Source organism: Misgurnus anguillicaudatus, chromosome 13 (genome assembly GCF_027580225.2).
Source record: "Misgurnus anguillicaudatus chromosome 13, ASM2758022v2, whole genome shotgun sequence".
NCBI lineage: Eukaryota > Metazoa > Chordata > Actinopteri > Cypriniformes > Cobitidae > Misgurnus > Misgurnus anguillicaudatus.
Window position 1 is genome coordinate 18,652,897 of NC_073349.2, and position 215,333 is coordinate 18,868,229.

Below are 215,333 nucleotides of genomic sequence, written 5' to 3' on the forward strand. Positions count from 1 at the left end.
AAAACAAGTTTCTTGACGGTTCAGTAACCAGCAACTGCTTGGCCAGCAGTAAGGGTGGTCTAAGTCAAAATGAAACAAGAAGACAATTCTTGCAGAGGGATTTAATATAAAAATATTTTAGAGTAGTGAAACGTGTGAAAATAAACGGCAGCTTTCTAAGATCATCACTCTAAGTTTATTATTTTCTCTTCCCTCTCACTTTTAATGTTTATATAACCATCCCCAGCTTTTGTGGCTGTATGTATACCATTTAAGAATGGTACAAAGGTCCCAGTGACAGCTTTGGGACCTTGTTTTTTTTACCTTGTATGGAGTGTACGCAATATTCTTGCATTCAGGTTTTCATTCTTCTAATAGAGCTACACAAATTTTCAGTTATGCAACCTTAAATGTGTTGTTTTCACTTCATGCTGATCTGATTTATTTTCTGTATATGCTATATAATCTATTTTTAATGACTTTTTTATATGTTACCCCGTTACATGTCAATCTCCTTCTTTATGCAAGCAATGGCAACGAATTTGAGATTGACGTTAGACACACCCTTTGTTATCAAATTCCATTGTCAGCACAAAATGTTCTTCTAAAGCCTGATCACTTGCGCGGCAGTTCACACAAGTTTACTAAAGCACTTCATTCATTTCCTGTTCTCAGAGGAAACCAGGATCTAAGAGATAATCCACACTTTAAATAAATGCAGCATGGCGTTTAAACAACTTAATTTTGCAAGTCAATTCAACAGAGTTGTATAGTACTTAAGTATTTTTACTTTCTACATAAAAGTAAATTTTCAATTATTCGTATTTTATTAGTGTTTTTCTTTGGAAAACAAACATTCAAAAACATATTATCATAATTTTTACTCCACTAGATTTCATAATTTAAAGTTTTTGGTTTATATTTAATATTTAAGTACATTAAACATCTATTAGTTTTTTTGTACTTTTACTTAAGAAAGTAAAAGTACACAATTTTTATGTAATTAGGCATTAAATCAATTTTAATATGCAATATATAATGAATACACAGTATGATTCTATACTTTAGAATGTAGTGAGAATTTTTTAGTAAAAAAAAGTACATAATCTTAACACTCTTATAAAGCACAGATGCTTGGAAAATGTAACTAAAATACTTAAGTATTATACACCTCTGCAATTCAACCTTTTTAAAGTTTCGACTTGTGATAATTTGACACAACTTAGAAAAAGAAGTTGAAATTGTTTAAGTTAATTTGTTAATAATATATGTTGATATCACTGTAAAAAACTGCTGTAATTATGCAGCTGGTTGCTAGTAACTTACTGTAGAAGATAAAGACTGAGAATGTTTCATGTTCATTTAACTTTGAACAAACTGTTGCCAGTAAAATGTAAAATCTACAGTAAGTTACTGGCAGCTAGTAATACTGTAATTTCTGCGGAACTTTTTTACAGTGTATGTTTTACAGTGCAGGTTTTAAAGAAACGTTAAAATATCATATAATGATATCAGAGGTTGTGTTTCGTAACTGCATGTGGGAATAGATCCATCTGAGGGCATTTTTTGCCTGTGACCACATAATATTATGTCCTTTCATCAAGTAAACATTTTCTTTTCTTTTGTCCTTTTATAGCACGTTAATGTCTTCATAACAAAAATAGTTATATAGGGAAATATTTTAATCAGTTTAAATTATTTTAAACAAGTTTAAATATATCTCAAAATATTTTATTTACATTAAAATTACATTTATAATTCTCTCTCTCTCTCAAATTTACATATCACAAATTCACAGACCAGCATCAAGTACTGACACAACAATAAATACAAATGCAATATTTCAAACCCATCAATTCCATCAGCTGTATAGGGACCAAAAAATACTTGATAAAAACATTGAGAACTTATCAAACTTTTTTAAATTAATTAACATGACTCTTAAATTACACTGTAAAAAAATGCAGCATGAAGTTAAAACCTACTATTTTAAGTTTTGACTTAAGTTGGAATAACTCAAAAACAAATTGTTTTGAAATTGTTTAACTTAATTTGTTAAACACAAAAATATTTTTGATTTGATATCATGTTTTACAGTGTAGTTCATTGTCTCATCTTCCAAAATGTGTCTTTAGACAGCTATCTGAATGATCCTGAAGCCTATACAGTATAAATGCATTTGCTTTTACACTCCAGTTTCAATTCCAACATTGCCGCTCAATTTCCTCTTTTGCTTGCCATCTGCCTGAACAAGAAGATGCCAGATTTGTAACTGTTTGTAAGTCTAAATCATGAAATTCATTCAAACGTTAAAGATTTCATACGTTTTCTTGCTGTATATGTGGTAAACACTAACAACACGTGTTTTGTGTTTTCTAAAATATGTTGGTTTTTATAAAGTTTAAAATATAAAAGGAAAGGAATATATTCAGATAAACAACTGTATCTATATATTACTCTCATTATATCTATATAGTATAGGCTATACATACTGTAAGTGTTACACTATGCTATTCAAAGCAACAAACAGTTTACTGACTGGACATCAGTGGCATTCAAGGCACTTTGTGTAACCTGATATTATTTCAGTTCATTTCCTTTCTCTTTTCCATATTCTTTATGACTTCCCATTAAGCTGTCTTTATAAAACCTACAGTATGAATGTCGTTTTTAAGTGCTCTATAAATAATTCAATGGTTATTGTGCAATCTACTGTTGCTCTTTCGCAAATTGCTCGTGTTTTAGTGAAAACATAACTTAGTTATTTTCCCACAGCTTAGTTATTATTTAATATGTGTCACTGATATAAATATAAATCAGTCAAGGTTTACCACCACATGTTGAGTTTAAGGACCCACGTCTTGTTTTGTCCAATATGGAATGCATTATTTAAACTTTTAAGTCTTTATTTTTGGAAAATAAACCTCTTTATAATCTCTTGTTGCTGTATTTGGGTTTACTTCATATTTGTCATTATAGTTCTTGTTGCTATGTTTACGCCACATTTATTTTGGCCTGCGTTTTTATTTCTACCCCAGATAGGGTTTTCACCCATAAATCACACTGTCTCTGGGGTTAAAGCCTCGATACTTACCTCCTTCATAGTTTAGACTTTGTTTTTATCTCCCATGCACAATGATGGACAACTTGATCCTATCTGGCCATTAATCTGACGTGCGTACAGTATGTTCTGGATGATGCAGATCCCGCATGTCATTAAAAATCTGTGTAACGCGTCTAGCAGATGTTATATAATAATCTGCATGGGGCAGCTACAGTATCAATCTCCATCGGCCCTCAGGAGTCGGGGGGTTTGGTTATTTTGTATGGATCGGAACTGGTTGTCCTGATGATAGAGGTGTGGATGTCGCTGGAGTGGTCGTGGAGAGAGCCCCTGCGGGCCTTTGGCCGACAGCGCAGCAGTGTTAGGAGTTCCCGGGAAACGCTGCTGGAGAACGCCGTGTAGATCCATGGGTTAGTGCAGGAGTTGAGACTGGCAAGCAACATGAGGATGGTGAAAGCCACACCTGAGACCAGAAAAATAAAGCTATTTAAATTGTGACTACTACTTTGTTTGATTTGGAGTAAGTGAACATACAGTATATGTGTGTGTATATTAGCAGCTGTGAGGGACTTGTGGTGATGCGATAGCAACATCTGGTTAGTGATGGAGGAGCAGTTTGGGAATTGGGTAATTTATTGGTGTTAAGACCTGGGCTTTACTGTGCATGTTGTAGAGGAGAAAGAGAGCAAGGGCATCTGCAGGACATTTCCTGTAGGAAAAATACAAGAGAAATGTCATGGTTGTATGGTACATCATGCTTTAGTTTTAGTTTTACCTTGGTCAGGTGGGTCCGGGTCCCAGGCTGCCCAGAGCTGTACGATGAAGAAGGGGGACCAGCAAATGGTATAGACCAGAACAATAACCAGAGTCATCTTCACTGTTTTGGACATAGCTTTACACACACCTGAAAGAGGTGAAGGTGAGTGGCAAGGTGAAAAAGAGGGGTTTAAGGAAGGTTTGGTGTTGTTGTAAGAGTTCCTCTGAAGAGCAGAGTAACAGTTTTTGTGACCGTAGCTGTCCGTGCAAGACGTTTCACGGCAATCTGGCTCCGAATGTGAATCTTTAGGGCTGTAGGTGTTTGAAGGTAAGAAGTCACTGTTGTTGTTTGCTTTATAGAGATTATCTCTTGTGTCTTTCTGTCTGGTCTGGTTTTTGAGAATGGGGAAGTGAAAGAGCACCATGTTCTTCCTCATATCAGCAGATACCATGTGCTTTGATTTCAGGTAGATGTTGTCGTGGATCTCTTTGAATATTCGTACCTAGACGCACAAAAATCACATGTTTACAGGATTAGTCCATTTTCTTAAAAAAAATCCAGATAATTTACTCACCACCAGGTCATCCAAAATGTTGATGTCTTTCTTTGTTCAGTCGAGAAGAAACATTGCAGGATTTTTCTCATTTTAATGGACTTTAATGGACCCCAACACTTAACAGTTTTAATGCAGTTTAAAATTGCCATTTCAAAGGACTCTAAACAATCCCAAACGAGGCTTCAGGGTCTTATCTAGCGAAACGACTGTCATGTTTGGCAAGAAAAATAAAAAATATGCACCTTTAAACCACAACTTCTCCTCTTCCTCTCGCTGTGCGACTAATTGCGCAATGACGTGGAAAGGTCATGTTTTACATTTATGAAACGCACATTTGCGGACCATTTTAAACAATATACTGACACAAAGACATTATCATTCAACATACAACAACTTTGAGCGGTCCTCTTTCTCCACACTTGTAAACACTGGGGCGTAGTTTCGATACGTCATCCGTGACCTCTTGACATGATGACGTATTATATGAGGTCGCGCTGGCACGTCACATGACCAAAGGAAGACGAGAAGTTGTGATTCAAAAGTGCACATTCCTCCATTTTTCCTACCAAAAATGACAATCGCCACGCTAGACAAGACCCGCATGCCCCGCCTGGGATCGTTCAGAGTCCTTCAAAACTCCAATTTCAAACTGCACCAAAACTGCTAAGCGCTGGGGTCCATCAAAGCACATCAAAATGAGAAAAATCATGGAATGTTTTCCTCAAAAAACACAATCTCTTCTCGACTGAACAAAGAAAGACATCAACACCTTGGATGACATGGTGGTGAGTAAATTATATGGATTCTTTCAAAGAAAATTGACTAATCCTTTACATTAAAATATGATATGTATTATCGAAGCGACAAAAACACAAACACAAACAAATCTGCCTTCTTGGGAACCGCATTAGCTGTAGGAAAGAAACATCTGCACGTTAGAGAATTCTGCTCCTGAAATAGAACGACTCCGACCTAAACTCCTCATCCAGGTCAGAGATCATAATCTTAACAGGGATGCTAGAGAACTGAAGCATTATGATACATGACAGAGGATCCAACACACTTCAAAATACTGTCAGCCCACTGGAAACAGTGTTAATCCCAACAGTGTATTGTCAGCATAATATGTATTCATCACCTTGACAGTGTGCAAATCTCAAAAGAGGACAGGAAATTAATATTTCTGTTCTGTGACACGATCTAAACCTCCCAGTAGCCAAACTAGCGAGATTTAGAGTGTAGTCATGTAGACCAAACACAATGCAAGGAAAAATATATTAAGCTGGAACTTATCAAGATGGCTCTTGACACAAAGACATAAAGGAGACGGAAATCATTTGGGGAGTATTAAAATAAAAAAATGATGATGAAGTTGTCACATCAGTCATAACTCTGGTGGATATCCAAACAGCTGCTTGAAATAATGATGAGATTTCCGTAGTGGCACACGGGATGAACTAAGACTTATTTTTGAAACATTTTTGAAGAAGAGAACTTGGCCATTTGCCTTTACAACTACACTGTCAGAGAACAGAGGTCAAAATATGTACCTCAGCTGTCACTGGGGTGTTACCTTTAGAAAAGTACAGCTTTGAATCTAAAGAGTTCATATATGTACCTCAGATGTACATATTGCTACTATAGTACTAAAGCATATGTTACTATCTCAAAGTTACAAATTGCTACTAAAATGAATACATATCTGTGCCTAATGGGTTGGTACATATTATGAAAGGGTACTGCTCCAAATATGCTGGGGTACTTATTATGACAATTTTTTTCTATTAGTGTACCATATCCCTTTACATGTGGTACTGTATTATCACTCCTACCAAAAACGCACATCAACAGAGTTATGCTATCATTGGGTGATTCTCACGAAACCATTGAAACACCACGGCACTAATGATTTTAGCTTTAAAATGTGTAATATAGTAACATTAAAAAGCATCAGAATTAACACAATACTGTGTTCTACCTTGCACAATGTGTGATTTCAACATAAGAATTTATAATTGTAAATTTTATCTCATTTTCTGCTGAAATTCTCCTTACCGCAATGTGTCCGGCTGTGTTTGAACATGCGTTATGTTGTAATTTAATCAAATTAACACAAAAATATTAAGAAAAAAAATAAATGGATGTTTTGCTAGACTACTTAGATGACAGAAAAAATATTTACTGAATATTCATGTATAATAATAATGAAGAAAAATTAGGAAAATGATGTGTCCATGCCTGATGTTCTCATCCTCCGCAACACTTTTTGAGAACAGTTTAAGCACACATACAGAATTTTAATAAAGTTTGATTTTGAGTGACCAAGCACATGGACCAGTTACTTCAAGATGGCTACCAGGTAAGATCATTTTTTACAGTTCATTTGAAATATTGTCTTGTCAGAATGCTTACACGACATTTTGATTATCATTACTGCAACAGATGCTTATTAAATGTTAATTTAATTAATAGAAGCATAATACTTTGATTTTAAATGCATGTGCAGAATCTCCAAATTATGTTCTTTCAGGTTTGTCATGTCATTTTGAAAATATGTCAGTGTTGATGTTTTCTGACTGTTGCGGTAATGAGATTTTTTAGGACTAATTTTTTAAATTATGTTACAAAAAGTGTTAAATGATAAGTAAAAGTTTTTAAATTAATGTTCCCATTTTCTCCAGACTTTGGTTTTTAATGTCTGGTGGGAAAAAAAGGAAATTTAAGCAATTTTTACATTTTCATGCTTGACATTTTTAAAACCAAGTTTTCGTGAGAATCACCCCATTATAAAAAAAGTAAGTACTTAGTATTTTTGTCTTGTTTTTAGTAGAAATATCTAAACATTCTTAAACCAAGATTAATTTTCTAGATGAGCAAAATTAGTCTAGTTTTCAGTGGATTTGTGCATAAAAATCAAGCAAAAAATCTGTCAATGCGGTAAGCAAATTTTTGTTTAATTTTCTTGAATTAAGCGTTTAATAAAAAAGATTTTGTGCGTACCCCACTGGCAGATTGTTTTGCTTGTTTTATGCACAAATTCACTTAAATGTCATATTTTTGGTCTAAAACCATTTTATTTTGCTCATCAAGAAAATGCATCTTGATTTAATCATTTTTAGATATTTGTACTTAAAACAAAACAAAAATATAAGTAAGAAAGTCATTTTTTAAAGCAGTGTATAAGGCCTGAAGTTTGACATCTTTTAAGAACATTCCCAATAAATGCTGTAGTAATGCACAGAAAACACATGGCAGTAAAGACATAATATTAAATATTAATAATAAATATTTATTTTTCACTTTTTTAAGATACATACAGGAAATATGTACACAAAATTAAAAACAAAAAATTGTCAGAACTAAATGTCTTCTTCAGGTATCAGTCAGTGGCTGCGTCCGAAAACTCTAAATTGCTGCCTTCTGAGGCAGCTTTCCAAGGCAGGAATTCATCAAGGCATGTCCGAATTCAATGTTTGGTTTACTTCCTGTCTCCTGAGATACCTATGCGTAAGCGTACAATAAGAATGTGATTGGTCGAGCCCGGTCGAGTTCGAAAAAATAAAATGGCGGCTAAGGACGACTGGACCACCAATTTAGTGTAAATAAAGGTAGATATTCACTTTTTACACCTTTTTATTGCATTTCTAGCGAGAAATTAGTATTGTAGTTTTCAAATATGTGATTAGTTATCACAAAGGCGCTCTCTCTTTATATTTCAAACACGCTGCCTTTGAAGTGCGTCCGAAAGTCTTTCTCTGAGCTGCCTTCACGCCTCCGAAGTCATTTCCTCATGAGGCAGCAAGGCAACGAGTGAGTTTTCGGACGCAGCGAGTATTTAGTGTGACCTCTCTTGGCACGAAACACATCTTGAGCTTTTTTGAGGAGACTGAAGTCATGAAGTCATCGATTAGAATTAGAATTTAGGATTTAATTTTATTTAGGTTTAAGAGATCCTGCTATTGCTCAAGTGAAAGGGGAGTTTACACTAAATACTTGACACTTCAGCTTATACTTTTATACTGTTTTTAATACTACATACACATTTCCTGTATTTTCTGGTTGTATTCTTATAAGGAAACTGAGAAATAATTATATATGATCACTATACAATTGCAAAAACAACAAATCTAATGGTAGTATGGTGGACTAAGACTTTTCCACAGTACGCTGGCGCACGTATGACTAACGGACAGAACTGCTATTGATTCACTAATATCTGATTCAAATAAATGACATGAGAAGGAAAACAAGCTTGAAGCACCAGAGATGGAATGTAAAGAAACTACCAATACCTGGCATACGGTGATAATAGCGGTAGGAAGCACAAATACAGCTAAAGTCATCCAGGTGACGTAAGCCTTCAGACCCCAGGACTCAGCAAAGTGTCCCCAGCATTCAAACACTCCTGGAGTAATCTCTGACCTGGAGAAAATAAATACCTGTGGAGAAGATAACAAATGATGGGGAACAGCAAGTAAACACAATATATTTGCTACAGTATTCACTGTGATTAGAAGTCAATTATATTCCAGGTAGACCTCTTTGTCAATCCTTTAGCTCATGCCATATAATTTACTGTATATGTATCTATACGATTTTAGCATAAGCAAACATCTCTTGCTACTTTTTAAGTTATGAAGTAGGCTACTGTTTAGAAATGTTCACTTCCTTATTTTATTTTTCTACATTTTAAAATTATAGTGGAATAACACTACTATGGGAATTATGTTGTGACAAAAAAATCCTAATATAAAATATCTGCAACATGATCTCATGGAAAGTCGTGTTATAGTCATGCAAAATTTGATTCAGTTTTTTTGTGCCTTGAGCACGGATGTCTTTTTCGTGACACACAAATTTCTATAAATAGTTTCTTGTGTCCGTGGCACGACTTTCTTTTTCGTGTCATTTTATGTTTTGTTTTCTCTTTTTTTGCCCTTATTTTTAAATCATTGTCGCTTAGGGTTGGGATTAGATTTGGGTAAGGATGCACTTTTATGTATTGGTTTCTACGTGTTTTTCTTCCGCTTTTAAAACTATTCTCGCCTGGAGTTGGGCTTAGAGTTGGGGTTTGGGTTAGGATATCTAAAAATGTAACAGAAAGTGATTATAACCCCAACCCCAAGCTACAAGGGTAAGAAAATACATAAAATGAAACAAAAAAGAAACGGACAAATGTTTTAAATGATTATATTATATTATATTATATTATATTATATTATATTATATTATATTATATTATATTATTCATATATGGTGTTACAAAAAAGACATTTGTGCTCAAGACACGAAAAAAGCTGAATTTCGTGCCATGGACACGAAAAAAAAGTGCGTGACTACAACACAACTCTTGGGTTAAGTCACCGTTTGCCTAAACTTTCAGAAAATAATGGTCGAATAATGTTCCTTAGTTGTCACTTGGGTGGTACCGTTTCTAAAAAGTACACTTTTGCCCCTAAAGTGTTCATAAGAGGTACACATTCGTGCCAAATGTATACATATCTGTACCATAGACTGTAAAAAATATAGACGTAGTGTCCGTGACATCATCCATAGGTTTGTGAAGAGCTTTTTTAAGCCAATAATTGGCAGAGCATGCCGTCGCCATCTTGGCAGCACGTTACCATGAATCACTCGCGGATAACCGAAAATGGGTAAAAAAGCGGGATGGGGTGAATCTGAGGTGGCTGATTTCGAAACCCCGCCTGACTAGCTCAACGGTTGTGACAGCAGTGGCAATTCACCTGTCACTCAAGTGACCACACCCTTAACTATGCAGAACTTTAAGGCTTAATGTAATTTAAACGGACGAGTTACAAAAAAACTCACCCCCTCTCACAGTTGTCATGAAGGGCAAAATATAGACCAAAATCACTTTTTGTACCAGGCAAAAAGTGCTGTAAAGTTGGGCATTTTAACATGGGGGTCTATGGGAACTGTCTCCATTTTGGAGGCAGCCTCTAGCGGCCCGCCAGTAATACAGTTTACAGTTTAAGTCACTTCCATGTTGGCTTCATCAGAGAAATCGGAATGTTGCCCTCGATCTGTACCTAAATGCTACATATTAGGACCTTTTTTAAAGGGTACTGCCCCAGTGACAATTTGGGATCACTTTTTGAAAAATTTTTATGATAGTGTAGTATTTGTAAAAATTGTACTATAGGCATTTTATCAAGCAGCTTCTTGAGGTCTCACCCTGAGATGCTTTTTAAACAATATCGAAGAGTTCGCATCTATTCTTGGCTCTGTGCAAAGCTTGTAAACGTTTAAACAGTACTGTTACTGTGTACTATATATAGTAGCGATTAGATATATAATATAAACTAATACAGTACCTGTGGCACACTGAGAAGAAACGCAAGACCCCAGGCCACTATAATGGTTGTGTTCCAGCGTGAAACAGCCCCTCCTTTGTAAGCCTGTAGGGGGCAGCAGATGGCGTTATGGCGGTCCAATGTCATCGCAACAATCATGAAAGAGGATGCAAACATTCCCACAATCTGCAGATACTTCACAGAGCGACACAGCACATCAGGACCTTGAAACCTCTCTGTGATATCCCATAAAAGCTGAGGGAGCACCTGCAAATTAACATCATGCATGTGAATACATTTTTGGAAATATTAACATGAATCATTAACAGTTCTACATTAAACTCACCTGAAAAAATCCCACTACAAGGTCTGCAAGGCACAGATTGACCATGAATAGGTGCATGGGTGCATTGTGTTTGCGTCTCCTCAGCAAAACCCACAGTACAAAGCTGTTTCCTAGTGTTGTGAGAGCTAAAATCAGACCAAGAACTCCAATCTCAGCTCGAGCTAAATCCATGTTCCTCTCCCCGAGCAGAGCGGGTGACTGTGTGGCGTTGATGGAGCCGTTTTGAGATAGCAACCAGAAGTATGATCCATCTCTTATGGTGCTATTGAGCCCAGTATGCTCAGAAAAAGAAGAAGAGGTGAAGTTGGTCAATCCAGCAGTTGCATGGACTGATATATCCCAAACTTTCTCCCCCATGCCTGCAGAGAATAGCATAATTTGCATGAAAGTAAAAACTTTATTGCTTCGTGTAAACAAAATATTTGAAATGTTTTAAAATTAGATGTATTAATTCAAATTACAATCTTAACAATTGGTAACACTTTACAAAAAGGGTGTATTTATTGAAGGGATAGTTTACCCAACAATGAAAATAATTTCATGAATGATTCACCCTCATGTCCCTTCGAACTCGTAAGACCTCCGTTCATCTGAACACAGTTTAAGATGTTATAGATTTAGTCCGAGAGCTTGTTGGCTCTTCATGGAAAATCTATTTATGGTATATTGTCCATGTCCAGAAAGGCAACAAAAACACCATCAAAGCAGTCCATGTGACATCAGTAGGTCAGTTAAAATGTGTTGAAGCATCGAAAATACATTTTGGTCTAAAAAGAAAAAAAATTATGACTTTATTCACGTGACGCAGATGACGTATGACGCAGCTGACGTGTTATCTGGTGCGCCCCAGCTTATTTTTGTGTGCGCTGTAAGTTTGAAAAAAAAAACTTCACAAACATGTCTGAGGATAACACGTCATCCGCGTCACTGCAGTCACGTGACTTTAGTCTTGCGCTTCACAACCGACGCGGAAGTGAAGACGATGCTGAATAAAGTCATAATTTTTGGACCAAAATGTATTTTCGATGCTTCAACACATTCTAACTGACCCACTGATGTCACATGGACTACTTTGATGATGTTTTATTACCTTTCTGGACATGGACAGTATACCGTACATAGATTTCCAATGAAGGGTCAACAAGCTTTTGGACTAAATCTAAAACATCTTAAATTGTGTTTTGAAGATGAACGGAGGTCTTACGAGTTTGGAACAACACGAGGGCGCCATTAATGACATTATTTTCATTTTGGGGTGAACTATCCCTTTAACATTAGTTAAAGGGCACCTATCATGCAAAATCCACTTTTACAAGGTGTTTAGAAAAAAATGTGTGTTAGCAGTGTCAGTGTGTGGACACAACAAATCTACAATGAGAAAAATCCACCCACTTTTTTATCCAAATTAAAACAAAGCACATGATGTTTTGATTCTTTTGTTAATGTGATGTCACACTGATAAAGCCCCGCCCAGGGCCACTGACTGACAGTCCTGCATTTCCATAGTTTCTTCCCCCTTAGTTGTACACTGTCTGTCAATTGTGAGATACAATTGTCTCAGACTATATTCACTGTAACCACATCAATTTTAACTGAAAGCGCTGACTGTTTCTTTTGGTAAGGGAGTGAGGTGCAGTAACTCATTTGCATTTAAAGGTACACACACGAAAACAGCGTGTCTTTGTTCCCACCCAAATAGGGGCATTTTGAACATGTTATAATAAATTATCTGTTGTTTTTTAAGCTGAAATGTCACAGACACATTCTTGGCACACCTGAGACTTATATTACATCTTGTAAAAATGGGCACAATAGGTGCCCTTTAATACATTAGCTAGCATGAACTATACATTTGGCAGACATTTTTATCCAAAGTAACGTACAGTGCATTCAATGGGAACCGTACCCATGACCTTAACTAACGTTAACAAATCTTTTATAATTTTTTTCCCAAATAGACGTGACTCCCGAAAACCCATCCAGATCTGTTTATTATGTTCACTCCCTATTCATTTCTCTCTCAACGATTATGTTCTCTATCTGCTTTCATTCCATCGCCCAAATTTCTATTGCTTTCGAGCGTTCTTTTCATCTGCTCTCTGATCCTTATAAAATATGGTTTATTTTCTTGACCCTGCAAATAAATTATACAAACAAAAATATCAGTTGCACAAACGAGACTGGCAGTGTGAGAAAGAGGGGAAGCCTGAGACTTTGACTTACATAAATAAACAGAAAGAAGGAGGTGCATTGAGAATTGGACACTGATGGATGTACAGTACACTACAGCGAATTATTTAGTGCTGCCCTTCAGAGGCTAAAAGGATAAAATAATAATTAACACTGATCAAGTGTAAAAAGCTGGAACTCAATATCATACAGTATTTATAGATTGTTTCAGCAGCAGCAACATAAACAAACGACTTTGGTGGCCCAAACTTGTATAATCAAAATTGTATAATCAAATACAACAGTCATTTTACAGTAGTTTATTTCTGATAACAAGGGAAGTAAATTACCTTCGTTCATATATAATATCTAACACATATCAACTATTACACTGAGCTAACGTTACTGTGTAAAATTAATGTATACGCTACAGATCCTTGAATTCTTGCCATGCTGCCAAACCTCTCCGCACAGTTCATGCACGCTTATCGTCTTCCCTCGCCTTTAGCAAACCAAATCCAAATTGTTTTTTCGACTAGGTATTTGTTTCAGATATCAGGTTAGAAACTAGCCAGACTAATAAATAAATAGATAGTAAGTTCCTTTCGGTCTAACCATGACAATGCGGTGTCTGATGAAACCGTCTATATTCTCAATTGCAAAGTACAGAAGATGCTGGAAAACCAAAGTGAGGTTCCTGAATCATTAACAGCTACTAAAGAGGACAAAGCAGATGCACAAAAGTCACAAAACATACAACCAGTCATTGATCATTAAGGAGGCATGTGTGTGAATGCTGCAATTATTTTGTCTTGTAAATGAACAGTGTAAATTATTTTATTTTTTTTCTAAATAATATTTTTATGAGAAAACATAATCCATAGGGAGTGTGTACATATATGCACAAATTTGAATACAGTTTATAGCACTGGCATAAGATAAAAACATCATCTCAATTGGTAAAGCATTGCCTTTGCAGCATAAAGGATAAGGGTTTGTTTCCCAGGGAACAAAATGTATACCTTTAAATGCAATGTAGGTTGCTTCGGATAAAAGTGTCTGATAAATGCATAAAGTTATCTAACATTCTACTGTTGTTTTCCAGGAAATATAAACCTCTGATTGAGAAACAGCAAGTGTCTTTTAGGTGCAGTCATTAATAACACGTCTGTTCCTGTCGCACAGGTTTTTAAGGTCGTCCCCTGAAGCATCTGATGCATGAGCTGTTCAGTTTACCCTTGCTTTGTCATTTTCACTCGTCTTTGAAGCTGTACCCTGTGGGATCCGTTTGTACTGTATGATGTTGCATAAATGTTGACCTAGGCTAAATATAACTTATGATACAGAGAAAATGCTCAGGTTTGTAAAACGCTTACAGTACAAAATACTTTTGTGTTTTAAAGGTGACCAGTCTGTCTATTAAATGTGCTGGTTGTTTTTAATCCAGGGCTGGGTCACTATTGGACAGAACACATTGCTGGGTTAAAAATGACCCAAATAATGGGTTGTTTAAACTCAACTGCTGGGTTATTGTTAATCAACAATGTTGAAAACAACACAGCATTTTTTAGAGTGACAAACCAATATATTCTTGTTATTTATTTTATATTGTAGTAGGTATGTTGATTGATAATCCAGTTGTATACAATTTTACTATGAATTTGCACACATTCATGCACATGCATGTGCAGATATTCATGATCGCTGCATGCATAACTCTCATTGTAAAAGCAGTTTCTCCCTTTTTGTTTCCTTAAAATATGAATTAAATACAAATTATTTAAAATATGACTTTATGTCAGTAAGGTAAAATTAATTTTTTTACGAAATAAACTCTCTAGCCCATGAACACTACGTTCTGTCAGTGTGACCTGATGTTATGTCTTATAATTAATTGATTTATAATTAATAATTAATTTTTTATAATATTGTACTATTTGCTTAAATTTTTACTAACCACAAATTTGTCCTTTAACATTTACTAAAACACTGTAAATGATCTCTTGGCACATTCGAATATTTGCTTCCACATTTGAACTTTGAAATGGTGCCACTTTACAATAAGGTTGTATTGTTAACATTAGCTGTTAACAAATGCATTAACATAAACTAACAATAATACTTTAACATAATGTATTAATTTAAGTTTATGTTAATTTCAGCATTTGCAAATACAATTTAAAATCCAAAATAACTTAGAACGGATGTGTTAAAAACAGCACATTAGTGTTGATTCTGGGACAACACACTAAATGCGTTGTCCCAGAATCCACCCATCTCTGTGTAATTATTGAAACAACACATTTTGTGTTACTTTTGACACAACTTGTGTTTTATTTTAATACAAAATCAACACAAAATGACACATAATGTGTTAAAAGCTTAACACAAAAAGATGTGTAAAAAATAACACATCCTTTCTAAGAGTGTGTTAACATTAGTTAATGCATGCACTAACACAAACAATCGTATAGCAAATATTAACAAAGATTAATAAATACTAATAACCTATATTGCTTAGTTTCAGTTCATGTTAGCAAATGTATGTACTAATGTTAACAAATACAACCTTTTTGCACACTGTTACCTTAAGCATTAGTACAAAATGTTATTATTACAGTAAATAAAATGCTTAAACAGGAAAACATTTTTTGGGAATTATTTTTTACATAATTTCATTTTCTCTAAAAACCAGTATTATACTTATTTTGTTTAGTGAATGCTTTAAAATTTCTACAGGAAAACAAGATTGTTATTTTGCAGTGTGTTTTGTTAAAAAAATAAATAAACTTACTTGTTTTTGGAAATCAGCCGTAATAATCCATGTGTATTCTGAGCTGACAGTACTGATGAATAGCATTGAGTTATTTCAGCATCCTTTGCTTTCTCCCAAGTCCATATGCACAGAATTCAAAGTTGTACTTTTTAAAGTACCACTCCAGCAGATATAAGCAATGAAATCCAAGAAATGTCCATTCATGATAGACTAAGTCTAAACATTAATTTCCCACCAAAAGCACCAGTGTGCTATAGCTTGGCATTGAACTTGAACATTGCTTAAGCATATTTCTTACGTAACTTCTCTTTCTCCGTCTCAGTCTCGTCTAAGCACTTCTCCTGTTTCTCAGGTCTCTTGTGTTGTAAGATGGAGGAGGAGCCAGAGAATGATGCAGGGTGTTCAACTTGTATACATCCATCTCCACTGTGACACAAAGTATAGATAGTATATGAAAGCTCTTTGTCTTTCTGGTAGCAATGCTCTTGAGAGTATGAAATCAGTATAAATATTTGCTTTCACATTTATATTGGACTGGGTGTGTCTGGGTGTGACACTATTTTCGGCGGTTGTTTTAGGGATGACACCATGTGATTGACATTTATACAATCTGTTTCTATTTTTGTCACTTCTTGTAAAGTGCCATTCCTTTGCTTTTACTTGCAAATGATTTCCTTCACTGTGTTACGTTATAAATACATAAAGAGTCAGCCACACCTGTCACATTACTTAAACAACCCGATCTCTAATTATCCACACCGGCACACCATCATTACCACCAATTATATTAAGTTGTTTACCCGCTTGATATTTGTTGCTCTTTTGCGGTCCTGCTTCAATAAACTTCACTTAGTTATGCTTACCTTTGTGTGTTTTCTTCTGCGTCACAAAGAGATGGTTTGTTTATGTACTTATATTATTGTTTGCTTATCAAATATCTTTGAAACACAATTTTTAGCACAAATCAACCAGATGTGGAGTAGGATGCAATATAAATCATGCAAATACAAATCATCAGGACATTTATCATAAGAAACGCTTTCAGAACCTTACTGGAGAAGAATAAGGGTCAGATAGCTGCATGTTTTTAGCAAATACTATTGCAAATTGAGTTGCAATTCCAGACAATTCTTTGGCAGGGAGTAAAAAACAGTGGCAGCTGTTTTCCTCTGAGAAATTATTTGTTTGGCCACGCATGCATCTGTATGTCATTGTCATCAAAAAACTTGAAAAGTGCTGAAGGAACCAAAGCATGTCAATGCCTCGGGCGCAACATTTTAACAGGTTCCTAGAAATGGCTTTAACAGGTTCCCAGAAATGGGTTAAGGAAGAATCCAAATGAACTAAAGTTTAGTTGTTCAAATCGGAAGGTATAGACAAAAAAATAATTGTTGTAATACACTGAAAAAAATGATTCATTGAATTTAATCATTTTTTTAAGGTAAGTGGTTCCAATCAATTTATTTAAGCTACATTTAAACAAAAGTTTTATATTTTATTTTACTTTACTAATCTTTTTTGTTTAAATGTAGCTTAAATAAATTGATTGCAACCACTTACCTTAAAAAAATTGATTAAATTCAATGAATCATTTTCTGTTTAGTAAAATTATTATAATTCATTGCGCATATGTCGATTTTGCAACATGATCTCATGGAAACTCGTCTTAGTCACTCAAAATGTTATCAATTTATTTGTGTCCATGGCACGAAATTCAGCTTTTTTACGTGCCTTGAGCACAAATGTCTTTTTCGTAACACTCGCACAAATTTCTATAAATAGTTTCTCGTGTCCGTGTCACAACTTTTTTCTGTGTAATTTTATGTATTGTTTTCTCATTTTTTTATCCTATTTTTAACTCATTGTCGCTTGGGGATGGCGTTAGGATGTACTTTTATGTATTGGTTTCTACAGGTTTTTCTTCTGCTTTTAAAACTATCTCGCCTGGAGTTGTGGTTAGAGATTTGGGTTACGATGTCTAAAAATGTAACATAAACACTGTTAACCCAGAAATTGTCTTTACTTAAACAATCAAGTTAACATCACTTAATATTTTCTGTTTTGAAGCCAAAACTTAAAAAGTGTAGTTGATTTAACTTTTAAGCTTATAAAATCCATTAAACTAAAACATTCAAGTAAAATGAACTTAAAATTATTAGTTCATGTTGTGAGGAATACCCATAATGAATATTTTGATTTTGATTATTTTCTGCTTTTCACAGAATAAAAACTGATAAGAACTTTCTCTACTCAAACATTTGTTAATAAAGTGTTATATAGGTTCAAGCTCTTATATTATTGATGTTGTTTTGTTGTATTTATAATTTTGTGAAGTCACTGTTCACGTGATCAGTGTTTCCATACATTAACCCTGTTCAGAACATTTTATTGGATGTCTCTCCACAGTACTGACAATGTATGTCAAAAACACAGTTTTGTGTGTGTTTCTGTGGAGAATCACGTTTATTCAATGATTGACTTAAAGTCATAATTTTGTGTTATAATACCATTTATAACATCAAAAGTAATTTAAAGTGATAAAAACTAAAGTTATATGCAAATGGGTTTCCGGTTTCCTTACAAATTTCTAGTAATGTCAACTAATCCGGGTTAAGAGTGCAGGAATATTGGAAGAAATAAAAACATTAAGTACATTAAACTTAAAATTGTTATTTCAACAACTTTTTTAGGGCAACGAGTTTCCATAATTTTTTTAAGTTCAATCAACCTGTATGGGCTTACAGTGAAGGGGCGGTTTCCCGGACAGGGATTAGACTAGTTTTAGAATAAAATTAATTTGTTTTTATTCTTTTTATTAAGCATTTTACTTATTTCAAACAAAACATATTGAAACAAACAAACATATTGAAACAAACAAAACAAAAAAACAGCACAGGAAATAATTAACACATCTATAAACATGTGGACAATTTACATACATCATTTTGTCATACACTGAAAAAAAATTCTGTAGAATTTATAATGTTATTGCAGCTTGGTTGCCGGTAATTCCTGTAGATTTAAATTTATGTTTTTACTGGCAAGAGTTTGTTCAAATTTAAATCAATTTTAAATATTAACAAGTCTTTATCTTTACAGAATAAAACTATACAAAAACAGCCTCATGCAAAGCATTCTGGGAACCAGAAATCATCCTCAACCTTTTTCTGTTTTTTTGCTTCAGATTTTGTTTCCCAGAATGTTTAGCTTGATGCTGTTTTTTTAGTTTTACTCTGTAAAGACAAAGACTTGTAAATGTAAAATGTTCATTTTAATTTGAACAAAATGTTGCCAGTAAATAATAAATTTAAATCTACGGTAAATTACCGGCAACCCAGCTGCAATTTCTACGGATTTTTTTACATTTTATCCAGTTTTGGTTTATGACCGTTTAATCTTTAGACATTTTAAAATATTCTCCCTTTTTTTAAAGAATAAAATTAATTTAAGAGCTGTACAAATTGAAAACAACTTGCACTGACATATCTTTAAATACATCAGTTTCCTTTGTTTTGCCTCAAAATGCACACAAGTAATGTTTTTAGTAAGGCATGTTTGTTAAAACTGGTTATATTTCATAATTAAACTAAGGCCTAGTGCTGGCTTAAGCTAATCTCTGTCTGGGAAACCACCCCAAAGTGATTCTAACCCCAACCCCAAGCGACAATGGTAAGAAAATAGGAAAAAACAATGAGAATACATAAAATGAAACAAAAAAGAAAGTAGTGCAACGCACACGAAAAACTATTTAAATTCGAAAAGCATGCAATTTCATGCTCAAGGCATGAAATAAAGCTGAATTTCGTGCCATGGATACGAATAACTTGATCAAAGTTTGCGTGACTATAACACGACAATCCGTGAGATCAGTCTGTTGCAAGAAAACAGAGATGTGAAATATGTGAGGATATATGTGGAGTCTCTTGGAACTGCAAGGAGGCGACATACTGACAAGCAATAAGCTTAATATGGGGACTAGTGTGAGGAAAAGACATGGGATACTGATTCACTTAGGGGAATTTCTCCTGGGATTTTATTGTGGAGATAAAAGGTACACAGCATCAAACAACGTTAGACAAAATGGCAACAATTATCGACTGCTCTAAGCAACATTGCTTGTATTCAAGAAGACAACGTTCATAAACAACATGCCTGAAAACAAACTCACAATTCTCACAAGCATTTTTTTCTCATTCTGGATCATTTGGATTTGTTTCTTTTACACAAAAACTTTGGTTACAAAGTTATCCTGTTCTGTTTTTTCTATAACCATATCTTTGAATTTGAATTTTACAAAAACCTTCGTCTAATAGACAAACTTCACGGTTTGATGTGTTTATACTATACAAAATGAAAAGAAAACACATTTTTAGGAATCTGTCTCGGGGCTGGGAAAGTTAAAGAGAAAACAAACCAAGTGCAAGTAAACCAATCCAAAGTTAATGAAATAATGAAATTTTGTTATTATTTACTCACTGATGTTGTCCTAAACCTTCCTGTATTTTTTTCTGTGAAACACAAAATCAGACATTTCCAAGAATGGTTACACAGATTTGGCCATAAAAGTACTTTTCAACCATGTCTGTCAAGCTCTATATAAACACTATAAAAAGGTCCATATCTTGTTTGCTGTTTAAAGGGGACATTTCACAAGACTTTTAAAAGATGCCAAAGAAATCTTTGTTGTCCTCAGAGTACATATGTAAAGTTTTAGCTCAAAATACGTAAGGAATAATTGACGACGGGCCATTGAATTATAAGAAAATAATGCACACCAAGGTGGTAATGCGGCACGACGCGAAGCGGAGTGCCGTTACACCGCAGGTGTGCATTATTTTCAAATAATTCAGAGGGCCGGAGTCAATTATTCCGCTTATACCACGGTTACCACAAACATTGCTCTGGTGCCTATTTTTAACACATTTGAAAAGATAGGTGTGCGGTTTACAGAAAAATAATCAACACCCATAGAACATTTCTCAGCCAATCAGAATGCAGCATTCAACAGACCCGTGGTATAATGTATAAATAATTTATTATAGCAAGTTAAAATTGCCACATAGGTGTGAGCAAAAACATGCCGTTTTGGGTGTCTTTTAAAATGCAAATGAGCTGATCTCTGCACTAAATGGCAGTGCCGTGGTTGGATAGTGCAGATTAAGGGGCAGTATTATCCCCTTTTGACATCACAAGGGGAGCCAAATTACAATGACCTATTTTTTCACATGCTTGCAGAGAATGGTTTACCAAAACTAAGTTACTGGGTTGTTATTTTTCACATTTTATAGTTTGATAGAAGCACTGGGGCCCAATAATAGCACTTAAACATGGAAAGATTTTCATGATATGTCCCCTTTAAGTCTTTCCAAGCCTTCTAAAGTCATACGATAGTTTTGGGTGGAACAAACCTAAATTTCATCCATTATTTATTTTGTAAATAATTTTTCTGTTATCATCAAAAGCCAATGCCCTTAGCTGCTAAGTTGTTAGTTTCTTAATGCCACTGGAATGAATAAATATGAAAATTTACACTGCACATAAAGTAACGCTTAACACAGTGTAGGGTTGCTTGAATATCACTCCTGCTTGTGTTATGATTATGAAGTGTAAGTAGTAAATAATAAAACACATGCAATAGCCATGAATGAGACCTGACACTGAAAATGACTACAAGATATATTTTACATAAAAGGCCTTGTTTACTTACAGTAATTACCTTGAACTCATACCTGGAGTTCCTTTAGATGTAAGTATTAATATGAAGCATATGTTTCTGTATATTATATACAGTTTGTATACATATTATGTGTGTGTATAAGGTGGTGTTCTTATGAGTGTACTTAACACATGTACAGTACAGAGGCATTCATATATGTGAAACTGGGGCAAGTTGTCACAAGGGATAGCTATTAAAGGGATATTTCACCGAAAAAATTAAACTTCTGCCTTCAGACATGCCAGATGGATATGTTATGTTGGAAACTTTAATTTAAAGAAAACTGCATTACATCACAAACGCAAACACAAAGTATTCCATTTTACGCTAACCACTCGGGCAATTAGACGGGCAGCTGAGAAAATGAAATCATTGTGTAGCGCTGTATTAACTGTCTTTTCAAATTTATATTGGCTCTGCTTCTCACACTAATGATTTGAACAAACCTATTTTATGTGCATATGTGTTTATTTACTTTTTTTGGAGGACTGAAAGAGTGTTGATGTAATTCAGTAATTCTGGCAATGATGATTATTATTATATTCATTTGTGAGAGAAGCTGGAAAAAGGTGGTCTGAAAGGAAGCTATATGTTACAGATGAAGGTAGATGGTAAAAAGAGGTATAGAATGAATATTAGAAACCCTTGTTTAACACTGGCAGCATGAAGTTTAAGCAACTTGCTTATGTAAGTCAATTTAACCTACTATTTTCAGTTTAGTTGACATACCTTAAGAAAAACAAGTTAAAATTATTTGACTTGATTTGTTAAGATAAAGTAATAATAAAAATATATGTTAATTTGATATAATTTTTTACAGTGTGGACAAGACTGAATATGACATCTTGTTGGCAATATAGATGCGTTCAGAAGCTAAAATTACAAAGCAAGAGAAATTGCATGTGATTTGCGAATATTTTTTTACAATTCATTTGGTCTGAAAGGTGAAAGATTTTTTACTAACAGTTAAACTAACTGACTTCAAACAGCTATGAACACTCACCTAAAGGATTATTAGGAACACCTGTTCAATTTCTCATTAATGCCATTATCTAATCAACCAATCACATAACAGTTGCTTCAATGCATTTAGGCGTGTGGTCCTGGTCAAAACAATCTCCTGAACTCCAAACTGAATGTCAGAATGGGAAAGAAAGGTGATTTAAGCAATTTTGAGCATGGCACGGTTGTTGGTGCCAGATGGGCCGGTCTGAGTATTTCACATCTGCTCTGTTACTGGGATTTTCACCCACAACCATTTCTAGGATTTACAAAGAATGGTGTGAAAAGGGAAAAACATCCAGTATGTATAAGGGAAAAAAAAGGCTACAATTTGCACAAGCTCACCAAAATTGAACAGTTGAAGACTGGAAAAATGTTGCCTGGTCTGATAAGTCTTGATTTCTGTTGAAACATTTAGATGGTAGAGTCAGAATTTGGCGTAAACAGAATGAGAACATGGATCCATCATGCCTTGTTACTACTGTGCAGACTGGTGATGGTGGCTTGGCACACTTTAGGCCCCTTAGTGCCAATTAGGCATCTTTAAATGCCACAGCCTACCTGAGCATAGTTTCTGACCATGTCCATACCTTTATGACCACCATGTACTCATCCTCTGATGGCTACTTCCAGCAGGATAATGCACCATGTCACAAAGCTCAAATCATTTCAAATTGGTTTCTTGAACATGACAATGAGTTCACTGTACTAAAATGGCCCCCACAGTCACCAGATCTCAACCCAATAGAGCATCTTTGGGATGTGGTGGAACGGGAGCTTAGTGCCCTGGATGTGCATCACACAAATCTCCATCAACTGCAAGATGCTATCTTATCAATAGGGGCCAACATTTCTAAAGAATGCTTTAAGCACGTTGTTGAATCAATACCACGTAGAATTAAGGCATTTCTGAAGCTGAAAGGGGGTCAAACACCTCCTCTTGAAGTCACACTCTCAGGCTTTGGAGAAAGAGAGTAGAAAATTGTGTGTGTGTGTGTGCGCGTGCGTGCGTGTTTATAAAAAGTAAATCCTTGTTGTCAGTGTCTAGGTGGAGTCAGAAGAGTAAAGGAGCCCCAGGCAGAAACTCATTAGGCATATTGTGTCTTTCTTTACCTTGTACACAGATGCAAGTCACATTTGAGTAAATAAGGGTTCCCTTTTGCCATGTAGCCAGGTTCAGTGACAATAAGTTTGTTGTGTATCTTATTCAAAGTAGATTTGGGTTTGTTTGTGTTTATGCTCAACAATAAGAGATGTTGTGTAGACTAAATGGTTGCAGCAATTACCTTTTAATAAGAAAATCTATGAGGTGGTCTCGTTCTTGTTTTTAATGATGCCTTACATAAATGAAAAAAATTAAAGAAAAAACAGACACCTGTTTTCAGAAAAAGGTTCTCGGAAGAAGCAAAGAAGCCAGTGGCCCCTTGAAAACATTTGGATGTGAAATTTAATGAATGAAAAAATTCATTAAAAAAAAATTTCTCACTGAGAACTCACTGAGATTCAAAATTGTAGCATGAATTAAAGGGAAAAAAAGTCTTACTTTGCCATGATTGGCTGAACACACTTTTAATGGGATAATGGCCATCTTTGCAATGCATTTGCAGATTGACATGAATGTGTTAAATTTGTGAAACTGGAAGGGCTAATTACAAAGTAAACAACTCCCTTATTTGTTCATTATCGGTTTTGGTCATGTCCAAAAATAGATCTTTAAGTGAGCCAGCTTTTAATGTGCACTGAGCTCATTGGTAAAGGACTAATGGTCTGAAAAGAAGTTGACTTAAAACAGCTGGTCTAAAAAATGCTAGGCTATTTTCAACTCAATGTTGGGTGAAAAAGAGATGAACCTAACTTGCTGGGTTGTAATTTAATCTGATGGGTTGTTTTAACCAGTTGTTGGCTCTAATATAAAATTTTCCGTGTCAATTTGACCCAACACCTGAGTTTGTCCCTTTTTGACCCTACGTTGGGTTGAAAAAAAGCAAAACACTAACAAGCCCAGCAGCTGGGTTCAAATTAACCCAGAAATTGTTTCTGTTTGACCCTGTGATGGGTTAAAACAACCCAGCATTTTGGATTGAAACAACCTACCATGCAAAATTACAACCAAGCAGGCTGGGCAGAAGAGTTTTGTACATTTTTCTGACTGTGTACTGTTAACTGTACTGTGTTAACATTAAATGAAACACGAAGTTAATCCCTATCACAATACACAAGCACAAAGACCACACTTGTGCCGAGGATCATTTTACATTGCAAAAATCAGGCATCTAGAAGTGTCATCCCCCCATTTACTGTTATTTTTTTCTCAAGAAGCATTAGTAATATTAGCTGTTAGTCTTTGTAGCCTGTGTGCATATTAGGTGTAGTAACAGGCCATAAGTGTTTAGTGATACTGACTTCAAAGTGTATTAAATGTACTTAAATAATGAAGCAGTAAGGAGAGACAGACCCAACACATCTACTGTGTTTTTTCTAATGTTTTTGTATCACATTACTATCACAAGCAGTGTAGATGGTATAAAAAACATTTTTAGAACAAAAAACATTTTTGCTGTGATGTGGATTTAACAAAGCTGATTCATCAAATGCTTTTTAGAAATGGTCCCTCGAGGTAGGTTGAGAGAGAGAGAGAGAGAGAGAGAGAGAGAGAGAGAGAGAGAGAGAGAGAGAGAGAGACTGTATGGCTTGTAGGGTAAAGAATCAGTTCGCTCTTTGACGGCTAATGTGATGGATTCCCTTTATTAATGTATTGTGGTCTCTTAAATCTACTCCATATACATGTCAGGGTCACGCATTCACAAAATTGATGGAGTGATTTCAGCACTCAGGGGAAATTGGGAGAGTTGTAATATCTCAGCAAAAATAAATCATGAAAGATATGATAAGAGCTGAAGCTGATGTAAAACTATCTCAAAGAATTACAAAATGCCAGAATCTAAAGAGGGAAACAAAATGAGGCCAAGAACCAGGCCCATGTTTTAATTATTTAAATTATACATTAATACAGTCCTGCTTACTTTTGTGCTGTTTATAAAAGGTATTTGCATAATAAAAGTTTTTTTTAATAAAAAAAATACTAATACTTATTTTTGTTTTGGTACCTCAAAATTGTAAAATGGGCAATTGTCCGTACAACCTAGTCGTTTAAGACAACTGTTAAATAATTCAAATAATTTAACATTCTTTGGCATTATTTTATGTTCGGAACCTTAAACAAATTTCACATATCATAGTTGGGATTCTAGGATAATACGATAAAGCCGCTAAACGCCACCTCCATCAAAAATTAGATAATGATATTGACCGAATAGTCTTGGCATGTATTATATGTTAAATACGTTTGCTTCAAATGTGCTTAATCCCAGCCTCGTGCCATCCGCTAAACGCGATGTCGACGTTGTACACTTGTGCTCGAAAGATGAATTAGATAAATGACGATGTGCAAAATGACAATGGATCACTTTAAAATTTGTGTCCCGTGCGAGTCCTTCGACCTGAATACAACCTGTATGTGCAGTCACATGGACCACAGCGCCACCTAATGTGTGGTACAGTTTCTTCATTTTTCACTTTGACTTTTATCATTGGCAATGTTTCTAGTTGCATATTTAGTGATTTTCCCCAGGTGGTCTTTATGGCTAAATGAAAAGTTTGTAGATTTCTTTCTATGGCTAAAAATAGCTACTTTAATGTAATCATGTACACTTTCTGTGTTAGGTAAAACCAATGTAAAACAAGCAAAATGCACAGATCCCCGGCAAAAGCTTATACCAGCATCCAGTAGAAGTTTTAAAATGTAAATTCATTGTCAGGTGGTGCAACTAGAAAGTCAAAGGTTGCACTTGAATGCCCCTAAGAAATAAAAATGACAGTTGTACCCTTATGACATTTTTAAAGGTTGAATCAAAAATATTATGGAAAAAAAAACATTAAAATGTACTGAAATATTGTTCAATAAACAAAACGTTTTAAACACATTTTTCCTGACTCAAAATTATGCATTACATTCATTTAAAAAAAGTTTTGAGGAGCTTGTCTTTGATCCAAAAAACATAATTGTAAAATATAGCAACCTTTAACTGTAGCTAATAACTTCACAATATTGTTGGTATATAGTTAGTAAAATGAGGCATCAGGTATGGTGGTCCATTCCCTCTATCTAAAACTGTTTTTCTCATTGTCTAATACTGTGTGTCGGCACCAAATTACTTGTAAATCATGTTTACTTCAAATCTTAGATGGTTTTCATGCAATTAAGGTAAACATTTCCAAGATCCTTAAGATATCCCATAACTTTAGAAAATAAAGATGCACTAAACAGTTGTTTGAAGGTCATCTCACAATGATCCAATAAACTCCAACCAACAACTTTCTTATTTACAATGTTTACATTTGTGATGTTTGCTGGATCAGTGTGTATTAGCGTTTAAAGTGTAAAAACCACCAAACCTCTAACTTTTCCATACAGCTCTCTTGACATTAATTCGTCTCAGTATTCTGAGTCAGACACAGTACTGGCATGCATGTGCAGAACACAACCTTTGGGAAAACAGTGAAAAAAACATTTAAGAACCTTTTTGGATTTATCTATGTGGAAACTGATATGTGATATGTTTTTATCTAAGTTTTACAATTAAAACTATTAATTTAAACATTTCATATGGTCATATATTTATTAATGAGGAATTGCTTAGTTAAAACTACAGAAGCTATCAGACCTCTAAGAGGCCAAAGACTACACAAATCAAGACTCTTAGGATTTCATATTCAATAAGGGTTTTATATATTGTTTGCATGATGAAAAATAATAAAAGTTTTGCAGACAAATGAACAAAAATGTTCATGTGTTTGGAGAAACGAACACCCCAACTCAAGGTGCAACTTGGTCGGGACATCTTGCCGTTTCTCCAGATGAATGGTGAGCTGAAAGGTATCGACAAGTTCACAAAATCATAAAACAGAATTTCACTTTGTGTGTGAGTGCAAAATTCCAACACAACAGCCAATTCCCAATAATATGTCTAAACAAAAAAAGTATAGGCTAACTCTGAAAAATCCAAAACATTGAGCTCCAAAGTACACGCATGGATAACTCCCAACACCTCCAAAACAGTCGTCATCAATCTACCCGGATTTACAAGCCTACAGGAGAATTTACCACACAATTATAAAGTCTTTGAGATGTCTGCTATTTGATTTTAATCTACAAATAATATTTCACATACTTTTGTCAGATTTAAAAGCAATCAAAAGACTGAGGGAATTTACATCTGTTTAGTCTGTGATTTATTGGAATTCTTAATATTATGCAAAAGCTTTTTGATGTTTTCCTAATCATAACAGTGTGCTATCTCATCAGCAAAAGAAACATCCAACAACAAACATTCAAAAATGTATGATTTGTGAAGGAGAATTTTTATTCAATACTGTTACATGAAGACTTAATATTTAAGCAGACATTTGTTGCCCCCTAGTGGCTAAAGTTTTAATGATCAACATTCTATGTATCATGGTTTTAAGGGTGCTGTTTCTGTATAAAGTTCTCTATAAAGTGTAACCTGCATTGCCACAATATACATACATTCCTTATTTAACATCTGATTAAGCAACAGGATTATTTGAAGATTTAAATTATGGCATTTTAGTACTTGGGGAATTCAGGACTAAAACTGAAACACATTAAAATCATGACTGCATCTTGAAGTAAACATTACACGTTACAGTGCCTGCAAGAACCTTCATTTTATTAAAGTTGACAATAAGAAATCATCCATATTATTTATTATATATTATTTATTTATTTTCGAGCCATTAAGGATTTGCGTGAGATGGTCCAGATATCCTAACTTTACAGTCTCATCAGGGTAATCAACTAATCTGTATCAAACCTACATGAATAGAGCAAGTTCATGAAATATGATTAACTCAAAAGATGACAGTTTTGCAAATAAAAATGTATATAATGATGCTCAATTACAAATAATACAGTTTAGCACTGTATATCACAAGACACCAAGTACAACCAAATACAATACAATAAGATTAAACTAAGATAATGTATATAACAAGATTGAGCGCATTACTATGAACAGAGGACAATGCAACAACAATATGGCCGCTCCGGCAATGGAGTCCAGCCTTTCGGAGGCGTTTGCCAACCTTTGTGCATGCGCAGTTGCTGATATGACCTCCCAAAAATAGGTTTGTTGCACAATTTGAGCTTAAGAAACAAAAGTTAAGGTACAGTTGATGTCAGGATTAATTGTTGGTCAGAAATATGTTACTTAATTGTGATTTTAAAGTCTTGCATGGCTGAAATAACTGCCCATAAGAGTTGCAAACATGTTTGCCTACTGGCGCGACTTCCCTACAAAGCTACTTTGGTTTAAATAAGAATATAGTATTATGATTCCCCTGGAGGCCATACCGAATATTATGTCATTTAAAAAAATCTAATTTGTGAAGCAGTAACTTATATTCAAAATTAAAGTTAATCTATATTGTTCAAAGTCAGTAAGTAAACATGACATGAGAGATATGAAAACAAACTGAATATACTGAGTTTAAAGATAACTTTGGTAAGAACGGATAATACATGGAATGTAACCAAGCAGCGAAACCCAAAATAAGACCCTTATAATAAAATACTGCATTTAGCATAACACCAATATAAAACCAACATAACCATTAAAATATCCCTAAGTCTATGCAGTACCCATAAACAGATCACCGTTACCAAGAATGACCACACGCACAATGCTGAAGTATGCTGCATTTCTAAGGCTCTGGGCTAAAGTTAATGTGATGATCTCTTAACTCGTGATCCATGGTAAAGCCGCGTGGAATTAGGGTAAAACTCCTGGCTCGTGTGAAAGCAGCATTTAGTCATAAAATGAAGTGCAGGTGCCCAAGGAGTTGAACCATCTGTAGGAAGAATGAGGAAAACAGGTCACGCTGCCGAAGTCCTACAGAGCCACAGTAGCATCAAAAGCCACAGAAAGAAACATCTAGGTAGAATGAAAAGGTTATGAATAAAAACATTTATAACCCCCCATAATAAACAGACAAATGTGACCCTGGGCCATATGGCATATTTTTGTAATTTAGATTTATTCACTATATAATAAATAAGCTTTGTATGGTTTGATTGGATAGGACAATATTTGCCTGAGATACAAATATTTGAAAATCTGAGGGTGCAAAAAATCTAAAAAAAAAAAAAAAAAAAAAAAAAAATAGCCGTAAAGTGTAATTGGCAACACATAATATTAATGCAAATACATTTTAGATATTTCTTGGCCATTGCTACATATATACCCGTGTCACTTATGAGTCACAAATGTCTGTTTCATACTTCTACAACAAAGGCTGCAAAATAATAAACGGACATCAGACATTGCTTTATTCCTAGAACAATAGAGACAGCGCGCAGTTATGCAAATTTGAAAACCACGCCCACCGGGGGGAAACAATCCAACAGTCTCCATTGACCCCGTACTGCAAAGGCCGCCTCCCTGTCATCTCCGGCTCATAACAAAAAACAGAATAAAAGCTGCTGTGTGACAATATGTACAGCTAACAAGCCAAAAAAACACAAAAATACGTTTTTATAAGCTGTCGATCCGAAAAACCAAGCCTTTAAGGAGAAAAAAGTGGATCCCTGACTACGTTTCCCCCTAGTGGACGCAGTTCTACTAATAGGAGTACTATGAAAAGTTGCCTGTTTCCACTTTTGTGTCTTAAATTGTCGTTTTTTGGGGTCGACAGCTTACAAAAACGTATTTACATATAAAACTTAAAAACAGAATAATGCCTAAAAGCTGCTGTGTGACAAGGTGCACAGCCAACAAGCCAAAAAAATCCAGAATTAAAGGAATATTCCATTTTTTTCAAAGAAAAATCCAGATAATCCACTCACCACCATGTCATCCAAAATGTTGATGTCTTTCTTTGTTCAGTCGAGAAGAAATTGTGTTTTTTGAGGAAAACATTGCAGGATTTTTCTCATTCCAATGGACTTTAATGGACACCAACACTCAACTCAACACATAACAGTTTCAAAGGACTATAAACGATCCCAAACGAGGCACAAGGGTCTTGTCTGGCGAAGCGATTGTCATTTTTGACAAGAAAAATGGAAAATATGCTCTTTTGAACCACAACTTTTCGTCTAGGTCCGGTCCAGCGCGACCTAACGTAAATGCGTAGTGACGTAGGGAGGTCACGTGTTACATATATAAAACGCACATTTGCGGACCATTGTAAACAATAAACTGACACAAAGACATTCATTAGTATCAGTTGACATACAACAACTTCAGAACGGTCCTCTTTCAACACACTTGTAAACACTGGGGCGGAGTTTCTCGTTCGTCCTCTGTGACCTCTTGACGTCATGACGTATTGCGTGGGGTCACGCTGGCGCATCACGACCGGATCTAGACGAGAAGTTGTGGTTTAGAAGTGCATGTTTTTTGTTTTTCTTGTCAAAAATGACAATCGTTTCGCTAGACAAGTCCCCTCTACCTCGTTTGGGATCGTTTGTAGTCCTTTGAAACTCCGTTGAAAAAAACTGTTACGTGTTGAGCTAAGTATTAAATGTTGGGCTCTATTAAAGTCCATTAAAATGAGAAAAATCATGCAATGCTCTCCCCAAAAAACACAATCTCTTCTCGACCGAACAAAGAAAGACATCAACATCCTGGATGACATGGTGGTAAGTAAATTATCTGGATTTTTCTTTTAAGAAAATGGAACATTCCCCTAAGTTTTCACAAGCTGTCGACCCCAAAAAACGAGCGTTTAAAGACACAAAAGTGGAAACAGGCAATTTTCATAGTACTTTTATTAGTAGAACTGCACCCACTACAGGGAAACTTAGTCACCGATCCACTTTTTTCTCCTTTACGTCTCAACAGCTTATAAAAACGTATTTCTGTTTTTTTTTTTTTGCTTGTTAGCTGTACATACTGTCAAAAAGCAGCCTTTGACATCATTCCGTTATTTGCCAAAAGCCAGAAATGACAAGGAGGCGGCCCATCGCAACACAAATTCGATGGAGACGGTTGGATTGTTTTCCCCCCCGGTGGGCGTGGTTTTTAGGTTATGACGCGCTGCGCTCTGTTTCCATACACTAAGTGATCACAAAAGATCTCAAAGTTGAAATATAGCTAAGATAAAAAAGACAGGAACTTCAGTACCAAGCAGCGGTGGAGTGACACAGACTCGACTTAAATCTTAGTAGTGAGGGGACCGCTGCTCTGGATATTCTTCATGATAGACTGAACCACATCTAGGGTTGTGCCCTGCCCTCCAATATCAGGTGTGTGCAACTGCAACAGAGAGAAGTCACTTTAAAAAAGGCAACCAGATGTTGAGTGAAAGACATTCAAAAGTGCAACAAGCATGCTGGTGTAATCTCTGCAAATAATCTGTATATATCAACTACCAGTTGATTTTAGTACAGTATAATGGTCACCATAAGGAGGTGACCATACCTTACTGGATTCTTAAATATATTTATTAGCTACTGTGAAAGAAGCTGTTATCAGAGTCTTACTGCCAACTTCAAAGTTGATAGGCAGGTAATCACACCTGACATTGTCCCTATTAACTGAAGCTAGCTGTACAAGGTGTGTCAGGGATCACTCCCAAAACATATTGTGTACAGTTAAAATACAAAAAGCAGAAGAATGTGACCGACCCCAGTTTCATTCATGGTGGTAAGGATTGAACCTCGAATCATGTTGGCGAAGGCATGAAGTCTAAAGAAAAACAGAATGGTTGAAAAACTACATTGCTTTTAAATGGTGTTAATGCTGTAATCACACAAAAGGAACATTTTGGAAGATGACAGAAAGAAGCACAAAACCAAAAGCATCACAATTAGGCTATCATATAAAATAACTCTCATTCACTTACTCGAGATGATCTAACATGAGACAGCTGGCAAGCAGCATGGCGGTGGGATTGGCTATGTTCCTGTTGGCTATGCTCTTTCCTGTGTTCCTGGTGCCCTGTTATAACGTAGTTGATTTCTAGTCATTTAAATGTTAACTCAATTGCAGTACAACAAAAATATTTCCTTTCTTTCAAAAGGGTGTGGGAGTAATGGTTGTAGAATGAAGAGGAACAAATTGGTTTAAAATCAGACTCAAATAAGATTTTATCAAGTATTGTATTAAAGTGTTTCTTGACATTATGCTTTTAAATCGGAAATCCGATATATTAAATGTGGTGTTCTCAGTTTGTCACACCACAGAAAAATGTGTTATTAACCACCCAGCCAAATTTAAAGGTCCAATTTTCCTGTGTTTTTGAAGCTTTGATTGTGTTTACAGTGCACAATATAACATGTGTTCATGTTTCAAGTGTAAAAAACACGGTATTTTTCACTCAATTTACTATATCTATATTCACTGTCCTAAAACGGGATGATGTCTTCCTTGTTCTACGAAGTCCCTCCTTTAGAAATACGTAAAGAGTTCTGATTGTGTAGTTTGTTTAGTGTGTTGTAATTCGATAGCAGCTTAGCTTAGCAGAGCCGTGTGAGCTTAGCTGGCGACTGGCGTATTCCTGTGGGCGGAGTTTAGTCAAAAAACTGTTCTAGTGATGTCATTAAAGCAGGAAGTAGAGGGCTGTAGTCCAAACCGGCCGTTCACTGTAGGCTTTAAAAGGGGACTTCTGTTAAAGAAAATATATCGCCTGACAGTAATTTTGAGCTTTATCATTTTGCAGGTATTGTTTATGCTCTAACAGCAACATTACACACTAAGTAAAGTTTGAAAAATGGGATCAGGAAGAATGTGACCTTTAATGATGAAATAGTTAACAAAATCTTTTGTTTATGTCACAAACCAACCGTTTCAAACACAGCGTAGTCTCGCCCATAGTTTGCACCAGGCACCAGACCGGGTCCACCCACCAGCCCGGCACACACATTGCTAACCACATTGCCGTATAGGTTAGGCATCAACATGACATCAAACTGCTGAGGCTTGGCAACAAGCTGAAACAAACAATAAGTACAGTAATGGCTTTTGTGTCCAAATTTTGCTAGCATATGCAGCACACATCAAAACAATGCATTAATAGTGTGCAAGCCATTCCTATAATGTAAACTAATATGTGACCCTGGACCACAAAACCAGTGATAGGTCACACAGGTATATTTATAGCAATAGCCAACACTACATTGTATGGGTAAAAATATTGATTTTTGTGCCAAAAAGGGGACATATCATGAAAATCTGACTTTTTTCCATGTTTAAGTGCTATGATTAGGTCCCCAGTGCTTCTATCAACCTAGAAAATGTGTAAAAGAGCAACCCAACCTTACTTAGTTTTGGTAAACCATTCTCTGCAAGCATGTGAAAAAATAGGTCATTGAAATTTGGCTCCCGTTGTGATGTCAAAAGGGGATAAATAATACCACCCCTTAATCTGCACTATCCAACCACGGCACTGCCATTTAGCGCAGAGATCAGCTCATTTGCATTTTAAAGGCCACACCCAAAAATGGCACATTTTTCCTCACACCTTCAAAATTGCAATTTTAACATGCTATAATAAATTATCTATATGGTATTTTGCACTAAAACCTCACATATGTACTCTGGGGACACCAAATATGTATATAACATCTTTAAAAAACTTTATGAAATGTCCCCTTTAAGCAAAAAATCATGTTCTATGAAAATATTATGTATATTTCCTATTGTAAATATATTAAAGATTGATTCAACACATTAGCCATTTGCACAACTTTAAGCCAAATGTTGTCCTATACTTACAAACCGTACATTAATGGAAAGCTTATTTATTCAGCTTTTAGCTAATGTATAAATCTTTATTTTAAAAAAATCACCCTTATGACTGATTTTATGGTCCAGGGTCACATATGAGAACATCATGACTTATTGGATTATTAATGAGTGCTCTACCTGCATGGTGGTGTTATCAACAATCATAGTATCAAACTGAATGTCAGGGTATCCAGAGGCCACCTCCTTACAGCACTGCAAGAACAAACCATCACCCAGCTTCCTGTTAAGAGAAGGAAGTGAGACTATATTATTCATACCGCAACATAACTGTAAAGTTAAACTGCAGAAAACCAACTAACTAACATGATGTTAGCCTTGTGGACAGCCGTGACCTTGCGGCGACCTTTCTCACGGGCCATTTTGAAGGCATAGTCAGCGATACGGAGGGAATTGTTGCGGGTAATGATTTTTAGGGACTCCACAACTCCAGGTACACTCTAAAACACATGAGAAATAATGCTTCAGCAGTTTGTTGTGTCATTTTAACTGATATCGGTTTTATGCTTTCATGTCAAATAAAGCAAGTGTCAAGTGTGTGGAATAAAACTTCTGACCTCATGCTCCAGGCTGCTGTACTCGCCCTCCGTGTTCTCTCTGATGATGATGATGTCTATGTTTTGGTGGCGCGTCTGGACCCCAGGAAGCGACTGGCAGTGCATCACATTGGCATACAGATCCAGACTTGTGCTGAAAGAAAGTGAAAGCTGTGTTGAGAGCGAACTACCGCCATTTTTTCATCGATAAAACATGATTATTTGTTTTTCTGTGTAGCAGCATTACCGTAAAAGATTATTCCTTGACTTGTGATCAGGGGGCATGTTGTGAGGGGTCTCAATGTTACCTGCAAATTAAATTGTTAATGTTATTTTTTCGATCTACAATGCCACTAATAATAAACAGAAAATTATAAGATTGTTAATTGGTAGCTGGATGTCAACACAGACCCTTAAGAGCAACACCATTGCGTCGAATGGCTGTAATGGCATTGTGAATGTCATCCTCACTGGCTGATGCTGAATTTACATTCACCACCTCAAAGTCCACAGGAACACAGCTGAACCTAAAATTCAATAGAAAATACTTATTTAGGTCAGCCAATTTCCTTGCAATTCTGCCCCATAAACAAAAACTAGAGTAACTACAGCATCAAATAGTGATAGAGGAATTATTTATATTTATGGAAAGAACTGATATGACAAACCTGAAGAGTTCCCGCACATGGTTGAGCAGCTCTGGTCCAATCCCATCTCCAGGAATCAATGTTACAGTGTGCCGACCTCCATACTTGGCAGGAGGCGGCTGCATGCAAACATATGTAACATTTCATTGACTATAATACGTATGTGTGTTATTAGAAAATAGCCGTGCATGATTTAAATGTGTGCGATGACTTACTATAATTTGTCCCTTCAAGATAGAGGCAGAGGAATATAAAAAAGTTAAGAGAAAATTAGGAACAACAGAAAGTTTTAAGTATTTTAAATATATTTAACAGAAATGTAATTTCTTCCTTTTGTTTTTGAGTGACAGTGCAATAAATATCGTTATCCTAAGAAGTGAATGGCCTCCACTAGTCACTAGAAAAAACAAAAGCACTGACTGAGCTGTCAGCTAAAGACAGTAACCCACTGTGTATGTAGCTTTTCCTTTTTGATCGTTCAGTGCTGCTCCAAAGACCTGAAAAAGGTGAAAAAAGAAAAGTAAGTATTCAAGGAAGTTGTCTGCTTGCAGCATTTGGCGCACGCGATCAATAATGACAGGTAGGCAGGTCTATGTGTCTAAGTTAACTCATTAGGTTTTGAAACCCTTTCAGTAATCCAGTCAAACTTTAGGCTCCTGACAACGTACTTTACATTTTTTATATGCATACATTAATTTATTGGGCTACATTCATTTATGAAACACAGGATGTTATCGAGCTAATTTTGACCTTGCTTTACGGTGTCACGAGTCACGGCATGCTCATCTTCACGCATCAAATTATTTTATGTATTTCTGATCGTCTGTTTATATTTAATTAATGACTTGCCTTGACTGTATTTCCCAATCGCCCTCCAAATATGGGCTTTAAAGCTTTGGTAAGAGTAGCCATCGCGCCAGGGTGCATGTGCTTAATGTTTCGGGGTTAAACAAGAACCGGAGGCGAAAAGGTTCCGGATTGTTTTTAATAACAAATAAATGTGTAGTCTTTAAATACGAATAGAATACACATCTTCTTCAAGGACAGTTTCAGAATGGCTGTTTTTGATTTATGAGTAAGAGGTTTATAGTTTTTCATGGTTATGGTTGTTGTCTGTTATAGTATACGTTATATTGTAGGACAGAATGTGAAAGTCAAATTAAATAAACTAATTTGTTACTGTCATTCATATTTAATTGATGTACCATCGATAAATGTACGATCACACATTGATTTTGTTCAGCAATACGCACTGCCTCAAGCTAAAATTATTACGTCTATACTACTACACACCTAGTTTGTAAAATTCATTTAATTTGAATTTGAGAAAATAAACAGTAGGACAAGTCGATTTAAAAAAACACATTATTTGCATAATTTTGCCTGGGTTGCCATATCTGCACAATTAAAAAAAACCCGATGGCCAATTGAAACGACCCCAAACACCCAACACTTTTTTTTCCCCAAAAACCAACACAGCTATTAAACTATTGAATTATTAATATTTAATTGCATAAACATTGTGTCAAATCGAGTTAACCAACTTCTGAAACAGGTATCTCAGCCTAGGATCCACAGTCCCAGTCAATTTTTAGGTTTTCAGTGGAGTATTAATTTTGAGCAAAATTTCCCATGGAGCAACCACGATGCGAGAAGTAAATGAGATGGAGTGAGAATTGGAAAACGGTAAACACAGTGGAGCTGGAGCGGAGTGATTCCAAAATGCTTAAAGTGAAAAACGGAAGTTCTGGCTGCTCCATTCACATACTCTGGTTTGCACACATTCCAAACATAGTTTATTCGACAATTTTGGAGTGTGCATTGTATGACCTATGACGTACTAACTACAACCAAGAAAAAAAATTCCTATGGGGATGTTAATTAAACAAATAAAAATTAACCATAAAGAATCATTATCTTTGTAAATAAATCAGTAACATTTGAAAAGAGCCCTTCAGCTCACAGTTTTTCTTTTTGAACGTGGTGGCTCCTCAACTCCTGTGATAACTGTGCTCCTCCAGCACAGTTTTGTTGCCGTTAGAATATACATTTTGTAGAGTAGTAGATTATTCAATACAAGCAAAAATCCACATATATTATATATTCAAATGTCAAACAAACCTTTACCCTATGAGCATATCAGTTCCGCGTAGAAACCGCAGACTTGGCAACACTGTCTGATGCGAGCCAGAGAACCACGTGTTCACAATACGTTGCCCAAACCGGAAGAGTGTAAACCGGGCTAGTAACTGATGTACACATTTAACGTTAGCGTAGAGGACAACGGACCCTGAATTATCACTGCTGTAGTATTATGTGTAGAGTAACTGCTATTTTCTCGACTTAATTTCTAACGTCTCGGCGATTAACCGAGTTTTACTCGGTGTTTCAAGATGTACGTGCTGCGTTGGACGCGAGTAAATTAATCGTAGCAACTTCACATCCCAAGGGACGAGCTGTTTATCACCAGTACAAACCTGCTGAACGGGTTCAAGCCCACAATCAATTCAAAAGGTATTTAAACAAATGTACTACTTGAAAGACAAAATGCTAACGTTATGTTTTGCGAGTTAGCCGCATTTAGATAAATTGACATCATGATTTGATGCTTGTGTCTAGGCGTCAACTCCAGTGGGAGTTTGTCTTCACTTGACAGTAACAGATCTAATGTTATACATGATAAGACCTCCACAGTCTGGGTTTAACGCCTTTGGGAGTCCCTACCTTAATCCAGTTGTATTAAACATGCTAGTGTTTGAACTTCATGTACAGGCATAATTTAGATGTTATTTAAAAGTACAATTCTTTTCTGTTTAATTTGATCTGAAAGTTACATTTAAGTTAAAATATAAATGTAGAAAATGTGCTCTGCTTTTGTTAAAAAAAAGTGATAAATGTATTGGGTTTGTTAACCGCATCTTGTCACTTTCTACAAACAGAATATTAAACGGAGTCCAGCTGCTGACCAGAAATAGCTGCCATGAGGCTTGCAGGTTTTGCATTTTTATACTCGCCTATTCCCATTTATTTATACACTTAAGTCTGACAATGGCGTCTAAACGCTACTTTGCTTTTGTCTTTGTCAGTGGCCCTGCGTGCTGTTGCTTTGGTTTTACTGTTGGGCTTCACCTGGCTTCTAGCCAATTCTATGCTAGGAGGAGATAGTAACTCCTTAATACGTGGTCTCTTTAGCGGAAAGCATGCGGCAGGGCTTTTTAACATTAACAAAAGAGGAGAATAATAGCAATCATTTTGTAATTCCTGTTTCGATTGATAATGAATGACGTTTTATCTGTTATAGGAAAACAAGAAGAGCCTACTCCAGGTAAAAATGAATTTGGATTGAAATTCCACACTTACCCATTTCATCTAAACATTTTTTAATATTATTTGCATTATTTGATGCAATTACAATTTTCTTCTGCAGAACCAAGACCACATAAGTACAAGTGTGGTCTGTCAGCCCCATGTCCCCCCAAACATATGGCATTCAGGCTGACCTCTGGTGCTGCCAATGTCATCGGCCCAAAAATCTGTCTGGAGGACAAAGTGCAAGTTTCTTTACTTTTTAACTTATGCTTTTTCACTGTCTCTGTATTTAAAAAGCTTGCATGATTATCCCGGCATCTACGCTTTGCATGTAACTTGGGTTACTTATTATTTGCATGTATCGGCCTCAATGCCAGACTCATAATGTTTTGGGGAATGTGATGCAAAGCATTGGTCTCTTATTTTTTTTATTATAATTTATTACATTTACTTTTGGTTCTAACTATAAAATGCAAAACATCACCTTGTCAAAAATGAGATGCTGATATTGACCAAATATTCTCTGCAAGTTTTGCACATTCAATAAATACTTTGCATGGAAGATAAATGTAAAATAGATCACATTCAAACTTGTGTCCCTCTTGAGTACTTGGACCTAAATACAACCCAAATGTGGCAGCTACATGCATCACATTGCCCTAATGTATGGTTCAGTTTCTTCATTTTTCACGACTTTCATCATTTGTGATGCTTCTTGTTGCATCATTTTGCAACTGTTTACTGTAGGGATGGGTGATATTTGCATGCGATATCATGCGCATCTAGTCAGTAAAGCCGGTTCCTTATTTAGTGGTGGATCGCCATCGGCTGCTTTCAGATGGAGCGGCGTTTGCTGCACGGAGCCTTGGTTCACTGACAGGCTGGGCCATATCGCATACATTCGCAGGCGATACATCCGCGATAATTACTGTGAAATTGCCCTGATTGTCGGTGAACTACGGCTCTGTGTGGTGGGTGCCGCTCCATCTGAAGGCGGCTGATGGGGATTTACTTCTAATCACGAAACCGGCTTCACTGACGAGATGCGTGATGACAAACACATGCAAATTATCGCCCATCCCTAGTTTACTGTGTTTTGTCCAAAAAAGCTTGCATTCACTTAGAGGGTTTTGCAGCGGAGTACAGTCAAATTTATTAAATATCAATAAAATGACTAAAGTGCCATCTGTGTGAAAATAAGGCATTTTTTATTTTTTTTACTTATAAACTTTTCATTGCCATTAAAGTGAAATTACTTATCCTAAACATAAGAGCCTGATCAAAAATGCTAATTTACAAGATAACATGTCAGACGCACTTAGAGGGTTTTGTATCTAAATTCCTCATTTATTGTACAATGGATGCTATTAATAGGAATAGCTTAAAGGCGGAGTGCACAATCTCTGAAAGCTAATGTTGACTTTTGAAATCAACTAAACAAACACATAGAATCTGGACCCGCCCCACACATACGCAACCCAGGCAACGATGTCACTTAGTAGACATGCCCCTTACTGATGATTGGTTACAAGTGTGTTGTGGTACTCGGTTCGTCTCCCTTTTCCAAAGCTTATTAATTAGATTAGATTTGTAAATTAAATTTTTGTGATGCTTATTGACTTGATTCTTATCTGGTCTTACAGTCTTATCAGCAGTGCCAAAAACAATGTTGGCAGAGGACTCAATATTGTTTTAGTAAATGGTAAATATCTCAGCTTCTCTGTGTTCTTTTCAAGATGTTTTGATTTGCAAATGCCACATTTTAATTAATTTGCCATTTCTCAGGGGTTAATGGAGAAGTTTTGGACATGCGATCTTTTGATATGTGGGCAGGAGGTAAGCTTATATTTATAGTAGTATACAGTATTGTTTGATTAGGTTTTCTCAAGAAGTGGTCTATCATCCTTTTTTCCTTTACAGATGTTTCAGAACTGCTGAAGTTTATTCGTCCACTCCATGAGGGAACTCTAGTATTTGTTGCTTCCTTTGATGACCCAGCTAGCAAGTAAGAGCCTGTTGTTTTCAGCATTTCTTATTTACATCATGGCACATGACATAATATCTGCCACATGCTCCTATAGCTCAGTTGGTAGAGCATGGCAATAGCAATGCCATTATGATGTGCACACAGACTGATAAGGTATACAGAGTATACCTTTAAATGTAAAAGTTGTTTTGGACAAAAGCACCTGAAAAATGCTAAATTTAAATGGATAGTTCACCCAAAAATGAAAAGTCTGTCATAATTTACTCATCATCATGTTTTTCCAAACCTGTATGAATTTCTTTACTCTGTTGATTACAAACAAAGATATAAAAAAAAATGATGGTAACCTTAGAGTTGATGGTGCCCATTGGCTTCCATAGCCGGATAAACGAATACTATGGAAGTCAATGGGTAACATTAACTGTGTGCTCACCATCAAAATATCTTTGTGTTCAACAGAAAAATAAACTAACACAGGTTTAGAACAACATGAGGGTGAGTAAATGATGACAACATGTTCAATTTTGGGTGAACTATCCCTTTAATGCTCTAAAGCCAATACACCTTGCTGCCAACAGGCCAAACTTCATTTCTCATAAATTGCTTTCTTTATGGTTAAATATGTGGTGTTTATATATAAACACTGTTTGAAGCAGTGTAATGGTTATTATCAGCACTACGGGGCGGTTTCACGGACAGCGATTAGACTAGTCCTAGACTAAAATACATTTAAGAGCCATCCAAACTGAAAACATCTTGCACTGGCATATCTTAAAATACATGAGTGCCCTTTGTTTTGCCTCAAAATGCACACAAGTAATGTTTTTAAGGCATGTTTGTTAAAACTAATTATATTTCCTAATTAAACTAAGGCCTAGTCCTTGCTTAAGCTAATCTTTGTTTGGGAAACCAATATGTTTACTCTCAAAGTTTCTGACTTATTTTGATAAAAAATCGAGGTGAAATCGCTACAAACACTGATGTTCTATGTATGTATTAAACAAAGATTATACTATACTATAGAACTGTTATCTGTAGGGAGTAGCTTTTTGTTGACACAGCATTGTGGCTTGGCTTGCAATTACCCAAAAAGTCAATTTAAAAAAATTGGCCTTTGTTCTTTAGTTTAATTCATCATATTTACGCTGAATCAGAGTGATAAATTCTTATTCACAGGCTTAATGATGAAGCCCGACGTCTGTTTGAGGAGTTGGGGAGCACAGCAGCAAAGGAACTAAGTTTCAGGGACAGCTGGGTGTTTGTTGGAGCAAAAGGAATAGAAAATAAGAGCCCATTTGAACAGGTAGGACTTATGAAAATATGCATTATTTTTGTATTTGTGATACAATTTGTAATTCATCATTCAGCTTCCTCTGGTATTTTAATTAATCTCAAAGGCATTCAGTGGGATTAAGACAGGATTTTTAATAAGCCCCGTCATGTTCTTTTAAACCACCCTATTTATTAGGGTGTGTCCACATGCTTTTTAAGTAGAGGGCACTATTAAGTAGTGTTTTTGTCTTTGTGACTGCATGTAAAGAAAATAAGAATCTTATTTTGGGCTCCTAATACAACTGACATACAAAACATTTATAAAACTTAATAATACAATTATTATTGACAAACAATTATGTATCATACATTGATTAATATATATGGGTGACATGTGCTTTAGAAATGTGTAATTGTTACCTGTTGGGGGGTAATGCATAACAAGTAACGTGCATTATGTAATAATATTACTTTTCTGAAGTAACGAGTAAAGTAACGTATTACTTTTTAAATGTACACATTAATATTTGAGTTACTTTTTCAAAAAAGTAATGCAAGTTACTTTTTTAGTTTAATTAATTTGATTTAAAATAATTATGTACTGAATTAAACTAAACGTAGTCACATTATGCTCTCTATGCGTACACGCCTGTATGGGAACAGTTTTAGTCAGAAACTGAGATGGCAGGCCAGAGCTCGACATTTTTTGATGAAATATGCAATCTCTGAATGCAGAACTTTTCAGTTATAAAAACACCTGCAAGGCCAGAAAAAGATCAACCTCAGCCAAAAAAAGTTATGCAAAAGTAACTAAAAAGTAACGTAAGCATTACTTTCCATGAAACGCAATTAGTTACTTTTTTTGGAGTAACTTAAAGGACAAGTTCGGTATTTTACAATAAAGCCCTGTTTACAGATTGTTTATGATAAAATGGAACGGGTTTGACTGAAATTTGGACATATATGATGCTGGTCCGGGAATTTTTGGGTGTTTGTTGAATTACCCCCCACCTCTACAATGGGTGTATAGGTGCAATTGAACAATCCTTCCTAAAATGCATTAAACTTTAGTTTACAAAGACGTGAAACTCACCGAGTGGTCAGGGGTGTTCACTGATATGCTCACACAAAAATCGCTGCAAAAGATGCTTTCCAATAGGTGTTTTAGCATTCGTTGTAAACTTGTGGACCTATTTTTCCAAACGCCTCACACCCGTACATTCTTCCGCTGAGAGCTTAAATAATAGACACTTCAGCCCAGTGGGTGCCGATAATCCACCTTTGCCAATTGCAAGAATATAAACAACGTTCCCGGCGCGGAGTAATACCGTACCTCACAGCACATCTAATACAAGTCAATAAGGTTGGACAAAAAACTACGATAAAACCTGTTGGAATGCGTCTTTTGCAGCGATTTTTGTGTGAGCATATCAGTGAACATCCCTGACCACTCGGTGAGTTTCACGTCTTTGTAAACGAAAGTTTAATGCACTTTAGGAAGGATTGTTCCAGTGCACCTATGCAGCCATTTTAGAGGTGGGGGTTGATACGACAAACACCCGAAAATTCTCGGGCCTTTGATACTTGTCCTTTAATATTGCATTATAGCATTATAGTAGTGCATATAGAATTACTTTTAAAAGTAACTTTCCCCAACACTAGTTACCTGGATTACCTGGTTAATCACTATTTTAGTTTTTTAAGGTAGAATCCTTAAATGACCTAACCATGCATTCCATTAATGATATTAATGATAATGATTTACAGATAAATAGAACAGGGACTTTGCCTTTTGACTCTGCTGATCTTCTTTCTCTTCCTCTTTTTCTCAGCGAATGAAGAACAGTAAAAGCAGTAACAAATATGAAGGCTGGCCGGAGTCTCTAGAGATGGATGGATGCGTTCCTTTGCGTGCACCTTTGGAAACTTAAGTTCCTGCTGGGACTTTGAACTTTAGTACTTTAATAACAATGAACAAAATGAGCTTATTTTGAGGAAGTGAAAAGTTCTAAGTTACTCTGCTACCTAAATGCTTTACTGATTTAAAGGGTCAGTGCAGACTTTTTAATAACTTCTCTACAGATGATTTATGAAGCATTCTTTTATACAGGCGAAGGAAGAAATGGACACGAAAAACTCAAACTGGAATTTGCTCCGTTGAATTAGATGTACAAAGAAAGATTTTTAAATAAAAGAACAAATACTGGCACATTACACATAACAATATTTAAATAGTATGTTTAGAATTGTTCTATATATATATATTTATACATTAAAATGCATTTACATTCAGAGACGTAGTTATATAAATTGGAGAATGTGAGTCCAACAAGGATGGTTACCATTTTTTAAAAACCATGCTTGTGGTAAGTGTCATAAACTTAACATCATGTAATTTTTTTACATTTTCTTTGGAATTAAATTATGTTGGTGTGTTGGTTAGCGGATTAAATCACAGTTTTGCTTTTAGTATTTTTTGTAGTGTGTTTGATGGACTGGCCAACAGAGGATGCTCATTTAGGCGGATAAAGTTTAATAAATTAACATATTTATCCACTAGATTATATTCTTTGAAATTGTGCCCTTTTCATATCAACCACAGAAACATAGTGTGGTTACTTTGCATGCTATAATTGTTTCGAAAAGGTGATGGGGTATTGTTCTGTACATGTTTCGCCAACGCCAATATGCAAACAAGGACCATGGACAGCGGCACTACCTGTTTTTATACGCTAGGGCGCAGCAAAGAAGGAAAATTTGTAATGATCCACGAAATGGTGTTTATAAACTTCAATTTTACCATTTTCTGAAATTAAACTACGTTAATTTACAACATCTAGTCAATTATTCCTATATAAAGACATCAAAACAATTACATTGTTTCCTGGAATGACATGTCCAAAGTGATGAAGCAATTTGTAAAAACATTTTAATAAGCAAGCGATAGGCAGGACTATATGATGGCCTACAAAAAACGGGCAAAGATAATAAAACTAACCTTATGAATATGAAACCACAGCTAATTTTCACACGTACGACTACACGAGAAAACGTCCATTTAAAAAGAAAATTAATGGCCAGAATGTCAAAACTCAAATCTTATTGTTTGCCCCGAATCTGGTCAGCAGTCTTCACTATTTTTTCCATGAGAGCCACATTAATGCGGCTTTCACATAGGATGCGGTGTGCGCTGCGCTGCGCTATGAAACCCATTCATTTCAATGGCTTGCGCCGCGCGAGGGCGGTTTTTTGTTGTAAACATAGTTTAACTTTTGCGCTGCGCTCTGTGACGATTACCCGCGCGGCCAATAGAAACGGGGCATCCAAACAAGCAAAATGGACGAAAGCTTATACTCGGGATTCTAAGGGCTTTATTATACAAGTTTATGCTCCTACAGATACATCGGAAGGAAAGCCGTCTCATGGAAACACGTAGCAATTCAAGTTGGCATGTCAGGTGTGTTTTAAGTCAAGCAGCTTGTTGTAGGTATGCTTAAAGTTACGTGAAATGGAGACGAGCAACATCAGTCTCTGTATTCCTCGTCGACTATTTAACGCAAATATAAACACTGTAGTAATTTATTGAAAACCCCGCCTACTTTGGTCTGGCCATCAGAGCACAAATCGCTTGGCTGCGCCGAACCCAGCGGCGAGCGCAGCGCACACCGCATCCTATGTGAAAGCCGCATAATAGGACAAGATGATTTCCATTAAAAACAAAAAAACATTAACTTTACCATACAGTACGTTATATGCGTATGTAGAACCACTAGGGGCCTCTTGCTTTTAATTTCATGCGGCGCTGCGCAACCATATTGGCGTGTGACATCACTGTTTCGCGAGAGCAAGTCGAAAGCTTAAGAAGCAGTCTGATCTCACGGTGTTTAGATGTCATATGATAATCGCTCTGTGCAGGCCCTCGTGCAGTTGAACACGCTTATCGACATGCGGGTATGGTTTTCTAAAGCTAGCGTCCGGAGCAGAGAAGACAGAAAAAGCGCATGACTGCATGATCATCTCACCGTATTATTTACTGCAATGCGAGCCACAAATTAAAGCTTGTAGAGCCGCAGGAGGCTCTGGACCAGATGCTTGCCGAGACAACGCGCGACCCCGCGTGTACAGAATGAAGCGGTCGCGCGCATAGTTGGAGCACGCGGTACGAGCGCGCGTCTCTATCGCAAACCGAAAAAGGAGAAACGATTGTACTCGATTGAACTACCACGGACGCTGCAGCGACGGTTTTGTAAATTATGTAAAATAAATAAATAAATACGTGTCACACTCCACACCTCTGAATACGTCGTCGTACATTCGCCGGAAGAAAAGGTATGCCTAAAACCTCTCGGAATAGAAAAACGTTTTTTAACAGATGATGTGTCCAGAAGGAATTGCAGGATTTACATCCGTTCGTGTAAGAAAAGGAATACATTCCAGCAAAGTTACACGACAAGTGTCGTTTATTCCAATCGACATGATGACGAACTGTTGACTTGAGATAGATAAATTGACTGAAAAGCTTTCGGCCAGCGGCTTTAACGTTTACGTTAGTTGACATAACGACAAGAGGATGCAGCACACCGGTGAGTATCACTGACAGCTGAGGTAAATAATAATTAGCTTTAGTATTAACCGGGTTCATCTTAACGGATGTACATTGTAAGTTAAATTAAAAAGGCATGTTGTGTAACGTTACTGTAGCTGTGTTGTGTCTTTCAGACATCAATCCTAAATATAGCTTAGCCGCTAACACAACAAGGTGGTGCTGAAATTGAGATCGCAACGGGCTGGGCGTGCGAATTTATCGTTTTCGCGGTATTTCAGGGATTTCTCTTTTTACATACTACTACTGTACATGGCTGTTATTAAACGGGTGCTGATAACGTCGTTATCCGTTTTCTAATTGAACCACAGTAAAGGTACAATACGACTTAATGGAGTCGTTATGTCCCCATTATGCTATACGCACCCGGTAGATTTTCGTGACTGTAAATTTATCTACATCTTGTTAGCCTTCCGTTGACGTATTGAAAGTATTGCAAGTATGCACACGTTGAATATTTACTGGTGCCGTGTCCTGTTGCTAAGGCATTGAGCACTGTTGGTCACTCTTCTGGATATAATATGGTACCAGTATAACGTTAGTAGCCCTGTTGTCTTCTCGTTCAAACAATAGATTGAGATGTGGCAGCCTTACAAGCCAAACTAGTCAAAATAAGAATAACTTGAATCTTTGTGCCTGCATGTCAGATATGGAATAGGTAAAAACTTCAATTAAGATATCATTACTATATTGTAATGTAGACAACATAGAATAACATTTATAAACAACACTCACTGACACTCAATTTCACATGCTTGATCTAGATTGGATAAATTGCATTGTTGTCTTATTGGGATGACAACAAACTTTATGCCTCTTCAAATTGTCAGCTGGTCTGTCTACCTGTGTTTCAGATTTTAGTTTAGCGTCCTATTTGGAAATTACCAACCACTGTCTTTGTACTGTGTTGTTTAGTGGGATACGTCAATTTAGTCAAATTCGTTATTTTACAGTGGTTTGGTACAATATTTTTGTATTCTTCTTTAGTCAGGTTAAGCATGATTAAATTGGTTTGAAGCATAACACACAATCTCGTATTCGTAGAAATAGCTGTGCAGTAGTGTGTGGTTAAGAAATATGTCGGTGTGATTGGTCAAAAACCAATCAATTGTGACAGCAAATTACCCAGCCCACTTACATCACTGCCTGAAGCAAGTGCACAGAACCACTGAAATGATTGATGTTGAATGTTTTCATGCTGTTCACCTGTTCAGAATAAACTAAAAAAAGAACTTGTGACCACAGTCAGACCTCTGTTGCCCCATATAATTAATTTAGTTTGTGGTGGGCTAAGTCAAAGCATCATCTGGGTTTACTAAACATATAGGGCAAACTTAGTTGCAAACTATGCTGTTAATTATGTAGATAGCTAGTAATTCTAGACAGACACCATGGGGTGGTTTCCCGGACAAGGATTAGCTTAAACCAAGACTAGGCCTTAGTTTAAATAGGAAATATAACTAGTTTTAACGCACATGCCATACTAAAAACATTACCTGTGTTGTATTTTAGGATATGTCAGTGCAAGGTGTTTTCAGTTTGGACAGCTCTTAGATTTATTTTAGTCTAGGATTAGTCCAATTCGGGAAACCGCACCCATATCTCTATGGGTCGAGTTTAAAATAAATATTTATTGTCTTGTTTGCTTATCAAGAATCGAAAAAAGCCACTAAATGCTACCTCAGTCAAAATTGTGATAATAATATTGATCAAATGCTCTTGGCGCGTATTATAGACGGTTTCATCAGACGCACGTGCGGTGACGTGATTACATGTCTGAGCTGAACTTTACTTCCAGTCTTTGTTTGTTTAATGGTCTGACTAGTTGCTAAACTGATCTCGGGAACAAATACCTTGTCGAAAATAACAAATGTTTTGGTTTCCTAAAGACCGGGGAAGACGGCGATCATGGATTACTGCTATTTGATAGCAGCCGAACTGTAGTTAAGATTGTATACATTATATAGTACACATTTTACACAGTTACGTTAGCTAAGGGTAGTTTTTGATATGCTTTAGCTATGTTTGAACTAAGGTTGAACTAAGATATCTACTTGTTGTTTATTTTGCTTGTTATCAGAAATAAACTACTCTAAAAGTACTTTGTTGTTATTGATTGTTTGATGAGTTCACCGGAAGTTACGTTTGTTCAACAAAAGCCGTTTGTTTATGTTGTTACTGCTGAAACCATCTATACGGTTAACGGTTATGAAATACTTTCACTTCAAATCTGCTACATTCTGGCCTCAGGCCATTCAGAAATACCGGCTTGTTTGCAGAATCAGATAAACGTCACAGTGATTTTTCAGCAAGTCCTCTAACGGTACATTCAAACAGAACATAAGCGTTAACGAATGATGGAAGGCTTGTCTGAAGCGTGGCCAACAGCCAATCACAGTGGCCGCAACACATGCTCCGGTTTTCCATAAACGTAATTGGCTGGCTCTGCCTAGGTTATTTGCATAAGGCGATCTGATTGGCTAACGCACGCGTTGCCGCTTGAAAAGTTGAGAAATGTTCAACTTCTGCCGCTAGCAACGGCACTGACATAGCGCAAACGGATCCACAATTCAGTTCGGCAACGCATGACGTCACCCAATAAAAGTGAGTGGGAAGCGTTAACGCTTACGCCCCGTGTGAATGTACCGTAAGTGCACTGAAGAAGAATTAGATGAACGATGGTGGGGGTAGGTCAAGATGCAGTCTTTTTTACTGGGTTTACAGAATATATTTGGATATTGACCAATTTTTTTGTTTAGAAAGTAAAGTGAGCTGTGATTGGAGACGTTTAGAAGTAGGTTTTTTGCCATGTACTTAGAGGGTTTTGCAGCGAAAGGCAGTCAAATTTGTTAATACCAATGAAATGACTAAAGTGACATTTGTGAAAATAATAAGGCATTTCAATCACTTACTATAGGGATGCACGATAGGATTTTTTTTTGCCGATACCGATTTAAACAGACAATTTCTGGCCGATGCCGATACCGATATTAAACACTTGTATACAATACTATACAGTTGGTCTATTAGCTAGTTTATTTCTGCATCAAATTATTTTTACTGAACATGGATTGGATCTAATTAACATTCAACTGACCAACATAATAAGTGAGGCACAAATTAAGCTAAAACAAATATAATAAGACAGCATGACAACCTTCAAAGGTGGTTTTTGCTATTCAGCATTTATTTTATTAACAACATTAACTCATTTTTTACATATAATGGATTTCTTTATGCAGTTAGTTAATAAACAATCGGTATCGGCCTTTCTCGTGCTATTGCCGATAATATCGGCGGCCGATACATCGGTGCATCACTAACTTACTACTAACATATATTCATCTGATATTTGTAGTTTTTTTATTTATTGCTTTGCACTATGTCATCATACTCATTCTCTTTACTATCCTTTTAGTTTCACTCAAGTGTTTTGATGTTTTTGTTGCCCTGGAATTTCAACTATTGTCACTCCTGTCACTCACAGTAGCACGTTTCATCACGGGAAAATCTCACCAACTCTTTATTCTGTATGTGTGCAACAGCCCCCATCTCACTCTCTTGTTTTTTTCTCACACGTTTTTCTCACCCATTTCACCACAACCCCCCTTTTTTCTCTGCCCCCCTGGATTTCTCTCTCCCTACCCACAATTCTTTCCTGTCCCTGCTTTTTATACACACTTTTCATCTAACTTCATAATAGCCAAACCCCCCAGCCTATCTGTCTGCCCCCTCCCAAAACACACACACACCCCCTACGTTTTCTGGCTACCTCTTTGTCTGCTCAGTACATCAGTAGAGCCCTCTCAGTTCCAGGGAATTAGTGTGTGTGGCTGTGAAGAGAGCAGTGAAAAACTGCAAGGGCTTAATTTTGTGTAGCGTCTGTTGTGTTTGGAGTTTTAGAGCTATTGAGGGAACAGCGATAGTGAAGTGAAAATACACTTTTAACAACACTGTGAATAGTTTAGCTGTACCATCATTAATAACAGAACTCAGTCATGATGTTACTTAGACCTAAAAAAAATCTTGTCCAATATGAGCTGGACTTTCTGAAAGAATATAAGAGAGAAAGTGTTGGTTCTGCGCATGTCAAAAAGGATTAAATCGGATCAAATTAGCGATACATCTGGGTGAGGCTGAACAGCATATGTTATGTTCAATACAACATGTTGAATACGCTGATACACCTAACTAAAACCACCTCAGTGAAGTGACTGGGCTTGCCTTATGAAGGGTTGCCCAAAGCATTGTACTGTATGCTGAACATATTAACACATTATTATACAGCTGAGTTAAGGTTGCTCTGTCTAAAGATGCAATGATGCTTTAAATCCATTATAAAAATACCTGCTTTGACAACAACACAGCCCCTAGTGTTGACTTACAATTTAATTGTTAGAAGAATATATAATAAAGAAATGCAATTGTTAATTTAATTTTTTAACATATGTCATTTTATGTTCTTTGATATTTAACCATTTGATTTTTGCATGCTGTCTGTGTAGGTGCACTCTTTCATAGTATATATATGATGCTTCGGATGATGCATTCATCTTCGTGAACCTTGCAAGCTAAGTTAAACAAATTGCATTTTATATGAATGAGCACTGCAGTATTTGTGCAACTTGGCCTGTTCTGAATTGATCATGTCAACAATAAATGAGTTTGAGTGACGTGTGTGCTGTATGACTTTGACGCTCTGTAATTACTCGCACTGTATGTTGTTTTCATTGGAACTCCTTGTCCTCGGGACAGAGGCAAATAAGTTCGTTTAAAGCATAACTTCCTCCTCCCATGGTTTGTTTTTCCATGTCATCTTTTTCCCAAACACTCAGCTCGCTATTATTTTACAGTGCATTATATTGCTGTAATTACTTTGGACCGATACAACTCTTGTTTTATGTCAGTCAAGAGAATCATAACCATTACACATGAGGAATAACATCTGAAAGTCTCGTACTTTTACCTGGCGTGTTTTTTTCAGGAAGATCGTTAAATGAAAGGAGGAAATGCTCGTTTTAGGCGTAGCATAGCTGATGGCATCCTTAAATACATTTTTAAAAATAGTCTAATGTGAAAGAGGCGCACATACTGCCTCCCATCCCTTTGTGTATTTAAAGTTTGCATTTGAGTGTGTGAGAAAAGAGGCAGACAAAATGTATTCAGACTGTCAACTTGCTTTTTAGTAATATATCGTCTGCGGACGGATGTTAGATAAACCTGAATTGCCAGCTAAACCCGAGTTGCAATAAGGAAATGTATAACCATAATCAAAACAAAAACATTTCAGGGATGTTACTTGTAAGTACAGGTTTGAATCCAAAAGCCTTTTGTAGACGTGCAACTACATATTTTTGTGCTTTTTTATAAATACTTAGATCATAAATTTATGTAGGCCTAATTCTTACCCAATAATAGGGCTGTTTCACTTTCACATTTGTTTTCTCAGTGCTTTTTATAAGTAAGAAACCCCCTAGCATGTTGTTATTGTTGGAATGCTAAGAAACTAACCCGACTGGTAAGGACAGATGGATATGATGAGAAGAATGAAGATGATGTTACCAGGAAAAGGATGAATGCGATAAGGGGCAGGGTTTAATGGGTCAAAGGAAGCATTGACAATTACGAAAGCTTGTGTCAGGTGTTGCTGTATTTAAATACCCAAGGCACACTTATTTAGAAAACTCAATAGTCCACGACATGTAATGTAAACATGAGAGACTTTAATGCTCTCTATCTAGGGGGCAATACTGCTGACTACAATTAATATTCCATTTTAGTGCAGATGTTCCCTTAGCGATAATCTATGTTGGACACTCGTACTGCATCCTCTGAATTATTTAATCCTAAGAGCCTTAATGCCTTTATTAATAATTAATCACAATTGAGTGTTGTGTACCTTTAGATTGAACAACTTTTTTAGATTTATAATGTACCATATTTGAGTTATTCCTAAATCAGGTTTTGATTTCTTTAGAATAAGGAAGGTACTTATCTTCTGTTTGAATGCTCGTGTTTAGAATGTAAATTTACTAATCACTTTAATGGATTCAACACATTTGTTCTAGTTGCCTTTAGCAGTTGGCTACTCGCTTTTAAATAGATTTGGATGACAGTTCAGGAGCTGGGACTGATTTTTTTAGGCCTAACCACCATGGCAGGAGATTTCCAAAAAGTTTGGTTTCAGTGACCTGAAATTGCGTGTGGACGAACGGCCAAACCGCATAAAAAGCTTCAATTTTGAAAATACCTGTGTTTGGGGCCTTACTGAAGATACTCTATTGTGTTGGACACAGAGACTTTTTATTTTTGGTGGTCAAATTTTAGTCACTGTTAAGCCTAGAACTGCACAATTAATCAAAAAATGAAAACAAATTACAATTATGGGCGAAACAATTGCAAAATCGCCAAAAGCGTTAATTACGCTGCATTACCGCACCTAGTTTGCCACTTGAACAGTTTCAATGCATTCGCACGTCTAGCGCAATGTAGACGTGTGGAAAAAGCAAGCATTTGATGCGCGTAAGAGGCGAAATTCGCTTCTTGTGGGAGGGGCAAGTGCTGTGCGGTTGTCTGTTTGCAAGATGGCTGATGTTGATTGTGCATTTATCGAGAAAGTTACCAGTTTGTATTTGGTCACCTTACTATAGGGGGAAAATAAACGGGGCGGGTTGATAAATGTCACGTGACTCAAAAGTGAAATGTGTATTTACAACTTACCAGGTTGCCCAATCTCCTCACTGACACTCTTCCAAGCGAGGTCCTTTTTATTCCTTTCTCTATAGAAAAAAGAACTTGTGTCATATAGCTCCGGGTGACTGCTCACCCACAATATCAAGCGCTCCATGTTAAATGAGTGACTCCGGGCAGGGCTGCCGCAACAGTATCAAGCAGGCTCCTGATTGGTTAACGCGGCTCGAAAATCCGCCAAAGTTCAAATTTTTCAACTCGGGTGTCAGCCGCAAATTCGCGTAAAACGCAAAAAGCATCATTCGTGCATACTGCGCCAGACGCTCAATTCGTGCAATTTGCACGAACTAGACGCGCAAATGATATGGAATCGCGTCTACCGCGTTGCGCTAAACACCTCATTCGCACCGCGAGACCTCCAGACATGCTTTAAAATTGAAATCACTCATGCTTGATGCCTCTACCGCGGCTGGTGTAAACGCAGCATTACAGTCTATTTGTGCTCGTGTGTGTTTCGACAGTATGTTTAGACACCAAGTACAGATCAGAGATTTTAAAATTGATAAGTTGACGTGTCCTTTAGCCATTCGTTTTGGATTTTTTTACTTACAACATAACTCCCATAATTATTTTTATTTACATGATATTGTTTAGTTTTGGATGTTTATAATTTATCATGCAGCTACTTCACAAAAAGTTGTAACACATTTCAAAACTTCAATGTAAAATCTATTAATTGGCAATAATAATCGCAATTACAATATCAAGGTAAATAATTGAGCGTGCAACCCTAGTTAAGCCTGTACTTTTCTTCAATGATTCATGCCCATACTTTATATTCCCGATAATTGAAGAAAGCTTTTAGTTTAGTAGGTTTATTTACAAATTATTAATTAGTTTTGGCAAAGTGAGCTTCAGACAACCAAAACAGGAGTAACGTATCATATTTTGACAGAACGTGTCACTGGGAAATTTCAATATTAGTTTAGTTCATATGTAAATGTGATGAGTATTTGATATGTTTTTATTTTGTTACATTGCATTTTTTTAACCTTATCTCAACGTTTTTTTTTTTCTTTTCTTTTTAGGATACACTTGAAAACATTCCTCCATTTATCTGTGATTCAGTCACTTCTGAACAGGCCTGGAGAAACTGTTGAAAATGAAGATAAGGAAAATACATAACTGAATTAAACTGTAAGGATATACCAAGAAGACAAACACTCTCTTATACTTCTGTGAACTTAAAGGAACATTGAAGATAAGAACAAAGACGAAATAATTTATCCTTTCGCTGACAACTGGCAACTCTGGAAGTGCAGCTGAGGATCATCACTGGAGGGTGAGAGGGTGATCACAGAGAGAGAGAAACGGAGACTGACAGAGAACCACAGCACAGGAGGGGGCGGAGGAGGAGGAGGGGGAAAGGTCAATCGCCATGGCGACAGACCCAGGAGAACCCACTGCCACAGAGGAGTCCTCTGGAGAGAAACCTGATGGAGATAGGGAGGAGGAGAATGACCAGGACAACAGCGCTGCCCGTGAGGGAGAGGGGATGCACGGTACTCCATCTGGCCTTGTTTCCACTGAGACGCAGAAAAGGAGATCATGGGGAGCAGATGGAGCTGAAGGAGGAGCGAAGGACAATAAAGAAATGAAGGTGCCAGTTAAACCTCTGACCTTCATGCCATCCTCCCCAGCACCCCTCGAGCCTTCCCGGAAACGGGAGAACAAGCGTTTTTTCCGGAAGAGTGTGGAGATATGTGAAGAGGATGACGAGGTGGAGGAAACCCCTGGTGCCCCCCACAGCGCTCCTCACCTCGAGTTTTGTGCCTCTGACTCCGTTTTCAGCAGCGGACCCCAGCAGCTACCCGTTAGTGCCTCTGCCGCCCTGGGTGAGGATGGCACACAGGACCCTGATAAGAGTGGACTTTCTGCACCCACTCTGAAGGGAAAAGAGAGGGATCGAGAACAGGAGGAAGAGGCAGGGATGAAAGCTGTAGCCACTTCACCGGGTGGTCGTTTTCTCAAATTTGACATAGAACTTGGAAGGGGAGCATTTAAAACCGTTTACAAAGGCTTGGATTCAGAAACCTGGGTGGAAGTTGCCTGGTGTGAGCTGCAGGTAAGTCATTTTACCCCACTTAACTTGTTTAAGGATATCCTCTTAATTTGTTCAACTCAAGATTTAGAATTTGTCTTAATTGTGTGGTAGTGATAAGCATTAGCTGTGTTTCTTGAAGATGGACTTCATGTTTTTCTACCCAAGTGCTTTATACCTTGCTGGTATGAATTAGGATGTTGTTACTCAGGCGTTTTCCAAGCTTGTTGGTGAAACCGTAGCCTCTCATGTTTCTCCTGAAACTGTTTCAGTTCACCGCAGCAAGAACAGTAGGAAAAAGAGTTTCAAAGTCAGAGCTCAATAGCTTTATAGATTACACACAGAGTAACCGTGGGAGAGGGGTCAGGCCTACTCACGGCGCAATGAACTGGACAAACAAAAAGGCTCAAAGAGGCTTACTTGTTTTGATGTGAAATTTTTTGCCTTCCACTATGCTGAACCTATTGTTGCCCACTGTGGATCGCAAAAATGCACTACTGAATGGAGGGTCTTTGCGGCAGGGACCCGTCTGTTTTACAATGCTATTGTTATAAGGGGGGTGTGCATAAGTAGACGCTTGTCATGGGGCTGCACTGACTGCTTATCACAACAGACTCTATGATGTGCTGTAGCGTATATATTTTCGTGCCATGTATCATTCTCCACAGAGCATGCAAAACACCCATCGGAGAAGAAACCCTATTGCATTAAATGGTGCTGGTTGTTATAATTAGCAAATACAAGGCTGTGTACGTTAATGCCAGCTTTGTAAGAGGTTTAGTGGATTATTGATTAAAAGGTTAAAGTGACAAGTAAATCATGAGTCGGATCAAAGTAAATTTATTTAAACAATGGACATTTACATGGTTCCACTTTATTTAAATTCCCTAAGGGATAAAGGCTGTCATTAATGTTCAACACAAATCTCTACTTGGCCTGCTTTGGAAGGTGCTTTTCTTATTATTTTCTTGAAAAAAAAATCAATTTCTTTTCAGTCTTTAATTTGTAACTATGCTAATGTTGAGTCACCAACATCATGAATTTTAATACACTAAAACCCCTATTTAGTCTACTTATTCAATGGGGTTACATTGTTCTGTTGCACTGTTTATACTGCTGTTGGGTTACAGGCCTACCTCCTTTCTGTTTTGTCTGTCATGAATAGACAGTCTATGTCCTTTATCAAAATGACAATTTTATTGTTAGACAGCTGCCGGAAAATGGCAACACAACACTTATGGCAATTCTGCTAATATGAGCACAAACAGTGAGCTAATAGGATGATTTCGTCATAATTCAGATTTACATGTTGTTAAAATAATAGAAAGATTTTCAATAGATAAAGAGGTTGTGGAGATTATGTTAATGATGTTGTTGTAGGATTCGTAGTAATAATTATGTCAATAGAGAGGCATTTATGGATTCATGGTACTCAGAAGGGATACGGGGAAAATGTAAAATAGCAAAGTAGCAAATGAATGGCCAATGTAATGTTTGTTCTCGGTTCTCCCATGTGGTTTGTTTGGTTGCTTTGTGTTGTAAGCTTGAAGTCATGTGTTTGGCTTGCAGCTAATAACACACATTCATGCTCACACACACACACAAACACACACACACACACACACACACACACGCACATACACGTAGTGTTTTAACACTGTTTGAGTGCTTTCATCATTTAAAAATTTTGTTGATGATTAATTGTTATAAAAATAATTGCAATCATATAAGGGCTGTCGTGATTAAGAAATGTTTATTGATGATTAAATGTTAAGGTCTTCCAATTAGGGATGCACCGATATGGAAATTTTGGCCGATACCGAGAACCAATAACTCTTTCAATTTGGGGGCCGATAACCGATATCTATAGGCCGATAAAGATTCATATTATTTTCACAATGAAAAACTCGCAGACCGCGGACATCTTGTCTTTGCGCTAGACTAGCATACTCTTCTTAAGCCCGCAACACGTGTCATCTTCGTGCTATGTCACAGAAAGCACCAATCAAAACTCCACATGGCCAGCAATGAGCAAGTGGTTCAACAAACCAAAATAATCCATAATTTATCGGCTTTCCTTTAACGGCCTAATTTTGCTATCAGACCGTTAAAGGAACACGCCCACATTTTGGGAATTTAGCTTATTCACCGTATCCCCCAGAGTTAGATAAGTCCATACATACCTCTCTCATCTCCGTGCGTGCTGTAACTCTGTCTGACGCAGCCCCCGCTAGCTTAGCTTAGCACAAAGACTGGAAATGCATGGCTCCAGCTAGTATACTGCTCCCAATAAGTGACAAAATAACGCGATCATTTTCCTATTTATGTGTTGTGATTTGTACAGTCAAACCGCGCACAAATAACAAGGTGATACGAGACACAGCGATCTTTTAACAGTATACATACTGAGAACTATATTCTCTGAAGACGAAGCACTGCCGCATGGGCGGAGTGATTTGCACAACTTTGACCGAACTCTCTGCTCCTCACCAGGGGCTTCTCGTGTGCTGCGAGCAGATCACTCCACCCATGCGGCAGCGCTTCGTCTCCAGAGAACACAGCTCTCAGCATGTATACTGTCAAAAGATCGCTGTGTCTCATATCACCTTGTTATTTGTACACGGTTTGACTATACAAATCACAACACATAAATAGGAAAATGATCGCGTTATTTTGTCACTTATTGGGAGCAGTATACTAGCTGGAGCCATGCATTTCCAGTCTTTGTGCTAAGCTAAGCTAGCGGGGGCTGCGTCAGACAGAGTTACAGCACGCACGGAGATGAGAGAGGTATGTATGGACTTATCTAACTCTGGGGGATACGGTGAATAAGCTAAATTCCCAAAATGTGGGCGTGTTCCTTTAACCGATAATATTAAAAATAAGCAGTTATCGGCCGATAACGATATGCCGGCCGATATATCGTGCATCCGTAGTTCCAATCATAGATATGTATGAAGGCTAGATGTGTTACAGCGGAGTCTCTAACGTCATCACCTGGTGGCCACCTTACCACAGGCAGCTCGCTCACTCGTCGCATTGAGTTTAATGGTGCAGGTACTTTTAAATGGCCATAACTTGCTAATTTTTTTACCAATTTCAAAACGGTTTGGTTTCTTACAAAGTTATTATACACAGTTCACACACGCATGATGTAAACAAAAACTTTTATTCTGCTATAGATTAATCGCGATTAATTGTTATGCATCCCTAATTAAAAACAAACACTTTTATTTGGCAAACGATTAATCGTTATGCAGCCCTACTAGAGATATAAGCTGTCTTGTGTAAAGTATGTAAATCTGTTTCTGACGTCTTTCATTCAGTATAAAAAATCAATCTTTTAACAGTACACACACTGAGAACCACACTCTCTGAAGACGAAGCACTGCCGCACGGGCGGAGTGATTTGCACAACTTTGACCGAACTCTCTGCTCCTCACCAGGGGCTTCTCGTGTGCTGCGAGCAGATCACTCCGCCCATGCGGCAGTGCTTCGTCTTCAGTTCTCGGTATGTATACTGTTGGGGGATCGCTGTGTCTCATATCGCCTTGTTGTTTGTGCACGGTTTGACTATACAAATCACAACACATAAATAGGAAAATGATCGCGTTATTTTGTCACTTATTGGGAGCAGTATACTAGCTGGAGCCATGCATTTCCAGTCTTTGTGCTAAGCTAAGCTAGCGGGGGCTGCGTCAGACAGAGTTACAGCACGCACGGAGATGAGAGAGGTATGTATGGACTTATCTAACTCTGGGGGATACGGTGAATAAGCTAAATTCCCAAAATGTGGGCGTGTTCCTTTAACCGATAATATTAAAAATAAGCAGTTATCGGCCGATAACGATATGCCGGCCGATATATCGTGCATCCGTAGTTCCAATCATAGATATGTATGAAGGCTAGATGTGTTACAGCGGAGTCTCTAACGTCATCACCTGGTGGCCACCTTACCACAGGCAGCTCGCTCACTCGTCGCATTGAGTTTAATGGTGCAGGTACTTTTAAATGGCCATAACTTGCTAATTTTTTTACCAATTTCAAAACGGTTTGGTTTCTTACAAACGTTATTAAAGTGGCTATAATTTTGGATGCTATAACATGTTTCATGAATTTTTTTTTTGTATAAGTATGCAGTGTCATAGGTACATCCTTGACGTTTATAACAAACCAAATCTTTTGAAAAATCAGTAGAAAATTAAGCAAGTTATGGTCATTTAAAAGTACCTGCACCATTTAAACTCAATGCTATGAGTGAGTGAGCTGCATGTGGTAAAGATGGCCGCCAAATGCAGACGTTCCACTTAATTGGCCAGCAGCGCGGGCGAGACATCTAGCCTTTATACATTACATATCTATGGTTACAATACCATTTTTCTCTACCATTTCTGATACCTGGGCTAAGGGTATTAACCGATACAGAGTTCTGACCCTGGTTTTGTATCTGTATATACAGCTGTATACTACTAGCACTGTATGAATTGATAGAATTATTTTACGCTGTGCATCAGATTTATCCCTTAATTGAAAATAGGGATGCATAACGATTAATCGCGATTAATCTATAGCAGAATAAAAGTTTTTGTTTACATCATATATGTGTGTGAGCTGTATATAATAGTTATATTTAAGAAATGTTTACATGTATATACATTTGTATTTAATTTTAAGAAAAAAATATATATTTATATATTAAGTATTTATATTTATATATAATATAAATTATACATATAAATACAAATGTATATACATGTAAACATTTCTTAAATATATACATGCATGTGTGTGCATGTATTTATACAAAGTTATTATACACAGTTCACACACGCATGATGTAAACAAAAACTTTTATTCTGCTATAGATTAATCGCGATTAATTGTTATGCATCCCTAATTAAAAACAAACACTTTTATTTGGCAAACGATTAATCGTTATGCAGCCCTACTAGAGATATAAGCTGTCTTGTGTAAAGTATGTAAATCTGTTTCTGACGTCTTTCATTCAGTATAAAAAATCAATATAATCTTCGTGGTTACACATTAATCGCGGCTCTCATGCGAAAAAAATATGTGCTTTGCTTAAATATGCTTGTCATTTCCAATCACTGTGTGAACAAATCCCATTCATGTGTAATGCAGTCAGATCAGATGTTATTGGTTATGACATTTGTTGCTTTCCTTAATAATACAATCAAAACATCCTGTTCCTTTCTCACTCATGAATCAGTGGATGAGTAAACTATAAAAACAGAACTGTGGCGTTCCTCACCGAGATGTGATTATATGAACATGAGACAGGTGAGGTGTGAAGATTCACTCTCACAGTTAGCACACATATCCTGTAAAATCTGCTCACACATGAAACGTCCTTCTCCCAAAACTGTTTTATTATGCAAAAATGTGTTTATGCAAATGTAAGAAACAAATGATGCATTAGTAAATACATTGTTTTATTAAACAAGTGCTTATTTTGCTGGGGCTACTCAGATTAGCACTGAATCTAAATCTTGTGTATTATTTCCTGGATATCCTTGTTATATGTGAAAATGTTGAATAACTTATTTGTGTCAGTTAAGTTGTGAGACCTGGATAGCGCTCACTTGCTTGCACACATCCATCCTACACAGAGGTTGCATTCGACTTTTTCATTGTCTGTCATTTTGACGGACAGGGTCGTAAAAATTCCGTCATAAAAAAATATTATCTGTCATTTCATATTTTAATGATACTAATAATTAATAGCTTTTGTTTTTGTTCACATTTTCATTTTAGTCATGAATTTACTAGAAGAGCATATAATTTGGGGGTGTAGCGATTAATTGCGTGTCCCAATAAAATGCCTGAAATTCAAAATCGCAAGGCTCCGATTCTGTGTTTCATGCACAGCTTGTGCATGTACTATGGCATTTGGTCAATAGGAAGTCCTTATCAATCTAAAATCATTATGAGTCAGAGTCGTTTAACGTGCATTTAAAAAAGCAACACTCGTTAAACACAATCATTCAAAATATTCTTTATTGTCATTAAAATACCTGAAACAATTTGAAGAACAGCGATATAAATATTCCTATAGACATTTCCTGGAATAGCGTTTGTAATGCTACTTCTTCTGTGGCACAATGGATGTTTCTGCACGAGAGCGCCCCCCCTGGCTTTGGGATGTGCCAGGATTTAATTGAAATTCTTTAAAATTCATTTATTTAGAAAACGCGCATTTGCATGATTAATCGTTACAGCCCTAATATAATTTTTTTTTAAAGAATTTTTTTTGAGTGCCGCAGGGATGACTTATTTCCAGGTTTGGCCTACAAAAATATTTTATCAGCATATGATTTTGAAGTATCACAAGATTTTCGAGACCAGTGTGCGCAGCGCTGTATTAAGTCAAATACGCATTTCCCACCAACCGAACAGGGCTGGAAATTTGATTTACAAGTTGTAAGTGCAATCTGTTAAATGATAAATGCCTTTAATATTTGATCACCAATAATCAGTCAAAGACTAAAAATATCGGTTAATGCAACCTGTTTATTTAATTCTCTATATTGAAGAAAATCTCCCATCTGTAATGTCCATATAAATGTAGTGAATATCAAAGAGTAAGCAAAAAGCATCTCAATTTATGGTACCAGGCACCAGTAAGTGAAACAGAAGGTTAGAAGTCATGTTGTTTTGTTATTTTGGTGGTAATATATTCTCTTTAAATGGACTAGAGATAAAAGCAGCATGGGCATAAACCTATAATGTGAATTTGGCAATATTTCCAAGTAAACAAGCCTGGCAGAGATTGCTTGAGAGATATTCTGCCTCTGCCTTAAGGTTCTTTATTAAAGATGGTTTTGTCTGACCAGCGTGTCCTTTAATGACACCTTGCTTTTTAAAAGCTTTAAAGTCTGTTATATCATCAATGCAAATGGCAGTGTGTGATGTCCTTTTTGTTTAGCATGTATATTTATTGTATACTGGTTGCATGTAGTGCTAGATGTCCAAATGTCTCTTCCCTATTCTATTATCTCCTAAAGGCCAAGCATATATTTCCTGACTCCCAACATCTAGAACAGAGTTGAATAGACTGCGCATGTCTCTGTCAGTGTAAAGTGCAAATCAGATTTATTGGGCGCTCTGCTTCCTGCAGCTTTGTAGTGGACTGTGTGAACTACAGTGTTTTGTGTTGCATGTGTATGGGGTGTAAAGTGTTGGGAGGGTGTTCTCTCTGTCCTTGTGATTGAGTGTACAGGGTGATCCAGGGAGTTAATTACAGTTGGTGCCCATCAGGCTTGAACAAAAAGCTTGCACAGACAGCACAACTGGTTGGATACAAACATACCAAAACAAACCAGTCTGCAGATCAGTCAGCCCCAGTTAGCTCCTACAACAGGCTGTTTAACTATATATTACTACAAAATCAATACAAAATTGGGGTAGGAGAGGGTTGCTGTTTTTAAAGGGGACATTTCACAAGACCTTTAAAGATTTCAAATAGGTCTTTTGTGTCCCCAGGGTACATATGTGAAGTTTTAGCTCAAAATACCAGATAATAGATAATTTATTATAGCATGTTAAAATTGACACTTTGTAAGTGTGAGCAAAAATGTCCTTTAAAATGCAAATGAGCTAAACTCTGCACTTCATGGCAGTGCCGTGGCTGGATAGTGCAGATTAAGGGGCAGTGTTATCCCCTTCTGACATCACAAGGGGAGTCAAATTTCAATGACCTACTTTTTCACATGCTTGCAGAGAATGATTATTGGGTTGTTATTTTTTAAATATGTAGGTGGATAGAAGTACTGGAGACCCAATTATTGCACTTAAACATGAAAAAGTCTGATTTTCATGATATGTCCCCTTTAAGATCAGCCTGGTTTTGGTGTGTATTAAAAAGCCTGTAACATAGCCAAACGTATCCAGTGTAACAGGTTGTTGTTTACAAACATGTTAATGAGGGACACAAAAGGTAGCCACAAAATATACAAGGTATATAAATTGCACAGACAATTCCTTTAATTCACATGATGTGAGTGCTTTTACCCCATCAGCTGTGACCGGGTTCGCACTGTGAGAGTTGCATTGAGAAATGCGAAGTGACATGATGTGTCACGTAAAATAGAAACTAAGGCAATGGCTTTCTGATGGTAGAGCTCTAAGCTCTCTGTTACACAGTCGGGGTGACTTTTTGACCCCTTTGTAGAGTAAAAGGACACAGCTACTATGTCCACACCATAAAGTAGGACCACATTTAGTGATTTTTAAACACTTTTCTATTGGATAGTATGGCCAGGTACGGTTCAGTACAGTTCACTTTTGGGGGGGGGGGGGTTCTACTGTGTACAGTACCTAGTACCCTATACTTTTTTTAGTACCACCTCGATTAAGGTTTCAAGTGCACTAAAGATATCACAAATATCACAAAAAACTGGCGCATCGTTCAAGGTCTGATAAACAAAGCAGAAGTATCATAGCAACCAAAGCACTTAGCTGAAAAACGCTGGCAAGCACAGTTGGCATCCGCCTGGCATTTTTAGCTGGGTTTAAACCGAGGGACAACCTTTCGATCTCTCTGATGAAGCCAATACAAAAGTGACTTAAACTGCAATTCATCGACTGGCAGCTAGAGGCTAGAGCTAAAAATTCTCATAGACCTCCATGTTAAAATGGCCAACTTTACAATAGAAAATAATATGTTTACAGCCTGGTACAAAAAGTGTTTTTTGTCTATATAGCTAATTTTGCCCTTCATGACAAATGTGTGGGATGTGAATTTGTTTTGTAACTCATCCGTTTAAATTATATTAAGCCTTAAAGTTCTGCATAATTAAGGGCGTGGCCACTTGAGTGACGGGTGAACTGCCACTGCTGTCAATAGAATCGAGCTAGACAGGTGTGGGCTTACCAACCAGCCACCTCAGCTTCACCCATGTCCCGCCACTTTACCCATTTTCTTTTATCTGCGAGTGACGTGCGGCCAAGATGGCGACTGCAGGCTACACCTACTTTAAGTTTCAAAAAAGCTCTTCACAAACCAATGGGTGATGTCATGGACACTACGTCCATATTTTTTTTAGAGTCAATGGTTTAAACGCTTTGGTGTACACGCTTCCTAAGTGATGTCGTCATCTGTGCTTTGTTGTACACATTCTCTTTTGGTGGTGATATATCCACATCAAGAATCAAGAAAACCATTCCAGTGATATGCTCCATTGCTCCTGTGTTTGTTTGTTAGTATCACGTTTTTACAATGTTGTCACTAGAGGAGGTGCAACTATAATGTTAAGTGTATAATCCCACCCAACTCTGAAGTGTCACTAAACTCCGACCCGAGCCAGGGTAAAGCTAGCTGAACCCAGCCGCGTGGTACCGTACCGAGCCATACTATTCATACCATTGGAAAATCCCCATTTGTGTGTTCACACTAGGCTTTGTCCAATAGGAATTTTGGCATGAAGAGTATTTTTACTTTAAATTGTATTGCAGATAGCTGACATTTTATGTATGAAGTAGATGTAAGCACAAGCAGATGTTGAGCAGAAAATTATGCAAAACCCATAAAAATTCTGATGAAATGATATTGACTAAAGTTTTAAAGTGAATTGTTAAACGTATTTGTTGGGTGCACTTTATTTCAGTTTTAGCTGAAAGACCAATTTTGTGTAGAGTAAGCAAACTATTAGTGCGTTTGTGATGATACCAGTTTGCACCCCAAGTATTGTTACAATCAATGTAGGCAGACATATTGCTTCTTACTTAAATCTTACAGTACCATCACTTATTGTGATGACAGTGTTGGTCAGAACTTTTCTAGAATACCGTAATCTAATCTAAGCAACTAATTGTCAAAATACTAGTTTGCTGTTACTAACAGCAACAAACCACACGTGCACACCTGTGCATTTGACACGAATATACAGATGCACAGAATGGCAGGCATTTGTCTTCGTAGTGCACTGAAACAGTTGATGTTGTATTGCTTTCACTGTGCTGGTGTATTACAGTATCTGTGTTAGTAATATGAGTAGCTAACCATCCCTCCCTTACCTCTCCATTGCAGTTAAACCCAGACATACATACAGGTTGCATAATTAAGTGATTGTATACATGATTACTTGTCTGTGGGGATTAGAGATCTTGGTTATAGGTTTAAAGGGAGGTAGAGTGGCCGAACTAAACTTAATTTATAAACTCAAGTGTACACAATTGTGTACTAATGCACAGCTCAAGTTTCATTAGCACACTCAGCAAGGCTAGAGCTCAGCAAACATTCATAGACCACCTAACTGATAACTAAACCTTCATGACAGGTCGTAAAGTGTTTTTTTTTTGTAGGTCAGGCTGCCATTGGCTTTTCTTTATTTATGACTGACCGTAACTTAACTGTAATCTGACAATTGAAGAAACAACAACAACAAAGTTTGTGTATGTGTTTTATATATCGGTGTGTGTGGCTATACACTCCCAATATTTGTATGGTTAAAGCTATGCCCATTAAACAACCTTACCAGTTCTTGAGTTTATGCTCATAGCGAATAAATGCTACAATTAATTTAATCAATTATATACAGGGCTTGACATTAACACCCGCCAAATGCGGGTAGATTTCGGCTGTGGCGGGTAAGACATCCAATCCCACTAGCCACTTTGGCAGGTTGAATATATAATTTTTTAATTGCAGTTTTCTTAAAAGTTATGCGAAATGATAAACAATGCGCAATGCGACACTGGGAAACTACAACTCCCATGCCATGAGCACCCAGCGCAACGCACAGAGACTGTTTGTTGAGACGCGCTCGCGATCCGCGGAGCGTTGCGGACCAAAGCGCCACCTGAGAGAGCGCGCAAGAGCTGTTGGATTTGCGAATGCACAAGAGGACGCAGTATGAGCGCATACACACTTCGGGAAAGATGAAACGATTGCATTGAAGTGATTGAAGAGATATAAATTGCGTGCACACTCTCAGGGCAAGAGCGGAGAGAAATTCAGCGCATACCTGAATGCACACGAAATCAAAGGAAACCCGCCAGCTGAGAGGTTGGCACATCATTTTAATGTAGGCTACTTTGGGCTACAATAATGCCCTCTCGACATTTGTCATTAAAAGTCTTAAATCACTTTTAACAGAAACCATGATCAAACTTATAAAATACAATCTGCATAAACAAGTTGACAGTAAATTCGTATAGATGTCTTGACAGTATTAACTGCTGTTGTTAATAAATATTTAACGTGTTTGTCTAGGGTTTTTGTGTTTATCTTTTCAGTTAATCTATTTATGCCTTACTAGCATGTTTTTCATGCACCTTAATATATGATATGATCTGTACCAGCTAATACATGTTGTCTTAATTTGGGTGGTCAGACCGCATTTGAAATTCAATCTGCATCTAATTTAGCTAAACCAAGTAAATTTGCTCGAATTAAAGTCATTTTAGCAGGGCTCGACATTAAGGCTTGTCCGCTTGTCCGGGACAAGTGGATTTTTTGTAGGACAAGTGTAAGAGAAAATTAGTTGTCCGACTGGACAAGTTAAATTTCAATCAATGTTACTTCACGTTATGTGCTGTTAACGACAGAGCAGAACGCGCAGCGCAAACACCGAGCGGAATATTGAACAGAGAGCGCAGCGCGCCGACACACACGCTTACATGTTACTGTTATTGTTACTAAACAAGCTGTGCGCGCATTAAACCTGATCGCCGAACACGGAGGGGCGGGAGTAGAGTGGAGTGGAGAGTGATGTTTCTTCCAGCTCCGGCGTGAATAAATGACTTCACTGCGTGTCAAAAAAGCCGATTTAAGTCCGTATTTTTTCTCTTCTAACGTTCGGTAAAACACATAATGGGCTTAAAATCTTGTTTAAGAATCTGTTTTATAATGAGAATCTCTCTTTCAGCGCGCATGTTTGTGTGTGCTGCGCGACAGCTGATTTGAATCTGACAGAGTTCGCACCTTGTTCATTAAAAATCCCACACGAACATTACAGCGTAAATGCTAGGTTTAAGATTGATTTTATATATATAACAGATAATCTAGATACATTTATTCTAATACGGTTTTTAAAACATGGTAATGTTTTAATGTTTTGCTTTAGTGTTTTAATGTCAGACAATCATTGAAAAATCATCTATTATTTTGCTTTAATTGCTGGTCCGGGTTTGGTTAAAGGCTACAGTTTGTCCGGTTAGAACAAGTATGTCTCACTCAAAGTATTCAAATCGTTGACTTTATTAAATGTGCATAGATGTGTGGTTTGCACGCACAGTCCACAAAACCTCCTTTGATTTTAATCAATCCTGCTTATTTAAACTATAACTATTTACAATATTCAGCCGATCTCCTTTCCCGTTATCATTCACCTGCTCTATTCTCCGACACTGCGCAGACTCTCTAGCCGAAAGTTTTGGAACAGTCCATTTCGCACTTAATAACAGGGGTGACCGGATTAGTCCATTTATTAAAGGTGACACTTTTCTACAATCATTGAAATGTGGGAAAACTGAAGAGAAAGGCAGCAGATATAGCATCATTCTTCAGAAAGAGTAGCAAGAAGCAGTCAAATGAATCTTAGTAAAATACATTCCAGTGGCCTAAATTCACATGATTTTCTGGTCTCTATGGTATTTTCAGCAATGGGAGACATAAATCCTGGTTTCAAAGTAAATTTCAAAAGTTTTATTTGATTAAATAGTTAAAAAAAACATGAGGTTGAATTATGACTATAAATTGTATGTTAATCTCAATTCATTTTAATTAAAATTAAAGTATTGTAGAAGTTGTATGTTATACATTATTCTGATTAACACACCTATAATACTTAAAAGTATTTTAAGGTTGGATGACAGAGATTTTATGTGCCATCAGAGTAACTGCTGGCCCCTACCTGGCCACCCCTATGAAAAATCCCTGGCTCCGCCACTGATTAGCAAAACACAAAAAATACATTATATTATAAATCTTTACCCGGACAAGTGACTTTTGTGCATGGACAAGTGCAACGCAAATTTACTTGTCCGAAGGACAAGTTGCTCAAAAAGTTAATGTCAAGCCCTGTTTTAGGATGCCAAAGTCAAGTTTAATCATATAAAATTGATTTTACCAGCAACAAAATTGTGGCCAGTGAAAATGCTGAGTGGCTAGTAACTCTGGAAAACAACTAGCCACTTTGGCTGGTGAGCAAAAAAGTTAATGTCAAGCCCTGATTATATATCTCCAGAGGTTGTGAAATCTCTTTTCAATGGACACTGAATTTTAGTGAGTCTAGGACTTTCAGATAATAATGTAGGGGTTTTTTAGTTCGGTGGTCAAAGGTCAGGGCACGTGACCCAGAGGATTAATGAGTCAGAATTGTTGTTGCTCCTATGGTTTTTATGACATCACTAATGATTATCTAAATTCTCAGCTTTTGCTGACCCAGGTAGCTGGACATAGCACAATAACAGGACAAGAAACTTCCATGAAAAGGGTCAAAGGGCTTGTGCAACACAGAGATAGGAAATGCTGTATAAGACACTAGCTCAGCAATGAGTTCATCAGCAGGACTATATGTGGACACACAGATACACACAGCTCAGCATAAATTTTAAATGCATCGTAAAGCAGGAAGCATTTGTCAACACAGAAAAACCCTTGGTTTAGTGCTGGAAATGATCAAAGTTCAAGGAACAGAGGTCTTACATTCAGTGACTAAGGCTGTGTCCCAAATCGTGCACTTCATGTGACTTTCGGCCGCCACGTGCACACTTCTGTTAAAGGGCCATTAACATTATAACTATAATGTTAACTATAACGATAATTATATTAGCACGATATACCGGGCGGTATTGATAACTTTATGCTAATTCGCATGTGAGGTGCAGCTGATGCAAATCATTTACCTTTAAAGGGGACATAACATAAAAATTTTACTTTTTCCATGTTAAAGTGCTATAATTGGGTCCCCAGTGCTTTTATCAACCTAGAAAATGTAAATATGATCAACACGGTAACTTAGTTTTGGCAAACTATTCTCCACAAGAATGTGAAAAAATAGGTCATTGAAATTTGGCTCCCTGTGTGATGTCAGAAGGGGATAATACCGCCCCTTAATCTGCACTATCCAACCATGCCACTGCCATTTAGTGTAGAGATCAGCTCAGTTGCATTTAAGGACACACACATTTTTGCACTTGCTATAATAAATGATCTATATGATATTTTAAGCTCAAAAATCACATATGTACTCTGGGGACACCAAAGATTTATTTGACATCTCAAAAAAGTCTTTTGAAATGTCCGCTTTAATGGCATTAACTGATATTGCATATTTGCTTTAATAAAAACGCTTGTAATTGTTCACATGTGAATATGCTATTCTTGTTGCATTTACACAGCGGGTAACTAGCAGATATTCTCAACATGCTGCATTTGCGTAACTCTAAACTCTAAATCTAGTAGTTTGCGTAATCTAATATCTTAGCTTTTGGCGTTGTTCAATGTAGTAGAATAAAAAGCATTACGTTGTCAATTTCACAGCAGTGCTGGTTACCTGATGTAATTTTATGTTGTAGATCTCAGTAATGAGTTTCTCCACAGTGTCATCTGTCATTTCAAATGCCCGTGAAGTTCAAATAAATTTGTTTGGCTATCAATGGGTTATCGTTCATCAGTTGGAAAAAAAAAACGCTCAGAAAGTGATCCCAACAATATTGTTCATTGTATCTTTATTGTTATATACTGAAAAACGTTTTGGTGTAGTAAAATATATTAGATTAACCCTCATAATTTCTACATGGTAATATTAACATTTATTGAGAGAACTAGATGATGATGATGATAAATACACAGAAGCCGTTTCTCAATGTCAAGGAAGGATCCTCGGAAGCTAGAATTTCGAGGATGCTACGTCATCGACGTCCGTCGAAGGACTGTTCCAATGTCGAGGATCCTCGAAATTTCAGCCAAGGACTGAGTCCTTCGTTCGAGAAATATCCCATATACAGGAAAGGATGCAAATTTGTATCCTTCGCGCTCTTCACGCGCTGAAATCACCCACAATCCTATGCGCGCAGCACCGAAAGCACACCTTTCAATCACGCAATGACGTAATGACGTGCACTTGTTAGCCTGTTCCATTTAACGTGTTCTCCGAATGCTTAAAAGGAGCCTCGCCTCGCCTCTCAAGGAAGTGACTTGTTAGGACAAGTACTGCCAAGGAAGTATCCTTGACATTGAGAAACGGCTAATTAATTCATGTACAAAATGAACTGTGTGGGAATAGTAAGTCGTATTATATATTTTCTTGTATTATTTAACTGTTTTATAGTCACTGCACATACTCCTAAAATAATTTACTTAATTTACTTAAAATAAGTAAATTTTAATCAAAAACTTTAGCTCGTTCAAGTCAAAAATCTGAGTTAATTTAACTTGAGCATATAAAATCCATTAAACTAAAAAATTCAAGTAAAATGAATTTAATTTTATGTTGTAAAGAATATCCACAATCCTTTGCACCTGAATATTTAGATTTTTTAAAGCTTTTTCACAGAATAAGTACTTTTACTACTAGAATATTTGTTAATAAAATGTCATAAAGGTTTAAGCTCTTATATTATTGATGTTTTGTTGTAAATTATCATTTTGTGAAGTCACCCATCAGTGTTTCATTTTATTTAACATTTTATTGTATTTCTCTCCACAGTGCTGACAATGCATGTCAAAAAGTTTTGCATGTCAAAAACGCAGTTTTCTGTGCATTTCTGTGGAAAATCAAGTTTATTCAATGACTGAATTTTTATTTATTTTTTTCAAAAATTTGGTGTTTCATGCATTATAAAGTAGATTTTATTAGATTTTAGTAGGTAAGTTGTACTTAAAAGCAGTACATAGAAGTACATAGAAGTTTGTGCAAATAGTTTTTTTGTGTGTAGTTATGGTGTGAACTCCTATTCTCTTTAATATGAAATGATTTTTAAAACTATATTTTTATAGTTATCGTTATAATGTGACTGTAAGATGTCCCATTTGTCTTTTTAGGTTTGAAAAGGGTGCTCATGGGCACCCCTTTTTCGGTCAATATGCACCCTTGAACCTTATTACACCTCAGTGGCCTCTTAGAGATTGGTCCTCCTTTCGAAAAAATGAAGAAGGAGGAGTTATATCGCGGAAGGAGCGAGTACGAGTCCTATACACTATACAACACTATTTAACTTATGATTCACTACATGTTCGGGTCATTTATATAATATGCACGTGCCTAGTTCCAACATAAGACAGAAGTCTTACTTACCGCATGCAACTCATGACCCGCTTGGGAAAATCCAGCGCATCAAACACACACGCAAAACTCCGCTGCTACCCCGGATAAACAAACTATTTCCATTGTTTCCATAAGGCTAGCTTTCTTCTCCTTACATCCAAAAACACACTTTTTCTTTCGTGCCATTGTTGAGTTTTGAAATTAACCAAATCATTGTCGCGTGATATGATGTTTGCAAGTTCTAGCGTTTCTCGCTGATAGACGGGTGGGCGGGGAAGTGCCCATATAAAGAAGTGATACGTATAGAAACCCATCAAACATCAGCTGGACCTGTAATCGAAAAAAACTTTCCGAAACTTGTATGAACCCTGGCGAAGTGCATTCGGCACAGAAATACTTTGTAGCACATCCAACTGCTTTTTTGACACTTTACCTACGTTTAGCATGAGGAAACAACTCTATAACTGTGTTAAGTCAGAATGCTTGAAATACCATTGAACCACCCCTTTAAAATCTGCTTAAGTCTATGCATTTAATATGGAGCTATATTATGCATCATTTGAACATTAATGCACACTGAAGTTGGGAAAGACTTCTCTGACTAGTAAGTCTCAGACTACTAAAATTGCAAGAACTGCTTAGTAAGCTGTAACAGGCAATTTAGGAAGAGAAAACAAGAAACCTCAACTACCACAGAAGGTCTTCTAAAAGTAATGTCACGATCATTGATGGATTCGAAAAGTGTGGAGAGTGGATGGACATGATTTATAGATGGATGTTTAACAAGAAACAAACCTCATTACATGGCAAATCAGATTGTGCAACCTAAAACAGCCTCCAGAAATTAACCATGTTTGTTGATGCATATACCACAGGCCGTTGTAAAGTTGTTTATAGAAGTGAAAGCTAAATTGTGTCTATAAATCTTGCGTAGTGATTTTACCAAGCTGTGAGAGCTGTAGTTTATTTAATTCAGCTGTTTTATTGTTGTGGCTTGAAGAAAATGGAAACTGAAGCAATGAGGTTATCTTTGATCTAAACCTCTTTATTTTATCCATATACTGTAGGTCCAACAAATGAACATACTACTGCAGCCTACAAAGGATAGAAATATCAATATGTGTATTTGTTTTGTGCTACTGTACATGTGCTAAGAGAGCTAATCATTTTTCAACTGTGAAATAATATAGATGTTCTGTCTTAATCTCACAGATTAAGGATTACAAGGCTTTTTAGGCTCTAGTGTCAGTTTTGATTCATTTGAGAGCAGTGCCAAATCACATCTTGTCCTTTTCATTGAAAATGAAAAGCTTTAAAATTCAGTTTTTGCATTAAATTGGATTTTTTGCATTAATGCCTTAAAGTAGACAAAACAGTGACTCAATAAATTTATTTTATATTAATAGCATGTTGTAAATTCAATAAGATAATCTTATCTATTTTCTCCTAAATTAAAACTGCCATTTTCCACAAAGTGTGCGAGCAAAGAGATTTTTTCGGTATCTGCAACAATGTAGCAATCTGGTCGTGGTCGCCCTGTGGCTGAAATGTGATTTTTAGGATAATGCTGGGTGTTGCCTCTGTTGTTTCTTTTTTGTCATCGCCATCTGGTGGTCAGCAATAGGTATAGAAAGCACTATGGTCTCTTCATTTTTGTGCACCCATGCCAAACAGGCTGCTGTGAGCAGCTTTCGGTATATACAGTACCCACAAATATCTCTCCCTCCACCCCACCTGAAACAGCGCTGCATTGAAACAACCAAAGATGGCAGATATGCTGATGGTTAACATATTGTAGCGTATTAGGGAGGGTACATGCTTGCAGCAAAAACTGAATGGATACAAAGGTTTAAACATTCCTCTCTCACAGCACATTTTTTTAAAGGGGAACACATTTTCTCTTCGCTGCTAGTGGCTGGAAAGGGCTATGAGCTATGCTGAGATTTATAATTAATGAGGCAATAAAATATAATTTATGAGTACTTTGCTGTTATAATTTAAATCACATTTATATGAAATCACAGAATAGATGATATGGCCATTAACATGATTAATAAGCACCCTCCGAGAGTGGATGTGGAAATAATGATATCTTTGAGTCAATGAGATGATTTAAAACAAGACCCAATCAGTTTCTTTTTTGTAATCATAATTATTTTAACCATGATTACATCATTAGCCGTAGCAGAGCAAAAAATGCTTTCATACTAAATCTGTGTATTTATTGTCATCTGCAAATTATTGCATGCCAAGCATTTTATTGTAATTACATGTAACTGGGTTTGTAGTTCATCTATTGGTGTCATCTTTTGGTATCATTCTGTTTGATATAACATTAAGTGTTTTATTGTATGTGTGTTCATGTATTAGGATCGAAAGCTGAACAAGGCGGAGCAGCAACGGTTTAAAGAAGAGGCTGAAATGCTAAAAGGCCTACAGCACCCCAACATCGTGCGTTTCTATGACTCATGGGAGTCCGGTCTTAGAGGAAAGAAGTGCATCGTTCTTGTGACAGAGCTCATGACCTCAGGAACGCTCAAGACGTGAGTGTTTAACTGAATAAAATGGTTTATAGAAGATATAGTAATCTAATTATAAGATAAGGAGCATCAAAGTTTAATTTCAACCATTAATTTCACTATGACTCCAATCTTTGACATGACCTTATTTAGGCAATATTAAAGATATCAAGGTTATATTTTCACAGAATGTCCTCTAAATTATCTAAGATGACTTCATGTCATCAGTAATCACAAAAAATGACTTTAGCTAGGTTTTCACAGGCAGGGTCACATATACTCAAATTGCTTTTCATAGTGTTGATTAGTAGTTTAACATTAACTCACTCAATACTAAAACTGATGCATGTTTTCTTCTGTTTTAGCTACCTTAAGCGTTTTAAAGTAATGAAGCCCAAGGTTTTGCGTAGCTGGTGCAGGCAAATTCTAAAGGGTCTACAGTTCCTACACACACGTACGCCACCCATTGTGCATCGCGACCTCAAGTGTGACAACATCTTCATCACTGGCCCCACTGGGTCGGTAAAGATTGGTGACCTGGGCCTCGCCACCCTCATGCGGACGTCCTTCGCCAAGAGTGTCATAGGTCTGTGCTGTTGATTCAGTTGTTGATAGTTTGTTTGCTCTAGAGATTTCTCTATCATGTTTGACTGACATTTTATGACCTTTCAGTTAGACAGTTGTCCAGAAAAGAGGGCAGATCTGTCACACAAGTGACCGTGATTATAGTGTCTATCAAGAGTCCTTGAATCCACACAAGGCTCTGTTCTTTACTCGTTTATCTTATATGTTGTTCTCACTCATATTGCCTTTGCAGCAGTGGATGTCAGTAAAGAGCTCTGCTTGCAGTTCCACATTATCGACGCAGTACTGTATTTTAAAGCATAAAAACATCAATGTCTATTGATTTCCCTTGTTTGAATATTTGCTGAAAAGACAGTACAGTGATGGATATTAACATGAGGGCAAACTAAAAAAGCACATAATTTTTACATGGTGGAGGGGGGTTGCTAAAATTTTACCACCAGAACTCAAGGGCGATGCATTGATCAATTTTTCAATCTATTTCCAGATTTAAACAAGAAAGCATGTTTGGTTGTGTTTATAAGGGCTGTCCCTTTTAATTCATGATTACTTGCATACTATCAGTGGCTATTGTCCAGTTTAAAGCCAAACGCCAAAAAAAAACAAACATCTATTTGTGTTTATCATTGCAACAGTAGATAATAATGATTACAGTTGCGACAGAGAGCAAGCTGTCATCCAATGTTGTATTGATTCCTCAGGGACTCCAGAGTTTATGGCCCCTGAAATGTATGATGAACACTATGATGAGTCCGTCGATGTCTATGCCTTTGGCATGTGCATGCTGGAGATGGCTACATCGGAGTACCCATACTCTGAATGCCAAAATGCTGCACAGATCTACCGCAAAGTCACCAGTGTAAGCCTTTATATATATGTAATGTTTTTTTTTTAAACATTTGTTAATCTACATCAAGTTGATTTGCAATCCCATGTAAAGTATTGCTAATGCACCACATTTTCTCTTAATGCAGGGTATCAAGCCTGCCAGTTTTAATAAAGTAAATGACCCGGAGGTAAAAGAGATCATTGAGGGGTGCATTCGCCAAAACAGATTAGAGCGGTAAGCATGTGGCCAGCTGAAGTTCTTCTGTAAGTCAGTCCTTCCAGAAAATGCGATTATACGATCGCATGATTCAACGCATAATCAGCCAAAGTCCGCATTTTTTTCCTGCCGCACTTTCACAGGATAAATTGAAGATTTCCATGCGCAAAATATGCGAGGCTTGCATGATTTCATAATCCCCGCATTTTCGTAGCAACGTTATGAAGTGACGTGATTATGTGACATGAACGTCATTGAAAAGCTGCAAACAGTTTTTGCAAGTTCCCACAATTTCATCGCCTAAAATTGGATAAATATCCCGCATTTTTTAAGAAAACGTGCCGCAAGATCAAGGATTTTTGCCCGCAACAATCACAAAAAACTGTTTTCTGGAAGGACTGGTAAGTAAAGAGAGATTAAAAGTCGGTCTAACTTTCCTCATCTCACCTTCAGGCTCTCCGTTAAGGACCTTCTAAATCATGCCTTCTTTGCCGAAGACACCGGTGTACGTGTGGAGCTTGCAGAAGAAGATACGGGATTCAAAGAGTGCCTGGCCTTACGGATCTGGGTTGAGGATCCAAAAAAACTTAAGGGGAAGCACAAAGACAATGAGGCCATTGAGTTCAGCTATGACCTGGAGAATGACAGTGCTGAAGAGGTTGCGCTAGAGATGGTGGGGACATTGATCAATCTTTCTTTTTTACATGCTACAGGCTACATTCTCTATTTGCCCTTTTTAATCTATCACCCCCCTCTTGTTCTATAGGTGAAGTCTGGCTTTTTCCATGAAAGTGATGCTAAGGTGGTTGGGAAGTCCATCAGAGACAGGGTGACATTAATTAAGAAGTCCCGTGAAAGGCGCCAACACCAGCTCCTGCAGCAGCAAAGTCTGGATGAGCGTCGTGACTCCTCAGCCCTCACCTCTTCTTTTTCATCTGTCCATCCCTCTTGCCCCTCTTCACTGTGCCCGGGAGCTTTTGCAGCTGCTGGTGGTCAAGCGGAGGCAGAGGAGCTGCCCGAAATGGACCAACATGTCCAGCAGCAAAGCACTGCACTGGGTCTTAAAGGTGCATAGTAAATTTAGACTTGAGATGTAGTCAATAGCTCTGTTCCAAAACCTATTGAGCTGCCCGATGCCAGCATCATCCCTAAATCTTACAAGCATTAAATTTTGAATTTAGCAGCAGCTCACATGATTACAAGCATAAGGTCTTAAAATGCTTGTTTGCTAAGTTTGGTACAGAGCAAATGGCTGGAGATATTGACTTTTAAAAGAATGGTAGTATCTAATTGGTCCCCTCTGTTTTATATAAATGAAATCTATTTTGATCAAACAGGCACGTCTAGCTGAACTGACATCTATCTGGATTTTCTCTTTTTCATAATCAGAGGGTGAGAGCCTTTCTGCTGTCAGTGGAGATCCTTTCTCAAGCAGACAGAGTCAAGCCTTTTCGCTCCCCGACTCGGGGAACGTATGTGCTCATGCTCAAACCAGCTACCCCACAGGCACCTCTGTAAGTACACCTCCTTCGATAACAATATCATATGTTGCGTGTTCATTCACATATATGTGTTTTTGTCTAGAAACCACTTCTTTGTCTATCCACCACCACTTTTGTGCAATTCAACAAAAAAATCTGTGTTAATGTACACTATGGGGGGATAATAATTGTTTTCTTTATTTAGGGAGTGAAAGGTGCAGGGGTTGTGTCTCACTCCCAGCTGCTCCCTGTTGGTCAGAGCGGAGGGGTTGCAAATGTGCTTGTTGGCCAGAATTGTGGGATGTCTGGAATTTCGATTGGCCAAAGTGGTGGTGGGGCTTCTAACGTTCCTGTGGCACAGACTTTCATTCATCCAGTCACTATGGCATCACAGGTCCCTTTAAGTGTGCCTCAACAATATTCTCAGGTGATTGTCTCCCTTGTGTCCAGCTTGGATTTTCATGTTCTCCAAACTATCACAACTCACTGGACACATTGCAAACATATCAATTAGGGGGTCCTTACAGTTATAGTTAATGCTATTGTTTAAACAGTCCATCTTGCGTCTTAAAATTTGGTTATTTTTTTGGAATATGTTGAGTCACGTATAGGGTATTTGATTTCTCATTTGTAATGCATTTAATGGAATGTGAGTGCAGTGGTTTATGTCAGCTTTTATACACTATAGTTTTGGCACTGAAATGCTGAATCAGATTTTCTCCTAGAATAGCTCTCTGCAGTTTTTAACTTTCATGTAGGTCATGTGCTGTGTTACATGATGTTCGCTTATCTACATTTTTAACCCTTAATTAGTGTTCAAAAAGGATAACGTTTTTGGTGTTTGGGGGAGTAAAGGGTAGACAGAACAATACAACTTTTTTATATAAATCACATGACCAATAAACAATTGAAAGAACAGGCAAAGTGCAAAACACTGATAATGGTACTTTGAGTCCATGCACATCTGGCAGATGTTGACAGTATGAGCAATGCAGATGTTCTTCTTGCAGTTTGTGCAAGTTCGTTCCACTTTTTATTTAGACTCCTGGACCAGACCTTGGTTTATATGTAGAAATTTTCAGAGTACTAATGGATTTACTTTAATTTTTTTTTAACAAACACAATAAAAAAAAACTTTTTTCCCATTTATTTTCAACGTGGGGTCATTTTGACCCCAAACACCTTAAACAGGAAATTTTTTTACACACATTTAGAACAACCAAATCAAGCCCGGTTTTTTGTGCATGTTAAGATAGATTATTTAGGAAAAGTCACCGCGTTTCACGCCCCTGAGATAAAGGTAACACTTTTAAAAAATGAAGGAAAAGTCCAGTAGGGTCCCCTGGGATCCCAAACACTGATTAAAGGTAATGTTGGGTACAGAAAAAGCCTGTTTTTACGTCTTTTTGTAATTATCTGAACCATATAAGCTGGCAATTGGAAGGTGCTATTGGGTTTTGTTTCAAATTCACCAATTTAAAGCAAGTCATGTACAAATGTTTCCAAATCTTCCAATCTTTTTTAAGTAACCCACATGGCTGACCTTCCTCACATTGTGAATTGGTGAAGAGGCACAATACATTTGGTTTAAATAAGCAATTGTGATAAAAGGTTTTAAAATAGTAGTCTATTTCATTTGTCCTTGGAATTTTCTCATCTACCATAGAATCAAAAGACATTTATTAAAGTAAACATCTAGCAATAACCTAGCAGCCACATAATCTTATCTTTGCTCTTATTTCTTTCTAAAATGTCCTGTTTCCATTGGGTGATTAATGAACTGTACTAATACTTACTCTCACTCTCTCTCTCTCTCTCTCTCTCTCTCTCTCTCTCTCTCTCTCTCTCTCTCCCTCTCCCTCTCTCTTTCCCCATCCTTCCCCCCTTATCCTACTCCATGTTGTGTTTTACCCAACCCTTCCAAATTATTTCCAAATGTGTTTTTACCACCAGACCCTTCCACCAGACGTCACACCCTCACAGATTTTACACCCTCGGTCTGGTGATGCCCCCACTTCTCACGGTTCCCTTTTGCAGTCACAGTCATACATCCCCTCAGTTACTCCCCAAGCCCCGATGACTGTCCCCATCCCTGCTGGCGAGTCTATAGCACCAGGAGGCAACATTGTGCCCCTTATGCAGACCCAACCTAGTATTGTTCCTGTACCCACTGACATTTTGCCCCAGCAAACTTTTGTTCAGCCACAACAACAGCCAATGTCAGATTTGCCAGGAACGTTACAACTAAACATCCAGCAACCAACACCACAACAGCAAGCAAATATAGTGCAGCACCACCAGGCAGACCAGGTTCAGCCCACGACTGTTTTGTTACAGCCACAGCATGTAGAACAGCCACAAGTGATTTTACAAGAACAGCAGTCACAGTCCAGTGCATGTCAGCAGTCATATATTCAATTGTCACAGCAGCAACAGCCAACATTGTCCAATCCGCCGCAAAGTGAGTTGCAACAGCAGGTGTACATACAACATCCAGCAGGGCAACCCCAGCAAGAAGTTGTAGTACGTCAGCATCAGTCATTACAGCAAGTTGCAGTACCACAGCAAGTATATTTGCAACAAATGGTTGAATCACAAGAGCAGAACTTGGCGAAGACCATGGTACAGCAGCCACCAGTACTTCAAACAATTCAGCAGCCACTACAGTTGGCAGATGAGCAGCAAAAACTTCTGATTAGGCAACAAATGGAGCAGCAACAAATGGCTGTCTTGCAAGCCAGTCAAGCAGAGCAACAACGTCAACAGCAAGTTTATATTCAACCTCCTCAGCAGCAAGTTGAGCAGCATCAATTTCTCCAGCAGCAGCAAACGCAAAGCATGGCAGTGATGCACCAGGCAGAGCAACAGCAGCAAGGGATACAACAACAGAAAATAGATCATCAGCAACAAACTATTTTGCAACAACAGGTGGAACAACCAAGGCAGCAGGTTTTGTTTCAGCAGCAGCAGCTGGAGCAACAGCAAGCTGTATTACAGCAGCAGCAACAACATGAACAACAACAAAAGGCTCATTTACAGCAACAACAGTTAGAACAGCAAGCCTTACTACAACAACAACAACTGCAACAAGCTTTTTTACATCAACAGCAGTTAGAGCAGCAGCAGGAGTTGTTTAAACAGCAGCAACAGCAGCAAATGCTTTTACAGCAGCAGCAGCAGCAAGCAGTTGTTCAACAACAAAAACAGTTGGAGCAAAATGTACTTTTACAGCTGCAGCCACAGCAACACATTGAACAGCAACAGGCTTTATTAAACCAGCAGCAGATTTTACAGCAACAGCCTCAATTACTGCAGGCAACAGAACAACAACTCCAGCAGCAAATATTTCAACAGGCTGATTATCAACAACAGAATATAGAGTCACAAATGAAGCAGCAACTATTGGTGCAACAGCACAACATTGAATTACAGCGACAGCAGGCCTTACAAGCTGAGAAACAAGTTTTATTGCAGCAGCAGCAACAACATTTGGAACAGCATATAATTCTGGCAGATCATAGTGTGCAACAGCAAACAACTATAGCGAAAGCACAGCCTCCAGAAACTATGCAACAAATTAGTCAAATACAACACTCTCAGCCTATAATATCCCCACAGCCTTCTCTGGTAGAGACCATGATTCAAGCTGTACCACAAATCGCACAAGTACCAAGTCAAGTTCCAGCTCAAATTCTCGTGCAACAACAGATACCACCTCAAGCGTCTGTGCAAATGGAGGGCCAACCTTCAGCAATTTGTGCTCAGATTCCTCTGCAGACCCAAAGTCATTCTGTGCCGCAGTCAGTAGGAGGACATTTTCAAGCAAACCAGTTGCAAGTTCAACAACCAATCCAACAGATGACATCTCCAACACGGACTCCACAACCTATTCAATCTACTGTCCCATCTCAAACACAGATGGCCTCGCAAGGGCAAATCCTTTCATCGCAAACTCAAATGGTCCAAACTCAGGCTGCAGCTTCTCACCAGTGTCAAGTTCCAGTAGTTCCTCCAGTGCAGTCCCAAGTATCGGCTCCCTCTACTCTTCTCCCCATACAAAATGCTCAAGTACCTGCTACTCCGCAAACCATCCAATCAGTTCAGCTAGACCTTATACAAACCATGAAACAACAACAGCTTCCTTTACCGCAATATCAGCAAACAGTGCTGTCTCCAACCACTGTAGACACAATGGCCACTTCTTCAACACAGTGCTATTTTCAATCGCAAATGCAAGCTCAGGCTCAGCCAATCGTACCAGCTCTGCAACAACCAGTTAGTGTGGCATCTATGCAGACAGTCTTGCAGCCAACAGTGCAACCCTCTCAACAGTATGGGCAGCAACCTCAAATACAACCTGTGCAACAGCTTTTGCCAGCAAGTGCTGTACTACCCCAAGATCCCAATCAGCATCCTCAAACTGTTCTCCAGCATATACTTCCTATAAATGTTACACCTAGTCAGGTACCCCAATCCCAAGCCGGGACAGTACCTTATTACAGTCAAGTGGTATCAGGTCCACCCTCCCAAAACCAAACACCTGTTCAAACTTACACACAGGCTAGCATGCAACCACAGTCACATCCTGTCCAGACACAGGTTCTCTCCAACACAGAGAATTTTGAGCAACAACCCCATTCGCGAGCGGTTTTTAAACCTTCACAGATCTCCCAAAGTCCATTTCATACTTCCCTACAACCCTCTACTACTCTCCCAACTGTCCCAGTTTCAGAAATTCCTGTCCCTGCAGAGGCACAGCTAACACAGGCAAGACCAGTTGACTTGATCCCTGCTTCCCCTCCTACTTCCAATGCTTCACAGTCCCATTACTCTAATGGCTCTGTGTTGCCCACCACCTCCCTGGCAGACAGTGATGCTGCATTGCTGGGCATTGCTCAGGTACAAAAGCACATTAATCTGTTAAATGTCATATTTTTCTACAATCGCAGTAAGGCGTAAAAACAATTAATTTTATACATTTTGAGGAAAGTAGAAGGAATATAAATATCCCCTGACATATTAACTTCTGAGATGTAGGACATACTAAACTTCAGTCCTTACTTCTTAACACCTGTGAAACCAAGGTGTAGCTCATGTTTTTTTAAGAAAATTTGTTTTTAATTTTTGTTTGTTTTTAGACGATATTCTGTAATATTTTAAATTTTAGTTTTTGTATTGCTGTATTATTCCTTATTTGTTTGCGGTCATAACTGATGGTTTGCTTTTTTGTTTGTTTGTTTTTCTGTTGGTATTTGGTGGATCTTGTGTGTGTGTTTGTTTGTTTGTCTTGTTCTCTGGCTAAACAGGAGAGCACAAATCAATCTGGCAACAGAACCATCACTTCATCTGGGTAGGTTTGAAGTGGATATATAACATTTTTGTACCAAATTATTTTGGCTACTCGTAGTCAGACTATATCAAGTCCATACTGCAGTTAACCTAGAGGGTGAAATGACGGCTATTGCTTGCTGGGTATGCACAAGCAAAACTTTGATTTTTAATATTTTAATAATCCAGCTCTGCTCCTGCCAATGGAGATGATGTGGTGTTGGCTAGTGGGAAATCAGAAAAGGTAAAATCTCAGAGGAGATTGTCATGTCAGAAGACTGAAAAAAGTCATTTTCAACTCAGCATGTTGCAGGTAATATTTCTCAGCATATTGAAAATACATTTATCACTGTTAATTAATTAATATATGCAATTAAGCAATTGATTCACTCTTTAGGTTTCGAACACGGGAGACAACATGGTGGAGTGTCAGCTGGAGACCCATAGCAACAAGATGGTCACGTTCAAGTTTGACATTGAGGGAGATGCTCCTGAGGACATTGCAGATTATATGGTTAATAATATATTTAGTTTTTTTAGCATTTGCTGTTAGAGAAGCTAGAAATAAAGTAACATTGCGCTGTGTGATTGTGGATTTTAATGCATGTCTTGATCAGTAAATGCAATGTCTTTGTTTGTGTAGGTGGAGGAGGATTTTGTTCTTGAGGCTGAGAAAGAGAGATTTGTTGAGGATCTGAGAGCTATAGTGGAGAAGGCACAAGAAATTCTAAGTACTCAATCACAGGTCTGTCATTTTCCACTTTACAAACTCGCTGATAAATGACCAAAGCTCAGAAACCAACAAAGCATGTCTTAAAAAAAGGGATTACTCCACTTTCATAAAAAAGAAATCACGATAATTTAATCACCCCCCTGTCATCCAAAATGTTGATGTCTTTCTTTGTTCAGTCGAGAAGAAATACATTTTTTTGAGGAAAGCATTCAATTATTTTTCTCAATTTAATAGACTTTATTGGACCTCAACAGTTTACAGTTTCAATGCAGAAAATTGCAGTTTTAATGCAGCTTCAAATGGCTCTGAACAGTCCCAAACGAGGCATATGGGTCTTTTCTAGCAAACAGTTGTCATTTTCGGCAAAAAACAGACAAATGCATTTTTGAACCGCATCTTCTGGTCTTGCATTGGCCGTGTGACGCGCCGGCGTGACCTTACGTATTGTGTAAGCACAACAACGTTGGAACGGTCCTCTTTCATCACAGTTAAAAACAAGGTTGTTTAATCTATTAAAAATTCAAAGTTCAAAGATCATAGGTCAGCCCCTTGAGAAGCTATATGAGTCAGCATATTATAATAATCTGATGAGACTGGCTAATAATATAGTTTCCAATTCTAACATGTCCTGCATAATGAATTTGAATTACTACCATCAAACCGGAGATATAGAGTCCCAAGATTTTATAAAGTTAAGCTGAAAAATTATTTTGTGCATCATGCAATCCTAGAATTGAATAAGAAGCTTAAAGGATAACACCACTTTTTCAATATTTTACTTTGTTTTTACCTCATCTTAGATGAATTAATACATACCTATCTTTTTTCAATGCGTGCACTTTTAATCTTTGTATAGCACTTATTGAATGTGTTAGCATTTAACCCAGCCCCATTCATTCCTATGGCTCCAAAGAAAATTTTATTTTGTGCCACCATACTTACTCGTGTAACTACTCATGTAACAGTCTTTAAATAGGGAAAACATGGAAGTGTTTGGTGGCTTTTAAATTCATCCCTGTTTGGATCTTAAAGGAGTAGTCCACCTTAAAGATGGGGTCCATTGACTTTTCATAGTAGGAAAAATACTATGATAAGTCAATGGGCCCCATCTTTAAAGTGGACTATTCCTTTAAGGAATGAATGGGGCTAGGCTAAATGCTAACAGTTTCACGACACGCTGTACAAAGTTTAATGTACGGTTTGAAAAAAGATAGGTATGGTAAGTGGTAAGAACATAGTAAAATAGTGAAAAACAGGGGTGTTTCCTTTAACCAAAAATCAAGAATACTGTGTGATGTAATTGTAGAAAGGTCAGAGGGTGTAATGTATAATGTGTCTTGTTCTTGTTTGGAAGAATCTTAATTGCTGTAAACGTGGACACTGTGATGCAAGAAAAATTTCAGATTCATCTGAAAATAAAGTGCTAATCATATCACATTACTTGTAAATACTGGAGCGGTAGTGTCACATACATAATGCGTGACCTTTCGACGTGCTTACGCAATTCATAAGGCCGCGCTGGCGCGTCACACAGCTAGTGCAAGATGAGAAGTTGTAAAAGTTTAAAAGTGCTTATTTTGTATTTTTCTTGTCAAAAATGACAACCGTTTCACAAGATAAGACACTTATGCCTCGTTTGGGATCATTTGGAGTCCTGCGTTGAGGCTGCGATTTTAAACTGCGTTGGGACTGTGAACTGTTGGGGTCCAATACAGTTTATTAAAGTTGGAAAGATCCTGGAATGTTTTCCTCAAGGAACGTAATTTCTTCTCGACTGAACAGATGAGGACTTAAACAACTTGGATAACATGGGGGTGAGTAAATTATCGAGATTTCATTATTATAAAAGTGGAGTAATTCTTTAAAACACAAGTGTTGTTTTTTAAGATTATTCATTGGTTGTTTTTAATTGAATTCCTTTTTTAGACTGGGTCAGTTGAGCAGCTTCAGGTGAGCACTCCATCCAGTACAACAGGTAGGTGTCCTACTATCTGGTTTACTTACAAATAAAACTGAAGTATTAAGTTTATGTTAATGTTTGAAATTAATTAAAGTTATACTTAAGTATATTGTATCTTTTAATCTTTCTTAAAAATAAATATATTATCAGCCAAGTCTTTACTATTAACTGTAAAATATATTTTCTGTGTTATTCTTAATCTACCATAGTGGATTCGGCCCCTCAGTCTTCTCCAGTGGGTCGGTGGCGATTCTTTATAAACCAAACAATTCGCCATCGTGACTCACACCCCAGCCAGGGAGCGTCCAGTCCCCCACCTGCAGGGGAGAGCAGAGTTCCCAAATCCAAAGAAACTGAGAAAGGTATTTTTAAAAGAAAGCTGAATCTGGAATACTTCTTATCTTGATTCAGTTTGTTTTCAGTTCTAATATTGAGTGCTTTCATTTAAATAAGCAGTGCCAAAAACAAGTAAGACTTAAATTAATATTTTTATTGCCACTTAAAAATATCCATTTTGTCGTTTTGCATTATCAGATCATGAGAGCCCTCAGCGCTCCGAGTCTTTTGCCGGAATAGCCTCTTCCCCAACTTCCTCTATATCTCCATCTCCTCCCGTATCTACTGCATCTGCTCCAGCATCAATGTTGGCTTCAGCCATTGCCACCCAAAAAGACACAGCACCCCCAACCTTGCCGATAGTAGAGCAAGTCTCCTCCGCTAACTTGACTGCAGGCTCAGTCCCTGCCACATCCTCTGGCCTTTCTGCCTCTTCATTTCCTTCAGTGGTGGCCCCCACATGCCCCAGTTTGACTTCAGACCAAGGAGATATGGCAGCAAAAGGGCAGAGCATATCTGAGGCTGAACAAGCTCTCTCTAATGTGCCTGTTTATGGGACTCCTCCAGCATCATTGGTGAACCACACTGATCCATTGCAGCCATTGATAGCTCAAACCCAAATAGCAACCTCACAAAAGCCTGAGACACTTAAACAAACCATGGCACCTCACCAACTCAAAGACACCCAGGCAATACAAACAGCAATGGGCACCACTGAACAGATGCAGACTCAGCCACAGCAGAATATGCCTCAGCTAATAGTGCAGTCAAAAACACTTTCAATGCCAGTGGAGACGCTAATGCAGCCTTTGCAAGGAGGTCCTCCAACACAGTCTGTGCTGCAACAGGTCCCACAACAACAAGTACCAGCTGAATCTCAACAACCGTCAGTGCAACAGACCAGTACTGAGCAGATCCAACAGCACACAGTAATACCACAAAAGGCAGTCTCTTCAGAACAATATGTGTCTCAAGAAACAATGCTGACCATGCACCCACAGCATGGTTTCCAGAATCAAGATCCCCAGCAGCTTCAGCCTGTGATCCCACAGCAACTCCCCACCGAGCAAACACATGTCACGCATATACCACATGATATAATACATTCTCAATCTATGGTGCAAACAGTAGTGCCTCCAGCTGTGCAGAACCAAACATCTTTGCAGCACTCAGAATTGGAGCTGTCCATGGGGGAAGCCGTTGTTGAGGACACCATCAGTCACCCTGCCCAACCCCAACCCTCAACAGACGCCTCTCTTCCACCGCTCCCTCTTTCTGAGACAGCTCTGCCCGGGCTTACCCACACATTTACCCCATCTCCAGCACAGCCCTCATCAGTGGCCGAGTCAGACAGTGAAGGCCCCCCTAAAATTGAGTTTGTGGACAACCGTATAAAGACTTTGGATGAGAAGCTAAGGACTTTGCTGTATCAGGAGCACAGTGGCAGTGGAGCAACACTGGGAGCTGGCTCCACCGCCGGCACCGCCCCTGCTCCTAACGCCACCTCTTCATCTGCTGCCCCCTCCACTGTAGTGGGAGGTGACGAATCACTCCCCCCTAATGCATTCTCCCCTCCTCTTGACGCCTCCTCTGACACCTCTCCACACTCCACCTCCTCCACTACCCCTCGCTCTTCCTCCACGTCTCCAGATGGAGAAAAAGAGAGAGCAGGTGAGGAGGAGATGCTCCCATCTGCTCCAACCTCTTCTGCTGCTGTGCAACATCAACCTGCCTCATCCTTCTCCTCTACATCTCCTCCCTGCTCTCTCGTCTCACCCCTACAGGAGCCTGGATCACCACCGCCCAGTGAACCCTCAGTAAGCGTAAGTGGGGTTTGCATGTTACACACATAATTGGTGTTAAGGCTGGATGTTATTTTGTACATTTAATCAGTTACATTTTACAACATTTGTAGTTTAATATTTGTGCATTTGCTTTGAAATGTCTAGATTTGTATATATATATCACTATCACTTAATCCTTAAAGGGATAGTTCACCCAAAAATGAAAATAATGTCATTAATGACTCACCCTTATGTCTTTCTCGTAAGACCTTCGTTCATCTTCGGAACACAGTTTAAGATGTTTTATATTTAGTCTGAGAGCTTGTTGACCCTCCATTGAAAATCTATGTACGGTATACTGTCCATGTCCAGAAAGGTTATATAAAAACATCATCAAAGTAGTCCATGTAACATCAGCGTGTCAGTTAGAATGTATTGAAGCATCGAAAATACATTTTGGTCCAAAAAACAAAATAAGATTTTTTTCAGCGTTTTCTTCTCTAAGTCATGTGATTGCAGTGATGCGGATGACGTACGACGCGGCTGACGTGTTATCTGGTGCCCCCCAGCTGTTTTTTTTTGTTTTGTTTTTAGTGCGCCCGAGCTTCTTTACAGTCTGAGGGAGATGCACGCTGTAAGTTCGAAAAAAACTTTGCAAACATGTCACGTGACTTTAGTCTCGCACATGCGCTTTATGGGGCCAGTCACACCAAAAGCGCTTTAAACGCTTGCAAACGCAAGGCGCGACGCACTGCCTTTTTTAAAAAAGAGCAGTGCGACGCGGCTTTTCATATTGCTAAGCAACCACCGAGTCAGCTGTCTTGTCAATCAAATATTGAAGCGTGAGCGCTCTTTTGCTGTTAACTGTCATATTAGCAGAAACTTTAAAAAGAGGGCGCTTGCTCTGACCTTGTTTGAGGGTGAGAGGTGCACAAACACGCAGGAGTCAGGAGAGAGTGAGTCCGGTTCTTCAAAGCAACTGTAAACTTCCCTCACCACAACGTAAGGCCCGCCTCTCCCCTCATTCGATTGGACAATGGAAAGACACGAATGATGTCGGGCGCTTCTCCGCTCTCAGCGCTCCTTCAAAAACGCGCCCTGCCCATAGAATATCATTCAAAAAAGGCGCCTGCAACTGCCATAAACGCTTTTGGTGTGACTGGCCCCTAAAACAGACGTGGAAGAGAAGACAATGCTGGATAAAGTCGTAATTTTTGTTCTTTTTGGACCAAAATGTATTTTCGATGCTTCAATACCCTTCTAACTGACCCACTGATGTCACATGGACTACTTTGATGATGTTTTTATTACCTTTCTGGACATGGACAGTATAACGTTACTAGAATTTCAATGGAGTGTCAGAAAGCTCTCGGACTAAATATAAAACATCTTAAACTGTGTTCTAAAGATGAACGGAGCTATTACAAGTTTTGGAAGGACATGAGGGTGAGTCATTGATGACATTATTTACATTTTTGGGTGAACTATCCCTTTAACGTTTCTGCAGTTGGTTGCCTAAATGCTCACTGAATTTTTGGAAACGTCTAACACCAACTTTTGTATGCTTATCCCAGTTCAGCTTCCTACAGCTACTATATTTGTTATATTTGTTACCCCTGTCTTATTCATATGTTGTGTTCAGGCTGCCTCTTCGCTCTCTAAAAGTTGCACCCATGGAGATCTTCTGGTTCCTTCTTCCTCCGAGCAGCCTGCCCCCTTGTGGCCTGGACAGGAACACAATGACGGAGGTGGATATTTTGGCCTAAACCTGACATGTCCTAGTATCAGAAATCCTGTTAGCAAGAAATCCTGGACTCACAAATTCAAAAGCTGGGCGTGCAAACTGCGCCACTCCGCCAGCTTGTTCAAGAAGCCCAGAGTCCAGCAAGGTAGTGACCACAGGGAAGAGCGCGAGAGAGAGCGAGTGAGGGGTGTGGGTTGTTAGGCACTGACTTTAAATATAGTCATGTAGATCAAATAATGTAGCTGACTCTTACCTTGCTAGTTAAGGATTTCTCCATTTCTAAAACTACTGAATGAATAGGAGTATTAGAATTAATTCTATTAATCCTAATAGTTCCTCCATGTTGATGTGGTTGTTGATGTTCGTAGTCTGTACTGATTATCATTACATCAACTAGCATTTTGCTTTGTTTAATTTTTTGTTTGTACAAAAAAGCTCGGCTGTTTATTAACGTTTATGTTGTAGCCTTCTTTTCGTTTTGTCTGCATGGGTTACCCAGGGGTAAGAACAGAGGAGTGTAGAAAGGGAAGACTCTCTAGGATGATGGATGACCATTGTACGCCACACCTGGATCTGAACCTCAAGGCTTACAGTATGCAGTGCCCCCACCCCTCACCTTCCTGCACCCAGACTCGCATAGCCAGGCCACCTGCGAATGCAGAATAGGGCTTGCTCATAAATTTCACAGACCAGAGACGCACTAGAGTTTGCACCTGTTCGCTTTCTGTTTGTTTAGTAAATACAGAGGTATGAAACTAGATGCGTACATCATACCTGCATTTTTAGTTCATTATAATTAGAATGTAGCAGGTGCAAACTTGTTTTTAAGAGAGAAATTCGTCTGGTTTTTACTGTGAAAAAAGTCTTAGCAAGTAAGTTATTCCCATATCAAGCAAAACTGTCAGCATTTTCTAAATATAAGCCATCTATTTCTCTTCTGACCATATATTTATGTCTTTTAGAATTCTGATATTCTGTTCTTTCCTACCTGGGTAGACTTTGGATATGTTCTGTTTTTGTATTTTCTGCACGTCTAAGGCTATGTTTGAAATAGTATACTAGCTTACTGCATAATGCATACTGTGCTGTATATGCTATAGACGGTTTCATAAACAAACGGCCCAAACTTAACTTCTGGTAGACTTCCACAAAGAATTAATAACTGCTAGATAATACCCTCCACCTTTGGCTTAACTTACTACTTTACTGTATACGTTACATTATTACTATGCTCGTTTTTCTATGCTTTTCATCTATTAATGTAAAGCTGCCTTGAAACAATTAACTATTGTGAAAAGCGCTATATAAATAAAATTGAATTGAATTGAAAAAAAAAAATAGAGTAAATTACTTTTGTCAATAAGCAAAATAAATAACCCTAAGTACCTAAATACCCTTAGTTCAAATTATAGCTAAAGCGTCCCTTATAGCTAAAGTCCCAATGAAATTTTTTTTTTTAAATGTGTTTTTTATGTGTTTATGTGCACTCCTAAACTTTGATGACGTCAGCTAGACTATAGATATGTATAAAGGCTAGATGTCTCGCCCGCGCTGCTGGCCAATTGAGTGGAATGTCCACATTTGGCGGCCATCTTGCCACGGGCAGCTCGCTCGCTCGTGGCATTGAGTTTTAATGGTGCAGGTGCTTTTAGATGGCCATAACTTGCTTAGTTTTTTACTGATTTTCGGATGGTTTGGTTTGTTATAAACGTCAAATATGTACCTATGACACTGCATACTTATACTAAAAAAACATCCTGCATCCTGAATTATAGCCATGTTAATAACGTTTGTAAGAAACCAAACCGTTTGGGGATTGGTGGAAGGTTGAGCAGGTACTGGTAGTTTGGAAGTACCTGCACCATTGAGCACGGTGCTGCGGGTGGGCGGGCTCCCCGTGGTAAGATGGCCATCAGGTGATGATGTTAGAGACTCCGCCGTAACATATCTAGCCTTTAAACATATCTATGAGCTAGACTGGGCGGGAGCATTCGTTAACTCCGCCCCCTTGAACTTTCCGACTGCTGCTAGTTCCATTTTTTAAATGAAACGCCTACTTTTTATACCCAATCAAAGCACAGTTGAAACTACAAGCCACGCCCACTATTTTCCTTGCGTGATATTTCCGTTTCACTCGGAAATATGTCACAACACGGAAGTCAATTGCGACTTTCGGTTCACAGGGACTTTAATGTGTAAAATAAATGTATACAATGTTAGCGATCCTTAAATTCTTGCCTGGCTACTCTAGACTGTAAAAAATATGGACGTAGTATCCGTGACGTCACCCATTGGTTTGTGAAGATCGTTTTTGAAGCTTAAAGTAGGCGTTGCCTGCCGTCGCCATCTTGGCCGTGCGTCACCTCGAATCACTCGCGGATAACCGAAAATGGGTAAAGAGGCGGGACATGGGTGAAGCTGAAGTGGCTGATTGCTCAAACCACGCCCACTAGCTCCGTTCACTCAAGTGGCCACGACTTTAATTATGCTTAAGTTTTAGGCTTATTTTTGTACCAGGCTGTAAACATTATTTTCTACTGTAATGTTGGGCATTTTAATATGGAGGTCTATGGGAATTTACTCCCTTTAGAGCCTGCCTCTAGCGGCCAGTCGATGAATTGCAGTTTAATGCTACGTACACACCAAACGCGGGGCATCGCGTTACTCTCTCTAAATTACTTGCGGGATTTAATTTCGTGTCATGCAAATTTTTCATTTTTAACTTGGGCGTAGACGCGCTTGAGGCGAATAGCGCTTGTTTTCACGGCAAATGCGCCGCCCATATTGCGTCATTCACATCTCCCCACGCGAGGACGCGCCTGATTGCGTGTCCTTGCGCGCGTTTTTTGCATTGACTTTGTAAGTAATCTACTCGCGCAAATCGTTGAACTCGCATCTGGTGTGAACCCACAGTAAGTCACTTCCGTATTGGCCTCATCAGAGAAATCGGAAGGTTGCCCCTCGCTGGCTACCTAACCTCTTCACTCAGTGATCCATGCTTGCCGTTTCCTCTCGTCTTTATGAAACATACTTTTTGACAAAAGTATTTGTTCCAGAGATCAGTTTAGCCACTAGCCAGACCAATAAACAAACATAGACCGGAAGTTAACTTGGTGTAATCATGATAACGTGCATACGTCCAATGAAACCGTCTATATATATTAAAAATTGAACCTTGTATGACCTAACTACAATTCTATGTTAAACAAATGGAATCATGGGATCTCTATTATGGTTGTGTGCTATTTCCAACATAGCCTAAACATATTATAGCATATATCCTAATACTTTTAATATTTTAAAAATGTATTTTCTTTTTTTGTATAGATTAATATATATGCCTGACAGACTGACATGACAGCATGCATATGTGTGTATAAATGGTTGTGTGTCGCAAAAAGCATCAAGACCTCAACATTAACTAAAATTAATCAGTATGCACACTTCAAACATACAGTAGACATAGATTATTCACAGACATCACACATGCCGACTGGTATCACTGTCGGTCAGCTGGAAGTACAGTAATCTCCAGACAGTGATATTAGAGACTGGCAGATGAATGCAATTGTGTGAATGTGGAAGGATGGATGGATGGGGGCAAATTTCTCCTTGTGTTTATTGCTTTTAATGTTTTTTAAATGCGCAATTGTTCCATGAACTTGATTTTTTGTTAAAACTGCTCCCCACCACCCCTCCCCACACTCATTCTCCATCCCACTCAGCATGGCGCTTGAGATCAAAACATAATCATATCTGTATTCAAGTCCGTGTATGCCAGCTATGGTGTAATTTACCATGCTGACTTTACTCTCATCATCCCCTATGAACATGCATGGATGCTGATTAGTCAAAGATCTTGTATCAAAAATGTCCCGTGGTTATTAATGCAATCTTTTTGTGTCTGTGGTGTCGTTTGGGTGTTTGTCTTTATGTGCTGGTGTACTGTTTTTTATTGTTTGTTAATATTGTATCTGTGCTTTGTTTGATTTTATGTTTGTCGTTGTTTCTTCGTCTCTGTCTCTCTCGTTTTGGATTCTCAGAGGATGCTAACTCTAGTTGTCAGGGGATGAAGGAAGAAACAAAGGCATCTACAGATGTCCAGCCCGTCTCACGCACAGGACGTTTCCAGGTGCCTTTTCTCAGTTATATGTAATATGTGAAGTATATAAAATGGTATTCTGAATGAACAATTGTCTGATGCTTTTTCACTTAGGTAATTCCAGTGTCTCAGCCCACGGAGCCACTACACCAAGATGTACCAACCCAAGGAGTCACTCAAAGAAAGGTTGGACGCTTCTCAATCACCCAGGCTGAACAGAGAGAGGAACATTTGACAGACAGCTCCCCCGTGTCACCTGACCTGGAGCGAGAGAGGAGGAAACTGAAAGTGAGGGACGGTGATAAAGATGAGAGGAGAACCACAACATCCAGCCACCCATCCAGGAGTCACACTCACTCGCGCTTGGGCAGCAGTGATGATGAGAGCGAGGTGGAGGATGAAGATTTGAGGAAAGAGCTTCATAAACTGAGAGAGAAGTGAGTGAAGGAGTGGATGCTGGAGTTTAACAGTACTACTTTTTATTAGTTTTTATGTTGGTGCAAATCAATTTCTTTATGGAGCAAAAATCTCTCAGACGGGTTCCTGGTGCCAAGAAGATCAATCTTTATTGTTCGAACAATAAAGCTGAGATGCCTAAAAATCATCTAACATCTTAATATCTGACTTCCTACTTTATACACCATGATTTAATCGTCAGGTGACTTACACTTCCTATTCCTTGGTGACTCTCATAGGGCCTGCAACCATTAATTATAAATGTCCCATTCTTTGCATTAACTATGGTGGGAGCACAACTGGACTACTGTATTTTACGGACTATAAGTTGCATCAATCAAAAATGCATAGGACTACACGTCGCATTTAATTTAGAAAATAATTTCACAAAATTCATGCTGAAGACATTTAATCTGGAAAGGCAAGTTATTCAACTAAACAAAAGCACACAGAACAGCAGGCTGAATAGATGTCTGTACATTAATGTAATACAAACAGTTATTTACATGATACACAATAGCATACTGAACATACCTGGAAGGCTGAATAGGCTAAATGAACAGAACAAGCCAGCGCACATCAAGTTTGCAGGCTTGTCATCCCACATCAATGAATCCATTGAATTATATAAATACAGGAGCAGCATATAGCAGACTCTCGCAGCTTCATATATGTCCAAATTAATTCATACTGACTTAAGGGGATCGCACACCGGCCGTGCAGCGCCATGCTATTCTAAAAAAAATCGAACACGTTGTTTTCAATGAGTATACACACACTGGCGCCGCCAGGTGGCGCCTGTCCGCGCCCCAGCTTTGACTCAGGAAGTTGCTCAAATCCCTGTCGCGTTATAGTTTAACATTAAATAACATTATATTTGTCCCAAATCATTAACGATTAACATTGGCTGCTAACATATATTTTGCATTTTAAAGTAGACGCTATCTGACGAAGCTCCGGTTTATGATACCTCCGAGTTGTCCTAGAGCGACGCGGCGCTGAGCTGCGCGGCCGGTGTGCGACCCCCTTTACAGGTCGCGCCTGACTGGAAGCCGCAGGACCAGGCAAATTATGACAAAAAGTCTGACTTACTCACCACCATGTCTTCCAAAATGTTGATGTCTTTCTTTGGTCGGTTGGGAGGAGATTATGCTTTTTGAGGAAACCATTCCAGGATTTTTCAAATTTTTAATGGACTTTAATGGACACCAACACATAACAGTTTTAATGCAGTTAAAATTGCCGTTTCAACAGAGTTTCAAAGGACTCTAAATGATCCCAAACGAGGCATAAGGGTCTTATCTAGCGAAACGATTGTCATTTTTGACAAGAAAAATAAAAAATATGCACTTTTGAACCACAACTTTACGTTTATCTCTGGTCCTGTGATGCACCAGCGCGACCTCACGTAATTGCGTAATGACGTGGAAAGGTCACGTGTTACATATAAGAAACCATTTTACTCATTGCGACCATTTTAAACAATAAACTGACACAAAGACATTAATTAGTATCATTCGACATACAACAATGTCAGAACGGTCCTCTTTCTCCACACTTGTAAACACCGGGGCATAGTTTCGCATACCTCATCTGTGACCTCTTGACGTGATGGCGTATTGCGTGAGGTCGTGCTGGCCCGTCACATGACCGGAGATGGACGGGGGGTTGTGGTTTAAAAGATCATATTTTTTATTTTTCTTGTCAAAAATGACAATCGTTTCGCTAGATGGACCCTTGTGCCTCGTTTGTGATCATTTAGAGTCCTTTGAAACTGCAATTTTAAACTGCATTAAAACTGTTAAGTGTTGGGGTCCATTAAAGTCCATTAAAATGAGAAAAATCCTGGAATGTTTTCCTCAAAAAACATAATTTCTTCTCGACTGAACAAAGAAAGACAAACATTTTGGATGACATGGTGGTGAGTAAATTATCAGGAGAAGAAAATTGACTAATCCTTTAAGTAGTACAAAATAAGCATGTAATATGAAAATTTCATTTCAATTTCATAAATATTGTGTCTTTTCAGAATTTTAATTATTGTGATTATTAATTCGTAAATCCATGAATATTCAGTGTATATTTAAAAGTGAGCCATACATATATAAAAAAATACTGTATTTACCATAATCTTTTCAGGGTTTAATAAGGATAAAGGTATAGATTGTTATTGTAGGTCATTTTTAGTTTTAAACTCTTTTTTTATAGACACATCAAAGAGGTGGTGTCCTTGCAAGCACAGCAGAACAAAGAACTGCAGGAATTGTACAGACAGCTTCGCTCCCTTAAAGACCACCGACAACCCCTAACCCTCCCACGGACCTCCCCTCTCCCCCATACACCCCTCGCCATATCTCCACGCAGACCCCGTCCCGCCAAATCCAAGCTCCGGCCCCGACCACACTCTCACATGGACAACAACGGAGTCACACATCGAGGTACCACTCTCTGACAGACTAAATTCAGTCTCATTTGAAAAACTTATAGTAGTTAACCCTAAAAAACCCACATGGTGTATTTTCTGTAAATAATGCCTGGTAAGTAGCTAGCACATGTTTTCATTGTAATTTTTGTCTATCTGTTTTCTTTTCAATCGCGGACACTAAAGGAAGTCTTCAGCAATCTAGCAGTTATTCAGGTGGAGAACAAAGCAGACTTCACTCGTACTGCAACCCAGAAGCGACAGCTTCACTGACCGCTAACAGAGGTAAGCAGACTGCCAATCAAAATCTATCTTAGGAATGGCATGCTGGTTCAACACTTTTGTCATTTTGTTTTCAGACCAAAATCCTACAGTCCAGGGTTCTGCCACTAGAACAAGCACATTTACAGATGATCTACACAAACTTGTAGATGAGTGGTCAAAAGAAACAGTTTTCCCTGTTCAGCCCAAGCCTTCGCTAAATCAAATCAAACAGATCCAGCAAGTGCAGGAGTTAGGCGGATGGGGCCAACCTGCTGAGGTAATACATTCATTCCACAAAGATGCAATAGGCTTTATGCCCAGCTGCATTACTTCCTGAACTTCAGCCAGCTCCTTGTTTCCTGTCTGCCATATTTGGACAAACTGATTAATCCAGGTGTGTCTGATTATTGTTGTTGTGACTACTGAGGTCAGGCACACCTGGATTAATCAGTTTGTCCAATAATGGCAGACAGGAAACAAGAAGCTGGCTGAAGTTCAGGAAGTAGTGCAGCTGGGCATAAAGCCTATTGGTGAAACATGCAAATGCAGATTTGCCTGAGTTGAATTATTTTATGTGATTTGCAGTGGGCTCCCAAAGTCTGAGGCTACTAATAAAAATTTGCATTTTTTTGCTATCAAAAATAGAAATCCAAAAGCTTCCAGGTTTAAATACAGATGTTTATTACCACCTTTTTGGCCTTATTTAAATGTTTTCTGTCTTGCAGACATCTGCATCTGATTGGTTTTCTGCAGCGCCTTTGAACCTTCCGAGTGCTCCTGTCACCTTGTCTACAATAGCCTCTACTCCCTACATTGGAGGACAAACACAGCTGCCACCGATGCAATTTCCCATCACTTCTTTACCCCAGCAGAATGCACATCTGCAGTCGGCCCTGCACCATCATCCCGTGCAGTACGGCCAGCCTCACTTGCACCTACAGCAGGTCCAGCTGCAGCCCTCCGCGTTGCCTCCACATAGCATCTCCCCCTCTATCATGACCACAGCGGGGCCTCTGCTGCCCCCTGCCACCAGCATCACAGCTGCCTCGACCTCCACCGCTGTCAATCAAGACACAGTCGCCACGGCAACCATCTGCTCATGCTCCTCGTCCACATGCACCTCCATTTCTTGCTGCACCTCTTCTTTGCCTTCCAGTGCCAAACTTCAGCCTAAACCCACCACCTCTACCCTTCCCTTAGGACAGCAGTGAGTTCGGGGCAAACATGCGACGATGGAGAGACTGGCATGAGAGAACTGAATGATTCATTAAAAGTTGGAGGACTTTACATTTGAGCTCATTGTTGTAGGTGTACAATATATGTGTGTTGTACAGGAAGAAATTAAGTAGCAAGCGTTGAGTGTTCATGTGTGCGTGTGTGTGAGTATGGGGGTGTATAATTGATGTAGTGTGTGTATTTGTGTGCGCGTGTTTGTGTTGGATTATTCAATCAAAAGATATTCTGTGTGTGTTTCCGCACTGTCAAGTTTCACAATCCAACTTAAAACAGTTGGATCTGAACTCTCCCTACTGTATGTAGAGAAACCTTTCTGACATGAAGTATCAGATCATGTTTGTTTTTATTTATCGATGCTTCAAATGAAAGGACTGTTTGAAATTTAAAAGTGCAATTAGTAACTGATATTTAAATCTTTCATCTTTTCTGTGTTGTTGGTGACGTGGATCTGTATAGCTTAAAAGAATATTTTTTATATATATATATATATACGCACAGAAGCAACAGCAAGACATTAACAGCGAAGCGCCATTTCGTGTCAATAGAGCACAACTAATTTAGCAGGCAGTCAGATCAAATGCATTTGCAGCAACAGCAGCATGTTACAATGCTAAGCATGGTAACCATAATTGCGACCATCATCATAGCTATGGGAGCGGTTAAAACACTGTTGGGCAGTGTTGTGCACGGACAAGGCATGCTCATGTATTATATTTTACGATGGTAAATAGCAGTAATGTTTTTAGATTAGCAAAGAATTTTATAGAATAACACAAGTAGTGATTCATTCATTTTAAAATTCTCTCTTCGGTTCTTTATTTGATTTCAAATGAAATTAGCTAATTGCAGTATTTTTCTTTCTTTTAACACAAGTTCATACTTTTAAGGTTTACAATATTAACACCATTCTCACGGTGAAGAGTGTAAGACTAGACAGTTGTTTTAAAAGCTTAATGAAGTGAACGCAGCTTGTATTTGTATTTTGCACAGCCCTGTGCATCTGTGCACGCCAAACTGTGATCTGTGAACTTTCTGTGAATACAATGCATCAGCAAAACACCGTCAAGAAGAGGTGTTCCTTATCAAATTCAAGATTTCGCTAGATTACGTTGGTGAGAAAAAAAATGATATATATATACAGTACATAACTGCCAAGCAAATTTATAATTGGAAAAACTAGGCTGCATTTCTGATGTTTCTAAAGTGTTTCCTACATATTAAGCTCATGTATGTGATTACACAATGCCCAGCTTTTAAAAATCAGCAGTGATGTTATTTCATTTAAACCATTCTGAAGCCCAACAGAGGTATGGATAAGATATACTATACAAAGCAGAGCTGCAGACAAGTTTGGACTTCATGGGTAACATTCAAAAACATGTAGAGATGGTGACTGTGCTTTTTAAAGCTTATGAACGTGAATGAGGCAACCTGCTGTATAGTTTGAATACAAAATCCTTCGCAGATTGTCATGAAGGATTGTACTGTGTACAGGGCACATGGTATAGAGAATGCATTGAGAAGGAGGCATTTGCTTTGTTTATTATTGTGCTAATGCTTGTGGATATTATTAAAGAAGTCAACAGGGACCCTGTCTTTAGAGGGTTGTGGTCATTCAGTTTCCAGTATTGTATGTCATGTTTTAGAAAGACAAAACCTTACAGTAACCCTTGGTACAGCAGTGGTGGGTAACAAGGCTGTTGTGTCTAAAAGAAAAAAACGGAAACATCCATTTGATCTGTGAAATGTTACCAAAGTAACATGAAGTGTTACCAAAATGTAATTTAAAACGAAAGCATTATTTTTGTATTTTGCAAGGGGTTGTAAAAATGTAAAATTGTGTGTTGTTCGGTGTGTTGAGAAAGCTTTTGGTTTTCTGATCATCGTTTTTTTTTAGTTCCCCTGTCCTCCAACTTTACACCAAACCTTCAACCTGAAAGTACCACAAGATGCTAAATTCAGATTTTTTTAATTCAGTGCAACAACTGTACGCCAAATCAGTCTGAAGTCTTATTGGTGAAGTAAAACCAGAGAGACCAAGGATCTCTGTGACCGCACCAATAATGAAATGTTATTTAAATGGAAAAGAATCTGTAGTGGACTAAACTTGTTGCTGGTGATTTAACTACTGTAAATTGTAACTAATTCAACTGTTGATTCTATTTATGTTTTGTAACTAATCAAAAATAAACATCAAATGTTCATTATCAATGTGTATATTTTCTTTTTAATGGCAAAATTTTTAGTCATTTATTCAGATATTAATACTACTAATAATATTAGTTCAGTAAAAGTGCACCTCTTCTGCTAGATTTTAATTATTTCAATAATGTTTTTTATTTATTCTTTCATTAAGTTTGGGTGTACAACAAAATTGAATAAAATTTTAACAGACTCTTAAAGGAGTAGTTCACATAAAAATTAACATTTTGTCATCATTTCCTCACTCTCATGTTGTTACCAACCTGTATGAATTTCTTTGTTCTGATGAACACACAGGAAGATATTTTGAGGAACGTTTGAAACCAAACCGTTCATGAGCCCCATTGACTTCCATATGAAAGTATAATAGGGGTGTGCGGGGCAAAAACGAATGCGGGGTGTAACACGGACTGTTTACATTGTGTTGAGCGATTCGTTTTTTTCGTATAGATTTCACGCTGCCAAAAGACGATCTCCCGCATATTATTTGAAATGTTTAATGTTTTTTCAGAGAGTTATTGATGAACGAGTGTTTTGGTGGCATGCAAGTACATTTTTTGGGTTTTTTTTCGCTTTCTAAGTTGGGTGTAAGATACCAAATCCAATGCTACGTCATATTAATCTTTGTTTTGTTGAATAAAACATTTCATCTTTTTTAAATATGTCTGAAGCTCTTAGAAACTTTTTTGGTGGGCTTGAAAATATTTTGACCCAGCGGGGTTAATTGTAACTCTGTGTTACAACGAACCCCTCAGCACTTACGATATATGAAAACCACTAACGTTAGCGTAATTCTTGCTGTTGTTTTAAATAGGCTACACACAAATGATTGCTGGCTGCCAACGAAATAAATGTGCCTGTCTTATCAAAAACCGTCTGTCAAATTGATTTTTCTTCATATCTTTAATATTGATTGAATAAGGTCACGTCAAAGATTGAAATCATAATGCAATGAATGGCTAAAATCAGACTTTGATTTTTTTTATCTTCAAATTTGGTTTTGAAACTGTAGTATGGTATAGTATTACAGACTGGGTCACATATAAAAAAAATGTTTTGTCATAATTGTGTTGCTTTTTCTCACATATTTAGACATTTGTATCCATTTATAGTTGAAATATTGTTAGAAAAGGGCTGGATGAATGTATACAGTGTGGATACCTGTCTATTATAAACACATATATAAACAATATCCACTGTAGACAAAATAGTATTGAAATATTTGCCTGCAAACGTAATTTTTTAGCAAGTGTTACAACTAACCCCCTGCCTGTTACAATTAACCCCACCTATGGGGTAAGTTGTAACTTTTGCACTTTTGTCACGTTTGGTGTAATTGTCCAAGAATGTTACTAGAAACAAACTTCAAATGTTCATTTATAGCAGAGATGTGTGTGTTGCTTGTGTAAAAATATAATTAATCAAACTCAAATATTTTTTAATGATTGAGCCAAAAACCAAAAAGCGCTAGGTTGTGCCCTGCTCTCCCCTACTATGGAAGTGAATGGGGCTCATGATCGGTTTGGTTTCAAACGTTCCTCAAAATATCTTCCTTTGTGGTCATCAGAACAAAGGCATTTATACAGGTTTGTAACAACATGAGAGGAAATTTTGACAGAATTTTCATTTTTGGGTGAACTACCCCTTTAAGATTTTTATTACACCTGTACCTGTAATATTCCGTCATACCAGTAGAGGTCTCACAGTAGTCCTACATTATAATTAGCTTTTTAATCGTCTACTTGCCACATGAGTAAATAATTGGACAAAGTATTGATTATAAATACTTTATTACCTCATCTGTAACAGCTTCAAACCTGGCATGAGATAGAGACAGTCGAGTAATAGGTTTAAGATAAGTACAGTAGTACCCAAATGAGTTCTAGCTGTTGTTGTTATTGAGGATAACAGACCTCGGATTGTGGAGACTGACCAATCAGATTCAAGTATTCCAGAGCGCCGAATTTAACCATTAATGCACAAATTATTTTAGTGAGGATAAAAGTTGATGTATTTAATAGTAAACAAATTATAAAATGTGACTCTTTTTCAAAGACGATCTGAACGCAATAAGCGAAATGTAGAAGTATAATAAGCAAGTAGCGTGCCTTAAATTCATTCGCGTGTTCTTTAACTTGTTTGCGAGTGTTTACCACTGTACAGTGGACAGTCTGTGATCAGACATGTATTTCTTATACGGGTTCACAAGTCACCAAACCCCTTGACAATGTGCCTATTGTAATAGCTCGGTTTATATGCATCAATGGGGTGATTAAGCGGTTGACATGGCAAGAGTACAATAATTCTCTTCACTGTGAACAAGAACCCCATGCAAGACCCCCTGCAAATAAAATGACGACCCTTTCATAAAACTCGATTATTTCTGAGGGAGCTGCAAGGCGTTTTCTATGTGATACCTGAAGAGTTATTACCTCTTAACCCGTTAATAATTAGCATTTGTGGTAAAATGGGTCATTGGGTTTATTGGGACGTGTAAATATAAGTGAGTCAGACTGCCGCTGCGCTGGGTGGAGAAGAGCGCGTGCACGCAGTGATTGGCAATCGGGCTAGTTCAAATCTGAACATTACAAGTGAACACTCAGGGAGTGGTGATGCGCGTACGTCATATTTTTAACGTCTTTTCCTTATTAACCTTCTAATCTCTCTTAAACCTCGTAAACATTTTATTATCAGTTCACCAGAAGTGAGAAAATCCGATGGGAAAGGCGCGGAACTTTGTGATCATACCCAAACTGTGGATTAGTAATTGACGGGATTATTCCTCAGGGAGAGGATCCGAAAGAAGTAAAGGAATTTGATGGATAATTTTCGTTTAAGCACCAACGTATAGTATAATCTATACACTGTCCATTTTCCATCAAGAAGAGTTTTGTCACGGCTTTTTACGGCTCGCGGCATGCTGAAGTGCGCTCGTGTCATCTCCAGGTGATCGTTTACGCACGAGGCAAGATGAGACAGCAGGTGCTCGCGCTCAGCGCGCTGATGTTTCTGTGTGTACCACAGCCAGCCACTTTACAAACACAAGAAGGTATACAAAAATTTGTTTATGTGAAATGACATATATTATATTTATATTGTTTCTCATTTAACGGTGAGATAAATGACGGGTTTGCCAGTGTTGTGGCTTACAATGCAAAACATGAGGTTGCCTCGTGTTTCAATTCCTGTAAATCATGTTTAAAAATTAAATGTTCATTAGGTTTTCTAGTTATAGGTCTGCCTCTCAGTGCCCTCAGGGTTTGGTCCTATTCCTGTTTAGGTTTAATGGGTTACGCTACCTTTAAACTAATTAGCATATGCTACCTGATATTACATACACATGCGTAGCTGACATATATAACATAGATGAATACTTAAATACTAAGGTTCTTATAGTTTTCCACGTGTTAGAATAAACACTAATTATTAATAACAAGAAAATAACTTTGTGAATTATGATGTGACCAAAACCATCTACATAAATCTAAACTATGACGTATTTTAACATCTTTAAAGTAGACACCCTTTGCTTAGACTTTACTAAAATGTACTGGTTGAGATCTCATCCTGAAATGCCTTTTAAATAATTTTGAAGTATTTCCCATTTATTCTAAGCTTTTATTGGCTTTTTTAAAAAACTTTTTTATATATACAGATTTGCTTTGTAAGGCACAAAAAGTAATAAAAAAATCCTAAGAAACATTTATAGTGACCCTAAACTAGTGACACAATTTATAACTTATATGCCGAGTTGCTGACAGATTTTTTATTTTTTTATTTCCATCATTTTAGTCACATTTAGCTTTAAGGTCACCTTGAATCCTGGAATAGCTGTTTAAAATGTTTTGGATAATTTCACTACTTGACGTCATCTGTCAACTGCCTTCTTTTTAGACATAGGCATTAACTAGCACTGATCCTAGATCAGACCTTTATTTAACCTATATATATTAAAATCTCATCACGCAACAGGTAAGACAGATTTACCTGTCTTATGTTATGTTATGTTTAGGCTAATTGTTTCATTTATATTGGCCTCAGCTTCAATCTGTGCTGCCATGTTAAGTTGATTTATTGACATTGTTTAAACGATTAAACCACCTTCTCCATAAACAGCTTTCTACACAAATATCTCTATCCCACAAATATTCCTTACAAATCCACAGTACATACGCTGTAAACAATATGGGGGAAATGAACATAGGGTCAGCCTTAATCATGGTAACGTCACCTGTGTATCTGTATCTTAGCTATAAAAGAAGGTGAGACTTTATTGCCATATCATAAAGCACTCTTAAATGACTCCTTTCCTGTCATAACTCCAAAGTTCACCTGTTTTGAGTACACATGGTTTGATAGGATGAAGTGTAAGTTAATATGTTAAACAACTAATGACAAGACAGAGAAACATTTAAATGGCTGACATCAGGCATGACCTCTAACATGAATGTAATACAACTGTTATTAAAGAGGCAGTGTATGGAATGCACCACTTCATTGAACAAATATCCAAAAAGGTCGAAACTATGTGTACCTTCCACTGACAGCTAACAGTAATGCTTGGGGTTTAGATCAGTCTGTACTTGCAGAGGTTCACGTGTATAGGCGTGGATGTATGTTTGGGAAGTTGGCTCTTATTCCTGACACCTAAACTTGATTCATTTTTTTTATATCTACCAATGCTGCCATTTAAGTGCATTTCCTCATGGATTCTTCACTTCTTTGCTTACCTTCTTTACTGTCTATCAAAGCTGTTAATACCATTTGAACTATACTCATTGTGTGCTGCTAGATTCTTTCTATTGTACGTTCCTTCTTGCTCTCTGCGGTGCTGTTGACTCAAGATTACTTGTGGACCGAAATCCATAAATTATTGGTGTCCGGGCATCATGTGTGTGTTTGCATGAATTCATCCGTGCAATCTAGACAATAACCTGTGCAACTGCAAATATGAACAAGTCATGTGGGTGTGTACACCTGTACATGTGCATGTCTGCCTAGCCTTTTGTATCTGGGTGTTTCTCAAATTTCATTCAGCAGTCTATCACTGAAATTCCATTCATTAATGTGGTAAGGCTCTAGAACAGATAACATTCATACTTAACTTATAAAGCACCTCAGCCAATAAAGTAAGGCCGGTATGTAACCTATATATCAGAAACTAGAAACGAAATGGCCATATTTAGATATAACACCATTTAAAATTAATTTTGCATGCACTCTTTGACATGCATATTAAGTATTACCGCATTTCAGATTGCATGCAGTAGATGTAAAGTCTTTACACAGCGCTGTGGTTATAAACACACCCGCAGATGTATTCCATAATAGCATATAGAAAATACCAGGAGAAAGTGGTCACTTATAGAATACACCCCTATATGCCTTCCTGCCCCCCTCCTCAATTCCCCCCTTACAATTTATGGAGTAGTGCGCTCACACTCATCCTATTGTCTGGTTGTATGATCTCAGCTCTGGACACACACAAACAGAGTCACTGTCAATCACAGCTACACATTAACAGAGCCACACATTTATAGCTAAGTGACAATACTGTGCTTTGTTCATTAATAATGCCCCTCCAGATCGCATGGCCAGATAGAGCCTTAGGCTCCAGACATGCAGCTGAACATTAGACACTGCCAGTCTCTGAAATATACCATTTAACCCCTATGAAAAAATGCCCGCATTAATAAAAGCGCATGCCTTACAATCATGCTTCTCACATATAAACATTCATCCACCTAGAAAAGCAATCCTTTGAACGAAAGAAAAGTCCAAAAATGGTTCCAAGATGTCACTTTCCTTTAAAAAAGGTCCTACGTATATGGATGATTCTCACAAATCCAGACTTAAAAGGTCTCCAGCATCAGATTTTTTTTAAACAGCCCTTGAAGCCATTTTTTTTTGCACATATAAGATTAAGGTCTGAACTTTACTATAACCATTATTTTTAGAGGATTTAAAAAACATTTCCTATAGAATTATTTACATTTTTTAGATTATCATTATCAAAAATTATCATAACTTCAACATGATATTACATTAAATATATGCATTTACAAAGTCGGTAATGAAAACTAAAAAGTTTCAACTAAAATTTCAACTTTTATCTGTAGAAAAAAAAAACTGCTTACCTGGTAACCATCTTGAGTGTCACAGTGAATTATGTCCTTTCCAACATTTTTTTTTTTGAAAATGTTAGTTCATTGACGGCTTAAACAATGATTGAAAATTGTTGCGGAGGATGAGAAAATTTGTCTTGGACACATTTATATTCCTTATTATTGTCTCTAAATTTACCAATGATCACCAAATACCACGTTTCTTTAATGTAAATGTTTAAAGTATAACATGCACTGAAGCTTTCTATTTTTTAGATTTTTTAATTATAAATATTTTCACGTCAAAGAACCCAAATCCAGTCATGGACACGTTGCGGTAATGAAAATGTTCCCCTTAAATGTGGAAAAAAACTTAATTGGTTTGTATAATGTCAATTGAAATCATGTGCAAAATAGTACGTGAAGAGATGTTTGTAATTTGTATTTTGATAGTCTTACTTTGCATTTACTTTTTTTATCAAAATGTTTCATGACACCTTATAAGTCTAATTTCGCGAAATGAGAATCACTCATATGTATATGTACCTTTGGTAGCAATATAACATGAACTCTTTAGGTGCAAATGTGTACTTTTTGAACAGTGTATGCAAAGTTATGTATTATAGTTTGTATGTATTAAACACATAGCCATAGTTAGTCTCTTACATGCAGATGATGCAGATAACATGCAGAACGATCACTGCCAGCCTTTCAGATGCACTGTGGTATAAGCAGGAGTTATAGCTTACAGTAGGAGTGAAGGAAATCTCTGTGTATTTTATGGGTGATGGCGAGGGAGGGACGGTATGGGAGCAGGATAAATAAAGAAAAACAATGAGAGAGAGAGAGTCTTGTTTGTGTCTTGTTGTCTTGTCATTTCAGCATCGAGTTTAACGGACATAATGATGATTTGCACCTCGGGCCAGTGACCCTGAATTCCATCTCTATTTAAAGCTCTCGTGCTCTTTCCTTTGTAACTTTGGTTTTACTACAGTTTTCTTGTACGACATGCTTGCCTGTAGCATCTCGGTGACCTCTGACCCTGCCTTCATTATGTTAATGACCTTGTGTTATGGCCACTGCATGAAGTCTTTATGTGAGGCGATGAGTGGAGGCCTTGTGTGAAAATGGCCACTTCAAAAGAGCATATTTGTGTATAAAGCTTCTGTGTAAAATTCCTTTGAAATTGAAAAGGAAAATACACATCCTTATTTCGCATAATGCATAAAGATTAAAGGGAATATTTTGGGTTATGTACAATTGTATATGGCTGTCAAGGCTTTGAACCGGTTCACGGAACGAAAACCCAGAAACTTTTGATGTTTTGCAAGGAACAGAAACGAAAACCAAAAACTTTCAGAAATAAAATTAAAATTAAAATAATGATAACCGGTTAATATTGTTATTTGATTTCGTTCTTCGACAAGATTTCTGTGCAATACTTCTGGTTGTTGTTGACTCATCGGAGAAATGAGAAGCTTGCCACCAGCAAGTAGCCTACCTCAGCCAAAGTCTCTAATGCTCAATCATAAGAAAATATTTTAGGCTACCAAGTATCTCAAGATGTTTGTTTTTTATTAATTAGTGGTTTAAAGGATCGCAGTTGATCCGTGCAGATCACGACCCACGGTTCGGGTCGCATGTGATTCGCAGATTAATACGCAAATTTAAATAGGGTGAAAGTTGATAATTTTCATGTGTTTCAAAGGCTTGGAAATGTTAACACTTAAGTGATTTGAAACAATTTAACCACAAAAAGGTGCTAAAGTGAGCAATTTTCTGTACGCACAGACGCACAGGCGGTTGAATGTGTCCGGTCCAACTCCAATCAAACGTGATTATCCCTATGCTCTTCAAATATCAGAACTTTTTATTGTATAAACTTGAGAGAGAGTTGTGCTACTGGGTCTCATATTGTAGTCCATTAAATACTTTGGCGAATAAAGCACTGAAAAACAATGTAATTTTCATTTTATGTGGAGCGTCTGTTTATGCTGCATCTTCTTCCCGAAGCGCCACTTGGCATTCGTCCTCCATCTGTGTGTGTGCACGTGTTTAAGTGCACTCAACAAATGTAGGCATGTCAGAATTACAGTTATGCCGCTTACATAATGTAGCCTTTTTTAATGTTTGATGACAAGATAGAGACTTAAGGAAAATTATGTAGACTAATAATTTAAGTTTAATGTCCTAATGATCAGCCTACTTATTTGTATGTCCCACAGCTGACATGGAAGTCATTAACCGGTTCGGGAACTTTATTATTATTTTTTTGTTCTTACCAGTTCAGGAACGTCAATTTGTAACCAGTTCGGGAACGAATTTTTAACGTCAAACGTTAAAATACTGTTTCTGTTCGGAACGAACCAATTGTGGAAAAAATGGCTGTGCACAGTGTTTGAAACTAAGTAACTTAAAATGTGTGTAATAATATTAAGTAGAATTTAAAGTAAATAGATTTCTATAATCATTGTTTTCTCTTCCCACTAGTTTGCACAGGCACCAAAAATGCACTGAGCTCCACAGGCACCCCTGCACAACACTACAACAACCTGAAGGAGCGCTACACCGGATGTGAGATTGTCATGGGCAACCTTGAGTTAACACAGATGGAGAATAACCTTGATTTATCCTTTCTTAGTGTAAGAAAATCTTTATGCATATACAATAGTATTGTGCAAAAGATTTAGGCCACCATCAGCTTTGTTGTTTTAGCAAAGTTTTAATTTTTTTCCTTGCTTAAAAGGGACATTCCACTTTTTTTGAAAATATTCTTATTTTCCAGCTCCCATATAGTTAAACATTTGATTTTTACCGTGTTGGAATGCATTCAGCTGATCTCTAGGTCTGGCGCTACCACTTTTAGCATAGCTTAGCATAATCCATTGAATCTGATTAGAATATTAGCATTGCGCCAAAAATAACCAAAGAGTTTATATATTTTTCCTATTTAAAACTTGATTCTTCTGTAGTTACATCGTGTACTAAGAATGACTGAAAATTGAAAGTTGTGATTTCTAGGCAGATATGACTAGAAACTATACTCATTCTGGCGTAATAATCAAGGACTTTGCTGCTGTAACATGACAGCAGCAGGCGTAGTAATATTACGCACTGCCCGAAAATAGTCCCCTGCCATTGAAAGTTACTCAGGGGACTATTTTCGGCTGCTGCGTAATATTATTGCGCCTCCTGCAGCCATGTTACATCAGCAAAATCATTGATTATTGCGCTATAATTTGAGTATAGTTCTAACTAGAAAATCTCAACTTAAAATTTTCTGTCAGCCTTACGGTGTAACTACAGAAGAGTCAAGTTTTAAATAAGCAAAATATTGAAACTCTTTGGTCATTTTTTAGCGCGATGCTAATGGTCTAATCAAATTCAATGGATTATGCTAAGCTATGTTAAAAGTGCTAGCGCCAGACACGGAGATAAGCTGAATGGATTCCAAAACGATCCAAAAAAAAAATCAAATGTTTAACTCTAGGAGAGCTGGAAAATGAGCATATTTCCAAAAAAAGTGGAATTTTAAGATACAAACTTACATGAAATATGTTCACAAAATGAAAAAGAAAAAAATATATTTGGGCAAATGTCAGGCACTAAGCACATCTTGAACTCTTTTGAGGAGACTGAAGTTCTGATTAGTTTTTAGATTAGATAAGAGATCCTGCAGGTTCCTGCTAAGTGTAAGGGGAGGTCATACAAAACACTTCAGCTTCTAATTTTATTCTATTTTGATAATACTGCATACAAATTTCCTGTATTTTCTAGTCGTATGTATAAAGAGACTGCAAAATAATTATATACGGTATGATCACTATACCATTGCAAAAACAACAACTCTAAAGGTGGCATGTTGACAGGACTTTGCACAGTACTGTAGCATGATGAGATATGATGCACCTTTAAAAATGAATCCTAATTATACTTTGCTTTATCTCTTTCAGAATATCAGAGAGGTCACAGGCTACATCCTCATTGCTATGAACCAGTTCAGCAGGCTGCCTCTGAACCGGCTCCGAGTGATTCGCGGGAGCAGTCTGTATGAAAAGGAATGGGCACTTTCTGTAATACATAACTTTGAGGGCAACTATGGCCTGGAAAGTCTGGGTCTCACTAACCTTACAGGTAAGACAAGAATAAAAGTAACGGGAATTAATAAAAAAGCAAAAGCACAACAACTGGCACTTCTGTGCTCAACCGGTTGTGCAGTGCATTAGCAAACTTCATGTGCGTGAACACATATACTGATAAAATGTGTAATAACTGTAAGTTGCTTTAAATAAAAGTGTCTTGCATAAATGTACATGTCAAAATGATTAACAAATATGTTAATCCTATTGAACAGATGAAAAGGCACACTGTTGAAGGAAGTTCCTTCAAGTCTTATCTTATTAAACTGTTCTCATAAAACAAATAGATATGAAAGATCAGTACATCCGCTGTCACACAGCATATTTGACTTTCAGTGATTGCAAAAATGTGTAGGAGGTTTTAGGAATCTGACAAATTTACATAGCGGAGCACTGACACTCCCATGCCAGGCAAAACGCAAAAGAAGCAAAGCCTAGCAGAAGTGTCTGTGGGTTTTGTAGATCACATCAATCATGCTACATATTTAATACGGTTAGGCTTGTTCAGACTTATCTGGGACACCGGCAAAGGTATACTTGAGAAGACACATAAGTCCACACTATTGTTATAAGAACACGTCCCTCCCAGATTTTCCAAGAATCACTTGTAACCAACATTTGCTTCTTTCTTGATGGGAACTGAGACTCCATGTTCAGTACGCTTTTGTCAGTTTTGTTAACATTTTGGCAAAGGTTCTTACTGTTGAACCTTTTGCACTTTACGGGTGGTGACATATATTAGACAGTATCTTGCTATTTTTCCTACAATACATTACTTTCCCCACTTTGTATAGAAAAACGACACACACTTTTATTTGTTGAAAATCTAGAGATCTTGGAAGGCGGAGTGCAGATCATCTGGAACAAAAACCTGAGTTATGCTCCCTCTGTCAACTGGACAGACATTGTCAGAGACAATACTGCTAAGATCGAGATCCAAAACAATGGAAATAAAGGACTTTGTGTTTAAGATGGCTTTGTTATTAACATTAATGCAATTCTACAATGGCATTTATGCAATAAATCATTCATGCAAAAATATTAATTGTGCAATTAATGTAATAATTACAAATATTTGATATCTTTGTGTGTTTTACAGGACTTTGTGATTTTACATGTAAATACTGCTGGGGTCCAAATAAAGATCAGTGCCAGAAATGTAAGTAAATGTCTTGCATGTGTTTTTATAAAAATTTTTACAGTCATGCACAACAAGTCATCCAACATATGAGGAGCTCAGATGCAAAACCCTCTAAGTGCGTCTGACATTTTTCTTGTAAATGAGCATTTTTTTATCAGGTTCTTATGTTTAGGTTCAGTCATTTCACTTTAATGGCAATGAAAAAGTTATAAGTCAGTAACTGAAATGTCTTATCTTCACAAATGTCATTTCATTGCTAGATTCACTCTTCACTGTCCTTTCTGAATAAAGATAAAAGGCTCAAAATTCAATATCCTCATATATTCAGTAAACCTCCTTTAACCAGGAAAAAAACTCTTGCACATTTGACATGCGCGCTTCGTCGTTCATCCAATTCTTCTTTCGTGCATTTAGAGGACTTTGCTGAAAAAATGCTGTGGGGTTTAACAGATTTTGCCAACAAAACAGCATTTCTGAATAAACTCCACTTTTTTTGAAAATATGCTCATTTTCCAGCTCCCCTAGAGTTAAACATTTGATTCTTACCGTTTTGGAATCCATTCAGATGATCTCTGGGTCTGGTGCTAGCACTTTTAGCATAGCTTAGCACAATCCATTGAATCTGATTAGACCATTAGCATCGCGCAAAAAAATAACCAAAGAGTTTCTATATTTTTCCCACTTAAAACTTGACTCTTCCGTAGTTACATCGTTTACTAAGACCGATGGAAAAGTTGCGATATTCTAGACAGATATGGCTAGGAACTATATTCTCATTCTGGCGTAATAATCAAGGACTGTGCTGATGTAACATGGCTGCAGCAGGCGTAGTGATATTCAGATTCAATGGATTGTGCTAAGCTATGCTAAAAGTGCTAGCGCCAGACCCAGAGACCGGCTGAATGGATTCCAAAACGGTTTAACTCTAGGGGAGCTGGAAAATTAGCATATTTTCAAAAAAGTGGAATGTCCCTTTAAGCGGATTTGAAAGTATTTAAGGAACATGCTGTATAACACATGCCGAGAGCATTCAATCAATATCACTATCTCATTTTGACACAAGTGGCATTTAGTGGCTTTTGCATCTGAGCTTTTCATATAAACAAAATGAGCCTTTTTAAAATGTGTGCATATGTTTTAGTGACAAAAACAGTGTGTGCACCTCAGTGCCACGGCCACTGTTTTGGGACCAACCCCAATGAGTGCTGTCATAGAGAGTGTGCTGGAGGCTGCACCGGGCCGAGGGACACTGACTGCTTTGTGAGTGCTGGCACTGTTGCCACAATGTCCTTACGGTTCATGATCCATCACATTTATTATCAGAAAACAAACTCAAAACGTTTCTAATACCATCTTTTTTGATACAGGCCTGTCGGCATGTCAATCACTCAGGTGCCTGCGTCTCTCACTGCCCATGGCCTTTGGTGTATAACCGACAGACCTTTCAGCTGGAGCCCAACTCTGAAGCCATGTACCAGTTTGGTTCAATCTGCGTACCCAAATGTCCCGGTAAGATATGGTCCTTTAGCTAAGCATCATCATTTTTTTGGAGTAGCGGTAGAGGCTTGGTGATATACATGTGGGAAGTAAGACGAAGGTGGCTGGTTCTAGTGATTCTAGTGATGTACTGTTATTGAACTGTGAATGAGTTCAATGATGCATTTGTATGATATGCCTCATTGAGAATGAATTGAGTATTGCAGTGACGTATCCATGGAGGACCATTAACAACAATGTAAACAAAGTTTAACCGTTGCCACGCCACATTTTGCTCACCCTGTTATACCTTTTAAAAGAAATATGTGGCATATGTGGTTAAAAATTAACACTCACTATGAGTGTAAACAAGTTGGGTGTTTTTGTGAAAAGGACTTACTCATTCATAAGTAATCTTTTTCTTTCAGCACACTTTGTTGTGGATGGCAGCGCATGTGTGAGCAGTTGCCCTCCTGGTAAAACAGAAAAAGACAAAAATGGCATTAAACAGTGTGAAGCATGCATTGGTCTATGCCCCAAAGGTAAAGTGTGTGATTTGTATTGTGTCAATTGTGTTTTTTGGACTTCAGCATCTGAATGCAGTGCACTCTTATCTTTATAACAAAATGAATTATTTCATACCAGACGGTGCAATTGTCTCCAAATGTTTTACTGGGCACAGAGTGTTCCAGATAAAATCAATGGCTCTGTATTCTCTCTCAATTTCTCTGTCTCTCTCTCTTTCTCTCAATATAGTATGTGAGGGCACTGGAGCCAGTAATAGGCAGACTGTGGACTCCAAGAACATCGACAGCTTTATCAACTGTACCAAGATCCAAGGCAGTTTACACTTTTTGATATTAGGCATCAAAGGGTAAGACATAAAGTTTAAAGGCTTTTATCTTTCTGATAACATACGAAAAAATGAAGAAGGAGGAGTTATACCACGGGAGGAGCGAGTACGAGTCATGCAACACTTTATACAACACTGTTTAACTTATGATTCATTACATGTTCGTGTCATTTATATAATATGTACGCGACTATTTCCAACATAAGACAGAAGTCTCACTTATCGCATGCAACTCATGACCCAGTTGGGACTTTTCAATGAAATCCAGCGTTAAACAAACACACACGCAAAACTCCACTGCTACCCCATATATCCATTGTTTCCATTATGCTGGCTTTCTTCTCCTTATATCCAAAAACACACTTCTTCTTTCGTGCCATTGTTGAATTTTGAAATTAAACAAAGCTGTCGCGTGATGTGATGTTTGTAAGTTCTAGCGTCTCTCGCTGATTGATGTGTGGGCGGGGTTTTCCGGGGGAAGTGCCTATAAAACTAAGTGATACGTATAGAAACCCCTGAAACGTCAGCTGGGCCGTAATCGAAAAAACTTTCCAAAACTTGTACGAACCCTGGCGAAGTGCATTCAGCACAGAAATACTTTGTAACACGCCCAACTGCTTTTTTGACACTTTGCCTACGTTTAGCATGAGGAAACAACTCTATAACTGTGTTAATAAGTCAAAATGCATGAAATACTATTGAACCACCCCTTTAAAATAGTTTGGACAGCTCTTACATTTATTTTAGTCTAGGACTTGTCTAATAATCCCTGTCCGGGAAACCGCACGTAGGTGTGCACAATATTTCAGAAACATGTGATAACTTCCTAAATTATACAATATGCGATACAATAATGATTTGTGTTTGTAAAAATCGATTTTAATAATAGTAAAATGCTTTTTAAAACTGAAAAATATACATGTACGTATATGCATTTGGCAGACGCTTTAATCCAAAGCGATTTACAGTGGATTACAAAGTATACATATTTATCAGTTTGTTTAATTTGAGTTCGAACCCATGACCTTTCGCACTCCTAATGCAATGCTCTACCACTGAGCTCTACAGGGTAGGGTTGCACCAGTCGTTCGTAAGTTTTTACTTAAACTGGGACGTAAAGTCCAAACTAGAGGCTAAGTAACTACTAGCTAGTTTATAACTAACTCTTTACTTTATTCGGTTGCACCATTTGTTCTTAAGGCAGAACATAGCTAGTAGGTCGTAAGCTCTCCGTAAAGTAATGCGTTGTCGCATAGAATGACGTCTATTTTTCTTAACCCAATCACAAGCCTTAATGGGTAAACAGGAAATAGTCTGAACAGTACGTAATTTTAAACTCATTCTTAACTTACCTAAACTGAAAGTTAAAAAAGACGTTAAAGCAAACGTTATCGAACTCACAACATTACACTTTAATTGAAAATCTCTATCCCACACATGGAGGAGAAAATAAACAGGAAGAAATTATTTTAATTGATGGATACACAGAAAATTAATCAGTTCTTGAAAACTCGTTGACGAACTTGCGGCTCTTCATAATTTATACGAGCTCATCGATGTAATATAATCTGGCTGACATCTTATTCCAATCGTTATTCATGGACAGAGGCTTCTGTAAATATTTAATTACAACGTATTGTTACATTTAAACTAAGTTTAATGGTGCAATGCAAAAACATTTGGTAGTGCGGAAGTTGTAACTTAGTGCCCATTTACGTCGTGACTAAGCTACGCAGTAACGTACGCACAGGTGGTGCAACCGGCCCCTGGAGTATAGAGGGTATGCATTGACGTCACTTTCCCATGTGACCACGCCGGAATCGCCCGGTTGAGTGGCAAACGTTCAACAAAATGCCTGTTTTTCATAGCGGCTGCTGCGAAAATGCCAGTAAAACTGACTATTATCAGCTTAAATTGAATTTAGTTGGCCTTGATAGCAGAGGTGGACAATACTTAGTTACATTAGTTACATTTTCCAAGCATCTGTGCTATATTAGGATGTTTGTATCTGGAAAAATTTTACTTTACTACATTCTAAAGCATAGAATCATACTGTGTATTGTTAAAACTTGTTTTATACCAAATTACATTAAAATTGTGTACTTTTACTTTGGTAAAAGTACGTTAATGTACTTAAATATTAAAAGTTTAAAACAAAAACTTGTATTTATGAAATGTAATAGAGTAAATATTATGATGATAATATGCTTTGGAATGTATGTTTTCCAAAGAAAAACACGTTTTCGCTGATTTCACACAGTACACAAATTGTGCCGCTCTGTCTTTTGCCACTCAGTGGGCGTAACCGCAGGCACTTTCGCCGAAGGTGACGTCACGTGCATACCCTCTATAAGCAAAGCATCATCTGCATGGACCTAAAACTTTGACTATACATAACTTTCATTCAGTTATTGCGAACCATTGTAGTGTGTGTATTGCGATACGCACGTATTGTTGTTTCCTGGTAATTTCGGTGTATCTTGCAGCCCTACCTAAAACATTGTTCTCTGTATTCCCGACCTTTACCTTGTGATGTCATCTAAGGCTTTAATTAGGCCTTAACATGTGATTTATCTGTCTTCAATAACATTTCTCATTATTTATTGATAAATAAACAGAGAGCAGATTGGTCCCTGCATTTCTGCAATGATATATGACAGCCAACCCATTACAGTGATTGTTTATGCTAATTTAAGCACTGCTTTATTCTGCAGAGACAGCTATCATAACATAACAGCTCTGGAGCCCGAACAACTCAAAGTGTTTAGCACTGTCCAAGAAATTACTGGTATGATACTTTATTGGCTTAGATGGCTCTATATATTTTATGCCATTCAGTATTTTTTGTGATTAAACTTGTGTGTATGTGCTGTAGGTATCTTAAATATTCAGTCTTGGCCCGATGAGCTCAATGATCTGTCCGTTTTCTCCAGTCTCACTACCATTCAGGGGAGATCTTTGCACAAGTAAGACTAATATTGTAATACTGAGGTGTGTGTGTATGCGTGTATCCCAATTGTGTTATTAAATCTTATATGTTTGTCTTTGTTTATCGCCCATTCCTGCAGTTTAACAATCCGTGCATGCGTCTCACCATTGTTTTTTGTGTTCCCTGTGTTTTTGTATGTTACCCTCCTTCCCATCCCCACCTTCTCCACATGTGCTTATATCTGTCTCCCAGCACTAAAAGGTATGTACTCCCCGTAACCTGCAAACCGTTTCATTACTAACCATCTGAAAGCCATCTCTGTAATAGCAACATGTCACATTCACAGACATTGTTTTTTCTACTGTTGTGGGTGCCAAGTAATTGTTAAATTGTGAAATGTTTCTGTAGGAAAATTAGGGCATGTATGAGCAGATATAGTGACAGTTGATGAGGTCATTATGAGTTTATCTGCTTTGGTTTGCTATTGGCTGGTGAGGTGGTGAAAGACAAATCCTCGAGGGAAATCACTTTAGCTGTGTCTCTTTATTTCTGTACCATACTTTATTTTCCCTTTATGCCGTGACGTCCACTTTGCGATTCATTCTACTCTGTTAGACCCTTCTCATTGTTGGTGATGAAGATTCACTCCCTTACTTCTCTGGGATTACGTTCCCTTCGTGAGATCAGCGACGGCAGTGTTTACATCAGTAACAACGTAAACTTATGTTATCACCACACTGTCGACTGGAGCCAGATTTTCACCGGTAGCCGCCAGCGGCGCAGGCTTTACAACAACGACATCAAACAAAACAAACTCCCGGAACAGTGTGGTAAATTTCGTTTTATTCATGTGTTTGCTTTTATTTTTTCATACGTTGTTCACATGTACACAAACAAATGCTTGCTTGCATGTCTTTATGTGTAAACAGAGGCAGAGGGCCACATGTGTGACCCGTTATGTTCGGATTCAGGATGTTGGGGTCCTGGGCCTGAGCAATGTTTGTCATGCAGGAACCACAGTCGAGATGGCACCTGTGTAGCCCATTGCAACCTTTACAGTGGGTCAGTCTGGGTGCTGTTTTTTACAACATTACTTACTTTCACAGATGTCGTATTGCAGGGTTACTTACTGTATTGTGTTTGGATTTAATATGTCCACAGTGAGCCACGGGAGTTTGCAGCAGCTAATGGAGAGTGTCTTGCTTGTCATCCCGAGTGTCTGCCTCAAAATAAGAATCAAACATGTCAAGGAAAAGTATGCAATAATTTTTTTTCTGATTGACTGTTTTGTACATAAATAATCCTACATAATGTAATGAACATTCGGCGAAAATATAACTTTGATATCTTTAAAGGTGCCGTAGAATGTAAAACTGTATTTACCTATGCATAGATGAATAGCAAGAGTACTGTACATGGTAATGACATATCGTGAGCGTCAAGCGTGTTTGTCTTATGTAAACTTTGTGCATGCAAAAGAGTGCTGGAAAACAGGCCAATCTCAACATAACATTTCAGAACATTTGGGTATACAAGTTGAGTCATGGTGAATGGAGTGAAATGACACAGGGAATAAGTATTGAACACGTGAGGAAAACAAGGTGCAAAATGGCATAGAAAACCAGGAGATCACCTGGTGAGTATTGAGAGAGAAACCCTGCCCCCTATCAGTACTAATTGATATCAGCTAATTGATGGCCTATAAAGGCTTCTTATACCCAGGAGGCACACAGGAAAGACTTCATGATGGGTAAAAGCAAAAAATTCTTAAAAGATCTTCATAATCTTATTGTTGAAAAGCATTTTGCTGGTAATGGTCATAGGCGCATTTCCAGAATGCGGAATGTTCCTGTGAGCACTGTGGGGGCAATTATCTGGAAATGGAAAGAGCATCACTTCACCATAAACCGGCCACGAACAGGTGCTCCACGTAAGATCTCTGTCCTAGGAGTCCAAAGAATAATCAGGAGAGTTCTCCAAGAGCCAAGAACCACTCGGGCAGGAAGACCTTGCATGAGCAGGTAACGCTGTTTTAAGGAAAACTATAAGCAATGCACTGAACCGCCATGGAATCCATGCACGCTTACCACACAAGACTCCATTGCTGAACAAAAAGCAAGTTGAGGCTGTTGAGTTTGCGAAAGAGCATTTGGAGAAGCCTGTGGATTATTGGGAGACCATAGTATGGTCAGATGAAAGCAAAATTGATCTTTTTGGCAGTCATTCTACACAGCATGTTTGGAGAAGAAATGGCACTGCCCACCACACCAAGAACACCATACCAACAGTTAAATATGTGTGTGGAAGCATCATGGGTTGGGGCTGCTTTTCAGCCAGGGGTACTGGAAGACTTCATATTATTAAAGGCAGGATGAATGGAGAAATGTACCGGGACATTCTGGATAAAAATCTGCTGTCATCTACCAGAAAGCTAAAAATTAAAAAAGGGGGTGGACATTTCAGCAAGACAATGATCCCAAACACAAGGCCAAGGAAACAACGAAGTGGTTTCAAAGAAAGAAAATCATGTTGCTTGAATGGCCCAGTGAGAGAACTGAAGTTCAAAGTGCATAAAAGACGCCCAAGGAACCTTCAAGATTTAAAGACCATTTGTGTGGAATAATGGGCCAGAATTACTCCTGAGCAAGCAGACGACTGGTCTTTCCATACAAGAGACGTCTAGAAGCTGTAATCACCAACAAAGGCTTTTCTACAAAGAATTAAATAAAGTGTGTTCAATACTTATTCCCTGTGTCATTTCACTTTATTAATTATGACTCAACTTGTATACTTAAATTTTCTGATTTCTTTGTATGAATTCAATATTTGGCTTGATGGCTCAGAAATCCCCTTACTGATAAAAATGCTGATGTGTCAAATACTTATTTTCCCAGCTGTTGCTACTGAAATTAGCGGCTCTGAGAAACAGCCAATCAGAGCAGAGCTGAACATTATTATTCATGATCATTTCACATAAGGTATTCATAGACCATTTAATTCTAAGGGCAAATCCTAGGGTTGTAAACGGAAAAGTAAAAATGTCTTTAGATAATTTTTGCCCTTAATAAAGCCATATACCTTCTATGTATGTAGATATCAGAGAACAATTTAACATATTATTTTAATGCATTCTTTGGCACCTTTAATATTAAGTTAACTGTTTGGCCATGTCAAAGGTGGATGAAAAAATTAATGATTGAAATCACACTTAGATGATCCTAATTTCATAGTCATAGTTATATTACGAGTCATAAGCCTGGATTTCACAGGTAGGGTTACAAATTTTCACTTTATTTGGTTTTGCTTTCTGTCTCAAAATGCTAAAAGGCATCTTTGGCATCTGTCAACCATTTTAGATATGTAACTATGTTGAAACTTTTAAAACACTTGTGCTTTGTATCAGTGCGTCCTCATTCCAGTGAGCATAGCTCATAGTCGTCCCACAGTCACCTCAAAAAAAATGTTCTTGCTTAGATTTGCACATTTACCATTGTGTGACTAAACTTTAAGGTATCCAAGTCTTTGTTTTTACCAGTACTGTTTGGCACATCTGCCTCTTACGTCTTCCTAACTGTATAGTGCTTAAGGGTGTTATTACAATGACGTAAACATTAACAAGAATATTTTATAATAAAACATCCAACCCACACACATACTCTGGGTAATGTCTGTGGTTGGTGATTACGGTAACCTGCCAGACAGGCTTTGCAGGCTCTTTGCTTTAGATGTTTGTTGTGCAATACATCACTAATAACTCTTATTTAATAAAGGATATTCACCTGTACTGTTTGTCTTCGTGCAGGTGCTTACTGATTCAGGAAACTGGATTATTTTTTCCGTTTATATGTAACTTATACGTTTTCTTTTCTTTGAAACAGGGTGCTGATCAGTGCGTAGCGTGTTTACACCTGAAAGATGGTCCGCACTGTGTCTCCAGCTGTCCCAGTGGAGTGAATGGGGAAAAAGGGCAAACCATATTTAAATACCCTAATGCCGCAGGTCAATGTGAACTCTGTCATCTTAACTGTACTGGAGGGTAAGCTCAAACAAACACTGATGTGCCCTTTAAGTTGTCAGTCAATTTGTTGTTATGTAATATAGACATGATACACTATTACAGAAACAGGATAAGAAAACAAAGAGTGGGGTTTTATCCGTTAGAAATTGAATAAATGGTGTTTTGTAACAGAATGAGACAGACATGTTTGTTAAAATAATGCATAAATAGCTACAGTCTCTTCCAATAGTACAATCCTTAAGATCACTTTTGGGGAAGAGCAATTTTTTTTTTTTTTTTTTTTTGGAGTAACATGCATCAGTTAAATATTACAGTTACAGTTAGGCCAGCAATGTACAGTACATTTGTGATAAAAGTGAATTTCAGTGACAATTGGTAATAAGTTCCTAGACTGAGAAATCTGTTTTGTCCATTTTACTATGACATAACTGTTATATTTGTACCCTCACCAGATGCACAGGCCCAACACTTCAGGATTGTGTTGATCCAGACAGACAAGTGAACAAGTTAGTATCACCCTCTACTGGTGTTAATGTGAATCTGCAGAGTTTTTTAATCATCAGACAAATACATCAAATGTGTTTTACTTCACCAAGTGCCCTTCTCTCAGTTTTAATGTTGCAGGAATAGTTGTTGGTGTATTTGCTGGTATTTTTGTGCTCCTGGTGTTGTTTGTGCTTGGGATGTTGTATCACAGAGGCCTGGCAATCCGCCGAAAAAGAGCCCTCAGAAGGTACCTGGAGAGTGGTGAGGTGGGTCCCTTTCAGTAAATTGATGTCAGGCTTATCAAAGTAATAATACAATTACAGACATTTTTAAAAATTAATATGTTATGTGATTTATATTATGCTAGAATATAAAATCCTGAAAGTGACCCCCAAAAAGTTACCCCCTCTTAAAAATGTATTGTAATAATACAACTATATGCATTTCATAAAAAATGCTAAAACCATTCTCCAAACTTCCCAGCATTTATGTTAAAGGACACCCATTATAGCCTTTTTACAAGATGTAATATAAGTCTCAGGTGTACCCAGAATGTGCCTCAAAATACCCCACAAATAATTTATTATAGCATGTCCAAAATGCCCCTATTTGGATGGGAGCAAAAATTCACTGTTTTAATGTCCGTGCCTTTAAATGCAAATGAGCTACAGCACCTCACAAACAGACAGTGAGCGCTTTCAGTTAAAATAGATCTGATAAATACAATCTGAGACAATAGTATCTCACTATTGAGATATTGTGAACAGCGTACAACTCGCAACAGCGTACAACTATGGTATTGCAGGACTGTACGTGGGCGGGGCTTTATCAGTGTGACCTCACATTGATAAGATTATCAAAACGGCATATCTAAGTAATGAGACTGCTTTGGTTTAATGAGGATTAACCAACAAGGTGGATTTTTTTCATCGTAGGGGGGTTGTGTTCACACACTGCCAACACACATTAATGTCCAAACAGTTAAAGTGGATTTAGCATAATAGGTGCCCTTTAAAGTGACCTCACACTTTTTTCCACTTTTTTTGAAAATATGCTAATTTTACATCTCCCCTAGAGTTAAACATTTACCATTTTGGAATCCATTCAGCGGATATCCGGGTCTGGTGCTAGCATTTTTAGCATAGCTTAGCATAATTAATTGAATCTGATTAGACCATTAGCATCGAGCAAAAAAATCAAAGAGTTTTGATATTTTTCCTATATAAAACTTGACTTTTCTGTAGTTACATCATGTACTAAGACTGACAGAAAATTTAAAAAGTTGTGATTTTCTAGGCCAATATGGCTAGGAACTATATTCTCATTCTGGCATAATAATCGAGGAGTTTGCTGATGTAACATGGCCACTGTACCTTGTGCCTTAGCTGATTCACATTTTTTTCTATCTTCACCCAGGTCATTGAACCGTTGGATCCAGGAGAGAAAGGGACAAGGGTTCACGCTCGCATTCTTAAAGCACAGGAGCTGCGAAAGGGCAAACTTCTGGGCTATGGGGTCTTTGGCACTGTCAATAAGGTCTGAACACCGCTCACATTTAAGTGTTTCTTCGGACAATTAAATTTATATTATTCCTGTGATTAAATGTGTTATTTTCTTCTCAGGGTTTTTGGATACCTGAAGGAGACTCTGTAAAAATCCCAGTGGCAATAAAGACCATCCAAGACCGTAGTGGCCGGCAGACCTTCGCAGAGATTACAGATGTGAGACACTAGCTTGCATTTAGCCCTAGATATGTACACTAGATGTCACCTTGGGGTTCTAAGCATACGTCAAAACCGCCACCATCTTGGAACAGGGGTCTTGTCATAGGAAGTAGCTACTATCTCCGCCTGTACTTTGAATTCATGGACGATGCCGGACTTTGCTGCTGCATATGGATGTTAGGCCTATTAGCACTATGCATTATAGTTCGAAAAAGTAGATTTTCATTGTATCAAAAATTTTATTTTTTTCTGGACTCAATGCTAAATACATGTCTGACTGTTGAAATAAACAAAAAAAAAACTAGAAAATTGCATTAATGACGATTTATTACACGCTTATTTATGGCGCTGTTGCAGGGCTCCCCTTTTTCAAGATGGCAGCTCTATTTTGATGCATTCGTTCCAATGAACTGCCATAGCCAAGCCAACATCTAGTGAACATATCCATGGCATTTAGCATACAATTAAACATGCACAAATTTAGCACAGTCTTTCTGCTTTATTTAAAAGTTTATCATCAGATTCCTTCTTTTCTCCTCTCCAAAGCATATGCTTGCAATCGGAAGCCTAGATCATCCCTATATAGTGCGTCTCCTTGGGATTTGTCCGGGGACAAGTCTCCAGCTGGTATCTCAGCTCAGCCCTCAAGGATCCTTGCAGCAACATCTTCGACAACACAAAGACAGCCTGGACCCTCAGCGTCTGCTCAACTGGTGTGTGCAAATCGCCAAGGTGAGATCACTGGAGATGAAACATGGAGTATACCGAAAATTTCGCTTTGCAATACATAACATCTGTGGGTATCTTTAGGGCATGTATTATCTTGAGGAGCACTGCATAGTCCACAGGAACCTTGCTGCACGGAACGTGTTACTTAAAAGTGACTACATAGTCCAGGTCTCAGACTTTGGGGTTGCAGATCTGCTTTATCCAGATGATAAAAAATATGTGTACAGTGAACATAAGGTAATTTACATATTCTTACACCTCTTAGTGAAAGGTAGTGATCATTACTTGAGAAATAAGTGTGTTACAATTGCTAATGTTTACTTTCGTTGATCTATTATTATTATTATTTCAGACGCCAATTAAATGGATGGCATTGGAGAGCATCCTTTTCAGGAGATACACTCACCAGAGTGATGTGTGGAGCTATGGTAAGACTATATATATCTCTATCTTTCTGATTTTGAATATTGAATTTTCATTTATCATAATGAATTTCCATGTGTATATTTTAGGGGTGACCGTATGGGAGATGATGTCATATGGAGCTGAACCATATGCAGCCATGCATCCTCATGATGTGCCAGGTCTACTGGAAAAAGGAGAGCGATTGGCTCAACCACAGATCTCCACCATAGATGTCTACATGGTCATGGTTAAATGTAGGACGAATACTGGACAATTTTGATGAACGTAATACACAAACTGTTAGGACACAATTTTAATCTCCTTTGTCTCCAGGCTGGATGATCGATGAGAACGTAAGACCTACATTTAAAGAGCTGGCTAATGAATTTACACGCATGGCTAGGGATCCACCTCGGTACCTTGTGGTAAAAGTAAGTCTACTATGTACTTTGTAAGGAGTCACTCAATGTTTCAGCAGTGTTTCTTTCAATGACTTTGTTATGTTATGTAGCCTTCTCAGAATGGTAATGGAGCAGTTGAAAGCCACCAACGTGATGGCTCTCATTTAGAAACACGCTTGCAGCATGATGACGATGATGATGAAGTACTTGAGGACGGGTTCGCCACACCTCCTCTCCACCTGTCGCCGGCTAGGAGTCATTCTCGTCTCCGTATGGCCTCTTACAAGGTGAGATATAATCACTAAATATGTGTGTCATGTACATGTTTGTTATTCTCATTTGACAATTATAATAACAATAGCAACACAAATATTGATTCATAAATGTGTGCCAGGTGCTCTTTACATAAGGATAAATCATTTTGAAATACTGCCATTTACTCTGAGCCATTTACTTTTTGACTGTAATATCACCTAAAATTTGTCTCTATTTCTTTAGGGAACATCAGACCATATAACACCAGTGGGTTACCTACCCATGACCCCTGGTCCTGGGGGTGACACTAGACAGGTCAGCATTCATATCCCAATGCTACCTTCCGAAAACAGACATCAATGTGCTTTGGTTATAGCATACTTTTAATATGCATTAGATCACATTCAAGGACACCTATTATGCAAAAAGTAAAGTTTCAACATAACGTGTTTGGCAGTGTGTGAACACAACCACCATACGATGAAAAAAAAACACCTGCTCCTTGTTTCTTAATCCCCATTAAACCAAAGCAGTCTCAATAGACATGCCACTTTGATTCTCTTATCAATGTGAGGTCACATTGATAAAGCCCCACCCACTTAAAGTCCAGCGAGTTGTACTCTGTCCACTAGATACTATGGTCTCAGACTGTATTACTAATCAGACCTATTTTAACTGAAAGCACCCACTGTCTGTTTTTAAAGGTGCAGTGTGTAAATTTTAGCGGCATCTAGTGGTGAGGTTGCAAATTGCAACCAACAGCTCAGTCCATTGCTCATCCCTTGCTTTTGAAACGCATAGAGATGCTAAAGTAGCCACCACTGATAAAACACTGTCATCGTCGGAGACAACTTTGTAAAAAAAGTTTGTCCATTAAGGGCTTCTGTAGAAACATGGTGGCACAAAATGGCGACTTCCACGTAAGGGGACCCTCTGTGTATGTAGATAAAAGCGTCTCATTCCAAGGTAATAAAAACATAACGGTTCATTATAAAAGGTCTTTATACACCCCTGATAATATAGTTTTGTATATAATTTAGCATTTCTGTCAAGAGATCCTTCTAAAAATTACACACTGCACCTTTAAGGAAGTGAGGAGCTGTAGCTCATTTGCATTTAAAGGTACAGACAATAAAACAGCACGTTTTTCCCCCTAGTCAAATAGGGGCATTTTGGACATGCTATAATAAATTATCTATCAGGTATTTTGAGCTGAAACTTCACAGAAACATTCTGGGCACACCTGAGCAGTGTTGGGGGTAACGCATTACAAGTAACGTGCATTACGTAATAATATTACTTTTCTGAAGTAACGAGTAAAGTAACGCATTACTTTTTAAATGTACACATTAATATTTGAGTTACTTTTTTAAAAAAGTAATGCAAGTTACTTTTTAAGTTTAATTAAAAATTATGTACTGAATTAAACTAAACATAGTCACATTATGCACTCTATGCGTACATGTCTGTATGGGAACAGTTTGAGACAGAAACTGAGATGGCAGGCCAGAGCTTGACATTTTTGTGACGAAATATGCAATTTCTGAATGCAGAACTTTTCAGTCATAAAAACACCTGCAAGGTCTGAAAGAGATCAAGCCTCAGCCAAGAAAAAGTAACTAAAAAGTAACGCAATTAGTTACTTTTTTTGGGAGTAACTTAACATTGTAATGCATTACTTTTAAAAGTAACTTTCCCCAACACTGCACCTGAGACTCACATTACATCTTGTAAAAAGGCCATAATAGGTGCCCTTTAAGGAACATAATGTAAATTGACATGTTTGTGCACACATAGAAATCCCAAAGGAGGAGAATTGGATCAGCAAGGACAGAGTCAGAGTGCTCGGAGGGCAGGGGAACCATCACAGACATCGAAATGGCCGAATTCACCTCTCAAACCGGCAGCCTACGCCGAGGTCGCAGCCGTATGGACAGCGCGTACATGTCAACCAGTGTGTCTCTGGCTTCAGATCCATTCTCTCCAGGTCTGGAGGGTGTAGACCATAATGGATACGTGCTTCCCACGGACACCCATATCCGAGACAGAGGTAACTAGACATGGTTTGCAAGCGCAATATTTATTCCCTACTTATTTGCTCTTTGTTCCTTTTTTATTGGTAATGTCCTATATAGAGGGTGCCATTCTTATGCCATATCTTTTTTCTGCCAGGTTCCAGAAGTGCTGTTCATCCTGCTAGAATGTCAAGAGGCTCCAAGACTGCTCTCACTATACCAAAAACAGACACCACACAAGAGTACGAGCTAATGAATAAACAGCCCCATCGACTCTCTCCTTCACCCACAGACACCACAGACAGTTCACCTTTATTGAACAAACAAACGACCCCTGCCGAACCTGAAAATACATGCAGTGACAGTATTTTACCACAGACAAGAGATTCTGACCCAACGCAAACCGAGCCGTCCGATGATGGAGACAGCTTGCCGTCTGCATCTTGCGGGGACAGTCCGTGTAGTGAAGGAACCCAGTCCGATAGGCTTCCTTCCCAGAGCAGTGATCTAGACGAAGACCTTCCAGAAGACAGGCAGCCGCAAGAAACAGTAGTAGAGTATGAATATATGGACATACGAACTGAAACAGTGCCACAACATCAGGCAGCAAACTCGAAAGAGAAAACCAGTAATTCAGATGCAATGGTGAGTGGTGCCAGAGAAGCAGTTTACCAAAATATAAGTGAACTCCCTAGGTGGAGTGGGAGACAGAGGGACAGTAAGGATTCTGACAGCACTACAGGGCCTGGCGAGTATGTGGACATGGATGCTTCTGGAAGACCTTGCTCTGATGGAGATCAACCAGAGTATCAGAACATACTGGTAACAGGAAGGCCAGTAATGGGTGAAGATTCTCAAAAGACCAGCCTCAGGTCCTGCGTGAACGCGTATAATGGAATAGATGAGCAAGGAACTTCTTTTGACAACCCGGACTATTGGCACAGCAGACTATTTCACAAGCAGGATGCTGTATGTACGTAGTCACCGGTGTAAGACTTTAACTAACAAATGTAAACAAGATGATGGAAGAACATGGAAACAATAAGGACTGGCATAACCAGCATGTTTCTCAGAACATATGTATATGCTCTTATGTGTTGATTTATTGCCAATGAAGTAAAATGCTATACTTCATTACGGTATGTGACCCTGCCTGTGAAAACCCAGCTAAAGTCATTTTTTGTGATTTACTGTTTTCTACATAAAATCATCCTATATAATGTTAAGTACATTCTGTGAAAATATAACCTTCATTTCTTTAATATTGACTGAGTAAGGACCTGTCAAAGATTGAAATCAATGTGAAATCAATGCGTAAAATCAAAATTTCATGCTTCTAATCTAATAATTAGATTATGAGACTTTATTTAAAGGGTTTTCACATATGATCTGTCCTGTTGAAGATTTGCCTACCTCCACTTGTTTGTCTTTGATGTCCAACTACTATGGTTTTATATACAGTGTATGTTTTTGTAAATAGTTATTTGTTTACTGTTTTATAAAAAAAATTGTTAAACAAAATTTTGTATTTTGATTTGCTCAATCAATAAAGTAATCTGTATTAAGTTTAGTCTTTTTCATAATTAATTGTTATTTTTCTGAAATATGTTGCTTGCTGTCAACAATGTTAGGTCTCAGACTCTTATTTTGTGAAGCTGGCAATGCCTAGAACAGTGGTTCTCAAACTGGGGGCCCTGAGATGGTGGCAGGGGGGCCCCGGTTTAATAACATGGATGCTTCTGGAAGGCCTTGCTCTGATGGAGATGAAATATGTTGCTTGCTGTCAACAATGTTAGGTCTCAGACTCTTATTTTGTGAATCTGGCAATGCCTAGAACAGTGGTTCTCAAAGTGGGGGCCCTGAGATGGTGACAGGAGGGGCCCGGTTTAATAACATGGATGCTTCTGGAAGGCCTTGCTCTGATGGAGATGAAATATGTTGCTTGCTGTCAAGAATGTTAGGCCTCAGACTCTTATTTTGTAAAGGTGGCAATGCCTAAAACAGTGGTTCTCAAACTGGGGGCCCTGAGATGGTGACAGGAGGGGCCCCGGTTTAATAACATGGATGCTTCTGGAAGGCCTTGCTCTGATGGAGATGAAATATGTTGCTTGCTAGCAACAATGTTAGGTCTCAGACTCTTATTTTGTGAAGCTGGCAATGCCTAGAACAGTGGTTCTCAAACTGGGGGCCCTGAGATGGTGGCAGGGGGCCCCCGGTTTAATAACATGGATGCTTCTGGAAAGCCTTGCTCTGATGGAGATGAAATATGTTGCTTGCTGTCAACAATGTTAGGTCTCAGACTCTTATTTTGTGAAGGTGGCAATTCCTAAAACATTGGTTCTCAAAGTGGGGGCCCTGAGATGGTGGCAGGGGGCCCCGTTTTAATAACATGGATGCTTCTGGAAGGTGGCAGGGGGCCCAGTTTAATAACATTTTATAAAATGTATTAATTTATCCTAAATTCTGTGTAATTAAATGTCAGAAAAATAACGCTACTAACCAAACAGTACTACATTGAATAATTTAATATGTTTTTTTCATTCAAATTTTAAGTTTTGGAATGTTTTATGCCATACATTTTCTTTGGGGGGCTCAAAGCGATGCACTGTATAGCCTACAAGGGGTGCCTCACGTCGAAAAAGTTTGAGAACCACTGTCATAGAAGAACTCATTTAATTAAATATAGTGATTTTGTGCATTTCTTTGCATTAGGTTTTCTTTACAAACCTATTATTGCCAAACCATTGTAATAATCATTGGTTTAGTCACATTTAACTATATTAAACAATGAGTATCTCTTACAAATTTTCCATTGAAACTGAAAATTATAAAACAAGCAGGTGAAAATTATTAACAAGCATTTCTTAAATTTGATGAAAATGTACATTGGTGCTTGGACGGCTGATTATTAACAGAGATTATTAGAATGTAATTATTATTGTAAACAAAAAGCTAACTGACAACCAGTAAATTACGCCAAAGAGCAAAATGTTTGCGTAAATAAATTCTACGCGAATTACAAATTATTTTCTATCGTTCTTTAGAGTCAAAAGACATTTTTTAGGTGGTTAGGCTCCATTAATTTCTAAATGCACGCCTGTATTTTACCTGTGACTTTTATTTTGAAGTGCAATGCCGTATTCCGCCATCTTGAACGTTTGTACGGCTGCTCGCGGGTGCTAGTGACGCAGGATGTGAAGCGTGCTTCTGCTCCATCATCCCACGAGCGAAGCGAGGGAAAAAGTTACGAGCTCCCCTTGAACCTTATCGTTGACAAACATGTCGGGAGACGACGAACAGCAAGAGCAGACCATTGCTGATGACTTGGTGGTCACCAAGTATAAGATGGGGGCTGACATAGCAAACCGTAAGCGTGACCCTGCAGCTTTATGTTTGATTTAGGGTTGAAGTTGAGCGAGCGACGGTACCGCTCGCTGCTCGGCCATGTGTCTGTCTGGTGTCATGAGCTGTAGTGAGAAACAAAACAGTGCAATTTTTCCAGCTTTTTCTGTAGTTGATTTAAATTGACATTGCAATAGGAACCGATATTTTGTAATCGCAAATGCATTGTTGTGTATTTTTTCGCTTAGCGGATTAGCAAGCTAGCGGTAGTTTACGGTTCTAAACGTGCTCAAGTTTTGAAGTTAGTGATATATCGTAGATATATCAGCACCACTTCATACTGTTTGAATGTAATTAAAACTTATTTTAAAAACGAAGAGGGTGAAAATGTGTAATGTTTGTGTGCAAATTTAAGTAAGTTTAACAGTAATGCTGAGTAAGCTGTTGCGACTGTCAGTCTGCGGCCAGTCAATTTCTTTGTCACCATTCCTAATGGTAGAAATGCGTAATGGTTTAATGTTTATTGATCTCTTTCAGACTAGACAATGTTGGAGTGTTCTGCTTTAAAAAGAATTCTAATATGTGTTGGTTGAAAAAAATGCTATTGTTTTTATTCATATTAAATTTATTTCCCCCACAGAGGCTATAAAGGTTGTCATTGAAGCAGCCAAGCCTGGCGTGTCTGTGGTCAGCCTGTGTGAGAAAGGAGACGCTTTCATCTCTGCTGAAACAGGCAAGGTGTTTAAAAAGGAAAAGGAGATAAAGAAAGGTGAGCATGCGTCTAAAAACTACAAAATATACTTTAAAAACCTCAAACCTGAAGTTTTTAAACATAGTGATTTTGCGCAATAGGAATTGCCTTTCCCACCTGCGTCTCTGTGAACAACTGTGTGTGTCACTTCTCGCCGCTGAAGAGCGATCCCGACTACACGCTTAAAGACGGTGACTTGGTTAAAATGTGAGTTATCCTGTTCAGTTGCTGTGCTGTTGTATATATTGTTGTCAAGTCTTCTTTCTAATCATTATCTTGTATGTTTGCACAGTGACCTTGGAGTGCATGTGGACGGCTTCATCTCCAACGTTGCCCACAGCTTTGTGGTTGGTGCCACCAAGGTATGGTTCTCTTTCAACTTGGTCATTCTGTTGGATGTTTTTGAAGTTCACTAAGCTTTGCTTACTTTCTAGGATGCTCCTGTGACAGGACGGAAAGCAGATGTGATCAAAGCGGCCCACTTGTGTGCAGAAGCTGCTCTTCGGCTGGTTAAGCCTGGTAATCAGGTTAGTTAGAATGAGGCCTATCCTATTAATAACCTTTATCTTCATAAATAATGGTAATAGTTTATTATTTGCTAGTTAAATATAATTAATTATTAACCCCTTAAGGGGTGTGCACACCAATGTTTTTACGCCCACGGCCGGTGTATGTTTTCAATTGTTTCCGCACTCAACGCTGAGCGCCGAGAGTTGAAAAATATTCAACTTTGTGTGAAAAGCTCAACTCGTCAATGTCAGTTTTCACACAGCCGTCCAATCACAGTGGAGTAGGGGCGGAACAAATATCACAACAACCAGCCAGTGCATCGTACAACGACTGATAAACAAAGCAGAAGTATCACAGCAACCAAAACGCTCGGCTGAAGAAAGCTGGCACTCAGATTAAAAACAGTTGGCATTTGGCGTCCTCCAGGCATTTTCAGACACGTTTAATATCTTTGGTTTGCACGTTACCTAAATGTCACCTCCTTTTTAAAATGGGAGGATAAAAAGTTGATGTTCTCTTGGATACCACTTTTTAAAGAAGACACTTCAGTGTGTGTAGTTGTTAATATTAAATTTAAAAATAGTAATTGAGTTTAAGCTTATTTTAATAAATAAAAATAATGCAATAAAGTTTACATTTGATATACTCAAAAACTATACAATTTAAAATGTTTTATGCCCAACATGTAAAAAAAAAATAAAGCCACAAGTCTTAACTAGTTTTGATTAAAATTTAAAGTTAAGTATTTTTATCACAAAAAATAAAGTTTTTTGTCACACTTTTAGTGTTTTAACAAACCAAGGCCACTAGGTGTCATTAGATGGTTGCATACTAATGTCACAAATAAATAAATTACTGTCACTGCATTATTATTACTGCAATAAGGACATATGAAAACTATATTCTTAGAGCTTCCCAATGATATGTAGGTTGTCAGGATTTTTGAAGATTGATAATAAGATTTTTATGTTATAAAATTGTAATAACATTTAAGAAGCTAATTTTTTCTCAAAATGGTGATGAAATATGAAAACTACACACTTATGGTGCATTCACACCAGCTACAGTAGAGGCGGCAAAAACGTGCTATTCACACGTAGTTGGACGCTTGAACATTTGAGTTTACGCGCTTCATTCGCGCGTGAAATTCTAGTCATTTGAGACATTCATGCGGAAATTCGCGTCATGGGAGGGGCTTCTGCGACTCTGCTGAGACCCCGCTTGCTTCCTGTTATAACGTCACTACTACAGCAAGGTCATGATTCCGTCAAATGTTTGATTTTTTTTGACGCATTTTCTGCGGCAAAGCTAAATTCACGTGGCGATCCGTGCCATTCCCCCCGAGCCTACGGTTTAATAGTTAAGTAAACAATTTGGGCCTATCTGTGGGCCTGTGACAGTTAAGAGTTAATAAAGATTAATTAGTTAAATGTGACCCACCCAGCTAAAGTCATTTTTTGTGTGTAATTTACTGTTTTCTATATAAAATCATTCTACAGAAAATAACATTTTGTGGAAATATAACCTTGATATCATTAAAGATGGGGTGCATGATCTCTAAAAGCAAATGTTGACATTTGAAATCACCTAAACAAACACGCCCCTACACCAAAAGAATCTGGACCTCCTTCTGATAGACCCGCCCCACACATACACACAACCCAGGCAACTGATTTGCTACAAGTGTGTTTTGGTACACGGCCAGACTCCCTTTTCCAAAGTGTTTCTCAAAAATTGTGCACCCCGCCTTTAAAATTGACCAAGTAAGACCATGGCAAAGATTAAAACTGAAGTGAAATTAAACTTTAAAGCTTCAAATCTCATAGTTAGATTGAGATTTTAGCCTATTTTTGTTGCAGCTGTTGCATTCTAGAATATTTTTGAAGTACTTTTATATCAAAGTTTTCATGTAATCATTTTTTTTTTATTTGGTTTAATAAAATTATTATAAAGGTCATAATAGTTTTGCCATCATTATCTGAGTATCTTTGTCTTTTTCTCAGAACAGTCAGGTTACTGAGGCCTGGAACAAGATTGCCCAGTCTTTTAAATGCACAGCCATTGAGGGTAAGCATACTAAAACGATCTTCTAGTTGAACTCGTCGTTAAAACACCATTTCACTGTTATTAAAGTATGTCTGTCTGCACAGGCATGCTGTCTCATCAATTAAAGCAGCATGTGATTGACGGAGAGAAGACCATTATTCAGAACCCCTCTGATCAGCAAAAGAAGGACAATGAAACGCCCAATCTTAGTCCATGAAAGTGTTCTTCACTTCTAAATGTCCTTGTCGCTTTCAGGAAGGATCACGAGAAGGCAGAGTTTGAAGTGCATGAGGTGTATGCTGTGGATGTGCTCATCAGCACTGGAGAGGGAAAGGTGAAAATGTGTTTAAATTTTTTTATAATAATAGTATAAGTGTGTAAGTAATGCTCTTAATACTGATCACTTCCCTGTTTCTGCAGGCTAAAGACTCTGGCCAGAGAACCACCGTTTATAAGCGAGACCCCAATAAGCAGTATGGCTTAAAGATGAAGACATCCAGGATGTTCTTTAGTGAGGTGGAGCGACGATTTGATACCATGCCATTTACTCTGAGGTACTTAATTTTTTGAGTTAAAGGGATAGTTCACCCAAAAATGAAAATGATGTCATTGATGACTCACCCTCATGCCGTTCCAAACTCGCAAGACCTCCGCTCATCCTCCGAACACAGTTTAAGATGTTTTAGATTTAGCCCGAGAGCTTGCTGACCCTTCATTGAAAATCTATGTATGGTATACTGTCCATGTTCAGAAAGGTAATAAAAACATCATCAAAGTAGTCCATGTGACATCAGTGGGTCAGTTAAATCTGTTGAAGCATCGAAAATATATTTTGGTCCAAAAATAACAAAAATTACGACTTTATTTTGCATAGTCTTCTCTTCCGATTTTGTTGTGGGCCGCGTGCATGAGACTGAAGTTAAGTGACTGCAGTGACGCGGCTGACGTGTTATCTGGTGCGCCTCAGCTTTTTTGCGTCACTGCAGTCACGTGACTTCGGTCTCGTGCACGCGGTTCGCAGCAGAATCGGAAAAGAAGACAATGCTAAATAAAGTCGTAATTTTTGTTTTTGTTTTGGACAGAAGTGTATTTTCGATGCTTCAGCACATTCTTGCTGACCCACTGATGTCGCATGGACTACTTTGATGATGTTTTTATTACCTTTCTGCACATGGACAGCGTACCGTTACTGGATTTTCAATGAAGGGTCAGCAAGCTCTCGGACTAAATATATAGCATCTTGGTCTCTGTTCCGAGGATGGACGGAGGTATTGCGAGTTTGGAACGACATGAGGGTGAGTCATTAAATTACATTATTTTCATTATTTTTGGATGAACTATCACTTTAAGTGGTTTTCTTCCCACTGATGGATTATGTTTAGCCACATAGTTTAGACTCTTACTATAAAAAACACATAAAATATTAAGCTAAACATTTTATTATTTATATATATTTATATATATATATGTCAGTTCATGGATGCTTTTATCCAATGTAACTTGGGTATATGCTTTAAAGCACAACCCCTCAGAATTAAAACCATGGTCATGGCTCTCCAGACCATTGCTTTACCAGTTGAGCTACTAAAACTATTCAACACTGTCCTTCATCACATTTCACTTTGTCTTTCTCTCCTTACCCTGGTGCCCGACTTATCTTGTCTTTGTGTACTCTGAGGGCATTTGAGGATGAGAGTAAAGCTCGTCTAGGTGTAGTCGAGTGTGCCAAGCACGAGCTGCTTCAGCCTTTCACTGTCCTGCATGAGAAGGAAGGTGAGACATAAATGTCATGGTAATAAAATGTTATAATTCATATGTAAAATGCTCAGCCAAGCATATAAACTAGTTGGACATATACAAGCATTCATATAAGTGAAAAAATATTTCTTATCAAAGATCAAAGAAGTAAGTCATTTTATAAGTTTGGTGCCATCAGCAGCATCTTGTAAAATCTTTAACATTGGTAACCCTGATGATGTCTGTTTACTCAAATTTGTCTCCTCTGTTTTATTTCAAGGTGAATGTGTAGCACAGTTTAAATTCACAGTGTTGCTCATGGCCAACGGCCCTCTGCGTATCACCAGTGGATTTTTCGAACCAGAACTTTACAAGTCTGAGCATGAAGTACAAGATCCAGAGCTCAAGGTAAGGGACAGGAGTTATTCATGCAACTGTGAAAAGGTTACACACTTGAATTCTCCATTGCAATGTAATATGTAGTTTGTTGGTAAATAAATACGGTCTCCTTTGTTTTCCACAGGCCTTGTTGCAAAGCTCAGCCAGCCGCAAGGCACAGAAGAAGAAGAAAAAGAAGGTCTGTTCAACTTAAAGGAATGGTCTACTCATTTTCAATATTGAAGTATGTTGTTACCTTAACTGAGAATTGTTGATACATCCCTCTATCGTCTGTGTGCGTGCGCGTAGGCGCTGGAGCGCGCTGCGGCGCTGCGATGGCATTTGGCTTGGCCCCATTCATTCAATTGTACCATTTAGAGATAAAGTTAGAAGTGACCAAACACATCAACGTTTATTCTTTTTAAGACGAGTAGTTATACGAGCAAGTTTGGTGGTACAGAATAGGACATGGCGCTTTTCTGGGCGGATTTGGAAGAGTGACTATGTTTTGTGGCGTGATAGCACTTTTGGGAGTACTTCGACTCGGCGCAGTAACACCCTCCCTCTCCCATTATGAGAGTGAGAAGGGGAGCGGACTTTTCAGGCGAGTCGAAGTACTCCCAAAAGTGCTATTACGCCATAAAATGTGGTTCCTCTTTTGAATCCGCTTAGAGAGGCGCTGTGTTTTGTTTTGTACCACCAGGCTTGCTCGTGTGGCTACTCGTCTTGAATGGGAGGAATGTTGATGTGTTTGGTCACTTCTGGCTTTGTCTCTGAATGGTACCATTGAATGAATGGGGCTAAGCTAAATGCTATCGAAGCGTCGCAGCGCGCTCCAGCGCTTGCGTGCACACGCACAGATGATGGAGGGATGATTCGGCGGTTCTTGGTTGGGGTAATGACATATTTTGATATTGAAAATGAGTAGACTATTCCTTTAAATGCAATGAAAGCCTTCGAGAACACAAATATTGCTTTCTGAAAAACCAAGTGGTCAAACTTTTGGTTAAGGTGGCATACCAATAGCCAACTCAAAACAACTAGATTTTGTTAGGGATTTCACATCTACTAATAGTTTTTGGAAAAGACTCGCCTTTATTTATTTATAATCTGACTCTAAAGGACTTTTGACTTTTCACTCTAAAACCATGTGATATGATGAAGGTTCCTGAAGAAAAGGAGTGCCATGTAAACACAAACCATTCTTTTAGGCTAAATTAGAATGCATTGTGAGAACTTTGTGCAAGCTTTAATAAGAAACGGACTTCCACTCAATAATAAGAGCGTTCCATCTTTACTTTTCATTTTTTATTACTCGTTTAAATGTAAAAGAACCATGAAGTATGCATTGTAGTACAATCACTTTGGATAACCGCTCGCTTTTGTAATATGTGGCCTTATATTTTTCAAGGAAAGCCTTTAGATCAGATTTAAGTAGGACAATGGTTCTCAGTATGTAAGAGTAAGAAGCTTATTGGTCAATGTCAGAGCCATGAAAGTCCACTCTTGGCAAAGTTCAAATGCAAGTCACACCCTAGTGTCTGCCTGCAATAATTTTAAACACTAAAGGTTGTTTGAAGGTCGGTAGGAGGATCACCTTGAAAGGATTGGAGTCACTGCATCTGTTAACGTATTCGAGACGTAAAGCCACTTAAACTGACTTCCTATGATTCTTGAATAAATATGCAAATCAAGCTTATAAGTCATCTAAGAGTGGCATGTCTTCATTGAAAGAAATGTTTTGGTTTTATTTTTAGATCGTGTATTTCATTTAATTGCATCATGATTTGTAAAGCCACATTTACGAATCCATAAATTTAATACATTTATTTGTCCCCAGGCATCAAAGACCGCAGAGAATGCTAGTGGACAACCGATGGAGGCCGAGAGCCAAGCTGCTGCATAGACTCCCACTGCCAACCAAACTGACTGACCGAGCCTCTGCACAGCCCAAATAACAGAACCATTAAAGTTAATTATAACCTGCCCCACTGAGAGGCCTTCTGGCCAAGCCTTCTATTTGAATACCTCCTCATTAGTTATACAAGACTGCTGCAGGGTTTGTACAGTTTACTTAAGTTCCCAAACTCCTGTTTGGTTGTCTATGAACCACGCTTCTCTCTGGAGCAGCTGCTACTCATAGAAAAGGGAGGATACAGATGAGCAGGTAGATACTGACCAACTGTGTTTACAGGAGGCAACACTGGGGATCTTTTGATCCTGTCAAGAGTTTCACTGACCTTGTACAAGCCATCTCATATACATATGTAATTATGGCACTTATTTGGCAGCATTGCAACAAAGCACTGTTCATGTCATTGCGGAAGGTTGCCTTTTTGTAATGGGGTTTTGTCTGTTGGGAACTATTATAGTAGTTTGTATCAATGACTTGTAATGAGTCTCTGGAGCAGTTACTGCCTAAGTACAACTCGATTATAACACAATCACTGCATTGGAAGTACTGTTAATCAATTTGGTAAGCTTTCATTTCTGTCCAATGACATTCGGCATTCATTTTGTAATATTTCCCAATTACAAAAGCTCTTTCACATTGCTGTAGAAGTTCCTTCAGCTTTCTGGTTTGATTCCTGAAACTATTGTTTGATTAAACTGACTGACCAAATTCTCCTGCCATTTTGTAAGCATACATCTAATAAATTGAATTAGGCAAGTTATGTTTCAAAGTCTGATTTATTCTGGTTTTAGCATAGACAGCTGTACCCATGCTAACCAAAAGCTGTCAGGTAATACACATGTATGGAGGAGACATTACTTAAGCTGTTGTGTAACAGTGTTGGGGGTAACAAGTTACAAGTCAGTGGTTCTCAAACTGCCTGGGGGCCCAATTTTATGACATTTTCTCAAAGACATACATTTATCATAAATTGTATGTAATTAAACCTAAAAAAAAAAAAACAAGGCTACTAACCAACAGCACTGCTTTGTATACTTATATATGTTTGTCTAATTAAAATGTTAAGTTTGAAAAAAATGCATACATTTTATTTGAGGGCCGTACACACTGAAAATGTTTGAGAACCACTTTCCTAAGTAATTTAATTAATTTTCCTTTGATAAAGTATGGGATTACTCTTATTTTTCCATTAATTTAATAACAGTTACTTTTGATGTAACTAAATATTGTGTATAGACTGTAGAACAATTATGTATACTGTAGGACAATAGTGGATTTATGGAAACGCACTAAGTTTCCAATCCTCACAATTAACCGGTTGTTTATTAGCATTAATATTACTAAAATAATGTCTGTTTCCTTAAATGGCACGTATTATTCTGCAAAACCTTGTTCTACATCCCTCCCCATTTCTACCAATACTTAGTAAGTTGTTAATTTTAAGTATTCATAAACAGTAGTTGGAGTATATTGAGGCAAAATTGGTTAATAGTAAGAATTGGACCCTAAAGTGGCACTAGAATAATTTATGTACTTTAGTATGATTTATTCGAGCCATTTCAAGTTTATCCTTGCATCATTTATTAAATAGGTTAAATTTAATTAATAAATTATGAAATAGATTTAGAAAGTAATTAGTAATAAGTAATTAAATACTTTTTGGAGAGCGTAATTTGTACAGTAATCTATCATGATTTAAGATGTAATAAGTAACTTGTACTTAATGGGATAGTTCACCCAAAAACGCAAATTCTGTCATCATTCACTAACTCTCATGTTGTTACAAACCTGTATAAATTTCTTTGTTCTGATGAACACAAAGGAAAATATTTTGGGAAATTGTATTTAAGGAAAGCCCCTTCAGATGCATCGTCTTTTTTTCAAGGGGATCCTACAACTAAATAACACATTTCACTCAATGTTTGTAACCAAACCTTTCGTGTACCCCATTTATTTCCATATTATTCTTTTTTTCTACTATGGAAGTAAATGGTGTCCACAAATGGTTTGGTTACAAATAAATTGATGCAGGTTTGTAACAACATGAGAGTGAAAGATGACAGAATTTTCTTTTTTGTGTGTCTCTTTAATTACTTGATTTAGTAACAAAAAGTTTATCCAAAGGTGACATATAAAAATCATAAAAAAGCAAATAACAGCCCCAAATAGATGTTTATACAATTTATATAATTTAAATGTCACGTGTTTGTTATATTGTTGGGTTAAGCTAGCAAAACGTTTCAGAAATGTTCCTGAATATTTCTTACATTCCCAAGTGATAGTCTTTAATTTCACTATGCTTTATAAAACACCCATTTGATTTTGTACTAAAATATACCCATCGACACATCAAATAAAACCATAGTAACTACATAAAAAACTACACATAAATTCTCAGTACCAATTACGTTCAGTTTTTAATTCTATTCATTTTTAATCAAGACCATAATACAATTCACATGAGGTTCACACGAGGTTTACTGACAGTGGACCAATTCCAAACGGCGTTTTTGCGACCTTGATAGGCACATCGGGAAGGGGACTATGCATAAGCAGTCGCTCCGGATAAAGACGTTGTTTTAATTTCTCCATTTGCCAAGTGTATTATTAACAGCCACACTATGAGACATATACAATTGCGCACCTCCTTCCACAGAGTTTACATATCAAAACTTTGATCTTCAAGGGGAATAGTGCATAGGGATGATCTATTCAGATTGGCATGCGCCCTAACCGACAGGTGCAGCCTGCAGCAGTGCGGCACACGTTTTTCTTTCACTGTCGCTGAAAAGTGACGTAATCCAGGCGTATAAAAGAGACCGCCTCCCCTCATGACGATCTCTTGAGTCGTTGCTATCGCTTGACGAGGTGAGGAAATGCTTGCTGTTCTTAGCCGTGTAGTACAATCCATAGCAATCCAACATATTTAAGCACAATCCATCGATATCTCTAACATCCTTTCTTTCTTTACAGAACCATCTTCTCATCATGAGAGCGAAGGTAAGTAAAACTATTGTTTGTGGCGTCATTTTTAAGTTTCTTTATCAGGCTAGCATTGCTAACAGTCTGGTGGCTAGTCAACAATTCTAATGTTTGTAACTTTAATTGAACTTATGCATGTTTGGCGATTGTTACGTTTGTATTTTAAGTTTAACGTTAACCATTATTGATTGAAATTGATCCTTTTTTTTAGTCAAATTCGCTTTTGTTGTAATCGGGCCTGCATGCGGGACTTTGTTGTGACCATGACGAGTATGTTGTTAACCACTACACGTTTATGATTTGTATGCAAGTTGGATTACACGTTTAACGTTTTATCAAATCGTTAAAGTGTATTAGCATCAAAGTTAATTTTATTTCAATTTTATCTCGCCTAAACGGCATGCTGTGTTGCGAGAGAGCATGGCGGGGAGGGTTGGTTAGATTTGCGCATGTGCAGATCTGCATGTTCTTCCAAACAGATTTTTATATCGTGCAAGAGTGTAATCTAATCATTATCTAATAAAATGACTGCTCTCTCTTTACAGTGGCGAAAGAAGCGTATGCGCAGGTAAGCTTGTCCTGATGTGCTTTATGCGTCACGTTTTCTAAAATGGCAGTATGTAGTATTTACCCAAGTGCTTTTTTTTTAGGCTGAAGCGTAAAAGGAGAAAGATGAGGCAGAGGTCTAAGTAAACTGGGACCCCCTGTCGCTGAAGCTGAGATTGATCTTCAACTCCAGTCTCCTTGGCAAGAGTCTGCTGGAAGCCCAATTCAAGATCCATTCATCCACCACCTGAGAGCCCAGCCATCTTCTCAGCGGAGGCTTTGGTTTTCCATCACTTGGTTCTGCAGAAGCACCCTGGTCTTCATGATCCTGTGAACTGTTTTTGGACATTCCCAGACTTATCAGCGCAGCTTGTATTTTGTTAATCTCGTCAATAAATTTTTGGTTTAACAAACGCTGTCTTGTTATCCTTAAGACGTTTGCATGCTCAAGCATGTACTGTGGTTTTATTTGTAAGAAGTCACTTATTCAGTTTGTGAGGGAGTGAATTAAAAAGGTGGATTACTAAAAGCTGACAGTCAGGGTTAATTTGCACTTTTCTTTAGTAATAACATTAATGGACACCATGTTACGGTGTTTGCAGAGGGGTTTTCAAACAATAAATGGTGTAAGAAAAAGACAAATGTGGAGACCTTAAATGATGTGTAAGAGTAACTTACCCAGACCGACTTTTTCCAGCCATTTGTTGCCTGGCAATGTAGTGTTGACTCAGCTGGTTGCTACATGGTGACGTCAAAACTGCACATTTAGTTCACATCTGCATACTGTAATGAAGTTTAAGGTTTTTAATGTTCTTTTGCATTACACTAAAGGTCAGATGCAGAAACTAAATGTAGATCCAAATAAAACTGAGTCAGTAATAAAGCAGGTGAGAATTTAGTTGCAATGTACACCTAATACACGAGTTGTGTGTAAATATAGGATTGAGCATGCCCTGGGCTAACTAGACCCATTAAAGGTGCAGTGTGTAAATTTAAGTGGCATCTAGTGCTGAGGTTGTGAATTGCGACCAATGGCTCATTTAACTGCTCACCCATCGCATTTAAAACGCATTGAGTAGCCACCACCGGACAAACACGTCATCTTCGGAGATAGCTTTGTAAAAAAGTTTGTCCATTTAGAGCTGCTGTAGAAACATGGCAGCTCTAAATGGCGACTTCCATGTAAGGGGACCCTCTGTATGTAGATAAAAACATCTCATTCTAAGGTAATAAAAACAACGGTTCATTATGAAAGGCCTTTATACACCCCTGATAATATAATTTTGTATATTTTGCATTTCTGTCGAGATCCTTCTAAAAATTACACACTGCACCTTTAAGTTGTGGTAATTTTAACCCAGCAAAAGGCTTTTTTAACCAAAGAGTGGTTTAACTTTAAGAAGGGTTCATTTGCTTTAAAAGTGGGATTTTTTTATTATCCTAATTTACTTATTCTTTAATTTAATGTAGATGTCAAATATCCCCTTTATTGCTTTTTCATCTGACTGTTGTGTAATGCGGTTTGTTTTATTTTTTATTTTTTAATGTAATAGGTTTTATAAACATTTTCAATGCGCAAAGCATTTGTATCACTGAATTTGTTTCTCCCAACCGCCAGAGGTCTAATACCCAACGAGCAATTAGATTAGTTCAAGTGATAAAAATGGTGGAATTTACTGATTATTTTTGTAACAACTACACATTTCTAGTTAAGCTTTGAGATATTTCAATTGCCTTGTCAAGTCAAGAAGGTTGACATATTCACAGTTTCAAGTGCTTTTGGTTTTTTACGCAGCGCACTTGACAGTAAACAGAACACCACATCACAAAATTATAACGTTTGTGGTGTGGTTTTAACAAGAATCTGGGAGGGTTGAAGGTTTTAAAACCCGCCCCTCCCTACACGCCCATTTTTTTAAGCAAACTAGAAATCCACAACTTCGACTGCAACATAGCGCGCGTCAGCATTGAATGAACGAATTATGTAGCGCTTTCTATTAACAAATGTATAATACTTAACCGTTTATAAGCAGTAGTGAGTGTGATTGTGGTACGTAGTGCATCCAAACGTCTATTCGATGGCGAAAAAGCCGATGCCATCTGAAGATGCCACTTCGGAGGTTGCGGACTCGGCCCTGCCGGAGGACGCGCAGTCTCCGGATTCTCCGGGAAGACATGCCGTGTCCGTTCTATTGTCTTTTGGGAAATGCGTCGGTGCCTTACTGCCGGTCTACTTGGCTGGATATTTCGGATTTAGCATCAGTTTAGTTTTCCTCGGTCTTGTAGTTTATACGGGATGGAGACACAGCCGCGATGGGAAGAAAGCGCGACTTCAAAGCGCGATGTATGTTTTGGAGAACGAGCAGGACGTCACAGCCACAAGGGTGTTTAAAACTAAACGCGAGTTACCTTCATGGGTAAGATTTTATATATACCACAACAGAGATCACTGTCGTTTTCAACAGTTTGTATTTGCAACATATCTTTTGCATATGTAGGGAAAGACGCGATTGTTATTTTTTTTTGTGCTTTAGTACCTCCTCACTTTTGTAAAATACACGGTAGAGATGTCAGTCAGCATCTGCTTGAAGCAACATGTGATGCTTTTGTGGTTCCGCAGTTGTCATATTTTGACAGATTTCGTGTTTAAGTAACTTAGTTATTTCTTTCAGTAAAACCTGTTAACTGTATTAATAACAATGTCTTTTATCTTTGAGTAGTTTCCTGCATTAATGACCGGCACCTCATTCAGCTTTTACTGCAGCAGGCTACACCCTCATCATATGTGTTTCACTACTGTGTTTGATTTCATTAATATCCCAATAGTTTACCTTGTTTTGTGGAGCTACAATTATTTAAAGAAGATTTTATGTTAAGGAATGCATTGTTTTATTGATCTATAACTGCAATGCATTTATTCATAGATGCATTTATTCAAAGCATCTTACAAATTTGTTAACATTCAATATTTTGTCTATAGACCCCAGCAATAAGCATAGTGAACACAGTTTTATGATTACATATGAAAATAGTAATGTTAAAATGTCATTAAATTGCACGTTTACCACATTGTTTTACTTTTAGAGGAAGGGTTGTCGGCTACTTTCCACTCCATCTGTCAGTCACATTCTCATTGTTTTTTCATAGGCATAATATAGACTTTTTGCCAAAATTGTTGTTCTTTAATCCTTTCTTCCGCCATCCTTAATAAACAACATTACATTCCGAAGCCTGCCCAGCCTTTCCTATACTTGGATATCTAGTCCCAGAGGACTGAGTGCGTAATGCCAAAACGGACCATTTATAGCAAGAATTTGGTTGGAGGGAATGGAAAACATTTTGAAAGATTATTTGGCAAAGTATGACCTGTGCTCAAAGAACCACTTTACTATTTCAGCCCAGTAACTTATATGACATATGTTTTTGTATACACCTACCCACATCCTGCTACAAATTGGGACCTTAAACTTTAATAAACTTTAGTTGACTGCCCATGACTAATGATCCGATGATCTGTGTTCACTTTATTCATACATAACTTTTTAATGCTTAAAGGAATAGTTCACCCCCCAAATGTCATTTTGACCCAATTTAATCACTACAGTGCTGTTCAGTGTTATTTCTGCTCCTCTGTGATACACAAAAGTACATTTTTGGCAGAATGTCCAAATGTACAGAGCCCCTAAGGGGCCATGGAGCAAAAATTAAATAAAGTTTAGTTTTGCGTGCGCACGTGAATGTATTTAATGTATTTAAGAAACATTTACATGTGTATATATAGACGGGTTGCACGGCGACGTCATTAACTGGTTGCGCACTCAACTGAGAGGCAGAAAGGAGAGACGTGCATTGTGTTGTATGCTAGTAGCGGTGTCTGTAAGTCAAAATGCCAAGGAGTTGTTGCGGGGAAAATAGTACCAACAGAGTCAGTGCTGGGTGCCTGATGTTAACATACCAGTAAATGCGACTATTACGATACTAGCCTAACATTATAATTCATACATGTATGACAGTAACACTGCAAAAATAAAGACAGAAAAACAGATCCAACTAAAATCAAGTTTTATTTATATACAAACAATAAAGAACGCTTCAATAATTAAGGTTGTTGCAGTAGCGGATCAGATCAGCAAGCGGGCTTTCTGCCTCCTGGATGCGCGCGCACCCTGTAATGTTTGTAAACTTGCAACCCGTCTATATTTAGATGTATGTGTGTATTTATATATACATCATAATTGCACACACAATACACAGACAAATATATTATGCAAACTTTTTTGTATGCGATTAAGTAAATAATAATAGTTGGATATATGTTTGATATATATATAGACAGAGTAGGAGTATCTTCTTTGTTTTTTTATATAAGAGGGCCTGGTTATAGAGGTTAGTGCTTTTTTTGTTTTGTTTTCTCAACTGAAACTAGACTTGACCTTTCACCAAAATTTCTTTTACCATGGGATGTTTGTTAATAAACAGGACTTTAGTCACGCTTGCTTATGATGAATCTTTCTATCCATTCCTGTGATCTCCCACGGCATACATTTTGCTAAATAATTACAAAAAGTTTAACAAAACTGATCAGAGCCAAGAATATTCCAGTGTATGGATAGCTGAGCTCTCCTGTAGAAATTTCTTCCTGACCTTCACCTTATTTACTAAGTGTACAAAATTAGAGATCTCCAGTGTGCAGTATGTAGCACTGATCTGTTGTGTGTCTTGACATCAAAAGTTAAACTCTTCTCTTATTCATCCACAGGTGAACTTCCCAGACGTAGAAAAGGTTGAGTGGATAAACAAGATATTGGACTCTGTGTTTAAATACACAAATGCACACGTGACTGCTGCGTCTGTTTTCATTGTTTCTGGTCTGTGTCCCTGAGGGCGCAGTGTTTGTGCTCAATCCAGTCCCTGAAGATAAATAGTCAAACAGCTTGGCATCGTTTTTTTTACTTTTTTCTGGCTGTTGCTATAATGGATCCTATTTGACATAAAGTACCCACAGGCTATATTAATCATTGTGATACCTTGTAAATCATGTAGCATACACTAAACGTTTATATCCTAGAGCGGTGGTTCCCAACCTTTCTACCTTCTACGACAATATAATCTTTTACATCTATCTTTCCTTTTGACTTTGTCGTTACGTTGATCTTGGTATTGTAAGCATGTGATTTTTTTTTACTTTAAAATAAGTTTTATATACAACAATTAGTAGCACATCTGTATTTGACCTCAAAGCATACTGGATCCCATGGCCCCCTTTGAACTTGGCACCTGGTTGGGAACCACTGTCCTTAGAGGAATGCAATAGACTTCCACACAAACAATAGACTGTGAGAGTTTATCAGCAGACTAGACTTGGCTTGCGAAGGTCTTCAGGCTCCAAACTCGGCGTCACATGGTGTTTTTGCACAGTCACTCTCTACTTTTAATGCTAGATTCTTCATTGCTTTTCCAATGCACTAACTTTTTAAATTCAGCAGACTGTAAAAGACGTTAGAAGGCCAAAGATGTGGTATTTGTGTAAAGCTGGTGTTTAAATCAGTAACACCATCCTTAGGGCTCAGTCACACCAAAAGCGCTTTAAACGCTTGCAAACGCAAGGCGCGACGCACTGCCTTTTTTAAAAAAGAGCAGTGCAGCGCGGCTTTTCATATTGCTAAGCAACCACCGAGTCAGCTGTCTGTCAATCAAATATTGAAGCGTGAGCGCTCTTTTGCTGTTAACTGTCATATTAGCAGAAACTTTAAAAATAGGGCGCTTGCTCTGACCTTGTTTGAGGATAAGTGGAGCACAAACACGCAGGAGAGAGTGAGCGAGTGGAGTCCGGTTCTTCAAAGCAACTGTAAACTTCCCTCACCACAACGTAAGGCCCGCCTCTCCCCTCATTCGATTGGACAATGGAAGACGCGAATGACGTCAGGCGCTCCTCCGCTCTCAGCGCTCCTTCAAAAACGCGTGCGCGGCAGGCGGCAGAAAACCGCAAGGCGCTCGGCGCGCATAAACAGCGCGCAAACGCGCCCTGCCCATAGAATATCATTCAAAAAAGGCGCCTGCAACTGCCATAAACGCTTTTGGTGTGACTGCGCCCTTAGAAGTCTCACTCAAGAGTTGATGACATTGCCAAACACTTTCTAAGTGTGACAGTGAAGCTACTTTGACAACTGCACAAGGTTTTGAATTGCATGTTTTTGGTTGTAGTCCCATATTTATGAAAGAATACTCCATATTCCAAAGGTGAAGTCAATATAAAAATGACTTTTTGTGTTCATCTGACTATAATTTGCGTAAAAAAACTTTAATTCTTTTATAAACCATTTAGGTTTCTAGTGCACTTGTATGCTAAGTGTGCTTGTTGTTTCCTCTGTGGTTTGACTGTCAAATGAATCTTTTGCCTGCCTTCATTTTGACAAATGTGCTGCTCTTTTAAGTCCTTAGCTGATTACGGCAGGGTTGAAATTTGTACAAATTTCACACAGTGCATGCTTGAAAGCAAGAATTTCCTTATAACATGATTTTTGATTGTATTCTGGCTAACAAGATATTGCAGCAGGCCTGGCCGTTTATTGGACAGTTTTTGGAGAAGCTGCTGGTGGAGACCATTGCACCTTCAATACGATCTGCCAGCGCTCATCTACAAACCCTCGCTTTTACCAAAGTTGACTTGGGAGACAGGGTACATTTCAGTTCTCTACACTTTATAAATGCTAAGTTGTTTCAGCTCATGGTTGGGTAAAATTGGGACAAACTTAACTGTTGGTAACCTAAATTTACCTTAATTTCCTTATTTGACCCAACCATGCATTTGTAACTAAGTAGTAACTAGATGTTACTTTTCTACTATGCTGAATAAATGTTTTACACATTATTTTATTCTTTAACAGCCCCTAAGAATAGTTGGGGTAAAGGCCTACACTGAGCATGATAAGCGTCAAGTGATACTTGATTTTTATATCAGGTAATGTCAATGTTTTTAAGTCATATTTAAAACTTTTAAAGGACACTCCACATTTTTAAAAAATATGCTCATTTTTCAGCTTCCATAGAGTTAAACATTTGATTTTTACCGTTTTGGAATCCATTCAGCTGATCTCCGGGTCTGGCGCTAGCAGTTTTAGCATAGCTTAGCATAATCCATTGAATCTGATTAGACCATTAGCATCGCGCTCAAAATTACCAAAGAGTTTCGATATTTTTAAAACTTGACTCTTTCGTAGTTACATCGTGTACTAAGACTGACGGAAAATTAAAAGTTGTGATTTTCTAGGCCAATATGGCTAGGAACTATACTCTCATTCTGGCGTAATAATCAATGACTTTGCTGTTGTACCATGGCTGCAGGAGGAGCAATGATATTACGCAGCAGCCGAAAATAGTGCCTTACTGTTGAAAGTTACCAAAGGGACTACTTTCAGGCGCTAATGGTCTAATCAGATTCAATGGATTATGCTAAGCTATGCTAAAAGTGGTACAGTCAGACTCGGAGATCAGCTGAATGGATTCCAAAACGGTAAAAATCTAATGTTTAACTACAGGGGAGCTGAAAATGAGCATATTTTCAAAAAAAGTGGAGTGTCCCTTTAAGGCCTGGTTTCACAGACAAGGCTTAGCTAAAGCCAGGAATAGGCCTTAGTTAAATTAAGATGTTTAAAGGAACAGTATGTAAGAAATGTATATCAATTAATCATAAAATGGCCCTGATATGTCACTAGACATTAAGAAATCATTTTCATTTCAAATACTTATATCACTCACAACAGTGGTCCAGCCAGGATATTGTCATTTAAAAAGTGGAGTTGCAGCCCTCAACTGATGTTTATGTTGTCATTTTGTGTGTTGGCCACCAGTTGTGTGATTGCAGTACCAGTTTTAGCCACAAGTTTTGTGATTGCAATACCAGTTTTGGCCACAATCCTACACACTGTTCCTTTAAGCATTTTTATAAACATGCTTTAGGAAAATACTATATTTTTGTGTATCTTGATCAATGGCACTGGCATATTTTAAGATCTGTCAGTGCAAGTTATTTTAGGTTGAGTTGGCTCAAACATGTGTTTTAGTCTAGGACTAGCCTTGGCTTAGCTCTGTGAAACCGGGGTTAAGACCATAGCTTCAAAATATGTCATCCTTCTTGGCTCTGTTTTCTCTAGCTATGCTGGAGATGTGGAGATTAATGTTGAGGTGAAGAGGTACTTCTGTAAAGCTGGGGTAAAGGGTATTCAGGTAAGATGGTTTAGCTGGTAGACCATGATCATGGATTCAATTCTCAATGCTTTAATGTTTGCATAGATTACAATGTGTTTTTTTTAAAGGAAAACACCAGAGTTTTTCAATATTTTACTACGTTCTTAACTTAGACTAATTAATACATACCTTGCTTTTTTTAATGCGTGCACTTAATCTTTGTAAAGCACATTGTGAATGTGTTAGCATTTAGCCTAGCCCCATTCAATCCTTAGGATCCAAACAGGAATGAATTTAGCAGCCACCAAACACTTCCATGTTTTTCCTATTTAAAGACTGTTACATGAGTAGTTACACGAGTAAGTATGGTGGCACAAAATAAAATGTGGCGATTTTGTTTAGAGGATAAAAAATGAGAACTATATTTTATGGCGGAAAAGCACTTAGTTTGCAGGACTTCGACCTTGGCGCGCAGTAACATCATCATTCCTGACTACTCCCCCTCTCGCTCAAACTTACGGCAATATTACTGCGCCAGAGGTCGAAGTGCTGGAAACGTAAGTGCTCTTCCTCCATACAATTTAGTTATCATTTTTATCTGCTTAAAAAATCACCACGTCTTTTTTTGTCCCACCATACTCGTGTAACTACTCAGTCTTTAAAAGGGAAAACATGGCTTCTAAATTCATCCCTGTTTGGATCCTAAGAAATGACTAGGGCTAGGCTAAATGGTAACACATTCACAACGCGCTGTACAAAGATTAATTGCATGCATTGACAAAAGATAGGTATGTATTCATTTGTCTAAGCTGAGGTAAGAACATAGTCAAATATTGAAAAACGGTGATGTTTTCCTTTAAACCTGGTGGTTCTCAAACTGGGGGTCGCGAGAGTTATGACATTTTATAAAAAATACATTTACAGTCATGGCCAAAAGTGATGGCACCCTTAATTAAAAGCTTTCATTGAAGTAAAACATTGAAAGTGTGTGGGGGGATTACATTATGAAATAAATGTTTTTATCTAATACACATTGGACACAAGAATTTTTTATCAGTAAAATATCTCTGAAGTATATTAAAATTGATATAAACATTTTCTTAGCAAACCATGGTGACTAAAAACATGATGTTGTCCAGTCATGGCTTCCTGTTTCACAAGAGAATAAATATTAAAGGAATAGTTCACCCAAAAATGAAACTTCTGTCATCATTTACTCACTCTCATGTTGTTACAAAGCTGTATAAATTTCATTGTTCTGATGAACACAAAGAAAGATATTTTGAGGAATGTTTGTAACCAAACCGTTTGTGGACACCATTTACTTCCATAGTATTCTTTTTTTCCTACTATGGAAGTTAATGGGGTCCACAAAAGGTTTTCTTACAAACATTTCTCAAAATATCTTCCTTTGTGTTCATCAGAACAACAAAATTTATACAGGTTTGTAACAACATGAGAGTGAGTAAATGATGACAGAATGTTCATTTTTGGGTGAACTATGCCTTTAAGTAACACAAACCCCAAGTCCCCTTAATCAGTCATCACAGTAGATAAAACCAAAGATTATAGTTCTGATGTGCAGCAAAATATTGTTGAGCTACGCAAAATAGAAAGTGATTTTAAGGAAATAGGTAAACCATAAAAACATCTTTTTCCGCAATCAGGGAAATAATCAACATGTTTTAATCAACTGCAGATGTTGCAAATCTGCCTGAAAAAGGATGTGAGTCTATATCATCTTAATGCTCAACAAGGAGAAAAATTAAAGCGGACAAAGACTCTCCAAGGATCACAGATGGAGAACTTCAGAAATCAGTTGAATCTTGGGGTCAGAAAAAATTAATAAATAAGGGAAAACTGTTGTTTGGGACACAGTTTAAAAAATCCTCTGTTCTCATACAAAAACAAACTCCAGTATATTCATTTGCCAAACTGGAACTCTGAACAGGACTGGGTTCTGTGGCCATATGAAACATAAAAGATTTTTTGGCAGCAGGAACACAAGATATTGGTGCACAAAGTGCTCTGTCTACAGTTAAACAAACCACTGGACCTTAATTGTTTTGAATCTAATTTGTAACAGAGGTCCTGGAAATCTTATTAGGTTGCATTGGATTATATCAATGTAATTTTCTCCCCACTTGCAATGAAACATCATATTTTTGTAGTTATTTTTTTAATTAAAGCCTGAAGAAAAAAACATTGTAGATAATTTTTTTTTATAACTTTCTTTGCTTATGTTTACCAAGGGTGCCAACACTTTTGGCCATGACTTTATTTATCATAAATTCAGTGTAATTAAACCTCAGAAAAATAAGGCTACTAACCAACAACACTACATTGTATAAATACCAATACTACCAATACTAAGTTTGAGTGTTTTATGTCGTGAATTTTTTTTGTGGGGCCTTTAAGGGATGCTCTCTATACAAGTTGGTTCCGCACACAGAAAGGTTTGAGAACTACTGCTTTAAACCAAATGCCTCAGGTAGATGTTAATGGGACACAACCCATAAATGAATCACTGAAACCAGTCTATCTTTCTTTCCAGCTCCATGGAATGTTGAGGGTGATCCTTGAACCCCTCATTGGAGATATTCCTCTTGTTGGCGCTGTCACCATGTTCTTCATTCGCAGACCTGTTAGTAAACATTTTGCATGTTGCAATGCATTTTATCAGGAACTGCAAATTTGACAAATATGATCTTAGATCTTGAATCATGTTGCAAGCATACCACATCAGATATGTCAAATCATTCCTCTTCTTACCACATTCCCTTTTCAGAAACTTGACATCAACTGGACCGGCCTAACTAATTTGTTAGACATACCCGGTTTGAAGTAAGTAGATTTGTCTAATTTTATTTTATTTGCTCTTATGATCCTCCTTATCTACCAGAATTACCATACAGTTCAATCCTCATTTGCATCATTCATTGATAATCATCAGTGAAGTGCTGACCTGATTATTCAAATTTTGCTGAGTTTCCCTTTGGTTTTAAAACATGCACACCATCAGATTCATATCTATCATATCATAACCCATTGCACTCACATTAAGCCATCATGCTGTCAAGTAGTTTAGATGTATTTTGTTTGTATGTGCTTTTCTGTTGTCCCGTTTTCTCTGTACGAACCACAACCCCCTGCATTCATTTTCAGTGCAATGTCGGACACTATGATAATGGATGCAATCGCCTCTTTCCTGGTTCTCCCCAATCGTCTCACTGTACCTTTGGTGGGCAACCTGCACGTAGCACAACTTCGTTCCCCTCTGCCACGGGTAACACTTCACTGTGCTATAATGATGTATTTAACTATGTAAAGTACATCAAGTATATTTTATACTCCATAGTTTCATTATGCATGCATTTCCAGTGTAGTCATTTACAGGCATATTGTTAAACCTTCCTAATAAACAGCACATATATATAATCTTTTATTATACGTTGCACAGGGTATAGTGCGTATCCACCTGATGGAGGCCGAAAACCTAGCTGCCAAGGATAACTACATGAAAGGTGTGATATCTGGGAAGTCTGATCCGTATGCACTGCTACGGGTGGGCACACAGACCTTCACTTCTCACCACGTGGACAACAACCTTAATCCTCAGTGGAGAGAGATGTATGAGGTGAGAGAGAGATCATGTGATCAGTGTGGGTTTTGTGTTTGTTCTAGTAGCTGAATAAAGTGTCACATTTCTGAAGAAAGGGAAGCTGTGGGTTTTAGAAGTACTCACAGCATGTGGGTGTTTACTTTGCTCAATTTTTTGTAACTATTAGCACCCGCAGCAAATAAACAAAGTGTGATAAAGCAGGATGTGACTATCATGTGCTGAGATCAGATGAGCACTGAAAAACATCTTTTTAGTTTAAGATTATGATAAAACTGTTTTGCAAGTCCTGGAGCTTTAAATCTATTGCAACATTACTGCTGTATGTCAACACACTGAAATTGCTCAGTGCCATTTATCACATATTTTGTTTGTGTGGGTTTATTAGGTAATTGTTCATGAAGTACCTGGTCAGGAGTTGGAGCTGGAGGTGTTCGATAAAGACCCTGACCAAGATGACTTTCTTGGAAGGTATTATTATATTGATAAATAATGTGAACTAAATGTTGCACAGCATTGACATTTTTACATGCATAATATCGGCCTATAATCGGTATCGGCAGATAAAAGCATTAAATTCCACTATCGAACATCGTCCGATTGTTTATAAACACCCAATGATCAGGGCAGATTATATCCTGGCAATCAAAATGGGCGGAAAGCGCATCAGAACTTTTAAGATTTCATGACATTTTGAAACACAGAGTAAAAAGCCAAACGATCGGCATGTATCACTTATGGTGAGTTTGTTTATTTCAAGTAATCGAATATCATAATCAGCACAGTAATGTTATATTGGTGCATCCCTAAAAATGAAAGTGAGTAAGAGCGGAGTTTATGGGTCTTTATTGTGCTTAAAATTTTTTAAAGGGCACCTATTATGCCAATTTCTACAAGATGTAATATACGTCTCAGGTGTGCCTAAAATGTGTCTATGAAGTTTCAGCTCAAAATACCCCACAGATAATTTATTATAGCCCCGTTCAAAATTTGGGTGGGAGCAAATAAGTCATTTTTTCATGTGTGTACCTTTAAATGCAAAAGCCCCACGGTTTGGGTCAGGTCAGCTTACTTTTGGGTGCAGTACGTAGTACCAATACCTTTTTAGTACCACCTCGGTTGGGGTTCCAAGCGACCCGAGCTGATACCAAACATGACACAAAAAGACTGTAGATCACTGATTGGTCTGAGAGAATCGTCACTACCAGCGTCATCACTTTAATGTAAAAGATTAGCTTTAGCTTACTGCTAGCTTGCGCTGTCTCGAGCAAACATGTTGTCATCTGTGCTTCGCTATAAGGTCCCAAACTCCCTTTTAGCGATGAAAACATCCACAGGTTAAGAATCAGGAACAAAATAACAGTTATTTTTCCAGACTTGCAGTTTTTGGCGGCACATTCGTGGTGCACGCGTCCGCATATAAGCTTATATGCAACTTAAATGAGGCTCAGCGGAGAGCCTCGACTGATGCCACGGGTGTTTGTACAGAAACTGTCATGTGAGACAGAGGTAGTGATAAACGTGATGTGCAAACATCAATTTTTTTGTGGCGGACTGAGAAATAAATGAATGTATGAGAATGTACAACGACGCTCTCACTTGTATGATGTTACAGCAGTAGGCAGCGCAAATATAATGACACACCTATAATCACTCCCACTCCAAAGTGTTACTAAACTCGATGGAAAAGCTAACCAAGCCGAGCTGACCCAAACCGTGAGGTACTATGCAATGGAAAAGCGGCATAGCCACATTAGTGCTACAAACTGCTAACACATTTAGAAAAGCTTTTGGGTAAAACTAACCAGTCAGTCTGAGGCTGTGGCTTTACCAGTGTGATGTCACATTAACAAGAGAATCAAAACAGCATGTCTAATGAAACATGCTTTGGTTTATTAGAGATTAAAAAATAACGAGAGGGTGGATTTTTTAACACACCTTTATGCCCAAAAGTGGATTTTTTGCATAATAGGTGCCCTTTAATGTCTGTTTTTCTGGATGTGTTTTAGGATGAAGCTGGATTTAGGTATTGTAAAGAAAGCAGTAGTTCTGGATGAGGTACTTACCTTTACATGCTTTTATATTATGATTTTTTTAATGTTATTGATCCCTCCTCTTCTGTAAAATGTATCTAAAGTGTTGACCGTTTAATTTCAATGAACCTTTCCGATATTTTCCAGTCAATATAGTTAAGACTAATGCAATACCTTTCACTGTGGTTTAAGTGGTTCCCTTTGAAGGACGTTTCATCAGGTCAGGTTCACCTCAGACTGGAATGGCTCTCTTTAATGGCATCTGCAGATCGCCTGACTGAGGTCTCACCTGTCAGACTATAAAGACTTGTGCTTTTAATAATATCCTGCATCAATGTACAGACCTAACTTTGTTTTTACATATAGACGCTGCAGAGGAATCAAAACATCACTATAGCCAGTAAGACAACAGATCCTCCATCTGCTGCCATTTTGACTGTTTATCTGGACCGGGCCCAAGACCTGCCAGTGAGTTTGTGTCCTAAATCAGACTTGATTTTCATATTAAGGCTGTTATTTTATTGCTTCTAATTTGAACTTTTTTATATACAGTTCAAGAAAGGCAATAAAGACCCCAGTCCCATGGTGCAAGTTTCTATGCAGGATACAACCAAAGAAAGCAAGGTAAGATATCATTGCAAGTGTAGGACATTCATACTCCTTAAATCGCTTTATTTCATGTCCTCGCATGTTTTTACCAGACGGCGTATGGAACCAATAATCCAGTATGGGAGGAAGCTTTCACGTTTTTTATAAAGGATCCACGCAAACACGATATTGACATCCAGGTATAGTCACATTTATATTATTGCTACAAATTGAACCATCATTTTATAGCATTTATTATTGTACATACTAAGTATAAAACAAGTATTTTCTCTGGGGTTACCCCCTTAAAAAAATAACCCATGGTTTTATTATAGTAAAAGTGAAAAATATGATATTATATTTGTAAAACCTTGGTTTAAAGGTGCAGTGTGTAATTTTTAGAAGGATCTTTTGACAGAAATGCAAAATAATATACAAATATATAAAATAATATACACCTTTCATAATGAACCGTTATGTGTTTATTACATTAAAATGAGACTTCTTTATCTACATACCCCGAGGGTCCCCTTACATGGAAGTTGCCATTTTGGGCTGCCATGTTTCTACAGAAGCCCTCAATGGACAAACTTTTTTTACTAAGTTGTTTCCAACGATGATATGTTTGTCCGGCGGCGGCTACTGTAGCTTCTCTATGCGTTTCAAAAGCGACGGGTGAGCGGTGGACTGAGCCATTGGTTGCAATTCACAACCTCACCACTAGATGCCGCTAAAATTTACACGCTGCACCTTTAACTACAAAACATGGTTAGACTATTTGTGGTTTAACTATAGTAATTAATTACTAGGTTAATTTTCGCAAGGGAGTGTTAAATTTGCTTCCATGCGTTTAAGGTGAAAGATGATGACAGAGCTGTGTCACTGGGAAGTCTGTCTATCCCTCTTTCCCGTTTGCTCTCCAGCACTGAGCTCAGCATGGATCAGTGGTTTCAGCTGGAGAACTCCGGACCGGCCAGCCGTATCTACATTACAGCTTTGCTGAGGGTGATTTTGTTATATTAAAACTCCAAAGTAAAGCATCATCAAATATTAAGATATTTGCAGACAACTTTTAAAAGAATTTAGGAGTTTGTGGTATTTTTTAGGTGTTGTGGTTGAATGAAGACGCTATCCCCACCACACCTGTGTCTCCATTACCAGGAGAAGGGGATATTGATTCAGAGGTGTCTCCTGGCAACAAAGTGATCCCCACCGCGAAACGTCCAGAGCAAACCAGTCCAGACAGCAGCTTTGCATCCGAGGTAAACTTGTAAATAGGTATCTTAATATCCTTAAAGGGATAGTTCACTTCAAAATGAAAACTCTGTCATCATTCACTCATCATCACGTTGTTCCAAACCCGCATGAACCTCCTTTTCTGATAAACACAAAAGAAGACACTCCGAGAAATGATGGTACACACAGCAGATAATGATCCATAGACTTCCATAGTAGGAATAAAAACATGATGGAATTTAATGGGTATCGTCAACTGTGTGCTTTCCATCATTTATCAAAATATTTTCTTCATCATTTATCACAATACTACCAAAATATTTTTTCCTACTATGGTAGTCAATAGTCACTTACTGCTGTGTGCTTACCATCATTTTTCAAAATATCTTCTTTTGTGTTCATCAGAAAAAAGAAATTGTCAGTATTTTCATTTTAAGGTGAACCATCCCTTTAGGTCTTCAATAATTTAGATGATACAATAATTATAATGAATATATGTGTGCAGGGCGTTCTGCGGCTCCTTCTGGTAGAAGCTCAAAATCTCATCGCAAAGGATAATTTAATGGGTGGCATGATGAAGGGAAAGAGTGACCCGTATGTGAAGATTCGGGTGGGAGGAATGGCCTTCAAGAGTCATGTCATCAAGGGAAACCTGAACCCTGTCTGGAACGAACTTTATGAGGTGAACATACAGATTTAAAACCAAGCTGGTCTATAACATCTGAAGATATTAAATACAGAAGAAAAGTATTATATATATAAATATACTGCAGCACAGGGATATTTATAGGTTGCTTGTGCTGTAGGTGATCCTAACACAGCTCCCGGGCCAGGAGGTGGAGTTTGACCTGTATGATAAAGACATCGATGAAGACGATTTCCTGGGCAGAGTCAGGCAGACAATATACTTAAATGCTGGACAATTTTGTATTGTACCTGATGTTTTTTGCTATTGTGTGTGGAGTGCCTTATCATTTGAGTGATTTATTATCTTGTTGTAGAGTCAAAGTGAGCCTTAGTGACCTCATCAACGCACAGCTTACTGATCAGGTGGGTCACTTTACTCTTCATAGTCATTATTTTGTTTTTATAATCTGATATTCTAATGTTTTTCGGTTTATACTTTTGATTTCTGGCGCAGTGGTATAATCTGAATGATGTGAAGTCCGGACGACTTCATTTGGTGATGGAATGGGTGCCGAAGGTGTCAGATCCTACTAGACTTGAAAAGGTCGGTTAGCGATTTATATCTAGCATTATTTTATATTATTATTATATATGAATTTATTTCATTTTTATGTTATGACAAAACTGATTTGACTTTGTGTGCTTTCTATCCAGATTCTGCACTATAACTCGCTGAAGTCTTACCAGAATAAAACTGTACCGTCTGTCGGACTGCTGTTTGTGTACACTGAGAGAGCACATGGTCTACCTGTGAGTTTATTTAATTTTCATACAGTATTTGAACAAACTGGTGTTAAAAAGTATTTCTCACGAAAGTCTCTCCGAATGGGGTAAATAATATTTAATTATTTTAATATAAATATTTATTGTTGTCCACAGTTAAAGAAGAGTGGAAGTGAGCCGAAAGCGGGAGCAGAGCTATCAATCAAAAACGTATCCTACCGCACCAAAGTAAGATGTTAAACCATTATATATATATATATATATATATTAATATATACCATTATATATTGCGCTGAAGTGACTCAGTGCCGGAGACTCACATATTATTTATATCTTTCTCAAGATTGCAAATCGCTCAACTTCTCCACAATGGGATGAGGCTTTTCATTTCCTGATTCAAAATCCAAGAGAAGACATTCTTGTAGTCAAAGTAAGAAACTATATTTAATATCAAGTCATTCACAACGTTTTGCACAACTAATACACTGTTGTACCACTGAGAAATACAGGGTTCCCACGGTTCCTTGAAATCTGGGAAGTTTTTGAAAATATACATACATAGATACAGGTCATTAAAAGTGCTTGAATCTATTTTATGCAAGAAGTTTTCTGGAAAAAAATCCATATAATTCCCTGTGTAGTGTAGGAAAATATCATAAAAATTCTATACTTTTAAGCACATGTGCTAAACTGTTCTCTTTAAATGCTTATATCTTCTGTATGCGAATGTTGATTCATACCAAAATGCTTTTTTGCATAGTCGTGTTTGACACATGAAAACGGCTCGGGGTTACGTATGTAACTGTTGTTCCCTGAGAAGGGAACGAGACGCTGCGTCTCCTTGCCATACTTCCTGCGTCCCTGTAACGCCGTCTTTGGAAATATTTCAGATAGGTATATACTTCCTGGCATATGCGTCACCCTGTCTTTGTTGTTAAGCCTCACCATTGGTTGAATTTGATATACACATTCAGACGCACTTACCCCTAAAGGCGTCCCCAAAGTGTCACCCCAGTAGCGCAGCGTGAGTTCCCTTGAATGGGAAATGTAACAATGCATCTTAAAAGGTAACAAAATGTAACCTTGCTTTCACTTAAAATGTGTCCCCACATTAAGTCCTTGAATTTGAGGGTATTGGACCTGGAAAGTCCTTGAAAGGTCCTTGATTGTGAAGTTAACTATGGTGTGGGAACCCTGTTATATTATTTAACAATCTCTAAAAATTAAAAACATTCTCTGCTCTATTGTGTTTCCTTGTGTTGTGTATTAATTGTACATGTTGTGTGTGTAGCTCTCTCACAGCTGGGGTCAGCCTCTGGGGTCTCTTGTGCTTCCAGTCAGAGAGGTTATGGATGAGAAGGATATGGTACTGGACCGCTGGTTTAGTCTGGATGGAGCCATGCCTGAAAGTCAGGTTCTGCTGAGAGCTCAACTCAAGGTTAGACACACATTGATCACATGTTCACCACACAGAACACAAAAGCACACTTGCATGAAATCAATTAACATATCTTAAAGCCCCCTATCCGAGAAAATGCACTTTTAAATGTGTTTCTATCAGACAACGAGTCACCAGTGTGAGTCCAGTCTGTATTTTTCTTTGTGTAATCTCCCTTAAACCGCAACAGTCACAAAAAACAGGCTGTTGGGGACCCCTTATCAATGTGATGTCACTTTGATTACGCCCCACCCATGACCGCTCACAGAGTTATCTGCATTATGAGTGCATAGTTCAACCTTCTGCCATAGACGTGTTTTGATGTAGTCCAAAGCACATGTGTAACCGCTCTACTTAAAGGCGGAGTCCATGATGTTTGAAAGCCAATGTTGATATTTGAAATCACCTAAACAAACACGCCCCTACCCCAATAGAATCTGGACCTTCTGTTGATAGACCCGCCCCACACATACGCAAACCGGCATTTGATTTGATTTTATTGGCTATAAGTGTGTTTTGGTAGTCGGCCCGTCTCCTTTTCCAACGCGTTTTTCAAACATCGTGGACTCCGCCTTTAAATGCTTTCTTTGCATTTAAAGAGACACACAAAAACAGTGCATTTTTTATTTCAGCCACAAACGGCCATGTTCAAATCGTTTACAGACACATTCTGGGGATACCAGAGACTATTTTTATATTGCTGAATACAACTTGGTTAGGGGCCCTTTAATGAGTCTGATATGCTGGTGTCAATGGAGACATATATGCATATGTGAAATATAAGCACTTTTTACATATTTAAATAAAACATGTATCAATCTCATTTAATTCTTCAGCTCTTAGACAGCAAGTTGGCCCTGTGTAGTGATGTCACAGCCAATGCAGAGGAAGTAAGTCACATGATTCCAAGTGGAGAGGCGGCTGCTGCAGCCAATAGTGAGCTCAGACACAGAACTGTGCCTGCCCAGGGGTGAGATACAGAAAGACTCATATCTCCCATGCATCATGTTTATGTTTACTTACATAAAGTAGCCGATGTAGACATATTTGTTGATATGTTGTGTGCTTGGTTGTACTGTAAGTGCAGAAGTGAGGATGCTGGTGCGAGTGGGAAAGCCCAGGTGAAGCTCTCCATTTCCTATTCATCTGGGGAAAACAGACTGGTTATTAACGTCCATGCCTGCAAGTGGGTATCATACGAGTTTACACCTGACAAATAGAAAAATTTTGGTAACACTACTTGAAGGGGTGTTTATAAGACTGATGTGACACCTTCGTGGTCATGACGTGACACGTGTCATGAACATGAAGGAGATTTTATCATCATAAGTGTCATTTGTTCAATTATGTCATTTTTGATGCAGGGATGACATCGTTTGAGATGTCTTTGTTATGACAGCTTGACATAAACCAATACATCATAATTTGTCATAATAATCTGTTATAAACATGACATAGCAGAATAATTATTAAACTTAAGACACTACCTTGCTTTATGGGTTAACATTACATTAAACTGTCATTTAAATGTCAATAAGTGTTAATACTATGTCAAATAATAACCTTAACAAAATGCAACAGACATGTCAAAAGATTATATTTAACTTTATGTTTGTGCACAATACATAAAAAACTGACAACCAACAAAACTTGTTCTTCCTCACACAGAGGATTCTGAAATTTTCTGACAGAGAAGAAAAAACTAACAAATCATTTAATTAATTAATTTATTGTATTTAACTCTTTTTCCAGCGAACCCTCTTTTTCAACCCATTATTGTACTGTTTTCATTTAATTTTAGGTAAAATTTGTCTCCAAATGCAAAAATAATTAATCAATTTTTAATTATTTTAATATTATTATTATTATTATTATTATTATTATTATTATTATTATTATTATTATTATTGAATGATTGATTTTATTTTCTAAACACATGTAGGAAAAACCATGATAAACTGAAGAATATTCATGACACTGTTATAAAACTATATGACAGAGCATTAACACTTTATGACAAATTCAATTAGTATCACTGGTGAAAAGTGGTCAGTTATGTTGTCTTGGTAATGTCAAGTTGTAATGACAAGTTAATATGTATTGGTTAATGTCAAGTTGTCATAACAAAGACATCTCAAACAATGTCATCTTTGCATTAAAAATGACATAATTGAATGAATGACACTTAATGACAGTTGTCATAAATGTGCATAAAATCTCATTCATGTTCATGGCACATATCATGTCAGTCTTATGAACACCCCTTCAAGTAAAGTGTTACCATAATTTTATTCTTACATGTTTGCTTTTGTGTGATGGTGCATCCATTCCACTAGGTGGCAGTATAAAGTCTAAGTCATGTCAAAGCAACACCAAACAACAGAATTAACCCAATGTGCTGTACAGCATAAAATAATAGTAAGAAAGGGAAGAGTAAACTCACTTTATAAATAAACTGCTGGTAACCAATGCAAGAAATATTTACATGATATATATGTGGTTCCTTATTTTTGGTGCCTGGTAATTTTAAACACGTTAAGGCCACTGTTATATCAGTTTTAGGAAGACAAATGTGAAATACATACAGCATTACAGCATTGATTTTATAGCTGAAATAGAGCCTGTTTGCTTGCTTTATGATATCCACAATTATTATTATTGGGTAATATTTTTGTTTTCTTGTTCAGGAACTTGCCGTCTTTCTCCAAAGATCCTCCAGATGCTTACATCTCATTGATTCTTCTTCCGGATAAGAACCGGATTACCAAAAAGAAGACCAGTGTTAAAAAGAGGAACCTTAACCCTGAATTCAATGAGAGGTTCATGAGAACACCCTTTATTAAATTTCCTCCTAAAGACACTGAGATCCAAACGTTAACCGTCCATGTTTCACTCTTCCCTACAGATTTGATTTTGAGATGTCACTTGAAGAGGCTAAGCAGAGGCGCATTGAACTGTTTGTCAAAAACAGCATTTCCTTTATGAGTCGGGATAAAGAGCTTATTGGCAAGGTATGTGTCATGCAGAATAAATATATATGTTTATATATATATATATATATATGGGTAAAGTTACTCAGGGTTTTATTTTGTTTTAGGTTCAGGTGCAACTGAGTCAGCTAGATCTGAAAGCAGGATTAACACAGTGGTATGTGCTATATTTTAGTTGATGACTATTGTAGATTACTTGAGAAGAAATGTTTGCTTATGTTTATTTGTATGATTTCAGGTATGACTTGTCGAAGGAGATCCACTGAATGGCACCTTGTTGACCTAATCCTGAAGTCATAGAAGGTCATTTGCTTTATTCAGATGTTTACTTAATACCCTGATGTTTGCAGGGTCACAGTGTTTCAACAGTAAAGTGTCTGATGTGTCAGGACCGTAACTGTGTTGTGCGCCAAAAAAGATTCCCGTTATACAAAGGGATAAGAGAGCACCTTGAAACAACATGAGAACATGTTGATTTTTTGTTGTCGTTTCATTTAAGTTAATTTTATGTATTTTATATGTAGTTTATGCTTTTTATCTCCTGCAGCGTCAGGTTGTTACAAATGTCACTTTGTGTGTCATTGAAAATATGCCAATGAGAAGTTGTAGCTTTACTTTTTAGGCTTTTTTAGTGTTTATTGTGTTTTGTTCCAACATTTCAATGAGAGATTATTTAACTGTTACGTCACATATAGGTCAACGGGATTTACATAAAGAAACTTAAGTATTTTGTGCTTTTTTTATTTAGCAGAAGGAAGTCATTGAAGAAATGATTCATTTTTATTATTTCCCTTTTTAGAATCTATAACAAGAACTGTTTCATGATCTCATGTTTTTATTCAAAATATTTTTATCACTATGTGAAGTTTTTCCTTTTCCAAAGATTGAAGTGTCTAATGTAATGTGTATATGTGTCAACCGAAAACCAGCATGAATATTCAAGTTGTACGTCTCTGATCGAGGGACATCTACTCGAAAATGTTACAAAAATACTTGAGTTGTGTTCTTCTAGAAAAGAAAAGAGTTTCTTTCATGATGCAAATGACAATGTATTGCTTCTGCACTCAATTACTCAGAGCTTGTTGTAATAAATACGCCAATTGCACTTTAAATATTGTATATAGTTTGTTTTAGTGATTTTAGTGGTCTGGTTTGAACTAAATTTTAGTATTCAGTCCATATAGTATACAGTATTTAATATGAATATTGTATTCACTGACTATACACTGTAAAAAGTGAAACGTTGGATCAACTAAAAAATTACTTCAGTGTAAACGTAAAAAAATTAAGTTTGGAAATTTAAATTTTAAATCTTTAGGCATTACTAAGTAAAGTATTTGTTTAAGTTGGTCCAACTTTCCACTTTTTACAGTGTACTTTAATTGAAAAAAAATATTTTGTAAACTTAAATTTCAATTTTTTAGGCATTACCAATAGATGTATTTTTTTTTTAGGTTGATCCAACTTTTCCTTTAACAGTGTAGTATAATGTAGTATATTATAGTTATTATATTGTGTACTATAAGATTATGTGGTGTTAATTATAGTAAATTGATCAGTTGTTGTACAGTACTCTCTGAAAGGTACAAAAGCTGTCATGGGGCAGTTCCCCTTAAAAAAATGTATGTACAGACATGTATATATTTGGTACTAATACAAGTTGAGGTGCACGCTTTAGGTACAAATGTGTACTTTTTGAAAGGGTACTTCCCAGTGACAGCATTTGTACCTATTGTTCTGAGAGCGTACTTTACTTTAAAATTTGAAAGGTTTAAAAAACGAGTATTTGGGAATTTTGACAACAGTTTACAATAGTAAATGCTATCACACTACCGTATTGTATGTGGGCTGTAGTTAATACTGTAGCATGCTTTAATATTCACTGTAGTAATATTACACTATAGTAGCAAGGAATTTAACTAAAGTTTACTATAGTAAATAAAAAATGCAGTATTTTTCATGTTCAGATAAGATCTAGAAGTATAAACAGCTGTGATGTTCATTGTCTGGATTTGAAGGAGTTCTGCCTACTCATGAATGAAGTCATTAAAATACCACAGATTGTAAACTTGTTATTACTGAGATTAACAATAAGTAATTCCAGCGTTTCTCCAGCAGGTGGTGACAAATTAATAGTCGTTCATCTTTACACTAGTCAGTCTAGTGAAGAATGGGTGGGCTCGATTTCTTGTAGGTAGTTTTCGTTGTGAACACACTCAGTTAACAGATGAGTACTATCTGGATAGGACAAAATAACTTACCGGAGAGGATAAACAATCGGGAACTCAAAGAAACTCTTCAACCTTAAAAAATATCTGAAACTCAACAGAACGTAACACTTGAGAGGAGGACTGACTGCTTGAGATGGATTGTTCAGAAATCTGCAATACAATGCTTTTGAAAACAAATTGATACTTTGTTGCTTTTGTATTTAACTGAATGATTTATATCTTACGTTATCTCATGATTTCATGAGATAAACTGATTTCGAATCGGATGTAAAGCGGACCGCTTTAGATTTTTCTTTTAACTTTTTACCAATAAACAATACTGGAATGTAATCGCACGTATTGGATATATTGGATTTATAAAGGCGCATTCATTACACAGAGCATCTGGACATCATCAATCAATTCAAATATGGGGAATATTGAAAGTGTGGACGGGCAGTCCGAGTTAAAGCATCATATGATGCCTTTGAAAGTTCCGATGCCCGACCCAACAGAGCTTGAAGAAAGATTTGCCATAGTTTTGGTGAGTATACCATAATTATACGTATAAGAGAACAGTAGTCACGAATTGCTTTAAGTATACTTATTTTAATTGGCTTATGTTATACTTGCATACTGTAGTAGCCCATGTTGCAGTACTTTAATGTATATTCTGTAATGTTAACAGAACTGATAAATTGTAGTATGTAGTTTACTTTAATATTTACTATGGTGAGGCTCAAAAATGATCTAGGTATAGCACTGCAATTTACTATAGTAAATGCTGAAGTATACTACAATATTTTCATGTCTGCTGTTAATGTCTTTTTTTAAGAAACTGCTTGACACCCACACTTTAACATATAATGGCATGGTAGAGGTGAGCTGACAGCCCGACAGATGTTGACGCCTGTCTGATATTTTCCGTATGGCAGAAGCTCGTGGTGTCAATACCATCCATCGGCTTGACTTTATGACTCTTTCAAATGTTAAACTGGCTCAGTCCTCCCACCCCCATTTTGTTGCTCGCACGCTTCTGCTCCTCAGTCCTTTTGTTTCACAAACTTCACGAGCGCTGACAAATGATGTAATATTTCACGTAAGGGTGAAGGCGTCAAAATACGTCGCATCTCAAATGTTTTCTCTGGTAAATTGGGGATTATTTTGTGAGGGGTAGGGAAGTTCATCTTTTCATACAGAGAGCAACATTTTCTGAATTCCCCCAAAACTCCTACGAGACGAGCGTGCGAGAGATGGTGAAGATCCGCCCCCTCCTTTCTCCATCACATTCTCCAGCGCCTTCAGTTAGTTTTAGAAGTTGTTTTATGTAGTTATAGTTTGTTGCAACAAGTAGGCGTTTGAGTTGAATTATAGTTATATACACTCATCTGTCGATGTGTGACGCAATAAGGCATTCGGGCATGTTTACTGTTGTAACTAAACTTTAAATCGCCAGCAGAGAATCTGAAGTCTAACAGAGGTCTTTTATTTTGGTCTTTAATGTTAATCTGTTTATTTGTGTTTGTATAATATATTTATATATTATTATATAATATTAATATAGATTAATAGATTATTAATATGAATAAATTAACTAAAATAAAATCCATGTTATTATTTATTCACCATCATTTAATTCAAAAACCTGTGACTCTTTTATTTTGTAATTTTGAGAAATGTCTTACTGTTTTGTCCATACAATGGAAGTCAATGGGGGCCAGTGTTGTTTGGTTGCCAGTGTTTTTTAAAATATCTGCATGTGAAAAACTCATACAGGTTTGAAATGACATTAAGGCATGTAAATGATTAAGGAATTTTCATTTTTGGGTGAACTATCCCTTTAAATGCATTAGCAGTGGATGTGATGACCTTGTGTTTGTTTTGTTTTGCTCTTGTAGCTCACTTTGTAGCACATTGCACAAAGGTCATAGGTTCGATGCTAGGGAACACACTAAACTGATAAGAAAAAGTACTTTGGATAAAAGCATCATATGCATTAAATTTAAATGTGCAATTTAAATGTACTAAAATTTACTGATCATTCTTTGCTTTATTTGCAACTGATAGTAGTTCTTCTTTAGCAACAAAGTGACCTCATTTCTTCCATACAGGATAGTGGATGGAAAGACTGACCATCACAGGGTGGGACCAAGGTCAGTTTTTGGGCCTGGACGACAGATTTTGTCTCACTGTTCTAAATTTGTGGAGAAAATAACATGGGAGTAAAATTTGTGCCATTGAGCCTAGACAGTTTCTCAGTTTTAGATAAAGGGACATGAAAGTGTCTTGTAGACATCTCTTCACTCAGGGGTTTAGATTTACACCATGATGCTGATTATTTTTCATGAAAGACAGGGTTTCATCCTTCAAAGAGGAACAGATACAGTAGTTAACCATGGGTTTCCCCAGCAGTCATGTACATTTCTGAATGACTGGTATACTGTGTTTGTAGTGGAGGACCTTTATTTTGGAAGAGCTATATTTGGCCACCTGTTTTTTTTTATCAGAAGCGATATATTGATAGCCTTGTCTATGAGTATTTCTGTTTTTTAAATATTTTAATTTTGCTTCCCTGCTTCTAATTTAAATCACCACCGATCCATTAAAGCTCATGATATGGGATTAAAGGAATAGTTCACCCAAAAATGAAAATTATGTCTTCATTTACTCACCCTCACATTGTTTTAAACCTGTATGCGTTTCTTTATTCTGTTTAATATAAAATAATATATATTGATAAATGATGGTAAGATGACAGTACCCATTGACTTCCATAGTATTTGTTTTTCCTATACTATGGAAGTCAATGGGTAGGTACTGTCAACTGTGCAATTTCCATCATTTATCATCTTCCATTGTATTCAGAGTAAAGAAACTCATACAGATTTAAAACAACACAAGGGTGAGTAAATGATGACAGAATGTTAATTTTTGGGTGAACCTTTAAGTGCAAATTTAGAATTCATTGTGTCTCAAACTGTGATGTAATCATCTCTGCATCACTTCCGCTCCTGAGTTCCTGTGCTTGTGGTTGTGTCTGCTCGTACCGTCTCCCCTCCCACAGATGCTTGCTCTCAGACGGATAATGGTAGCGTATAATGATGTCATAGGTTAGGGTTATGCCAGCGCAGTATAATATCCATGCAGTGATGACTTTAACAGGAGCTTAGCACAAGAGGGTCTGGATTGTGTGTGGAGATGGATCACCAGATGAGACCCCTGGGTTACATCAGGCGACTTTTAATAAATCGACTGGTTCAGGTCTATCTGAGCACATGTGCTGTATATATCGTTTCCCTCTTTTGCCTTTGTCTGGCTGATTCAATCCGTGCTTCATCTCAGCTCTCTGCGGCTGGAAACACAGCTGCCTGACATTTTTCCCTCGTTTGCAAAAGGAAATTGCATTGTGGAGCCGACTGTGGCCAGTTTCTCCAGCGATGCATATGGGGTTTAGTAATTGGCTATTGGCTTTCTTAATGTTCCCATTTAGCGTTTATAACATGCAGCTGTTATCTTATGCATCTATTTTTATCTTTTTATTACCTTTGTTTAACTTAATGTAATCAGGTTGGTTCAGGTTGATGGACAAATACTGTACTGCACTCTTTTCTAAAAAGGGTTCCTCACTGTGATGCATAGAACAGTGGTTCTCCAAATGGGGGCCACAAGATTGTGCCAGAGGGGCCCCAGTTTTATGACATTTTATAAAATAGATAAATTTATCATAAATTCTGTGTAATTAAGCCTTAGAAAAAAAGGCAACTAACCAACATGTTTTGTCATTAATTTTCTTTGGGGGGCACAAGGGGGGCCACAGTAGGCGGGCTGCACGCTGGAAAAGATTGAGAACCACTTCATAGAAGAACCATTATTTAGTCAAAGGTTTAGGACCTATTTTAGGTTTAACAACTGTTATAAAGGAGCGCAAAAGGATCTTCACAGTAATGCAATCCAAGAAGCATTTATGGTTCTTCAAAGTTTCTCAGTTAAAGGTTTTTTAAAGAACCACTTCTTCGGATGTTAAAGGTTCGAACCATTTAGTCGAAAAAATTTTTTTTATGGCAACATGAAGCACCTTAAAGGGATAGTTCACCCAAAAATGAGAATTCTGTCATCATTTACTCACTCACGTTGTTACAAATCTTTTTGTTTATATTTTTAAGTTTAACCCTTATGGTTTGTTGAGGCCAGTTTTAGCCTTTTTTTGTGAGTCTTAATTTGGTCACAACTTTGTCTGTGTTTCAGCAAATGAAATGATTTTTGGACGACAAATCTTGTATTGACAAATATTTTGAGAAAATGCTTTGAAATTAAAAAAAACCTCAACAACATATCATGTGCAAATTTACTACCCTTTCGGGTTGTTCGTGCAAAAAAGACACTAAATTAAATGGCTGTAAAAATGTATATATATATATATATTTATTTTTGCATAAATCTGTTAATCAACTTCAGTACTGATCAAAACTACCAATTGTTAACAAAATTTCCAGGATTTTAACTCTTTAATTTTCAGATTTTCAATGTAAAAAGTGATTGTGGATTGGATTTTTTCCCTTTTTACAGTCTTGGGCATGTCAAAGATTAGTAAAAACATTGGCTTTCATGCATTTTTATTTTTTGTGCAGCATCAGATTTTTTTCTCTCTAATTAGTGGTTTGTCTTTTTTTGCCCTATTGACTTTTATTATAACAACATTTTTTGATTGCAAAGCCATGACACCTTATTATCATGCATTCTTGATTGTTGGCGGGTTTCAACCTCCTATATTAGGTTACAACAATTCATCACTTATTGTCATGATAGTTAAAATGACTTGTTGATTAAACTTAAAAATGTACAAAGATTGTTTTTATTGTATATAAATGTCTTTGTTCTGAAGGAAGATATTTTGAGGATGTTTGAAATCAAATACGATTATGAGCCCCATTCACTTCCATAGTATTTTTTCCTACTATGAATGGGGCTCATGGTCGGTTTAGTGTTAAACATCCCTCAAAACATCTTCCTTTGTGATCATAAAAACTAAAAATCTGATGCTTCATAAAAACTAAAAATGGATTAAAGTCAATGTTTTTACTAATCTTTGACATGCCCAAGACTGTGAAAAAGGGAAAAAAATCCAACCCACAATCACTTTTTATATTAAAAATTTGTCATTTTGTGTGTTTTTTTCCTCAAATCAGTGACATCACTTATGAACTTGGCAATTAAAGAGTGAGCTAAAATCCTGGAATTTTTGTTAACATTTGGTAGTTTTGATCAGTACTTAGGTTGATTAACAGATTTATGCAAAAAAAAAAGAAAATTAATAAATTTTTTAGCCGTTTAATTTAGTGGCTTTTTTGTACACAAACAACCTGAAAGGATAGTAAATTAAGACTACAAAAATGCCAAAAGGGGCCTCAATAACCCATAAGGGTTAAACCTTAAAATATAAATACAAAAAAGGTTTGTAACAACATGAGTGAGTAAATGATGACAGAATTTTCATTTTTGGGTGAACTATCCCTTTAAGGTGCTTCATGCTGCCATAAAAGAACAATTTTCGACTAAATAGTTCGAACCTTTAACATTCAAAGAAGTGGTTGTTTTAAAAACCTTTAACTGAAAAACTTTGAGAAACCAAAAATGCTTCTTGGATTGCATTACAAAGAAATTCATACAGGTTTGCAACAACATGAGAGTAAAAATATTTTTGGGTGAACTATCCCTTTAATTTTTGTGAGTGTAGTGCACAAATTCGCAACATTATGACTAAATATACTAAATTATCTCTTTTTACATTCAGGGACGTTCTTCTTTGATAGGAGGTGTTAAACAATGTAGGCTGAACACTGAATCCATATGGAAGATCTATGGTAATGGAATCTCTCATGCGTCACTTTGTGTCTGAAACTAAAGTTGGGGTCTGGCTTCCAGGCTAAACTTCTCCATATGGGTCTCTGTTTTTGTTAAAGAGACAGGAGGCATAATTTCTTTCGAGGTGCAGCGACGGAGCAGGAGTAAATGCGTGTGCGCGATATCCACTTACAAAGTGCCCCCGCTCGACAGCACAGCGTCGGATTCCTGCGGTCTGCTCTCGGTTAAAGCCACGGGAGAACTTTAGAGAGGAAAAATTCCCTTTGAACTGGCTGCCTGCCACTGTGCACCGTTGTAATGACTTTACCAACACTTCTAACAGAATGGGCCATTTCAAAGGCCACGTGCGTGATTACTAAAGATTTGATTTTGTGGCTATAGAATTCATGCTGGTACTACTTTTTGTGATATTGTATTTGTGAGTTCTGGGAGCATTCAAGCCTTGCCATACGGGGACAGGTGGCACCACGACCCATCAGTCCGACCCTGTCCGTCAACTGAGTGTTTGATATGTGTCACTTAAGTGGAACTAATGGAGTCAAGCCATGAGCTCTGTTTATGGGACATTAAACCTAAATAATTTTCATTAGATTAGCCCGTGGCTCTCTCTATGTCTGCTTTAGGATCAGGCAGAGCTGTTCAATGGAGCCTGCAGGTGGGGAGGAATCAGCTGTTGTTTGTTTGTTGTGCTGTAGGGGTGAACATCTGTCTTTTTAATGGCTTTATCACAATACTGACTCAGTCAATTCTCTGTGGGCACCGTTGTTCACAGACTTATGCATGCATTGTTTAAGTGTGACGGGTTATTGTGTTAAGACTTTAAAGTAAGTTCTCCCAGTGAGCTAGATCATCATCGGTACAGTTTTAAAGATCATTACAGTTTTTAATAATTTATATGTATAATTTTGTGATATATCTTGCATCCAATGTGAAATTTGAAAGTTGCATGGTTTACATTTGGATGTAGATGCCTGCGCTGTCGTGCAGCTGTATTAAGGGTCCATACAGAGCAGTGTGTGGTTTCCTCTCCAGCACAATAGAAGCTCTGTCAGTGTGTGTTGTTTTAGAACGAGGGCCTCTCCCCACCGAGTCCTTTGTGCCTCTTTAACTCTGGAGCTCACAGGAACTGCTGCAAAGCTGCTGAGAGTTTTCTTCAACTTCCACATAAATGCCGAAATGTGCAAATAAATGTTTTGTTGAGTTGGGATTGCTCCATTCACAATCATAAAGGATCCTAGAACATTTTCTTTTCTTAGAAAAATGTCTATTTTTGACATTTTGTGTATTTTAAGGTTGGCAAGGACTGAGTGGGTGGTGACTCGCTATGTACTGGAAGTTATTATTATTTCAAGGAGAATTTACTCGCTGTACCACCGTGAAACAGGCATGGATATTTTCTGCTTTACTTCAGCCCATATGCATGCAAAGTAAAGTGGAGCAACATGTAGGTGCTTTAAAATGTATTAAATACAAATTCTGCAGTTTGTTAACCTTCAAAACACAAAAATAGTGATTTATGTATCACTTATTTATAGGTCTGTACTTAAAGGAAAACACCACCGTTTTTTAATATTTTACTATGTTCTTGCCTCGACTTGGACGGATTGATACATACCTATCTTTTGTCGGTGCGTGCACTTGATCTTTGTGCAGCGCGTTGTGAATGTGTTGGCATTTGGCCTGGCCCCATTCATTCCTTAGGATCCAAACAGTGATGAATTTAGAAGCCACCAAACACTTCCATGTCTTCCCTATTTAAAGACTGTTACATGAGTAAGTATGGTGGCACAAAATAAAACTTTTGTTTGGAACCATAGGAATGAACGGGGCTAAATGCTAACACATTCGAGAAGGGCTGTACAAAAAGATTAAAAGTGCACGCATTGAAAAAAAAAATGTATGTATTAATTCATCTAAGTTGATGTAAGAACGTAGTAAAATGTTGAAAAACGGTGGTGTTATCCTTTAACACTGATATGTGCGTATAGGACTATCTGCAATTTTGTTAATGACCAAGAAACGCTTTCTACTGTGCTTGCATTCCTCTGTGTATATCCGCTATAACCCTGCACTCCACCCGTCTCCTGTGTAGCCACCCGGAGAAACAAACAGGACATCCTCTTTTCAAGTGTCATCCAGAGCCTCAGATTCAGTGTGAATAATACTTGCCAAAGTTTATATTTGTCTCAGCACAAACTCAGTTTTAACCTCACGAGTCCCGATCTGAGCCAGTCACATGGTTAGATGTGATGCATTTGATCATGACACAGAGAGCAACTTATTCATGTGCAGAGATCTTGTAATTGTAAGAAAAGTGAAATGTCACAAACTTTAACCCTAATCATGGTCTTGAGTATCCACAAAAAATACCCACGAAAATACCTCCATGTTGTCACAACACTAACGGTAATTTCTTGACTATTGATTTTAAGACCTGTTGATCTATCACACCTCTAATTCTCATGATTGCGAATGATTGCATTTGTCAGTCTACTAGCAGAGTCATACACTGTTGTTTACACATTTTAAATGTGTTTTCTTTATGGCCCGCCTTACGACTTTGTGGTGAGCTTGCTGAGCTCTCAAACCCGCAGGGAATCTCATGCCGGAGAAGTTCGTGGTGCACGAGCCTGCAGGAGGCACATTGCAGCTGTAGACCGGCGAGGTGTTAATGGTCACAACAACATGATGTTATGAGACTTTACAAGCTCTGTGTTTCCAAATTAACCCCTATGTGCTGTTGAGGAATTTAAGTGGAAAATATCATTGCCGTGTTTTCAATTCATAAGAACCGATGTAGGGGCGTTTCTCAGTTTTAACTCATTCGCCGCCAGCTTTTTTTTTGAAAAGTTGCCCGCCAGCATTTTTTGTGATATTCAAAAAAGTTTCCAAAAAAAAAACTTCCAGGACAATTTTCTTCTAAAAATATACAAATATATCAAATGAAAGAACAGGCCCTCTGCTTTCAAACAAACAAACAAACAAACAAAAATAATTTTTTCTCTGCTTATAAACTTCAAAAATATTTTTTTTAGCAAAAATGCTAAAATAATTGTATTTTTGTAAAGGAATTTTGTTAGAGCTCAGATTCAGAATGATTATCAAAACATAAACACAGTGTAAAATTAATAAATCATTTTTTGCTTCCGTTTTTTTTTTTTATAAATAAGTGAAGTCATCTAGTGAATAATCACGGAATTACAGATATCCCTAAAACCTCATCAGTGACACCATTTTTTAAGCAAATGTTTTCTCTTAAATGACGAGATATCTCGTCAATGGCGGGACAAGAGTTAAAAACATCAGGGGCTGGGATATGGAAGAGTCATTTTTTGCAATATTGTTTATTGGTAAGAACAAAGTAGGCCTAACACAGATTAATCATATGTAACTTTATTTATTTACATCTTTTTATTCAGTTTTACTTCATGTTTCATACTTCTCTATCATGTCTTGGTAGGAAAAAATCATATTTTCTCTTGTACGCAATCACTTACTCCATGTGCAGCTCTTAAGTCTCAGTTAACCATTAAAAATGCTTGTATTACTTGGATGGAGGGAGAAACCAACCATTAATGACAGCAACAGCTATGAATTAATACCAAACAATCAGTATTTACTTAATTCGTATCATATTTCCTGACTTAATTACTGACTAATAACCTTGCCATTAAAGGGGACATATCATGAAAATCAGACTTTTTTCATGTTTTAGTGCTATAATTGGGTCCCCAGTGCTTCTATCAACCTAGAAAATATGAAAAAGATTAACCCAGTAACTTAGTTTTGGTAAACCATTCTCTACAAGCGTGTGAAAAAATAGGTCATTGAAATTTGGCTCCCCTTGTGATGTCAGAAGGGGATAATATTGCCCCTTAATCTGCACTATCCAACCACGCCACTGCCATTTAGTGCAGAGATCATTTGCATTTTAAAGGACACATTCAAAAACGGCACATTGTTGCTCACACCAACAAAGTGGCACATTTAACATGCTATAATAAATTATCTATATGGTATTTTGAGCTAAAACTTCACATATGTACTCTAAGGACACCAAATATTTATTTGACATCTTAAAAAAGTCTTGTGAAATGTCCCCTTTAAATTGAAATGTCGGAACCTAAACATAATAGCCTAATAAAAAAAGTGCAATTTACAATAAAACATGTCAGAAGCACTTATGAGGTAATTAACCTTTTATTACTTCATTAATGAATGCTTTGGAATCTCTTTTTGAGGTGGATGAGGTATTTGTGTTTCATTGATTTGCTTTGTTGTGATTGCCTGGTTCAGGTTACCGGTTAGGATTAGGGGATTGGGTGTCAGTGTAGTGAATGGAGAACAGTTTTTTCTCACACTCGGTTTTGCTTTGCTCAGTGGCTGGAGATCTGAGAACAGTCCAGCCTCTTCATGATCTCCTCTTTCAGTTTGTTACGAAGCGTAAACTGTTGCTTTCAAACGAAAGCATTGGAAGTCCCAGGCCACATGATTTCTCTGACAACGAGGTTCCTCGTTCTTATATTGAGTACTGCTTTGAGGAAAAATAAGAGGAACATTTGCATTTTATTGATGATTTTGTGTTGATATGGTTTCGTAACACCGAAACCCATTGCTGACTCATTGTAATCTAGTTTTCACGTGAGAGGTGATGTCATTCATCATGATCATGTTGCTGAATAAGATTATGAAAAGTTAGACCTAATTCCAAATTTTTGTTAGGTTTGACAACTAGAAAAGAGATTAGACTAGTTTGGGTTTTGGCATAGAAATAAAATATTGATGAGTACAAATACAAAATATAGCAACTGAAGGGGGGTCGAACTGAAGGGATAGTTCACTGAAACAGATCATGGGCACTCTTCCACCATAGTGTTATTTTTTCCTACTATGGAAGTCAATGGTGCCCCTGATCTGCTTTGTTACAAACATTCTTTATAATATCTTCCTTTGTGTTCAGCAGAAGCAATGTATACAGGTTTGTAATGACTTAAATAAATGATAACACAATTTTAGTTTTTGGGTGAACTATCCCTTTAGTTCTTTATGGAAAACCGATACAAAGTATTTTTTGTTTTGTCTGCAATATTTCAATTTCTTGTATTTAAAGCAGTTACACAGATTTTTCAATAAGAACCATATGGTTGGAAAGTTTTAATATTTAACTTTTTTAAATTTACAGTACAGAAAGATTTGCCCAAATGTCCAAAAATATTTGGAAAAGTAAGAGGAAAGTGTTGAAGCGCTATTAACATTTATGCATTTGGCAGATGCTTTTTTCAAACATACATTTCATTGCGTGTTCCCTGAAAATCACAACTTTTTGCGCAGTTGACATAAAACCCTTCCAATTGAGTTACAGGAACCCGCTTTTTTACTGTAGGCTTTGGCAGACTGTAATGCTAATATGTGTTCAGTAAGAGCTATTGTTTCCAACCCATTTTAACTCAGCATCCACTAAAATCCAGGGTCTGTGCATTCCTCAAATCCTGTGTTGACGTTCGGTGCCTGGGGACTTATTAACAACCTCAGTAGCTGTACAGAGGAGACAGTCAGATGGGGAGACGGTGGGTGTCTGGTGGTCTGCTCCGGTCTTGTCAAGTACTCTGACACATGCTAGATCCATTGAAAGGACATGAGATCCCATGTACCCCCAACCCCCAACCAACCCTGTTATACAGTGCTGTTAGAAGTTAGCGACAGCTTAAATACTGGTTACTAAGTAGCCAAAGCGTCGTTCAGCTCAGTCAGCAAGCACTCTTATTGACTTTTAGGGTTTAGGTTATATTACAGTTATAGTCTGGTGAGTAGTGGTGTGGACTTTGGAGGAGTTTATGTTGGATGTGTCCCAGGGCCTCGGGCATGGGAACAGACACCCAGAGCTGAGCATGGGTGAAAAAACGGATTTGCATTGTTTGTGTTTATAAACGCAACTTTGGATATCTGCTCACATGAACTCCCACTGGCCTCGCGAACAGAGGGCTGGCCAAATAAGGTTGTAAAAGTGCGTAGACCTCTTTTAAACATACCATTGCTGTACCCTTGGTGAAGACTAATATTTGACTCGTCAATATGAGAATACAATTAATGCTATTTTGCTTTGCTCATCCATCAGTACTGTCGACATGCAGGCAAAACTTAACTATCTTAACACATATTCTTGATTATTTTCTTAAAGTTCCCATGAAATCAAAACTGACAATTTTTATTTTTAATGGAATATTACGGTGTTCATTATAAACAATTTGTCTGTGTGGGTCATCAAACTTTTAATAAAAATCTCAAAATGTGCTCCCGCTGTTTGTTGCAATCCTTCTCTGATGATGTCAGCTTGACCACTTGGGCGGAGCATCCATTAACTCCGCCCCCTCCAACTGTCAGTCTGCTGCCAGTTCCATTTTTTTTAATGAAACGCCTACTTTTCTATATCCAAGAAGTTTACAGTAAAAGCACAAGCCACACCCACTATTTTCCTCATGTGATATTCTGTTTTACTCAGAAAGACATCAAAATACAGAAGTAAAATTGATGATGAATTTCTGTTTATGTGGACTTTAAATACATTAAGACGAAAAATTCTTGCAGCATGTCTTAAATTGTGGTATAATCAACACAATCTCACGTAACTATTTTAAGAGGTAGTTAGAATTTGTACAATCTCATTCGTATATTTTTGTACATTTTTGCTTTCGCCTCAGTGATGTTGGGTTTGGAGCATCATTATTGCGTTTTTCTAATAATCCTACTATTAACTCTTTCCCCACCATTGACGAGTTATTTTGTCAATTAAGAGAAAACGTTTCCCTGCTAATGACGCTTCCATGACGAGTTTTTACGGTAATCTTATTCACTAGATTACGTTCTTACCCAATTTATAAAAAAATAAATTCATCAACAGTTTAAACTCAGTGTGTGTTTTGATCTTCATTCTGATTCTGATCTCTATCAAAATTAATTTACAAAAATGCAATTATTTCAGCTTTTTGCCCAAAATTTGGTATTTTCAAAGAAATCAATATTTGAGAGGTTAAGAGAGCCAATGAAGATACGATGAAAAGTTTTTTTCCCGTTTTGTTTGTTTGAAAGCAGGGGGTCTGTTCTTTCATTTGTTATATTTGTATGTTTATATATTCATTAAAAAAATTCCTGGAAGGCATAATTTTTGTGTTTTTCTAATAATCCTACTATTAACTCTTTCCCAGCCATTGACGAGTTATTTCGTCAATTAAGAGAAAACATTTCCCTGCCAGTGTCGCTTCCCTGATGACTTTTTACAGTAATCTGTAATTCCGCTATTATCCACTAGATTACGTTCTTACCCAATTTATAAAAAAACAAATTCATCAACAGTTTATACTCAGTGTATGTTTTGATTTTTGGTCTGATTCTGATCTCTAACAAAATTCATTTATAAAAATGATAAAATTTGCTTTTTGCTCAAAATGTAGTATTTTCAAAGAAACCTTTTAATTTTTTTAGAGGTTAAGAGAGCCAATGAAGATAGGATGAATTTTTTTTCCCGTTTTGTTTGTTTGTTTGAAAGCAGAGGGTCTGTTCTCTCATTTGCTATATTTGCATGTGTATATATGTATATAAAAAAATCCTGGAAGGCATCATTTTTGCATTTTTCTTAAAATCTTACTATTAACTCTTTCCCCGCCATTGACGAGTTATTTCGTCAATTAAAGAGATAGTTCACTTTAAAATGAAAATTCCGTCATCATCCACTCATCCTCACCCTGTTCCAAACCTGCACGAACCTCTTTTTTCTGATGAACATAAAAGAAGATATTTTAAGAACTGATGGTAAACACACAGCTGACAGTGACCATTGACTTCCATAGTAGTAAAAAAATTCTGGAAGTATTGTGATAAATGATAAAGAAAAAATTTGGATGAATGATGGTAAGCACACAGTTGACGGTACCCATTAAATTCCATCATATTTTTTTATTCCTACTATGGAAGTCTATGGTCATTATCTGCTGTGTGTACCATCATTTCCTAAAATATCTTCTGTTGTGTCTTTTATCCACCTTGTACAATGTACTTTATTTGGAGTCAAAGGTCTGGTTTACATGCAAATTTCCACCCGTGCTTTCCATCACGTAGTGTTTGGTATATTCGGAGCTGAGACTGGGATTTGTTTTCTTTTTTTCTCCCCTGTCTCTTGATCTCCTCTCTTCATTCTCTGCAATCTGATACCCAACAAAAAGTCAAGCTGCTGTCTTCTGTACACACGTCTTCCTCTGTCTGTTTATCTGTCCTGCTCGCTCATCAGCCAGATGTCTGGTCCTCTTTACTTAGTGCTTTCATGATGAGATATTATGCATCTTTCCTCTCCCACACATTTCTTCTTCGTTTTATTTCCCTTTTGTCTTTTTCCTAGATTTGTCATGCATCTAAATATAAATCTTCTCACAAACTTACATACAAGAGTGTGATTTCCTCAGTTTTTGACTAGGCACTGATCCGAACACAGTCTATTGTTCAGCATAATGTTTCGGAAAACAACTGAACATGCCAGAAAGAGGGAATGGCTCTTTGTTTTGCCAGGACAGTCACCCTTTCACAAACTATACTGGATCAAACAGAAGCTCCTTTTGTCTCAGGAGTGGGTAGAGTCGCTCTATTTTGGAAGTGAAGAGCTTTAGGGAGTTGATTTTACGTTTTATTTCTGAACTTTTATTTCTCAGAAGTTGGTCCTACTCTTAAAACTAGCAGTATTTCTGTCTCAGACCTCAGTTGTAGGTCTCTTTTTAAGCTCTCATCAGGGTAGGGAAACAGGACCTTAGCAGGAAAAGTCAAATAAGATTAGGGTTTGAAAGCAGATTGAGAGCAAAATTAGATTAGGGGTTGCCAGTTAGGCAAAACTTTGACTGTAGAAGTGTAGCCTTTACGATTATGAGCATGTCGTTGTTTTATATCTTTGTATAATTTATATAGTTGGCAGAAAGTGTGTCACTTTCTGGAGAAAATTATTGTTTGGCATAATTAGATGTCTTTTCTTTTTGGGAGCGGACAGAAAAGACTCTTTCAATTGGAATTTGTGCCATCTCAGTGGTTAGGACCGAATTCAAGCCTTTACTATTTCAGACCGCTGTATTCAAAGTGTGTCCTGAAAAAGACTTCTTTGTTTATTTTGTTCACCTCTATGAATATGTAAGTCTTTGACTTCAATGAACTTTGTCACTGTATTGAATTTTGTTTCTGTATTATAACTTTTTGTCAACAGAAGTTTCACTTCATTTTTGTTGGGGTGTTGTTCTCCTTCAGAGATTTTGCTAATATCTGCACAGGAAGCTCTTGGGTCCTGAAAAATCCCCTGGAGGGTAAATGTTAGACTTGAAACTGAATTAGAAAAGGGAATCTTATTTAATCAGGAGTCTATTTGTTGTTCCGATAGTACCTATATTTCTGGACCAGAAAACGAACCAACAGGCAGCAACTTTCTTTCTGTAGATCAGATAAAGGTCCTCTCAGTTCTCTGGAGCCTCTGTTATCACTGATCCTGAATCATCATTTGAATGGAGGACTGGAACCTCACTGTGTAGCCTAAGTACCCTAATTACATAACAGTCCAACAAATGGTCACCAGGCAGTGACTCTGGAGCAACAGACATATATATATATATATATATATATATATATATATATATATATATATATATATATATATATATATATATATATATATATATATATATATATATATATATATATATATATATATATATATAGTACTGTGCAAAAGTCTTAGGCCACCACCAGACTTATTTTTCAATCTATTTTATTAAAAGCGGCGTCCACGATGTTTGAAAGCCAATGTTGATATTTGAAATCACCTAAACAAACACGCCCCTACCCCAATAGACGGGTTGCACGGCGACGTCACTAACTGGTTGCGCGCGCAACCGAGGGGCAGAAAGAAGAGAAGTGCATTGTGTTGTATGCTCGTAGCGGTGTCTGTAAGTCAAAATGCCAAAGAATTGTTGCGTGGAAAATAGTACCAACAGAGTCAGTGCTGGGTGCCTGATGTTAACATACCAGTAGATGCGACTATTACGTTACTAGCATTATAATTATAAAATTATAATTCATACATGTATCACAGTAAAACTGCAAAAATAAAGACAGAAAAACAGGTCCAACTAAAATCAAGTCTTATTTATATACAAACAATAAAGAACGCTTCAATAATTAAGGTTGTTGCAGTAGCAGATCAGCTCACCAATCGGGCTTTCTGCCCCCTGGATGCGCGCGCACCCTGCAATGTTTGTAAACTTGCAACCCCTCTATAGAATCTGGACCTTCTTTTAAAAGACCCGCCCCACACATACGCAACTCGGCAAGGATGTCGGTTAGTAGACACTCTCCTTACTGCTGATTGGTTATAAGTGTGTTTTGGTAGTCGGCCCGTCTCCTTATCCCAAGCGTTTTTCAAACATCGTGGACTCCGCCTTTAAGATACAAACAGAAAATACAGGACATATGTAAAAAAATTACATTTTCAGGACTAAATGTATTTTTTAGGCATCGTCTGTGTTTAGTGTGACCTCTCTTAGCACTAAACACATCTTAAGCGTTTTTGAGCAGAACGAAGTAAAAAGACTAATTTCTTTAAAATTAGAAAATAGGATTTAATTTCATTTAGGTTTAAGAGATCCTGCTGCTGCCTGTTATTGCTCAAATGGAAGGGGAGTTTACCCTAAATACTTGACACATCAGTTTACTTTTTTTTTTTACAGTTTTTAATACTATATACACATTTCCTGTATTTTCTTTATGTATTATATTAAAGAGACTGAAAAACAATTATATATGATCACTATAACATTGCAAAAACAATGTATATATAAAGAAAATATGTCAAATTGATGTACAACTTTGTAAAAACATTGCTGTAGTTATGCAGCTATTTGCTACTACTTACTGTAGATTTAAATGTATGATATTTACTGGCAACAGTTTGTTCACAGTTAAATAAACATTAAACGTTAACAAGTCTTTGTCTTAAAAAAAAACAAACTATAAAACAACAGCCTCATGCAAAGCATTATGGATACCAGAAATCCTCATCAACCTTTCAAGTTTTTTCCCTCAGATTTTGGTTCCCAAATTTTTTGCATGAGTGTTATTCTGTAAAGATAAAGACTTGTTAATGTTTATGTAATGTAAATGTAAATATGTAACATTTAAATCTACAGTAAGTTACTGGCAAGCAGCTGCCAGTAATATTGTCATTTCTACAGAAATGTTTATCTCCCATATTCATTTCATACATTTTTTAATCATTTATATTTACTTTGTATCTTTCCTATTGTGATTTTCTTTTTACAGCCCCTTTATCTCACTATAATCTCATTCACACAGCACTTTGGTCCCAGAAAATACCTGTAAATTGGCAGACAGGCTTCTTTTTTTTTTGGCCATTTTGCCTTTATTTAAACAGTAATAGAGGAGAGGAAAGTACAGGGAGGAGAGAAGGTATGGGATCGGCATATGACCACGAGCCGGGAATCGAACTCGGGTCGCCGAAATAGTGCGAAAGCACTACATGTTAGGGGCGCTGCCCACTACACCATCGGCTCCGATGGCAGACAGGCTTCTGTGTGAACGCAAACATGTCCTTTTAATGTTATGGGATCGCTCCCTAGTAAGCCCTCTGTGTGAACAAGACGCAGGAACAATGCCATAGTGAGGATATGTACGGCACGTGTCTTTACCAAAAATCAAACTATCCTGAACAGATTCCGGATGCATTTTACGTGTATTTTCCATAATGTCTCTGTGAAAAGGGCTTTATTGGGGTGTAAAAGGCATGATTCCTTGTTAAGCTGCTACGAAACAAGATTTATTGTCAAAGTTGCTGCAATGCATACATTTGAATTGAAAAAGTGCTGTATTTCTTCAACATCCAGCATTACTCTTAGTGTAGCCAATTATGTATTGGTTATACATAAAAGCATGTAACCTTTAGGTAGAGGGGTTTCCTCACAAAGGTTCATGATATTGGAGGTTCTTGGCATCATAAAGTTTGAAAACCCCTAAGCTATGCTATTAAAAGAAAATGACACCTAATGAATGAATGACACTTGAAAACTCATTATTTTTGACCATAGTTAAGCAGGGATGCACTTTAATAAACTTACAATGTAATAATTGTAGAATGTTCCTGTTTTTTAGCAACCTTTTCATTTACACTACAATGTAAATGAACCAAATTGAGTTCTTTAATATACACTGAGTCTATTTGAGATACACTGAGTCTATTTGCTGTCCATTTATTGTTTTTGCTGTCTAGGAGACACAGTATAATTTTCTATAACTGGTATTATTCAGATTTTTTCATATGAACTCAGCATGGACAGTGGCATTTTTGTAGGCATTTGTGTTCATTCCTCAAGAACAATGGACAGTTGGTGGATGAGGTTTATTGTATGAAATGTTTGGAAGCTCTGAGCTCATCCGAAATTGTCGTCATGTATGTCAATGTTGAATACTAACAAGTGTAGGAGGCGCCTACTCTGTCTTTGACATTTGAGTTGAAGGGAAAGAGAGAATCCCACTAAAATTGAGAACTTCAAATTAAAAACAAAATATGTTGTACAATATGCAAAGGAAAGGGAACAGAGAGGAAAACAGTGTGATGTAAAAGATTAAGTGGCATAATTTATAATCATTGCTTTTATAAACAGGACACATTCCATTTGTAACTGTGGTGTGGACATCTGGACTGCACCACGTCGGCCACAATAACAATAACAAAAAAAAACCCACCAAAACATTGATGGGGATTGTGGGAGGAGATCCTCAAAGAAAGAGCAAAATAACATTCTCAAGAGCCATTTTTAACACATTGTTATTTCTATTTAAATTTGTCCTTTTCAGACATTACAAACCCTAGTCGTCATAATGGAAACATCTGCCAGTCTAATATGGTTTCAGACCAAACAAATTTACTACATTGTTGATTCAGCTCTTCTGCTGATTCTGTCTGCCGTTGTGTTAAGTGCAGGAAGATGAACTTTGTCGAATTCATGACTAAACTTTGCTATACATACTGAATTACTTTCCCAAATGTGTCTTTAAATATGATTCATACGGTTTTGTGGAAAAGATGCAGTCGCTTCGCAGTGGAAACTGCATTAAACACATTCTTTCTCACACACACACACACGTACACACAGCATTGACTTGCCACAAATCACTCGATACCACTGGAAAAATCTGCTGTTTGTAATAAAGCGGTCATGTAATTTTACTTAGTAATGTTACTTTGGCAGTCTGTGAAGTCTTCATCTTCTGTTAAGAAATATTTGGGTTTTAAGTGGATGAATCAGTTCAGTATGGGGATGAAGGTACTGTAATAGATAGACAGATGCTCGGGGTGGGTGTTGATATGGGCGTCAGTGGCATCTGCAGAATAAACATCTTCAAAGGGAAACCAGGAAAGTGGTTACATGCTGTGACAATCACGCTTAATGCCCTTATTCCTTCTTGCTATCTGTATTGTAATCTATAGTAGAGTTTAAAGAAATAGTTGAAAATTCTTTCAAGAATGCCGTCTCATATGTATTTCCTTACTTTAGCTGAATAGAAACAAATCATTTTATAATAAAATGCTATCATGTCAAAGCTCCAAAAAATTAAAATAATTCCTGTAAGTTTATTGGGTTTATATCCTATTATATTTATTGGTATGTCCTCTGACACAAAACGAAACATATGTGAGACGTATCAGTTAATATTTTTAGCTAATTTGGGGATCGATATGTCACGTATTGATGGCAACATCCAAATCTGCGCAGTTCAAATATGGCAGCACGACTATTCTTTTATGGATGTACAAACAGTATTTTTTAATAGGATGCAATTGCCAGTTTACATCTCACATCTTAACCGACCTGAAGACATGTAGAAGACTAATTACCTGCTGATTTGTTTGTAGGGAAAACATGACCTGAGATGGTTAATACAAAATGAGATTGTTTTTTAAAAGATTGATGCCTTGGGCCATAAAGAGAAACATAATTTCAAACAGGATGCAAGACGTCAGCACAGGAATTGAGGTCATAGGCTGCAGGCCAAGGTTTCTCGTGTCAGACAAGAAACCGCTGTGACCCCAAGAAATGAGCACAGTGAAATCGCTGCAAGGTCGTTGCTATGGTTATTGAGAGGAACTTCCTGTTTATTCTGATGCACTCTCTCTGTTTTCAGAACTCTATGAACCTGCCTCCAGATAAAGCACGTCTCCTACGGCAGTATGATAATGAGAAGAAATGGGACCTAATTTGTGACCAGGTACAATCCTCACAACAATCACCTGCTTTTATTGTCACATCTGTGTTATGCAGTCCCAAAGACTATGACGGTTACAAAAATGGTGTCTTTTTACTCATCAGTTATAGACATAATGTTAGACTAGATTCTGAAGAATGTGCTGGTTACTTAAACTGCAGTGAACAAACATGACCTTAAAGGGACACTCCACTTTATTTGAAAATAGGCCAATTTTCCTGCTCCCCTAGAGTTAAACATTTGATTTTTACCGTTTTGGAATCCATTCAGATGATCTCTGGATCTGGCGGTACCACTTTTAGCATAGCTTAGCATAATCCATTGAATCTGATTATACCATTAGCATTGTGCTCAGAAATATCCAGTGTTTCGATATTTTTCCTATTTAAAACTTGACTCTTCTGTATTTACATTGTGTATTAAGATCGACAGAAAATTAAAAGTTGCGATTCTCTAGGCAGATATGGCTAGGAACTATACTCTCAAACTGGCGTAATAATTAAGGACTTTGCTGCCGTAACATGGCTGCAGCAGGCGTAGTGATATTACGCACTGCCCGAAAATAGTCCTTTTGGTAACTTTCAATAGCAGGGGACTATTTTCAGGCGCTGCGTAATATCATTGCGCCTCCTGCAGTCATGTTACGGCAGCAAAGTCCTTGATTATTACGCCAGAATGCGAGTATAGTTCCTAGCCATATCTGCCTACAAAACTGCAACTTTTAATTTTCCGTCGGTCTTAGTACACGTTGTAACTACAGAAGAGTCAAGTTTTACAGTAAATTAGAAAAATATAGAAACTCTTTGGTTATTTTTGAGCGCGATGCTAATGGTCTAATCAGATTCAATGGATTATGCTAAGCTATGCTAAAAACGGTACCGGCTGAATGGATTCCAAAATGGTAAAAATCAAATGTTTAGCTCTAGGGAAGCTGGAAAATGAGCTTATTTTCAAAAAAAGGGGGAGTGTCTCTTTAACCCAATCTTAAACACACATACGCATACACGCACGTACACATTATAAAAGTATCATAAAAGTGTTCAGTATAACTCAAGCTTTATTCTTTTGAAGGCTCCATCAGACATTGTAACTTGTGGAATGCAGTTTCAAAATGTGTAGCATTTGAAGTTATTAATTTCACTGTTACACTGTATACATTTCATATGTACGTTGTAAAAACCTTTTTAAAAAACTCTATTCACGCATTTCGACAAATGCATTCGGCTGCTGAATAAGGGAGGTGTTCAGCATTGCCAAACAATGTCATCATTTCTTAAACAAACTTATAATGGTGGAGAATATGTGCATGTGTTGGATAAAACAGAACACTAATCTCTGAGATGTTTTATCTCCCTCATGTTCTGCGCTAGGAGCGATTCCAGGTGAAGAATCCTCCACATACATACATCCAGAAACTACGTGGATATTTAGACCCAAAAGTCACACGCAAGGTCAGTATCCTATACCTGTAGCATTTAATATCTGTGAGGTCATACCAAATATTTCCCAATATCTTTAATATTGACTGAGGCAGGTCAAAGATTAAACCAATGTGAAATCAATCTTTACCTTGGATTTGGTAATGTAAAAGAGTACAAAATTGAGTAAGAATATTCCCATATACCTACAGGTTTTTCCATGTAACAGGTAGTTTTCCTGTGCAAGTCATTTGTGTTGACCCCTGTAGAGCCAATTGTATTTTCAACACAGTTGTATCTCTAGATATTAAAGGGGACATACCATGAAAATGTGACTTTTTTCCATGTTTAAGTGCTATAATTGGGTCCCCAGTGCTTTTATCAACCTAGAAAATGTGAATAAGATCAACCCAGTATCTTAGTTTTGGTAAACCACTCATGTGAAAAAAATAGGTCATTGAAATGTGGCTCCCCCTGTGATGTCAGAAGGGGATAATACCACCCCTTAATCTGCACTATCCAACCACACCAATCACATTTAGTACAAAGATCAGCTCATTTGCATGCTAATGGACACACCCAAAACGGCACATTTTTGCTCACACCTACAAAGTGGCAATTTAAACATGTTATAATAAATTATCTATATGATATTTTGAGCTAAAACTTCACATATGTACTCTGGGGACACCAAAGATATATTTGACATCTTGAAAAAGTCTTGTGAAATGTCCCCTTTAAAAAAACTTTTTTATTTTAAACTTTATGTATCATTTTCCGTAATATTTCCTTGAACATGCTTATAATCCTGAGCTTTTCCCTGTATGCAGAAATTCCGCAGGAGGGTCCAAGAATCCACCAAAGTCCTGCGTGAGCTGGAAATATCATTGAGAACCAATCACATCGGGTAACTAATTCCTCTCTTTTATCCTATCTCTCCATCTTGTACTGATCTCTTCAAATACCCCCAGAATAAATCTCCCATGATCCTTCAGCAACCAGAGCCGTGAGGTTGTGAGGCTCCTCCTGAATACAGTATTAGAGAACAATAGCACTGCCAGTGGTGCGGATAGGAAGCTGTGGTATTGTTTGGCCTTCCCCTATAAAGAATCACTCCTTCTTTGTTCGTCCTGTTGTAAGATGAATTGTTTGCCTGTGTGCAGATCCCTGCTGTTGGGCTGTTCTAACAGCCTCCCTGCATATGCTTATAGCTCAGTCTGTATGGTTTAGCAAAGCCCAGATGGTTCTTATTCATCTTGTACCGCACACACATCGACTTCGTCAGCAGGAAGCTCGGTTGTGTATGCTGGAGTACAAGGAAGCCAGGAGCGTCCGACAATTTATTGTGTGAAAGGACACACACAAACACTCACACGCAGACGCACATGAAGATTCAGGGCTTACATTCATGATTGTATGCAATAATGTACAATGAAACATTATGCTCTCTTTTGGACACACACACACATGCATACAAAAACAATAGGAGGAATTCACCAAGAATGAATGATAGCGTAATTTATTTGGACATGCTGTCTGCTTTTCTTGCCATTCTTTTGTGAAAAAAAACAAACAATTATGCAGATATACTATAATGCTAGTTTGCACTGATCTTGCGGGTGGGTTCATATGTTGAGTTATATAGGTTGTGCGGTATGACGTACCTAACTCGGATGTCCTCCATCACCACCACCATTATGATCAAGGCACATTTACATTGTTATCAAAATCTCAGAATGATTATAAATGACTTCCTTTGTCTTCTGTGTGAGCAACAAATAACCAGTACACCCGTCTCCTGGATCAAGAGTTAACAGTAATGTGTTTCTCATCAGCAACACACGGAAAAGAATAGAAAGGTTTTTTGGGGCTGGATGAAATGAAACAGAAGACTGTTTATTGCTTGTGTCTGATCTCTGGCCTCTTTCCGATGTGCTACTCCCTGCTTTGCCAAGACAATCTGAAATAGCATCTGGCCGGACAGGAAAAGAGTGTAAAGGGGCGCAGGGAGGGGGAGGTGGTAGACAGGAAGCTGATGATGGAGTGAGTCCCCACCATTTTTTCAGCCTGAAAAGTCTGTTTCTCTCTCAATGTATGTAGCACAGTCCCATTCTTTATATCTGTGCTTTGTGTGCAGGAGTCCGAAAGCTTCTTTCTTGATGCATGTGTGGCCATCTTAAAGGGATAGTTCACCAAAACCAAAAAATCTGTTGTCATTTATTAACCTGGTGATATCTCTTTTAAGCACACATGGGGCTGAATGTGTGTCAGTCAACCACATGGATTTTACATTTTAGTGCTTAAAGGGAAATTCCACTTTTTTAAAAAACACTTTTAGCATAGCTTAGCACAATCCATTGAATCTGATTAGACCATTAGCATCGTGCTAAAAAAATAACCAAAGAGTTTCGATATTTTTAAAACTTGACTTTTCTGTAGTTACATTGTGTAATAAGACCAACAGAAAATTAAAAGTTGCGAATTTTCTAGGCAGGTATGCTAGGAACTACACTCTCATTCTGGCGTAATAATCAGTGACTTTGCTGATGTAACATGGCTGCAGCAGGGGTATTGATATTACGCAGCAGCCGAAAATAGTCCCCTTAGTAACTTTGGCCCTGTCCCAAATGGCGCACTTCATGTAGACTTTCGGTCTCGTGGCCTTAAATTGCGCGTTCTCGCTTAGTCTACGAGTCCGTAGGGTGTCCCATCTGTCATTTTTACGCTTTGAAGTGTGCTCATCAGCGCCTCCTTTGCCCCCTTGATGCGGCCTTCAGCGAAGCCCGCACTGCAGCAGGCTTCGCGCACTTTACCAACCCAGAAGTCCTTGCGAAAGGGCAATCAGACCAATCAGACGAAGGAAGGGAGGAGTTCACACTGACGGGCAACTTTCCTACCTATTTCCGGTGTGATGCTCGAGTCTGTCCCAAAATACAACTCCGGTGCACCCACGTGGACTCGCATCAAGGGTCCCTAAAGTCTGGACTACGTGATGTCATCAAAGTGTGGACTCTGAGGAGGACCACAAGTCCGGAGTGTGCCATTTGGGACAGGGCCTTTCAATGGCAGGGGACTATTTTCGGTTAGTGCGTAATATCACTACGCCTGCTGCAGCCATGTTACAACTGCAAAGTCCTTGATTATAACGACAGAATGAGAGTATAGTCCTGGCCATGTCTGCCTAGAGGATCGCTTTTGATTTTCTGTCGGTCTTTGTGCACGATGTGGCTACAGAAGAGTCAAGTTTGAAATAGGAGAAATGTCGAGACGCTTTGGTTGTTTTTTGGCGCGGTGCTGGTGGTCTGGTCGGGTTCAGTGGATTGTGCTGAGCTATGCTAAAAGTGCTAGCGCCAGACCCAGAGATCATCTGAATGGATTCCAAAACAGTAAGAAACAAATGTTTAACTCTAGGGGAGCTGGAAAATTAGCATATTTTCAAAAAAGTGGAGTGTCCCTTTAAGTGCATCTTAAATATATCTGTCATCCTTAAACTAAAACATCTATCCAGTTTTAAAAAAGTTTGGAAAAGCACAACCAGTACAAATTCTTTGAAACGTAGTTTTTGTGTTTGATTGACAGGTTTGAAACAGCATGAGGGTGAATAAACAATGACAAACTCTGTAACTAATAATTATATTTCGTTTTTAAGGGGTTAAATGAGAAAGAAAGTGAGAGGGGGCAGAAAAAAAGAGGAATGAATGTATATATAAGTGAATGTTTGTGTTGGAGAAGCAGTCTAAACATTGCCTGTGTCAGATGCTTAACCTCTTCTACTGGGTTCTCTCTCAGACTTTCGCCCTCCACGTTCCTTTGCTCTGTATGGTGGGAATTCCTTTAGCTTTGAGTCCCCCCCCCCCTAAGAAATCTGAAGGGAATCTGAAACTAAAATCTTTTCTTGATTTTCCATCCCTGTGCTACCAAGCCAGTCAAGTCAAAGCAGCCTTTAGGAAAATATTTCTTTGAATTGTAAAGTCAGCATGAAACAGCATACACAACTAATTTAACATTTGTAATATTGTGGATTTAACCTCCTAAGACCTGAGCTTTGGTTTGTCTTTTTTTTAGATTTCTTCCAGCTATTTTGGGGTTGGGAAGAACCAATAAATATAATAACCAAATATTTTTCTTTGAACATGAATGTATTATGGTGCAAACAACAAAAAATGTGATGTTCACGTATGTGGACACACCAGGTCTCAAGAGGTTAAAAGTGTGAAACTGGATATTTAGTTAAAAAAAATATGTGGGTGTTTCAAATTATACAGTCTAAAAACAAACGGTGCTTAACAGCACCAAAAGTAGTTCTTGGCTCGTAATCATAGAGGAACCACTTTAAGTGCCATACAGCATCGATGAAGTACCTGTGTAGCACTTGTGTAGAACCATATTGTGCTATGTAGAACCATATGTGGTGCTATAGTGGTGCTATAAAATCCAGTATGGTTCTTCATAGGTGCTATATAGTACTAAAAATGGTTCCTCTATGAGATTATGAGCGAAGAATCACTTTTAGTGCTATTTAGCACCGTTTGTTTTTAGAGTGTACAGTTTGCACTTTTATGGCCCAAGTAAATCATATTTTAATGAATTTTGATTTCATATTGACAGTCTAGAGCAGTGTTTCTTAACCAGGGGTCCGGGCCCACACGGTGGCCTTGACAGATTTCCAAGGGGGTCTCCAGGTGACTTAGTTAATAGGAAAATATGGGGGGCCCAAAATGATAACGGTTGAGAACCACAGGATAAGTGTGCTTTTCCCTCCCGAATTGCTTTTGTATAACTTTACTCCTCACCGATTTCAGTGGGATGTTTAACATCTGCCTCTTTATTGTGACAGGTGGGTTCGTGAATTCCTCAATGATGAGAACAGGGGTCTGGACATTCTGGTGGAGTATCTCTCCTTCGCCCAGTGTGCTGTCATGTAAGTGACACGCCCTCCAAACAACCAATCACAGACACGCTCACAAGACCAAAACACTCTGATCCACCAAGCACCTGTATGGCATTTAAAAGATCCCTCTGAAACAAGTAACCTTATCTACAGCTTATTGTAGATAAGGATTGCACTATTGAAATATGTATAAACTTGCTCAACGCTTAATACTGTTGCTAAAATGTATAATCTTTGTACGTGGAGGATGCCTCGTAGTTATGCAGAGGCAAATTTCTGTGCAGCATTTTGATTTGTGCTTTGATATGCCGTGCTATAATATGCTCGGATGGTCCCATGCTGCTGTCTGCAAAACCCGGGACCCCGTTACTGAGCTTTGTTGCTAACCCCTTCCCACCCTTATCCCCTTCCCCTCGCTCTCCCTATGTGCGGTTCCCTGTGTGCTCGGCTCAGGTTGGATTTTGAAGCGCTGGAGATGGCCGATGACTGTTCGCTGGACAAAGCTAAGTCCTGGAGCAGGTCCATTGAGGATCTGCACCAGAACGGCTGCAATACGCTGGTGCGCTCTGCGCGGCAATCCGTCCTCCGGTATGTACGGTATTGTGTGTATGGCCTGCTTGTGCTTGCTGCTGTGCACTGCCTCGCTTTGAAATGATGTCGGCTTATGTGATATTTTGCACTAAATATTCACAGACTTGTTTTGAGGCCGATCTGCAGTTTGGTTGTTAGTTTCTAAAATATAGGACCATATAAATAAGCTTTATTTTCTACACATGGTTTGTAAACTTTATACAAGCAGATAATGTCAACTACTGTCACAATGTCAAAGTTAGCATCCTATATTACTCACTTTGCAGTACAAAAGTTGTGGGTTCACGCTGTGACAGACATTTAGTGCTTTGTACCGATGCATCATTTCACCACAGCCACACTTCCTGAGGGTAGACAGCACACGCAAATAATAAAAGTACCTTCTCATGTGATGGACAGATGTGCATCTGTGTATATTCAGTGTCTCTTGTCAACCTCTGGCATTATATTATAGGTATGGCTCAGCGTCCAACAGCAAAACCATCAAGAACTCCAGATTAGTCAGTCAAAAGGACGACGTGCATGTGTGCATTATGTGTCTCAGAGCAATCATGAACTATCAGGTACTGGATGCAATGATCTGATTGGTTAAAAAAATCCAGACTGAAACACAAAAATGCTTTTCTCCCTCTAGTGGTATTACACATCAATGTCTTTCATTTCTTTTCAACCGCAGCACAATGAATTCATTTAGAGGAGATTCAACAATTTATTGCTTTTTTGTTTCTCACCTTAGTATGGCTTCAACCTTGTCATGTCTCATGATCATGCGGTTAATGAGATTGCCCTGAGCTTAAACAATAAGAACCCAAGGTAAGATATTAACCACATTTACCATCTATTTAACATTCCTTAAGTTTGCGAGGGGATTTATCAACCCCCACAGGTAGTGTTACCACCTAAGCCCATACCTTCAGAAGTCTTTTGTCTTGGTTGTGCTCTGAAGTTGGTTGTTAGAGTTTTGTTTGGTTGAATGAAGCCCTCAAAAAGGATTAATGTCAGATGTGTAGACTGCAGGATAAAGGAACAAACCCTTTTCCATTGCTATTATCATCATCACACTCTTCATTAACATTACAATTTATTAGAATCAATATTTAAACATGTACAATATATTGAGATATTTGGAGCGTCTCTCTAAAGTCCCACCTACATATACTGGTACTTGACATCAGAAATGACCCTTAAGAAACGCTGAAGATGAAAGCTGGCGATCAACCCCTCCTATCGTATTTCTCATTTTGAAAATTGTATAACAATGAACACAAAGCTGCTGTTCTCCCTGAAGGACGGATCTAAGCAGGTGTGGGTGGGTAATGATCTCTGTTGGTAATGTTACACTTCTCATTGTGGGAATTTTGCTCTGTCGCTGTACTGTACTCGAATGCTCACAGAATCTATTGTTCTGCTTACAGAACAAAAGCGCTGGTCCTGGAACTGCTGGCTGCTGTGTGTTTGGTGCGGGGAGGCCATGAAATTATCCTCTCGGCGTTTGATAACTTCAAAGAGGTAGGATCTGGGACATGTACACTTTTGTGTGTACTCCAAAAACCATTGATGCTATAATAAATACTGTATAACCTTATTCACACATCAGTGGTCCCATAAAATCGGCCTAGGGGCTTTTGTATGAACACAAACACGTTCAGGAAATGTTCTGGGATCACTCCCGTAAAAGGGACCTAGTAACATTGCCGTAACATTTACGGAAAGCATTCTGTGTGAATACAAACACGTTCCTGTAAATGTTCTGGGATCGCTTCCATAAAAGGGACCTAGTAACATTGCCATAACATTTACAGGAAGTGTCTGTGTGAACATAAACACGTTCCATAAATGTTCTGGGATTGCTCCCTTAAAAGGGACCTAGTAACATTGCCGTAACATTTACGGAAAGCGTTCTGTGTGAACATAAACATGTTCCGTTAATTTTCTGGGATTGCTGCCGTAAAAGGGACCTAGTAACATTGCCGTAACATTTACGGAAGGCATTCTGTGTGAATACAAACACGTTCTGTAAATGTTCTAAGATTGCTCCCTTAAAAGGGACCTAGTAACATTGCCGTAACATTTACGGAAAGCGTTCTGTGTGAACATAAACATGTTCCGTAAATTTTCTGGGATTGCTGCTGTAAAAGGGACCTAGTAACATTGCCGTAACATTTACGGAAAGCATTTTGTGTGAACACAAACACTTTCCGTAAATGTTATGGGATTGCTTCTGTAAAAGGGACCTAGTTACATTTCCATAACATTTATAGAAAGCGTTTCGGTGTGTACACAAACACATTCCGTAAATGTTCTGGGATTGCTCCCATAAAAGGGTCCTAGTAACATTGCCATAACATTTACAGAAAGCGTTCTGTGTCAACACAAACACGTTCCGTAAATTTTCTGGGATCGCTGCCATAAAAGGGTCCTAGTAACATTGTTGTAACATTTACGGAAAACGTTCGGTGTAAACAAAAACACGTTCCATAAATGTTCTGGGATTGCTCCCTTAAAAGGGACCTAGTGACATTGCCTTAACATTTATGGAAAGCGTTCTGTAAATGTTCTGGGGTCGCTTCCGTAAAAGGGACCTAGTAACATTTCTGTAACATTTACGGAAAGCGTTCTGTGTGAACACAAACATGTTCCCTAAATGTTCTGGGATCACTCCCGTAAAAGGGACCTAGTAACACTGCCGTAACATTTACAGAAAGCATTATGTGTGAACAAATGGCAGAAACAATGTCGTAAGAGGCATCCCGTAGTGAGGACGTGCGTGTCATCGCAATAAAAAGTTGACACGGGGGGAATTAAACGAAGATTAACATTCACAACGAGAAATGTCTGCTAACTGGACTGAAGCAGACATCCAGGAGCTTCTTATTGTCTGCGCTGAAGCTGAGATCATTCACTAGAACAGCGCATCAAACGCTCCTTATGATCATATCATAAACAAAGATGCACGTGCGTGGTTTCGCAAAGGAGAATCACGGATTACAAGCAAACTCCAGGCGATTTTGATCTTTGACATGGCCTTAGTCAATATTAAAGATATCAAGGTTATATTTACACAGAATGATCTTTACATTATGTAGAAAACACAAAAGCACAAAAAAACTACTTTAGCTTGGTTTTAACAGGATCGCATTTCTACCACATTTTATGCTAAGATGTGTGTGGGGTCACTTGTTTTTGCTATTATTTGATTCTTTTACAGAGCTGTAAGCAGCCATGTCTAATACCAGAGTTATTTTTCCTTGCTCAACAGTGTGTATGTGTGGGAAAACACCACATCTTCAGCCAGTCGTATCATTAAATCCACGTCTCGGATAAGGATCAGTTTTTCAGGGAGGTTGAGGAATTGCCCGCAGACTTAAGCGTTTGCTCAACCTTTTTGTTTCTGTTTGCCTAGCCATTTAAATACCGGAAACGGCCCTATTACCCCGTAACCGTCCGTCTCTGCTCTGAGAAACTAAGAGCTATCAACACAACAATGTAGGACCCAGAGAGACTGTGAAAAAGAAATGTAATGCCTGTAAAACTAGTAGTCTATCTATGGAACTAGGTGTCTGTGGTTTAACTGACTTTTATTTGGACACTTCAATTTAACTCGCCACAAATATTTTAAGAGGAGCCAATGTCACCTATTGTAGTTATTCATATAACAAAGGCCATGTTTACCACTTGGCAGGTTTCCCATTTTGCCTGGCCTTTTATTGTATTATGGTAAAGTGTAAAAGCCTTTTCCATGGAAGTCGATTTCTTTGGTTATAGACTTTGATTTTAGACCGTTAAGGTTGGTTTTACTTATACAAGAATCTGCTTGGGAAATCTTTACTATGGTGTTTAAGCAATAGTGGGGATATGACATGATCTGTTTATTCTGGGCTTACTGCAATTAACTTATTAAAACTATATGTTGCAGGTGTGTAAAGAAAAGCATCGGTTTGAGAAGCTGATGGAGTATTTTCGTAGTGAAGATGGAAACATTGACTTCATGGTAGGTCCATAAAATATGTGTGTGAGAGAGAAATCTCTATGTGTGTTCAAATGCATATGTTTGTGTCTCAGGTGGCCTGTATGCAGTTTATCAACATTGTGGTTCATTCGGTGGAGGACATGAACTTCCGCGTACATCTGCAGTATGAGTTTACTAAACTAGGCCTTGATGACTTCCTAGAGGTACTGAATTAAAGTTAATCCACTGAAATAATCCACTGTTTAATCCAACAGTTTTCAGACAGCCAAATACACTCTAATGCTTGATTGTTTCAACCCCACGTTGGTTTAACCATTGGGTTCTGCCTGGGGGGCGTGCACACTTGGGGGGCACTAGATGGTGCCAGGGAGGGCCCCAGTTTTATGACATTTTATAAAATACATTAATTTATCATAAAGCCTGAGTAATGAAACCCTCAGAAAAATATAGCTACCAACCAACAGAACTATGCATAATATAACATTTTGTTTCATTTAAAGTTTATGGATTGTTTTATATCATAAATTAGATTTATTACAAAATCTGATGTTTTTGTAACTACTGTATGTGTTTTCTCACAGAAATCTAAGCACACAGAGAGTGATAAGCTATCGGTGCAGATTCAGGCATACCTGGATAATGTGTTTGATGTTGGAGGACTATTGGAGGACGCTGAAACAAAAAATGTGGCTTTGGAGAAGGTGGAAGAGCTAGAGGAGCATTTGTCACATGTAAGAGCCAGTCTACAGTATAGTACAGTCATCATAACATTACTACAAAATTCATTGACTTAAGTATATCAACAATTCTGTAGCCTATGTAATTTATTAAACTTGCTGAGGTATATAAGCACTATACCTTTGAATATTTGAATGACTTCACTCCTATCAGAGCTCATTCAGAGCATTTATTGCCTCATATTTACCCACAACATACAGTATAGTCATATAATCTGTATCTTATATATTCACTTCTAAGATCTTGCATTATAATTCAGCATGTTTGTTAAACTTTCATGCATTCTTTTAGAGCTGAATATTTATCATTGATGGCCATGATTATATTATCAGTTTAAAGGCAGTTTGAAAACAATCAATATGATTATTTCAATAAGCATGGCTCACTAGTGGGCGTTTATACCAGGTTGAAAAAGTTTTCAAATGACACAAATTCCTCGAGATCGCACTGTAGGACGAATGCAGAATTCCCCAAATATTCCACTCTATGTGAGTAATCTCTGCTGCTACATAAGTGAAAGTAATGCTGTCTTATGTGCTGTGTCATATACTACTGGAAAATCCTCTGTATTGATACAGAGAGAGGATCATGTTTATACGATCAGTGCTCTTATACTTTTGTGGTTTCTACATTTTTTGTTCTAGGTGACAGAGAAGCTTCTCGATGTTGAAAATGAGACCATGATGAAGGTAGCAGACCTTGAGAAACAACTATTACAGAAAGACAAGGAATTGGTTACTATAAAGGTAGGACCCTCAGTCTCTCTCTCTCTCACATTTATCACTGTAGAGTTAATATGGCAATAGAAATACTATGTGTACTGCAAATCTATTTTCATGTCTAATTTAAATTATTTTAGGTAATGTACTAATGGTAATACATTTTTATTATTTTTTGGAAAAAAATATATGCACATTGTTTAGTTTTTTAAAGTTGCCTTAAAGAACTTCTTATGGATACTGTATGTTAAATAAATATAATTATATGCGACCCTGTCAGGTTAAAATCTCATAATCTAATAATGAAATCAAAAGCATCAAAGTTTGATTTCAGTCAATAATTTCACATTAATTTTATTCTTTGACATGACCTTACTCCATCAATATTAAAGATATCAAAGTTATATTTTTGCTTTACATTATGTTAGATGATTTTATGTAGAATCACAAATCACAAAAAATGACTTTAGCTGAATTTTCATAGGTAGGTACTTTGCAAATCAATGACTGGTTTCACTTTGTTCTGCGCCAATTTCTCTGGTTCTTCAGGAGACGTATGAGTCCACCAGCACACAGGTTAACACACTGCGGCGGATGATCCAAGAGAAAGATGCCGCTTTCCAGAGGCACAATAACATTGAGAAGCGGCTGCTGGAGCTGGAGCAACAGGGCACCATCCGTTTGCGAAAACAGCCTGATGGGGACATTGCAATCGAGGCTTTGGGTGGTGGTGGTGGAGTGGTTGGTGGGTCTGTCTGTGGAGCTCCTCTGGGAGACTTGGGCTTACTTTCTGCAGGCGTGACTGGGAACGGAGGTCTGGGCGTTACCTCGCCCAGCGCTGTAGAAGATGTTGCTCCACCGCCGCCTCCACCTCCACCACCGCCTCCACCTGCCCCACCCCTCCCGTCAGAAGGTACAGAGCCAAGGAAAAGTTGAAAGAAAATGAATGATTACGCACTTACTGTAAATAAGGTTTGCATTTTTAAATTCTGGGAACCTTTGTAGTGTTTTGTCTCAGGTTTCTACTTAAATCATAACGAACACGACTTTGCTATTACTTAAACTGCCCACAAATACAGTACCGGTCAAAAGTTTGGAAACATTTCTTTCTTTCGATAATAATGTAGTATAATATGGAAAAATTATAGTAACCTCAGCAAAACTATAAAATAACATAACGTAATGTAGAAAGATGCCGCTTTCCAGAGGCACAACAACATTGAGGAGCAGCTGTTGGAGCTGGAGCAGCAGGGCACAATCTGTTATGTTTTATCCGTTATAAAACTTTCTATATATATAGTTATTTCTAAATGATGCGTATTTGAACGATTATTATTGGAGAGATTATCATAATTTATGCGTGATTTCTTCTGCTTTGCCACAAAAATAATTTGTGTCTCTCTGGGTGGGCCAGCCATAAATCTGAGTGGGCCAGTGTCACCCTGGCCCTTATGTAGCCTCGCCACACTATATATATATATAATGCATATGTAAAGTATTATTACTAGTTTAATGTTCAATATTAATTATCATTATATGAATGAATAACATTTAAAAAAATGTCATCTTCAGAATTTAGTTAATGCAAGTTAATATAATCATCAAACTATCGTTATCGGCAGATATCTGTCAGAATAATTGCCTATCGGTGGAAAATTTTTATATCCGTGAATCTCTAATATATTAAATTACATAACATAAAAACATTGTTACATTGTGCCACCTACATTACTGGTTAGGTCAGTATTCAGCCAATTTTTCCAGCCCAAATTTTCCTGCCTTTTCTTCCGTGAAAGGTTGTGGAATGGTGCCAGATCACTGAAAAAAGGGCTATGTGAGAAATCCTTTAAAGCTTTACACTAATAACAGTCAGTGTAGGATATGAATAACACAAAAAAACAATTATTCCCATTGAGTTACAGCCTCTTAATATATGTCATCGACTTAACAGGAAGAGGAAAAGCTGAGGCCGTTTCCTTTAAAAAGAACACTTCTACTGAGGAAACAGCTGGACTGGACCTCAATATTCTTTTTAACCCTAATAGACCGACAGTAAGGAGTAAAACTGTGAAAAAAAGCCACTATAAAATTATTTATTTGCAAATGTTTTGTACCTTTTTCCACAGTGGAGTGCATTCCTATTCCTCCTCCTCCTCCACCACCTCTACCCATTTCTGGAGCATCACCATCAGTTATACTAAGTTTAGGCTTATCAGGTAACACAAACACATATTCTTGTAATATATTAGACTTTTGTGTATGCGATATCTGACCCTGAGTTTGATCCTGTAGCCATACGCATTAAGAAACCCATAAAAACCAAGTTCCGCCTCCCTGTCTTCAACTGGACTGCACTGAAACCCAACCAGATCAATGGCACCGTCTTCAGCGAGATCGATGACGAGCGTGTGCTTGAGGTGCGTGAGCTGCACATGTCCCTGTATTAAAACATACTGCAAAAAACATTTGCCGGTATCACACGCTCTTGTTCTGATACTGTGTAGGAGCTGGAACTGGAGAAGTTTGAGGAGCTGTTCAAGACGAAAGCTCAAGGACCTGTGGTGGACCTGCCCTGCACAAAGAGCAAAGTGTCTCAGAAGGCCATGAACAAAGTCCAGCTGCTGGATGCCAACCGCTCGAAAAACCTGGCCATTACTCTGCGCAAGGCTAACAAAACCACAGAGGAAATTTGTAAAGCTATTCAAACGTGAGCACATACTGTATGGTCTCCAATGTGGATTTTGTTTTCCCGCTGTAAACTGTCCAGTAACAGCTTATCTGTATCTTCTAAACATTAATATGTATCTAAACCCAGAGGAAAATATTATTGCTTAGAGTTTGCGCTTTTACAGCTCAGGAGATTCATTGTTGTGTTTCACTTAAAAAAAAACTTAAAAAATTATATTGACTTTTTAGTCAAAAATGAAATTTCCTAGGAGACTTAAAGGGGTCATATCATGAAAATCTGACTTTTTCTATGTTTAAGTGCTATAATTGGGTCCCCAGTGCTTTTATCAACCTAGAAAATGTGAAAAAGATCAATCCAGTAACTTAGTTTTGGTAAACTATTCTCCGCAAGCATGTGAAAAAAATAGCTAATTAAAATTTGGCTCCCCTTGTGATGTCAGAAGGGGATAATACGGCCCCTTAATCTGCACTATCCAACCCCAGCACACCATTTAGAGTCCATAAATCAGCTCATCAGCTGCATTTAAAAGACCACACCCAAAAACAGCAAATTTTTGCTCACTCCTACAAAATGGCAATTTTAACATGCTATAATTATGATATTTTGAGCTTAAACTTTACATATGTACTCTGGGGACACCAAAGATTTATTTTACATCTTAAAAAGTCTTGTGAAATGTCCCATTTAAGCAAACGTTTCCACGTGTCCTCTGTTTAATCTCATTAATGTCTAGGAGAAATAATTTGAATAGTAAAGAGATCTCAGTTGTGATTTGTTGTTTTTTATGGGTCCGCACATATGTAAGATGTCCATGTTTCCTGTTCCAGGTTTGATCTGAAGGCTCTGCCGGTGGACTTTGTTGAATGTCTCATGCGGTTCCTGCCCACTGAGGCTGAGAGCAAACTCATGCGTCAGTATGAGAAGGAAAGGAGACCTCTGGATCAACTGGCTGAGGAAGACCGTTTCATGCTGCTCTTCAGCAAGATCGAGCGTCTCACTCAGAGAATGAGCATCATCACATTTGTGGGGAACTTCAGTGACAATGTCAACATGCTGACACCGGTGAGCAACCTTAGCGCTTAAAAATTAGTCAGCCAGCAAAATATTTACTTTCTTAATTTGGCAGACACTTTTATTGAACGTGATTTATAGCGCAATGCTCTTCCAATGAAGCTTAAGGTCAGAGAAACGGTCTCAAGCTCTCACTTGGCCAGTACCCTTTAAAAAGGTCCTAATATGTACCATTTAGGTACAGATGTGTATGCATTTGGCACCAATATGTACTTTTGAGGTAGGGGAGAGAGGGGCATAACCTTTTCGGTTTTGACCATAACGCTTTTTGGTTTTGGCTCAATCATTTAAAAAATATTTGAGTTGGATTAATTTTATTTTTACACAAGCAACACACACATCTCTGCTACAAATAAACATTTGAAGTTTGTTTCTAGTACTTAACATTCTTGAACAATTACACCAAACGTGACAGAAGTGCAAACGTTACAACTTACCCCATAGGTGGGGTTAATTGTAACAGGCAGGGGGTTAGTTGTAACACTTGCTAAAAATTAAGTTTGCAGGCAAATATTTGTCTATATACTTGAAGTGGATATTGTTTATATATCTGCCTTTAATATAGACAGGTATCCACACTATTTATTCCTCATCTAACCATAGTTTAATTATAAATGGATACAAATGTCTAAATATGTGAGACAAAGCTAACTTAAATAAATGTTAAAACTAATATTCACAATTATGACAAAAAAAATCATTTTTATATGTGACCCAGTCTGTAAAAAACAAACTAAATTCTCAAAATCAAATTCTGAGATAATGAGCATCAAATCTGATTTTAGCCATTCATTTCATTATGATTTTAATCTTTGACGTGACCTTATTCAATCAATATTAAATATATGAACAAAAATCAATTTGACACATGATTTTTGATAAGACAGGCACATTTACTTTGTTGGCAGCCAGCAATCATTCGTGTCTAGCCTATTTAAAGCAACGGCAAGAATTACGCTAACGTTAGCGGTTTTCATATCGTAAGTGCTGAGGGGTTAGTTAACACAGCGTTACAATTAACCCTGCTGGGTGAAAATTTTCAAGCCCACCAAAAAAGCTGCAGACTTATTTCAAAATTGCTAAAAGCTGCAGACATATTTCAAAATGATGCTATGTTTTAGTCAACAAGACACTGATTAATATGACATAGCATTGGATTAGGTATCTTACACACCCAACTTAGAAACCGGGAAAAAAAACATATGATGAAAAAATGTACTTACATGCCACCAAAACACTTTTTCATCAAAAACTCTCTGGAAAACTTTAAACATTTCCATAAATTTGCGGGAGATTGTCTTTTGGCAGTGTGAAAACAATACGGAAAAAACTAAATGCTCAACCCTGTGCAACAATGTAAACAGTCCGTGTTACAACGAACTGATTTTAGGCATACCCTTACGAAAAAGAAGTACACTTCAAGTTCATTTTATTAAGTATACTTAAGTAATGTTGGAGTATAGTTTTAAGTATACTTTATGTAGTAAGTGTACTAACATTTATGTTCTAGTAGTACACTTGTAAGTGTACTGCTTGAATACCGCTTGGGACTAAATTGGCCCACTTTTAGTATATAAAAGTATACTTCTAAGTGTACTATAAGTGTAAGAGTAGTCAACTTTAAGTGTATAACTAGTGCACAATTAGTTCTTCATTTGTACTGCAAGTGAACTCATGAGTATACTAGTAATTTTCTAGACTTATACTTCAAGTGTACATGCAAATGTTTGTTAGATTACTCTTAGTAAACTAGTAGGTTACTCATTTTGTGCTGCAGGTATACTTCCAAATGTTCTTTTAATATACTTTTAGTTAACTAATAGTTTACTAGTCATATACTGAAAGTGTACATGCAAGTGTTCTGTTAGTGTACTCTTAGTAAACTAGTAGGTTACTTATTGTGTGCTGCAGGTATACTTCCAAGTGTTCTTTTAATATACGTTTAGTTAACTAGTAGTTTACTAGTCATATACTGAAAGTGTACATGCAAGTGTTCTGTTAGTGTACTCTTAGTAAACTAGTAGATTACTTATTGTATACTGCTTGTGTAACAAAGCACTTTGACACTGAGGATCCATCTGCAGGATTTTATTAAACACTCATATTCCAACAGGCAAGGTCAAATAACAGCAAACACAGCAATGTCAGGCAGGCAAACCGCTCAGCAATGTCAGGCAGGCAAACCGCTCAGCAATGACAGCCGGTACAAATCAAGACTTTGCACTAACTGAATGTTTCCAGAGAGTTTATATAGGCTGTCCAATGAGTTTCAGGTGGCAGAGTAATCAGTCCAGGTATGCGGGATTATGGGAAATGGAGTCCAGAACGAAAGTAAATGTTCAGGGGATTCAGCCATATATATATATATATATATATATATATATATATATATATATATATATATATATATATATATATATATATATATACAACCTCAAATCAGAAAAAGTTGGGACACTGTAGAAATTGTGAGTAAAAAAGGAATGGAATAATTTACAAATCTCATAAACTTATATTTTATTCACAATAGAATATAGATAACATATCAAATGTTCAGAGGTGGAAAAAGTACTAAAATATTGTACTCAAGTAAAAGTAAAGTTACTTTAATAATATTTTACTTAAGTAAAAGTAAAGTTACTTGTCTAAAAATCTACTCAAGTAAAAGTAAAAAGTAAGTCATTTTATCTTTACTCAGAGTAAAAGTTACTTTTTTTTACAGCGGGAAGAGGTGGAGGATTCTAGTATAGTTCAAAAACGACAAGGGAATATACATCTCAAACTAGTTGTTTTTAATTGTAGGAACATCTTTACTAAAGTGCAATAACAAAAAGTTAATAAAATAAAAAGCTTTTTAAAGTAAGAAACATTTATGGAATTGTTTAATGATTTTTACATGTGAGTCATGCACTTTTGAAGGTGGTCAGCAGCTTGTAAATACAATCACTATAGTAAGGTTGTAATTGATGTATTGCTGGTAACATACATTATTTTATTAAACTATATATAGTTTAAATGAGCATATGATGAGATGAGTGCCATGTCTATATACATTTGACACGTTTATTATCTACTTACTTCCCTGACCTGGGTACCTGATGACCTTTATTCTTCTCTCTCTCTTTCTCTCTCTCTCTCTCTCTCTCTCTCTCTCTCTCTCTCTCTTTCTCTCTCTCTCTGCAATGTCTAATTACCTGCGCATTCTCGAGGACGTTTTGAAGTTCTGTTTGACTTGACGCGAAGCTGCTAGACCTCGGAAGATAATGCGCATGGTATTAAAAACGCGTCGTGCAATTTCGTACTTAAGAGCATGAATCCTACCTTTCATAGAAATGAAACACTCGCTTCGCGTCAGTGGAAAGTGGTCGCTTAAATATGACCAGGGGGTTCTTTCATAAAATTTGAACTGAGGCGGGTCTGCATTAGCGCGCGCCTGTCTCGTCCGTCTCCATGGTTCTTTTTGCGCGTTCCCCCGGGCCCCGCCCATTTACATCCGTTGCGCGTCTTTATCACCTTGCTTTTTAAAATATTTTTTTACTCAGTAACGGATATGATTTAAAATGTAGCGAGCGAAGTACAATACTTTAAATAAAACATACTTAAGTAAAAGTATAGTAAAAGAATACTTGCAAGTATACCTGCAGCACAAAATTAATAACCTACTAGTTTACTAACACTAAAGATTCTCCATAAAAATAATATACATTTGTACACTACATATACTTTCAAAATTTACTTAAAATATACTTTTAGAAAATATACTAAATTATAATTATTTTGAAATATGTTAAAAGTTTAATTGTAAACAAATATGTTGTAAGCATAGTACTTTCAATATATTCAAAGATGGTACATTTCTTTCTAAGTATATTTGTAATGTACTATTGCAAAGTTAAATATACTTGAAATACAATTAAGTATATTTATTTTTCACCAGGGCTAATCATATGGCTTTTTGCAGCTTTCTTGATGTAGCTTTTGTTGTTGCATTTTTACTTAATACTTTTAAGTATATGTCAGTAAACAAGTATAGGCCAAATATACTTAGACATTTCGGTCAGTATAGGTCAAGTATACTTTAGTACAATTTAAGTATATTTCTAAGAAGTACCTAAAGTACATTTTAGAGAAGTACATAAAAAGTCAACTGAAAGTATACTTTCTTATTTTAAGTTTTAAAAAAGTATACTTATAGCACACTTTAATAAACTTCTTTTTCGTAAGGGTAGTTAAGGACGACTTTTTGGGGGTTCTGGTTAGGATGATGCAGTATTTGCATGAATGTTTATCAAAAGATGTTGATCCAAAAGGCATGTGATCATGATTTGACAAATCTTTTCTAATTTAGCAACTCAATGCCATCATTGCGGCATCTGCCTCCGTGAAGTCCTCTCCAAAACTGAAGAAGATCCTTGAAGTAAGTGCTTTACGGTTTTTCAGCGTAATGCTTAAGATTCTCTGAAATGTTATGCTTATCAACTTTCGTCTCCACACAGATCATTCTCGCCTTAGGAAACTACATGAACAGTAGCAAGAGAGGCTCTGTGTATGGCTTCAAACTGCAGAGTCTGGATCTGGTGAGTTCTGCTGTAGAAAAAACGTTCTTGTGATATATTGTGATATAACAGCTTCTCACAGATCCTGATGTTATCGTCTATCAGCTGCTTGATACTAAGTCTACTGACCGGAAGATGACATTGTTGCACTACATCGCTTTGGTCGTAAAAGAAAAATATCCGGAACTGGCGACTTTCTACAACGAGCTACACTTTGTGGATAAGGCGGCAGCAGGTCTGGTCTATCAAGAGATTTTCTTCCTATACGTTCTGTGATTTCATATAGTATTACTGAGTCAATTGCTGTATGTTTACAGTCTCTCTGGAGAACGTTTTGTTGGATGTTAAGGAGCTCGGGAAGGGGATGGAGCTGGTCAGGAGGGAGTGCAGTCTACACGATCATGCCGTTCTCAAAGGCTTCGTGCAGACCAGCGATACTCAGCTGGACAAACTTCAGAAGGATGCCAAGACTGCCGAGGTATCTTTCCTATCTTTAACTGAAGAGCTTCACGCAACTACAAAAGAATATGTTTATCTGAATCTCTCACTTTCAGGAGACTTTCAACAATGTGGTGCTTTATTTTGGAGAGAGTCCAAAGACTACGCCCCCATCTGTGTTCTTTCCAGTGTTTGTCAGGTTTCTCAAAGCTTACAAGGTACGTGATGGTTCATAATTCATTTACCCAATGCATTGCAGAACCTTGAAACTTAAAATTATGAAAACATATTTATTTTAAATCTGTGTGAAGGCGAGTTTCATATCAGCAAAATCTGGCCTGCCCACCAAAAAGTTGGTGCTTCGAACTCACTACTGTATGATGTAATGGAGTCCAATGCTTAAGTTAAACACATTGCATGTGATGCCATGTTTATATTCGTTAGCGAGTGTCATCTGTAGTTCCTTATTTTAATGTCTTCCCTGTCGGAGGGTCAGTGTCACTGCTCAAGGGTGGAGGAGCAGCAAACCTTACCCGAGGGTGAATAACAGGAAGGGGCAGCTGGGCTGAGATTTAACGGCAGCTGCTGAGTTTAGACTGGGCTTTGCCTGTACCGCCTCTATTCCGGACACACACACATACACACGCCTCTTCCTCACATTGTTCTGCTGGTGGATTTATGAGACTGCATGAGGAACTGCAAGGTCCAAGACCTCTCGCTGTATTCACATCACAAAACTTTGTGACGAGACTGCTGTGGTTGTGGGAGTTATAGTCTGCATTGGTTGAGCGTAAGGGTCCGGATAGCGCTCACCTCTCACCCAAAACGTTGTGTTGTTTTCTGCAGGAAGCTGTGGAGGAAAACGAACAGAGGAAGAAGCAGGAACAAGCCATGAGAGAGAAACTACTAGCACAGGAAGCCAAACAGCACGACCCCAAGGTCTGCAACAGTTTTTATCCCATTCCAAACAACACAATATGAATCCAAGATCAAAATTTGGATCAAATTAAGAATTAATTAATTAATTAATTTTTTATTTCCCTTAAAGAATTTGTCAATCTTCTTAAAAAGAAAATCCAGATAATTTACTCACCACCATGTCATCCAAAATGTTGATGTCTTTCTTTGTTTAGTCGAGAAGAAATTATGTTTTTTGAGGAAAACATTTCAGGATTTTTCTCATTTTAATGGACTTTAATGGACCCCAACAATTAACAGATTTAATGCAGTTTAAAAATGCAGTTTCAAAGGACTCTAAACGATCCCAAACAAGGCATAAGGGTCTTATCTAGCGAAATGATTGTCATTTTTGACAAGAAAAATAAAAAAATATGCACTTTTAAACACAACTTCTCGTCTATCTCCGGTCCTGTGGGGCTCCAGCGCGACCTCACGTATTTGCGTAAAGACGTCGAAAGGTCATGTGTTACATATATGAACATTTGCGGACCATTTTAAACAATAAACTAACACAAAGACATTAATGAGTATCTTTCGACATACAACAACATCGGAACGGTCCTCTTTCTCCACACTTGTAAACACTGGGGCGTAGTTTCGCATACATCATCCATGACCTCTTGACGTGATGATGTATTACGTGAGGTTGCGCTGGCTCGTCACAGGATCGGAGATAGACGAGAAGTTGTGGTTTAAAAGCGCATATTTTTTATTTTTCTTGTCAAAAATGACAATCGTTTCACTAGATAAGACCCTTATACCTTGTTTGGGACCGTTTAGAGTCATTTGAAACTCTGTTAAAACGGCAAGTTTAAACAGCATTAAATCTGTTAGGTGTTGGGGTCCATTAAAGTCCATTAAAATAGGAAGGGTCCTGGAGTGTTTTCCTCAAAAAACATAATTTCTTCTCGACTGAAGGTGTTTTTGGGTTTATTTATAGTTTAACCTTACCAAGACAAAAGATGATTTTGGGCCGGATCCGCACTGAAGTCGGCAGCTCCGGTGCGGATCCGGCCCAGAGTCATCTGCTGTCTGGACCTATTTTGTTCTGTTAATATGTTCAATGCTTTAGAAATCAATTTGTCACCCAAAGAAGTGTTTTTCCTCAGAGGTTGTTCTTTCATAGCTCACAAGATATGAGTGGCGGCTGGTGACTTCTTTTTTCCAGGGCGCATGATGCTAAGTTCATCACAACGTGTATGTAGCCCGTCATGTGTGTGGTTCGTCATTTCAAAATATGTGTTCTGCTTGTTGAGTGAACCGATGTGCATCATGTGTTTTGTCAAAATAAGTGCCTGCTGCAGACGCGTCTTAAGGGTTTATGATAAAAGAGACGCTCGCGTTTGCCAAATACTCTCATAATCTCATGCGTAAACAAAGTTTACTGTTAAGGTAGTGTCTTGCGAGTATTTTGTGAATGTGAGCGTTTTTTTTTATTATAAACAGTTTTGATGTGTGTGCAGCAGGCACTTATTTTGACAAAACACATGATGCAACAAACACATATTTTGAAAACAAGAGCAACACATATGACACTGAATTTGCGCCCCTTGAAAGAGCAGTCATCAGCCGCCACTGCCAGATATAACTGAGTTTCTGAATACCTAGTTGAGCATTTTTGAATTCTTAGATGGTTCATCAGTTTGACATCTTTTATCTATAGCCACTCCTGACAAAAAGACACCAAAGAAATATAATCATCATTTTAATTTTGAATCTCATAGATATCTAGTTCAATGTCGTCTCCTGATTTATAAATCACTCCGGCAGGTCCAGGCTCAAAAGAAGAGGCACCAACAACACGAACTGATCGCAGAGCTTAGACGAAGACAAGCCAAAGATCACCGGCCTGTGTATGAGGGCAAAGATGGCACCATTGAAGACATCATCACAGGTGGGACAAGCAGGACTACAATGGCTATCAGTCAGGGCTCCAGAATTACTGTTGTGGTCCACAGATCTCCACATCAGCAGTGTACACTATGTTACGTTATACAACGGCCCGTGCAACTCGCTCATCACACTTTACAAATGCACATCAGTTAAAACTGACCCAGTGCAGTTTTATTTCAACTCAGGGATCTTCGCACTTCAATTTGTTTTTGAATGATTTTATAAAGGATGTCTAGGTTTTAAGAGGACAGATATCTCTCCTGCCACCCCAGTCACAAATAAATCAGGAATTATGTGTGTTAATGCTTAATGTTTAAAGGAGCGTCAGCATAATGTGTACTTTAACCAAATGTTTGTATCTTCATTATGTTCTATTAAAAAGTTAAAATGGATAGTTCACCCAAAAATAAAAATTCATTTTGATAAATGATGGTAAACACACAGCTGATTGTAACCATTGACTTCCATAGTAGGAAAAACAACTGTGTGCTTACCATCATTTATCTTCTTTTGCGATAATAAAAAACTCATACAGGCTTAGAAAAACATGAGGATGTGTACATGATGACAGTTGATTTTCATTTTTGGGTAAACTATCCCTTTAAGCAAGTCCTTAACCTCAGATGTAACGTGTTCACCTCCTTCCCTCCTCCCTCAGTGCTGAAGAGTGTGCCCTTCACTGCCCGCACGGCCAAACGGGGCTCTCGCTTCTTCTGCGATACCAACCTCTTCGACGAGTCCATCTGCTAGCCCCCCAAACCCCCCCAAAAAAATCCCTAATGCCGCAGGTTGTCCCGTTCTCTTACCTGTCCCTACGTGCATGCATACGACACTCGCATGACCCACTCTCACTCTGGTTACCCACAATCCTCTACTAATCTAAGCACAATAGAGTAACAACACAAGCTGTAATTGTGCACTCTTACAGCTTGGAAATTGGGACTGGCCAAATGTTTCTTAGGGGAATATGACAAATGGAATTTAATAGATCAAAAATATTACCTAAAATGATTTTTGCTACAATTGTACTATACACTTGTCACCTCACAGTTTGATTTTTTTACTATGTTATTGTTAAAAGTGTAAAGTCTTTTTAATTTCCAATTGTCATATAGTCTCAAGACAAGATATTTGGCCTGTGTAACATGTTATATTTCACTTGGTTTGTCATCTGCTAACCCTCATTTTATCTCCCATAACTCTTTGTTCCACCTTTCCAGCAGAACAGGGGGTTAATCTGAGTATATTTGAGCACAATATAAATTGAGGGTAAGAAAGGAGCTTTACGAATCCTTACCTCGCCTTGCTCCTCCCGCCCTGTTAACAATTCAGTTGCTTTAGCAGTGCTTTATTATGTACAGTACAAAGCTGCAATGCTGAAGCTTATGTTGCCAAACGTACAGATTTATACTCCTTTCAAAGTTAAATGTTTTTGCTTTGCGAAATATGACGTTTTGCTAAATATGAAAATCTGCACTGATTTAAAAGTGAGTGGGTTAAATATCATTGGTCTTAAAAAGTCTTGTCCCACCCACAAGTAATTGTTCTGATGCCCATGGATTGATTTCTAAACATTTTTATAGCGCAGGACAACGTAAAGCACCACCTAATGTTTGTAGATAGCAAACTTTATTACAAAGAGAATTTTATTATGAGATAAGGTTGACTAAAGGATATTTTACTGTTATTTAGGTTAGTTTTTGGAAGAGATCTCCCATTCTTTGTTGCATGTTATGCTTTTATGTCTACCGTGTCTTTGCATTGCTTTGTTTGTCTATCATGTTCATGATATCTGTTGTATTGTTGCTTATTATCATCACAAGCATGCAAATCTGTGTTGTGTTCAGCAAGATCTTCATGTAGTTGTATAGTATTTTGTATTATAGGTGTAATATTTACAGTATCTTCTGGTAATAAAAAGCTTTGAAGATCTTGCTGATCATTGTATCTTTCATATCAAACATGCATAACAATCAAATGCTGTACAGTGTTTTTTGTAAGTGAAGGGTCTGTAGAGGACCATGTACTCAGTATTACTTCATATTTACAACACAAACATGGTAATTTGTAAATATTTTACATGGTGGCTAGTTCACATGAATTCATACAATCTTCTTCATTAATGCTTTTTTAATAATAGTACGAATTCATATAAATTAGCCACTTTTTTACAAATTCCTTTTTGTACTTCTTAAAGGATTAGTCCATTTTTTAAAAAATCCAGATAATTTACTAACCACGTCGTCCGGGATGTTGATGTCTTTCTTTGTTCAGTCGAGAAGAAATTATTATTATTTATTTTTTTGAGAGGAACATTTCAGGATTTTTCCCGTTTTGGTGGACTTTAATGGACCCCAACACTTGGCGGTTTTTGGTGCGGTTTAAAATTGCAGTTTCAAAGGACTATCAAACGAGGCATAAGGGTCTTATCTAGCGAAACAATTGTCATTTTCGATAAGAAAGGTGGGGAGTGTGCACTTTTGAACCGCAGCTTCTCGTCTTTCTCCGGTCCTGTGACGCGCCAGCGCGACCTCACGCAATGCGTCATCACGTGAAGAGGTCACTGATGACGCATGCGAAACTATGCCCCAGTGTGGATGAAGAGGACCGTTCCGATGATGTTGTATGTGGAATGATACTAATTAATGTCTTTGTGTCAGTTTATGGTTTAAAATGGTCCACAAATGTGCGTTTCATATATGTAACACGTGACCTTTCCACGGCATTACGCAATTGCGTGGGGTCGCGCTGGTGCGTCGCGGGACCGGGGATGGACGAGAGGTTGTGGTTTGGAGGTGCATATTTCTTGTTTTTCTTGTCAAAAATGACAATCGTTTTGCAAGATAAAATGCCTCGTTTAGGATTGTTTAGAGTCCTTTGAAACTGCAATTTTAAACTGCATTGGAACTGTTGATTGTTGGGGTCCATTAAAGTCCATTGGGGTGGGAGGGGTCCTGGAATGTTTTTCTTAAAAAACATAATTTCTTCTCGACGGAACGGGGAGGGACGTCAACATTTTGGATGACATGGTGGTGAGTAAATTATCTGGATTTTTTAAAGAAAATTGACAAATTTTTTAAAGTGCACCCAAGTTGTAATCGGTCATAAGACATGAGATCCAATGATGTCATACGCATGTTAAATATCACTGGTTCCCACACATCTTGTAACCAATCACAACATGCAATTACTTCACAGCCATCTTAAAATCTGAAAATGACCCCCGTTTACCTGAGCGTTCCCTGTTCTAACTTTTAACTCTCTCCCTTCCCCACTCACAGATCTCCGAAGCCAGCCCTTCCTGCGAGCTGACGCGGTGATCCGGAATGGGTGGAAGCGACCCTAAAGACCCCTCATTCACTCACTCACTGCTACCCTCCCCTGCTTTCTTCTGAAATGGCATCTTCCTGCGATTCACAGTGACTGAGGGAAGTGCAGGACCGTTCATTTTAAGGGGTGGGGAAGTTTTTATTTATTTATGGAAATCCTCTTTGGATTCTGCACTGGAGGCTCTCTCAACAAAGCCGTAAATGCACAGACATTAAGGGCTACCACCCTGTCCTCGTGAACGCTCACAAACGCTAATCCCGAGGAGCGTCCGAGTACGCTTGTGTTCGCACGGGAAAAGGTGGATCCCTGTGCGAAACGGAAAGGCTTTGGTTGTGTAAAGACACGTGGTAATGCTTACAATGAAGAGCCTGCCAACGGGATCTCGTGCCCCTTAACGTGGATTTTCTTATATTGTGCAATCTAAGCATGACTTTCTGACAGTGGGGAAGTGCAGTATGGTCAGATTTTTTTGATCTCCAGAGCTTGTTTGTACAGTTCTTATTCTGTAATATTTGTTAATCCTATTTGATCTGGATTAGCAGGTTAGTCCGTCTCCAGTATGTTAACCTTGACCAGTACTATGGTTACAAAGAAGTGCCTTTCCGTTGAGTCAGTATTATTTCTTATAGCCAATATTGACATATTGAAGTTTATACTGTTTTTGTTTATCGTTATGTTGTAACATTTTGATACTTATGTAAATATATGCAATAATCCAAGTGCATTGGAGCTTTAATGAAAGGGCCTGAATGTGCCCCGTTTAACTGACCATGTATGTGCCTTGTATTGATAGTGCCCCTGTGTCCTCATTCAGCCTTTAGAGACCTCATGACATCACAATTGGTGTTGTTTAAAAATATTTATGAATTAGCAGGCACACAGATTGTCCAATCAGATGCTTTCAATGGTTCTGTTAAAGTGATGATATGGGTCTTTAAATGCTAGCATTTGGCTGCATGTACCAAGAGTATACAGTACTGTCCTTAATGCTTATGCAATGCCATGAAACTTTAAGAATAGGGTTCTGGTGCATTCTCTCACACTGCAGATTTATTATGTGTATAGTAATGTATTTTACATGTATTTTGAGTTAACTTTTTTAAATCACCCCAAATTTGTTAAGATAGGAATATCTCTCATGTATAATTTGTACTGGAGTTGACCCTAAACCAGCTACCCAAGACACCTGTTATATGAAGGAAAACCACCATTATTTGTAAAGCAATCAGTTTGTTTTATATATTTTGATGTTACCATATAGTTTGATCTTAATCAAATCATAATCTCTTTGCACTATCATTAAATAAGCCCCAATTCAATGGTTGTCCACCCAGTGACTGTCTCAGAGGACAGAGCATAACTGTACACTGCACAGTAACTAAAGCTCAAGAGAAGTACTGAAAAACAACCGTAACACTAACAATAACAGGTCCTGTTGTTTTCGTAACTTCTCTGAATCACATCCTATACTAAATGAAGCCATTTGGGAGGAAAAGCACAAATAGAAATGAATGTACCAAAGTTTGGTTGATATGGACCAATGAATGCAGCAGCAGCTGGGTAGACTTTCAAAGTGTAAATGGATTTAAACATTGGAAGACATTGGAAAATAAAATCTTTAAAATTGAACTTTGCCTCCATCATTTTTTTTACCGTATACACAGTAATTTTTAAAGCCGATGCAGATATTGAGAAAGCAATGTGTCCGATATAAGGCCGATATCACAAATGAAATTACAGTAGAGAGGCGAACAGAAAATTGGTGAAACTGAAACATTTGTTAGGCATAATATGCATCATTTTAAAGCACTTTAAAAAATATATTTTTAAGACATACACTGTGTACTGCGGATTTGACACCTCACGGTCCGGTTTGAATACGAGTGTTGTTATGTGTAACACAACATAACTTCATGTTAAAAAGTGAATAATGATTGGTCATTTTTTACCTTAAAATAACGTTTCCAAAAAAGTTTCAGTCGTTCATCCACTCGAAACAGGGTGACCGGCACTTTCACATTCGCTTTGCAGCCCTCTATCAGCCAAAGCCACACTAAAGAAGTTTCCAACCATCGGGTCGCGGTCCAGTAGTTTGAGTGAAAACTACAAAACTTGCTTTACGGCAGACCTACAATCCAGTCAGAGCCAGCTTTGCTGCAGTAGGCTCAATTATTTAAGACAGAAAAAATATATATATTTACAACAGTGGTAATGGACAATTCCGCTCCTAACCTGTAGGGAGAGCAAAGAGCAAAAACTCTTTAGTGTTGCTTTAAGAAACAGAAAAAAATAATTGTCCGATTGAGAAAAAAATCTAACCAAATATTAGCTGATATATCGGCCACTGCAATTTATCAGTCTATCACTAGTATTTGTGGTAACATTTTACAATAAGGCTTTATTAGTAAACATTAGTGAATGCATTAACTAACATGAACAAACAATAAACAATATAGTTTTTCAACATGTATTGATTCTTGTTAAAGGGATAGTTCACTTTAAAATGAAAATTCTGTCATCATTTACTCATTCTCATGTTGTACACCTGTATGAATTTCTTTTTTTTTGATGGACACAAAAAATATATTTTGAGAAATGATGGTAAACACACAGCAGATAGTGACCATTGAGTGCCATAGTAGGAAAAAAATATTTTGGAAGTATTGTGATAAATGATACAGAAAATATTTTGATAAATGATGGTAAGCATACAGGTGATGGTACCTATTAAATTCCATCATATTTTTTTATTCCTACTATGGAAGTCAATGGTTACAATCTGCTGTGTGTTTACCATCATTTCTCAGGATATCTTATTTTGTGTTCATCAGAAATAAGAAATTCATACAGGTTTGGTGCAACATGGGGATGACCAAATGATGACGGAATTTTCATATTGAAGTGAACTATCCCTTTAATGTTAGTTAGTTAATGTCAATAGAGTTATTCATGTTAGTTATTTAATGTTAGTTATGCATTAATTAATTTTAACAATTACAACACTTGATTTTATAAATGTATCGTTAAATGTCAAAACCATAAAAATCTGATTTTATCCATGTTTAAGTGCTATAATTGGGTCCCCAGTGCTTCTATCAAACTAGAAAATATGAAAAATATCAACCCAGTAACTTAGTTTTGGGAAACCTTTCTCTGCAAGCACCTGGAAAAATAGGTCATTAAAATTTGGCTCCCCTAGTGATGTCAGAAGGGGATAATACTGCCCCTTAAT

At 37.6% G+C, this 215,333-nt stretch overlaps 8 protein-coding genes and 1 long non-coding RNA gene across 23 annotated transcripts; 7 read left to right on the top strand and 2 right to left on the bottom strand.

Moving 5' to 3' along the window:
- Positions 1-2,770: 2,770 nt before the first annotated feature.
- avpr2aa (arginine vasopressin receptor 2a, duplicate a) lies at positions 2,771-26,449 on the bottom strand. Its single transcript, XM_073875285.1, has 7 exons — positions 26,024-26,449; positions 15,980-16,387; positions 11,017-11,375; positions 10,692-10,937; positions 8,649-8,795; positions 3,819-4,302; positions 2,771-3,506 (listed from the first exon to the last, which is right to left on the bottom strand). The coding sequence occupies exons 3-7, from the start codon at positions 11,371-11,373 to the stop codon at positions 3,277-3,279; spliced, it is 1,464 nt and encodes a 487-aa protein (XP_073731386.1). The 5' UTR covers positions 11,374-11,375; positions 15,980-16,387; positions 26,024-26,449; the 3' UTR covers positions 2,771-3,276.
- A 1,963-nt stretch (positions 26,450-28,412) lies between these two features.
- idh3g (isocitrate dehydrogenase (NAD(+)) 3 non-catalytic subunit gamma) lies at positions 28,413-36,617 on the bottom strand. The gene is made up of 14 exons (XM_055188844.2): positions 36,540-36,617; positions 36,140-36,187; positions 35,906-35,917; positions 35,712-35,809; positions 35,455-35,570; positions 35,291-35,351; positions 35,065-35,197; positions 34,814-34,947; positions 34,628-34,730; positions 33,547-33,693; positions 32,607-32,701; positions 32,389-32,449; positions 31,886-32,017; positions 28,413-29,692 (listed from the first exon to the last, which is right to left on the bottom strand). Exons 1-13 carry the CDS (start codon positions 36,615-36,617, stop codon positions 31,916-31,918), a joined length of 1,188 nt encoding a protein of 395 aa, XP_055044819.2. The 3' UTR covers positions 28,413-29,692; positions 31,886-31,915.
- A 1,273-nt stretch (positions 36,618-37,890) lies between these two features.
- fam3a (FAM3 metabolism regulating signaling molecule A) lies at positions 37,891-44,817 on the top strand. Its single transcript, XM_073875286.1, has 10 exons — positions 37,891-38,204; positions 38,630-38,683; positions 38,777-38,883; positions 38,991-39,015; positions 39,118-39,241; positions 40,643-40,701; positions 40,785-40,835; positions 40,920-41,004; positions 42,163-42,289; positions 44,091-44,817. Exons 2-10 carry the CDS (start codon positions 38,671-38,673, stop codon positions 44,187-44,189), a joined length of 690 nt encoding a protein of 229 aa, XP_073731387.1. The 5' UTR covers positions 37,891-38,204; positions 38,630-38,670; the 3' UTR covers positions 44,190-44,817.
- Positions 44,818-46,220: 1,403 nt separating this feature from the next.
- Positions 46,221-100,086, top strand: wnk3 (WNK lysine deficient protein kinase 3). 9 transcript variants are annotated; one of them, XM_073875288.1, is made up of 26 exons: positions 46,229-46,841; positions 54,640-55,676; positions 74,255-74,427; positions 74,769-74,989; positions 75,690-75,847; positions 75,963-76,051; positions 76,487-76,706; positions 76,800-77,100; positions 77,423-77,547; positions 77,720-77,941; positions 79,468-82,413; positions 82,821-82,864; positions 83,032-83,155; positions 83,240-83,356; positions 83,486-83,587; positions 85,502-85,550; positions 85,745-85,897; positions 86,070-87,688; positions 89,298-89,544; positions 89,899-89,991; positions 93,443-93,531; positions 93,616-93,938; positions 96,166-96,395; positions 96,566-96,664; positions 96,739-96,920; positions 97,369-100,086. In XM_073875288.1, exons 2-26 carry the CDS (start codon positions 54,990-54,992, stop codon positions 97,852-97,854), a joined length of 9,099 nt encoding a protein of 3,032 aa, XP_073731389.1. In that variant the 5' UTR covers positions 46,229-46,841; positions 54,640-54,989; the 3' UTR covers positions 97,855-100,086. The 9 variants fall into 9 exon arrangements, 8 of the variants coding, with proteins under 8 accessions (XP_073731389.1, XP_055044825.2, XP_073731392.1 ...); XM_055188850.2 differs by having other exon boundaries at positions 46,230-46,841; positions 86,070-87,694; XM_073875291.1 differs by having other exon boundaries at positions 46,230-46,841; positions 89,298-89,403.
- A 2,444-nt stretch (positions 100,087-102,530) lies between these two features.
- On the top strand, positions 102,531-128,322 carry erbb3b (erb-b2 receptor tyrosine kinase 3b). 2 transcript variants are annotated; one of them, XM_073875294.1, is made up of 29 exons: positions 102,531-103,130; positions 108,676-108,827; positions 110,139-110,319; positions 111,155-111,278; positions 111,422-111,483; positions 112,607-112,725; positions 112,833-112,974; positions 113,370-113,483; positions 113,698-113,815; positions 116,509-116,582; positions 116,670-116,760; positions 116,976-116,984; positions 117,339-117,553; positions 117,653-117,785; positions 117,885-117,978; positions 120,602-120,759; positions 121,194-121,247; positions 121,352-121,493; positions 122,644-122,763; positions 122,850-122,948; positions 123,498-123,683; positions 123,762-123,917; positions 124,033-124,108; positions 124,193-124,339; positions 124,419-124,516; positions 124,597-124,773; positions 124,985-125,056; positions 126,539-126,791; positions 126,914-128,322. In XM_073875294.1, exons 1-29 carry the CDS (start codon positions 103,052-103,054, stop codon positions 127,735-127,737), a joined length of 4,269 nt encoding a protein of 1,422 aa, XP_073731395.1. In that variant the 5' UTR covers positions 102,531-103,051; the 3' UTR covers positions 127,738-128,322. The 2 variants fall into 2 exon arrangements, with proteins under 2 accessions (XP_073731395.1, XP_073731396.1); XM_073875295.1 differs by lacking the exon at positions 116,976-116,984.
- Positions 128,323-129,913: 1,591 nt separating this feature from the next.
- Positions 129,914-138,191, top strand: pa2g4b (proliferation-associated 2G4, b). Its single transcript, XM_055188848.2, has 13 exons — positions 129,914-130,123; positions 130,739-130,867; positions 130,951-131,056; positions 131,142-131,211; positions 131,284-131,376; positions 133,363-133,426; positions 133,510-133,588; positions 133,661-133,739; positions 133,826-133,959; positions 135,084-135,178; positions 135,423-135,550; positions 135,666-135,719; positions 137,361-138,191. The coding sequence occupies exons 1-13, from the start codon at positions 130,036-130,038 to the stop codon at positions 137,424-137,426; spliced, it is 1,185 nt and encodes a 394-aa protein (XP_055044823.2). The 5' UTR covers positions 129,914-130,035; the 3' UTR covers positions 137,427-138,191.
- Positions 138,192-140,189: 1,998 nt separating this feature from the next.
- On the top strand, positions 140,190-141,376 carry LOC129431113 (uncharacterized). Its single transcript, XR_008639715.2, has 4 exons — positions 140,190-140,303; positions 140,409-140,435; positions 140,963-140,985; positions 141,068-141,376. It is a non-coding gene; the product is annotated as an uncharacterized lncRNA (long non-coding RNA).
- Positions 141,377-142,864: 1,488 nt separating this feature from the next.
- Positions 142,865-163,576, top strand: esyt1a (extended synaptotagmin-like protein 1a). Its single transcript, XM_073875296.1, has 31 exons — positions 142,865-143,380; positions 145,723-145,776; positions 147,520-147,642; positions 147,851-147,924; positions 149,117-149,189; positions 151,705-151,794; positions 151,939-151,994; positions 152,316-152,436; positions 152,611-152,787; positions 153,158-153,240; positions 154,779-154,827; positions 154,995-155,084; positions 155,169-155,270; positions 155,355-155,426; positions 155,504-155,590; positions 156,246-156,395; positions 156,497-156,652; positions 157,132-157,308; positions 157,433-157,513; positions 157,626-157,676; positions 157,768-157,857; positions 157,968-158,063; positions 158,193-158,264; positions 158,380-158,466; positions 159,328-159,474; positions 160,311-160,444; positions 160,562-160,660; positions 162,162-162,293; positions 162,380-162,485; positions 162,572-162,621; positions 162,703-163,576. The coding sequence occupies exons 1-31, from the start codon at positions 143,042-143,044 to the stop codon at positions 162,728-162,730; spliced, it is 3,246 nt and encodes a 1,081-aa protein (XP_073731397.1). The 5' UTR covers positions 142,865-143,041; the 3' UTR covers positions 162,731-163,576.
- A 1,079-nt stretch (positions 163,577-164,655) lies between these two features.
- On the top strand, positions 164,656-213,730 carry fmnl3 (formin-like 3). 6 transcript variants are annotated; one of them, XR_012372917.1, is made up of 28 exons: positions 164,657-165,218; positions 184,757-184,840; positions 186,208-186,288; positions 187,086-187,162; positions 191,093-191,176; positions 191,600-191,734; positions 192,192-192,300; positions 192,474-192,550; positions 193,153-193,246; positions 195,654-195,728; positions 195,800-195,910; positions 196,289-196,438; positions 197,090-197,191; positions 197,714-198,077; positions 199,291-199,380; positions 199,457-199,581; positions 199,669-199,871; positions 200,681-200,915; positions 205,273-205,341; positions 205,421-205,501; positions 205,586-205,715; positions 205,798-205,958; positions 206,035-206,136; positions 206,765-206,857; positions 208,649-208,772; positions 209,430-209,559; positions 209,995-210,040; positions 212,053-213,730. XR_012372917.1 is itself a non-coding variant. In XM_055188821.2 (27 exons), exons 1-26 carry the CDS (start codon positions 165,105-165,107, stop codon positions 210,036-210,038), a joined length of 3,117 nt encoding a protein of 1,038 aa, XP_055044796.2. In that variant the 5' UTR covers positions 164,656-165,104; the 3' UTR covers positions 210,039-210,040; positions 212,053-213,730. The 6 variants fall into 6 exon arrangements, 5 of the variants coding, with proteins under 5 accessions (XP_055044796.2, XP_055044797.2, XP_055044795.2 ...); XM_055188821.2 differs by lacking the exon at positions 209,430-209,559 and having other exon boundaries at positions 164,656-165,218; positions 209,992-210,040; XM_055188822.2 differs by lacking the exon at positions 209,430-209,559 and having other exon boundaries at positions 164,656-165,218.
- The last annotated feature ends 1,603 nt before the right edge of the window (positions 213,731-215,333 follow it).

Excerpts from the sequence above, each read along its gene's own strand:
- erbb3b (XM_073875294.1), top strand. The coding sequence starts at position 103,052 with ATGAGACAGCAGGTGCTCGCGCTCAGCGCGCTGATGTTTCTGTGTGTA. Across the intron at positions 112,726-112,832 it reads CGAGGGACACTGACTGCTTT|GCCTGTCGGCATGTCAATCA; the intron begins GTGAGTGCTGGC and ends TTTTTGATACAG. Across the intron at positions 113,816-116,508 it reads TTGATATTAGGCATCAAAGG|AGACAGCTATCATAACATAA; the intron begins GTAAGACATAAA and ends TTTATTCTGCAG.
- fam3a (XM_073875286.1), top strand. Across the intron at positions 38,884-38,990 it reads TAATACGTGGTCTCTTTAGC|GGAAAACAAGAAGAGCCTAC; the intron begins GGAAAGCATGCG and ends TTATCTGTTATA. Across the intron at positions 41,005-42,162 it reads TTTGATGACCCAGCTAGCAA|GCTTAATGATGAAGCCCGAC; the intron begins GTAAGAGCCTGT and ends TCTTATTCACAG.
- wnk3 (XM_055188850.2), top strand. The coding sequence starts at position 54,990 with ATGGCGACAGACCCAGGAGAACCCACTGCCACAGAGGAGTCCTCTGGA. Across the intron at positions 76,052-76,486 it reads CGCCAAAACAGATTAGAGCG|GCTCTCCGTTAAGGACCTTC; the intron begins GTAAGCATGTGG and ends TCTCACCTTCAG. Across the intron at positions 96,396-96,565 it reads CAACGGAGTCACACATCGAG|GAAGTCTTCAGCAATCTAGC; the intron begins GTACCACTCTCT and ends CGGACACTAAAG.
- pa2g4b (XM_055188848.2), top strand. The coding sequence starts at position 130,036 with ATGTCGGGAGACGACGAACAGCAAGAGCAGACCATTGCTGATGACTTG. Across the intron at positions 133,589-133,660 it reads AACCCCTCTGATCAGCAAAA|GAAGGATCACGAGAAGGCAG; the intron begins GAAGGACAATGA and ends TGTCGCTTTCAG. Across the intron at positions 133,740-133,825 it reads TCAGCACTGGAGAGGGAAAG|GCTAAAGACTCTGGCCAGAG; the intron begins GTGAAAATGTGT and ends CTGTTTCTGCAG.
- esyt1a (XM_073875296.1), top strand. The coding sequence starts at position 143,042 with ATGGCGAAAAAGCCGATGCCATCTGAAGATGCCACTTCGGAGGTTGCG. Across the intron at positions 147,643-147,850 it reads AAGTTGACTTGGGAGACAGG|CCCCTAAGAATAGTTGGGGT; the intron begins GTACATTTCAGT and ends ATTCTTTAACAG. Across the intron at positions 158,064-158,192 it reads AGAGAGCACATGGTCTACCT|TTAAAGAAGAGTGGAAGTGA; the intron begins GTGAGTTTATTT and ends TGTTGTCCACAG.
- avpr2aa (XM_073875285.1), bottom strand. The coding sequence starts at position 11,373 with ATGGGGGAGAAAGTTTGGGATATATCAGTCCATGCAACTGCTGGATTG. Across the intron at positions 8,796-10,691 it reads TTCTTCTCAGTGTGCCACAG|GTATTTATTTTCTCCAGGTC; the intron begins GTACTGTATTAG and ends TCTTCTCCACAG. Across the intron at positions 3,507-3,818 it reads CCCGGACCCACCTGACCAAG|GTGTGGCTTTCACCATCCTC; the intron begins GTAAAACTAAAA and ends TTCTGGTCTCAG.
- idh3g (XM_055188844.2), bottom strand. The coding sequence starts at position 36,617 with ATGCACCCTGGCGCGATGGCTACTCTTACCAAAGCTTTAAAGCCCATA. Across the intron at positions 33,694-34,627 it reads TTGATAACACCACCATGCAG|CTTGTTGCCAAGCCTCAGCA; the intron begins GTAGAGCACTCA and ends TGTTTGTTTCAG. Across the intron at positions 32,702-33,546 it reads ACTACGCTGTGTTTGAAACG|GGCACCAGGAACACAGGAAA; the intron begins GTTGGTTTGTGA and ends ACGTTATAACAG.
- fmnl3 (XM_055188819.2), top strand. The coding sequence starts at position 165,105 with ATGGGGAATATTGAAAGTGTGGACGGGCAGTCCGAGTTAAAGCATCAT. Across the intron at positions 191,177-191,599 it reads TTCGCCCAGTGTGCTGTCAT|GTTGGATTTTGAAGCGCTGG; the intron begins GTAAGTGACACG and ends TGCTCGGCTCAG. Across the intron at positions 205,502-205,585 it reads AACTGCAGAGTCTGGATCTG|CTGCTTGATACTAAGTCTAC; the intron begins GTGAGTTCTGCT and ends ATCGTCTATCAG.